Below are 201,975 nucleotides of genomic sequence, written 5' to 3' on the forward strand. Positions count from 1 at the left end.
CCTCAGACCAGGATGCATGGTCACTGCATGTAAGTCATGGACATGATCTGGTTCCCTCACAGAGAGCAGCTCCAATGTTTTTGCTCTCTAAGCGTGCCATGCAGCAAAGGTTGGCCGAGAGAGGGATACTGGTCACCTACACACAGGTCAAGAGAAAATACTGTGAGATGAGGATCCAGATGTCATCTCAAATTAGCTTTGGCCAAGGCATCTCACATATGACACCAGCAAGTCTGAGTCACCTGGGGCACCCTCACTACCACACCAAATGAATCACAGTCTCCAGAAAAGAAATCTGGAAATGTGCATTATAAAATCTTAGTGCTAAAAGAGGTCTCATAGGCATTTATGCAGTTCTGTCTTTTTATAAACTAGAATAGCAGAGCTGTTGTAGCCCGAACCTTGCACGAGGCAGGCCTGAATTCACAGCTTGCCTCTTTTAGCTGTGTGATCCTGGGCAAGATGCTGAGGCTTCCTGAGCCTCCTGGCTTTGTTGGGAGGGTGTGTACCATGCATAAAGTGGTTTGTGCGCTGTCTCCACATACAGTAAGACTTCAACAGATAGAAGCCATTGTTATTGTTTGACTCGCTCATGGTTAAAGTGCTGGTTTACAGCAGGGCTATGAATGGGATCCTTAAAGTAGGTTACGGTGGTCATATCTTCTATGCTTATGGCAGGCAGAAGGAACGGAGATCATCCAAAGCTATGTACATATATTTAAACATTCTTTATTTGGCATAATTTCAAATTCTAGAAAAGTTACAGAAATAACAGAAAGAAATCTCATATACCCTTCATGGAGATTCTCCAGTTAACTTTTAACATTTGCTTCATCTTTGGATCTTTATGTGAACAGACACACACCCACATATACACATATATAATACCTATTATAGGTATATTACATATATTTCCCCCCTGAGCTATTTGAGGTTTACAGATATGCTTCCTATTAACCCTTTAATATTGGGTTGGCCAAAAGGTTCATTCGGGTTTACACCTGACTGAACTTTTTGGTCAGCGCAATACTTCAGTTTGTAATTTCTAAGAGTAGTTCCCAACTTAATGAGAGTGCAGTCTGGAAATTAACATTGATACTCATCACTGTTTATTTCACAGACCTCCCCACCCAGCCCCATTTATTTTGGCTATTGTTCCAATATTGTTTTCTCTAGACAAAGGAGCCAATCAAAGAGTTTATATATATATATTATATTTAGTTTATATGGTTTTCTCTCTAACTCCTTAGATCTGGGAATGTTTCTCTTTCCTTATCTTTCACAGCCATAACATTTGGGAGAGGACAGGCCTGTTACTTTGTAAAGTGCTCTTTATTTTGGGATTGCCTGACGTTTCATCCTAACTAAATTTAGATTATGCATTCTAGGCAGAAATATAAAAATGTATGCTTTCTCTGTGTATCATATGAGGATATATATGTGGGTCTGGCCCACGACTAGAACTGGTGGTAATGTTTATTACTTCAGATGGTATTTGACAGATTTCTCTAATGTTTTTTGTTAACTTTTTAAATTAATAATAGGTATTTTGTGGAAAAATACTTTAAGACTGTGTACATATGCTGTTCCTCATCAAATTTCCACCCACTGTTTGTGGTATTCATTGATTATTATTGCCTGAACCAGTTATTATAATTGAAAAATGGTGATTTTAAAATTCCATACTTCTATATTTATTACCTGAAATTTGACTGTGAGTTAAAGTTTTTCCTTCTATTTTAAATCAGTATGGCCTCATCAGCTTCTCTTTTATTTATTGGGTCACAAACTATGACTATCATCATTCTTTTCATGCTCAAAGTGTCCTAGATTTGGTCAATGGAAGGCCTTCAAAACTTGTTTCCTGTACATTTTTGACGTTCCTGTAATTTTTAAGGCACTTGCCCAGTTTCTGGGACAGAAGATACCAAACTCATGTACTTTTCCTACCCTTGCCTTGCAAACAGCCATTTCTCTGGTTACTTTTAGTAGAAGACAATATTCAGTAACAAATATCTAGATACTAGATGTGGTCATTGCTAATAGATTGTCATTCCTTCTAGGTCCTCTCAATAGGCAGAGCTAAATAAATGTATGTATATACATGTGTATATGTATAGAAATCTCTATCATAGATACTGTGTATTCACATCAATGCTTCCAAATCTAATTCAATGCAACTGGGTTTCCATATCTGTAACTATTCTGAGAATGAAGAACCTTACTCCAGTTATCTCTGAATGTATTTATTTGTTGATCTCTGTATTTAATCAGTGATAAATAAGATGCAGCTTCCTTCCCCACCCCGAAAGTTTACTGTTAAACTAAAGCAGTAATTCCCTTCACACACAGAGCACAATGATTTCCAATGAACTCGCTTTGGAGGTCACATCATAGATGGAGCAGTGACTGTGAGCTTGGGCCCTAGAAGCAGACCTGGGCTCTAGTCCTGATTCTGTACTTAGAAGCTGTGTGCTTTTTCACAGAATTATTTACCTCTCCAAGCCTCAGAGGATAATGGTACCAACCTCAAGAGGTTGTGAGGATGAAAGGAGTTAAAGGAGCGAATGCATAATAGATGTTAACACAGTGACCAGCACATAGTAAATTTGCAATGAGTGTGCGCTACTTTAATGATAATTGTATTTTCTACTTAATAGAGGAAATTTTCTCTTAACTTTGAAATAGGCCAGTATACAAATTTGGAAAGACAATTATCAATAAGCCTCAAATTTCATTAAAACTTAGGGATGAAACAAATCCTAACAATATTTTAACTTGTATATCCATATGAGAGAAAGAAACTGTATTTAGCTCATAAAAACCTGACTGTTCATAACTTTTTAGGTCTCCACTGAATGCAAAGGGAAGATTGTATTGTGTTAGATGTTATATCATCTTTTTCTGATCTGGAGTAATCATCTGCTTTGAGTCAAAATCAGTTGATGAGTTGCCTTTTAAAGACCTCCAGGGAATTCCTTGGCGGTCCAGTGGTTAGGACTTGGTGCTTTCACTGCTGTGCGCCCAGGTTCAATCCCTGGTTCGGGAACTAAGATCCCGCAAGCCATGTGGTGCAGCCGGAAAAAAGAAAAAAACAAAACCTTCATCAGCTGATAGTTATGAGGAAACGACAAAAGATTTTGAGCATGGTCCATGCATTAGATAATAAGAATGGGACCAGAGTAGAAATGAAGATGATGAGAGTAGGAACATAAAGATAGACTTAGAGGTGATATATTTCAAAGGAAGTGGTCAGCATTTAGCAAGAAATGGTGGACTTAAGTTAGCAAATGAGAAATGAGTACATACATACTTGTTGGTTCCCAGGAGCCTATGCCCCATATTTTTGAAGAAATACAGGTACCAAAGGTTAATAACAGGCAAACTATAACCAGAAAAACTTCCTGGCAGAGCTGGGCATGGGAGTGGACCTTTCTCAGTCTTGATGATCTGAGTGGGGGTTCAGTTCAGTTCAGTCGCTCAGTTGTGTCCCACTCTTTGGGACCCCATGAATCGCAGCACGCCAGGCCTCCCTGTCCATCACCAACTCTCGGAGTTTACCCAAACTCATGTCCATCGAGTCGGTGATGCCATCCAGCCATCTCATCCTCTGTCGTCCCCTTCTCCTCCTGCCCCCAATCCCTCCTACCATCAGTCTTTTCTAATAAGTCAACTCTTTGCATGAGGTGGCCAAAGTACTGGAGTTTCAGCTTTAGCATCATTCCTTCCAAAGGAATCCCAGGGCTGATCTCCTTTAGAATGGACTGGTTGGATCTCCTTGCAGTTCAAGGGACTCTCAAGAATCTTCTCCATGTGGTACATATACACAATGGAGTATTACTCAGCCATTAAAAAGAATTCATTTGAATCAGTTCTAATGAGGTGGATGAAACTGGAGCCTATTATACAGAGTGAAGTAAGCCAGAAAGAAAAACACCAATACAGTATACTAACGCATATATATGGAATTTAGAAAGATGGTAACAATAACCCTGTGTACGAGACAGCAAAAGAGACACTGATGTATGGAACAGTCTTATGGATTCTGTGGGAGAGGGAGAGGGTGGGAAGATTTGGGAGAATGGCATTGAAACATGTAAAATATCAAGTATGAAACGAGATGCCAGTCCAGGTTCAATGCACGATACTGGATGCTTGGGGCTAGTGCACTGGGATGACCCAGAGGGATGGTATGGGGAGGGAGGAGGGAGGAGGGTTCAGGATGGGGAGCACATGTATACCTGTGATGGATGCATTTTGATATTTGGCAAAGCTAATACAATTATGTAAAGTTTAAAAATAAAATTAAAAAAAAAAAAAAAAAGAATCTTCTCCAACACCACAGTTCAAAAGCATCAATTCTTCGGCACTCAGCCTTCTTCACAGTCCAACTCTCACATCCATACATGACCACTGGAAAAACCATAGCCTTGACTAGACGGACCTTTGTTGGCAAAGTAATGTCTCTGCTTTTGAATATGCTATCTAGGTTGGTCATAACTTTCCTTCCAAGGAGTAAGCGTCTTTTAATTTCATGGCTGCGATCACCATCTGCAGTGATTTTGGAGCCCCCCAAAATGAAGTCTGACACTGTTTCCCCATCTATTTCCCATGAACTGATGGGACCAGATGCCATGATCTTCGTTTTCTGAATGTTGAGCTTTAAGCCAACTTTTTCACTCTCCTCTTTCACTTTCATCAAGAGGCTTTTTAGTTCCTCTTCACTTTCTGCCATAAGGGTGGCATCATCTGCATATCTGAGGTTATTGATACTTCTCCCGGCAATCTTGATTCCAGCTTGTGCTTCCTCCAGCCCAGCGTTTCTCATGATGTACTCTACATAGAAGTGAAATAAGCAGGGTGACAATATACAGCCTTTACGTACTCCTTTTCCTATTTGGAACCAGTCTGTTGTTTATGTCTGGTTCTAACTGTTGCTTCCTGACCTGTATATAGATTTCTCAAGAGGCAGATCAGGTGGTCTAGTATTCCCATCTCTTTCAGAATTTTCCACAGTTTATTGTGATCCACACAGTCAAAGGTTAGACATGCATAATCCCACTACAGGCAAACTCAAGGAACCTGCTGACAACAGCTCAGAGTTAAGGTACCACTCTGTTGCTTTTCTTTCATGTTAGCCTGTGTGACATTGAAATTGTGAGCCTTCAAAGTGAGGAGGCAACTATGTCTGAACTTGCAGTCTTCTGAGGCAAAGGGTGCTTCAGTGGTGGTGTGCAGCTGCAAGGGGCCACAGCTAACAGGGTAGAAACAGTTTAGAAGTATGTAACAGGGAAATTTGGAGACTGAATGCAGAATGGAAAATATAAAATATCTGATGTTCAAAGCATGGATGACTTAAATGGTGGTGGGGAAAAAAGAAAGGGATTATAAAGGTAGAGTTGATTTGGGGGTTAACATCTCACATGCTAGTAAAGTAATGCTCAAAATTCTCCAAGCCAGGCTTCAGCAATACATGAACCGTGAACTTCCTGATGTTCAAGCTGGTTTTAGAAAAGGCAGAGGAACCAGAGATCAAATTGCCAACATCCGCTGGATCATGGAAAAAGCAAGAGAGTTCCAGAAAAACATCTATTTTTGCTTTACTGACTATGCCAAAGCCTTTGACTATGTGGATCACAAGAAACTGTGGAAAATTCTGCAAGAGATGGGAATACCAGACCACCTGATCTGCCTCTTGAGAAATCTGTATGCAGGTCAGGAAGCAACAGTTAGAACTGGACATGGAACAACAGACTGGTTCCAAATAGGAAAAGGAGTACGTCAAGGCTGTATATTGTCACCCTGTTTATTTAACTTATATGCAGAGTACATCATGAGAAACGCTGGACTGGAAGAAACACAAGCTGGAATCAAGATTATCGGGAGAAATATCAATAACCTCAGATATGCATATGACACCACCCTTATGGCAGAAAGTGAAGAGGAAAAAAAGCCTCTGGATGAAAGTGAAAGTGGAGAGTGAAAAAGTTGGCTTAAAGCTCAACATTCAGAAAACGAAGATCATGGCATCTGGTCCCATCACTTCATGGGAAATAGATGGGGAAACAGTGTCAGACTTTCTTTTTTTGGGCTTCAAAATCACTGCAGATGGTGACTGCAGCCCTGAAATTAAAAGACGCTTACTTCTTTGAAGGAAAGTTATGACCAACCTAGATAGCATATTCAAAAGCAGAGACATTACTTTGCCAACAAAGGTCCATCTAGTCAAGGCTATGGTTTTTCCTGTGGTCATGTATGGATGTGAGAGTTGGACTGTGAAGAAGGCTGAATGCCTAAGAATTGATGCTTTTGAACTGTGGTGTTGGAGAAGACTCTTAAGAGTCCTTTGGACTGCAAGGAGATCCAACCGGTCCATTCTGAAGGAGATCAGCCCTGGGATTTCTTTGGAGGGAATGATGCTGAAACTGAAACTCCAGTACTTTGGCCACCTCATGTGAAGAGTTGACTCATTGGAAAAGACTCTGATGCTGGGAGGGATTGGGGGCAGGAGGAGAAGGGGACGACAGAGGATGAGATGGCTGGATGGCATCACTGACTCGATGGACGTGAGTCTGAGTGAACTCTGGGAGTTGGTGATGGACAGGGAGGCCTGGTGTGCTGCGATTCATGGGGTTGCAAAGAGTTGGAGACGACTGAGCGACTGAACTGAACTGAACTGATGCAGTTAATTGTAGACATTTTGAGTCTGCAGTGCTGGAGGATGCCCAAGTGGTACCAGGTGACAGGCATATGCACCAAGAGGACAACTTTAGGAGGAAGGAAAGGGCTGGAAATTAATATTTGTAAATTGGGCTAGGAAATAATAATGTGTATAATTGCTATTCAAGGCAATTTCAGGGGAATGGGTCATGACTAAGGGTAAAATCATATTGGGGGTGGTGCTGAGATGAGAGGGAAGACTCAGTGAAGAGTACAGAGTTGGGGCTGACTTGTATGCTGACTTAACAACCAGTCCACTGTGAGTCTAGGATGCCCTTCTGTGGTGTCATTTCCCAGATTTCCTTGCAACCAGAGGGTCTGGATGTGATGCAGGTTCTGAGAATCAGGTGATCTGAGTGAGACTGGCAAGATGTTGATAGCACTTCTGAGCTGCTTCTGCTGACAAGTAAGGTCATGGAATCGTTGGCTGCCTCTGTTCCTCCCAGCTGTCATTTGGCATTCAGGCACCGGCTTCCTGGGGGACAAGAGGCAAAGGCCTAGGAATTCATGCTTTGCTTGTGTGACTCTTGCATAAAAGTTCAGTTGTGGTGGCTTCCTGATCTTTGGATCTCAGTGAAGGCAATATGTTTCTGAAGTCAATGGTTCCAGGGGCAGCTTCCTGAATTCTCATCTTCCTGTGTGGGAGAAGTAGTAGCTCTCCTAGTGGGTCATTTCTGCTGTGATCTGAGTCATTCCTGAAGGCCCAGTCTAGAGCATGCTCTTCAGTCCTTCCAACAATTTTGTGCTCAGTTGCTAAATTGTATCTGACTGTTCTCGACCCCATGGACTGTAGCCTGCCAGACTCCTCTGTCTATGGAATTTTCCAAGCATGAATACTGGAGTGGGTTATCATTTTCTTCTCTATCCAATGATTTTAATGGTGTTTAAATCCTTCTCTGCTGAAAATACTGTGTTGGTTTCTGTTGTCTGCAACTGACCTCCAATTAATACAAACGCCAATGGAGGAAAGATATTCAAGGATAAAGGGCTACATAGTAAATCAAATGGCAACCCACTTCAGTGTTCTTGCCTGGAGAATCCCAGGGACAGGGGAGCCTGGTGGGCTGCCGTCTATGGGGTCGCACAGAGTCGGACACGACTGAAGTGACTTAGCAGTAGCAGTAGTAATTCAAAAACTGCCAAAAAGTCCAGATGAGGATTTCATGAATGCATGCAAACATCCATCCATTATAACAATTGTTATTGTAAGTCCTTAATGGGTACCAGGGGCCACACTGGACATTTGGAAATACTGTACATAGATGAGAAATAGTCTTTCTCTTTAAGAATTCAGTCTAGTTGGGGAGAAAAATCATGAATATAAATGTAATAGACTGTGGCTACTACAACAATAGAGGCATATTCAGGGAGCTAACATTAGAAAAGAGTAAGTGCGCCTAACCTGCAGTGAGACTCGGGAAGGAATTAGGCTTCTTGAAGGAAGAAACCCAAGCTGAATATTGAAGGATGAGTCTTTTTATTTAGTTAATAAATACCAAACACTTACTGTAGGTTAAGCATGATGCTAAGACCTTTACATGCTAGACTTCATGGAATCCTCCAAACATTCATATGAAGTAGAGAATATTAGCAGAGGGAACAGTGTGAGCAAGAAACACTGTTCCAGCCGACACCTAAAGATAGGGCCCTGGCTCCCAGCTGCCGGGGGAGTGTAGGAGCCCAACTTTGATAAGAGTCAGTTAACAAGTCCAAATGATTTTCATATGGACCAGTGCTTCTCTTCTAACTTTTTGTAATATTTTACCTCCCTGGCTCCACTGAGCACCTGCTCAGCTGTCTCATTTTTCCCTCATTCTCCTTTTAAAAGACCATCACCTCTGTACAAATTACTTAGGTGTCATTTATCCTGGATTCTTTCCTCTATTGCAACAGTGTATTATTGATTAAAATCTGTCCTGACCACTTTACCTAGCATCTGGCTTTGTTTATTTTGGTTAGAAATCCTGCGGGCCACCTCTGAGCAGACTGACATCTTTGTCTCAGGGTACCTGTTATATCGGATTGGCCAAAAAGTTTGTTCGGGTTTTGCCATATCACCCAAATGAACTTTTTGGCCAGCCCAATAGATTTGGGGTTTTGAGTCCTGTTATTGTTGGAAATTTGCACCAAGTGTAAAAGAATCCATCATGGACAACAGTTGGAGCCTTGACTAATGTCCCAACAGAGAAGATACAGCAGGAGCAGAGTTCCACAGGCGTAAGATGTGGCTGGGCAGCAGCAGCAGGAACATTCAGGATGGCTCCTTAGTGAGGATGCTGATTTTCTTCCATAACAGGCTAAAAGCCCAAACCAACCAGTTGGCTTGGTTTGGCTATGAGTGAAGCAGAAATGCCTCTGGCTGTGCTCCTAGCGTGGATGAGATACCTTAAGGAAACCCTTTTTCTGAACTGACTCAAAGGGTTAAGAAGAGGGTGATAACATTTATGATTTGCAGGAAACCTAGAAGGTAACACTGGAGAAGGCAATGGCACCCCACTCCAGTACTCTTGCCTGGAAAATCCCATGGACAGAGGAGCCTGGTAGGCTGCAGTCCATGCAGTCCATGGGGTCGCTAAGAGTCGCACGAATGAGCGACTTCCCTTTCACTTTTCACTTTCATACATTGGAGAAGGAAATGGCAACCCACTCCAGTGTTCTTGCCTGGAGAATCCCAGGGACGGTGGAGCCTGGTAGGCTGCCATCTATGGGGTCGCACAGAGTCGGACACGACTGAAGTGACTTAGCAGCAGCAGCAGCAGCAGCAGCAGAAGGTAACACAGCAAAGGTAGTGCCATTAGGAAAGAATGACATTTTCATCTCTAGTATATCCTAGTTTATAAACTATGCTACATTCCCATTTCATTTCTTCCTATCGAGAACATGAGCAATACATATTTTTTCTATCAGAAAGCAGGCTTTCAAGGTTTTGGGCCTTATACTTCTATATCTCTCTTCCTAAAATGTTAGCTGAATAAATATCATCAATATCATCAGATATTTAAATTTGGAGTACTTTAAATATGCATAAAAGACACAACTGTTGGATTATCTTTGTGTTTATAACACTGCCCCAAATGTTTTTAAAAAATTTAGTAGCTAAAAAATGCTATTTTTAAATGATTTATCTTGTGGGTTTTTTTGTTGTTGTTTGTAACTAAAATTTGTTTATAAGTGTAATTTAAGCATTTTGATATGAAAACTGCAAAATGTAAAGACCAGCTAACACATTTTAGGAATCTTATGTGTATATTTATGTAACATCATATTTCTTTATAAAATAGCACTTACCATTGTTTCCTTACCATTTCCATGTGGTCCCTATAAAATATCTGAAAAAAAAAAATCCCTCCTTCACTTGCAATTTCTATAAGGAGCAGTAGCAATTTTTTTTTTAAGTACTTGATAAGATTCTGAGTCTAGCACACCATTAGAAAGATTATTAGTTTTAGATTCTTTCAGAAAATGTAACAAACAGTACTCCAACTCTCACAAATTCAGCAATAGCACAGAGACTGTGCTCGGGGGATGAGCAGTCATCCCCTGAGAGGCTTCAAGGACTGTGAAGAAAATTAGAGTTTTGAGGGGACGTTGGTGGTGGTTAAGATGTCACCTTCCAATCCAGCGGGTGGAGGTTTGGTCCCTGGCTGGGAAGCTAAGATCCCACATGTCCCATGGCCAAAAAACCAAATAGAAGCAATATTGTAACAAATTCAATAAAACTTTAAAAATGACCCACATAAAAACAATCTTTAGGGTTTTTAAAAAATATGTAGAACTCTCACTAAAAAGTATCTAGGATATGAGATGAGAAAGCAGAATTCAACAGCTGGGAGTCACTGACCTGAACATAAAGAGGAGGGAAGATAACGATGGGAATGCTTGGGTGAACACAGGAAGTTAAGGAGTGTTCACTATTATTCATTTATATCTAGTAAGAACTGAATTATGCTGAAAACATTTTTCACTGACTGGTATAGGTATGTGACAAAATGAGAATGAGAAAACTAGAGTGGGTCTTGGAAGTTAAATTTATTTAATTCATTCAAGAACAAGAGCTGTGCTCTTTTTAGGAGATAAAATGTTCTTTGTTTTATACAATTATGTTAATAGACTTTAGCATAATACCCTTAGTCCTGGTTTCCCTAGGAGCAGACCCTAGAGTAAGGATTTGCGTACACATAATCTATCTGGATGGTGGAGGGAACCCCGGAAAAGGAATGGAGAAGTGAGACAGGAAGAGAAGGCAACCACAGCAGGAGTGTCATCAAGCCATGACCACAGTGGGTTACAGGAGCCAAATCCAGTGAGGAAAAGGCCTATGCTTTTTCTGAGAGGTTTCCTCAGACACGTCGGTGTAGCTGTATAGCTGGAGGGAACAAGCCTCTGATAGTGACCTTGAGAGTAATTTTGTTTGTTTTGATCTTGGCAAAAAGATGTTAGTCACTGATCCTGGTTCCCACTTACCTTTTCCAATCCTCCTCCAATTAAATCCAAACATCCGAAAGTCTGGAGCACTGACTGTTCCAGTCACAGCTTCCTCCTGTCACTTGGCGACATAATAACAGCAAGAGGGCAGATGCAGCTCACAGCTAAGAGGCAAATTCCTGTCAATCATTCTGAGGGGGAAGGATGACTCCAGAAATCCAACAAGGATCTCTGAGTTCTTGCTTCCTTCTCCTCTCTGAGCACTTTCGGTAAGGGAGCTCCATGTGAGGAAAAATAAGAATCATTAGCTATAAGCCAAACATGATTTGCCCTAACTGTCCTCACACAACTGCTTTAGAAGCTTCTCTCCTCACTGCTCCAGCCTCTTCTCTTAAAGCACCTCCTGAGGGGTTGGTCAATGGTGACAGGAACTTTTGGAGAAATATTTAATCTCCCCTCCCTGACCTCTGCTTTGTAGGCAATAAGCTTTAATTGTGTCAAATGGTGTCAAGAAGGGCCTCCAAATACATAAAAATATCAATGAACTAATTCTTTTTGGAAAGAAAATACTTTGGGTAGGGTAGAGGAAAGAGGAGTGAACTGAAATGACTTAAATAGTGTAATATGCTAACTTAAAAACAATTACTTGTTAATACTGTTCTAGAGAAATGGGCTCATATCTGTTTAGCTTGTTTGGTATACTATCTGCGAGGTTTTTTTTTTTGTTTGCTTTTGTTTTTTACCACCAGTGCCACCTAGGAAGCCCTACCACATACAAGGCCAGTATCAGGAAAATAGTGATATTCCCACTTTTTTGCGTGGTTTCCTACTGACCTTGCTAGAGGTCCTGTCTACCATGTATATTTCAGACTAGAGACAAGCAACTTGTACTTTATTGAACTATTACTGTGTACTTTATTCCCTTTTGATTCACCCTTAATAACTATTAAGACAATCCAGGGGATGGCCATTGTCCTTCCACATACAGATAAAGAAACCCAGACCCAGATGACAGGGGACTTCCATCCACCTCTGCCTAATCAATGGCATTCCTGGTGTTCAAACCCAAGTCTAATACTAGCCCTGTCTTCTAACCTTCTCCCTGTAATCTCCTGAGAGATATTAGGGATCCAATCATTCAAAGTGGTTATGAGTCCTAATTTTATTTTTAGTGTGTATTATTAAACAGTGATTTAAATTTTTCTCTTTTGAACTTTACTAATCTTGACACTAATTCCTAATACTGCTTTAAAATTTTTTTGAATTGTAGCATAGTTGATGTGGGGCTTCCCAGGTGGCGCTAGTGGTAAAGAACCCGCCTGCCAATGCAGGAGATGTAAGAGATGCGGATTTGATCCCTAGGTCGAGAAGATCCCCTGGAGGAGGTCATGGCAACCCACTCCAATATTCTTGCCTGGAGAATCCCATGGGCAGAGGAGCCTGGTGGGCTACATTCCATGGAGTTGTAAAGATTCAAACATGACTGAGCATGCACATGTGTATATGTTAATCCCTAATTTATCCTTCCCTCCTCACCGCTCCCTTTTAATAATCATGTTCGTTTTCAAAGTATTTGTTTTGTAAATAAGTTCATTTATATCATTTTTTTAGATTCCACATATAAGTGATATCATTTGATATTGTCTTTTTTATCTGACCCATTTCACTTAGTATGATAAGATTTAGCTCCATCCATGTTGCTGCAGATGGCATTATTTCATTCTTTTTATGGCTGACTAGAATTACATTGTATATATGTACCACATCTTCTTTGTCCATTCCTCTGTCGATGGACGTTTAGGTTGCTTCCATGTCTTGGCTATTGTAAATAGTACTGCAATTAACATTGGAGTGCATGTATCTTTTTTAAGTGTGATTTTCTCTGGATATATGCCCAGGAGTAGGATTGCTGCATCATCAGTTCAGTGCAGTCGCTCAGTAGTGTCTGACTCTTTGTGACCCCATGAATTGCAGCATGCCAGGCCTCCCTGTCCATCACCAACTCCCGGAGTTCACACAAACTCATGTCCGTTGAGTTGGTGATGCCATCCAGCCATCTCATCCTCTGTCGTCCCCTTCTCCTCCTGCCCCCAATCCCTCCCAGCATCAGAGTCTTTTCCAATGAATCAACTCTTCGCATGAGGTGGCCAAAGTACTGGAGTTTCAGCTTTAGCATCATTCCCTCCAAAGAACACCCAGGACTGATCTCCTTTAGAATGGACCGTTGGATCTCCTTGCAGTCCAAGGGACTCTCAAGAGTCTTCTCCAACACCACAGTTCAAAAGCATCACTTCTTCAGTGCTCAGCTTTCTTCACAGTCCAACTCTCACATCCATACATGACCACTGGAAAAACCATAGCCTTGACTAGACGGACCTTTGTTGGCAAAGTAATGTCTCTGCTTTTGAATATGCTATCTAGGTTGGTCATAACTTTCCTTCCAAGGAGTAAGCGTCTTTTAACTTCATGGCTGCAATCACCATCTGTAGTGATTTTGGAGCCCCCCAAAATGAAGTCTGACACTGTTTCCACTGTTTGCCCATCGATTTCCCATGAAGTGATGGGACCAGGTGCCATGATCTTCATTTTCTGAATGTTGAGCTTTAAGCCAACTTTTTCACTCTCCTCTTTCACTTTCACCAAGAGGTTTTTTAGTTCCTCTTCACTTTCTGCCATAAGGGTGGTGTCATATGCATATCTGAGGTTATTGATATTTCTCCTGGCAATCTTGATTCCAGCTTGTGCTTCTTCCAGCACAGCATTTCTCATAATGTACTCTGCATAGAAGTTAAATAAGCAGGGTGACAATATACAGCCTTGACATACTCGTTTTCCTATTTGGAACCAGTCTGTTGTTCCATGTCCAGTTCTAACTGTTGCTTCCTGACCTGCATACAGGTTTCTCAAGAGGCAGGTCAGGTGGTCTTGTATTCCCATCTCTTTCAGAATTTTCCCACAGTTTATTGTGATGCACACAGTCAAAGGCTTTGGCATAGTCAATAAAGCAGAAATAGATGTTTTTCTGGAAGTCTCTTGCTTTTTCGATGATCCAGCGGATGTTGGCAATTTGATCTCTGGTTCCTCTGCCTTTTCTAAAACCAGCTTGAACATCAGGAGGTTCATGGTTCACGTATTGCTGAAGCCTGGCTTGGATAGTTCATTATTTTTAGTTTTTAAAGGAACCTGTATACTGTTCCCCATAGTGACTGCACCAAATTACATTCTCACCAATAATGTAGAGGCATTCCCTTTTCTCCACACCCTCTCCAGCTTTTATTGTTGGTCGGCTTTTCGGCGATGGCCCTTCTGACTGGTGTGAGGTGATAGGTTGTAGTTTTGATTTGCATTTCTGTAATAATTAGCAATGTTGAGCATTTTTAAATATGCTTTTTGGCCATCGGTAAGTCTTTGGAGAAATATCTATTTAGATCTGACCATTTTTCAATTTTTTTTTTTTTTTGAGCTGCATGAGCTATTTGTGTAGTTTGGAGATTAATCCCTTGTGGATTGCTTTGTTTGCAAATATTTTCTCCCATTCTGTGTGTTGTCTTTTACTTTTGTTTCTGGTTTCCTCTACTATGCAAAAGCTTGTAAGTTTGATTAGGTCCCATTTGTTTATTTTGGTTTTTATTTTCATAACTCTAAATTGTTGAGTGGCTCAGTCATGTCTGACTGTTTGTGATCCCATGGTCTGCAGCATGCCAGGCTTCCCTGTCCTACACTATCTCCCAGAGTTTACTCAAACTCATGTCCAGATGCCATCCAACCATCTCATCCTCTGTCACCCCCTTCTCCTGCCTTCAATCTTTCCCAGGATCAGAGTCTATTTCAGTGCTCTTTTTCAGGCTCTTCGCATCAGGTGGCCAAAATATTGGAGCTTCATCATCAGTCCTTCCAATGAATATTCAGGACTGATTTCCTTTAGGATTGACTGATTTGATCTCCTTGCAGTCCAAGGGACTCTCAAGAGTCTTCTCCAGCAGCAGAATTCGAAAGCATCAAATCTTTGGCATTCAGCCTTCTTTATGGTCCAATTCTCAGATCAGTATGTGACTACTGGAAAAACCACAGTTTTGACTATATGGACCTATGTTGGCAAAATGATGTCTCTGCTTTTTAATACACTGTCTAGGTTTCCCATAACTTTTCTTCCAAGGAGCAAGTGTCTTTTAATTTCATGGCTGCAGTCATCATCCACAGTGATTTTGGAGCCCAAGAAAATAAAGTCTGTCACTGTTTCCATTGTTTCCCCATCTGTGTGCCATGATGTGATGGGACTGGAGGCCATGATTTTAGTTTTTTGAATGTGGAGTTTTAAGTCAGTTTTTTCACTCTCCTCTTTCACCTTCATCAAGAGGCTCTTCAGTTCCTCTTCACCTTCTGCCATTAGGATGGTGTCATCTAAATATCTGTGGTTATTGATGTTTCTCCTGGCAATCTTGATTCTAGCATGAGCTTCATCCAGCCCAGCATTTTGCATGATGTACTCTGCATATAAGTTAAATAAGCAGGGTGACGCTATATAGCCTTGATGTACTCCTTTCCCAATTTTGAACCAGTCTATTGTTCCATGTCCAGTACTAACTGTTGCTTCTTGTCCTGCATACATGTTTCTCAGGAAACAGGTAAGTTGGTCAGATGTTCCCATCTCTTTAGGAATTTTCCACAGTTTGTTGTGATCCACACAGTGAAAGGCTTTAGCATAGTCAATGAAGCAGAAGTAGATATTTTTCTGAAATTTCCTTGCTTTTTCTATGATCCACTGGATGTTGGGGCTTCCCTTGTGGCTCAGCTGGTAAAGAATCTGCCTGCAATGTGGGAGACCCGGGTTCAGTCCCTGGGTTGGGAAGATCCCTTGGAGAAGGGAAAGGCTAACTACTCCAGTATTCTGGCCTGGATAATTCCATGGACTTTATAGTCGGTGGGGTCACAGTCGGACATGACTGAGCAAATTTCACTTCACTTCAGTGGATGTTGGCAATTTGATCTCTGGTTCCTCTGTGTTATTTTTTTTTTTTTTAAATAAATCCAGCTTTTACTTCTGGAAGTTCTTGGTTCACATACGTTGAAGCCTAGTTTGAAAGATTTTGTGCATTACCTTGCTAGCATGTGAAATGAGTACAATTGTGTGGTAGTTTGAACATTCTTTGGCATTGCCTTTCTTTGGGATTGGAAGGAAAACTGACCTTTTCCAGTCCTGAGGCCACTGCTGAGTTTTTCAAATTTGCTGGCATATCGAGTGCAGCACTTTAACGACGTCATCTTTTATGATTTGAAATAGCTCAGCTGGAATTCCATCACTTCCACTAGCTTTGTTTGTTAGAATGAGTCCTAAGGCTCACTTGACTTGATACTCCAGGATGTCCGGCTCTAGGTGAGTGATACACCATTATGGTTATCTGGGTCATTAAGGCAATTTTTGTACAGTTCTTCTGTGTATTCTTGCCACCTCTTAATATCCTCCGCTTGTTAGATCCATAGTGTTTCTGACCTTTATTGTGCCCATCTCTGCATGAAATATTCCCATGGTATCTCTAATTTTCTTGAGATCTTTAGCCTTTTCTATTGTTTTTCCTCTATTTCTTTGCATTATTCACTTAAGAAAGCTTTCTTCTCTCTGCTTGCTATTCTTTGGAACTCTGCATTCAAATGGGTACATCTTTCCTTTTCTCTAGGAGGTGGATCCAAAAAGGCATTGCTGCAGTGTATGTCAGAGTGTTCTGCCTATGTTTTCCTCTAAGAGTTTTATAGTGTCTGGTCTTATGTTTAACCTTTAATACATTCTCAGTTTGTTTTTTTGTATGGTGTTAGAGAATGTTCTAGTTTCATTATTTTAGATGTAGCTGTCCAGTTTTACCAGTACCACTTGTGAGGAGACCGTCTTTTCTCCACTGTATTTTCTTGTCTCCTTTGCCATAGATTAATTGACCATAGATACCTGGGTTTATTTCTGGGCTTTCAATCCTGTTCCATTGGTCTAATTTCTGTTTTTGTGCCAATACAGCACTATTTTGTTTACTGCAGCTTTGTAGTATAACCTGGAGTCAGGGGGGCCCATTCCTCCAGCTCCATTTTTATTTTTTAGGATTGCTTTGGCTATTTGGGGTCTTTGTGTTTTCCTACCAAACCATAAAATTTTTTTCTTCTAACTATGAAAAATGCCGTTGGTAATTTGATAGGGATTGCACTGAATGGTAAGGAATCTGCCTGCCAGTGCAGGAGATGCAGAAGATGCAGGTTTGATCCCTGGGTAGGAAAGATCTCCTGGAAGAGGAAATGGCAACCCACTCCAATATTCTTGCCTGGAAAATTCCAAGGACAGAGGAGCCTGGTAGGCTACAGTCCATGGGACTGCAAAGAGTTGGACAAGACTGAGCATGCATGCACGCATTGAATCCATAGATTACCTTGAGTAGTACATGAATTCTTCCCGTTCGTGGTATATATGGTATATCTTTGCATCAGTTTGTGGCATCTTTGATTTATCAGCATCTTATAGTTTTTGGAGTACAGGTCTTCTGCCTCCTTAGGTTTATTCTTTGGTACTTTATTTTTGATGTGATGGTAAATGGGATTCTTTCCTTAATTTCTCTTTCTGACCTTTTAGTATATAGAAATGCAACTATAGATTTCTGTGTATTAATTTTGTATCCTTTAATTTACCACTTTCACTGATGACCTCTAGTAGTTTTCTGATAGCATCTTTAGAATTTTCTATGTATAGCATCATGTCATCTGCAGTGACAGTTTTATTTCTTTTCTAATTTAGATTCTTTTTGTTTTGCTTCTCCAACTGCCATGTCTAGGACTTCCAAAACTATATTGAGTGAATGTGGTGAGAGTGGACACCCTTGCCTTATTCCTGATCTTAGAAGAAATGTTTTCAGTTTTTAACCAATGAGGATGACATTTGCTGTGGGTTTGTCATATATGGCCCTTATTATGTTGAGATATGTGTCCACTTTCTGGAGAGTTTTTATCATTAATGGATGTTGAACTTTGTCAACATCTTTTTCTGCATCTATGGAGAAGATCATATGGTTTTTATTCCTCAATTTGTTAATGTGGTATATCAAATTGATTTGCAGATATTGAAAAATCCTTGCATGTCTGGTTTAAATCCCACTTGATTATGGTGTTGCTGCTAAGTCACTTCAGTTGTGTCCTACTCTGTGCGACCCCATAGATGGCAGCCCACCAGGCTCCCCCGTCCCTGGGATTCTCCAGGCAAGAACACTGGAGTGGGTTGCCATTTCCTTCTCCAATGCATGAAAGTGAAAAGTGAAAGTGAAGTCGCTCAGTCGTGTCTGACCCTCAGCGACCCCATGGACTGCAGCATTCCAGGCTCCTCCGTCCATTGGATTTTCTAGGCAAGAGTACTGGAGTGGGGTGCTATTGCCTTCTCTGAAGTTAAACTGACTAGTAACAACTAATCAGTTTTCTTCAGTGATTACTGTTCTTCTACATAGGCAGGATAATTAATTTACGGATAGTCTTTCTGGTTATCTTCAACTATTCTTACGCTACATAATCAATTAGGGACATCTTTTTACAGATATATGAAGAGAACACAGGTAGCTTTACGTAAGTTGAGTTTGTTAAACTATTTATTATGACAGGATTTCTGACACACAAATTGCTCACTGCACACTGAACCCCAGAGAAGTGATGAAACAAGACAGCTGATGTTAGGAGGTATATGGGTGTGGGGTAGGGTGAAAAGTCATGGATAAATTAAAAACTGGCAAGTATCTGCTGAAGCAGAGCCACTTTTTAGGGGGCATAAGAAAAATTGATAAGTCACGATTTTGGTCTCTTTAGAGAAATCCATTTGTTGTTAAGAACTTAAGACCATTTAGTACCATTCATGCTGCAAAATGCAGTAGTCACACTATTTCCAAAAGGATCCTAAAAACTGTGGTGCAAAAGAAATCTAAGAAAATAAATAATTACAAAACCATCAACATTTTTCAAAGAAATGTGCTCAAAACAGTGACTTTTACAAAAAGTGTGAATTTGTTTTAAATGAAAAAATAATTCTATGAGAGATCAGATTCATTTCACAGATAACTTATATTGCATTAATGACTTGATTAACAGTGTACAAATAAGGGTCGTAGACTTTTTAAATTAGGTCTGAGCGATCATGATTATGGTGTAAGATCCTTTTAATATATTGCTGGATTTCGTTTGATAGTATTTTGTTGAGGATTTTTGTGTCTATGTTCATCAGTAATATTGACCTGTAATTTTCTCTTTTTGTGATATCTTTGTCTGGTTTTGGTATTGGAGCCTCACAGAGTAAGTTTGGGAGTATTTCTTCCTCTCTATTTTTTGGAATGGTTTCAGAAGGATCAGTCTTAACTCTTAAAAGTTTAATAGAATTCACCTGTGAAGTCATTTGGTCCTGGACATTTGTTTGTTGGAAGTTTTAAAATCACAATTTCAATTTCATTTCTTATGACTGGTCTGTTCATATTTTGTATTTCCTCCTGGTTCAGTTTTGGAAGATTGTACTTGTCTAAGAATTCATCCATGTTTTCTAGGCTGTCCCTTTTATTGGCAATATAGTGGTATCAGGTGTAACTTCTTTTTCATTTCTAATTTTTATTGGTTTGAATCCTCTCTCTTTCTTGATGAGTCTGACTAAAGATTTATCAATTTTGTTTTTCAAAGAACCAGCTTTTAGTTTCATTGATCTTTTATGTTTTTTCTTTGTTTCTGTTTCATTTATTTATGCTCTGATCTTTGTGATTTCTTTCCTTCTACTAGATGTCAGGTTAGGTTTTCTGGTTTCTTGATGTATGCTTCTATCACTATACACTTCTTAGATTTTGCTGTGTTCCACAGGCTTTGGATTATTTTCATTTGTCTCTAGGTATTTTTTATTTCTTCAGTAATCCATTGGTTGTTCAGTAGCATATTGTTTACCCTCCATTTGTTTATTTTGCAGTTTTTTTCTTGTCGTTTTCCAGTCTTATAGTGTTGTAGTCAGAAAAGAAGTTTGATATGATTTTAATTTTCTTAAATATACTGGGACCTGATTTGTGGTCTAGCGTGTGATCTATCCTAGACAATGTTCCATATGCACTTGAATGTGTATTCTCCTGCTTTTAGATGGAATGCTCTATAAATATCAGTTAAGTTCATCTGGTCTAATGTTTCCTTTAAGGTCTGTGTTACCTTGATTTTTCTGTCTGAATAATCTGTCCATTGATGTTAAGTGTGGTGTTGAAGTCCTCCACTACTACTGTGTGATTGTTGACTTTCCTTTTATGGCTGTTAGTATTTGCCGTATATATTTAGATGCTCCTATGTTGGGTGAATATACATTTATATCTTCTTCCTGGATTTATCCCTTGATCACTATGTAGTGTTCTTCTTTCTCTTAACAGTTTTTAAATTTTGAAGTCTGTTGTGCCTGATAATGAGTATTGCCACTCCAGCTTTCTTTTGATTTCCATTTGCATGGAATGCCCTTTACATTCCTTCACTTTCAGTCAGTATGTCTCTAGATATGAGGTGGATCTCTTGTAGGAAGTACATATATATATGGGTCTTTTTATCTAGTCACTCTTTTGATTGGAGCATGTAGTCCATTTACATTTAATTACTGATAAGTATGTTAATGCTGAAGCTGAAATTCCAGTACTTTGGCCACCTCATGTGAAGAGTTGACTTATTGGAAAAGACTCTGATGCTGGGAGGGATTGGGGGCAGGAGGAGAAGGGGACTACAGAGGATGAGATGGCTGGATGGCATCACTGACTCGATGGACGTGAGTCTCAGTGAACTCCGGGAGTTGGTGATGGACAGGGAGGCCTGGCGTGCTGCGATTCATGGGGTCGCAGAGAGTCGGACACGACTGAGCCACTGATCTGATCTGATCTGATGTTAATATTACCATTTTGTTAATTGTTTGGGGCTTGTTTTTGTAGATCTTCCCCTCCCCCTTTCTTCTTTTGTTCTTTACTCTTGTGATTTGATGATTATCTTGTGTTGTTTGAATTGCTTTTTCTTTTGTGTGTATGTATCTGTTGTAGATTTTTGGTTTGTGGTTACCATGAGGTTTTGATATAGCAGTCTAAATATATATGTGTGTGTATATAGACTATATATATCTAGATATGCTCAGATGCTTAGTCATGTCCAACTCTGTGACCCCATGGGCTGTAGCCTGCCAGGCTCCTCTGTCCATGGGCTTCTCCTGGCAAGAATACTGGAGTGGGTTGCCATTTCCTCCTCTAGGGGATCTTCCTGACCCAGGGATTGAAATTGTCTATTTCTCCTGCATTGGCAGGATTCTTTACCACTAGTGCCACCTGGATCTATCTATCTATATAAGCAGTTAAAGGATATACAAAACAATTAGATGTAAAATATGATAGTGAAAACAGTAATCATTTTAATTGTTTTGTGTATCATCTAATTGTTTTGTGTATCCCTTAACTGCTTACTGTGGATCTTGATGATTTTGCTACTTTTGTCTTTTAACTTCCCTAGTAGTTTTGTTTGCGGATGATTTCATACCTTTACTGTATATTTGCTTTTAATGAAGAGATTTTCATTTCATAACTTTCTTGTTTCTAATTCCTTAACATTTGTTGTAAAACTGGTTTGTTGATGCTCAAATTTTAGCTTTTGCTTGTCTGTGGTTTCTGATCTCTCCAAATCTGAATGAGATCCTTTCTGGGTAGAGGTTGTAGGTTTCCCCCTTTGACCACTTTAAATATGTCATGCCACTCCCTTCTGGCCTACAGTTTCTTCTATTGAAATATCAACTGATAGTTTTATGGGAGTTCCCTTGTATGTTATTTGTTGTTCTCCCCCTCCTGCTGTTAATATTCTTTTTAATTTTTGTCATTTCCTAAAATTTCTTTGATCTCTAAAATTGTAATCAAAACTATCAACATAAACCTCAAGTTAGTAGTCACCAAGGAAACAGTTATTAGCAAAATACTTGTAACAAATTTAAAATTGTCTCTGTTCACATGATGGTGCCTTTCTCTTCCATTTCTTGGCTTTACAGCTCCTGCCCCAAACCAGTGAAAAGCCAAAAGATGTGAAAAAATGACAAGAGTATTTTTGAGCAGATTTAGGTGTTCAAGTGTTAAATAGGATTGAAGATTGAAGAGATGTTTATCAGAAGGTCATCTAAAATTGCTTTTCTAACCTGATCCAATAGCATTTCATCATGACTTAATGTTCTATGCACAAAACATATATAGGCCAATAGGTGAATAATTTCCATTAGTTTAAAAAAATGCAAAAGATGGTTGCATTTATTGATGCCTGTTACTCTTTGTGACCCTATGGACTCTAGCCTGCCAGGCTCTGCTGTAGATGGAATTTTCTAGGCAAGAATACTGGAGTGGGTTGCCATTTTCTCCTCCAGTTAATATGCAATAATTTACTGCAAAACACTTTAACGTATACTTTGTGATGTATGTGTGTATGTTGTTGTTCAGTTGTTAAGTCATGTCCAACTCTTTGTGACTCCATGTGACTCCATAGCACCCCAGGCCTCCCTATCCCTCATTATCTCCTGGAGTTAGCTCAAGTTCATGTTCACTGAATCAGTGATGCTTTCCAACCATCTCATCCTCTGCTGTCCTCTTCTCCTTTTGCTTTCAATCTTTCCCAGCATCAGGCTCTTTTCCAGTGAGTCAACTCTTCACATCAGGTAGCCAGAGTATTGGAGCTTCAGTACCAGTCCCTCTAATGAGTATTCAGGACTGATTTCCTTTAAGATTGACTGGTTTGATCTTCTTGCTGTCCAAGGGACTCTCAAGAGAGTACATATACATGTGTATATAAACTATACCTGTTTAATCTTACTGTGGGGGTAGGACAGATAGGATTTGAAGGACCCCAATCTGGTGGCTTTAAACATTGCTATCTAAATCTGTATCACTGTTAATCAGCAGAAAGGATGTTAGTAACTTTTCATTAGTGAATGGAGCTTGAAAGATCAGTGGTTGTCTAGAAAGGCTGAGAGGGAATATACATGAGGTAAAAGAATATGGCAGATCCTGCAAGCTCAGGACTTTTAATTAGTACTGTAGGTGTAGAGTTCTGGGGGTTTGCCTTCCCCCAAACCCCCATTTAGGACTGTGCTTCCTGATCCAATCAGCTTACCTAATCCTGCCTTTAGAATATCACTGTGGTCCTACCTGCTATAAGGCAAATCATAATCCCACAGACACCTTGATGGTTTTGAGAAGGAACTTCCTCAAGCTTTCCAGAGACCGTTCATGTGAATTAATGTTTGTTCATGTTAAAGAACTGTTTTAGATTTGCTTTTATTATAATATACCACCAGGTAGTGAAGTTATGCAAGAGGAAACATATAGCCTTACCTTCCAGTAAAGGTTTGTGGCTATCTACCAAATGAACATGTGACTGGTGACTAAACTGGCCTAAAACAGACCACAATGGTGTGGAAAAGGAAACAAAAGGCCCATGCACCTTCATGCCATGGACAGGGTCGTATTTGATCCCTGAGACCTTCCCTTAATGTAGTCCCTACTGAGCACCTCTTTAAGATCAGTAGGTAGATACGTACTGATCTGAAGGGGCTGGAGAGAAGGCAGTCTAGTTGTTGTAAGGTCATCACCCTCTGGCAGTGTAGCTAACAAAATAAGAGTTAACAATTTCTATCACTTCTAATTAAAACTTGATTACTCAGAGGCTTTCAGTTTGCTAATGATTTTGCTCAAGTTAAATATAAATAAAAAAAAGGAAAAGCTAGCAAAAACTGAATTCCTGCTCTAGATTTTAAAGAAACCTATTCTGTATGCCTGTTCAGAGGAAGATGGTTGAGGTTAAGTGAAGAACAATTGGAAAATTCAAGAATCAACCTAAGTGCAGTTATAACATATGAGAAACCTAAAAGTAAAACTATGTCAAACACATTTTATTTGGTGTTTTCATGCTAGGTCAATCTAAACAACAACAACAAAGACCCAGTTGGAACAGATTTTCTTTTAATATGACTAGGTGTACATGGACAACTGAGAACAGGGAAAACCCCCAAATTAATGTTTTAACAAATTACAGCTGTTACTAAAGATGGTATATTGGGATTTTAAGGAAACAGTCCAATAAATGAACAGCCCTTCATTCAATCTAATTAACCAACCCCTCTTTTAATTAAAAAAACACTCTAGTGGCAGAAGTTTATCATTTTTTAAAAATACTCCATAATAAAACATGTGTTTCCACAATGTTCTCTCTCCTTCAGTATTTAGTTACTAACAGTCTCCCAAATGGTAAAATAAAATTGAATTTATATCATCAAATGAAAGTGCAAGTTTGTACAGCCAAGCTCAGCAGCGGAAGTGAAGGGTGAAAGCTGATGGATGTCACCCAGAACAAGGACCTTCACGAAGGTGTCCTGCAGTGTCCTGGGTGCCAAACACAGTCAACATTCCATCATTTTTTTCATTGCTCTTAAACGAGCAAAACCAAAATTTTTTTTTTTTAATTTAAAGAAATAGTAAATCTTTATTCCCTCGCACATAATTTGAGATCTGGTAAGGCAAAGATAAGTCCCACCATCACTGGGGACAGCAGCAATAAACAGACTTCAGAAATAGCCCTGAATTATCAGCAACATTCTCTCACGGTAATATAAGGAATGCATCTCGTAAATCAAATCTGCAATGTTATCACATTGTTCTAATTTATTTGATTAGTTTCTCTGAAAAACTTTATAAATACATTATTTAAGAGGACAGTAAATTATTTTCTTGCTCTAGAAAAAATAATTTTTTCACATTTTAAAACTTGAGTACACTTTAGCAAAAAGTTGCAAGAAGAATGGACAGCGGGGTTTGCAGAATGTCCATGTACAAGTTGCATTTACAGGAACCTGGTAATCTGCCTCTACAAATAGAGCTCTTTGCAATAATATTTTAACAAACAGGCTTAATTTAAACACCTCTCCTATTGACTCTACCTGTGGAACCAAGAGGTACTTATATTTTCAAGTATTATATTGTAAAAGGTAAAAATTTCTGTGTTAATTTTACATGTTAGCATTTAAAGATCAAAATATCTATGTGAAAAATCATGCCTACTCAGCCTATTTTTGATAGCCAAATGGTCTCATCTTTTAAAGAATGCAGAAAAATATTGATTTCCTAAGAAGGAGCACACTGGAAAAAGCCATTTTAAAGTACTGAAGAACAAGGAGCATTTTTTTTTTCTCTACTGGCGAAAATTATTAGAAAAGCTTTCCAGTCTGTTGTCTTTAGCTAGTTTTAATAAAATCTTTTCAAAATGATGGTCAAGAAATCTTTAGAAAACTGGAGGAAGGGAAGATGCTCCTTTGCAGCATGGAAGGAATTCCATCAACTGTAGAAATTCCTTTTAAATTTCTGCTTTGGTTCTTCAGAAGAAATGCTCATATAACTTCTATATTAGGAGACAAGAAAGAACAGATTAATATGACATTTACCTAAAGTCTTAGAAAATACTACAGTAATATCATTATGTTCCTAAAACTTTACCATGCTTTTCATACACTGTCTTACATACAAACAGGCAATCTGATCAGGATCGCTGGTCTTCTATCTAAGTGAATTCTAGCACTAATAGGAAAACACATGTCCTTTCTTTAACTTAGGCTATATATCATTTGCTTTTTCAAACTGTGTTAAGTCAATTGTACTTTGCTTTGAGATTAGAAACTTTACATTCATTGGTCTTGAATCCTCAGTACCTGATGCTTCAGGCTCCAGTCATATGTTGAAGCTGAAATAAATGATGGTTGATAAGTAGCCGTGAACAAAAACAACCCCTACCACCACCTACTAATGCAGACACTGGACTATATTCCTAGAAAAGAGTGGGAATGAAATGACAGGTAAATCATTAAATCACCTTTAAATCAAAATGTATTTAAAACCTGGCCAGTGAAACAGAAAGTCATCTGAACATTCCTTCCATCTCTGTGAATCTGTGACATGACAAAGTACGAAGCTGTACCAGGAGTGTTTCCATCAACACAGAGGTAATCAGATTGTTCTCAAAGGCTTAATTTAGCAGAATGTCAGGTGTTAATAGCTTCCATTTACAGTGGACCTTCTTCCTTTTACAATCTAAAAAAGCAGATCACTAAAGCAAAGTTACAGGCCCAAGGTCAGTATCTTAGAGGAGGAGGAGGAGACTGGCTTCATTTGTATAAAGGTTCAAAATTGGCTTTTTCAACCAGTTTTAAACTGGAAAATATTTGTTAGATCTAATATATTTATATCTAAAAATATTTGTTGCAATCTAATACAAAACAATTTGACCACAAGTAATGCTTTACTGACTCATCTAAACATCCTGAATTTGCCTGGCGTTGTTACGACAGTATAAAGAGATGCTGGTCAACATGTGAAAATGGGGTGCTGGGAGAGAGAGAAGTTGATAGAATTCCAAGAGGTTTGAAAAGAGATGAAGCTGGATTATCCAATTTGTTCTGGAGCCTGATGAAATTGTGCTGTTGAGTCACTAGGAGCACTGAGTTGGCAATTTTTTATGTTGTTATTTCTCTGGGTCCTGTAAAGCTATTGTTCTTTTTGCACAATGACTTCAGCTTAACTGTAAGTCCCAGAGGGTCTAAGAGAGTCAACAGCTGCAGTCATTCAACTAGGAATGGAAGGCCCCTGGGCTCAGTATACTCCTAGACTGGTGCTGTTACCTAAATCATTATCTCATTACACGTAAAAAGGACAATAATGTATTATTCCAGGTTGCTGTGCCAAACAAGAGAAAAATCGTGGGAGAACATGCTGAAAGTGAAAAAAGTGACAGTTGCTCAGTCATGCCCAACTTTTTGCAACCCTGTCGATTGCAGCCTGCCAGGCTCCTCTGTCCATAGGGTTCTCCAGACAAGAAAACAGGAGTGGGTAGCCATTCCCTTCTCCAGGGATCTTCCCGACCCAGGGATTGAATCTGCGTCTCCTGCATTGCAGTGGGATTCTTTACCATCTGAGCCACCTGTTTGCAGTTTTCAAATATCTTTAGAACTGAGAAAGATGGAATAGAAACCAAACAAACCTCATCTCCAGTGGACAGAACTTGGTTCACTGGCCACTCAGTTATGGTTAAGTTTTTGTCTTACTATAAAGCATGTTCTGACCAGCAGTGTCTCTGGGCAATGCATGTCGCTCTGTGAGGGGAGGCCCACAGATACCCACAGGTGCTGCAGACTGAATTTCTACACTGAATGGGAGAATAAGAGGGGCCCTAGAAGTTGCCCAACACAACTCAAAATTCAATTTCTATGACCCATACAGTCTTTTTCATGAGGCGTATCTGGTCCCTTGAAGGACAAAGTGTGCCCAAGTCATACAGCACAAGGTCCACTCCCTCTTAAGTGTTAGTTGCTCAGTCATGTCTGACTTTGCGATTCCATGGACCATAGCACACCAGGCTCCTCTGTCCATGGATTCTTCAGGCAAGAATACTGGAGTGGGTTGCCATTCCCTTCTCCTTCCCTCTTCGATGTCACCTATTTCTGGAGTTTGAGGCAAGCTTACCTGCTGTCTGTTGTGTCTGAACACCGTCTACCTGAGGCAGGGGTCCAAGTGTCCCTTCATCGTCAAAGGCCAAAATTGGATTCAAAGGAATATCTGGATTCTCACTGTTGGTGACATCTAGTCTGGATGGTTTAGATCCAATGGGTAAGTTTATAATTTCTTCAAAATTTTCATTCTGAACTGATATTCCATTTTCACTTGGTTGTTTTTCCAAACTGGGAGTACTAGGGAGTTTGAAAAATCAAAATTAAAGGAGTTAGTATTAAAACTGGAAAACATTTTTAGGACAACCCAAAACATTTATAATAAATCAGAATGACATCATTTTTAATAAAAATGATGAGTTCCAACATATTTATTTTTTAAAATCTTTTTTTTAAACTTAATAAAATGGAACAATTTATCAATTAGAATAGATCATTATCAATAATTCTACATACATTTAACAATTTCTACTGCAGGCATTTTACATCCCTTTGTCTGATAAAAATAGCCCTTTTTAGGATCTTTGCTTCAAGGATGAGGGGATTATAACTTGGGGGTAAGGGGGATAATTTGTACAAGCTGCCTAAGTACTGAGAGTCAGTCTGCACTCCAGACTGGCTACATGATTTCTGGTCCTATGTTTTTCTCATAATGCTGTTTTGTACACTGCCTGGCTATTCACATTCTTCCTGGCTATCTCTAGCTTCCTAAAACATGAACATAATTGTATAGGTTAATTGCTCTAGACCAACCTTCTCATCTTTGCCCCTTAACTCTGCCTCTGACCCTACCTCGATTCTTATCAATTCATGCTTAGTAGCTTGGATTTTTGAGATACATTCAATTGGCCATGAAATCCTTAATTTTCTACCTGTAATTTCTTTTAGGTTTTTTGCTCCCTCTACATACTCCATAACCAAACCAGCAGCCCTTTTTAAGTTATATGTTCATTATTATGCTTTACAATGTGACAGAACAATGCCTGTGCATCAAACGGATGCTAGATTAATTTTACTGTTGATTTTATCTGACTGCATCAGTAAACATATTTGCAAGCTTCATGATTTGTTCAGTGCTCATAAGAAAATGACCCTGCTTGACAGGAGTTAGTCTTCAAATGGAAAATGAGGCAAAAATTGTGAATGTTTTAACTTTTAATATACACTGATTATTAACTGAATGTTTAGCTATAGACAGGTCTATGGAAGAGATCAGAAAATCAGGTCTCTGTCAGTAATGCCAGCAACTTGAACTTTAGTAAGTTAGTCTTTTTTCCATCTCCTTCAAAAATGGTGAAAATGAAGCTAATATACATCCACTCTTTACTGTCCCCCTCCCTCTCAATTTTTTTTTTTTTTTGAGGAATCTTTGCTTCTCTGCCCCTGTATTGAGGATATAGTTTATTTTCCTCAGTCAGTGAGATATATTGACTTTGTGGAACATATTCTAAAGCATTTCTGATATGGATATTTTGGTACATTTTTTTGTTAACTATTAAACCTCTTCTTTTAGGAGAAAAATAAAGATGCCTGACCTAACTGCATCACAAGGCACTGCAGGGTACAGTGAAAATATTATTTGTAAGAGTGCTGTGGAAAAGAACGTAAAATTTTTATACAGATTCAGACTATGATGGTGTGGTGCCTTCCCACTACTGTACCACGGAACTGAGAGGAAGCTTGGCATCACAGTCTACATGAGTGTGCATGCATGCACACACACGGAATGCCTGCCATCCTGTTCTTTCCCAATACGAGTGGGCTTTCTGTAACCAGGGAGAGTTTCGGTTCTCATCCCACAGAGATTTTTTAAGTACAAGTTTTGGCAAAAGAAGAATGTATCTTCAAAGCCCTTGTTCCTTGACGGATGTCAACTCCATCACCTTCCAGGCCTGCGTGTGCTGACAAGCTATAATGGCACACCAACCCCAGGTTTGACTGAATGCTGACTTCATTTTCCCCTTCCACTACTACCCAACCCCTCCACCCAGTCTTGTTAACAATTAGAGGAATAATCATACCATATGCTTTGGATGACCAATTATTAAATGTTTAGAGGACACAGCAATATGCAAAACTATAAAACTGAAGTTCAAGTTTCTGAAGATATGTTTTGGGTTCTTATACAATGATTGATCACTTGCTGATTTTACCACTGAAGAGAGTCAGCTAATGTATAAGCTAATTTTATTCCCTGGAAAGAATTATCAGTAGCTTAAAAAACTTATTCCTTGTTATAATAATGGGGCACTCTCTGCAGTACTTCTTATAGGAGCTGGAAATGAATATTTTATTTGAAAATTAAACTAATTTAAAAATGAAATATTACTTAATATGTCTCAGATAATTTTGAAAATTTATTCTACATAATCAAAAGCTTATTGTTAAGGTATCTCTTCAGAAAATTGTTTTTTTTGGAATTGTAAGTGGTCAAAATAAAAAATGTTTACTGTCCCAGAAAGATATACAAAGATACCCTATGACACCTTAGGATGACTTGTCTTTTCATTGCTGCCAATACTATAAAACGTGTGGTATGCGTTTTTAGATTAAGAATTTATATATATCAACCATAATGCCATATACCTTAAACTTACACACTGCTATATGTCAGTCACATCTCAATATAACTGGGAAGAAAAAAGATCTTAGATCTTAAGACATATTGTTCTATCAATTAAAAGAAAATTAATCTGAGGAGCTTGAATTCTCTTATGGTGTCTAAGGCTGGCATTAGAGAGAGAACTTTTTTCATGTTGGAGACAGCACTATTAAAATCCTGTCAATATAAACGCAAGGGAAGAGAAAGGCAATCTTCCCTCAACCCACACTTCTTAACTATTGTTAGCAAACATCTGTTTCCTCGTAGGAAGTCCTACTACTGGTATAAGAAATACTGGCATCTAAATTACTTTTACTAAGGAACAAACCTGTGACTCATTATAATATTATACACAGTAAAAATACAGCTGTTATATATTATCAAAGTGTGTGAAGATGGTCCAGGATCATGCCAAAGATATATAAAGGAAAGTAACAAATTATTCCCTGTAATTTGACTAAATAGCCACACAAAAACCTCACCATCATATTTAGCAGTTCAAGATAAGACATTTTCCTTTTCTCCAATTACAAAATTAATACCTCTAACCAAAATAATGAACCTAAATATAATAAATCTGCATGTTAAAACTCTGAAATTCTGTCTGGCCCCGTCAGAAAATTCTGGTGGGATTTGGCAGAGCCAAGGGTTAGGGGGTGGGGGGATGGTTAGACAAAACTGTCGTGCTTTGCTCTAATGTGCTAAGAAAAGCCCCAGTTGTCTAACTCACCTGTCCACAGTCACTTTTGATTGGTGAGAGGTAACCACATGGGTGCTGGCCTCTGGTTCCTCCGATCCTGGAGAGTTTGTCATATTGGGAAGTGTAGATACTGCTGGACATAGCAAAGATGATGGGATAAAGGGTTACTACTACTCTATCAAACCCAAAGCCCAGCAGCCAGAATGCTTGGATTTATGTCCTGGTTCTGCCACTTACCAGCTCTGTGACCTTGGGCAAGCCATAAATGCTCTGTGCCTTGGTTTCCTCATGGATAATAGTACCTACCTCCTAGGATAGTGTGATAAGTAAGTGTACTTAGAACACTTCTTAGTAAGAGTACTTAGAACACTGCATGGCACATTGTAAGGGTGGAAACTAGGGCTGCTACTATTTTTGCCTGCACCCAACTGACCTGCCGCCCTAGCCTAGAATTCTCGTCGGAGCACGGGTAATACCATTTAGCCCTCAACCACATGAGAGATTGGGAGAAGAGGAACATGTGTTAGATAATCCTCAGGCCTCTTTCCAGCAGTATTAAACTGTTAGTGATGATAAACACAGGTATGATGACTGACAAGTTTCACCTTCTCTCTCAACATTGTTTGTTCCAGAAGTGAGGTAAAAAGAATATCAAAAGAATTGATAGGGAAATAGTAGAAAGAAGAAAGATTGGGGGAAAAAAACAAACTAGGAGCTGTTTGGCTCTGCACAATCTACAGCATCAGCTCCTCAAATAATCCTGAGTTGGTACAATTTACACCCTAAAATGCGCATTCTGATCACTCACTGGGTGCCACACCTGCTTCAAGCCTGCATCTATTACAACATTCCTGGAGACAACCTGTTAAAAATACAGTGGGGTTAACAGGAAACCATTAAGGCTGTTTTCCAAACAAATATAATTAGGGCAGCTTTAAAAGGGCATGGGACTTCCCGGATGGTCCAGTGACTGGGAGACTCCATGCTCCCAAGGTAGGGGGCCTGGGTTCAATTTCTGGTCAGGGAACAAGATCTCACATGATGCAACTGGGAATTCAAATACTGCAACTAAAGATCCTGCCAAATACAACTAAGATCTGGTGCAGCCAAACAAATATTTTAAAAGAGCAGGAAAACACCATTAAGAAGAGATCATGACCTAAAGGACCTAGGAAAGCCTCTATTGAAGTAAAACCAAATCCCTAAACCCCAAATTTCACATTTGAAAATCCCTAGAGTTTATAGAGACTGTTCTTTTCTGTAAATCATTTCATTTGTCTTAAAAAAAAAAAAAAAAAAACAGCAAAAGAAACAGGTATCTCTGGTCCTTTCTCTTCATATTGATATTGCAGATGATGAAAGAAAACTGAATAATGTACTATTGACCAACCACCCTTCTGTAAAATCATGAAGTTTTATTTACCTCAAATTTGATTTAAAATCACCAAGAAATTAATCATCTCTGGCCAAAGCCTATGGCATATGAACAATTTTCTAATGAAATTTCAACAATTTTCAAATTTTAACTGTCTTCTGAAGTCAGAACTGAAATAACATTTAAATCCTTTTCTGAGAACTGCTGTAAGTACAGACAGTTTAATGTCCTTAATAGAAAATATAAATACTGGTTCCTTTAGCAGATGGTGACAGTGTTAGTCCTATAGTCGTGTCTGACTCTTTGTGACCCCATGGGCTATCCATGGAATTCTCCAGCTAAGAATACTGAAGTGGGTTGCCATTTCCTTCTCCAGGGGATCTTTCCGACCCAGGGATCAAACCCGAGTCTCCAAATGATATTTAATTATATATTCAAAGAAAATTAATTTTAATGTGTGTATATACTGGAGAAGGAAATGGCAACCCACTCCAGTATTTTTGCCTGGAAAAGCCCATGACAGAGGAGCCTGGTGGCTTATAGGCTATGGGGTCACAAGAGTTACACCTGACAGCGACTAAACCATCCACCACTATACATACCTATAAAGGCATATATATCAGATATGGACACACAAATATATACATAATAGAAGAAGTATGATATAAAATGACTTAAGATATCAAACACTCCATTAGAGTATAACCAAATGTGAAAAAATCTGCTAGAAATGCTAGAGATTTTTAGATAAACAAGATTTATTTGTAGATTAGATGAGATATACCTACGCTTCTGTGAATGAATGAGTCTTGTTTATTTTAAAATCAATGCTTATCTTGACCTCTAGAGTCAATTAAAAAACTCTGCATTTGAATTGAGTTCACTGAAATACATACCTATTCCTCCAGTGGGAGTTCCCTTGGTTATATCTCCATTTCTCTGATCAACAGTTTTCTAGCCAAGAAAAAAGAATTTTTAATGTTAAAATTACAAGTTTAAAAAAAAAAAACATTAAGAATAGTTTAAAAAATGGCCATCTCAATACCTTATCTGAAGCTTCTGTTCTTCTGGTTCTTTTCATAATCTCCTCAAGTCGCTACAAGAAGGAAAGAATTGAGCAAACAGATCCGATAAAGGAAGAAAGCTAGTCTGGTGCATTTCACTGACTAAGCAAATAGCAGGGCACCTAAACACGTCTATTATTTTAGGAAAATATTATCTTTGTCTTAATTGGAGTTATTAAAAGAAGTTAACAGTAAAGAACCTGCCTGCCAATGCAGGAGACGTAAGAGACATAGGTTCAATCCCGGAGTTGGGAAGATCCCCTGGAGGAGGAAATGGCAACCCACTCCAGTATTCTTGCCTCCAGAATCCTGTGGGCAGAGGAGCCTGGAGGGCTACAGTCCATAGGGTCCGCAGAGAGTCAGACATAGCAACTTGGCACAGCACACACACACAAACGTTGGAATTGGCTTAGGCCACATGAATTGGAAGTATCTGTTTTTGGTGAGGACTGAAACACCAAGACCAATTTCTTTGGAGGAGAATATGAATACTGAGCTATTTTAGAGAACCTAAAACGGGCAAGACACATTTGTTTTCTGAATGTGGTGAGCCAGTCTCTCCATCTTTAGCCAGCTTCATTGTAGGAAGAATCAGAGCAGTGAGAGTCCCAAATACCTTCTTCCTCTCCAGGCGCTCTTGCTCTTCTCTCTGGAAATGCTTCTCCCGCTCCTGCCGGACCCTCTCTGCTTCTTCCCGAACACGAGCTTCTTCTTCCTTCTGAAAATGAGAAGACGGCATCGGCTTCCTCGGGACAAGCTGGCTTTGCCCGCTGCCCCGAAATTCCGGGGCACAGGACGCAAGGACTAGGATGGCGCGCAGGAAACTCAGAGCGCTTCTCACCACGCGCTAGACACCTTGCTCTGCTCATCTGAGCTGCCCCTCGCGCCATCCTGAGCCAGGGCTGCACCGCCGACCTGCTTCCCAGGCTGAGCCAGACCCCGCTACCTGTTTCCGGATGCGCTCCATCTCCTCCCGCTCGCGCCGGGCCCGCTCCTCCTCCTGCCGCCGCAGCTGCTCTTCCTGCTCCCGGGCTAGCTCAGCTTCCAGCTGGCGGGCCTCCTCCTCTCGGCGGCTTCTCTCTTCAGCTACCTTCTGGGCCAATTCTTCTCGCTTTTGTCTGGAAGAAAGACCAATCGAGACGAAAGTGGAGGGAGTTCCTTGGCGAGGCTGGAGCTTGCGGTTATCTCAAGGACGCTTTGTTGGGAGGTCTGCCACAGTCTCCACTTGGATACATGTGAAGCCACTCTCTCCCCCACCTCATGTTGCCTCGTGGGAAACAGAAGCAAGAAGCAAAATGTAACCACTCATATTCTGAGGGCAGCTTGTTTTTTTGTTGTTGTTGTTTTAAGGATCTGCAACATAACTATCTTTAAAGGCTCAGACTTGTTTAATCCAATAATATTAACTTTTTAGTAAAGAATTTAATACTCCCCTCCCAGTTTCTGTAAATAAATAAAGGTTATAACGTTCTGCAGCAGGAGAGGGGAAGATGGACCATGTAAGCTCCCTATTGGGACCAAGGGTAGGGCGTGTCCAAGATGGCGGCCCAGCATACTTTCCTGAGAGGCAGTTCTGCCTATTTGAAGAACAATTATATTAACATTAGCCTTGTTAGCTCCAGAAGGAGGCCAACTAAGCAAAGTGCCCCTGGCATACTGTCTGGCAGGCAGTCATGGGGCACTTTATCTCCCAGCAGCTACCCTATGAGAGGAATTCTATCTGGAAAGAAGAAAAGATGAACTTTTATTACACAGCTTTAAAATAATAAGATGAGGAAACATGGAGATAAGCGAGATGTCAGATTAAAAAAAAAACTCAGACCGTACAACTGTATCTCTATGGTGGTTACAATCATGAAAATATGTGTGTCTGTATATAGGCATGTGTATATACCCACACACTGTTCAGAGACTGGAAAGGGTGAATCAAAATGTACACACTTATTGAAATCTGGTAGGATTATGGATGATTTTTTTTTTCTTCAAACCTTTCTCCATCAATTTTGTTGTATTGTCATTATAAAAAGAAAATGTGACTTAAAAAGTTGCTTAGGCATCAGAGGAACACCAGGTGAGAGTAATTCTGTAACAACTTATATAGATTGACCTTCAACACTACTACCACTTCTTCTGAAGATTTACTCCAAGGTGTCTCGAGGGTGTCCCTGAGCAGTGTCACTCCGTTACCTTTCGAGTTCTTCCTTTTCCCTCTTCTCTCTCTCCTCCTTCTCTCTCTGCTCTCGGGCCAGCCGCCTCTTTTCAGCCAGCAGCCTTGTGGCCTCTTCTGGGTCGGTGGTGCCTGCAGAGGTCTTCGGAGAAGCACTGGCAGTCAGAGTGGATGACGGGGCTGGTGTCGGGGCTGGGGTAGAGCCTGGGGCCGGAGCTGGGGCTGAGGCTGCTGCTGGAGCAGCTGTACAAATAGGTACAAGGAGAAAGCCAATTGGAAACAAAAGCCAAAGAACAAAACAAAAACTAGCATCCCCTAGACCCCAGGCCTAGAATTCATCATTAGAAAAGGGAATGTTTATTACGGAGCGTTCTCAGGGTTTCACTGTATTCTATCTGTAACCTGGCAACAGGTAGCAAAAAGCTTCATGTGCGAGTGAGACATCCGAAGCTGACACTGTCACTGAGTCTTATTTTTAGACAGTTAAATCAGTTAACAACACATATCAAACATGTACTGAATACCTAACAAAAAGAGATGAGAGCTCCCATTTGCCTTTCATTACATTAAAAAAAAAAAAAATTCCTTCTCTTAAGTGACTATTTATCATTAGAGGACTAAACCCTTTCTATGGCCATGGCCAGTGTCCCTACTACGAGCCTAGGTTCAGGCTGGGAAGACAACCATCAGGAGATCCCTTAGGTCCACCCAGCACTGTCTCCAGGTCTGAGAAGGAATGAACCAGCATCCGTGCTCCTTAGACAGGGCAGGTCTCCACTGCCAGTCCTAATGCGAACATGCAAGATTAGAGCAGTTCTCTGACCTTATCTGGATTCAGGGAAAGGACCTAGAGGGCTTGTGCAGCAGGGAACCCTCCCAACCCCCAACCCCAGGCACCATGGTGAGATGCACCTGACCACTCCAGACCCTCCTTTCAAGATTTACATTTCTCCTGCTCCCACAAGTTTTTTCTTTGTCCTCAGGACATTGTTTGGCCTTACTCTTCTCCCTCTACATGTAAACAGATACTGGACTCTCCCATTCCCTTAACAACATTATCATTTGTCTTGAGTCATCTTTCTTTGCCCTCACCCTCTATCTTCAAATTAAGTTTTAAAGAGAAAACTTGGATGAAGACAGTTTTCAACAAGATGTACTGAATTTCTAGCTCCAGGTGATTTTTAAACTTCTAGATGGCATCTGGTTAGTCTGGTAGAGATGAGATCCACTGGGTGTCCTGGAAAAAGTTCTGACCTCTGTCAGTCACAAAGGCTAATAAGCCAGTGGTCCTCAAACTACAGTACACGTAGGATGTGAAGTATAAGTGATGTGTTAGTTGCTCAGTCATGTCTGACTCTTTGCAACCCCATGGACTCTAGTCCACAAAGCTCCTCTGTCCATGAGGTTCTCCAGGCAAGAATACTGGAGTGGGTAGCCATTCCCTTCTCCAGGGGATCTTTCTGACCCAGGGATCGAACCTGGGTCTCCCATACTGCAGGCAGATTCTTTACCATCTGAGCTACCAGGGAAGCCGACACACAGGATAAGTGCCACTGTTTTATCTGGCAATCCTGCACGGGAGTCATATGACCTTAGTATCAGAGTCCATGGATCCACAACATATCCTGATTTAATAGGTCTGAGGTAGGGGCAGGGTTCTATAGTATGAAACATTATAGATGTGGTTGAAAAATATTTCCATGAACTTTTTGAAAATCCTCCTTCTAAAAGGTAGAGACTAATCCCCTCCAGTTGAGTGTGAGTTGAAGCTGGTGACCTGCTTCTAATGAACTGTGTGACAGAAATTGTGACTTCTGTGGATGTGAGACTTCTGAGATTAGGCATGAAAGATAGTGTGGGCTTCTTGCATTTCCCCCAGGTCTCTCAGCTGGGGAAAGCCAACAGAGCAAGCAGACAGACTGTGTGGACATCAAATAACTCTATGGCGAGGTCCATGTGTCAGGAAACGACAGCCACCTGCTGACAGCCCTGGGTGTGAGTCATCCTCTAACAACTCAGCTAAACTGCTCTCAAATTCCTTTCCCAAGACTCTGCATGATACAGTAACTGTCTGTTGTTGTAAACTACAAAGTTTTGGGATACTTTGTTGCACAGCAATAGGTAAATGATTCTGATGCAGGTGCTCTGCATACCACATTTTGTCAAATTATTGGACTCAGCCAATGAAAGGAATCCTAAACCATACCTGAAACAAATATGCTGTGGCTCTAACAATAGGCTGTTGGATGGATGATTCCTTCTTTATATGTAAGAAAATTATACTTAAGAAAAGGTCCCCAGATTAGTCTTAGAGTAAAATTTCCAAGTGCCCAAAAAGGGAGCAAAGAAGGGAGGGAAGGAAGAGAGGGAAGGAGGAAGGGCTAAGTGAAAGCAGTGCAGGAGAGAAAGAAGAGTGCAGGCAGCCCCCACGGCACCACAGTCAGCGGACTCCTACCAGGGGCAGACTCTGTTTCGTCTGGTGTCCCCTCTTCAACTGTGGACTCTTCTACTTTCACCAAAGGTGTTCTGCCCTTTAGTGAGGGCTCACTGGTAACTTTCTGAGGTTCCTTGTCAGGGTCTTTTCTCTCAGATTCCACTCTGACTTCTCTCTTGACAGGGCGGATGTTGCCGGGGGAGGGGGGCCGGAGCTGAGCAGGGGCAGCTTTGACTGGTCCAGGAGGTGTGGAGGGTGCTGGTCTGGGGGTGCCAGGCAGATGGGGAAAGGACTTGGATGGGAGCCTGGGCAACAGACAAAGAGAAGAGGGAACGTGAGAACAGGCTCGCCAGAACCCGCCTTTCTCCACATCTCTACCATGTAGTAGACTTGGAATACCAACACCAAGAGAAATGAAGGTATTTAGCTGTGTGAACATGTCTCTTACATCTTATGTGGCAAACACAGAAGTATTTGCTTTAGAGGCTCATTCCAGGTTTCCTTTTTCTTTCCTCTGAGGAAAAATGTTACTCCCTAAGAGAAGGCTAAACCATGTGGGGAGAACAGTTTCTTCTCAGAGGACAGACACTACTAATTATCCAATATGGAACAACACTGCCAGGCTCTTATATTTCACTTACCAAAGTCGGGAGGAAGCTGGTGATCTGGCTTTGGGATGAGATGGAGACAGAGACCTTTGGCTGCCGCATGTGAGGTGGAAGGGCACATTTTCTCTCTCCTTCTCTCTTTTATAGCCCTAAGTTCAGAGAAACACAATAATTAGATTTTTCCACAAGCAGGACAATCACATTCATAGTATTCAACAGTGGAGCTGTAATCCACTGAATGACTTGGAAAATTTCCAGCCTTTGCCGTATATATCCATTCCACCCCAACAAAAGGCCTTTATTAGGTTAAAACGGAACCTTATAATTGAAGCAACACAATCTGACACTAATAAGAAGGTTCTGGAAGTGTGATCTGGATGTGTATTTGTAAAAAACAAAGCAAAAACACACTTTTATAAAGCACCTATGCTTTCTATCTAAAACTGCCTGGACCAGAATCTCTCATAGTCTGCTATAGCCCACACAAATGTCAAAATAAAGGTCACTTCCAGCTTATCCTCCCTACCTTTGTCTCTTTTAATTCTTTAGCATTTTTCTTTTTTTCAACCTGGAACACACTACAGCTTAGTCTTTTTTTTTTTTTTTAATTTACATGTCTGCTATATCAGACGTTAATTTTTTCTTTATACTAATGGTATATAAACAAGTCCTTCCTTACCTAGTGTCCTCTTGCCCTTGAAGGAAAAGTCAGACCCAAGGTGAGGTATTTTAGCTGTTTTTGGCCTTCTTCATTAGGGATGAAACGAGAATCTGACAGTGGGCTGAAATATCAGCCCTCCTCTGACTGAACCCTAGGAATTACAGAAATGACACCTTTCCCAGGTTGAAATGGGCAAAAGGAAACCCAGGAGTGTTCTGATAAAGTCAACCAAGACAAAAAACAAACAAGGAACATGGCAAGAGAGACTCATTCCAAGTATCTGAAACATGGCTGACAGTGCTCTGCGAGGGCAACGAATGCTTGCTGGAGACACCTGTGTAGATGTCTAGCAGTCCTTCACTCGGTGGGATCCTTGCAGGAACTCAGGACTGAGGTTGTTAGGGGAGAGACAGAACATCATCTAGCTTCAGGGCCAACAAGCTGGTGTGTACCTTCTTTTCTCTCCTTCCTGCCTGGCCTAAGCATCACCTACCTTCTCCATCACCTGCCCCCCGACTTTGTTCCCTTCAGCATTTCTTCTAACTGCTTCTCTTTTCCTTAGTAACATCCTAAATGATGGGATAGACTATAGGTGGGGGAAAACACCTCACTGTCAAATAATACTCAACATTTTCCCAGAATTTCTAAATAAAACAAATGAAGGATGGGGCAGGAAAGAGCTTCACAGGGCATGTGCCCTCTCTATATCACTTGCAGCTGCATGACCACCTTCTGTCCCCATCTCTGGTACCAGAAGGCAGGAGGCAGAGTCTCAGAGAACACTTGCAGTCCTTGGGTAGCTGAAGCAGTAGCCACCATATGGAACGCTCTTTGCAAGAGTACAGGGTGGCAATTATGCTTCCCTTCCCAAGGGAGGTTGGAGTTAAGTAGCTTGAATTGCTTTTCTTTTTCTCAAAACATTTTAATGTAGCTAAAGTCACAAATGTCTTTCAAATGTCTTTCTGTTGGTCTTAGACTCAATCATTTATTTGAGTTCCATACATGTGAAGGTGCTCCTAATTCTTATCCTGATCTGAGTTAATAGCCAGTGGTTTGTATAATAATCTTTCCTGTTAACACTCCACAAGACTAAGGTAGAAACACACACAGCAAGCTGACCATGTCAATGGTCTGGAAAACTTACCAGCAGGACAAAGACTTTAATTTTAGAGTTAGAGTTAGGTTTAGAATACAAATAACCTACAAGAGAGACAATATAAACAGATATCCCAAGGTAGCACTGTACAAAAGAACTTGGATGATAGAAGTATTCTGCATCTACACTGAATAAAATGGTAGCCACTAGCCACATTTGGCTATTTGAATTTGGACCTAAATTAAAATTTAATGTTAAGTTCAGTCTCACAAATGTATTTCAAGTGCTTAAGAGCAGTCAGTTGAATTTAGATAAACCAAACAAAATTAAAAAGAAAATTAAGAAAACAATACCATTTACAATAGCATCAAAAAAAGAATATGTAGGAATAAACTTAACCTAGGACATGGAAGATGTCTACGGTAAAAACTAGAAGTCACTACTGAAAGAAATGAAAGAAGATGCAACATAAATGGGAACACCTCTTATGTTCATAGGCTGGAAGACTTGTTATTGCTAATATATCACTACTATAAGCAATCTATAGAATCAATACACTCTATCAAAAGGCCACATCTTTTTTTTTTTTTTTTTGGCAGAAATAGAAAATTCCATCCTAAACTCATATAGAATCTCAAGGGACCCTGAATAGACAAAACAGTCTTGAAAAAAGAACAAAGTTGGAAGTCACATTTTCTGGTTTTAGAACATATTACAAAGCAAAGGTAATCAAAACAATATGGTATTGGCATAAAAACAGACTTAAAGACCAATGGAACAGAACAGACCACCAAAAATAAACCCTTGAGTATATGGTCAAAGGAGCCTTGACAAAGGTGCCAAGACCACTTAATGGAGAAAAGATAGTCTAATCAACAAACGGTGCTGGGAAAACTAGATATCCATATGCAAAAGAATGTAGTTGGACCCTTACCTTACACCACATACCTTATACCACATACAAAAATGAACTCAAAATGCTTAAAAAACCTAAATGCTAAGACTTCAAACTATAAAATTCCCAGAAAAAAAAAATGGGGAGAGTCCTAATATTGGATTTGGTAATAATTTCTTGGATATGACACCAAAAGCACATGTAACAACAACAACAAAAAAATAGAAAAATGGGACTACAAACTTAAAAACTGCATCAAAGGATACAATCAACAGAGTAAGAAGGCAACCTAAAGAATGAGAGAAAATGTTTGCAAATCATATATCTGATAAGGAATATCCATAATATATAAAAACTCCAATAAAATTTAAAATAAGATTAAAAAACTAAAAAGATTAAAAATATGGGGAAGGGACTTGATTGGATTTTTCTCCAAAGATGATATACAGATGGCCAACAAACACATAGAAAGATGCTCAACGTCACTAACGATTGGAGAAATGCAAATCGAAACCATAATGAGATCATCTCACACTCCTTAGGCTACTATTTAGAAAACAAAACAAATATTGCTGATGATGTGAAAAAGTGGAAGATCTTGTACCTTGTTGGTTAGAATGTCTATAAATGGTATCGTCACTATGAAAAACAGTATAGCAGTTACTTAAAAAATTAAAAATAGAATTACCATAAGATCCAACAATCAGGTCCATATTCAAAAGAACCGAAGACAGGATCTCAAAGAGATATGTGCATACCCATGTTCACAGCCATGCTATTCGCAATATCTAAAAGGGAAGAAGCAACTCAAATGTCCATCAACAGATGAACAGATTAACAAGATGTGGTGTGTCAATACATGTGTGTGTGTGTATATGCATTCTTAAAAAGAATGGAAATCTTGTCACATGCTACAATACGGAAGGACAGACTTAATATGCTAAGTGCGAGTAGTCAGTCACAAGAGACAAATGCAGTATGGTTTCATTCATGTGAGATATCTAAGTGTGATCAAATTCATAGGAACAGAAAGTAAAATGGTGCTTGCCAGGAGCTGAGGGATAAGGAAATGGAAAGTTATTGCTTAGTGGGTACAGTTTCAGTTTTGCAAGATTTAAAAAGTTCTGGAGAATGGTTGCATAACAATGCAAATATACTTAACACTTTTGAACTGTGCACTTAAAAATGGCTGAGAAGGTAAATTTTGTTTTTTTGTCACAATTGAAAATTGTTTAAAAGATAAATTTCAAATTTGATCTGTCAGTCTCAGTTACATTTTCAAGTGCTTGGTTTCAATTCTGCAGTGCAGCTCTGGAATATAAATTATGTGAGTCGTTTTCTGACAGTAAGTATTTGCCTAAATATTTAATTGTAAAGAAATGAAAAGGTAGCCAATAGATCAAACACAGAAAGAAAGAGGCACGGAAAAGACAAAACAAAACTGGTGAGAAAATACAGGTAGTGGATCAAGTGATGACAAATCCCTCTTATTTAATCTGTTGGAGGATTGGCTCTCACGCTTTCCTCCTGGTGTGTTAATTTTCCTTTTAATCTCTAAAAAGATATTTTTCCTTTGGTAAACACTTTTCCCTACCCAATAAGTATCCAGTGTTCAGGGCCAAAGCTGTCCTAATTGACTATTACTATTTGGCCACAGCTAGGCTTTCTGAAGCATCAATGTGCTAATGATGGTAAACTTCCCAGACTTCAAAGGTAGTTTTACTTCTGGCTTCAAGGGCTGGAGGTCTGACTCAATCGTGAATTAAACGTTGATTCCTGAAAGCTTGAGGGGCTTGAAAGAAAACTGCCTATAGGCAAAGCCATCAAACTCTCACAACTCTTGAATTATCCTCAAAGGTCTAAGCAAAATCCTTTTAAGTGTCCATCAGCTTTATACATTGAACTGCTCTGGGAAGTTAAGATTGAAAAAAGCATTGTTCCAGCCTTTCATGGGTCATGCTATTACCACGAGAGAGGGGCAATGAGATCTCCTGGTTGACTGGGGGGTCCTTTAACACTAAAATACAAATGTCTACATCTTTCAACAGATGCCAAATAATACACAGCTTAAAGAAGAAGAAATATTCCTGGAGACATACAAGTGACCTCATTGCATTTACAGCATGGTGAATACTGAGGTTAGTTCAGCCACCCTGCCAGTAACAACAAGTACAAATTATATTCTTCACTTGCAAAATGTGATTCTGTAACAGAGCCCAACAGCCTTTCAAGAATTACTTAGCAGGTAATTAGTGTTTTCAAAATACTTTGTCACTATATTTTAAGATCTGGGCCTTGACACGCATTAGCTAAACAGACAAAAAGTATTTATCTTGCTTTTTGGTGAACCACATTTAGACTGCAGCCAGCTTCTGGATATGGTTGGAATAAAATGCAAAGGCAGCAGTCCAGGCCCACTTCCCCTTCAAAGCTTTTCTTACTTTCACACATAAAGTATGCCAGTATTGCACTGATTTGTTTCGAAGCACTCAGATGGCAGTCCAGCCACTCAGACATGCTTGAACAAAGAATGGTTTTCCTCTTCAAATTTAGATTTTCTGTGGGAGTAGAATCCCCAAGTGGGGAGGAGGTGTAGGGGCAGGACCACTCAGCCTGGCAGACTCAAGACTGGTGGGTGGACGTGATGATGGATGTCGGCATGGCCCGCTCTGACATCTGCATTGCACCTCAGGGCGGTGTCCACTCTGCACAACAACAGCAGACTTGTGCTCACCAGACTCACCAGGCTTGCGTCCCAAGAGCTACTCACCGCTGTGCCGTGAACAGTCCTCCTCCGCGTGGAGCCCTCGGGTGGTGTTACAAAGAATTTTGGTCGCTCCAGTGGATTTCTAGAGTGTGCAGCTCTGTAGGGCGTGATGTTGATGGGGCTGCAAGATGCTGAACGAGGACAAATGGGGATAACTAGGGTGCAGGTGATTGTTTTACACACAAGAGTGCCAGAGGAGCAGTTGAAGGAAAGCCAAAAGCGGGATCAGGACAAGGAGCAAAGCAGAGATAGAGAGAAAAGTAGGGAGAAGTGTTATTACCTAAAGGCCTCCAGAACCATCACGCTCAATTCTCCTCATGGTCCTATTTACAGTGTGTCCAAAAGGAGGGCACGTCCAAGTGAAAAATCAGGAATATATAAACTATTTGGCTATTTAAATACTTTAATTAAAGATACAGACGTCAGCCATACAGAAAGCAATGGTCTTATATTCCTATAAACAGATGGTTCTGGTAAAATGCTATATTAGTGACAGATAATTTTAAGATAAGGATTGTTTATAATCAGATTTTTCCTAATTAGCTTTCAGATGGAACAAAAGGTGGAAAGACAGCAAGTGAGCAAGCAGGCAAGCAAGATATATTGCAGCTATTTTGGGAGTAAAATTCAACAGCCAGTGGGGAAAAAAAGCAACTGAATTTTTAAAATGTTAAATGACCAAGTCTCATCAGGTGTTAAGACTTGCTACAAGAATAACTAATAATTTCCAGAAAAAAATTCTGTAAATGTTTTATCTATTTAAAAGCAAATCAAATGCATGCTTTTGGGTTTTCCCAAAAGCCAAGGCATTGGATGGTTCACAAGAAGCAGAGGAACGTATAGGGAAATGGGATGTCATCATTTAAAACGGTGAAGAGAACATGAATATGTTAGAATTGCCAAAAATAAAGTTGAATTGTGAACAGCTGTTACAGTTTTACTTAAGATGAGATTTTTGTTTTGTGAAAACCACATAGTTTCTGACCTTACTTTCAAAGGAACATTGTCATTAATCAAGTGGTTGATTCTGAGTAACAATGGGGTTAAAGAAATTCACAGAACACAGGATAGGTATCAGACATTTGGGTACTAATGATCCAAGGTTCGCTTTCATATTTCATCCAGAAATCTCGTTTTCTAGGTAAAACATGACTACTGAAGGGAATACTATGTATCTGGACCATGTTATGACTTTACCCAACCCTTGCCATTGTAGCCACTCTTTAAAGAAACTATTACATCAACTGAATATAATAGTATTAAGTTAATAAATTCAAAACTCAAAAGTTCATAAGACAAATTCAAAGTAATCTTAATTTCAGAATTATGGTTAAAAATATGTTATTTTGGTTTATGCTATAGACAGAAAGTCCATCAGATTGCATCTTCACCCTTGTGTTCTTTTTCAGTAAATGCCTTGCAGTATCTTGTGGTTATCACTGAATGGTCAAGGCAGTGGACTGACTGGAAACGGCACTCTTTTCCCATCATCTGAAAACAGAACTCTTATTTCTTGGATAAGCAGAAACACTTTGCATTCCCTCAGTTCTCCTCAAAAGATATATGTCTTACTTGCAAACTGACATAAAGCTCTGCTTCAGACCTAAATGGTAAAGGAAGTTTCCTTTATGTTGTAAAGGAGACTCTCTCACCATTTGGCTTACTGTGATCACAGGCAAAACGATTTGAAAACTTAACCTTTTAAAAAAAAAAGAAAAAGAAAAAGAAAACTTAACCTTTTCTTAAGTGCCACAACAAAACACTTATCCTTCCCAGACAAGGAAAGAGTTCATTAATGCAAACCCCTTCCAATCCAATCCAATGCCTTTAAAGATGAACATCCTAGCACAAGGCACTTCTGTGGGATTTATGAGCAAGAGAGGCACACACAGCCCAGGGCACAGCCAGAGCTCATTGACTGCGCAACGATCAAGAAACCCTAGATGACAGCCTTTCTCTGAGCCCATGGGCCTGACACTGAAAAAGGAATGAAGCCCAGAAATATGATTTCTTTTTCCTCTAGTGGGAAGTAATAATTTCATGGGGTATCTATGGAACATTTCCTGAGACCAGCATGGCTGTAAACCGATCTCATCATGTCGTTGGTTCATTCTTTATTATAGTGCTGAGTGAATATGAAGGAAAGGAAGAAACCTACCTGACGTAGTCTATACAAAAATCCTCAAATTTAATTGTTCAAGAAATATTGTCTGGTTAATTCTAAGGAGACTACATCTCATGGAATTCATTGCTGTTCTTAACAGCAACTACTGGAAAACCTGAAACCTTTAACTCAGTAGTTCTAATGATCTTGCCTTTCTGAAGGAAAAGGAAGAGCAATATTTGTTTTTTTCTCTGTAGAGTGCCCTCCATATCCCAAAGTAGTCTTATTAAACATAAAATTTCTTTTATGGAAATGTCTTTGAGCAAGCCTTCCACAATATCTGTATTTCTTTTTACTTTTGGTAATAAGTATGCATTAATTGAACTCATTTGGATTTTCTATTTGAAATAATGGCTGCAGAGAAAAGATAATGCAGTTCATGTGGTTGATGTGCAACAGAGAGAATAACTACATGGTAGAATAATAACATTTATTAAGTGCTTACTATGTGCAGGTATTATTCTAAGCTTCTTTTTGCTTATGTTAATTCATTCAATCCTGAGCTCCAATAATCACATATATCTTAAATGTATTTTTAAAAAGTGGGCAAGGAAAAATCAACCCAAAGCAGTGGTCACAAATGAAACATATGAGACTGATTTCCAATTTTCAACTGCTCTTATTACTTGTTCTGGGAATTTACAATCACTGGACACCCTAGGGGTAAGGGAGGCTGTTTTGATCTGCTATTATAACCCTGGCTCTAGATGTAGGTCATCCTCTTGCCAATGGCAATTGGAGACAAGGTGAACTGAAGGAAAGACATTAAAAATAGGAAGACAAGAAAAAAACTCAAGGAGAGGAGTTGGAAAAATAAAAGTGATGGGAAAGTGTTTTTGACAAGATAAATGTGAGACATTAACATAAATAATTTTAAACAGAAAATTTTAAACACCACAGTTTGGGTTCATTAAATATAAGCTGTATCAATGCAATAATAGGTAACCATGATCTAAGGAAAGTATTAATAAAACAAACAAGTAAAGGCTATGTATGGCATTGCTTCACATTAAAATAAGTGACAAAAATGTATCAGTTTGTGAAAAGGAGGATGTAAAAGTTGCAAACAAGAGCCAGTTAGCAGATTAAAAAGCCCCTTGATTGAGCATAAGGACGGAAGGTGGAAAGATGGGCAAGTCAAATGGGTGGAAAATGCGGAAATGGTGTTGGAAGAGACTAGAGGAAGAGTGAAAGAATTGACAAGGTTAGTGATGACAGAAATAGCAAAGGGAGACAGTTCTGTTTTGTTTTGTTTTTTAGCTGTGAGGCAGTCCTTCACTATGAAACAACACACAGTGGAGGTTCAGGAGCACAAGAGACAAACTATTTGGATCCTATGAAACACGCCTGGAAAGCAGTTTCAAAGGGTCTTCAATTAGCTGGACACAAAGAAAAGCTGTCATGACTTGTATGTATGTACAACAAAATGGGCATAAAAATAAATTATCTTGTACTTTTTTGTCCAGAAAAATCTCAGATGCAATGTGACAGCTGACAGAAGAGTTGCTTTACAGAAAACACAGATCGCTGTGGTCCAGCTAGTTGAATGCACGATGGTACACAGAGCATCACAAGGGTGCCAAGGACAGAAGTACATGGAAGACCTAGTCCACCTCAGTGGCTCTGGTGCAAGTCACTCGTTGGCAGTCTCTTGCTTTCTACAGGAAGGTGGTAGGAATGCCTGTACTTGCTTTCTTGACTGCCTCCCAGGGGTACTGTGAGAAGTCAGGTTGATACTCGCTCACTGGGCACTATAGATGAAAGACATCATAAAACTACCAAGAGTTATTATTTAAAAAAAAAAAAGAGGGCTAGTGAACATGAAGAGGCTTGCAAAGGCAAAGCCTTTTTAAAGGGAGCTTTATGAGGAGGCAATGCAGTTTCCTACATACCAAAGATGAGGGCTGGTCACATGGATATTTGGGAAAACCTAAGTCAACTCACTGAGACACTGCCAAAAGCCTAATACGTTTCTTCCCAGCTAGGTGTAGACTATACGAACTTCTCATTAAACTAATTGGCTCATTCAGGCATGTTTTACATTTTAAAAAAGTAGAGGAGTTATAACTAATTATAATAACTAGTACTTGGCACATTTTACATATTTTCAAAGTAATGTAACAACTAAGAACACTGTAATTAGCCTTCTCCACAACTCCTAAGAGTTTTGAAAGGGTACTATTCCTCGATTACATTTAAAAGCCTAGCACAGGGAGGATAAGTGGCTAACCCACGGCCACATTTATGAAACACTATTCTTAAATAGGCTTGTGCTTTGATATTATCCCCAAGTCCACAAAGTAGCATTCAATCTTAAATTATTTCTACCTTTGATCATCTCCTCAGATGCGAAGGCAGAAAGGAAGGGAAGGGATAGGATTTTCTAGTAACAGTTATGAACTGACAGAAGCCTCTGGAGCCACCTGATCACAGGGAGGAACAGCCTTTGTCCGCCTGGCATCTGGTGTCCAGATAAGATGCTAAGCTGGAAGCGCAGAGGAGCAATGCCAGGGGCATGAAACCAACACCAGCACACACATTTCCAACGCCACCCCACCAGGAGGGGGAGAAGCACACAATGGGAAGAACTGCGATGTGATTAGATGGAAATGGGGCGGCTCAGAGAGGGCTTCTAAAGGAGGACTTCACCTCACTAAGAAAGTTGCACCTTGACAGTTTTACCTGAATCTCCAGACAAGGCCGCTGTGCTTTTACTTCTGGCCAGGAACGCATGTGTGGGCGTCAGCAGTCTGTTAACCACGCTGCTCTCCCACGGGCTGAGCTGCAGGCGGCGAGCTAAACGTCACCACATAAGCGAGATGTTAGAAGCGTTCTTTCCAGGGGCGAGGCGGGTGCAAGGCATAATCCCTTTCACTTCCCAGGCCTCGGAGAGAAACCTCGACGAGAGAGGCTTGTCTGGGGAGGAAGGTGGTGCAGAGTTGGGGCAGGAGAGACTCTGCTCAGAGGAGCGGCTATTCCATAAGGTTGGCTCTCTTCAAGGTGTTAAGTCTGTGGCAGGCTCTATATTAGGTTTATGGACATGGCTTTTGCTAACCACCTGCCTATGGAGTCAACAGGTAACAAAACAGAAGAACCATTTCAAGCGGGTTTGGCATGTTTCTCTGAGTCCATCGAACCTAGCTGCCCTCACCGGGATGGGCAGCGGGCCTAAGCCATACACCTCAGCCAAAGGGTGTCCTAAGTATCCTGCATGTCAAGTTCAGCACAGGCTTGGGCAGCTTAATGTGAGACTGGAAATATGTAAATAAAGATAGAAAGGGTCTCCATTAGATTTTGCTACATCTCCATGAACTGCTACGTGGGTAACTGGGAGGGGCGGAATTAGATATAATAAAATGAAAGAGGACTCATGTAAAGTTCTGTATTAGAACTTTTGTTTTCCCCATTCAGCAAGCAGGTTCTTGCCTGGTTTGGCAAGAACATAAAACTTTTGATGGAGGATAAGGATAAAGCTGAACATAAAATTAAGATCAGATCAGATCAGTCGCTCAGTCGTGTCTGACTCTTTGCAACCCCATGAATCGCAGCATGCCAGCCTCCCTGTCCATCACTAACTCCCGGAGTTCACTCAGACTCATGTCCATCGAGTCAGTATGCCATCCAACCATCTCATCCTCTGTCGTCCCCTTCTCCTCCCGCCCCCAATCCCTCCCAGCATCAGAGTCTTTTCCAATGAGTCAACTCTTCGCATGAGGTGGCCAAATTAAGATAGAAAAGCCAAAATCCAACATAACCATAATGGTGGAAATTACTAGTGGGTTTGTGAAGAATCCAGAAAATAAATTTAAAATGATACAATGCAGTAGAGGCCCAAATTGTACTGGGGCTTCGCAAGAACACTATTAGGAAATGAATGCTAATTACAATTAAATTACTTCGCTTATGCTATTACCTTCCAGTAATGGTCTATGAAAATACAGGAGCTACTTTCCAAAGATATCAGGAAAGAAGCTTGCAAAATCCTACAAATATCACTAAAATAAAGTGATCATATAGACTTGACCCTTGAACAACACAGCCTGAACTACACAAGTTCACTGACATGTGGATTTTTCCCACTAAGTATACTGTTGGCCCTTGGTGTTCATGGATGCAGAACCTGCAGATGCAGAGGGCTCACTATGGGGCTCAAGCCCTTGAGGGTCTGGGTGTCTGCAGCAGTTCCTGGAACTAACCTCCCGTGGATACCAAGAGAGGTCTGTATATTTTAGAACATACTCCCAAATCATTTATAAAAATCTTTAAAACTGTCTAAACCTGACAAGGCTACTCTGTTCTACACCACAAACAGCAGGTGCAAGTCCTCTGGCCTCTGGAGCAACTATTCTTATAATAATTTTTATATATGTTATATTTTAAAGAAATGACTTCTAACATGCAGAAAATTAATTTTAGTTAATAGAAGCCATCCAGTGTTAAAGGTTGTTATAAAAAATATCTGCTATTTCAAAGGGAGGTACCAACCTCCAATAAGTACCTTAATTACCTGACTTTATTTTAAAAGAGTAGCCATTTTGATCAGGCACTGGAGAATTTAAGAATTAGTGAATAGTTTATTAGATTTTCTGGGTTTTGGGGGGAGAGTCTTCATGGTTAAATTAAACCTTATCTACTGATATGAAGACATAAATAAACATCTGTTATAAAAACTATTATAATACAGTTGGTAGAATGCACAATAGGATAAGTGCCATTATAAGCTGCAGTATGTGTGTGTGTGTGTGTATCAACAGAACATAATCTAAAAATGTAATCTAAAATTAGAATACATTCAGAGAATTAAATCAGTGGGGAAAGTAATTAGAATTAAAATCCTCAACAGAATTGTAATTTCAGTAGATGATAAAGAAGAGGTGAATCCTTCCTTTTCTTAGATAAACTCTGTAGAATAAATGACTCAAAACTGCAGAGATGGTCTATCATTGAAAAGATATGTCTGCTTTTTTCTCCTTGATTAAGAAGCTCTATTGCTCTATTTCTGTTTCGTCTTTAAGGCATCAACCAAAGAATCCGCTTCAAATGAAGATCATTAAACACCCTCTTTGACTTGGGTTTAAAGCAAATCCAAAGAGATTTAATAACTTTGAAACTCTAAATGAAAGATGTTGCTAGGAGAAATATGTTTCCAGTTCTACCATATTCTTACTATACTATGCCCTGAGCAAGCAAGAGAGAAACAGATCTCTTCCACCATAAGATAAATTTTTAGTAAAGGTTAGTACAGGAGAGTTACTTTTTAAATTTTTTTCTACCCAGAAGGGCCTGATCTTGAGATAAGCTGCTGAAGGAAAAGGTATTAATTTTCATGAACAACTATAGTATTGATCCTCCTTAAGCAGTTAAAATGAGATATTGACAATTTCCTTAATAGACAATCTGGTCCAAGGGGGCAACTAAACATTACAGATATTTGTGCTGCCCTGTTCCTCCACAAGCAGAAATCACTATTTAGTGCCTAATGATGGGTGCCAGGTAGAAATCAGGCACATATTGTTACATCCTGAAATGTTCTATGAAATCTTCCATTTTTTTTTTATATGATGGCACAAAAAACCCATTCTCAGGCCAAACAGAACATGCGGGCAGAATTCAGCTTTAGGCCCACCCCCATGTCCTCTAATCTAGACTATGGGGGAAAAAATGTATGGACTAATTTCCAGCTAGGAGTAGCCAATTTCCTTATTTTTTTTCAAACGTTCTGTCTTCCTTGAGGGGGGAAAAATGGTGAAGAAGGAAGCTTAATAATAAACACTTTTCATGCAAAAATTCCCAGTGGCAATATTGTCTCTGTTGTAGCAATTACAGAAATCTTTAGTAATCAGGGGTTTCCTTTAACTAGGGTCATTTTATCAGTCTCTGTAACTCTATATCCAGGTGTGATAATCAAAATATTTAAAAACTGATGGGGCTAGTAGGTAACACTCTTTAACCCCTTTAGCTCTGGAGGGCCTGGGGAAGCACAGCTTGGGAAGCACAGCTTGGGGAAGTGGATATTTACCAACTCGTATGGAAATATTCCAGCATTTTGAATAACTAGCAGAGCACTTCAGTTGAATGTCAACTTTGATAGTATCAGAGCTTCAATTTAACATCACCTTTAAGGCCTGTGCTGTAGGGCTGAGAAAGCTCAAACAATCTAGTAATGGTGTACACTCTCTAAGGACCAGACTGTAAAAGCCTCTAATAATTTGATAAGAATGCTTTCTACTTTGATAATAAAGCATAATTGAATTTAACAAATAGATAGCAGAAAAATTATACTAACTAAATTACTTAGATCTCTCAAATTAGCAAAGTTCAAATGCAGATTTTTATTCTCATTAAAAGACAGAGCCTTCTCACTGTGCTACTGAGTGTTCTGCCTAACTTAAGAAAAATTGCTTCCTGAACCACATGGGAGCCTCTGGATGAACCAGACTTTTCTTCCAGGCTGACCTCACCAGTTAAACCAGGACTGGGTCACAGTTCTTTTGATAAGAGGGCAGAGACGTGGAACCCGCAGATTTAGTGCTGTCCTCCTCATCCTTTTAGTTCAGCTTGGCATCAGGTTTTACAGACCTGTACCATGATTCAGGGGGCAATTTCCTGGCTCCAGCTAGTCACTGCTTGCAGAACTTTCCCTGACCCTTGACCTCACCCAAAGGCAGAGCGGACGGAGTCAGGAGTAATCTAAGGAAGGCCATCCATGAAGGAGAGAACTGCAGAGGCAGCCCAGCAACAACATGCATTGGGAGCTGGCGATCTCTGCTCTAACCCCTCTTCTCTGTGATTAACCTGCCAGTTATGAAGTCAGGCCCTTCATCTCTCAGGGACTCTGCCATCCAGTCGAGCCATCCAAATTGTTCCCAGTTCTAAGATCCGATTACTTCAGACTATTCAATCAGATACTGTCACGTGTCAGATACTAGCTGACACAGTACTGTCATTCCATAGAAGTGTGGATAGAATACTGGTCGGTTTATCCCCGCTCCCAACATTGCCCCAATTTTAGCTACGGAATCAATAAGCAAGGTTTAACTGAAAATTACTGTGAAATCCCGATTATGGTTTGTTTTATATCCGTGTTCACAAAAATATAAAATTCAAGTGCTAAGTGGCCAGTTCCAAAGAAAAGAGGAATAGACAACTGCTAAGAACAGTATCTATATTTTACACTAAGGGAATTGGCTTGAAAATAAAGGCTACTTATGAAAGGAGCTTCAATTCATAATACTTTTCCCTAACATATAAAAGGCCATCTAATACCAATGATTTAGGCAAACTAGGTTAAAGAAAAGATTTAGGTTAAAAGGCAAGAATTGGAAGTTGTTCAAACATTTACTGTTTTAAGAGATTAATTCTAACATCAACACATTATATTATACATTACAATGACACCGTAACTTTTATACAATACAAAATATACAAATACACATGCACACATATAGAACATGCACACATTACAATCTTTTTTAAAGACTATAAACACTTCAAAACCAATCAGTTTCTTAATAAAGCACTCAAAAAAACCACAATTTGTTACTTTCAAAGAGTGTTTTTATATTGCACAATAATTCTTTGGTTTGTCAAATTTAAAATTGTTTTAGTTATGTAAAACAAGTAGCTTATCTTAAAAGCTTGATTTTTCATTCTATGATATATATGTAGAATGAAACTTTACTTTTATAAGTAACTCAGCATTCATGTACTGTAAATCCATGGGATGAATAAAACTCAAAATTCAAATAAAATGTTAACTGGAGGACTATGAATATTGAAATTTTTAGGAGGCTTACATAATGATATTCTTAAAGTTGGGCCATATTCCTTTAAATGAATGGACACCAAAAAAACCAGTCACACACACAAGAAATGCAGTAAGAAAGGTTTGGTTAAAGGAAAAATAAGTTAGCAAAATGAAATCTGCCAACATGAATCATTTAAAAAGATTTTTTAGAATGTTAATGCCTGGAATTCCCCAAGTACAGATGAAAAGTCAAAGACAATCTGATTGAAATGAAATAAATGTTCATAACAGATTATTAGCATGTTGGTGGATAAGTGGGTGATTTCTGGAGCTGTAAACTCCTGTACTAAAAACTTGAGAGAAGCACCGCTTTTCATCACTGCTAAATGCAATCATTCAGCCAAGTTCTAAAATGAGAAATGTTCTTGTCGCAAGGAAAATGCTGCTCAGACGTTTATTGCTTTTTTACTCTGAAGTTTTTTTCTTCCTATTTAAGAAACGTAGGGAAAGCAACTTCAGATGCTTATTCTTAGCTGTAAACATCCAGAAAATAAAAGCATTAAGGAAATAACAGAACACTTTTTTTGTTTTCCTTTTGACTGTACCTCTATCTGGAGAATTTAGTAAAGTTGCAGATGAAGAGGAGAGCCGCTTGCTAATGACGGGATCAACATGTTTCGAAAGATTCATGGTGGAAACTGACCGCCTGTCTGGATCTAAAACAAATGGAGATAATGCTAATTGACAGCCAGCATGCAGGATTGCAATTTCCTAGTTCACTGATGGAAGGAAAAACTAGGATTGGATGCTTTCAGCTCTATGGCTAGATCTTTACTATAGCACAGTTTTCTAAGTGGACATTTTAAGGTAACTTAAAGGCTAGAAATAATACTCATTTTTCTTATAGGAAAATAAAAATATTAAAGAACTATTCAGTTCACCAGTTTGTCAGCCAGGGAAATTCAAGCATATGGTTACAATACAACAAACGGAGGAAGACCAAAGGAAAACCAGTGGCGGGCAACGAAAATGACGGAGGCAGCCCATGAAGCAAAAGTGGGTCTACAAGAGGGAACGCCTTCATCATTTCCCAAAGGAGAAACAATGCGGCAGTAATAGTGCTGGTGAGATAGAATGCAAACACCAGGGTCTGTGCATCTGCTGATACTTTTGCTTGTAGAGTCATTTTACAAGGGCACTAAAGTGCACTATAGAAAAACATTAATCAGAAACAAAAAAAAAGCAACACTGCAGGTGCGGAAAGGATGGCCCCTAGAGCATTTCTTTTTAAAAAATCTACTAATGACCACCTCTGTGTGCCTAGATCACAGAGATGAGTGTGGTTTATAGACACATTATAGAATCAGCCCACAAACTTGCCAAACAATATGGTGGCCATGCAAAGACAATCAGAATTAAGTTTATTAATAACATTCTTATTGCTGCTGGATAATTTTAGAGTAATTCTTCAAGTTAGAAGAGAAATAATAGCTGTATAAAAGGGAAGAATCAACTCTGATGGTTTGCCCTCTGAACAGCAGACCAAGCTGTAACCACGCTCATTAGTGTACATCACATTTCCTGAATACAAGTGCGTATAATGAAAGTCTAAAAAAAACCTCATTATTTTATTTATTTAGGATGCAGGGAGTTGTTCTGATCTATATTAGCCAAAGTTAAAGGACTCCTGATGTATTTTGTTTTATTTTCTATGGTCAGCTTCTTCTAAAACTGAACACAAACCAACATATTCCTTGTGGGAGAGACCTTCGAACCCTGTTCCCACATGTCTAAACTACCCCTGGGAGTAAATATGTTAAACTTTCTTCCCCAGAATAATCACTGGTGGCTATTACTTACAGTGTACAGGGGATAAGCATGTCTTCCACCAACATCAGATATTCCTGTCTTCTACAGGGACTCATCTTTACAGTTGAAGCAATTAAAAAATTTTTAATTTATTGACATATCATTGATTTATGTGAAGTGATTTAATCATCAAAAGAAAAAAACCAAACATCATTTCTGTGACTCAAATTCACACTTAATGGATGGGCTCTTAAGGGAATCCTAACAAAGAAAAGACTTAGGGTAAAATGTCAAAAGAAACAATGACAAAATGGGAGGTTTAAGGACACAAAGAAGGATAAGGAAAGTTATTTCCAGGACATTTCATAGCAATACATTGTCTGATATTGCTTTATATGTTCAGTTTCAGTTGGGGGGAAATAGTGTCTATATGCAGGCCTATCACACATAATTAAATTTATGGAGATAAAATATGTATTTATTATATTACTTAACAAATAAGAATCTTTATTTTCCCTCTCTGAACAAAACACAAATTCACAAAAGGATTTAAGAATTGGATTAAAAAGTATAGTCTTTACAAAGCAGGGCTAGCTGACGTGGGAACAGTCAGACAACACATTGATTTGATCTAGATTAAAGTTAATTTCCAGGATTTGTTTGCTGTGTCTACCACAAGTTAGCATTGTTGTGAAGTAAGGAGTAGGCAAAATGAGCAAGACCTGGTTACTGCTCTTGAGATCTTGGCAAATCATTCTGACCATTGAGAATTTTGGTAAATTCTCATTATTTTCAAACTTCTCTATTATAGGAGCTGCTGCTGCTGCTAAGTCACTTCAGTCGTGTCTGACTCTGTGTGACCCCACAGACAGCAGCCCACCAGGCTCCCCCATCCCTGGGATCCTCCAGGCAAGAACACTGGAGTGGGTTGCCATTTCCTTCTCCAATGCAGGAAAGTGAAAAGTAAAAATGAAGTCGCTCAGTCGTGTCCGACTCTTAGCGACCCCATGGACTGCAGCCTACCAGGCTCCTCCGTCCATGGGATTTTCCAGGCAAGAGTACTGGAGTGGGGTGCCATTATAGGAGCAATATTCTCCAATTCACAGCCCTAATAAAAAAATGATTTATCCAACAGCTCACAAATACAACTTTGAGTGGCAATAACAGAGGTCATATATTGAACTCTAAGCATGGAAGCAAGAAGTAAAGCTAAGTAACTTGACATCCCCTCAAAAATGTTGGAGGGAATTCCCTGGGAGGCCAGTGGCTAGGGCTCCCAGCTTCCACTGCAGTGGGTATGGATTTGATCTCTGGTCGGAGGAACTAAGATACTGCGTGTCACACACTGCAGCTAAAAAAAGAAAAGCTTGAAAGTCTGCACAGGTTTACCTGTTTAACAGGCACATGTAAAACATGAAGCCACACAAAAGTGAAATAAGGAAGGTTATAAAAGCATATACCATGATGACTTTTTTGCATGGAACAAATATGCAAAATTATACCTAGAATGAAATATCACATGTAAATGATCCTTATGACCACAGATTTGATGTGCCCCACTGCAAATACAACTGGGTCATGACGAGCCAAGAAGGAAAAAACAAATTTGATTCACTGCATAGGAAAGAAAGTTGTGGCAATATGCTTTTAGATTTTTTTAAATGATGAGGTTATAGAAGATACACTGAATGTTAGGAATGAAAGGGATAGAGAAAACAAACAAAAATCCATAGTTACTTATATGAAAACTGAAAGTTACAATAGCTGTACTGATGGAGGCAGAGTGAAATAAAGCCAAACTGGATGTACTTTGACCTCAGGTGATTTATCAGTGAAAAAACATTTTCTTTAAGGTTTTATCCAAAATGATCATTTAAAGAGAAAGTAAGCATATCACCGGTAATTACTTTATTTCAATACCTTTAAGTCACCCGAGTTATACTATCAACACTTGAGAAACACTGTGCCATGTCCCAGATCTAGGTCTATGCAGTAGGATATTAAGCATGCATTATGACTAAGGCGGCAATGGTTCAGCTAGTGATGAACTGGCCCTAGTCTGAGGTGCTAGCTACAGGTCAGGCGATCAGCAAATCACAAGGAGGTCAGTACCAGGTTTTCTAGTACCACCAAAAGTTGTGAAGTGGTGGTCCAGGCCTGCTAAATCGAGAAAGGTGAATGATGATTCAACAAAACCACCTGGGGACAGAATGTAAGACAATGATTTTCCAAAGTAAATTAAAAAAAAAAAAAAAAAGCTTATTAGACTCACACATATGAAACTGACACACTACATAAAATTCAAGGTGTATTGAATTTACAGTACAAAAATAAGGCCTTTCACTAAGTCCAAATTTTAGGATTTTTAGTCAATTTAAGTACAAGGAATCACGTGGACATTCACTACTATTTCTAGCTTCAGAAATCTGCACTTCCTCTTGCAGAGCCTTTGTGTTCCATATACTTTAGGATCAGAATACATAAGCTCATAGGATTGATTCTGAACTGCGACAGTGCTAGGATTCTCGCAGAAAAAAAGGCAAAACTGGTTAACCCATTCCGTAATCTTGAAACCCCTATGCAAATAAATTACCAAAATAATGTAGAACTGAAAATAGTTGCTGAGAAAAATTGCACAGATTTCTGTTTCTTTAAAGAACTTTGTAACAAATGAGAAAAGCACGGAGGGAGGGGACCTTATCTTCTTATCTCCATCACCCTCTTATCCTCAAACAGTAGAAGCATCATTTCATTGTAGCTTAATTATTTATGCAGGTTTTTTTAAACAGAGTAAAAAAGTAACTGTGACTTTAACTGTGATTTAAAAAATAATGATTTTGGAAAGAGGCTTCTCCATTTACCTGTGTTGTGGATGCTCGGGCTCCCATGGAGAGCACCTCCCCATGACCACCGGTTTTGTTTCTGTTTTGGCTTCTGGCTCCTCTCCATTGTACGTCGCACAACGGCTTCATGACGTTCCTTTAAATGGAACAGAGGAGCTGATGATAAGATTCTACCTGGTTGTTGGAGGATTCTTCAACTTAAGGCAGAGTGGGGTGAGAGGTACTACTTAAATTTCAACCTTAATACTCCTAATACTCAGAAGATTCCTAAACTCTACACTTTAAGGTGAGAGTAGTACTATCAACATGGGGGTGGGTGGGTGGTAATTATTAGGTTCCAGCTGATAAAGCCCTTGGCATACAGCAGGTACTTAAAAAAAGGACTATTACTATTACCACTGACTTCCCAGGTGGCGCTAGCAGTAAAGAACCTGCCTACAAATGCAGGAGTCGTGAGACGCAGGTTCCATCCCTGGGTCAGGAAGATCTGCTGGAGGAGGGCGTGGCAACCCACTCCATATTCTTGCCTGGAGACTCCCATGGACAGTGGAGCCTGGTGGGCTACAGCCCATAGGGTCACAAAGAGTCAGACATGACTGAAGCATCTTAGCACACTGCAGGGAGTGTGATGCTTTTCCATCAACTCACATAAGCCCGTAGCACAGGTCTTAGTTTAAGCAGACGTGTAACACATGTGGTTCTGTATTTAAAAACAGAATCTAGAATCTGAGGATGTGGGTAATCCCAACCCACAATTTAATGGACTGTATGACTTTGTGTGACTTAGCTATTCTGAGTCTAAAGCTTCATTTCCACAGAAAGTGGTAACACTCAAAGGTTGAGTAAGAGTTAAATGAGATAACTGATGTGGAAATATTTATAAATGGTAAAGCCCTACAGAAATCCAGTTGCTGGGATTAACACTTCAGCATGCATGAAGTAAGCATAAATAAGTTATAGGTCCAGACCGGAGAAATGAGTTTTTAAAGGTCTTGTGGAAACAATGACAATCACATCATTCTCAACCTGATTTCCACACCACAACCTCCCTAGAAACTATGAAAGTCAGAGTTGCTGAGTCATGTCTGACTGTGACCCCACGGACTATAGCCGGCCAGGCTCCTCTGTCCATGGAATTTTCCGGCCAAAATACTGGAGCAGGTAGCCGTTCCCTTCTCCAGCGGATCTTCCTGACCCAGGGATTGAACCCACATCTCCCGCATTGCAGGTGGATTCTCTACTGTCTGAGCCACCAGGGAAGCCCGTAGAAACTATGACTGCTGGTAAATCTGCTGCCTCAGACATTCTAGCTGTGCATCATGGCGCCTCGGTGGGAAGCTTCACAGTTAATGTGCTGTTTTTGAAACAGACGTGCCTCCCACGTGTCCCCAGGGCAGCATCTCACCTTGTCCTCCTCGAGCCTCTGCCGTCGCTTCTCCTCCACGGCAGCCCTCCGCCGTTCCTCTTTCAGCCTCTGCTCTTCTAGCTTCTTCTTCCGCTCCTCCAGGTGCTTCTCGTAGTGTTGCCTGGCCCGCTCTTCTCTCTCTAACCAGACGATTTCTCTAGCAGCTTCAGGAGGAAAAACAAGGGAAACCAAACACAGGCAAGTTTAAAACCTTAACAGTTGGGGATGTAGAAGTGGCCCACATTTAACAAACATGGATGGGGTCTTTGGTTTTTATTAACCAACCATGGCCTGTGCTTTCCTCAAATTTTCAGGGAAAAAAATACTACTGTTGATTTTGAGCATAATTTAATATGCAAACAATGAGGCGGAAGAAGATGCACTTAATTCTATTCTTTGGGAACTGGAACAGCCCTCCAGTTTGGTACATTATTACTGCAGAAGAAGGCATGCATCACATACTCTAGCCTCAAAGCTGATAGCAATATGATACTCTCAAACCCAGCAGCACCATCTGTCTCTCTCTTATTAAAATATGTGATATCCTTCAGATCGAAAGCCTGTAACTTCCTTTCAACATAGCATTGGTTCTGCAAATGTTAAAAGGATTTGGGAGAGTGGATATGTGTATATGTAAAACTGATCGACTTTACTATACAGCAGAAACTAAAACAACATTGTATATCAACTATATTCCAATCCCCAAGTGGCACTAGTGGTTAAAAAAAAAAAAAAAAAAACCCGCCTGCCAATGCAGGAAACATACAAAATGTGGATTTAGTCCCTGGGTTGGGAAGATCCCCGGGAGGATGGCATGGCAACCCACTCTAGTATTCTTGCCTGGAGAATTCCATGGACAGAGGAGCCTGGAGGACTACCATCCACCGGGTTGCAGAGTCGGACACGACTGAAGTGACTTAGCATCAGTTCAGTTCAGTTGCTCAGTAGTGTCTGACTCTTTGCAACCCCATGAATTGCAGCACGCCAGGCCTCCCTGTCCATCACCAACTCCTGGAGTCCATCCAAATCCATGTCCATGGAGTCGGTGATGCCATCCAACCATCTCATCCTCTGTTGTCCCCTTCTCCTCCTGCCCTCAATCTTTCCCATCTTCAGGGTCTTTTCAAATGAATCAGCTCTTTGCATCAGGTGACCAAAGTATTGGAGTTTCAGCTTCAACATCAGTGCTTCCAATGAACACCCAGGACTAATCTCCTTTAGAATGGACTGGTTGGATCTCATTGCAGTCCAAGGGACTTTCAAGAGTCTTCTCCAACACCACAGTTCAAAAGCATCAATTCTTCGGCACTCAGCTTTCTTTACAGTCCAACTCTCACATCCATACATGACTACTGGAAAAACCACAGCCTTGACTAGACAGACCTTTGTTGACAAAGTGATGTCTCTGCTTTTTAATATGCTGTCTAGCATACACACCAATAAAAATTAATTAAAAAAAATATTTGGGAGAAAATTCCAAAGATTGGTACTTGATGAAAGATACGCCTCATGGGCATATTGCACTGAGTCAGCAAAAGGTTGTGAGGGATCAAACGAGCAGCCGACCTTGTCTCTGAATTGCTCCTAATCTATTTAGGCATATACAGCTCAAAAAATATTGTTTAATGGATGGACTTAGGGAGTGTCATACTGAGTGAAGTGAATCAGACAGAGAAGGAGAAGTATCATATAACATCCCTTAGATGTTGAATCTAAAAAGAAATGATACGAATGAACTTACAAAACAGAAGGAGACTCACAGACTTAGAAAATGAACTTATCGTTGCCAGAGGGGAGGGATAGTTAGGGAGGTTGGGAAGGTCATGTGCACACTGCTGTATTCAAAATGGATAACCAACAAGGACCTATTGTATAGCACATGGAACTCTTCTCAATGTTCTGTGCCAGCCTGGATGGAAGAGGGGTTTGGGGAAGAATGGATACATGTGTATGTATGGCTGAGTCCCTTTGCTGTTCACCTGAAACTACCACAACATTGTTAACTGGCTATACCTCAACACGAAATAAAAAGTTTACAGTCTGAAAAAAAATAAAATCTATATGACCTTAAAAAAATATCATTTAATGATGGAATGCTTCCTTTCTTCTTTACATATACATGTACTTTCCTCATTTTCGGGCACAAAACTTTTTTTTTTAAATATGATGCTTCCTTCAGCCATGATAGCTAAACACATATTTAATGTGAGTTATTAATATTGTAGGCAAAAATATCCAAACAAAGTATAGAGCATAAACCTGGAGGGCACTACATGGTATATAAATTAAAATGTTACTTTTTAAGAGAAAAACAATGAAATTCAGAACATTTAGCTTCCTCTAGATATTTAATATGAGAGATTCTGTATTCCTGCTACCATTAAGTCTTTTCAGAGCTATTCCCTTCAGGAGACAAAGCCACTGAAAGGGATGTGAACTGACTTGCCTTCCATGGGAAGAAAAGGAGGAGGACAAACGCAAGGGGAGCTTGTTCTCTGACATCACTCAGGGTGGTTCACAGAGATCTGGGTTTCCCCAGCAGCTCTGCTGTTAACACATGGTGAGACCTGGACAATTTCATTTGGATTTCCGTTTTCTCTGGCTTGAAGCATGAAGAAACTGGTCTTTAAGGTTCCTTCCTTCCAATGTTCAAATCTCATGGTTTTAAAGAAATTCTCAGGCTCAAGTTAGACATTTACTCTGAGCAAAAGCACACAGTATGAGGGAATGGCTACCCACTCCAGTATTCTTGCCTGGAGAATTCCATGGACAGAGGAACCTGGCAGACTACAGTTCACAGGGTTGCAAAGAGCACGACTGAGCACACACACACTCAATACATATTTACTGAATGATTAAATAAATAAAAAAAATACTCTGAGAACATATGTTAAAAGTAACATGGACAGTATTATTCACAAAAGCCAAGTCATCGAAGCAACGTAAGTGTCTGTATCAATAGATGAGTGGATAAAGAAGATGTGGTAAGCACAGGCCATGGGATATCACTCAGCCATAAAAAATCATGAAATCTTGCCATTGTGACAAAACAGATGAACCCAGAGAATATTATGCTAAGTGAAATAAGTCCTACCTCAACCTGGCCCCTTCATTCTCCCTAGAGGCCTTTGGCCTTACTGCAGCTTTCAAACAAACCATACCTCCCCCATCTCTTTGCTCCCGAGGTTGTGGTTGTTGGGAAAGTTGCTATCCTTGTTTCAGTCCAAACAGTCATCCTTTAAGGCAGTAGTCTCATAAAAGCCAGATTGCTGGATTCTAACCCTCATTCATTTTTACTACTCCCAGGATGAGGCCTAGCAATCTGCATTTTAAACAAACCTCCTAGGTTATGTTGATCCCAGGTGATCCATGATGGCATATGGAGGACCGCTCTTAACTTCTCCAGAAGTTTCATCTCTTCCAGGCTCAACACAGGTCTTATGACTTCTACCACAAACTTAAGCATTTCTTATATTCTGATTTCTGTGTAGCAAGTGACTATTTCCCTTCCTTTTCCTCCCATTCACTATAGTGTTTTTCAGGGCTTCCCCAGTGGCTCAGCTGATAAAGAACCTGCCTGCCAATGCAGGAGATGAAAGAGACACAGGTCCGATCCCTGGGTCTGGAAGACCCCCTGGAAAAGGAAATGGCAACCCACTCCAGTATTCTTGCCTGGAAAATTCCATGGACAGAGGAACCTGGTGAGTTACAGTCCATGGGGTCACAAAGAGTCAGACATCACTGAGTGCACATACACAGATAGTGTTTTTCACAACTTGTGTATAAGCAAGGGCCTTAACAATTACTTCCTGATTTATTGCGAACAATTGTACTTCTTGACTCATTCACCCTTAACTGTGTGGTCTTAGGCAAATTACTTAACTTCCTTACTCCTCACTTGTGTCAGGGTAAATTGTGGCTAAATATGGGGCCTTCTCATAATGTTTACTGTGAGGATTAAAAGAAGCATTACACCTAACACAGTTAGAACAGTTCTCAGCACTTGGTAAGCATTCAATAAATATTAGCCATTATTGCCAAATTTGTCACCATAATTTCAATTCAGAAAATTCAAGGTAGTGCGCTATCAATCAAAACAGAGCTAGATATTATAACAATAACAGTTTTATCCCAAATAATCTTTTAAATGAAGAGCATTCCTTTATCAAACTCTTAACTTCCACTTCTATTTTCTACCAGGAAGTGGAGATCCTATTGCAGTGCCTTCTTGAATAATTGTCATCTTTACACAGTCATACAGAGAACAGGCAAATAATGGTGAAATAGCAAACAATGGTTTCATATTATTGCAGAGAATGGTGGTGAGCACCAGGATTTTTACCAAGTACAGATCCTGTGACCCTTTAAACAGAAGGATAATGCATAAAAGATTTCAATATTTTAGTAAGAACTGAAAGCTAACTTATCCTAAGAGGTTTAGTTACTTAAAATATTCCCTGTGGATGATATATAATATCAAAGTTTTGTATTTTCTCATTAAGAAATGAGGCTTCTGAGCATAAGAAAAAGAAATCAACACTTGCTATGGCCTGAACTGTGTCTCCTCTCCCAGCAATTTGTACACTGAATCTCTATTGCCCAAAGTGACTGTATCTGGAGCTAAGGCCTTCAGGAGATGGTCATGATTATATGAGGTCATAAGGGTAGGGACCTAATCCAACAGGATTCAGTTCAGTTCAGTCACTCAGTTGTGTCCGACTCTTTGCAACCCCATGAATCGCAGCACCAAATTCCTCCCTATCCATCACCAACTCCTGGAGTTTACTCAAACTCATGTCCATCCAGTTGGTGATGCCATCCAACCATCTCATCCTCTGTCATCCCCTTCTCCTCCCACCTTCAATCTTTCCTAGCATCAGGGTCTTTTCAAATGATTACTCCCTTATAAAAAGAGACACCAGGGAGCTCCCTCTCCTCTCTTTTCATGCTCAGAAGACAGACCAGGTGAGAACAAAGCAGCCATCCATGAGCCAGGAAGAGAGCTCTCATCAGGAATGGAAGCCTACCAGAGCCTTGATCGTAAACTTTCCAGCGTCTGGAATTGTTAAGAAAAAACAATTTGTTGTTTAAGCCATGCACTCTATGGTAGTCTGCTATGGCAGTATGAACAGACTATATAACAGCTCATTCAGTATTTAAATCATTAACGATCACTAATTTCACAGAGCTCTATGAATGAATAACATGTCCAAAAAGGACCTGTGGTGAATATCATTAACCTTTGCTCTTGTGACGTTAGGATTTTCTCCTGGACTCTGAGATCATAATATAAAAATGAAATGAAAACCCATTGTGGCCCCTGGACATGAACAATCCAGTCCCATCCCTGAGCTGCTGCCACCAAGGTTATACTTCAGTGACCCTGTAACAGCTGGTCAGTGACACACAAAGGGGAAATCCACTGTCAACCTGGACTCTATTTAGAAACTTGACTCTTGTACTAAAGCAACAGTGACTCCTGAACTAAAAGGAGTTTGAAGTGAAAGGGTACTGGATAGAGCAGCAGCTCTGGCTTCACAGGAACCTGAGCTCCCCCTTCCCACCACTCCCATTACAGAGGGACTCCTTGTTACCTCCAACCGTCCTCCCGCCAGAGTTGCCAGATGAGCCCACGGTAACATATAAAGTGTTCAGCGAGTGCCAGGTACACAGTAGGGACTCAACACATGTAACCTCTACACCTCCACACCACCAACCCTACCCCTACCATCGCAAGGGGAAAAAAGAAAGTTTAAAAGGAATAAAACTAAGCCTATTAGTTAAGATTGAGACTTTTAGACCAGGCCAAAATCTGAAACGCCCAAGTTATGTTGAAGCCAGACATGCTGCAGTCCATGGGGTCACAAAGAGCAGGACACAACTGAGCAACTGAACAACAACATGTTGTTTAAAAGAAACAAACCTAAAACAAAGTGTTAAAAAAAATCATAAAATAATGAATGAACAAAAGCTATCAGGCAAATGAAAACAAAATTGTAATAAATGTGGAATAATAATTCCATTTTGTCTGGCAGTAAAGATAAAATGAAATAATAATAAAAAAAAAACCAAAGGAGTTAAATAGCTCTCCCAGGATCACAGTGTCTAAAAGAGGAAGAGTTGAAATTATAATTCAGCTCTGATTGTAAAGCCTGTACTTTCAGTTACCCTACAATACTTCCTCCAAATTCACAACTGCCCGTTTAAAATTTCCTCTTGAATTTCCTGGTCAGATCCATCACATAACCTTACTCATTATCTCTACCTCAAACCAGAACCTGATCCGCCTTCTCCACTCTGAAAGCAGATACACGACCTCCCAAGAGTTTACGAAGATCTCTTGGAGTCACCCTCAATTTCTCCTTCATGGATGTTCCAACCCAACTCAACACTTCCACAACTGACCTTCTCATTTTACATCAGAATTTAGTGTCTTCTCTCTCATCCTTCCGACTCAATTGGATTTAAGCCCTCATTTTTTTCTTACTCCTGGGGTTTAGTCTATTTCCTCTTCACAACCATCCTGCATACTGTTCTCAGACATCTCCCTCCCCCTGCCACTGGCCCCACTCCCAAACAAAACCTAATGTCATAGTCCTGCTTGAGGATCTGTTAGTGCCCCCTGTCCCCCAGTTCAGCTCCTTTGACTGACCATATGATCCTCTACATTTTTACGTGCTACCCCTGCCCCAAATACCTCTTCCCACCAGTCAAACTTCAGTCATCATTCAAGTTCTAGGTCAAACGGCTCTTCCTCTGAAAAGCCTTCCCTGGCACCAAGGTCACTCCCATAGTTCCTCTGCACTCCTACCTGTACGCCAGATGGTAATTACTCTGCTCTTACATGTTTCTGAGTCTTTCCCCACATAAAACAATGACTAGTTTAGCAAATGATTAAAGTAAGTCTGATGAGGAATGAGCTAAGGAATTAAAGGGTTATATGACCTCCAAGCAAAGTGATTTATATTGAGCCTTAGTGTTAATTCAAAGCCTTTTCAACCAGTCATTTAAACTGTTTTCCACTGTCCTCTCATTTGAATATTACGCTGGAGAACTGCCTGGTAACAAAGGTGACCTTGTAGGATACCCACTACGCTGCATCTCCTGCCTGAGGGGACTTCCTACTGTCTTCATCCCTGGACACAGTGGTGGACTAATGAGATTGAGCTGCTAGGGCAGAGCTGAGGTGCTTATACCTGTGAAAGACATTTTCTTTTGAGACGGGAGAGCAGCACTGTCCCAGGACTTCTTATCTTCAGAGCTAGGCTCAATGGAGTGTTTAGCTAGGCTTAAGTCAATAGAGTTTTGCTAAAGCACACAAAGCAATGATTGTCCTCGGACTCTCACTGCCTCGACCCTAATCTACTTTTACTCCTCCAAAAATGTTGCCATCCTCTTCCCTCACTGTCTTACTGAGCCCAGCCTACTCGACCAGGAAGCACAAATGCCCCTCTATCTCTGCGTCCCCGAAGCTCAGAAGCATTGGTTTCTCCAGTCCCAGGCATGTCAGCCAGTCTCTGGAGTCACCTGACCTGCCATCCTCACCTTTATCATCACAGTCGTCATGGTGAGCTGTGCTCAGCTCTTTATGCTGACACCAGTGATTTATAGGCTTTACCTTCACAGCCACCTGGCAAGGGAGACACTGCTATTAAACTTACAGAGAAGGGAAGTAACCTGCTTGAGGTCTCACAGTAAGTCAGCGGGGGGACTGGAATCCAAACTCTGGACTGTCTGACTCTACAAACAAACAAGGAACCATTATGCTAAAAGGCAGGATTGGGAATACTTCCCATGACTAAGGCTCCTCCTCTAGACCGGGAGAAAGTGGGCACCCAACGTGAAGATCCTGATTTTCTCACATCACTCTTGGCCTTCATCATCCGTTTACAAGACCCCTTACTTTTCAGGCTTTAAGACTGTGAGCTTTACAGGCAAAGTAAACTTGGGAGAAATAAATAATGGCTGCTTAGTCACAGTGATTCACCTGATGTTAAAGCTTCAGCCTGTGAGTTAATTAATCCATTCCACAACAAGCGTTTATTCTTCCCAGTCCTGTTCCTGACTCCTGATGCAGCGCTGCAGTATGCGCTCATGTCCGTATGCCTCCCACTCACATGTACTCTGACCCTTGGCTGTTCACAGCCTGCCTGGCAGCCTTGAGAGATTTTGTACACTCTATTCATCAAGAGACAACTTTAGGAAACCAGAAGCCACAGATGACCACAGATCTGTCAAAGTTTTATCCAGCATATATTTGGACTAGAAAGACTGCTTGCCCGAAGCCCAAAGTCTGGGTTTTGGGTGTGTGTGTGTGTGTGTGTGTGTGTGTGTGTGTGTGTACGTACTGAGGACAGTTTTGTCAAAACCAGTGACTTCCTTATATGTCTAGCAATGATAATGTGAAGTATGAAACCAGGGACAATTTCACTTGTGATTCTAATCAGAGTACAGCATCACTGGTTGTTTACTAATTAATTCTACTCTATCAACATTTTTGAGACGAACATTCTAAGCCAGATTGAAATGATCATGTATGTCTTGACCACACTCTTAGTAACACTGCTGCCCCTGAGTTGACAACATGCTGAAACTGGGAGTGGGAAGAGAGGCAAAGCAGAAAAGTTATGACTGGAGGGGCAAGAAAGTCTGGTGAATTTATCTGAGAAACAAGGCAAATATAATCTAATTGAATGTGAGAATCTTTTTTGTATTATCTTATGGTTGTTTCTAATATATTACATTCTGACAGATATCTTGCACAGCTTTGAACTTAGCCACAAAACCCAATATGAATGAACTGAATGAGAGAGTTGAGAAATTTAATTTTTTTCTTCATGAGCTACAGGAGTCAATCATACAATTCACTGATAATCTTTCATGATTTTACAGACTCTCAAAAGCCTCTGATCCAACAGATCAGATGAGATCAGATCAGATCAGTCGCTCAGTCGTGTCTGACTCTTTGAGACCCCATGAATAGCAGCACGCCAGGCCTCCCTGTCCATCACCAACTCCCGGAGTTCACTGAGACTCACGTCCATCGAGTCAGTGCCATCCAGCCATCTCATCCTCTGTCGTCCCCTTCTCCTCCTGCCCCCAATCCCTCCCAGCATCAGAGTCTTACCTCAAACTTAATCTGTATCACCTTCAAAAAGGGAAATCTTATATCTTCCTAAACACAGAAGACTACTTGCCTGCTCAATATTCCTCATATATTCCTTAGAATTTGTCAGCATACTGTAGGATTATTAGTTTCATAACATATATGAAGACCAAGTAGTTTCAAGGTACAACCATTATATAGATTATCTTTGTGTCCTTGTTCATCTAACTGAGAAACTGCTTAAGAATGAGATTTTCAGACTTGTTTGACTGGATTTATAAGGACAGATATTACCTGATAATTTGGTAATATCTAACTAATTTGCAGTATACCTGTGGCATATACATTGAAATGCACAGACTATTCGCTTACCATTCAACCAACAGCTGTTAGACATCAACTATGTGCCAGGCACTTTTCTAGATACTAGGCTACAGAAGTTAAAAAAAATGACATAAGTCCTTTCTTATAATAAGCTTATATTCCAGTGAAGGCAGACAAGACAATAAACAAGTAGAATATCAATATATACATGTTTAGATGTTGCAAATGACATGGAGAAAAATAGAGGTTGCTAGTTTGGGGAGCTGCAAATCTGAGGAAGATGGCCAGGGAAGGCATCACTAAAGAGATGGCATTTAAACAATACCTGAAGGAGGAGAGAAAATTATTTACATGCATCTCTCAGGCCAAATATTCCAGGTGGAGGGCATAGCAATGTAAGTTCTAGGAGGTTAGAAAATTGATCTTTCACTTCAATAGCCCCAGGATTTCTAGCTCAATAGTGACCCCATATCAAATACTAGGTGAATGAATACGTGAATTAAAATAGCATGAAATAGCTTCTTAAAAAGGAGGTGGTGGTAGTGGTGGTGGTATTACTTTACTAAAGTCAAAAATTTATATTACATAAATTTCACATGCTTTGATTCTTGCAGATGTTTTAGAAGACAGGTTAGTAACCAGGATCTATTCCAAGTTCTTACAGACTCTTAATGACTCCAAGGTTAACAAACGGTCAATGCCACAAAGTATTTTCAGAAAGATGTCAGAATCTGCTCCAACACTTACCTTTACCCTCTGGTTCTATGTCAAGTGGACAGTGAGCACAGCATGCACATACCCTGCTTGTATGTGGAAGCAGAAAGGCTCGTCCTCTACACGAGAGCTGCGTATGTGCCCAGCTCTGAAACCTGAAAAAACCCACCACCTGAATACAAAGCACAGGGACTGCTCTCTGTGTAACAGCATCGCCATTTGCTGCAGAATGTAAACATGGATCTTGGTGACCCTGTACATAAACAGCTGATACGGCAGAAAGAAAAAAGGGTCCAGTTCCTTCCTTAAGCTAAATTATCCCATTGCATTTTAAAAAAAAAAAAGACAATGCATAAAATAACTTACATCAGCAACTATGGCAGGCTTACACAACAGAAAGTACAACCATTGTGTTAATTTGCTCCTAAACGGGATAATACAGAGTGAAGTGCTTAGAACATTGCTTTACCCATAGTCAGTGCTCAATTAACATGATTATTATTAATAATATTATTAGTATTTAATTAAAGGCTTGAGGATAGTCATAAAATTATGCACCTGTTTTATATTTAGCCCTATGTACTGGGATAAAAAGAATTAGAAGACTATGACCATATTCTTTAAAAGCTTGAAATATATACAATTAGAACGTTCTATAAAGTCCCACTAGACAAGTTCAATAACATACAAAACAGCTAAAACATGATAGTTATGCAAGGTACAATATATAGTAAGAAAATGAGAGTTTCCAAGAGGGAAACGATCATAAAAACTAGGAAGGCTTCAAAAAGAAGGACTGGTACTGAATGTGACAGATGGACCAAGTAGGTCAGTGAGACACTTTTGGGTAACTAAAGTCCAAATTTATTAAAGTCTGCAGTAGGATGATAGCAGAAGCAGCAAATTTAAAGGCAAGGATCTGAGCCCTCTGTTGAAGACAGAGGAGCACTGGACCTGTGACTATGTGTTTAGGGACAGGCTGTGAGGCAACCTCCACCTACAAACCTGAAGCCACCACTAGAAGACTAGGCTGAGTCCAGACTGACCAGTAGGCCCTACAAGTGGCTCAACAGGCCAGCATGGAGACTAGGCAGTGCACAGCACTGGACCACCGGGAAGAGAACTTTTTATCCTGCAAAAGATTCAGTAGTTAAGGCTGGGAGTCAGAAAGATGCCAGTGCCTCCAGCAGCAGCAGAAAGTATTAAAAAAAAAAAAAGACCTGAAAAATAATGCTGTGGGGGTGGGGAAGGGTGGAAGGCATATTGGTGCAACTGACTGGTACACAGCAATGACTCAGAGGAGTGAAAGTCGATGGACAACTTACTGTATAGAAGTTGATTGAGTTTTAGACGATAGGAAAGCATCTACTACCTTAAAGAGTGAGTTGGGAATGTGGAACCCATAATATCAACACAGGAGAGTAGAAATCATGAGAACAAATACAATTCTCCCCACCTAGCCCAGGAAAAAAACAAAATTAAAGCTTAGAAGAGAGATGGTAAAAAATATGCAGAAGTCAAGAGAGAAGTTTGAAGGAATGACCTGAATTAGAGTCAAATGAAATAGACTAGTTGAGGACATTTCTTCATGAGAAAACCTTTTAAGGCAGAAAAATAAAGCTTTCAGAGTATATATGCCCAACCAAATGAACAGAACAGTCCCTCACTTCAAGAATTATGCCTGATTTTATGTGATAAATTGAAGGATAATGTAGAAACAGCAGGCCACATGACATAATCCTATCACAATGCATTAAAGCATGACTCAGAGATTTAACCCACAGAAAGTTATCAACAGACCCTCTGTTTGCAAAACAATACAGACATGACATGTCACCCAAAGCAAAGATCTTTATTCTCCTTCTTTCTACTTTGCTTTTTAAAATGTGGTCTTAAAAAAAAAACTTCAATGACTTCAATATTAATTTCAGCCTACATTCAACAGTAAATAATGAATCTCACCAGCCAATTGCTTTCAACTTTGCTTTGTTGGAATTTCTGAGATGTATTCTTTTTTTTCCTTTATACTTGGAAAGCTTTAAACTTTGAAAGCTTGGTAACAGTTGATATTATCAACTGCTTTTGTGTTTTCAAAAAGCACACTCCAAAGATCTTTGAGATAATAGCCACTCCTCCACCCTACCTGCCATTTTTTAAAAAACACTATTCCGCTGCCATCATAGTTTCTGCTAACAGTTTATGGGTAGTTTATCAGATGCCCTTTGATCTTCTCTTAGTACTAAAATCTTTTAGAAATAGCCCTTTTGTATTCTAAGGCACAGCTTAAATCAGATGCTAGGTTTTAGATGACTCTTCACAAACGTAAGGCCACGTTTCCATGTTTGTGTATTTCTGAAGATTAATTTCTACTCAGAGAACTTAAGTGGAAAAGAAGAGGCCAAAACACATTGGTTTAAAATTTTAAAAGGAAATACAATTAATGCAGGAAAAATAAGAACATAAAAATAAAAGTGCAGAGCAAAATAAAATATAAATACAATAAATAAAATGCTACTTCATTAAAACTATGGCTGTCAACAACAAGAGAAGAGATCAAAAGTAAGGAAACTGTAGTATTAAATATAGCAGGGGTAAGAAGGAAGAAAAACAAAGCCTAGAATACGCTGGGTGTGCTAGTCGCTCAGTTGTGCTCGACTCTTTACAACCCCATGGACTGTAGCCTGCCAGGCTCCTCTGTCCATGGAATTTTCCAGGCAAGAATACTAGAGTGGGTTGCCATTTCCTTCTCCAGGGGACCTTCCCAACCCAGGGATAGAACCCAGGTTTCCCGCATTGCAGGCAGATGCTTTATTGTCTGAGCTACTAGCTCACCAAATAAGTTGTGACCACAGGATAATATAATAATTTGAACTTTACTTTGACCCATATATTAATCTGATGATGAACAGATGTTGGATCTGTTACCAAATCCCCTTTTGCCACCTGTCCTCGCACCACTGCTCTGCAGTCCCCATCTCTTCTAGTTCCCTGGATGACTCTGTTCATCCTCTAGCTGGAAGCTCAGGTGGTCCCTGACATCCCCAGGCTGGGCTAGGTTCTTCTGTGGGTTCTCAATGCCCCATGTGTGCACTCCTTCAATACCATCCTCTATTAGAATTGCTGTGTGTTTATCTACCCTCTCCCACCTCCCACTAGACTGCAGCTAACCCTGGAGGGCTGGGTCTCAACCTTTATTCATCTTTTTCGCATATAGCAAATATGCTATATGCCTGGCAAATAGCAGTCTTAAAATATATAAATTAATGATGCACGTTCTACACCACTGATGTATGGTCTGAAATATGCTTTAAAATATGGGGTTATATATTAAGAAGAAACCCAGCCACTTAACAGATTAAGCAAGGCAACTTACAGAGGGAATCTGCAGGCTCAGAGCTATACAACTTTATAGCATAAGAAGGGAAATCATTATTGTGTGACCAGCATAATCATGCTTTCCATGATAAAACTAGTAACACCTGGATTTGAAAGACAAAGAAACCCGAATGGAAAGACATGAGTTAAGGTGTAAAAGCTAATTCTTGATGGGATTTAAATCATAAAGGAATAGTCTCCTCACCCTATGGAGCTCCTTTAACTCAGACAGCTATGAATCCACATTGGGATGGTAAGGAGATATTTAATAGGGTGAAGCCTAACCCGACAGGGATGGGGTGGATGGGGGAGAGTGCTTTTCCCTGTTTGGATGGATTCAAAACCAGAGTGTAAATACCAACCACCCTGAAGCAGCTTCCTGGTGGCTCAGAGGATAAAGCATCTGCCCGCAATGCAGGAGACCTGGGTTTGATCCCTGGGTTGGGAAGATCCCCTGGAGAAGGAAAAGGCAACCCACTCTAGTACTCTTGCCTGGAAAATCCCATGGACAGAGAAGCCTGGTAGGCTACAGTCCATAGGGTTGCAAAAAGTCGGACACGACTGAGCGACTTCACTTCCACTTTCTGGAGCAGCAGCCTGTTGCTTTATGCTCATCTGGAATCTCTTCTTGCTTCTGTAGCTCTGCCTTTCTTTCCCTCTCAGTTCTGATCCACTTGTCAAACTGACCTTGCCTGGGGAGCAGTAGGCACAGTTCATAAAAGGAAGAAATCCAGACTGCACAGCACTCCAAGCAGAGAGGAGTGGAACACGCCACAGGTAGCCCTGTTCTCCAGGAACCAGTGGCTGGAAGGAGACCTCCCAGAGGTGGGGAACTTCAAGCGTAGGCACAAACTTTAAACACAGAGAAATGCAGCTTGTTAACTTCCAGCAAGTCATTGAAATTTGTGTTGGAAAAACCTTGGCATCAGAAGAAATAACCTCACATGACCATGATGGCAAGGGAGAGAAAGAGGCCTGTGTTCAAAGAATGTAAACAATGTCAACAGACTTTGGAAAACCAGCTTCCAATGAACCTCACAAATCTGGGTTCTTGAATACAAATAATCAGAGATGGGATATGGGGCTGGGTTCTCCAATTGAAACACTAACTCTTATAAAATGCAGTAGAACTTTAGAAAAGTTATAAGTCATCCACTGGAAAGATTGTGACAACCTAAGTCAGTTCTGGTTTTAAAATATCAGACACCCTGGAAACACTGAGACACATGACTAGACATTTCATCTTTCCAAGGCACATAAAGAGAATATCCTGTCTTGGCAAACTTTGCATAAATGGACATTCAGGCAAAGGAGGAGCTGGCACCAATATCCTTGCTCAATGCTCTAGAAGATGATCGCTGAGTGCTTGGATCTTGGCTTCCTGATCAGCTAGTCCCGTGACCCAGCTTTCTAGCTGATCGTGTGGCAAATACTGCAGTTCTTAAACTTTTGCAAGGGCCTTGGGTAACAAAAGAAAAGTCAGACATTGCAGCTCAGGTCTTGTGTTTTTCCTGGCAGCATACTGGTAGCATCTGTCTATAAATTCAGCAGCAGTGTTCTTTTTAACGTGGAAAGCAGTGAGTGCCCTAGCACTAACAGTCTCATAACTGGCACATAAAAAGAACCCTATGCTTACTCTCCTGGTATTTTTTAAGTTGTAAAATGTAAGCTGAGCCATTATGCCTCTCATACATACATTCCTCCAGTGTCAGATGAAACTGTCTTACACCAAGAAATGAAAATCTCCCTAATCTTGGGCTGGACTTCATTGTGGGTAAAAATTTGGTTCTATGTTTATATCACATTCTAAATTCTGTCTCCCAATCCATCAGCAAAACTCATAAAGGCATGCAAGAGAGCATGGCTATTATAGAAATGTCTGTTTGCTTAATGTTAAGTATCCATTATCCTAGGGGGGAAAAAGTAACATTTCAACAACAGTGTCTTTGAAAGGGACATACCTAGCTGTTTCTCCCGCTCCTCACGCCGCTCCCTCGCGAGCCTCTGCCGGTCATCAACACGAAGCACAGGTGGCGGGTCTGAAAAGGAGATGGGAGACATAAGAGGAGCAGATTTTTAAAAATGATATACACTGATAAATATCTGTCTGGTACATCTGATGAATGAATTGTTACTACATCTTACCTATAGTAACATTACAACAATTATGACCATACTTGTAGTGATGTACTTTATTATAATTTTCCTGAGAATTTCCCAGTATTTTCTGCAATTTAAAAATATTATATATGAGGTTAGATTCTATGAGTTCTCATCACAAGGGAAAAAATCATTTTTTTTTTTTTTTATATCTATATAAGATGCTGGATGTTAACTAAATATATTGGAATAAATATGTCATAATACAAGTCAAGTCATTATGCTGTACACCTTAAACTTAGTTTAATTGATGCTGTATGTTAATTACATCTCAATAAGACTCAAAAAATAAGTAAAAGAAAAAGACACACAGACAAAACAAATTATGTAAAAACATAACTGTGCCTTTGGCTTATTTTCATCAAACACTATTCATGAGGTTTTATGTTCCTAAACTACTGAACTCTTATTATTTTTGTTTTAAAAAGTCTCCTGGGGCTTCCCTGGTTGCTTAGTGGTAAAGAATCTGTCTGCCAACGCAGGAGACACAGGTTTGACCCCTGGTTTGAGAGATCCCACATGCTATGGAGTAACCAAGCCATGCGCCACAACTACTGAGCCTGTGCTCTAGAATTCGGGAGCCACAATTACCGAGCCCACATGCCCCAGCTACTGAAGGCTGTGTGCCCTGAAGTCTGTGCTCTGCAGCTAGAGAGGAGTCCCCGCTCACCACAACTAGAGAAAAGTCAGAGCACAGCCAAATAAAAAATAAAAAAATTAAATTAAAAAAAGTCTGCTCCTTAACAACAAATAGAATCCTAAGTGAATTTATTCTACTAAATAGATGGTCAGTCACCAGTTGGACATGAAGAGCCCAGCTTTGAAATCAGACAGGCATGAAATCACTTCTGGTTCTGTTTCTCTCACTTGCTATGAGACTTGGCCGAGTTACTCACCCAGCTCTCTAAGTCTTAAGCTGTGACATCGGTTTCATGGGTTTTTACTGGTTGTCTATGAGGATAAAATAGACCCTATCTAACATTACCATATGGATTAAATAAAATGATGCTTACAACAGCATTAGCACAATGTCTGCTTCTGCTGCTAAGTCGCTTCAGTCGTGTCCGACTCTGTGCAACCCCAGAGGCGGCAGCCCACCAGGCTCCCTGGTCCCTGGGATTCTCCAGGCAAGAACATTGGAGTGGGTTGCCATTTCCTTCCAATGCATGAAAGTGAAAAGTGAAAGTGAAGTCGCTCAGTCGTGTCTGACTCCTAGCGACCCCATGGACTGCAGCCTACCAGGCTCCTCAGTCCGTGGGATTTGCCAGGCAAGAGTACTGGAGTGGGGTGCCATTGCCTTCTCCAGCATAGTGCCTAGCACTTGATAAATCTCAGTAACTATCTGCACTCATTGAATACACTAAATATCTACTGTGATCAGGCAGTGTTTTATGTGCTGAAAGGAGAGCTATTAACAAAAAAGTCAGAAATTTCTGCTCAAATAAAGCTTGCTTAGGGAAAACATATGTAAAATATAGAGAATGGAAAAACGGGCAATATATATAATGTTCTGGAGAAGGAAATGGCAACCCATTCCAGTATTCTTGCTTGAAGAATTCCACAGACAGAGGAGCCTGGCGGGCTACAGTTCATGGGGTTGCACAGAGTTGGACTTGACAAAGACGACTTAGCATGCAAGCACATAGAATGTTGTTGTTTTAATAGCTAAGTTGTGTCAGACTCTTTTGCGACCCCATGGACTGGAGCCTGCCAGGCTTCTCTGTCCATGGGATTTCCCAGGCAAGAACACTGGAGTGGGTTGCCATTTCCTTTTCCAGGGGATCTTCCCAATCCAGGGATTGAGCCCAAATCTCCTGCACTGGCAGGAGGTTCTTTACCACTGACCCACCTGGGAATGTTAAGACTGAGATAAATGTTAAGGAGATAACAAAGCAACAAAACGGACTGTGAAATGGCAGGGATGGAAGGTTGGGCATTTTGGATAGGTGCCAAGGGAATTCTAACTTGATGGTAGCTTTTGTGTGTAAAAACTTGATGGAAATAAGGGAGCTGTCTGTGCAGACATTCCAAGAGGTGAAAAGCAAGTGCAAAGGCCCTGAGGTCGCAAGTACCTAAGATGTTCAAGAAATGACATGAAGATCTGAGCCACTGGAGCAGAGTGAGATCATTTAAGCGATGGAGCCAGAGGCTGGGGTCCTGGTGAGGACTTTGGGTTATGCTGTGAGTGAGATGCCACTAATGGCTTTCCAGCAGAGGTCTATAAAAATACACTCACTCTGCTGTTTCTAAATAAAAACAAAAGCATAGTAATGATAACAATGGTGATGATAATAATTACACTTAAAATCAGCATTATTTTCCTTGCTATTAAATTAACAATTTAAAATCTCACATTAAAAAGAAAAACCTACTGGAATAATACTTTAGAGACAACATAGTAGTACTTCAACAGATTTAAAGGCCTTGCATCCCAAATGCCTCCTAAATGTTAAAGAATTTGAACATTTAAGAGAAATAAAACTGTATGAAAGTGCATTAGAAGCTGCATAAACCTGGCAGTGGGGTCATGGGCAGGACCAGGAGATGATATTTTGTTTATTTCCTTTGCTTTAAGGTATTTTTTTAATTGATAATATGAACCCCTAACTAGCTCATATTAGTTATGATATTTCCCCCATTTGCTAATCATTTATGAGGTTTCAAATATTTTTTATGTAGAAAAATATAGCCTTTGGTCCCAAAAGGTTTGCTTCTGACGCTAGAAAAGAGGCATGCAGACCGCCTTAGGCACTTTGTTAACGGTCACAGACAGGGGAGCTTTGCTGTCGTTTGTTTTTGGAAATGACAGCCCTATCGAAATGATATTTTGAAGAAAAAAATGATCTAAGAATCCAAGCCAAAATGAAGTTAGAAGCAAGACTTGTAGCAATTACTTATTGCTTAAAAAAAGTCCTTTAATAGTGAGGTTTTACTCCCTTATGAAAACTTTGCACTTATTATGAAACTTGAAAACCATAATAACTAAAATAATATAAATAACTTTTATTTATAAAAGTTACATGGGCACATTATAGAAAGTATATAAATAGAGACAATGAAGTAAAATTCTGCTCATAGAATACCGAGTATATGACATTTCTACAAATTTCACACAAATTTTGACAAAAATTTTCAGAAGGAGTTTTTAATAACAACATAGTCATCCTCACCTACCCTCTTCCACCCCAGTTCAGTTCAGTCGCTCAGTCGTGTCTGACTCTTTGTGACCCCATGAATTGCAGCACGCCAGGCCTCCCTGTCCATCACCAACTCCCGGAGTTCACACAAACTCATGTCCATTGAGTTGGTGATGCCATCTAGCCATCTCATCCTCTGTCGTTCCCTTCTCCTCCTGCCCCCAATCCCTCCCAGCATCAGAGTCTTTTCCAATGAGTCAACTCTTTGCATGAGGTGGCCAAAGTACTGGAGTTTCAGCTTCAGCATCATTCCTTCCAAAGAGATCCCAGGGCTGATCTCCTTCAGAATGGACTGGTTGGATCTCCTTGCAGTCCAAGGGACTTTCAAGAGTCTTCTCCAACACCACAGTTCAAAAGCATCAATTCTTCAGCGCTCAGCCTTCTTCACAGTCCAACTCTTACATCCATACATGACCACAGGAAAAACCATAGCCTTGACTAGATGGACCCGTGTTGGCAAAGTAATGTCTCTGCTTTTGAATATGCTATCTAGGTTGGACATAACTTTCCTTCCAAGGAGTAAGCGTCTTTTAATTTCATGGCTGCAGTCACCATCTGCAGTGATTTTGGAGCCCAAAAAAAGAAAGTCTGACACTGTTTCAACTGTTTCCCCATCTATTTCCCATGAAGTGATGGGGCCAGATGCCATGCCAACATTCAGATCTTAGTTTTCTGAATGTTGAGCTTTAAGCCAACTTTTTCACTCTCCACTTTCACTTTCATCCAGAGGCTTTTTAGTTCCTCTTCACTTTCTGCCATAAGGGTGTCATCTGCATATCTGAGGTTATTGGTATTTCTCCCGGCAATCTTGATTCCAGCTCGTGTTTCTTCCAGTCCAGCGTTTCTCATGATGTACTCTGCATAGAAGTTAAATAAGCAGGGTGACAATATACAGCCTTGACGTACTCCTTTTCCTATTTGGAACCAGTCTGTTGTTCCATGTCCAGTTCTAACTGTTGCTTCCTGACCTGCATACACATTTCTCAAGAGGCAGGTCAGGTGGTCTGGTATTCCCATCTCTTTCAGAATTTTCCACAGTTTATTGTGATCCACACAGTCAAAGGCTTTGGCATAGTCAATAAAGCAGAAATAGATGTTTTTCTGGAACTCTCTTGCTTTTTCCATGATCCAGCGGATGTTGGCAATTTGATCTCTGGTTCCTCTGCCTTTTCTAAATCCAGCTTGAACATCAGGAAGTTCAAGGTTCACGTATTGCTGAAGCCTGGCTTGGAGAATTTTGAGCATTACTTTACTAGCATGTGAGATGAGTGCAGTTGTGCGGTAGTTTGAGCATTCTTTGGCATTGCCTTTCTTTGGGATTGGAATGAAAACTGACCTTTTCCAGTCCTGTGGCCACTGCTGAGTTTTCCAAATTTGCTGGCATACTGAGTGCAGCACTTTCATAGCATCATCTTTCAAGATTTGAAATAGCTCCACTGGAATTCCATCACCTCCACTAGCTTTGTTCGTAGTGATGCTTTCCAAGGCCCACTTGACTTCACATTCCAGAATGTCTGGCTCTAGGTGAGTGATCACACCATCATGATTATCTGGGTCGTGAAGATCTTTCTTCCGCCCCAACCAACGCTGAGAGTCCCAAGTCAATACCTGGTGTCGCTGCAGTCATGAGGCAGCACCCAATTATGCAAAGGAACACATGCCTTTTAGATGCACAAAGAAAGGGCATAGTTTACCTCTGATTTCTGTGATATCACTCCATATGAAAATTACACTCTTCACATGTAATAAACTGTATTCTGTCTGGTAACACCAGTACCTCAGAAACCAGGCTGTATATAGTGCTATAAAGATATATCAATAAACACTATAAATGAGGCCAATGCTTATGAGTTCAATAATTCTCCCTGGTCACTTTTGTCACTTCAGCACTGATGTCAACCACTATTGATTTAGAATTCGATTTGAGAAAGTAAAGAACAAATACAACACATTTCTGAAATATAATGTGCGTAGTGGTTATCATAGTCTACACAATTTTGGTTGGTTTCTGGACCTGGCACTAAAAAGCACTGTAGAGTGCAAAAGGTATTCAGTTTGAATTCTGTTCCCATCCTTCTGGTCACATTAATAAGAAGGTCACTTTGTTACCGGAATGTTAATAAACACCCTGTTGCAGATTAAAGATGGCTGTGAATATGGGTAGGGCGGAGCGGAGCCGGGTCAGTTTTGTTCATTGATATTCCCAACGCCTAGGACTATACCTGGCAGAAAGGAGGGCATTCAACGAATATTTATTAAATGAAAGAACAAACGAGCCAGCAACCTTGGCTAACGTTTGGGGCCTACACACTCTAAACGTTAATGGAATTAACATTCACTATGAGGGCAAACTCATACCAAACTTGTATTTGACGACAGATTTTTTAAAAGGTATTAGTAAATACTAGTGATTACAATTCTAAGGTTTAATCATTAAAAACTGATTACAATGACCTTTAAAGGTAGGATTTCAGGAAAAAAATACAATTGAATAATTGCAAGTAAATAGCGAATTTTCTGAAATGTTTTTTTCTCCATCTCATTTCTCTCCTCATATCACTTTTTTTTCTGGAACAAAATGAAGGTAGAGAAAATAGTTTGACATCATGACTATTTCACACTGTTTCCCAATAGATCTAACAGTTAGAATAGAATTGTTACTTAATTCTTAGAAGGAAAAGTTTTTAAGAGAAATAGGATTTCGGTGGAGACACACTTGCAGCCACACTCTGCATCCAACCTTCTACCTGTGATAACTGAAAAGTAAGGGGACCACCCACACCAGGGTACTTTTGAGAGTCAAAGGGCATGCTGATAATAGCCTGTGGTTACATGTGAAAACAGGTACAGTCCTGAAACAACTGGAACTAAAGCGTGACCCTCAAAGATCAAGAAAAACAAACTCACTGTGACAAGGCTTTTTATAAGAACTCACTATACTTTGACTCCTGTCTGAACAACTACTGTCAGGATATTCGCATTTGGTTAGGGCAATACTCAAAATATCCCCCAAAGAGCATGTACTTCAAGTTCCTGAAGTAAGAAAAGAAAATAAAAATGCTTTAGACAGACGTTCCCATGACTCATATCCCATAAAATCAAAAGGTTTTACTCAAACCTATAACTCCAACATGGAACCTCTGATATCATCTTCAGAGAGACTCAGGAAAATAACATGGTGGTTTTAAAAATAAGAGTCTTTGGTATATCTGTGCTTATGTGTATATACAAGAAAGCAGACACAGTATACTTAAAAGACACAATCTGAAATGAAACGTCTCCTCACTGAACTTGACTCTAGCAATATAAATCAAATAGTTCTATGAAGAGACAGTCAATTGCGGTAGAAAAGATTTTTCTTTTGGCCTCTATATTTCTATGCACTCTGCATCTCTCTCTTCTCACAATGGAAATAGTATGTTAGAATGATCTATTCATATACTGATTTTTTTCTACTATACTTGTCAGCTAGAAAGTAGGATTATCTTTCAATAATATATTCCTAGTACCTACACAGTGCTATTACCAGATGAATAAACAAATTATCAGGATATAAAAGTATCAACTGCACAGTAAAGAATGAGAGGAATTAGAAATGATGGTTGATGGAGAGAATAAGGGAAAATCAATATAAACCATTTAGCTATGTTCAATTCTCATGATAAAACAAAGGGGATTTCCATGCTAAACAGCTTCTGCTTCTCCAAGGATGCCCACTGGAGTACAGGGTAAGAAGGTCCACTAGAATGAGGCCTGTGAGGACAGCGGCCCTGTTGCTTTGCTCACACACTATCTTTCAGGGTCCCCCAACACTGGGCAATTACTCAAGAAACATTACATGTTGGCTGGGCTTTGGGTGGATACATGGACGGATAAATGAATGAAAATGTAAACTGACTAAATGGGGAAAATCTCAGCCTGTGAATTAAAACTCCACTGAAACTATACATCATTTGCTACTAATGGTAGCAAATGCAGTACTTGTAATTGTACCTGTTATACATCATCTGAATGGCAAGGCAGACTTATCTGCTCTGTTCAAGAGCTCCTCTATATAGGAAAAAAGGCCCCACAAAACTAGGCGGGACAGGGAATGTTTTCTATGGGGCTAGATACAGTTATTTCCATCTTTAGGCCCACTGACGCACTGTTCTTGAGTAACTCTGGCCTTGCATGCAGCATGAAGCAGGCTTCCAAGAACCTCAAGAGGTGTTCGGTTTGCCTTTCCCTTCCTTTGGCTATCTCCGGTCATCATACTGTAAGTCATTCTCTCCCAAAGACCACATCATGGTTGCTGGATACCTGGAAGCTACTGAACTGTTTACTCCATTGTTTGTAGTTTGTTTACAGAGTGTTTGCTTCTTTGTATCACTGAATGGAACAGACCATGAGTCACAGGCTATTAAATGAAATTACTGTGTAGGTGTACAATCATTGCAGGCAACAGAGAACAAAATGTAATTCTATACAGTATTGCTGTGTGTAATGATTTCCTTAAGTGGGTTTTGAAAAAGTCACAAAAGAGATATGCGCTAATGCTGGGCATACAGGTACAAAAAAAGTGTGTCATTTCTATCATTTCAGGCAGAATGGAAAAATTATTACCTCTCGCACACTGCTTGACAGTTAACAGTGCACTCACAGATACCATCTTGCCTGTCAAAATGATTCTGAGAGGTGAGTAGGGCTTAGCTTTGAATCTCCATTTTAAAGAAAGAAAATAAAGGTGTGAGAGGTTTTCTGACTTACAGAAATCTGTCTAAATGTGTGTTTTGATGGCAGGACTGAAACCAAGCTCTCCTAAATTCTAGCAGGCCTAAGACCTTTGGGATTACCCTCCTTTTTCCACAGCAAAGGCAATGCATAGTACCTGGTTTATTTCCTGAGTGGTTGCTATTTTGTCCTGAAATAGTGGAGGGCCGGTGGGAGGCAGTGGTTTTCTTATCTTGTACTTTGTTGCCATCAGGTGCTACACAGAGGAGATAAAAGAGAAAAGACATATTTAGTTTCTCAAAATTTATTCAGAAACATTCACATATTCAAAATTTGCTGTCAACCTTTGTATCAAGTACTAGGCTAAACTCAGGAAATACAAAGATTAAGCAGCTGATAATTCCTACCCTCAATGAGCATAACGTTCAGTGGGAAGAACACACCCAAGAATCAATAGCCTCAGCTCAACCGACCAACCCTACAGCAGTGGTGTCTTCAGGGTCCACGAAGTCATTCATCCTGGCTGTTCCAGTTTATACATAGAGTAACCATGAAGAAATAAGACTGGGATCTAGAGCATCTGATCTTTGTTCTTACAAAGGTCATGCATTTGGAACCAAAAAATTCCAAGAACATAACCAAGCAGGTCACCAAAAGGGAATAAGGGATATAATTTACTGGATTTTGGAAAAGCCTCTAACAAATGTTCGGTAACAAAGATCATTCAAGAGACTAAGGGAAATGTATTCTAGGAAGTGACCAAAGGGCAGAAATATCAGGCAACTCCCTGGTTATATAAAGTCCTCCAGGTAAATTGTTCTTTATACATTTTGCTTTAATAATATATTTTTCAAAAGATATTTAAAGTATTTTGCTGCTTCTCATTAAGTGGTGTCAAAAACCAAACTCTTGATTTTCCCTGCCTCCTGCCCTCTGCCTGAAAATCTGTTTCACCCACAGTCTTCCCCATCCATTCAAGCAATTCCATTCTTCCAGTAGATTAGGCCTGGAGCCTTGGAATCAGCTTTGACTTCTGTCCTCCAATCTCTCCCCAAGTTTGATTCAGTAGTAAGTTCTTCCAGCTCTACCTTAAAAAATCATCACCTCTATCACTACCTTTCTGATCCTCTCTTCCCTGTGTGACTGGAATGTCCTCTTAACCAGTCTACCAGATCCTACCACTGATTTTCAGTCTCTGCTCACCTCAGCAGCCAGAGTGATCCCATTAAATCATAAGTCATGCCACTCCTCTAACAGCCACCATCCCACTCAGAAAAACTCATGGGCTGTCCACGGCCTACAGGGTACTATATGGTTTGGCCTTTACCTTGTACCACTTAACCTCTTAATTACTCTGCTCAGATCTTACATACTGACTTCGTCCATCTCAGAGCCTTTGCATGTACCTGAAATGTTCTTCTCCCAGATGTTAACACGAGTCTGTCCTTCATTTCCACTGGGTCTCTGGTCAAATGTGATATTAGAGTCCTCTTGATCTATCTAAAATAGCACCTGCGTTACTCATCTCTCCTCCTTACTCTGCCTTGTTTGTAGCCCTTATCCCCTGACACATTGCACATTTATTATCTCCTCCACTAGGCTGAGGGAAATGGAGAATAACTAGAAAATGAGATTCAGTAGTTCAGGGTTTTTGAACCTGAAAGAGTGTGACAGTTATACTTCAGGAAGACTAAATTTAAAAATGGTACCCCAGATGCACTTTAAAAAGTTATTAAATTTGCTAAACCTTTACCTTTAAGCTCTGAACAAAGAATATACCAAATTTTTATGGATGCCTCTCAATTACATATGATATTAGCTGGCATAGGAAACCACAGACTGAACAGCAGAAAGCATCCTATGCCATACTTTTAACACTGTTTAACTGCCCTGTTTCAAACAATTTGTTGTCTTTAAATAACACTTTCAAACATAAACACTGGTTGCTATAACACTCTCATCCCCCTCGCCAAAACCAAGTTGCCAGTTATCACTATGCGGCAGGTAAAGGCCACACTAGCTCATACTGGCCTACAGCCTCACAATTTTAGAGACAGCCCCTAAAGACCACAAATTGATTTAATTGGAACTCTGGTGCTCAATAGGGATAGAACAACTTTCTCCCATCTTTTGCAAGGTATTTTCAAAACTGCTCATAAAGAAGATAAACAGAAAGGAGTGCACACAGATTGGGAATACTGTGATTATTTTCTTTTTATTATGCAGCCACCTCTAGCACAAAGCAAATAAAGCCCTAGCTAGTAAGCTGTTTAAGCGATCTTCTGCTCTTCATTTTTACTTAACTGAAAGATAATTAGGACTATTTGTTTAGACTGTATTTCATATGCATTCATTTCTTTTTTACCTTAGCATATTTGACATAATTTAATCTGTCTCTGTTGATTATCTGCAATGCCCCCAGGTCCGGACAACAGATATCAATCGCAGCTAAATATTATGTTGCAGTAGACCATGGAGGAGATTCAAAAGAAGACATATTCAGTGCAAGAGACTTTTCCAAATAATTCCTGGGTAATCCCTCTCCCCCTTTTTCTTGGTTGTAATTTGCTTTGTCTTGAAATTCAAATGTAAAATGTAAATTTCAATTAAACTGGAAGTCTGGAGGTCTGGTTACCTGAATTCCAATTTGCCTATCAATATATCTGATTTTTATTAGACTCAGTTGAGTTGGATCTATCTGGCCACTTTCTTATCATCTGGATCTCAGGAATTCATTTCTATCACAAAATCCTTCTGAGTCCTATTCGTAACAAAACAAATTTAAAATTGATCTTAAAATGTGTTATGTTCATATAAAACTGATAGGCTAAATTTAGTAAAAATAAAGGTAAATTTGAACATCAGTCTGTTTAAGCCAAGATTATGTGTGTAGGCTCAGTTGCTCAGTTGTGTTTGACTCTTTGTGATCCCATGGACTGTAGCCCGCCAGGCTCCTCTGTCCATGGAATTCTCCAGGTCAGAATACTGGAGTGGGTAGCCATTCCCTTCTCCAGGAGATCTTCCTGGCTCAGGGACTGAACTGGTGTCTCTTGTGTCTCCTGCATTGCAGGCAGATTCTTTATCATCTGAGCCACCAGAGAAGCCTCTGTGAGCCCTGCTACTTACTAGCTGAGTGACTATCAGAGTTTCTTGACTTCTCTGAGTAGGTAATATGAGGGTGAAATGGCCTAACTCAGAGGGTCACTGGGAGGATTAATTGAAAAGATCTATGTTAAGAATCTATTATAGAACATGGCCCACAGGAGGTGTTTAGCAAACATTCAGCCCTCCTTCTCTCAACATTTATGCTCTTCCTCAAGGTCCTGGGCCTCCCACACTCCCAGGTGTAGAGTTGTGTGTTGAGGTTGTAGTGGAGGCGGTATGCACTTTGGAGTCAGCTGACCAGGCTCTGCCAGTTATGAGCTGTGAACCCACAGCATGTCACTCAACCTCTCAGTCATAATTTCCCCATCTGCAATGCAGGAAAACACTTTCAGGGTTGTGAAAATTAAATGAGACTGCCGGGCCCACTGAAAGGCTCAATAAAAGGTGGCAGGTATTTTTGGCTCTCCCCCTAGTCCTACACCAATGTGGGAAGGCAGGTTTCTAGTTAGTTCCTCTGGGCTTTGCTTGCTTAACGCTAACAGGGAAAGCAAACTTGTGTCAAGTCGGTGACAGCAGTCCTAGGGAGCAGAGCCTGGCTCTGCTGCTGGCTTCAGAGGTTTGTAGCTCAGCTACAATCACAACCTCCTGGGGGGTACAGGAAGGTAGGACTTAAGAGTACAGTTTCTAGTTTCCTGACTTAATCATTAGTCTTTCTGGGGCTTAGAGAGATGACAGTTTTCTGAGATGTAATGCCTTTCAAGTTGCCAAAAGTAAGGATAAGTCTTCAAAAAAGAAAAAAAACTCACTTATAATAGCAGGAAAATAGTAGCTTCTGAGAGGGCTGGTTGGTGGTGGTTTGTTTTTTTTTTTTTCAAACAAATGGCAGGGAATTTCGCTGTTTGAGAACAGAATGAAAATAGGAATTTATCCATTTTAAGATTTCCAACATTTAAAAATCTGGAAATCCTAGGTAACTAGCGGGTAGGATCACATACATCCTTTTATGTGTTTTATTTTTTTTTTTAATTTTATTTTATTTTTAAACTTTACAATATTGTATTAGTTTTGCCAAATATCGAAATGAATCCGCGACTTTCTAACACATACATCCTTTTAAAAATTACCATCAAAATCCCAGTTTTAAAATGACCCAGATGACATTTCCAGCATTATTTATTTGAATCTCTTTCATTTTTTCAGAAGAGAAAACTGAGCCATATACTATGACGCTCAATAAGACTTTGCTAGCCTCATAAAATTTTTATTGATCTTCCTGCTAGCTTGAAAGCTTTATTCCATTAGCAGCACATGTAAAAGTGTTAAAGAGAAGAGGAAGGATGGAGAGAAGCACCCTTGTGGTCTGGGGCTCTGTCTCTAAATCACTCTGCAATAGAAGATGCAGGCAGCAGACCTTCAGAGCTTTCATTTAGTAAAAAATTCTGCAGCTTCAGGAAGTGCCACAAATGTGTGTCTACAATCGACCTCCTCTATGATTCACTACTAATCCACTCCTTGCAATGTCTTTCCATGAAGGTCATGGGGTTCTCACTGCTTTGTGTCTATGTTTGGCTGTAGGGGCTGAAGTGCCTTCTCTCATGTGATGAAGATAACTGGTCCAACAAATGCTTTAGTTTAGTCAAAATGTTTCCTCTTATAAGACATCTACAACTACAACTTTAGGGACCATGCTGAGCTTAAACTCAATGAATCACAGGTGGTCTTAACCCCCACAAAAATGTCTTTCTGGCAGTGTTTTAAATCAAGCATGGCATATGGACTGGGAAACAGCAAAACTTTAACCCTGCTCAGAGTGGGTTGGACTTTGTGGAATCAAGTCCCAAGGCTACACACATACCTTTGGGGAGTAAACCAGAAGACAGAACTGGAGTCTGAACTGCACACAATTGTTTTTTTTGTAGTAAAAAATGGCTGAACACTGCAACTTCGTGTGTCTCATAGCATCAATCTACCTGGGCAGAAAGAAAGTTAACATTCCAGGCTTGCCAGTGCGTCCTTGGAAAGGTCTGATTTTGCTTTATGTCTTTTTGCTATGATAAATCTTAGGCACAAGTATGACTACATGTTAAGTTCTGAGTCCTTCTCAGTGAATCACAGAACCTGAATCACAAATATCTTACATGAAAATCTGACTACTGAATACAACTATGGCAAACGAAGAACATTACTGGTTTAAAATCACAATATCTAAAGATTAAAGAGAACTCTCGAGACAGTCTCGGGTAATTCAGAGTGTTTCACCTAAAATGTTCTACTGTATGAAATCCTTTTGCTTATTTACTTGACAGTTAAAATTTATTCTAAAAGAGCTTCCAGGAATATTGTAACATTTAAGGCATTGCTATTAAATGTTTTATCCAACATTATTTATAAAACTTGCATTAGAATAAGAAAGTCATAATGCAATTTCATAACTTCTAATGACTTTCCTGATTATTCCACATGGAGAGCTTTTCAGTTTAAATTCCTCCTGTTTGTGAAGTTGTGTAGGAATGATCAAAGCTCATGGGAGTCAGCACTAGACAAACCTAGGTTTAATTTTCTACTTTATTTCAGTTTTCTTCACATTTATTCAGTCGATACCCTACTCCAGGGGACACCTTGTGCTCAGTATTGGGAAAATCTTAAATGAACAATACATCTTTTCTACAACTTTTTCCTTTTCTAGACCTCTAATTCCAGGGTGCTTTTGATTTCCCCTAGTAATTTCCCTCCCTGCAGAAATATTCTCCCCCTTTAGGGCCTAAAGCACAATCTTGACCTCAGTTGTTTTCCAGCCTGGATTTATAAATATGCTTTGCATTTATAAACAGTCTTCCACCCCTAGGGAAAATATGCTCATGTATCTCTGCTATCTCTTGAAACTATGTCAAAGTTGAACTAACCGTCCTCACAAAATGAGCCAACCCGGTCTCCTTGTTACTGTCAATGGAACCACTGTATTCCCAGGCTCAGAAATGTTACATGTTTTCAGTAAAAATTTACAGACACTCCTATTGGCCAGCCACTGTGCTATGCGCTAAGAATACAAAGACTGTAGGACCTAGCATCATGACATCATACATGAGGAGGTGATCAAGACCATCCCTAAGAAAAAGAAATGCAAAAAGGAAATATGGTTGTCTGAGGAGGTCTTCCAAATAGCTGAGAAAATAAGAGAAGTGAAAAACAAAGGAGAAAAGGAAAGATAGAAGCATCTGAATGCAGAGTTCCGAAGAATAGCAAGGAGAGATAAGAAAGCCTTCCTCAGCAATCAATGCAAAGAAATAGAGGAAAACAAAAGAATGGGAAAGACTAGAGATCTCTTCAAGATAATTAGAGATACCAAGGGAACATTTCATGTAAAGATGGGCTCAATAAAGGACAGAAATGGTATGGACCTAACAAAAGCAGAAGATATTAAGAGGAGGTGGCAAGAATACACAGAACTATTCAAAAAAAAATCTTAATGATTCAGATAACCACAAGAGTGTGGTCCCTTACCTACAGCCACACATCCTGGAGTGTGAAGTCAAGTGGGCCTTAGGAAGCATCACTATGAACAAAGCTAGTGGAGGTGATGGAATTCCAGCTGAGCTATTCCAAATCCTGAAAGATGATGCTGTCAAGTGCTACACTCAATATGCCAGCATATTTGGAAAACTTGGCAGTGGACACAGGACTGGAAAAGGTCAGTTTTCATTCCAATCCCAAAGAAAGGCAATGCCAAAGAATGCTCAAACTACTGCACACTCATCTCACATGCTAGCAAAGTAATGCTCAAAATTCTCCAAGCCAGGCTTCAACAATAAGTAACCAAGAACTTCCAGATATTCAAGCTGGATTTAGAAAAGGCAAAGGAACCAGAGATCAAATTGCCAACATCCATTGCATCATTGAAAAAGCAAGAGAGTTCCAGAAAAACATCTACTTCTGCTTTATTGACTACACCAAAGGCTTTGACTATGTGGATCACAATAAACTTTGGAAAATTCTCCAAGAGATGGGAATACCAGATAACCTTACCTGCCTCCTGAGAAATCTGTATGCAGGTCAAGAAGCAATAGTTAGAATCAGACATGGAACAACAGACTGGTTCCAAGTTGGGAAAGGAGTACATCAATATAACATCAAGGCTGTATATTGTCACCCTGCTTATTTAACTTATATGCAGAGTACATCATGTGAAATGCCGGGTTGGATGAAGCACCACCTGGAATCAAGATTGCTGGGAGAAATATCAATAACCTCAGCTACGCAGATGATACCACCCTTATGGCAGAAAGAGAAGAACTAAAGAGCCTCTTGATGAAAGTGAAAAAAGAGAGTGAAAAAGCTGGCTTAAAACTCAATATTCAAAAAACAAAGATCATGGCATGCAGTCCCATCACTTCATGGTAAACAGATGGGGAAACAATGGAAACAGTGACAGATTTTATTTTCTTGGGCTCCTAAATCACTGCAGATGATGACTCCAGCCTTGAAATTAAAAGATGCTTGCTCCTTGGAAGAAAAGCTATGACCAACCTAGACAGCATATTAAAAAACAGAGGCATTACTTTGCCAACAAAGGTCCGTCTAGTCAAAGCTATGGTTTTTCCAGTAGTCATATATGGATGTAAGAGTTGGACCATAAAGAAAGCTGAGTGCCAAAGAATTGATGCTTTTGAACTGTGGTTTTGAATAAGACTCTTGAGAGCCCCTTGGACTGCAAGCTGAATATTCATTAGAAAGACTGAGGTTGAAGCCAAAGTTCCAATAGTTTGGCCACCTGATACGAAGATCTGACTCATTAGAAAAGACCCTGATGCTGGGAAAGATTGAAGGCTGGAGGAGAAGTGGAAAACAGAGTATGAGATAGTTGGATGGCATTACCGACTGAATGGACATGAGTCTGAGCAAGCTCCAGGAGTTGGTGATGGACAGGGAAGCCTGGTGTGCTGCAGTCCATGGGGTCGCAAAGTCAGACATGATTGAGCATCTGAACTGAACTGAGGACATCGCATCTACTTCCAAGATCCTCATTGTCCTTTGGTGGAGACAATATGCAAATAAATATAGGCATTTACAACAACAGACCAAATCAGTTTTCAAAAATCGATACACTACAGAGGACTAGTAACCAAATAAATGATACAGTGTTATAGGTAATCAGAGGTGAGAGGCCAAGTACTTCAGGGGGTAGTACTCCAGTGCTCTTGCCTGGAGGGTCCCATGGATGAAGGAGCCTGGTGGGCTGCAGTTCGTGGGGTCGCTAAGGAGTCGGATACGACTGAGCGACTTCACTTTCACTTTTCACTTTCCTGCATTGGAGAAGGAAATGGCAACCCACTCCAGTGTTCTTGCCTGGAGAATCCCAGGGACGGGGGAGCCTGGTGGGCTGCCATCTACGGGGTCGCACAGAGTCAGACACGACTGAAGCGACTTAGCGGCAGCAGCAGCAGCAGCAGCAGCAGGGATGGGAATGTCACTGAATAAAGATTTTGACGAATGGAGAGAATATGGATATGTGAGGGGGATGCCGAGAATCCTCCTGGCTGGGGCATGGCATGTGCAAAACTACAGAGGCACACAGATAAGAGTGCATCAAGGGACTGTCCAGTCAGAACGGGGGGGTGTAGGAAGGCGGGCAGGTGAAAATAAGACAAACAGCCCGAGGTCACTGCCTCCTCAAATTCCAAGAGCTTTGAATTTGTGATGAAGGCAATGGGAAGTCACAAGAGTGCCAGATGGCACTTCCAGCTGTGAACTAATCTAGCTTCAGCAGATTCTGGGTAAATGAAAGGTAAGGCCCCACAAGCCTGCTGGAAATGTATTCAAAAGGGTTATCATCTTAATAAAAAGGAAATCTGACTAAAACCCCATCTTAAGAACTCCACTTTCTGCACAATTTAATAATTCTGCAGCCTTTCCCACTTTCCCTTAACCTGCACCAGGAGGTGATTACTTAACTTTCCCTTAACCTGCACCAGGAGATGATTACTTAACTTTCCCTTAACCTGCACCAGGAGATGATTACTTAACCATTAGGGGGAAAAGTGACACGAGTGACTGTGTTTTGAAGTTTCTGTCTGTAGCTGAAGTATCAGGGAGCCAAGGACGAGCAGAGTCAGCGTGGCTGTGCTAGTGGGAGCCAGGACAGAGAGGCAGCACCGCACAGGGACCCTGCGGAGGCGTTCCAGGTCTCCTCGGCTTCAGACCCTGCAGGAAATGGAGACCCAGCCACAAACTCCAGGAAGCAAGAACGATGAGCAGGAAGAGGAAACAGAGAATGGAGGAACAGGGTCTGGCTGGGAAACAGGTGGGGTGTTTTTGAAGGTGATACACCGGCAGGTGATGTGGGTAGACGCTGATGAGTATCTTGACTCTTTCATAGGCAAACCTAGGAAGCAGTCACTTCGCTATGCAAACTTGCAGGCACCGCACCATGGCAACATATGTAACTAGAGATGCTGAGAAACAGTGCAGAGTCTGATTTACCCTTCTGCACCAGAACAGACCCACTTTGTGGCATGGTGCAACATCTGGTCACGTTTAAATTGATGCAACAATAAGAACAATGAACCATTTATTCAGCACTCTTGCTCATTTCTTGTTGCAAAAACAAATGCAATTAAATGAGAATATTTGACGATAATGTATCTGGGACATACACTGCATCCTTATTCATATTGACAGAAACGACTCGATTAAGACTTACTTTTTTTTTGCATTTCACACATTCCAAATAGAACAAAAACTAATGACTCAGCAGCCCCACTAGACTACATTAGAGGCTTGTAAGACCCTGTGGAGGTTTTAAAATTTAGAGGGAGCTCATCCAGCAACAATGAATAGTGACTGAAAATCCCTTTCTGATAATTTTTTTTCATTATGAAAAATGAAGTTATGACAGTTATGGAAAATGATATTCATCCAAAAAACAAAGAAATCTGTCCAATACTGGGATAATACAAATTCAATGTAGAGACACTGATTTTACAAATATCAATATCAACCAAACACTGTGTGAAATTATGTGATGTATGGGAACAGAATCCACCGAAAACATCACTCATCTACAAAACTGACAATAAGGCACGAAGAATGGAACAGACACATGTTGGTTTTTATTAACAGTTTGTAATCAATCAACTTCCAGAAAGAAACTGAAGCAGTTGCATTGAAGGTTCATCTACAACAAGATAAAATGCCAACATAACCTTTTCTATAAAAATCCATTTTGTCTGCCAAAGTACACAACAGGAAAGATATAAATATTATTTAAATAATTGCAACAGATAATTCTACCAAGTTACCAAGATATTTTTAAGGGATAAAGGGTAAGCTACTTGTTTACTCCAAAGAGTTGATGTCTAATCACAGACATCATACTTAAATTACCAGGTGGCTCAGTGGTAAAGAATCCACCTTCCAAGCAGGAGAGGCAGGTTCAATCCGTGGGCCAGGAAGATACCCTGGAGGAGGAGATGGCAACTCACTCCAGTATTCTTGCCTGGGAAATCCCATAGACAGAGGAGCCTGGCAGGCTATAGTCCCTGGTGTTGCAAAGAGTCAGAAACGACTGAGCAACTGAACACACACACACACACACTCAGACATCATATTCTGACCTTGAAGAACCATAGATGCTCTCCAAGTAAGGGGAGTGACAGGCTAATTTAGCCTTTGACACTTGGCCAGGTGCTTCCAGAACTACGATAATTTCTACCAGACCCAAGGAACTTGAAGGCAAGTATGGTGCCTTCATCTTTATCAGCTCCGTACCGTTAGTATTTAGCCCACCATTTAGCATATGCTGCTGCTAAGTCACGTCAGTCATGTCCGACTCTGTGCGACCCCAGAGATGGCAGCCCACCAGGCTCCCCCGTCCCTGGGATTCTCCAGGCAAGAACACTGGAGTGGGTTGCCATTTCCTTCTCCAATGCATTAAAGTGAAAAGTGAAAGTGAAGTCACTCAGTCATGTCCGACTCTCTGGGACCCCATGGACTGTAGCCTACCAGGCTCCTCCATCCATGGGATTTCCCAGGCAAGAGTACTGGAGTGGGGTGCCATTGCCTTCTCCATTTGGCATATAGGTGACACTGAATAAACGCCTGAAGAAGGAAACAAGAGAGCAAGAAATTGTAGATAGTGTACCCCAAACAAACTGTGGCAAAAGCCCAAGAAGCAAAAGTATTAATGACAAGTAAAAAAGAAAAAGTATACATTTGCTCACTTTTTGATGGCGGCTAAGATGGTGAAAAAGTGAACGTCACTTATTCTGTCCAACTCTTTGAGACTTACCCTGGCCAGAATACTGGAGTGGGTAGCCATCCCCATCTCCAGGGGATCTTCCCAACCCAGGAACCAAACTCAGGTCTCCCACATCGCAGGCAGATTCTTTACCAGCTGAGCCACAAGGGAAACCCAAGAACACTGGAGTGGGTAGCCTATTCCTTCTCCAGCAGATACGGTAGAAAAAAGGTGACCAAAAGAACTGCCGGATCACAGTTACATCACTCCGTGTCAGAAAACAAAAACTAACGTAATTCAGGATGGTGCCGACAATGTGTTAGGCAAGACTCAAAATCAAATGACTATTTTGGCAGCCACATAATAGAAAGGTTTGCTCAGTACCACTTATAGTGAGGGCTTCCCCTGTGGCTCAGCTGGTAAAGCATCCACCTGCAATGCAGGAGACCTGGGTTTGATCCCTGGGTTGGGAAGATCTCCTGGAGAAGGGAAAGGCTACCCACTAGAGTATTCTGGGCTGGAGAATTCCATGGACTGTACAGTCCATGGTGTCACTAACAGCCAGACACGACTGAGCGACTTTCACTTAAATAGCACCCCACTCCAGTATTCTTGCCTGGAGAATCCCATGGACAGAGGAGCCTGGCAGGCTACAGTCCATGGGGACGCGAGAGCTGGGCACGATTTAACGACTAAACCACCATCCCACTTAATAGTGAATATCTGGGGAACAGAGGGTCAATCTCCAATACAACAGTGTACCACCTATACTGCCCGGGATAAAGCCTGAGAAGAGGGCAGTCTCCAGCTGGAAACATCAGACACTCTGTGAAACAGGCATTTCATCTGTGAGAGATTTGTGAACTCTAGTCTTTTTTCCAAAGCAACTTAATAGATATGTTTTGATAATCTGTTTGTTAAAAAGCAAAAAAAAAAAAAAAAAAAAAAAATCCATCTTAGCTGAAATGAAAAGCATTTCAGAAAAGCACATGTTCCATGTATTTTGTGGAAATGACTGAGAATTATTTCTCAAGCTGTTTTATCACCAAAAGCAGCTTCTTGATTTGTGTTACAAAGTCCTTCTGATACAGTTAGCCAACAGGAGTAAACACTCACTACACACTTTAAATTCAACCCAAGAGGCTTTTATTTAAAAGTCAACAAAAAATAAACAAAAGCCTCCCTCCAGCCAGATGGCGACAACACTATAATCAAAAGATAAAATGCTGTATTTTTCACCTGTATTAATATAATCAGATTAAAAGATAAGCCTTTTCATCCCTGTGGGTGACGTATTTTCCTGGCGATATTTACCAGTCACAGTGCAAGCTGTTTCACAAATGATCTTTGCCCTGTAATATGAATAATGTTTATGATTAAGCAAAGTACAGGGCAAAATATAGAAAAAGGGTGAAAACCCTAACCATACTGTTTTCCAGTCTCACTGAGAAATGGTAAATTACAGATTGCAGTTAATTGTCTAAATTTCAACAGCTGGATAGGGAGCTGATCAAATTAGATCCAATTCAATTAAATTCAGTGTGTAATTAAAAGCAACTGTTTAAATAATTTAGGAAAGAAAAATAATTAGAACTCAACTTTATTATGCTCCCCTTAATTAAAGTCACCGACTGAAAGAAGCTGTTTTTACTTTTAACAGGATCACAACTTAACTTGAAAGAAAACTAAAATGACGAATGCCACAGTTTTAAAAAAATGCTTATTTTGGGCCACAAAACAGAAAAGATTTTGTACTTAAATACAAAGTAAAATTATCAAGGTAGTAAATGTACAATTCTTAGAAAGAGTCCCAAATAAGCAGTAGATTTAAGTATCAGTTTTGCAAAGAAATGTGAAAGTAATTTTAATCCTGTATTATCTGACTAAATGAGTCATCTGTGCTTTCCATATACACATGGTTGCCTGGAGAATCCCAGGGACGGGGGAGCCTGGTGGGCTGCCGTCCATGAGGTCACACAGAGTCGGACACGACTGAAGTGACTTAGCAGCAGCAGAATATTAATTGTTAATCATTCCTCCTCTGCAGAAAATAGTAAACTACTTTAAATTTTTTTATATTAACATTGACAAACTCAGTAGGAATGAATGGTAAATAGTGAAAGGTTAAAAGTTATTCCAATTCATTTCAGGTTAACTACTGAACATTTAACTTAAAGGTTGTTTTAAAGTGACTGGCCAACCCAGTCTCACCATGCCGCCTTATGCTGTAGTCATTTCTACATTTGTGACCTTGTTATTAACAGTTTTTCTTCTCTCCTTGGATCACCAGTCTCACCATCTCTCCAACTACTTAATCCAATCCATCTTATTATTTTTGTAAAATATTTTTGAGAGTTTTAGGTTTACCTAAAAATTGTGCAGAAAGTTTAGAGAGCTTCCATGTACTCTCTTCCTCTACCTAAACACACTTTCTCCCATACACACACACACTTTCTCCCACTATCAACCTCCTTCACTGAATGGGACATTTGTTTCAACTGATGAACCTACACTGACACCTCATCATCACCCGAAGTCTATAGTTCACATTAGCGTTCATGCTTGGTGTTGTTTTGGGTCTTGAAAAATGTATAACGTCATATATCCACCATTATAGTATCATACGGAATCCAGATCATTTTTCATAGTCCAGCTCAAGTCTCTTTTCCCTAAAATCTCTTCTAGTTATCCTACCTTCAACACATTTTTTTCTCTGACTTTTGCTACACTCCAAGGCTGCCCCACATTATCGAGCATTTGACTTCATTCTATCTTATATGACTTTTAGAATGTTTATTTCCAAAAGTTCTAAATACTGATAATCTCGTGAGAGGCAAGGCAAAAACTATGCTTTATCGTTTAATAAATTGGGGGAAATGCCTGAGACATTGTTTCTTGTGTGGAAATTAACAGTGCCAACTTGCACAGGGAAGGCTCTGTACAGATCTGTGCTGGTTATCCAGTAAATATATATTCTCTGATGCTTCTTTCTAATAGAACCCTGAATGGCCACAAAGCACAGCTCTGGCTGAAAAGTTGAAAACTGAAATTGCTGGTGGGGTTTGTGAAAGCTCCTCAGAGAAGCAGCAGACCTGGTGGGTTTGCTCCTCTCCCCTCTTTTTCTTTCTGCCTTGAATCTCGATGTGATGTTCAAAGTAGATCATCCATTCACCTCATAACCAGAAGGCAATGATGACAAAGAGGTGATGGGAATAACAGAAACTTGGCCCTGCCATTTTTAAGCCTCTGAACAAGTATTAGCATGTTTGCTGTTGGCAAGAAAACAAAATGAAAACCTAATTTGTTTAAATCACTTTATTTTCTAGATCTTGTATTCACAATGAAAAGTAATCCTTAGCCTGAAGATAAAATACATTGCTCCTTGGAAGAAAAGCTATGACAAACCTAGACAGTGTATTAAAAAGCAGAGGCATTACTTCGCCAACAAAGCTATGGTTTTTCCAGTAGTCATGTGGGAGTTGTGAGAGGTGGACCATGAAGAAGGCTGAGTGCCGAAGAACTGATGCTTTTAAATCACCGTGCTCGAGAAGATTCTTGAGAGTCCCTTGGACTGCAAGGTGACCAAATGAGGCTATCCTAAAAGAAATCAACTCTAAATATTCACTGGAAGGACTGATGCTGAAGCTCCAATATGTTGGCCACCTGACGTGAAGAGGTGACTCATTGGAAAAGACCTTGATGCTGGGAAAGATTGAAGGCCAAAGGAGAAAGGGGTGGCAGAGGATGAGATAGTTAGATAGCATCACTGACTCCATGGACATGAATTTGAGCAAAGTCTGGGAGATAGTGGAGGACAGAGAAACCTGATGTGCTACAGTTCACGGGGCGGCAGAGTTGGACATGACTTAGTGGCTGAATAACCACCACCACCACCTGATAGAGCCTTCACTAACTACAGAATCAAGTCCAAGTGCTTAGCTTCCAAATTCTCAACTATCATCTCTTGGAGCTCAGTCAGACATCACTGAGGGCTGGAGTGGGTGCTCCAAACTGGCTTAGAAGGTGGGAGAGATTCAGAAAAGGCAGAGGATTTAATTTAGGTGGGGGATAATAAAAGGCTACAAAGGACAGTGAGGAACCAGAAAGGGAGGGGAAAAAAGGGCACACAGATCTAGGTGGTGGTTAGATGATAAAAATATCTCATGCGTGGTCTTAGAGAAGGGCTTTTCATTTAAGGCGTTTGTGAGCAGGCTTGACACTGGGGAGTCTGTACAGGCTTCGTGTTTCAGCATCGCCTTCATTTGATGCATCGTGACTTACTCCAATTTCTTCCAGGAGTCAGAAAGCAAAACAGGGGCTGGTTTAGCATATTCAAGAAGATTTGCATTTAGATTTGAAAAATAGCAGTAGGAAAAAAAAAATGAGCAAAGATGCCAGATCAGTTTTTTTTTTTTTTAACTTATTTATTTGGCAGTGTTGGCTCTTAGTTCCAGCATGCAGGATCTTTAGTTGTGGCATGTGGGGTCTAGTTCCCTGACCAAGGATCAACCCCCCTGCCTTGGGAGCACAGAGTTTTAGCCACTGGACTACCAGGGAAGTCCCCAGATCAGGTGGTTTTAATAATATCATTTGTGATAGAAATCACAGGAATTCCAACTTAGAAGCCAGTTATTTCTGAAAAGAATGGGAAAGTTTCCCCCAGAGCAAACTTGGTCATCTGGAATAGCTATTGGTAACTCCTGAACCACAATTCTACTTTTTCTCACCAGCTATTGATAGTATCCTAAGGCCCTCTGTATGACTGCTTACACTGCACGGAAGCACTGAAAGGTTGGCTAGGGGACTAAGTTACATTTATAGAACTGTTGAGAGAGAAGTGATCAGAGTAGGTATTAATCATATACTTGCCTATCAAAGGAAATAAAAAGTTTCAATTGAATTAGTATATTCTAAAAAATAGTACTTATTAGCTTTTCTACACAATATAAAGACTATAGAGGTACAAACTTGAAAGGTCCATAATCCCACCACCTGAATAACCCATTTATTCTTTTTATGTTAAAAAGAAATGTTTCTTCTATGGTAGCAAAGTCAAATTGTACATAAAAGTTGTAAATTAAAAATAGAAGCCCCTTATTTTCCCCTCTTTTCTCTCTGGAAAAAATGTCTATGTGCATATATATATTTACATTTAATTTATTCAAAACATCACAATACTTACTTTTCTATTGAATTTTTTAACCTCAGCCTACTTTTCAAGTTCCTTCTTTAACTGCATAGCATCTCATCATTTTCAACACATGACTGAAGTAATTAAAAAACAGTAATCCCCTGTCTTGCTTTCTAACTTCAAGTTATCTGAATCTTCCTGCTTGAGTATAATTTATATTCAACACCAGCACCTGATCTCTTGCCTCTGGCATTGGTAAATTCATCTTTTGCAGTTTAGGCCTCTCTGTTCTTGCCAGTCTGGATTCTACTGAGAAGGCCACCACTTCCAAGGAGGAAGACTACCAAGGAAACTCCAAGACAACTTGACTTTGCAGGGAGAAAGGGGAAAGCCAGCAAAGGCAGGAAAGGGATCCGCTAGGAGCCACAGTGCTAGGTCTGAATCAGAAGCTGACAAACTAGACTGCTCCATGTGGATACACGTACCGCTTTCCCTCTCAGTTTTCCAAGCCAAACCTGTATTGGTTCAAGCTGTGGCTTCTGCCAACTCTGACATGAGATGTTGTGGGTTGAGCGGAAATTGAATTGTTTCTCTGGCACCTTCGCTGCACAGGAAATGGAGCAGAGCAGCAAAAGGTAGGAGAACACTTCCTGGCTGCCTTCACGCCCACTTCGAAGCCAGCACCACAGGCTGTTAAATCAGAAAGTGCTGAGAAGCGTGGAAGGCAGAAGCTGCTCCTTCCTCTGTCAGCCAGTGTGGCAAACCGGGGAAGAAGGCTGATGACGCCTGCGAAGACACAGTGCCGAGTCCCACCCCAGCCGCTCTGCACAGACGTTGTACTAGGACTTACTCTGCTAGTGACTATCAGGGGTGTATAGTTTGTGGTCTGAAAATGCATTCGACTCTATTAAATAATTCTAGAACTAACACCAAAAAAAGATGTCCTTTTTATCATAGGGGATTGGAATCCAACAGATAGAAGTCAAGGAGATACCTGGAGTAACAGGCAAGTTTGACCTTGGAGTACAAAATGAAGCAGGGCAAAGGCTAACAGAGTTTTGCCCAGAGAACACACTGGTAATAGCAAACACCCTCTTCCAACTTTACAAGAGATAACTCGACACACGGACATCACCAGATGGTCAATACCAAAATCAGACTGTGGCTCAAATCATGAGATCCTTATTGTAAAATTCAGACTTAAATTGAAGAAAGTAGGGAAAAATACTAGATCATTCAGGTATGAACTAAATCAAATCCTTTATGATTATCCAGTGGAGGTGACAAATAGATTCAAAGAATCAGAGTGCCTGAAGAACTGTGGATGGAGGTTCAACACTGTACAGGAGGCGATGACCCAAACCATCCCATAGAAAAAGAAATGCAAAAGGCAAAGTGGTTGTCTGAGGAGGGCTTACAAAAAGTTGAGAAAAGAAGAGAAGCCAAAGGCAAAGGAGAAAAGGAAACATATATCCATCTGAATGCAGAGTTCCAAAGAATAGCAAGGAGAAGTAAGAAAGCCTTCTTAAGTGAACAATGCAAAGAAATAGAGGAAAACAATAGAATGGGAAAGACTAGTGATCTCTTCAAGAAATACCACAGATCTCTTTAAGAGATATCAAAGAACATTTCATGCAAAGATGAGCACAATGAAAGACAGAAATAGCAAGAATCTAACAGAAGCAGAAGAGATTAAGAAGAGGTGGCAAGAATACACAGAAGAACTGTACAAAAAAGGTCTTAATGACCCAGATAACCACAATTGTGTGGTCACTCTCCTAGAGCCAGACATCCTGGAGTGTGATGTCAAGTGGGCCTTAGGAACCAGTACTATGAACAAAGTTAGGGGAGGTGATGGAATTCCATTTCAAATCCTAAAACATGATGCTGTTTTAAAGTGCTGCACTCCTTAATATGCCAGCAAATTTGGAGAACTCAGGACTGGAAAAGCTCAGTTTTCATTCCAATCTCAAAGAAGGGCAATGCCAAAGAATGTTCAAACCACTGTACAATTGTGCTTATTTGACATGCTAGCAAGATTATGCCCAAAATCCTTCAAGGCTTTAATAGTATGTGAACCAAGAACTTCCAGATGTACAAGCTGGATTTAGAAAAAGGAGAGGTACCAGAATAAAATTTCCAGCATCCCCTGGATCATAGAAAAAGCAAGGGAATTCAAGAAAAACATATACTGCTTCATTGACTATGTTAGAGCCTTTGACTGTGTGGATCACCACAAACTGTGACCAGACCACCTTATTACCTGCCTCCTGAGAAACCTGTATGCAGGTCAAGAACGACAGTTAGAACTGAACATGGAGTGGTTCAAATTTGTGAGAGGAGTGTGTCAAGGCTGTATATTGTCACCCTGCTTATTTAACTTATATGCAGAGCACATGATATAAAATGCCAGGGTGGATAAAGTGCAAGCTGGAAGCAAGATTTCTGGGAGAAATATCAACAACCTCAGATATGCAGATGATACCACTCTAATGGCAGAAAGTGAAGATGAACTAAAGAGCCTGTTGATGAGGGTGAAAGAGGAGAGTGAAAAAGCTGGCATAAAACTCAACATTCAAAAAACTAAGATCATAGCATTTGGTCCCAACACTTCATGGCAAATAGACGGGGGAAAAAATGGAAAATAGTCACAGATTTTATTTTCTTGGGCTCAAAAATCATTGCAAATGGTGACCGCAGCCATGAAATTAAAAGACACTTGCTCCTTGGAGGAAAAACTATGACAAACCTAGATAGCATATTAAAAAGCAGAGACATTACTTTGCTGACAAAGATCTGTATAATCAAAGCTATGTCATGTAGGGATGTGAGAGGTGGACAGTAAGGAAGGCTGAGTGCTGTAGAATTGATGTTTTTGAATTGTGATGCTAGAGAAGATTCTTTAGAGTCCCTTGGACAGCATGAGATCAAACCAATCAATTCTAAAGGAAATCAACTCTGAATATATCCGTTGGAAGGACTAATGCTGAAGCTCCAATAATTTGGCTGCCTGATATGAAGAGCCGACTCATTGGAAAAGACCCTGATGCTGGGAAAGACTGAGGGTAAGAGGAGAAGGGGGTGACAGAGGATGAGATGGTTGGATAGCATCACTAACTCCATAGATAAGAGTTTCAGCAAACTCCAAGAGATGGTGAAGGACAGGGAAGCATGGTGTGCTGCAGCTCATGGGTTCACAAAGAGAAGGACATGACTGAGCAACTGAACAATAACAACTTTGAAATAATTACCCTGGAGTGTCAGTTGCTCAGTTGTGCCCAACTCTTTGCAACCCCAAGGACTGCAGCCTGCCAGGTTCCTCTGTCCATGGGATTTTCCAGGCAAGGATATTAGAGTGGGTTGCCATTTCCTTCTCCAATTACCGTGGAGTGCAAAGAAATGTGATGCAGCCCAGACCTTGCTATGCTCACACAGTAAATGACCAGAAATTAAGTACCAGGCCAAGAAAAAGGATTTAAATCACAAAGTTTCCCTCCAGCCTTCTGCAGGAAAGGAAAAGTGAAATTTAAAACACGGTGTTCTGCTCTCTTTATTATCTTTCTACTAGACATGGCATTTTATTTGATCAATTTCTTTAATTTGCCATACTAAAAATATTCCCAAATAGAGGCTCTCCAATTTTGGAACCTACTGCACATCTAAACATAGTAACACATGAGAACAAAAACTGAAGAAAAGGCTCTCAGTCTCAAAAACAAGGAAAGAGTCTGGCAGAAGCTGGCCAACTCACGGAAGGACAAAGCTGACTGTGTGGCAGGCGTCACCACCTGGCACACGGTACCAGGCCAAGCGGAAGGGCTCTTTACAGTACAGAGCACTAACAGCTATTTGGTTTACAGGCTACGACTCACATGTTTGTTTTCTAATATGTATATTCATCTGAAGTATGCTACACCCATTCCAAACAAGAGAATCCAATTACAAGTCCTCAATCTGCCTCAGCTTTCAGGTTTTTCAGGGTCACAAAGAGCTAAGCCAGAACTAAGCTGATAAACTGACTCCTTTCTTCGAAGTGCTTTTGGAATGCATTTGGGGAGACCATTTCTTACTTGACAATCTCTATTTGGGAGTTGGGAGCTACAGTAGTTGGAGAAGTCAGGAGAGGGGTGAGGAAGATTGGGAGGGTAAATCTGTATAGACAGCTCCTCCTGGAAAAAAGGAAAAAATTCAACAGTTACTCAGTGGAGGTGGGGAGGAACAGAGCTACTGTAAGCCAGGCTGCTGTCCCTGCATTCCAGGGAACACTGGCCTTGTTACTGGTCACCAGTCATTGGCCTTGACTGTCTCTCCACCCTGTTCTTTAACTAAGAACCTGCTCTGTTTTCAAAACTCCAGTAGAATCATTGTCAGAAAGGAACATATTTAAAAAACTATCCGAGTTTTTTAGTGAGGTGTGAATGTATCTCAGTGAAGCCCTGGTAAAGTATGGGACTGCCTCTCAAACCCACCACTCTGCCTGGATGACCCAGGAATAATCTTGGAACAACAGAGCAAACAGTTTCTTTGTAATTTACAAATGAAGCACAAGCCCAAGACTTCTTCAAACTCTTTTGCAATTCTACCTCCTTCCTTTTAAAGCAGTAAAAATCCTTAGACAATTTTCAAAAGGGTGTGTGCTTTCTGTAAATAGTAGGGTTGGGAGAAGCTGGGATGTTGTTTGGTCTTCATGTAGATTAAGGTAGGAGAGCAATTATGGTTGGGAGAAGGCAGGGCAGGAAGAAGGGATGGGGAGAGAGGGAAATTCAGCTTTTAAAACAGAATATGAGCAATTTAAGGGTAGATCACTGTACTATCGGGGCTTCCCTGATAGCTGAGTGGTAAAGACTCCACCTGCCAAGCAGAAGATGCAGGTTCAATCCCTTGGTGCTGAAAGATCCCCTGGAGAAGGAAATGGCCATCTGTTCAAGTGTTCTTGCCTGGAAAATCCCATGGAGAGAGAAGCCTGGTGGGCTACAGTCCATGGGGTCACAAGAGTCAGACACAACTTAACGACTAAGCCACCAGTAGCACCACTGTACTATTAGTACGATGTCTAGAAACTGTGGAATAATTGAGTTTTTTTAAATAGAGATTCTATGATAACATTGCTACCAAATAGGTTAAATAGGCTTTTGAGGGTCACCAGTTGCACATATAATATTTTTATAATATGAATGTGTTCCAGCTTTCAAACAGCCAATGCACAAATGAACTTCTGGAACCTAACCCATATATCACAGGGAATTGCTATCTTTTTTTTTTTTTTTAAACACTACAGAAGTCTAGCAAATATGCCTAAGGCAAAGGTCATAGGTGATCATACTTTAGAACTAGTTGAGAAAGGAAGTTCACTTCCTAAGTGTCATTAGCCATTTCAGTTTAAATGTCTGAGAAACAGTCACTCATATGTTGCTCAGTTCAGTGCCTCTGAATATGCTATTCAGTTTTTCTTAGGCAAGATGTTTCTAGAAGGCAGGCTGAACTTAATGTCCAGTAACAAAATTATGGCAACTACTGATGCCCGATAAAAATTTCACGTTTCAGTTTCATTCTTTTACAAGTGGTTGACCAGTTTTCCCAGCACCACTTGTTAAAGAGATTGTCTTTAATCCATTGTATATTCTTGCCTCCTTTGTCAAAGATAAGGTGTTCATATGTGCGTGGATTTATCTCTGGGCTTTCTATTTTGTTCCATTGATCTATATTTCTGTCTTTGTGCCAGTACCATACTGTCTTGATGACTGTGGCTTTGTAGTAGAGCCTGAAGTCAGGTAGGTTGATTCCTCCAGTTCCATTCTTCTTTCTCAAGATAGCTTTGGCTATTCGAGGTTTTTTGTATTAATCCCACTGCTGGGCATACATACTGAGGAAACCAGAAGGGAAAGAGACACGTGTACCCCAATGTTCATCGCAGCACTGTTTATAATAGCCAGGACATGGAAGCAACCTAGATGTCCATCAGCAGATGAATGGATAAGAAAGCTGTGGTACATATACACAATGGAGTATTACTCAGCCATTAAAAAGAATTCATTTGAATCAGTTCTAATGAGGTGGATGAAACTGGAGCCTATTATACAGAGTGAAGTAAGCCAGAAGGAAAAACACCAATACAGTATACTAACGCATATATATGGAATTTAGAAAGATGCTAACAATAACCCTGTGTACGAGACAGCAAAAGAGACACCAATGTATAGATCAGTCTTATGGACTCTGTGGGAGAGGGAGAGGGTGGGAAGATTTGGGAGAATGGCATTGAAACATGTAAAATATCAAGTATGAAACGAGATGCCAGTCCAGGTTCAATGCACGATACTGGATGCTTGGGGCTAGTGCACTGGGACGACCCAGAGGGATGGTATGGGAAGGGAGGAGGGTTCAGGATGGGGAGCACATGTATACCTGTGATGGATTCATTTTGATATTTGGCAAAACTAATACAATTATGTAAAGTTTAAAAATAAAATAAAAATTTAAAAAAAATTTCACGTTTCATATGTCTAAAGACAACATTTTTCATCATCTGAAAACACCATGGACAAGCATTTACTAGAAAGCTGAGCACCAAAGAATTGATGCTTTTGAACTGTGGTGTTGGAAAAGACTCTTGAGAGTCCCTTGGACAGCAAGGACATCCAACCAGTCCATCCTAAAGGAAATCAGTTTTGAATATTCATTGGAAGGACTGATGCTGAAGCTGAAACTCCAATACTTTGGCCTCCTGATGTGAAGAACTGACTCATTAGAAATGACCCTGTTGCTGGGAAAGATTGAAGGTGGGAGGAGAAGGGGACAACGGAGGATGAGATGGTTGGACGGCATCACTGATTCAATGGCCATGAGTTTGGGTAAACTCCGGGAGTTGGTGATGGACAGGGAGGCCTCACGTGATGCAGTCCATGGGGTCACAAAGAGTTGGACACGACTGAGCAACTGAACTGAACTGAAAGTAGGAAAAAGAAAGTTAAGGATGGCTGACATCTATCTCAGTGGGAGTTGTTTTCAAAAAGGAAGCATTTACCTTTTTCAACTCACCAGACTGATTTTAGAGCATCTTACTCATTAAATCACACTGAAATCAAATATGGATGTTGGCCTTCAGAATGATCAGATTAATGTGACTACATTAAATGAGTATCCAAGTCTTTGCACCAAATAACCAGTCATATACATTTTTTGCTGCATCAACATCTATGCTCTATAATAATACATCAATCAGCCTCAGCAATACAAGCACTGATGATATGCGCATATGAGTGTGCGAAGTTGCTTCAGTTGCGTTTGACTCTTTGCAACCCCATGGACTGTAGCCCACCAGGCTCCTCTGTCCATGGGGATTTGCCAGACAAGAATACTGGAGTGGGTTGCCATGCCCTGCCCCAGGGGATCTTCCGACCCAGGGATTGAATCCTCGGCCCTTAAGTCTCCTGAATTGGCAGATGAGTTCTTTACCACTAGGGCCACCTGGGAAGCCCTACTGATGACATGATGGTATAATAATGCCACCATACAGGGAGATAGGCATAAAAACAAATGACATCATGTTTCATCTTTGTCATCAAGGCTGATTTTTAAATCCTCCATGTGTACGTGCCCTGTGCTAGATTAAGTGAGTTAAACCAGTTAAACAGGTGAACTTCTGAGACTGCTTGACTAACTGAAGTTTTACTTGTATATCTGGTAGAGCAACACTTCTGTAACGAAGGAAAAAGTTCTTGCAATGACTCCCAGAAGCACTACTGCCTACGGCAGAAAGATAATAGAAAGTCCATTCTATTATCTTTACTTTCAGCAGACAACTGCCTCCTTGCCCACTTCCTTCCTCTTCCACTGACTCCCAAGCAGTATCATCTATGTTGGGGATGTTGCTGCTTCTAATCAGAGTGAGACTTCCCAGGATGGGAGCCCAATAGTCCTCTTTGGACCCCTTGGTAATTGATTGGATAGGGTCTGGTGCCCACTCACAAGAAGTCTGTATGAGAGAACATCTCAGTACCTACCCAGTGCTGCCAAAGTGGGAAGTTTCCCACCTCCAACTCCAGAGCCCTTGGCCCACTTCACAGGGATTCCAGAAGCCAACAGCTTTGTTCCTAAGAATTTAGTTTGTGGACACATTACTCTATCCTGGAATAGAGCCAGTACTATCTCTGGGGGCTGCTCACTTACAGCAATCTCACTGCTTACAAAACTCACTGCTCCTTACAGCAATCAATATAGGCACCCCCATGCTGGAATTACACAAATACTGATACTGATCTGACTTACATCAGTTGGAGAGCATTGAGCTAAATTTGCATTTAAGAATGCAGTTTCATCTACATGTTTGGAGATGAGACAGAATTCATGGTCATTTCTTAGGAGCCTACCATAAAATATCTACTGGCAACACATTTTCATTTCCATTAATCTGGAAAGTGTTCTCACCCAGCTTTAGAAGTGTGCTGATTCTCATTTCACTAGCCCTTTTATAAAACTCAACTTTTAAGAAAAAATTTAAGCTGAATATAAAAGCTAGAAAAACTATCTTAATACTATGCAATGTTTAAAATGTTGATTATAAACCTTCATATTTTGGTTTTAGACTATTATACACCTTTTTAGATTACTTAAAACAATGCTTCAAATTCTAATTAAAAATGTCCCGTTTAGTACATGCTACTTCTTATTCAGCCTTCCCCCAGCACGCTTCCAGTGGTCTCTCTCTTATCTAGTATCAGATTAACTCAATAAGGAAAGAAAAGCAGCCTGAGGCAAAGCTAACAAATGAAAAAATGAGAAGCCAGCAGTGAAAACACTCAGTGCGAAAGGGGAGAAACACAGATTGCTCATTAGAAAATTCATGCTTTAAAAAGTTAAATAAGACAGCAGAATGACTGTGAGAGGGAAAAAATAAATATATTAGTCACAATAAAAAAGCAACAACTGTGAGAGCTATTTATCAAGTGGCGTCTAATGTAATCAGCACTGTGCAAGAGTCTTTACATCCATCACATCAAATTCCTACAGGCATCCATGCAGGGTAGGCAATGAACACCCCCATGTTACACTGAAAACACAGAGGAAGAGAAGAGTAAGTGGCCGAATGCGGTGATCTGCCTTATGTAGTTTTCACTCACCATGCTGATCTTCGAGAAAAGGGTCAGACAAACTCATATGCTAGGCTACATGGAGAGTAGCCCTGGTCCTGAGGTGTGACTAGGGTATGAGAGGAGACCAGCGACTTTTTCCTTTTCTCTCCGATAAGAAAAAGCAACGCGAGGCCTCAGGCTTCTGATGACCTATCCTGAACCTAAGCAGAATCTGCGTATCTGCTTTGTGAAAGTTCAGCCTTGCTTGGGCAAGTGCACATGATGTCACAGTAGTTTTACTCTTTCTTGGTGGTTCATAATACTAATGAATTCATAATGAAGCCACAGTTAGTTTTAAAGAAAGGAAGCAGTCTCGGAGACTACAGAAACAGAAGCAACACCTTCCATGGAATTCTAGAAAATCCGCACGGGATGAAATCATATTTTTCTTCCCTCGCCCTCACTCTCCCCCTCCCTAGCTTAATTAAAAGATACAAAAGGGAGAGCATGAACAATTCTCCTAGCAATCTGATAGTAGTACAAGATATATGTTTCAACCCCTTTCTCTGCCAAAATTGAGGCTACAGAGCATAGCTGATACATGCAGCTCAGTCTTAATTTGTACTAATAATTTTATGCTTGACTTCACTATTGATGAGTTACTGCCTAAGACCATGTGGAGGATGCATAAAATCTTCAGGATGCACTCAGGACCCTCAGGGCCATACAGTTCCTATTTTCCAGGAATAAAAGAAGTCAAAAGAAAAAAAAAAGTAACAAGTCTATTGCCATCTCTTTTTTTTCCCTCCCCACTTTTTAAGATGAAATGCAACTGCTCTCTGACCCCAGCTGACCCTTGAATAACATGAGTTTGAGATGAGTGGATCCACTTATATGGCAATTTTTCCCGAGTAAACACTACAGTCTTGGGAAGAATTGGCGTAAGTGGACAAGCAGTACAGTGCTACACGGCCTAGTGTGGGCTGAACCCAAGGATGTGGAGGAACCCAGGATGCGGCTCCCACTAAATTCACTCGATGTCATAAGAAATTGTTATTTTCTAGTTCAGGATCCTATTTAGTTTATGATTATAATAATATCACGTGTGTACGCTCAGTTGCTCTAGCCCACCAGGCTCCTCTGTTCATGGAATTTTCCAAGCAAGAACACTGGAGTGGGTTGCCGTTTCCTACTCCAGAGGATCTTTCCAACCCAGGGGTCAAATCTGCATCTCCTGCATCTCTCGCATTGGTAGGTGGATTCCTTACCACTGTGACCCCTGGGAAGCCCCACAGTAATCCTGGGGTTGGCCAGAAAGTTCATTCGCATTTTTCCTTAATATTTTACGGAAAACCTAAACAAACGTTTTGGCCAACCCAATAACTGAATAGACATAAGTAACTTTTTAAAAGTCAATACAGGCCAACAAGAAAGGAAATCTTGCTAAGACAGTGATAAGATGACAAGTCTGAGAGTCTGAAGTGGACCTCAACATAAACAGGGAGTGGCTGGCTTAGTCGTCAACTTCATGCTTGGTCTTGCTACCACTATGAAGGGTAATCTTGGGCTGATGGCCAGTCTAAATATTGTTAGATTCAGTCTGGACTCAGTTTATTGTACTGAGCTGCCAGTCGGGCTGAGCAGGTTTGCTTGGTTGGCTAGAGCAGGAGTCTGAATGCCAAAGCACAATCCCCGTACTGATCCAGTGGCACAGGACCACTGTGTACAATAAATAATGGGTGAGTGGCATGAGTTGGGTGGTAATCATATGTAATTACTCAGCAAAATAGTTAATGAGCAGACATCATTCCTGGCATAATAACACAAGGATAATGGTAGCGAAGTTAATCTCTCAAGACACATAGAAACTGATAATAAGGATATAGCATGGTAAGTAGTAAGACAGAGATATGTACAGGATTCAGTGGAGGGACTTCCCAGGTAGTCCAGTGGTTTTAAGACTCAATGCTTCCAATGCAGGGGGTTCAGTTTCAACCCCTGGTTGGGGAACTAAGATCCCACATGCCTTGAGGCACAGAGAAAAAAAAAGAAACATGCTTGGAAAAAAAAGAAAAAGGTTTGGAAAAAAAAAAAAAAAGATTCTATGGAAGCACAGACAAAGGTTAAGGGTGGCCTTCTGGAGTAGGCATGTGGCGGGGGAGGGGGCACCTCTGTCAAGGAGAAAGCAAGATAACCAAAAGCAGGAGGAAATTACCATTACAGAGAAAAGGACAGATATGCATCAACACTCAATCATGCCTACTTGAAACTGTCAACTTCTTTCATAAATAAAAGGTTACATCTTTTCTTTATTCCTTTAAAAATACTTTTTCCTGAAGTATAGTTTTTCACTAAGGAGGAAGCTACATTTCACAGCACATTTCTACTGCTTCATAATTTTAGAATATGGGTCCCAGGACACAAAACTGTCCAAGGTAGGGGGGTAAGTCCAATATTAAAATAAATTTATTTTATTTTAAAGAAAGCTAAGTCTTATTTTAATGATCATTTTGTTTTTGGATTTTTGCATGTATGTGTGCTCAGTTGTGTCTGACTCTTCAGGACCCCATGGACTGTCTCCTACAAGGCTCCTCTGTCCATGGGATTTTCCCAAGAAGAATACTAGAGTGAGTGGGTTGCCATTTCCGTTTCCAGGAGATCTTCCTGACTCAGGGGTCAAACCCACATCTCCTGTGTCTCCTGCACTGCAGGCAGATTCTTTACCACTGAGCCATGAGGGATTGGATTTTTACATGCAATTATAAAGTTTAATATTTTATATTTATTTTTTCCCTAATGTATATATAGCATCAAAACCACTTATTTGCCACCCTATGATGCCTTGCGTTGCAAAAAACAAATATTTTGATTCTAGGGATTAATGATAAAGTCATATCATTCAAGTTCAATACTTTTATCATAGAATTAATGGTATTCTCCTAAGTTTCCTTAGTAGGTCTAGTAATTTTGTCTTTTGCTTGCTTCACGATTACATTTTACTATCTCAGTACATAGGAAGCTATTTCTTGCTTCTTATTTAGATCATGAGTACCCTTGCAAATCTCAGGAAAGCCACTGTCCCCTTACCCTGAAAAATGTACATGCAACTTCAGAACGTTTCATGGCTCCCAGGGATGAATGGTCAAGTACCGGTTCACCTTCTGCCACAGCAAAAGATGCCTTAAGCAGTTATGAGTTCCAAACTATAAAGTGAATCTTCCTCATTTCTTGAGGTGATTTTTTTTTAAACCAAACATAAATCCTTAAAAATGTGATACTTGAAATAGTTCTTAAAGAACAAGCTTTCAAAGCACTTCTCATTTGCAGGATTGTATGAAAACCACCTCTGGGCCTTTCACACACAGATGTGCAGGTCTGACCCAGACCTGCTGAACTGCAATCCTGAGGCATAAGGCTCAGCTCTATGATTATAAATAGTTCCCTAGAGGAGTCTGATGTACATCCCTGATTTAGAACCAACGGATCATGGAATTTAAAGTAGGATTCCTCTTCCGCAGGCTTAAGTGATTTTTTTTTACATTTTTCATACCCTGGCAAAAAAAAAAAAAACAAGTCTGGGTTTCCTGGACTAACATTTTAAGACGAGTTGGTGGGCTTCAGTCTTTTCTAGGCTCAGCAGCCTTCAATCTAGGGTATGAATGCTCTTAAAGGCACTTGAAGGCTTTCTACAAAAGGATTTTAACCTTTCTTTCTGTTTTGGATTCCTTTGGCAAAAGGTCAGGCTAGATTCCTACTCAGGATAATATTTTTAAATGAATAAATTAAAATATGTAGCATCACAAAAAATACATATTTATATTTAAAAGCTTATAAAGACAGCAAAAGATGTGTCATATACATACATACATGTGCTTCTTTATTAACCCATTAATTAACACAATCTAGAGGTATGTCTCACAACTGCCATGATTTCAAAGCAGTTATCTCTTTAAGCTGCCTTTTGCTCTCCTAAAACAACTGTAATGTGTTATGAAAATATCTGACTTCTGTAAATGCTAATACTGCCGTAGGTTCTTTTGCTCACATTCATAATTAAAAGAAACATTCAACTTCCAGAAAAGGTTATTAGAAATACAGATGCAATTATTTTCTTCATCCAAATTCACAAACTCCAGACTACAACTCTATTAGTCATACTACCTGGAGTTTCAATTTTGGGCCTTTAATGAATGAATGACCCAGTTAAAAATTATTCTTGAAGAAGTCTGGCCCTACCACTGGTATCTCCTAGAGGTACAATGTGCTGACTGTTTAAGCCTACATCTTTGTTACAGCTCTCAGTTATTATGTGACCAGATCAACTCTACCCCAAGGTCAACTCTTTGCTAAATCATGTGATTCCACTATTAACTGACAACACAGAATGTAACCCAGAAACTTGACAAGGAGTGCTCACTCAATAGCTAGCATAAGCACAGTTTCAAGAAGCTGTATTGTGGGCAATGTATGACAGACTGATTGTATATATTCTAAAATCTATTTCTGTATTAAATTAGACTAATAGACAGTTGTGTAATGAACCACACTGTCCTCCATAAAACCTGTTTTTATGGTTCTCAACTTTAGCATGCATTCAATCTGTTTTGAATGTTTTATTTTTTAATTGAAAAATTAAAAAACAATTTTTGGGCATCACACAGCATATGGGATCTTAGTTCCCCAACCAGGCATCGAACCTGTACCCCTTACATTAGAAGTCTGAAGTCTTAACCACCGGACTGCCAGGGAAGTCCCTGTATTATGTTTTAACACTCATTTCGACACTGAATAACATCTGGGGCTAAAAACAAATGAAAAAACTCTGACATATTTACATCATAATCAGAGTATTTTAAACTAGAACACCCACCTCTAACACGTATACACCTCAAACATTTTCCAGAGCTTCTCTTTCCTTTTGTCAATGCAGTAGAAATATATTTTAATACTATTTCAACTAAGATTTATACTTTATAATACATCTTTAAATTGTAACAAGGCAAAATTTAAAGGCTCAAATGTTGGCTGAATAAGCATCATTTTGAAAACAATACTTAAGTTATTGGTGCTTTTCAAAAATTGAAACAATACTGTTCTTTTAATATTAATTTATCCTGAAAGTTATCACCTAAAATTTTAAGCAGTAACTTTCATATAGTGCTGTGCTAAAACACGGTGTTTTTCTTTTAAAGGCAAGGAGTCCAAGGAATTACAAATAAGAAGCTGTTTTGACTTCTGAGGGGAGAAGCAGGTTCTGGGAATTCTATAGTAATGCTCTGGGGTTTATACTGGAAAAAGTCTTTATAAATAAGCTTAACTTCCCTTAAGGTCTTTTCAGCAACACTATTATTTAAAACTTTGTAGGATAAGAGTTCAGACTTTTAAAAGGCCACAAACTATTAAAGGACAATGGATTTCTTACAAAGTATTCTGATTCTACAAAATGTTTCACTGAGATACTGGACAAATAAAGATGCAGGAAGAAGTAACCAATCAATCCTTTCAACTAGGTGCTGAGAAAAGAAAACACACTTTGATGTTTTAGGTCTTTTAGAATGACTAACTTGCCCTCCCGGTAGCATGGGGGTAAAGAATCCGCCTGCAATGCAGGAGACACAAGAGAGGCAGGTTTGATCCCTGGGTTGGGAAGATGCCCTGGAGAAGGAAATAGCAACGCACTCCAGTATTCTTGCCTGGAGAATTCCATGGACAAAAGAGCCAGAATCCTTCCCTATTACTCCATCCAGCCACTGCTTACTGAGTACTGACATCCCATGTGTCAGATAGTTGGGATATAACGGTGGGAGGCAGGCGTGGTCTTGCCTATATGGAACTTATAGGCTACAGGGAGGCAATGACTGGTACACTGAGAATTGAGATAACAGCTCTAAAAAGAAGTACACAATTCTATTGAATATAACACAGTGAGCTCAATAAGCACTACTATTTAAAATTCCACATGGCTTCTTTTAAATCTTTGTCCTTTGAACTAACACAACTCTAGATATACCTTTATGTATAAAAATACTGTATCTAAAACAACTTAGTTTACTTACACTTATTCCTTGGAAGAAAAGTTATGACCAACCTAGACAGCATATTAAAAAGCAGAGACATTACTTTGCCAACAAAGGTCCATCTAGTCAAGGCTATGGTTTTTCCAGTGGTCATGTATGGATGTGAGAGTTGGACTGTGAAGAAAGCTGAGCACTGAAGAAGTGATGCTTTTGAACTGTGGTGTTGGAGAAGACTCTTGAGAGTCCCTTGGACTGCAAGGAGATCCAACCGGTCCATTCTAAAGGAGATCAGTCCTGGGTGTTCTTTGGAAGGAATGATGCTAAAGCTGAAACTCCAGTACTTTGGCCACCTCATGCGAAGATCTGGCTCTTTGGAAAAGACCCTGATGCTGGGAAAGGTTGAAGGTGGGAGGAGAAGGGGACGACAGAGGATGAGATTGTTGGATGGCATCACCGACCCAATGAACATGAGTTTGGGTAAACTCCACGAGTTGGTGATGGACAGGGAGGCCTGGCGTGCTGTAGTCCATGGGGTCACAAAGAGTTGGACACGACTGAGCAACTGAACTGAACACAACTTCGAATCTGAAACTTATTTCCAAGATTTCTTCATTTAACTAAGTTTTTAAATACCACTTCTCCCCCTCAACCACTTCATAAATGCAGATTTTTTAAAAATAGAAGGTATTAATTCCCACCATGTAATACTGTCTGCCTAAAAATGAAGAACTTAATACTTCAGTATAAAATCAGTATCTTGTATTGACTTTTTAAGAGGGGCTTTTTGAGATATATGACTTTTTTTCAAAGTGGCTAAATCTTCTTGGAGAGGCAAGGCTTAATAGTATAAATCAATGTTCTGTGTTTTGATGGTTACTGCAAAACTAGCAAACGACTGCAAATGCATGGAGGTAAAAACCTTTGTTTTTCTCATGGGTGTAATTTCAAAACATTCTGATGACAGCTATTGGCTGTAAACCCTATGTACAACGTTCAGCATATTTCAACAAAGCTTATTAATTAATAAACATCCTATGTCATTAATTTATAATCAATTGAAGCTGTTTCAGTCTTCCAGTGCATTGCTTAAGATTCTACCCAATGGTAATTAGCTGATGGTGATGGCTCTAAAATTCCTTGATTTAAATGTGTCATTTTGTGCCTTCTGAAAAATCCAGTGAATTTGGGTCCATTCACCCAATACATGGCAAAGCCAATCTGCTGACACTGTGGTGAAGGAAAGCACAGCATTTATTGTAGGATGCCATGCAAGAACAGGACAGTTTGTGCTCAAAAGACCTAAATACTTGCCAATAGCACTCAGGGAAAGTTTATAAGGACAATGTGAGGGATAGGGTCTTGGGGTGATTGATCAGCTCATGCACAATTCTTGAATTGGCTAACAGAAAGCAGAGACATTACTTTGCCAACAAAGGTCCGTCTAGTCAAGGCTACGGTTTTTCCAGTGGTCATGTATGGATGTGAGAGTTGGACTGTGAAGAAAGCTGAGCGCCAAAGAATTGATGCTTTTGAACTGTGGTGTTGGAGAAGACTCTTGAAAGTCCCTTGGACTGCAAGGAGATCCAACCAGTCCATCCTAAAGGAGATCAGTCCTGGGTGTTCATTGGAAGGACTGATGCTGAAACTGAAACTCCAGTACTTTGGCCACCTCATGCAAAGAGTTGAGTCATTGGAAAAGACCCTGATGCTGGGAGGGATTGGGAGCAGGAGGAGAAGGGGACGACAGAGGATGAGATGGCTGGATGGCATCACCAATTTGATGGACATGAGTTTGAGTGGACTCCAGGAGCTGGTGATGGACAGGGAGGCCTGGCATGCTGTGATTCATGGGTCGCAAAGAGTCAGACACGACTGAGCGACAGAACTGAACTGAAGGTAACACTAGTATTTTGGGAATCTCAATGATTAGTTTTCTAGTTCCAACCTGTCTGGGGTCTACGTGATGCTAGGCAGCATATGTTTGACCGCCTCCACCTGGTAGGAGCTTTTACTATCCGTAAAACAACTCAAGGATGTGGCTCAGGGTATTACCTGTAACCCTTGAAGAGGAACTAAAAGTCCTTGATTTTGTTTTGTGGCTAAACTATAATTTTGTCCTGCTTGACTGCTTTCCTTTGTTTCTGCATTTTTTCCATTTCTCTGATTAAATTTGCTCTTTGGAACTTGGGGAAGGCTAAAGAGGCTAAAGTTTTTTTGTTTTGTTTTGTTTTTTTTTAAATAAAAAAGAGATGGGGGAACATGTGGGTGGGAGGATCTGTCCCCAGGAAGGCTTGGTATCAGTCCCATTGGCAATCAAATGCTAATTTGGATTTAAGACTAACTAGCTCCTGAAGATTTAATGCCATCCATATTGGGGTCAGGAGAAGGCAATGGCACTGCACTCCAGTACTTTTGCCTGGAAAATCCCATGGACGGAGGAGCCTGGTGAGCTGCAGTCCCTGGGGTTGCGGCGAGTTGGACAAAACTGAGCAGCTTCGCTTTCACTTTCATGCACTCGGGAAGGAAATGGCAACCCACTCCAGTGTTCTTGCCTGGAGAATCCCAGGGATGGGGGAGCCTGGTGGGCTGCCATCTATGGGGTTGCACTGAGTCGGACACGACTGAAGTGACTTAGCAGCAGCACTGGGGCCACAAGAGTCGGACACGACTCAGAGACTAAACCACCACCACCAACACCACCACCACCACCACCACCACATAATCTATTTGGGCTTCCCTAGTGGCTCAGCAGTAAAGAATCCACATGCATTGCAGGAGGCAGGGGTTTTACCCCTGAGTGAGGAACATCCCCTGGAGAATAAATGGCAACCCATTCCAGTATCCTTGCCAGGAAAATTCCATGGATAGAAGAGCCTGGCAGGCTACAGTCCACAGGGTCACAAAGAGTCAGACGTGACTGAGTGACTATGCACACATGCACAAGGCACATGATCTATTTGCAATGAAGGTGTCTTCAATTACCCCTCATCCTGAGCAGTCTCCTTATGATTGAGATGTTAAATTCAGCTGGTAGTAGGGATATCTGGAGAAAAGCATCTGCTTCAGCCAGTTTATGCTACTCCTTCACAACCACAGCACCAGTCATGAATATTGGAACTAGCTTCACCAATGGTTAGAACTATCCCTTTCTAGATCCTTGGTATTTTCCATCTAGTGTGAACCCTGAAGAAGAATATTAGACATGTGCTTCCAAATGCAGCACTGAAAACCCTGAAAGTATGAGGAGCAGAAAGCAGCAGTATTAGAGTTATAGTTAATTGGTATAATTCCACAAAAGGAATTTAGTGATATGAATATACTGCCATTAAAAGGTTTAATACTACTAGCTAGACAATTGCACTTCTGAGATTCTGTCTTAAGGAAATAACCTAAAATATGAGAAAAGTCTTACATCTAAAGATGTCCATTAGAGTACCATGAAAGGCATCAGAATGCACTGTTCCAAAAGATGCCACTTTGGCATTATTTTCAGCTGTAGGCATTGAGAATCAACAGATGTGGAAAGAACTCTCTGCACATACCCACCTAAAAGCTGGGCATAAATATCGCCTGTGATGGTGCCCCCCTCTCCGGTATCAGAAGGAGGAGAATGGCTCATGCCCAGAGACAGAGATGAGCTTGCATAAACAAACCTCCTATATTAACCCTCATCTTCCATTAGCTCTATTTCCTAATCACTTTCCCACAATATATCATCTCTCAAAGCCCAAGCCACCTTTCTTTTGTTAAAATGGTATATACTGAGTCCAACTAAAATCCCTCAGACTTACTTGCTTTCTTTAACTTGATTGCAACTGCTGGGTAAAACGGACAGCACTGAATTATAATAACATCACACTTAAATGCTTGTATATTTGAATTCTGTATTCTGATTAACAGAAGTAAAACACAAAATCCAAATATTCAAAACAATAATTCCTAATAATGTTATATAAAAATGTTAATCTTTGATTCAGGACTTTATAACTGTTATGTTACAGAAAAACATGAAAACTATGTACTGTTAATATTAAGTCAAGTAAGGAGAAAGCTTAAATATTAACTTTTACTTTCTTGGTCCTTCATCACATGCTACTTGTTATTCAAGTAATATTATTTTATGCTGTCTGAGATAAGACATTACATATACATTTATATAACCAGAGTATGACCAGAAATGGATTATGGCATTATCTTTTAAAATAAAGTAGGTCTTATAGAAAAGCATCTGTTAATGGAGAATGATTCTTGTGTATCAAAATGCTAACCTAAGTTTTAAAGTTGGCTTGTGGTTCAACTGAAGTTCATTTATTCACGTCATCTAGAGGTTCTGATAAGAGAAAGAAATTATATTATCAAGACTGTACACTGATGTTTGTAATTCAGTACTAAAATGTCAGTTCAGAGAATATTTAATTCAATGACTCCGTGAAATGCTGAGAAAGGATTAGTGACAGTTAATACATGACTTACATCTTGGACTATGAGCAATGAATCTTGGAACTTAAATATCTCTAGGTTGCATGACAATATGTGTTGCTACCTTAATGCTCTTCTATGTTCCCTAGCAACATACACTTCCTAGAAAGAGAATTTTAAACTCCTCTCTTTGAAAATCCCTGCCCCTGACCTTTCTTTATGAGTATCTGTGCATTCTGTTACGGATAAGTTTATTTAATCTAACATACTTTGAGATTCCCTAGGCTTTAGGTGAGTAAATTATATTGGAAAACTTTTAGCTGTATTGATGCTTGTTTCAAAGATCACCTAATCTAAAGAATCATCAGGCTCAGTAAAGTAAGAGCTCTGAAAAATTGTAGAATTATTTTCTCTTAGGAAATTTCTAGCAGATTTCTATAGAGTAATAGTGGCTAATACATTTTAAAAGTTTAGCATCATATCATTTAAAAGGCAAACCATATACCCAATGATATTTATAAAGAATTAAAATAACTACAAATGCAACTTCTGTTTACTGAGTATATATTATGTTCCAAGGCTGTACTCATGCTTTAAGCATTTTGTCTCAAAATATTTTTTCTTTATAGTAAGCCTGCATTTAGGTAACACTTTCCCCACTGTTCAGAGATGAAAACTGAGTCTCAAAGTTAAGAAATCTGTCTAATGTGAACAGCTAAATCATGAATAAAATCCACAACAATGTGACTTTAAAACCTAGTATCTTAACCGCTATGCCACAGTGTTTTCTAGATTTATTTTTCAAATATGGCATTAAAAATTGTACCTTACTCTTTTTTATTGTTTTGATGGGGTTTGCCCCTTTAATTAGTGATATTCTGACAAATAATAGAATTTAAAGTTATAAAGCACTTAAATTCTCATTTAAGGAAAGAACTTGCACTGTTTTTTAAATCTGTATTCAAGTGACACTGTATAATTTGTTTAATGGATTACAAGTCACTTTCTTGTAATATAAACTCACTTGACCATCTTAACTAGATTATGGTAGGTATGCCTGTTGCCCTTTTATAGGGGAGGGGACTGAGACTCAGAGATCAAATGGGATTTGCCCTTGGTTATACAGACTGCCTTAGAATAGAGTTTGAAAACCTGGTCTTTTGACTCTACAGTACAGCAATTTATCTTTATAGAGGCATAGATTCAGTGTAACTTTGAGAATGGCTAGTGATTTGTGAAAGTCTTACTGAACAAGATTCTTAGCTTCTGAAAACTACACCTACATAAAATTCCTGGTAAAGGAGCTGAGTCCACAGGGTCGTATGATGCTTCCGGAGTGTGTGGGAGGGGCTGTCCCTGTGGAGCTGAGCGCTGACCTCACCGAGGGTTCAGGGGAGGAGGGAGTTTATTTGGCCTGTGACTTGGCATTTTATCACAAAATTATTTTTCTAGAGTCCTTGATTTACCTATTTTTCATAAAGGAAGTAAACTTTTTGGTTTTCTGCTCTTGGCACATGTCCAACTGAGGACAGTAACATTTTCTACTGACTTTCTTTTCTTCTAAAAGTTGGCACAAACTCTACTTCTGTGTCAACCACAGGATAAATTAGCATGCCCTGGTGCAGATTTTATACAAAACTGTATCTTTGTTATTTTGTGCTTTACAGTGAGAGTAGGCATGGCCTTCCTTACCTTGTTGTCCTCTTGACGACTACGGGGTCGACTCATTAACTTGATAAACTGACTAGGCGCCTACTGGTTGCCAGGCACTGTTGTAGGTGCTTGGGATACAGCCATGAATGACAAGGCCGAAACTCCCTGCCCCTATGGCTCATACTCTAGTGTGGGAGAACACAATAAACATGACAGCCTTAGTTGGTGGGAAGTGCTAACGTGAGAACAGACTGAATGACAATAGATACCAGTTTTTGTCTGGGGTTGGGGGAGCGGGTCACTCTTACAGTTTCTTATAGTTACTCCCAAGCAGCTTGACGTGGCAACAGGCTCTGCTCCCACCGTGGGATGGACTTTCATGAATGAGCTGGAGGGGCTTCGTGAAGTGTACAGAGCAGAGTTCACCCTTCATCTCTACTCCAAATAGAGTTATGGTCTTCACACTGAAATTTTAGTTTATGGAAACGTGAAGCTACTACATCTACTTTTCTAAGGTCTACTCAATATCAAATTAAAAGTTGGAAATTGGAAGAGACTAAAATTGAGTATCTAAGACTAATTTAGAGGACTTTCCTGATGGTCCAGTGGCTAAGACTCCACATCTCCTGTGCAGGGAGTCTGGGTTCGATCCCTGGTCTGGGAACTAGATCCTGCATGCTGCAACTAAGATCCAGTGCAGCCAAATAAATAATTTTTTTTTATCTTTTGATTTAAAAAAGAGAATATTTTAGTATTTAAAAAAGAATTCATATTTTTTAAAAAGAATAATTTAGTATTTTTAAACCACTTATCTAAGATTTTTTGACCAATTTTCTGGATGAAAAAATTTCTCCCCCTCAATATCAATTTTATCTATTGGATATTTATCCAGTTTTCTTATTGAGTAACCTGTATTTCATTTGATTCAACCAATATTATTTATCACATTTAAATAATTCATTATGAAACCCAATGCTTATTATGCATTAACTGTCTAATCCTAATATTTGAATACTGTATGTAAATATGATTTCCACACAGAAAGATATTCTTTTCTGACTCATTAAGTACAAAGTTAATTTAAAAGTGAGTTAACTGAACAAATACAAATAATAATACCAGTTTTTTTTTCTTTTTCTGAGAAGCCAGTTAGGTGAGGCATTTTGCCTCTCTTTTAACGTATATACAGCCCTGAAAGTTAGATTATTCCCATTATGCAGTGATGATACTGACATACTTATAGAGTATAAATAACTTGTTTGAGGTCACAAAATTAGTGTCAGAGCTAAAATGTAGGCTTGGATCCAACCCTCAAGATATTTCTAATATGCCTCTTTGGCTCTATATTTTATAATCATAAAATACCAAAAGCAAACCACTAATTTATAGCATAATCCATCTCCTTAATGCTTACTGGATACTGACACTACACACAACTCACTTTTCTTTCCTAGATGTGTTTTTACTATAAAATTTGCAAATATTATCCATGCAAATGAATAGAGGCAATATTTTAAAAGGCAAATAATTTAGTGAACAAAGCATCTTTACCACTCTTAAAATTAAATCTTATAAAGCATCCAGTACATATAGAAAATTCTAGACAAGAAAATACAGTGATAAAAATACCTCTGTAAAATGTAGTGCTTACGATTCTGATCACTATAGTTTTTCCCATAAAGCCTATATGTGAGTTAACTGATTTACATATCATGGAAATGAAAGCATTCTGGTGAGGAAAGATATGAGAGGAAAATGCAGGCAATGTTTTTGACGGTAAAAAAAAAAAACAAAAGAAACAAAACTAAATAAAAACCGAAGAGGTAGGCAAGAGAAGTATGATCTTTTTTAATCAGCAAAAATCCTCAGCACTCCTCATATTCCCCTAAAATAGAAAACAATCATTTCTCAAAATCTTCATGATCTAATCCAGATACAGATATTAAAAGCAATAAGAAATCATCAATAAATTATGTGCTAAAATGTTCTTTAGACAGCAGTGCAATTGTATGTGTAGCCTGCTACACTGTCTACCTCAGGCACTCAGGAGACCTTAGGAGCTGTTTCAGGGTTTTCACTTTGTTTTTTGCTAAAAGAAGTAAAAAGCACAAACATGGAAAATGGAAAATAATATCATTTGCCTTGAATTTTCATAGAAACTATCCCATGGCTGCAGGACGATAAAGTATAAATCCATCATCTATAGAGCACAAGGAATGTTTCACTTAATTAAAATTCCCACTTCTTTTTCTTAGAACATTAAAACCAAGTCCTCCCTACCCCCCAAAACAAAAAGATCTATTAAAAGATTTCCTACTCTGTACTTTGACCTGTTGAAAGTGTTAGTGTGTCAAACTGAGTTAAAGATTGCCCGATTCCTACATATCCTTATTAAGAAGTTTCGCAACATATTTTGAGTCCAAGAACTTACAGGCCAGTTTAGTGTCTTCCATCCTAAAACCCTTCTTTCTTGAATATGCTGCAACATATCTGCATGTCTCTCTCTTCCTGCTTTGAGTTTCTCAGCCAGGCAAAGACCAAGCGATCAGTGAAGAGACCTTTTAATCATCCCGAGTATTAATATCATCTCTCATGCAGCTCGAGGTGCACTCAGGAAGAAGGCAAAAGGGTGAGGAGACATATGACTCAACAGCCACTGTTTCTAAACAGTAACCTTGTTCACTGAACCAAGTAAAAACTGAGAACGGCTTCTGTTCAAAAGAGCCAGTGAAGCTCGAACGGGTGTGGGCTGGGAGAAGGGGAGGCCTTTCCTGGTTAAGAAATGGCTGTTAAACATCAGTTCAGTCTCAGGGTTTAAAATCAGCCCAGGCCCCAAACAGGATGTGCCTTAAACACATTTGAACAAATGTTTACCAAGATCATCTAAACGGTATTTACTATTTTTCCAAATTCTTCTGCCTTTTGGTTTCCTAATGTACTAAAGATGGCATTTTAAAACCCCGAAGATTATGGCTGATATTGTTCCCATACCAAATGCATCTGAGAGAGGCAATCATTTAGAATCAGTCAAGCAGAGAGACCTCTGTTCTTTTCCTCCCTTCACTGAGAACATTCATGGAGCCGTTGGGAAACCACATGAAATGAAGTTTCACTATCCTTCAGAAGGTCCAGAAGAAATTCTGGAGGTCTTCAAAGTGAAGAGGAAGAATCAATAAACAATCACTAAAGTTTTAGAAATTATTTCTGGATGAATTAATTATAGGGCCTCAGAAAAAAATTTTTAAGCCAGTGATGAGTTTTACATTATGGATTTCGAATTCAACATTTCTATCACAATGTTACCTTTAAAGGTAACAGTCTTTAAAAGGACTTTTTGTCTAGGGACATAGAGGGGAATCTGAGGAGAAAAGATCATGTCAAGTCCTCATTGTGCCTTTACAGAATTTAAAACTGTGATATGGGAGTCAGAATACTTGAGTTAAAACGTGAGTTAAAACCAATGAACTTCATGAGTTTGGATGATCCACGGGTCCAATCTGGGAAAGGAAATACGCTGTTGAGAAGAAAACAAATCATTTCAAGCCTCTTTGAGTAGTAGGACTTGCCTCAGTAAAGAGACTGGACACATAGGATTTATAAGATGTAGGAGTTCAAGCATCCACTGGACTTGGCAATGAACCCTTTTTAATGCCCTTGGAACTAAAGACTTACCTAGTAGGAACCAATGGAATACCAGGTGTAGCCAGTACCATCCCAACAGCTCCAGAGGCCTAAGTACCATCATTCCTGCCAACCAGTCCCCTTGCATTTTCAAAAGCAGCTCTGATGCTGGGAAAGATTGAAGGCAGGAGGAGAAATGGGAAACAGAGGATGAGATAGTTGGATGGCATCACCAACTCAATGGACATGAGTTTGAGAAACTCCAGGAGATAGTGAAGGAGAAGTGGAGTGCTGCAGTCCATGGGGTCACAAAGAGTCAGACATGACTTAGTGACTGAACAACATAAACACAGACAGGATCTCTAGTGCAGGAGTTCTCAGCCTTGGTCCTCCTGACCTTTCAGACAGGATAACTCTTCGCTGTGGACTACAGGGGAGGGGATGAGGCTTTAACAGCTTGGCAGCATCCCTGGCCTCTGCCTCCTGTATCTAATAGCACTGCCTGCAGACAGCCCCCTCCTCACAGTCAAGACCATTAAAAAAATTTTTTAAGGCACTGCCAAATGTCCCATGAGGGTCTGGGGCAAGATTACTTCTGGTTAAAGGAAATTACAACTCCGGTGGCACCAAATCCAGATTTCTTTTCTTCTTTCTGCACCTCTGAGCAGGGCTAGTATGGTAGGGAGGCTGGATGGCAAAGCACCTTCCCCAGGTGGGGGAAACATATTTGAATTGCTCCACTGTTCTACTATCTTTTTTCCCTTCCCAAAGACCTTACTGCCTCAGAGACGGACACAGAACTGATTCCATGGGAAAGGGAGGTCAAGGTTCACAACACTGGTACTGTGGATAATAAACACGCCCTCCACATTTCTCTCTGCTCACGTGTGACATAATGGCTGGTATGTGATTTGCCTAAATGTCTCAAGAAGTAGACAAATTCCCAATTCTGTCCAATTAAAGCAATGAAATGCATGACACAGAGTGTATGCTAGCCAAAGAAATATGTTGGTTATTAATTTGTTATTAAAATATCAATCCATTCCCACAATTCTATGCCTATACATTCAATGTGCCTATGCTAAGTCACTTCAGCTGTGTTTGACTCTTTGAGATACCATGGACTGTAGCCTGCCAGGCTCCTCTGTCCATGGGATTCTCCAGGTAAGAGTACTGGAGTGGGCTGCCAGGCCCTCCTCCAGGGGTACATTTAGTAGGGCTCCATAAATGTTAGAACTCATACCCTGAGTTATCTCACAACTCCTTTAAACAGAACAAAGACAGGAATCATGAATTTATCAAATAAAAAAATAACTCCTATTAGCAACTCGAAAAAAAAAATCCTTTCACTTCTTCCCTCAGAATCTTTATATCTATACTTTAGACTCAAATGTAGCTAGCTCAGTTATCTATCTTCCAGTTCATTGAAGATTAGAGGCACCCAGTTTTAAGAGGATAGGGCGGTGTTATATGAACCTCCTAGCTGTTCTGTGGCCGTCCAAATCCTGATTGCCAAAACCCAGTCATCAACACAGCTATGATGCTTCTAGAATACCAATCTGATCCTGTAACTCTTTCAGCGCCTCTGTTTTCTTGGCTCTTGGTGGTCTCAGACACTTGCTTTTCTCACCACACATCAGCAGCACTACTGGCTGCCTGTCTGCTTCGCCTCCTCCTCTCTGGCCTCATGGAGGATGGTGTTTGGCTGCATTTCCCTCGACTTGGCTCTCCTGTCCCCATCAGTTGTATATATGCTGCCATTACTTCTTGAAGATTCCTCTCTTCCCTTCTTCTGGCTAACTACCCACAATCCTTTTCTCTACCTTCCATCAGCTTCTCAGGAACTCTCCACACTGCCTCCCTGCTGTGGATCCATCCTTCCACACTGCGACCAGCTGTGTGCACATCTGAGGTTTATAGGAAAGAGAAGGGCTGGTGGGGAAAAACTGCCTCACGTGACAGATTGCCATGTGCTGTGCTGTGCTTGTCGCTCAGTCGTGTCCAACTCTTTGCCACCCTATGGACTGTAGCCTTGGACTGTAGCCTGCAAGGCTCCTCTGTCCATGGGATTCTCCAGGCAAGAATACTGGAGTGGGTTGCCATGCCCTCCTCCAGGGCATCTTTCCAACTCAGGGATCAAACCCAGGTTGCCCACCCTGCAAGTGGACCCTTTACTGTCTGAGCTTAAGCTATTATTTTCATGATTTCCTATGGCAATCTGTCTAAGCCATGCTTCCCTGGTGGCTCAGAGAGATTGCCATAGGAAATTATAAAAATAATAGCTTAAGCTTGTGGATGGCCTATTAAGTCAGTCATTATTCTAAGGTCCTACACATAAGGATTGGTCTGACCTCGCAAATCACCCTGTTATGCTAAGCTTACTGATGGGGAGACTCAGATATACAGAGTAATTTGGGTGAGCTAGTCAGTGGCAGACTCTCAGTCCCCACACTCTGCTCTATGGCAATCTCTGCCCTCCAGCTAGGTGACTTCTCACTTCCGAGCACCCGGGAGCATCAGACCACAGTCGCCTGCTGAGACAGGAAAGGACTGGTACCACGAGGAGAGAAGACAGGCGGGGAGAGACAGGAGGTGACACTGCATGGAGACAGTGCCCCACTCTCCCCTTAGGAACAACAGGGTGTAACTAAATGGCAGTGCATTCATCCAGAAAAACAGCTGAATGCTAACAAGAGAGGAAAGAGAATAGAGGGTTTTGTTATGTGACGAGTGGCTCAAGGAGATTTCTATGTCCCAGTGCATGGAGCAGTGGGTACGGTAATAATGTGGCATCTGAAACCATAGCTGCCCAGTGAGGATCTTGGAAAGAGGCACATTTCTAACTACATGCATGGTTACTGTCATTTTCTCGACTACCAGTCTGTTTTTGGCTTCATTTTCAATAACCAGCAAAACTATCAATGCAGAATACTGGCAGATGGATGAAGGCTGAATTGACAGTTTATTATTCAGCTTCTGAGAATGGAAATCACTTGGAAAGCTTAGCAAGTTTTACAATGGAATATGTGAATCCTGAGAAATTAAGGGGAAATGAATCTGTTTATTAAATCTAAACTATATCATCCTTAACAAATACAAAGTGTGATACATATTTTGTAATGGGAGCTGGTGACTTATAAAATTGGCAGAGCAGCTGTAGAACTCTGAGGAATCCACCTTCTCCCCTCTGTGTGCTCATTTATTACCTGCTCACTGACTACCTGCTTTGCTCACCAGCCTCCTAAAATTGCTCTGTGGCTGAGATGATGATTCATCAGCTCTCTGCTCCATCCTGAGTCCCAACATAAACCTTAAAACTGCAGAGGGTAAAGCACATAGGCAGCTCTTATCTCTGTTTTCTCCCATCTAATCTGCTCACTTACCACTCTGCTTCTTCCTTGTTCTTCTTTCTTTCCTATTTCCGTCCCACCCCCCTCACCCCCTGCCTTAACTTTTTGGCTACTAAGAGAAAAACCAGTTCTTAAAAAATAGGATCTTTCAAGCTGAAGCCAAGAATTCTATGACTGTTTGGGAAAAGCATCTTAGGAACTTGTTTGGGAAATCAGCGATGTTTAGAAGATGGCCCCTCTCATCCACCCGTTCTGCACTTCAGCTGTAACATTTTCAGCCTCCTTGTTCCCTTCAGACTGGCTGCCACAGTGAGAACTGGCACTGGCCAATCTATCCTGTTACTGTCCTGAGTTGAGTGGTTTTAGTACACTGACAGACTCAAGCCTGAAGTCTAGGGGAGATTCTGTCAGTAACCAAGAAGCTCTGTTTAGTCCTGAATGGTGGGTTTTCCCTCCAGTTCCAGAGCTTGTTGCTATACCTGTGCTCCTAAGTGTGTAGTTATACCACCTATCAGATTGAATAGTTGGTGAATCTATTATGCAGGTGTTAAACACATTGTACCCTTCTAAAGCTGTCTGTCCATTTTATCTTCATTTCAAAAATCTGAACAGAAGGCTAGCATATACTTGAACTCTTGGTGAAATTTAAATGTGAATAAACTAGTATATTCATAAATAGAAGAATTCTATGAGACATCTGGTAATGTTTCCACCTTTTTTTTTTTTTTAAACAAAGAGAATTGGGTGATCCAACTTTGTTTTGCACTTCTTAACAGGGGGAGGTGTGTGTATGTGTGTGCATGTAATGATGAATATATAAATATATAGATGAAGATCTAGTTGTTCTATCAAATAATTGAGAGAACATGGGTAGACTAAGCCTTTGGGCTGAAAAGATAATGCTCTTATAGTGTATTATCATTATTTATAAGAATTTAAAATATGTTTCTAAACATATTTTACACATAAAACTTTTTTATTAAAAAAAATCACATATACTGTATTTTATTACCTCAATTATCAAAATGGTGCAGTTTAAAATCTTGTTATTTGGTAGAATTTAGTGTTTATCTACTATAAAATACTGAGACCATGGCTATTGCTATTTTAAGGGGCAAATACTGAGAAATAGGGAGAAGAAAATGGCACCCACTCCAGTATTCTTGCCTGGAGAATCCCATGGACAGAGGAGTCTGGTGGGTACAGTCCATGTGGTCACAAGGAGTCGGACGGACATGACTGAGCGACTTTCACTTCACTTAGAAATAGATTTCATTTGTTTCATATTTAGTTGAAAAGTAAAAGCAGATTCATTTTATAAAGGAATTTATGCTTTTTGTTGAAGTTTTCAATAGCTACATATCAGATTTGTTGCACATAACTCATTAAAAGACCCAGTTTCTCAACTCATTATCTTCTACAAATTGATTTAATCATGGCCAGTCTTATTTGAAAATATGTGAACTGCTTCTAACCCCAATATCAGTCTAGGAATACTGTAGCCTACCACTTTTTCCAAGATCCCTTCTTTATCTTAATTCTTGTTTATTTTTCCTCATTTCCTTTGGGTTCAACAAGTAGTAGGCTTTGGGAGAATATTTGTTAATTTCAACCGTTATATAGTGACCAGCACTCTGTTTTCTTTTCCTTCCCAATAGATATCTTGGCTCATTCTCTTTCCCGTTTAGGTTGTCCTCAGAGGCCATAATCTTTAAGATCCTGGAAGAAGAAAATTCTGTTTTTCAGCCCCCCATTTATTAGTACCTTGGATAGTGACAAAAGCTACAAGAGTTGGTTATTTAGGAAAACTCACTCAATTCAGTTAAAAATGTACTCCACACACAAATGTTTTCTTTCAGGGAGTATGTTATAGCAATGCTTGTCTGTTTCTCAAAATCCATATTTGCACTGCCCTGGAATCTTCCATGACCTCAAATTGCGGAAACAATTTTCTTTCATGTCAACACTTCCCAGGAAGGGACAAAGCTATACTTAACAAATGAGATACTTTTAGTTTACACTGAAATCTTTCCCCTTAGCTGTAATCAAACTTGCTCAAGCCTCTTCCTACCCAACTCTAGGCATGTCACCAGCTATAACCAGTTTTCCTGTGGCACTTGTGAAGCACGTTAGTTTAAGGATAATTGTAACAAAAAATCACTATGCTTGAAGCAACAGTTCTAATACTAAACACTTCAGCAAAATCAAGTTTTCAGGTCTAGATTTTGGGTGCTGAAACTGCTAAAAAGGGTCAGCTATTTTTCAGTGGGAAAAAAAAAGTCTCTGCCAAAATTCTCTAAGCATTTTTAATGACTTCTCAAAAATTTAAATGTCCACATCCATGTGGGAAATTTGTAAACAAATATCATCTGAACTTTCCATCTTTTGTTGTCAATTCCTGTAAGTTAATTACAATGTATTTTAGAGAGGATTTCACTGCCAGTGGAGGATTAATGGGGTAGTCTGACAGCTGGAGTCCTGAATTAGATCAGAAATTAAAATAAGGAACTTGACCTAGTTTCTAAAGGGATATTTGTTAATTTTCTCAACCCAAACCAATGCAATCTTTCAGGTATTTGCCTTCAGAATCTGGAGCCAAAATGTCAAAGGTTTTATTGCAGAGAACTAAAATATACATCCATACATGCAAGGAACTCTTGTAAAACACAACTTTGAATTTACAAAAACAATTTGACGTTTCCTTTTTTTGTACAGTCGACCTTCTATAGCTGCACGTTCTATATCCGTGGATTCAACCAACCACACACAGAAAATCATCCTCAAAAAAAGAAACCCAGGAAGTTTCAAAAAGCAAAACTTGAATTTGCCACATATTGTGCATTGTATTTATAACTATTTACTTAGCATTTGCATTGTATTAGGCATTATACGTAATCAAAGGTGATTTAAAGTATACAGAGGATGTGCTAGGTTATGCAAATACTATGCTATTAAATATCAGGAAATTGCACATTTGTGGATTCTGGTATCCCTGAAGCCGGATCTGTGTCCTAGAACCAAGCCTCTGTGGATACTGAAGAATGACCATACTCCAGACTATGAGCACTCACTCCTCTCCCACTTTCCAGCTCCAGACATTACACCGTCCTCAGGAGAAATGTCATAAAGAAGTTGGGGAATGGAGGGATGTAAAAATGTCAAGTGTGATATATCCAAAGTACAAATTCTTATTTTATAATCTAATTTACATGCAAGATCAGACTATAAAACATTTATGGCCCTGTGGCAAATCACTAGGAAACAAGAGTATTCAAGTTTTGCAGCTTTCTGCTATGACACAGAATAGAGTTTAGTCTACTTGGAAAATCTCAATGGCTCAGGGGGTAAAGAATCCCCCTACAATGCAGGAAACACAGGAGACCTGGGTTCAATCCCTCAGTCAGGAAGACCCCCTGGAGGAGGAAAGGCAACCCTTGCCTGAGAAATCCCATGGACAGAGGAGCCTGGCAGGCAATAGCCCACTGAGTCACAAAGAGTCAGACAAGACTGAGCACATGGCGCATGCACACGTGACACACCAGGCAGACAGCTTAGTCTCAAACCAGCATCACCACTTCATCTCCACCGTCAGCTTCAAAACCGGTCTCACCACTGCCAGTCTCTCCTCTTTAATTCCTGTGATCCATCAGACTAGTTGCCTTAAAAACCGGCTTCAGCAGCTTATTCCCCTGCTCAAGTATCTATCATGTCTCCCAAATACCTTCCCAATTAAAGCACGGCAATGTTTCCACCGACTTTGAGAATTTTTTCCCATGGCTCCCTCAGATAGCCCATGTTTTTACAAAATGGATGCATTTGCTGTCCCTTTGACATGTCTCGGGATTTCCTTTCCTTTCCCTTTCCTGTTCACTTCTTCTTCCTGTGTGGAATGTCTCTTCAGTCATCTCTGTTAAGAAGCAAGGCAAATACCCTCATCCTCTATGAATTCTATCTGGATTCTCCCAGACAGAAGAGCTTGCCCCCATCCTAAGCCATAAACACATCAATTACACTTCTCTAACAACACTGCCTTCAGAGGGGAGTTATCAGACTCATCCATCTACTTCTTCAAAGGCTCTCTGGGTAACTAAAGCTCAAGAAACACACTAAACTGCAATGACGTAGCTTCTAGTTATATAGGTCAATTTCAGTGCTGCTGCTGCTGCTGCTAAGTCGCTTCAGTCGTGTCCAACTCTGTGCGACCCCATAGACGGCAGCCCACCAGGCTTCCCCGTCCCTGGGATTCTCCAGGCAAGAACACTGGAGTGGGTTGCCATTTCCCTCTCCAATGCATGAAAGTGAAAAGTGAAAGTGAAGTCGCTCAGTCGTGTCCGACTCCTCACGACCCCATGGACTGCAGCCCACCAGGCTTCTTCGTCCATGGGATCTTCCAGGCAGAAGTACTGGAGTGGGGTGCCATTGCCTTCTCCGATTTCAGTGCTATTGGAGTATATATTTCAGAAGATTATAAATTAGATGATAAACATTAAGTGTAGAAAACAGAAAATAAAAATAGGCACAAAATATTTAAGATAAGTTGCAATCTCAAAATTCAGATATTACCACTGTTAACATTTTAGTTATTTGCTCCTGAAGATTTTTTAATCTTTAATTTGCATATATATTAAACAAAAAAAAGGAAGCTTTTTACATAATATTATCTTGGAATCTATTTTATACTCTGGACATTTTCCCAGGTCAACTATGTTCCAAATAAACCATTGTTAATGGTTGCACCCATTCCAGTCCATCTTAGTTCGCTGATTCCTAGAATGTCGACGGTCACCTTAGAAGAAATGGAGTAGCCATCATGATCAACAAAAGAGTCTGAAATGCAGTACTTGGATGCAATCTCAAAAACGACAGAATGATCTCTGTCCATTTCCAAGGCAAACCATTCAATATCACAGTAATCCAGGTCTATGCCCCAACCAGTAATGCTGAAGAAGCTGAAGTTGAACAGTTCTATGAAGACCTACAAGACCTTTTAGAACTAACACCCAAAAAAGATGTCCTTTTCATTATAGTGGACTGGAATGCAAAAGTAGGAAGTCAAGAAACACAGGGAGTAACAGGCAAATTTGGCCTTGGAACACACTGGTCATAGCAAACACCCTCTTCCAACAACACAAGAGAAGACTCTACACATGAACATCACTAGATGGTCAACACTGAAATCAGACTGATTATATTCTTTGCAAAGATGGAGAAGCTCTATACAGTCAGCAAAAGCAAGACCGGGAGTTGACTGTGGCTCAGATCATGAACTCCTCATTGCTAAATTCAGACTTAAATTAAAGAAAGTAGGGAAAACCACTAGACCATTCAAGTATGACCTAAATCAAATTCCTTATGATTATACAGTGGAAGTGAGAAATAGATTTAAGGGACAAGATCTGATATATAGAGTGCCTGATGAACTATGGACTGAGGTTCGTGACATTGTACAGGAAACAGGGATCAAGACGATCCCCATAGAAAAGAAATGCAAAAAAGCAAAATGGCTGTCTGGGGAGGCCTTACAAATAGCTGTGAAAAGAAAAGAAGCAAAAAGCAAAGGAGAAAAGGAAAGATATAAGCATCTGAATGCAGAGTTCCAAAGAATAGCAAGGAGAGATAAGAAAGCCTTCCTCAGCGATCAATGCAAAGAAATACAGGAAAACAACAGAATGGGAAAGACTAGAGATCTCTTCAAGAAAATTAGAGATACCAAAGGAAAATTTCATGCAAAAGATGGGCTCGATAAAGGACAGAAATGGTATGGACCTAACAGAAGCAGAAGATATTAAGAAGAGGTGACAAGAATACACAGAAAAACTGTACAAAAAAGATCTTCATGACCCAGATAATCACGATGGTGTGATCACTCACCTAGAGCCAGACATCCTGGAATGTGAAGTCAAGTGGGCCTTAGAACGCATCACTACCAACAAAGCTAGTGGAGGTGATGGAATTCCAGGGGAGCTATTTCAAATCCTGGAAGATGATGCTATGAAAGTGCTGCACTCAATATGCCAGCAAATTTGGAAAACTCAGCAGTGGCCACAGGACTGGAAAAGGTCAGTTTTCATTCCAATCCCAAAGAAAAGCAATGCCAAAGAATGCTCAAACTACCGCACAACTGCACTCATCTCACGCTAGTTAAGTAATGCTCAAAATTCTCCAAGCCAGGCTTCAGCAATACGTGAACCATGAATGAACTTCCAGATGTTCAAGCTGGTTTTAGAAAAGGCAGAGGAACCAGAGATCAAATTACCAACATCCGCTGGATCATGGAAAAAGCAAGAGAGTTCCAGAAAACCATCTATTTCTGCTTTATTGACTCTGCCAAAGCCTTTGACTGTGTGGCTCACAATAAACTGTGGAAAATTCTCAAAGAGATGGGCATGCCAGACCACCTGACCTGCCTCTTGAGAAACCTATATGCAGGTCAGGAAGCAACAGTTAGAAGTGCACATGGAACAACAAATTGGTTCCAAATAGGAAAAGGAGTTCGTCAAGGCTGTATATTGTCACCCTGCTTATTTAACTTCTATGCAGAGTACATCATGAGAAACGCTGGGCTGGAAGAAGCACAAGCTGGAATCAAGACTGCCAGAAGAAATATCAATAACCTCAGATATGCAGATGACACCACCCTTATGGCAGAAAGTGAAGAGGAACTAAAAAGCCTCTTGATGAAAGTGAAAAAGGAGAGTGAAAAAGTTGGCTTAAAGCTCAACATTCAGAAAACGAAGATCATGGCATCTGTTCCCATCACTTCATTGGAAATAGATGGGGAAACAGTGGAAACAGTGTCAGATTTTCTTTTTTGGGGCTCCAAAATCACTGTAGATGGTAACTGCAGCCATGAAATTAAAAGATGCTTACTCCTTGGAAGGAAAGTTATGACCAACCTAGATAGCATATTGAAAAGCAGAGACATTACTTTGCCAACAAAGGTCCGTCTAGTCAAGGTTATGGTTTTTCCAGTGGTCATGTATGGATGTAAGAGTTGGACTGTGAAGAAAGCTGAGTGCCGAAGAATTGATGCTTTTGAACTGTGGTGTTGGAGAAGACTCTTGAGAGTCCCTTGGACTTCAAGGAGATCCAACCAGTCCATTCTAAAGGAGATCAGTCCTGGGTGTTCTTTGGAAGGAATGATGATAAAACTGAAACTCCAACATTTTGGCCACCTCATGCGAAGAATTGACTCATTGGAAAAGACTCTGATGCTGGGAGGGATTGGAGGCAGGAGGAGAAGGGGACAACAGAGGATGAGATGGCTGGATGGCATCACCAACTCAATGGACATGAGTTTGGGTAAACTCCACGAGTTGGTGATGGACAGGGAGGCCTGGCGTGCTGCGATTCACGGGGTCGCAAAGAGTCGGACACGACTGAGCAACTGAACTGAACTGAATGGGTTGCACAATACTGAAATATCACAATATATGTAGCGGACTCTCCAACTTTTAAGTTGTTTCTCATTCCTTGATATTATTAACAAGGTTGACTATAGAGTTTCACAAATCTTAACAATGTCTGAAGGACAAATTCTAAAACAGAATTGCTGAACCTTTGGTTAGGAATGTTTTAAAATGGTTTCGAATTTTTAAATGATACATTTCACCAAAGAGAGCCTTTTCCACTGTATCCTCAGATAGTAGCAATACATTCACTAGTTCATTTGTTATCTGACAAGTACTTACTATGTGCCAGGCAATGTTCAAGACTCTTCCATCCCATGGATGTAGATGAACAATGCATGAGACAAGAGATCGATAAATCAGATCAACATTGGCAATGAAACAATACTGGGTGGGACAGGAGATGCCAGGTAGAATGACCAGGGAGGGGTTTCTGAGGAAGTAGCAGTACAGAAGGTTAAGGAGGATCCATTCAGCCCAAAAGCCAAGGAAAGGGAGTTTCAAAGAGAGACAGAGGGATGAGTAAGTGTAAAGGTCCTGAGGCCAGGGTGAGCAATGAGGATTAAGAGAATGAAAAGAAAATCAACTGGATTAAAATGTGGTCAGAAGGAAGAAAAGCAGTGAACTGCAGCTCATAAAAAATTCAAATTATCCAAATGTATCACTAAGTTGTGTCTGTCTCTTTGCAACCCTTTGGACTGTAGCCTGTCAGGTTCCTCTGCCATGGGGTTTCCCAGGCAAGAATAGAATACTAGAGCGGGTTGGCATTGCCTCCTCCAGGGGGTCTGCCCGACCCAGGGATAGAACCTGTGTCTCCTGTATTGCAGGTGGATTCTTTACCCACGTGAACCATCGGGGAAGATTCTAACTGTAGTTCATAATAAGGATTTTAGTATAATTTTTAAATTTTTTTTAATTTTTTATTTTATGTTTAAACTTTACAATATTGTATTAGTTTTGCCAAATATCGAAATGAATACTAAAATTGATGGGAAGCCAGCCATTGGCAAGCGACAAGTTTTAAGCAGAGAAGAGCCAGAATCAGATCTATAATTTTAAAAGGTCACTAGCTGCTGTGTAGAAGGACATTGACTGGGGGCTGAGGTGTCCATGGAAGGGCAAGACCAGCTCAGTTACTAATGATACAATCTGGGGCGAGCACACACGATTTGTACCAGGAATGGTGATGGACATAAGTAAACAGGTTTGATATATTTTGGAGGTAATGCCAACAGGACTCATTGATGGATTCGATGTGGAAGGAAAAATTAAACATGACATGTAGGCATTTGGTCGAACATCTATTAAGACAGAGCTGACTGAGGATCAAACAAGCTTCAGGAGAACAGAATTATCATATGACTCAGGAATTCCATTCCTGAGTACATATACATGCCCCTCCCACAAAAAAAAAAAAAAAAAAACCCAAACACTCCATTAATTGAAAAAGATACACGAACCCCAATGTTCATAGCAGCATTGTTTGCAATTGCCACCCTATGGAAGTACCTTATGTGTCCATCAACAGATGAATGGATAACGAAGATGTGGTATATAAATACAATGGAATACTACTCAACCATAAAAAGAAAGAAATTTTGCCATTTGCAACAACATGTGGACTTAGAAGGCATTATAATAAGTGAAGTAAGTCAAACAGAGAAAGACAAATACTGTATGATCTTATACACGGAATCTAAAAAGGACAACAAAGTAGTGAATAAACAAAAAAGCAGCAGACACAGATACACAGAACAAAGTAGTGGTTATCACTGGGGAGAGCGGTAGGGGAAGCGGCAGCACAGAGGTAGTGAGAAAAGGGGTTAGTCTGGGATTATATGAAGCCATGTATGTGAAACTTTCCAAAACCACGATGCACTGCAGAATTTAAAGAATCTTTCATTCAACAATAATTTTTTTAAATTTTATTTTATTTTTAAACTTTACAATATTGTATTAGTTTTGCCAAATATCGAAGTGAATCCGCCAATAATAATTTTTTTAAAAAAACATCAAAATTTAAAATCTGTGATGTGATAAGCCAGGATGCTATCACATTATTTTTCTCTATTTTGCATCTTCTTGTACATACAAGTTTTTCTGATTTTTTTTTTACTATGTCTTTATACATAAACTTGAATTGTACATTAGATTGTAAAGGGAACTGCTCAAAGTTAGGAATGGTTTTAAAGCTTTGATACCTAGCACCGAAAATAATTTCCTGGATGGCATTACCAATTTCCTCTCACCAACACTGTGCAAGAATTACTACCAAGTTGCACTGCTTATTCTCACTAGAAACAAATAAAAATAAATCTTGGCATAGTATTTATTAAAGGTTGTAAACGTAAGTAATATCATTGAGCCTACAAGAGAATTAGCATTTTTGGAGAAAGTATTAGTACTAATTTAAAATAAGTATTGCCAGTACATGTTAGATCTAAAAAAAGCATTCCTGTTGAAAACAGCAAGGGCTCAAACTATAGCTATGACTATTAGTTACTATTAGGTACTGAAAACAAGTCAACTTTGAGTTGTTACTGGTCTCTAAATTTTCTTTAAAATAATAAATATACTGCTACAGATCATTGTGTTGAAGTTCCTGAGATTTAAAAAATCTGCTAAAAAATGCACCAGAGGTTTTGGTATAAAAAATTACAGTTATTAGGCTTCCCTGGTGGCTCAGTGGTAATGAATCTGTCTGTTGATTCAGGAGACATGGGTTCAATCCCTGATCCGTGAAGATCCCACATGCCGCAGAGCACAGCCCATGAACCATAACTATTGAGCCCATGCTCTAGAGCCCGGGAACCTCAACTACTGAGCCCATGTGCCACAACTACGAAGCCCACATTCGCGGAGCCCAGGTTCCTCAATGAGAGAAGCCAGCACACCACAACTAGGGAGCAGCCCCCAGTTGCCACAACTAGAGAGAAGTCCAAGCAGCAACACAGACCCAACACAGCCAAAAATAAACAAAATCATCAAAAATCACAATTATTATAGAAGGTATATGATAAGGCTGGTCTAGTCAACTTAATCTGGTATGCACTATCAAAAGATCCTGCGTGGCTTCTGTCACTAGCATGTATGTGACATGAAGCAAGTCATTACTCTCCAGAGTTGCACTGTCCAATATAGTAATCACCAGCCACATGCAATGATGCAATGTCTTAATATACACACACATACACACGTAACTTCACAGAGCTTGACCTGCTGACAGCCTAGAGGTAACCATGAGCACAGCTAGCGCATTTCTTCAGCCATGAGCACAGCTAGCACCCAAATCTTGGATTATAAAATATCATTTTCCACTGTAATGAACCAGGGCTCTCCTACAATAATGGCAGATTGCAAGGCTGAGTCAAAGAAAGATGAGTTGATAACATCTTGTGCCAGAGGGGAAAGATGTGCTTAAAGAATAATAAAGATGCATTAAAAGGAGACAGGAGCCAGCCTCAAAGGGATCCCACTGGCCAAATCTGGGACAGTTTGAGCATCAGAATAAATACACAAAAGTGTTCAAATCTACAGAGTAAAATAAATATCCATGAGTCCACACTGGTAAACAAGTAAGAGAAAGGAAAGGTCTTCCCTACAGTAGAAAGCTAACTAGTAAATGTAGAGGGAATGGTGAATTAGAAAATTACTATTTGGCAACCAACTGTTTCAGGCAAGAATCACTGATTCTAAAACTGAGATGAATATAAGAGGAAGAACAGAATATTTACACAGCCTCAAGTACCTCCCCACAAGACATGTATTAATTACAAAGCAAGATAAGTAAGCTGATAGTGGAGAAACCTGGAAGACATCACCTTCACACAGTGATGCAGGGTATCACCAGAATTGGGATAAATCAACACTGTGACTCGTGGCAGATAAACTGAGGACTAAGTACCACTTCTCTGGCATTCCTGCCAGACATATGTAACCTAAATCCAACCATGAGGAAACATTAGGCAAACCCCATTTGAGAATATCCTACAAAAATAACTGGCCTGAATGCTTTAAAAATGTAGCATGAACTACTGACTCAGAGAAAGAAAGACTGGGAGGAAGTGAGAGTCAACAGGCACAATAACTGAATACAATGCATGACCCTGGCTCATCTTCTGCTATAAAGGACATCTCTGGAATAAATGGTGAAATATGAGTAAGGTCTGCAGCTTAGACAACACTGTTCTATCAGTGATAATCTTAACTGTGATAAATGGAATATGGTAATGGGCTTCCCAGGCGGTGCAGTGGTAAAGAATCTGCCTGCCAATACAGGAGACGCAAGAGATGTGGGTTTTTTATCCTTGGGTCGGGAATATCCCCTGGAAGAGCAAATGGCAACCCACTCCAGTATTTTCACCAAGAAAATTCCATGAACAGAGGAGTCTGGCGGGCTACAGTCCATGGGGCCACAAAGAACTGGACACAACTGAGTGACTGAACACGCACACACAAGCACATATGGCTATATAAAAGACAATGCTTGCTTTTAAAAAGGAGAGAGAAAGGATTAAAAAGAAATCTTCCAAAATGTTAATATTTGGAGAATCTGAGTGAAGGGCACATGGGAATTCCTAGAAGTACTATGGCTACAACTTTTCAGCTTTTCTGTAGTTCTGACACTGTGTGGGGGTAAAATTTTTTTAAAAACCAAGGCTACTGAATTCCTATTTGTTCTTGATAGTTTTAAAAAATTAATGTAACTTCTGACTCATACTAACAGCAACATTAATTAAAACTGGAAAAATCTGAATGTAAAACACAAAGCTTTCTGAAAATATACTATATATAATACATAATATTTTCTTCAAATTAGAGTATAAGATACACAGCAAAGCAAGCACCTTACCTATTTTATTCTTCCTTCCAATTATAACTGTCTTGGTATAAAATGCAGATGAAATTTAAAAATCTATTCCTTTATACAGTGGTCCATCCTCAGATATTTTTAACCTTTTTTTTTCTTCCAGAAGAAAAAAATCAATTTGTTTTGACCAGATGGTAAAAAAAACCTTTCATAGGCTTAATGTTAAACTGGCTAAAAATAAATAGGAAAATTGAGCAAAGAGCAATTTGAGGGTGAAACTAGCTGGCCCTTTGTGGTAGAAGGAAATGGAATCTGGTATCCGGAGCAGCAGGACATGAGCTGGGGGAATTTCAGGGAGCAATTTCCCGACACCATGCATCAATTGACTTGAGATTCTTATTAACTCAAGCTAAGCCCTGAAAGCTAAGTCCAGCTCTACTAAATCAGCATTCCCCTCCCAGGAACAAGACAGACCTCAAATCTGGCTCAAAAACTGTTGTTAAACAAAAAGCCAAAAAAAAAAAAAAATTCTTTTCATACTTTTTCCCCTAAAGTAAGATAAAAGCAAACGAAATATTCTCTTAAAAAGTAAAATAGCATGATTTTGAATTAGGGAGTAGAAGCTACTTTAGTTGGATCTTAGCATCATTTAGCATGTTATGATTATCAGAGCCAATTGTAATTACAGAAAACAATCTCATTTCTTTCTCCCCATTTCCTTCTCTTCCCTGAAATGATCATTCAGTATATAAGGATTTATGTATTTAGTGTTGTCTTTGCCAGCTAAATTATCAAATTTTAGACTGAATTCCTCTGCTTCCTTTGTCAATAACTCACACAAAAGAAATACCTAGGTAGAGGAAGTGTTTCTTAATCTACTATGTGATGTGTTTTATGTATGCATATGCTTGAGTAGTTATATACTTAAAAAACTGGGAGATAAAGAAATCTTAACTATTTAAGTGATTCTTTAACTGTAACTCATATGATGATATTCTTAATCACTTATTAAAAACTTATACTATTGCTAAAAAGCGTGCCTCAAGTGATGTTTCTCACAACTGGGGTTCTGATGTAAATGCACTTGGAAAACAGCATGAACTAATTCTTATTTTGAAGAATTACAACATATATTAAATGTTGTGAGGAAGCCCTTAGTAAGTAACCAATTTAATAAGGGTCTCCCAAATTTACTTGACCAAAGGTCTTTTTGGGGGGCAATATTTATTAATCTGGGGTAGGTCTGGGTTACGTTTTATAAGTCTGGGTTACATTTACAAATGTCATTACAGTGTTTAAAAGTTAAGATTGTTAAAGGCTCCTCTTTAATAGACACAAATAATGCTATTTCAACATGACATTTCTCTTAAAAGGAAAACTATGTAGCAGTAAATTCTCTTTGTAGGTCAAGCGTACTGGGATAGCATATTGATCATGAATTTAGGGGAAATCAAATTTAGAGGTCACCTGATTGCCTTAATAGAGCATAACTAAATTTGATGACTTAATGATTAATCCCACTAAAAGTTTATTATTATTATTCTTTTTAAAATACAAATCCATAATACATTTTCAAAGAAGGCAAAAATAGACATTAAACTCCATTTGTAGGCTCCACAAGTCTGTTGCGGATGAAAGTTTTTTTTCTTCTTCCTAGAACCTTGTGAAACATCAAGTACATCTAATGGACCAATTAAAGTGATAAACCATCACAGCCTGTTCACTGTTATATCCAAATAAGCCATTCTAAGAACAAGTACAGCTAATTGCAAATGAAAATTCCCCCTAAATTCTGGATGTCAGAAAGACTGGGGCAGCTATCAGCTCATGAAAAGGCCATGAGAAATCCCCAAAAGTAGGCAGAATCCAGACAATATCTATTAGGGGAAAAAAAAAAAAAACTTCTGGAGGGCAAGGGAAGAAAAGAGAAAAAAATAAGATTCGAATCCGTCATAAGATATTTTCTTATGAAAAATCATGAACACCAGAATGGAAGCTCCCTCGTTAGAAGAACAAGAACAGGACAGAGGCCTTCACACTAAGATGCGGCACCCGTCCTGGAAACAGAGATCTTTAAGCCTCTAAATAATGTGAGTGTACCTACTTTGTTTTCAAATTAAATCCTTGGTACATAATTTCACTAATAGCAGCCATATGGGAAGCATCTGTAGCTCTTCTCAATTCTAATTTTCATACACAGAAGAAACACCGGCAAAAATAGCCCACAGTCTGTCACCGAGGCACTGCAGGCTGACCTAGTTAGATCAGCAGGCTGTGTGCATCTGAGCTGGCTTAATCCTGACCCAGCGTCGAGGCTGCCCTGTGCCCCAGAGCTCAGGCCTTAGGGTTCACCCGGTCTTCACAGTTCATGAGCTTATAGTTGAGAGGTCATTCTCGCATCTCTGAGACCATTTTAGTGCGGATCTGAGTGAATCACCAACAGACAGTCCCAAATCAACTCTTTGAACCAGGGGGGTTTCTGAAATCACTAAAGAATTGTAACAAAGATTTAAACAAAAACCCATAACAATATTAAACTGAAAATGCTAAAATGGGAAAATATCAAAAATACCTATCATACATGTGGCCATGTATGATAGATATTATATATTTTTCTATATTAAAAAACCACACCACTAGAAAATGTCACAAGAAATAAACATGTAATTCACAAAAGTAAAAGGCTAACAAGCATGTAAGAATTAACATCAGTTATTAAATGAATGCAAAACATCATTTCCTTGCCTATAAAATTAACAGAAATTTCAAATAAGAGAATATTTACTGTAACTATTTTAGAAAAATGTTTCAAAAATGTTTGACACTAAATGGAAAAGAAAACAGTTTGCAAAACCACATATATTCAACAATACACACACGAGTTTCTAAAAACTACATGTTCACACACACACACAAAACGTGAACAGATATATATGTAGACGGTAGGATTATAGATGATTTAAAAATGGGCTTTCCTTGTGGCTCAGCTGGTAAAGAATACACCCGCAATGCGGGAGACCTGGGTTACATCCTGGGTTGGGAAGATGCCCTGGAGAAGGGAAAGGCTACCCACTCCAGTATTCCGGCCTGGAGAATTCCATGGACTGTGTAGTCCATGGGGTCGCAAAGAGGCCGACACAACTGAGCAACTGTCGCTTTCACTTTCAACAACAAGCTTAATCCTTTTCTGCATTTTGTAAGTGTCTTACAATATGTATTACTTTTACTATCAGAAATATGTATGTGATATTTAAGGTGTTTAGACAGTAACCAGTAAGAAATGCTTGGAGCTTATTTCTGTTCATGATTTTCTGTGCTCTAGTCGTTAGTGATGGCAGAAAAGATGTTTGAAGTTGGACCACTAGTATGAGGGCTCACTTTATATGCTAATGTGGAGAGCTGAAAGTCTGTTAAAAGGCGAATCTATTCTGGGAAAAAGGCCTCCCCCAAAAACCAATCAAAAGAGACAGCCTTAAAAAAATAATAAAATAAAACAGAGACAAGCCTTCTGGGGAAAGGGCAGCTTACACTTATTTACTTTCACATTATGCTCATACTTATATAATTATAACATTTCAAAAAAGGCAAATTTCTGTGATTTGATTTCATTTTCAACATCTCTTTTTAAAGTTTCAAGTAGCTTCTAGATAATATTCCTGCACAAGCTTTTCTACTCTGAAGAAAAACCATTTGCCAAGTAATAACTCCTCACATTTTTATTCACTTTTTAAAATTCAAGATGGTGGAGACACTATCTGGCAGTCTTTTTAGAAAGGTTTTTTTTTTTTTTTTTGTATCATCAAATATAGCAAAAGCAAACAATATGAGTCTACATTTATTTTACCAACAGGATATGTTCCCCTTAAATGATTGTCATTAACATAAAACCCTACTTTGTTCCTAATACATTTAGACTAGAATAGTGTTCAGTCAAGCAACAAGTATTTATTGATTCTTGCCATGTGCCATGCTATGCATTTAATTTCTTATGTTTTGAGAAAAATAATACACTACAGAAAACACATGCAATATGTTAGGGATTTTTAAATTTTAGACATGACCTGTGTCAATCCCCACACTTACATTCACCATCCCTCTATTTTTACAATTTTTTTTTCAGATTTCTGATTTTAATAGGAACAGACTCTAATAGGTCTAAAAGGTGTTAATCTCCCTGAACAACATCAAAAGTAATTCCAAATTAAGACCATTTCTCTACCTTCCCAAAAGTAAACTGTATTTTTTTTTCATGAGATTTCAGAATTCATCTCCCAACCCACAATGGGATGGACATGGAAATCAAAGCATGTTGTACTTAAAGGTGAAGAATCGCATACATTCACTTATATCCCGAGAAGCAACTCACAAATCTTTAGAAAGAGAAAGGTATGCTTCTTTAAGCTGGTATTAACCAGAAAATATCTGATTAACATTTGCCCTTTTATACCTAACGTTAAATAATGATTCCGTCCTTTTCTCCTCCATTTTCACTTAAGTCTACACATTTACCTCTTCATGCTATTCATCTGGCAACAGTATACTCCAGAGAATTCCTGGGTCATTCCAATATGCTGTAAGATCAGGGGCCTTGATGACGCTGCAGACACGTCCCCATGGCACTTTCCTTCTTCCACCATAAATGGACAGAAACATTTAGCATGAGCAACTTAAAAACTGTCAGCACACTGGGAATACCAAGGCAGACAGGGAGTGGTAAAGGCATCCCAGAACTTTTTAAGCAGCTGTAGTTAAGATATGAGGGAAAGAATAAGCTGTGGGTAGTAGTGGGCATAGAGAGAGGAGAATCACCTAGAGAGGCAAAAATAACTAAAAACACTGAAGTAGAAAACGATATATGTGTGTGTGTGTGTGTGTGTGTGTGTGTGTGTGTGTGTGTGTGTGTGTGTGGATATAAAACCATATAGAATTTAAAGAGAAAGAAGCTGATCTATATAAAGCAAATGGTGATATTTAAATCTGAAGTCTCAGGAGTTTCACATTTATTTCAGAGTAATGTGACTTGAAATAAATTGTGTGTGCGTGCTCAGTCGCTAAGTTGTGTTCGACTCTTGGTGACCCCATGGATTGTAGCCCTCTAGGTTCCTCTATCCGTGGGATTCTCCAGGCAAGAATACTAGAGTGGGTTGCCATTTCCTTTCCAGGGGATCTTCTTGGTCCAAGGATTGAATCCATATCTCCTGCATTGGCAGGCAGATTCTTTTCCACTGAGCAACCTGAGAAGCCATGATGGAAGCAACCTAGATGTCCATCAGCAAATGAATGGATAAGAAAGCTGTGGTACATATACACAATGGAGTATTACTCAGCCATTAAAAAGAATACATTTGAATCAGTTCTAATGAGGTGGATGAAACTGGAGCCTATTATACAGAGTGAAGTAAGCCAGAAAGAAAAACACTAATAGAGTATACTAATGTATATATATGGAATTTAGAAAGACGGTAAGGATAACCCTGTATGGGAGAGAGCAAGAGACACAGATGTATAGAACAGTCTTTTGAACTCTGTGGGAGAGGGAGAGGGTGGGATGATTTGGGAGAATGGCATTGAAACATGTATAATATGATATAAGAAACGAATCGTCAGTCCAGGTTCGATGCAGCATACAGGAAGCTTGGGGCTGGTGCACCAGGATGACCCAGAGGGATTGTACAGGGAGGGAGGTGGGAAGGGGGTTCAGGATGGGAACACGTGTACACCCATGGCGGATTCATGTTGATGTATGGCAAAACCAATATAATATTGTAAAGGAATTAGCTTCCAATTAAAATAAATTTAAATTAAAAAATAAATAAAATAAAAAATAAAATAAAATAAAATAGTGCATTCTTAACCAAAAGCCAGGTAAAGTGTAGTTCCCCCGCCAATGCAGTTTTCTAATCTGAAGATTTTAAATCTATTTCCCATATTACAGTTGTGAAAACCTAGTTGGATTTTCCAAGGCAACACATTGCCCTTAATAAGAATGAGGACTACCAGCTCGTAACACAAAACTTGTAGAAGAATCCATGACGCCAGAGATTCACAAGACAATTCTGAACTGGAGCCGGCCAGCAAACACATGCAACTTCACTTCCATATATAATTGTTCTCAACAGCTGACACAGGACAGACTTTGGTTAGTAGGAAAAAAAAAAATCCTCTTATATTTAAGTGTGAGGTTACAAATAGTTAAGTACTCTAGCTTTTGTACCTTAATTCTTTTCTTTAGTCCTAGAAACTAACTCTACTCTCCAATGAAATTTTTGCCATTAGTAACACTGTTTTTGAAAGTGAAAGGTATTATTAGTAACTGTATAGATTCTCCTAGACTATATAATGTGCTTTTAACAGGTAGTAGTTTTTAATAAAAAAGTTTAAAATTACAGTGTAAGAGTCTGAAATTTAAACAGATTTCACTATATTTTGTATTAAGCTGAACAACGTGAAATTGTCATATAAGGTAAAGAATGGTCAAAAATGGCAATTTCATATAGTTCAGCTTCATACTTGAGTCAATTTACACAAACAATTTCAAGCACCAAAATGAGCTGTTTGTGCAAGACAGATGACAGCCAGCAAGCTTCTTGTTCCCAGGACACGGCTGTGTACGATGTGACCTAGATTTCACACCCTGTGGTGCCTGCACCCAGTCCATCAAATGGCATCACTCAGTTTATCATGACAATGACTTCTGATCACGGGTGCCCATTCCTCACCCAACAACACAGATGAAGGGGACAAACAACGTGGTGAGCACGCTGTATTCCTTGTGCAAGGTTAGCACCATCATCAACAAGAGACAAAGAATAAAACAAGAGACTTAATATCTCCCTCCTTCCATTTCATATTTTTCTCTTAAAATTCATTTTCATTCAATTCATCCATTTCAGTGGGTTATATTAAGTGGAAATCTGAGATTTAAATACTGAAATGAACCAAAAAGAAAATATATCAAAATGCTGCTCCTATAATTTTCCCCCACATGACTGGTTAGCTCTCTTTGGCTTCACATTCTGATCTCAAAGAATGGCTTTAATGGGAAAACAGCAGAATAATCATGATATGAATGAATTCCTTCTACACAAGAAATAACCACTTGAGAGGTTCTACATTACCAATCATGCATATTCAACACTCCACTAAATTGCAAAGGAAACCGGAGGGTGTGGGGAGGGAGAAGAGATCTTTTCTGTCCTGCTGCCTACCCATGCACTTATATTCCAATAGTTGATGATGAGGACATATAAACAGTTATAATGCAAGATACTGTGGAATTTACACACTATAGACAGGAAATGTAACACATATGCAATCATTTCCTTTAGTTTTTGGATCCAATAAAATGAAACACAGAACTTCTAAGTCAAGAATTGCACTGAGAATTCTTATATAGACTACTAAGCATTCTTGATTCTTGAAGCTTATATCCATCTTATTTTAAATACCTGGAACCATGCACTGCCCTACCTAATCTTTTAATGAATGAAGGAAAAAAGGAAAACTATCTTTCAAATAAGCATGGTTTCATGCAAATCAGTACATAAGATTCAAAGATACATATAACCTTCATTCTACTAGTTCTCTTTCTTTGAGAGTTTGGGAAAAGGCATTTATATTTCTTTGTTGCCTGAGTTTTTTCACTGGAAAAATGGAGAATTCATTCTACTCACTAGTGTTGAAAAGATATGAGATAAACAATGGCTTTAACTGATTTCAGAATTATACCATAAAGAGCATTATCTCCATACAAGATGGGTAGAATAAAACAAAAATAATGAAAATAAAATTATTCATCTTAATTTTGCTAGATGAACCTAAGACATTTTTCTGGAGAACAAAAAGACAAAGAGGAAATGTCAAAGGATATTCTCATTCAAAGCATCCTCAGAGAGGAGCAAGGGCAGTGGGTTAAACCGGAGCCAGTAAGGGCACATGGAGTAAATTACTTCAGGTCTGTCTGCTTGAAAGGAAGACTTGCCACTGGACAGAAAGTAATGTCCATTTACAAAATTTTGTCAGATAAAGCTCACAGATCTTATGTTCTAGGACCAAAATCTGTTAAAGACTGATAAAGGTCTTTTGGAAAAATCATACAAATCTGAACACTATTAACTGCATCATGCTAAGAAGCACCCTGAACATAACTTTTATCTTTAATTTTTAAAAATAAACATTTGAATCAACGAGGCTAAGGGACTTTTGGTAAAACCTTCACCCTTGAAAGTTACAATTCTACAATGACTATCTTCATAAAGTTTTGCAAAGTTATTTCTATGAAACATATTAAAAACCCATATGGACAGTATCCTCTTTCTCACTGGATTCAATTATGTTTCAAAACTCCAAGACATGTGAGTTGAGCGCTTTGTCGCAGAAACATGCTAATCCCTAATTCCGTCCATGCCAACAGTGGCTGTACCTCCCCATGGGTCTAAGAGGCGCACTGGACTCAGTCTAGCATTCCGACCCCACGCATTCTACGGGAAACTACTACCCTGATGCCGTATGTCACCTTTACATTTCAGACCCCGTATCTACAAAATGGGGATGGTACAACTTACCCACCTCTCAAGTCATACCTAATTAGAATCTTTAGAGCTCTTAATTCCTGACCATTTTTTATTTGTAAGGTATAAAATCACTTTCAGAGGCTGCAATCCATGACACTGAGGAGAACTGGAGATAGCACATCTCAGCATAACAGACAATCAACATCTGTTGGTCTGAACTGGGAGAACCAAGCATGCTGAGGTGGTGCCTTCAGTCTCACAGCCAATCTCAAAATAGACGGTTACTTAGGAAACAGAAAAGGGAAACATGAGGATTTGCCACAAGAAAGGCCGCATTCACAGTGTGGTGATATGCAGTAGCGAAATTAGAATCGTGACAGATTTAGTAACAGATTTGGTGGCAGTTGTAATATTGAGTCTTTATTTTACTGTAAAAACTAAGTCCATAGACTCAGTGATTTTAGGAGACACATTATTTTAACAGACATGTTTTACTTATATTGTCCTTGGGATAAGATACATGGTTTTCTGAAGGAGAAAATCTCTGACCAAATAGAAATATTTGCATAGAAAAACCCATTGTTGAAAAACCCTATAGTTGCACAACAAAGTGACTGTTCTTAAAGCCCCTGATCTATAAACTTAAAAATGATTAAGATGTCAAATTTCATGTGATGTGTATTTCACCAGAATTTTTTAAAAATCCTTAAATAGTCACTATCATCTCTCTAGTAGGTCTCATGAACACCGAGGCTACAACTAATTCAGAGTCCCTTCATTACTGAGTCATGTTTACATGACATAAAACGTAGACTGACAGGAGACAAACTAGAAAAAAAGTTGTCAAGAGTTAAGACGTCTCCATCTTTAAAGAGTAGGCCTACGAAACTTGAGACTGCTGACGACGTCACATTGTCAAATGAGTGAATAGAATATTTCCTTGAGTCTCTGGATTCAGTAATATGGAACAAGCATTTCCAGATCAGGATTGCCCTAACGTCCATAGAGACCCTGACACAAGGTCTCCTCACACACACAAACATACACGGTTACTCAAATACACACGGAAAAGAGAAATGGGAGAAGCCTAACGGCTCATTTTATAAAGCCACAATCACTGAAACTTCACATATGAAAACTGCAGCAGCAACCTGATCAAAACAAAGCCACGGGTTTAGCAAAAGCTCTACTTGGCCTAGAAATTACACTGACTCTCCTTATGTTTATCATTATTGCTTATTTTCTATACAAAGCCAGTTTTTTCTACCCTCCTGAGATCTCTAAGACACTAAAAGCTTGAGCATGTAGAAAATTAAATTCAAGAATCCTAAAAGGATTGGAGAGGGACATTATCTAGTTCTACTACCTGACTTATTCTAGAAAAGTGGTTTCTAAATTGGGTCACAGCTTTCTCTAAGAGAAGCCCATAAACTCCAAATCTTCTTAGAAAATGTAAATTGTTGCAATTTAGTCCTAGCCCACCTAAGCACATCTTTGAGCCTCTGTCCTCTAGATCTTGGGTTTGAATCATAAACTTATTTTCATGACCAGTAAGACGTGTATGTGACACTTTATCAATATATAAATTATATATATACATGCACACATGTTCACACATATACAAAAAAAATGTATTCCTGATTGGTACATCAATGAATGTTCTTTCTACTGGGATGTGTATAGGTCTAATCTAAAGTATGAAAAAGGATAGCCATTGGAATATAACCTATAGGTATCTTACATACCTAAAATCTATTTGCTACGAAAAAAAAATGACAATTTCAAGTTTATACTAAGACTTCTTTTAATAAATACATGTCTTGAGTTTTTCTCTTGGATTTTATTTTTACAAATCAAAATAAATACCAGAAAGTGAAAATATTGATAAGAAAGGTAAAATCATTTACTTAAAGTACCCTCCAAATAAAAGTAATTTGTAAAGTGTTGGCTCATGGAGGACTGAATTCCTAACACTCAGAGGAATAATTAAAATACTTAACAATAAGCTGTGACAGTTGAAATGCTTTTCAAGTTACAAACTGTTAAGGGGCATAGTTTACATCTGTAAAGCATGTATTAATAGATAGACTTCCTCTGTCACATGAACACACTGGATCCATCTCTCCCTACCCCACTGCTGCTGCTGCTGCTAAGTCGCTTCAGTCGTGTCTGACACTGTGCGACCCCATAGATGGCAGCCCACCAGGCTCCCCTGTCCCTGAGATTCTCCAGGCAAGAGCACTGGAGTGGGTTGCCATTTCCTTCTCCAATGCATGAAAGTGAAAAGTGAAAGTGAAGTCGCTCAGTCGTATCCGACTCTTAGCGACCCCATGGACTGCAGCCTACCAGCCTCCTCTGTCCATGGGATTTTCCAGGCAAGAGTACTGGAGTGGAGTGCCATTGCCTTCTCCGCCCTACCCACAGGTAGCATCAAAATGAAATTAATGGATGACCAAAAGTTGGTGTTTTTCCCTTCAAAGGAAGAAATATGCCAATGATGTGAATGACTCAGGCCTTGGCAGGGTGGAGCATTATTTAAGCTCTCTCATAGTAGCAGCTCCTAATTACTTATGATTGGAAGGGAACAGAAGCTGAGTTGACACAAAAGGAGAGACAATAAGCATCTTTTCTTGTATCCCTCATTTGGCTGCCATGCAATTAATACATGGTTAGAACAAGTTTCATGTCAAAACTACATTAACTCCATAAACAATGAGAAAAAGTGTAACTATCTGTCAATGTTGTATTTCTCTGAATCTCTCAATTTTTGCCTAAGAATATAATTCCCAAGACCTCATCAAGTTTTATGTATACTAGTAATCCCCAGCATATGAATAGGACATTTGACTGGAATTTAGAAAACAGCTCCCCCACAGAAGCAATATTATAAATGTCAGCTCCAAGACTGATTTGCCGAAGTCCATGTGATCCACAGTCTAACCCACAACCTAAAGCTGAGATGCACTTTCAGTGCTGCACGGCAGGATTTCCGAGGGCCAGAGTTTCAATTTCGAACACAGCTCCCCCCTGTTTGTGTGAAGACAGAACTCTCCCCATTTCCCAATAATAACTAAGCTGTCAGAACCTAGGGGCAAGGAGGGATTGGTAAGGATCAATTCCTAGAGGGAAGGGACAATGGAACCACCAGAGCTAAGTAATAATCACTGGAAACCTATTTCAGAGCCAGCCCCTTTCTGATTTCGTAATCAACCCCTAAACATGAACCTTTCATTAAAATATGATTAATAATAGCTACTACTTACTGAGCTCTTAAGATTTCTATAAACAATCCCCAATCTTCACGCAAATTTAATAAGTGCTCTTAATCTCACATTTCAATTAAGAACACTGGGTTTCAGAGGTTATAGGAATTGCCAGCTGTCACACCATGAAGCAATGAGCCAAAACTCAAATCCAGATCTAGCTATTTCTTAACTAGCTCCAAAACCCAAGGACTTCCCATCAAATGAGTAAATGTTGGAGAGGATTAAATGAAAAATTTGAGCATGTAGCTCAGATTCTGGCACATGGAAGTTGCTTACTACATGTTTCCCTTTTTTCTCCTTCTCTTGGTTGGCATGATTCATTCTCCATTAGAACTGATAGTTTCTTTTCTTCTTGGCCTCTTTCCTAACCTTATGCTCTGTACTAAGTATTAATATTTGGCAAGGAGGAGCCAGTAATATAGTGAAGTAGGTTATATTTTTTTTTTCTCTCCTGCATCTTTCACCCTTTCCTTTATTTCACTGAGTTCTCATAGGATGATGGACTTATTCTCTTCTTAGGCCCTGTGTCTTTTTGAGAACCTTATAAAAGCTATAGATTTTTCTCTCAGAAAAAAAAAAATGCAGATAAGGACATATTCACATACTTTGTAAATAATTTCACAGATCCATGAAACTTGAGGACCCCAGTGGTTTTAGGGAGTCCTTTGTAAGATCCTATACCATCAAGAATGAATTCTATATTTAGATCCTTATATTCTAAAAGGGAAACATCCAAGGCCTGCAGAGTTTATCATCAGCGTAGCAGTGGGATGGGGAGAGTTAGTAGGGTCTTTACATGAAGTAATGCATGCAGCTGAATACCCTGGGAATGCTGGGATCTGCCTGTTGCAGGGACAAGGAGATGGGAAAAGAAATAGTTACAGGATTTATGCACTATCCTTTCCCCGTGACTTTGGTCAAGCCAGTACATACAGTGGTTCTAGAATGAAATGAAATCTGGAGGCCTCTGTGTGCCCCATGGTGCTCATGAGTATCTGTATCTATGTGAGCCTATCTCTCCAGAAGAAATGGATGGAGACTATTTGGAGGCTGGAGGGAGAAGGCAGAGTCTGAGACATTAGTTAAGAGGGAATGGATTGGTAATAGAGGAGATGCAAAATTAGGTGAGCAGAGGTCCGACAAACCACCTGGTCACTTAGACTGGGTACTGTACTTATAAGGCAACGTATATATAAACAACTTCATATAATTTCTATACACTCACATGGGCTTCCCTGGTGGCTCAGCAGTAAAGAATCTGTATGCTAACACAGGAGACACGAGTTCAGTCCCTAGGTTGGCAAGATTTCCTGGAGAAGGAAATGGCAACCCACTCCAGTATTCTTGCTTGGGAAATTCCATGGACAGAGGAACTTGGCTGGCTACAGTCCATGGGGGTCACAAAGAGTCAGACACAACTTAAGAGACTAAATGACAGCAATATGCTCACATATTTTGAATTAAGAATTTAATATGTGAGCATATACAAATTACATAGATGCCTTTCGAAATCCAGAGTTGTTCATATATAACTAGGCACACATGTACCCTGCACCTGCATATACGAATGTGCTAGATCTCCACTTTGATCAAAGAATTTCATTTATTATCCATGGTAATAAAAATGCATCCAAGTAAACATAACATTTGAAGTAACCTAGAATATCAAAGATAACAGTTAAATAACAAAGATTTACTTTGTATCTTTTGGCAGAGGTACATATTAATCTTTTCAGTCATTTATTTGCACAGCCCAGTTGAAGAGCTAAGTTGGCTATAATGATGTAGTATGGACTTTCTGAAATATATCCTCCCAGATGCAAAATAGAAAATATTATATAAACCTGCCATTTAATACATGTTTTAAAAACAATATATACAACGTGCTTAGTTGCTCAGTCATGTATGACTCTGCGGCCCCATGGACAGTAGCCCATCAGGCTCCTCTGTTAATGAGGATTCTCCAGGCAAGGATACTGCAGTGGGTTGCCATGTCCTCCTCCAGGGTATCTTCCCCACCCATGGATTGAACCCTAGTCTCCTGCATTGGCAGGTGGATTCTTTACAATAAGCACACTCATGAATACATTTTGAAAAAATCTATACATCTGCATACAAGCCTGGATTGCTTTCTCACCTACTATTCCATATAAGTCACAATCCAAGAAATGCATCTAGGGTCAGTGAACATTAGCAGCTGTGGCACTGTTACCACAGCAGCTCCTGGTGAGTCATAGCTTCTTTTCAGGAACCTCTGCATCTGACTTTGCCACTCCTCACACCAGCAGGTGGGGTTTTTCCCTCTCCTTTGAATTTGAGCTAGCCATGTGATATATTTTGATCATGTACATGGCAGAAGCGACCTTGGGTGACTTTCAACACCAGGCCATAAAAGGCTTTGGAGTTTCTGCCCTCGTGGAATACTTCTTCAGGATCACTAAATAGGTCTAGCCTACTAGAAGAGAACCTAGGTGCACCAGTAGATCACCATGACCATGAACTCCAGGCAAGTGAGTGAGGTCATCACGGACCTTCCTGTCCAGTCAACCCTCGAGCTTAATGAGCCCATGAGTGAGCCCAGGCAAAACCAGCAGAACCACAGAGCCAGCCCACAGAACCATGAGAAAGAGTAAGCTGTTATTGTTTTCAGTCTTTGAGTGGTTTGTTACACAGCCACAGTTAACTGATTCAGTAGTATCTACTGGAATTTGAATGCCAGTGCTATATTGAGAAAGAAGCTCTAGTCCTTTTAGGTCCCTTTCCTTGCACATGAAATGTCAGCTTGACTGCGTGGTGATGGTACGCTAGGAGGTACTGGAGACTTTCAGGTGTGGGACATAACCCTCTGGGCTGGTGTAAATGTTGTACCTCCTGGAGGCTCAGAAATACACAGACGACTTTTGGAGAGTCATCCTGGACTTGCAATTCTAAAAGCAAATTCACTTTTAAAATGATGTGACAAATTGAAAGGATTTTTAAAAGTTCAGAATACATTGTTAATTGCTCAGGAGCCTTACAATAAAGTCCAAAGTTATCTTCTAAAAAAAACTCATACTAGTAGAGAATAAATCTGGCAGCAAGCTGACAGATAATGCTGTCTACTCTAAGGAAGTGTGTTAATGGTTGCAGTGGTCATCATGGCTCTCCCAACAGCCACTATAACGCTCCCTTACTGTATCCCCACCCAGGTCCATGGGTGGGTTCTGATTGGCCTAAACTAAGGCAGTCCTCACTGTTGTATTATTTACAGTAGTTAATACATGCAGAAAACTATAAAAATCAGAACATGTTATGGGCTGAATTTATCCCCCACCATTCATACATTGAAGTCTTAACCCCCAGTACCTCAGAATGGAACCATATTTGGAGATAAGGCCTTTAAAGAGGTGATTACTGTAAAATGAGGTCATATGGGTGGATCCTAATTCAATAGGACTGCTGCTGCTGCTGCTGCTAAGTCGCTTCAGTCGTGTCTGACACTGTGCGACCCCATAGATGGCAGCCCACCAGGCTCCCCTGTCCCTGGGATTCTCCAGGCAAGAACACTGGAGTGGGTTGCCATTTCCTTCTCCAATGCATGAAAGTGAAGAGTGAAAGTGAAGTCGCTCAGTCACGTCTGATTCTTAGTGACCCCATGGACTGCAGCCTACCAGGCTCCTCCATCCATGGGATTTTCCAGGCAAAAGTACTGGAGTGGGGTGCCATTGCCTTCTCCGACAGAGGATTTACAGGCATTCATAACTGACAGGTACAAAAGTGGGAAAGACTTTAGTTTGACTAGGAAATTCAGCAAGTGATCAGGATAATGGTTCCATTTCTCTGAGAATTTTTTTTTAACCTGTGCCTCCTCTTTGGGCTAGCTTTGCCCTCAGGCTGGTCTCTCCTATGGCCAGCAACTTTAGCAAGAGCCCTCCACCTCCAAGGAGGAAGAGTATCTACTAATCTCTGGACATGTCACTTACATGAGCCCAATACATCTCACTTAAAGTTTCTTAACTAATATGATGTTTCACAAATATTCTTTCATTTAATCAAGAGATGGCTCTGAGGTTGCATGCGTACTAAGCTGCTTCAATTGTTTCCGACTCTTTGTGATCCCATGGACTGTAGCCTGCCTGGCTCCTCCTCTGTCCATGGGATTCTCCAGGCAAGCATACTGGACTGGGCTGCCATGCCCTCCTCCAGGGGATCTTCCCGATCCAGGGATCGAACCCACATCTCTTACATCCACTGCATTGGCAGGCGGGTACCACTAGCCCCACATGGGAAGCCGTCTATGAGGTTAAGTACTATTATCATTGCCGTTTTACAGGGCTTGAGAAAAACAAGGCTCAGAGGTTACATAACTTGCCTCAAGTTGTTTAGCTGACAACATTAATAGTAACAGAACCAGAAGAGAACTCAGAGCTCCCCAATTCCACAGCTGACACTCTTGATCATGACACTCACTTTCCCATGTACAGAGAAAGACCTAGACAGGGGTCAGTAAACCTTTTCTGTAAAAGACTGAGCAGGAAATATTTCAGGCTTTCAAGCTACATGAATATGTCACATATTCTTTGCTGTTACAACTCTTTAAATGTTAAAAAACAAAAAACAAACAAACAAAAAAACCCCAAAGCTATCAGTGTAATGAATGCCACTGAACTTAATAATGGTTAAAATGATAAATTTTATATTATGTACATTCTGTTGTTTAGTTGCTAGGTAACTAACCTGTAGCCCACTGGGTTCCTCTGTCCATGGGGTTTCCCAGGCAAGAATACTAGAATGGGCTGCCATTTCCTTCTCCATGGGATCATCTTGACTCTGGGATTGAACCCAAGTCTCCTGCATTGGCAGGCGGATTCTTTACTGCTGACCTGCAATTTTTAAAATGTGAAAAGCTGTTCTGAGCTCTTAGTACAAAAATAGGCCAAAGTCAGATTTGCCTGCAGGCTGTATTTGCCAACCTCTGGAGCATCACTGAGATTTATATCTTTGATGAACTCAGGACAGCTGCATATTCCCTTGATTTAGCAAATAAACTCTGCAACCTCTATGGGAAAGTTCTGAAACAGAAGCAACAGGCTGCTGTTCAAATTTACAAGCAAAAAACTATTGAGGAGAGCAAAGTCATGGCAGCAGAGACCTCCCAAACCTCTCAGGCTCCTCCAGTCTTCTAGAAGAACTTAACTCTCCTCACTTCAGTTCAGTGGCTCAGTAGTATCCGACTCTTTGTGACCCCACAGACTGCAGCACGCCAGACCTCCCTGTCCATCACCAACTCCTGGAGCTTACTCAAACTCATGTCCATTGAGTCGGTGATGCCATCCAACCATCTTATCCTCTGATGTCCCCTTTTCCTCCCACCTTGAATCATTCCCAGCATCCGAGTTTTTTCAAATGAGTCAGTTCTTCGCATCAGGTGGCCAAAGTATTGGAGTTTCAGCTTCAGCATCAAGTCCTTCCAATAAATATTCAGGACTGATTTCCTTTAGAGTTGACTGGTCGGATCTCCTTGCAGTCCAAGGGACTCTCAAGAGTCTTCTCCAACAATACAGTTCAAAAGCCTCAATTCTTCCGTGCTCAGCTTTCTTTATAGTCCAATTCTCACATCCATACATGACTATTGGAAAAATCATAGCTTTGACTGGATGGACCTTAGTTGGCAAAGTAACGTCTCTGCTTTTTAATATGCTGTCTAGGTTGGTCATAACTTTTCTCCCTAGGAGCAAACATCTTTAAATTTCATGGCTGCAGTCACCATCTGCAGTGATTTTGGAGCCCCAAAATATAAAGTCTGTCACTGTTTCCACTGTTTCCCCATCTATTTGCCATGAAGTGATGGGACTGGATGCCACGATCTTAGTTTTCTGAATATTGAGTTTTTAACCAACTTTTTCACTCTCCTCTTTCACTTTCATCAAGAGGCTCTTCAGTTCTCCTTCTGCCATTAGGGTGGTGTCATCTGCATATCTGAGGTTATTGATATTTCTCCCAGCAATCTTGACTCCAGCTTGTGCTTCATCCAGTCCAGCGTTTCGTCATTATGTACTCTGCATATAAGTTAAATAAGCAGGGTAATAATATACAGTCTTGATGTACTCCTTTCCCAATTTGGAACTAGTCTGTTGTTCCATGTCTGGTTCTAACTGTTGCTTCTTGACCTGCATAAAGATTTCTCAGGAGGCAGGTCAGGTGATCTGGTATTACTATCTCTTTCAGAATTTTCCACAGTTTATTGTGATCCACACAGTCAAAGGCTTTGGTGTAGTCAATAAAGCAGAAGTAGATGTTTTTCTAGAACTCTGCTTTCTTGATGATCCAATGGATGTTGCAATTTGATCTCTGGTTCCTCTGCCTTTTCTAAAAGCAGCTTGAACATCTGGAAGTTCATGGTTCACGTACTGTTGAAGCCTGGCTTGGAGAATTTTGAGCACTACTTTGCTAGCGTGTGAGATGAGTGGCAAAGACTAGAGATCTCTTCAAGGAAATTAGAGATACCAAGGGAACATTTCATGCACAGATGGGTACAATAAAGGACAGAAATGGTGTGGACCTAATAGAAACAGAAGATATTAAGAAGACATGGCAAGACTACACAGAAGAACTATACAAAAAAGATCATGACCCAGATAACCAAGATGGTGTGATCACTCACCTAGAGCCAGATGTCCTGGAATGTGAAGTCAAGTGGGCCCTAGGAAGCATCACTACAAACAAAGCTAGTAGAGGTGATGGAATTCTAGTTGAGCTATTTCAAATCCTAAAACATGATGCCATGCAAGTGCTGCACTCAATATGCCAGCAAATTTGGAAAACTCAGAGTAGCCACAGGAGTGGAAAAGGTCAGTTTTCATTCCAATCCCAAAGAAAGGCAATGCCAAAGAATGCTCAAACTACCGCACAGCACAATTACTCTCCTAATCTCAGGGAAAAACAGTGAGAAAGACTTTACCTACAAGGATTATCAGTAGGAAAAGGGAAGATAACCTGAGGTCTTTTTGTCACCAAAAGATAAGTCTCCCTTCCTAGATACTGATTTCGTTTTGTATAGAGGAATGGGATTGGAAGAAGAGGACAGAGTCACCCCTGCAGAGCTATTTTCAGGGTCTACAGGTCAAACAAGTGGTTCTAAGTCCATTGGAACTCAAATGACAAGACATTCCTACACTAAAGATTTCCCCAGAGAGAAGCTCATGTGTTTTTATTGGCACCTAAAGCCAAATCCTAACTCTGGAAGCACCCACAGTTGGCCCTCCGTACTCATGGTTCACACATCTGCAGATTCCACAAGCCGAGGATGGAATTTTGGGTACAGGGCGAGCGGGTGGGACGAGCCGCCTGTACTACTCCATTTCACACAAACGTCCGCAGCACTGGCGTGGATTTTGGTATCCAAAGGCTTCCTTGAACAAATTCACCTCAGGTATTGAGTGATGACTGTCCTCACCATGTAAGCCAGGGTCTTACCTGAAGAACTCTGATCCCGGTCTCACCTAGAACTTAAAGGGAATGAGATGCAGCTGAAAGACACATAATGGAAATGATCCAAAGGAAATAAAAAATACCAGACGCCAAGAAAATAGAATCAACGTTGCAAAATATCAAGAGTAAAGTTTCAGAGTGTGGACTCTGGACAGACCTGGATTCTATTCTAAATCAGATGCTAGTACTTCCTCGTTGTGTGATCGTGAGCAAGTTACTTAAGCTCTCAGAGTCTCAATGAAGAACTCTGGAAAGAGGAGTTTAATAATTCTGTTATAAGATTACTATTAAGATTAAAAGGAAATTATCTATATAAATAACCTGGCACGTGACAAGTGCTCAATAATTGGTGACTATTGGCTCAATTGGCGACTATTATTAAACAGTTATTCTGTTAAAAGTTTCAAGTACCACAGGTTTCACAGGCATCTCCAGGCAGGAAAACTGTTGCTCATGACCTGTACATTGTTTCTTCAAATGGGATTTTCCTTCTCCATTCCTTCCTTATGGAACACTGTTAATAGCTGATTTTTTTTTTTCAGTTAATCTTAACATTTAAGTGCATTTGTAAGGAAGATATGTCTAGCCATTACCTAGAGATACCAAGATAATCACGATGGTGTGATCACTCACCTAGAGCCAGACATCCTGGAATGTGAAGTCAAGTGGGCCTTAGAAAGCATCACTACGAACAAAGCTAGTGGAGGTGATGGAATTCCAGGGGAGCTATTTCAAATCTTGAAAGATGATGCCGTGAAAGTACTGCACTCAATATGCCAGCAAATTTGGACAACTCAGCAGTGGCCACAGGACTGGAAAAGGTCAATTTTCATTCCAATCCCAAAGAAAGGCAATGCCAAAGAATGCTCAAACTACCGAACAATTGCACTCATCTCACACGCTAGTAAAGTACTGCTCAAAATTCTCCAAGCCAGGCTTCAGCAATACGTGAATTGTGAACTTCCTGATGTTCAAGCTGGTTTTAGAAAAGGCAGAGGAACCAGAGATCAAATTGCCAACATCCGCTGGATCATGGAAAAAGCAAGAGAGTTCCAGAAAGACATCTATTTCTGCTTTATTGACTATGCCAAAGCCTTTGACTGTGTGGCTCACAATAAACTGTGGAAAATTCTGAAAGAGATGGGAATACCAGACCACCTGATCTGCCTCTTGAGAAACCTATATGCAGGTCAGGAGGCAACAGTTAGAACTGGACATGGAACAACAGACTGGTTCCAAATAGGAAAAGGAGTACATCAAGGCTGTATATTGTCACCCTGCTTATTTAACTTCTATGCAGAGTACATCATGAGAAACGCGGACTGGAAGAAGCACCAGCTGGAATCAAGACTGCTGGGAGAAATACCAATAACCTCAGATATGCAGATGACACCATCCTTATGGCAGAAAGTGAAGAGGAACTAAAAAGCCTCTTGATGAAAGTGAAAGAGGAGAGTGAAAAAGTTGGCTTAAAGCTCAAAATTCAGAAAATGAGATCATGGCATCTGGTCCCATCAGTTCATGGCAAATAGATGGGGAAACAGTGGAAAGAGTGTCAGACTTTATTTTTTGGGGCTCCCAAATCACTGCAGATGGTGATTGCAGCCATGAAATTAAAAGACGCTTACTTCTTGGAAGGAAAGTTATGACCAGCCTAGATAGCATATTCAAAAGCAGAGACATAACTTTGCCAACAAAGGTCCATCTAGTCAAGGTTATGGTTTTTCCAGTGGTCATGTATGGATGTGAGAGTTGGACTGTGAAGAAAGCTGAGCGCCGAAGAATTGATGCTTTTGAACTGTGGTGTTGGAAAAGACTTTTGAGAGTCCCTTGGACTGCAAGGAGATCCAACCAGTCCATTCTGAAGGAGATCAGCCCTGGGTGTTTTTTGGAAGGACTGATGCTAAAGCTGAAACTCCAGTACTCTGGTCACCTCATGCTAAGAGTTGACTCACTGGAAAAGACTCTGATGCTGGGAGGGATTGGGGGCAGGAGGAGAAGGGACGACAGAGGATGAGATGGTTGGATGGCATCACTGACTCGATGGACGAGAGTTTGAGTGAACTCCGGGAGTTGGTGATGGACAGGGAGGCCTGGCGTGCTGCAATTCATGGGGTCGCAAAGAGTCAGACACAACTGAGTGACTGAACTGAACTGAACCTCAAGTTTTGAAAAATTATTTTCACTCATCTGGAATCACTTTGGAACTAACTCTAAATAAATTCTTTCTGGGCTTTATAGTAATTTTAGAGTTACTACCTTCCATTAAGAATAATGATGCTGAAGTAGCAGAGTGCTATGCTGGTGGTTAACACTAAGTGCTTCTAACTGGCTCCCAGAGGGATTTGAACAGCAAGAAGAAAACTTCTGATTAACATTTTCTCAAAAAACAAGTGTTCCAAAATCTGCTATGATTTGTCAGCAATTACATACTTCAATCTTCAACATTTTTCTAAATGTTTGTTTTAAGAAGCATATAAGCTCATCTTTTACTAATATTTTCTGGCACTGTCAGGTAACATAAGCTTAAGAATAGTTGGGGGAAAATCTTCAGGAATGTAACCACAGTAGATTTTTATAGCAAAACATCACGTTCCAAATCACTGGGACGATAAACAGAAAACAAACTGGAGAAAATATATCCAAAAGTCAGTGATTTTTCTCAGATCTTCCTTTTGATTCCTTTCTCTTTGATCTTATATATCATTTATTTTACTTATTGGGTAAAATAAACAATATATAATAAATAAATGGTACACATTAGAAAAGACCCTGATGCTGGGAAAGACTGAAGGCAGGAGGAGAAGGGGACAACAGAGGGTGACATGGTTGGATGGCATCACCAACTCAATGAACACGAGTTTGAGCAAACTCCAGCAGATGGTAAAGGACAGGGAAGCCTCGAGTGCTGCAGTCCATGGGTTGCAGAGTCAGACGTGACTGAGCAACTGAACAACAACAATAAATTACTTATTGAAATTCTCTGTACAAATGTCTTTTATTACATACATATCAAAGTAAGCTGTAGAATAATCAAATCACTGTATGACTTAAATTTCATTTTACTTATCCTTTCAGAATACAGAAAATAGATCCATCATGACTTGCTTGCATCAGATCTCAGTGGAAACGGTCAAGTTCCTATCACAAATTTTCCCTTCTTTACTCAGTGGAACATTCCCATGAAGGGAGGGTCACAGACTGTGTATGAGGTTGCAGAATATAGACAGACCATCTCCTCCCCGCCCTCCACAATAAATTCATGGCCAGAGGTGGCCATGACTTCATTGACCAGAGTCTGGTATCCACTGAGATAACATCTGCCTCCAGCTTCCAGAGCAAGAACAAAAAAGGTCGAGATACCTTTTCGTGCATTTTCACCAGCAGCCAAGTTAGGTTTATAGACTTCTGTTATGTTGCAGGGGTCCAAGTTAGACTTTGAAAGATTTAGACACATCAAGACTTGTCACAAGTATCTCCCAGAAGCCATTGAAAACAAAAAAACCCCATTAACATCCATTTGCATGGAACCAGCTCACAGCTTTGGCACCACGTGGTGGCAAAGGAAGAATTTCTTAAATGATGCTTCGCAAGCAAACACACACAAACACTACAGAATCTCCTAAAGTGGTACTCCGTGCAGTTGAGACATACATATACCCAACACAGAATTATTCCTTAGTCAAACGCATCCACCAATTCTTTCTTGGTGATTCATAATAGTATACTAAATGCCCTTATGAGTCCAATAGTAAAGCAATCTGAATTAGAATCACTCTTGTTGGCACATCCATTAACATCCTGCAGAAGGACTGACCTAGAGAACGCCAGTTTGGGACGTGTAAGTGTAGAGCAGTGTATGGGCACAGTATGAACAGGGAAGGCACCTTATGGATGGAGGTGGCACTCGTGCAGGTAGCCTTGTTTACAGCACAGCAAATATCCCCTGGGAAATACCCTAATTTTGAAAAGGATTACTTTCTGGGGGTTCAGGATCCCAAATCAATGAGTTAGAGCCATGACCAAGGCAATGTCAAACTATAATAAGAATTATAGTTAGGTTGATATGATTACATCAAGTACAGCCCTCCTCCCAGGAATTCAGATTGTACCCATATAACTGATATAGATACAAAGCACAGAATATTGCTACCCCCTCCGCCAGCAAAGTACCTTTCTTTTTCCAGGAAAATACGGCAATCGTACAATATATCATGGCATGTGGTTGAGCTGAGAGCATTACTGGAGTCTCCAGACCAGCAGTTTACGAGTCTAAGCTTCCTCTTGTTATTAAAATAGCCTCCGCAATAATAAAAGAAAACCCACAGTCACATACAGCTAACTCCCTACCTTTTAATTATTTATGTTAATACCTTGCATTTGTAGAGTTTATACTTTACAAATACTAATCAGATTCAAGGATTACGAATAATGGAAAGCTGCAAATAATTACCAAATCTGATTTTAAGCAATGTTTTCAACACATGCTCTCTCCAGAAATCTTCCCCAAACATGGTCTCTACCCTCCCTGCCACTTACAGTCTTCATCCTTAAGAGAAATCTTAGTGTATAGTTATCAAGTTTTATCAAGAAAGTCAACTTAACTTTCATATACACGGCTTTTTCTCTGGCTACCTAATAGCAGTGATACTGACTGAGTGAAAAGAAGCAATGGGAAGAGAAAACCAAAGGGCTCAGGCCTGCAAACAAGATGCACTGTTTGAAAAGGGGAATCTGAAACCCTGTCCTAAGGCCCAGCCATGCTTTCAACGAAGATAACTACCCTCCCTCCAGTTGCGCAGGGTGGTGGTTCCATCTGTTTCTTCCCCCAGTGACTCAGTATACCTGCCAAGAACAAGGAGCTTTAAGCCACACTACTGATGCAGTGGTTTCTCTGCCCTCCCTTGGGCCGGGGAGGGGACACACAAACAATACCAGTGTCCCCATTATTTAAAAGAAAAAAAAAATTAGCCAATGTCTGACTTTGCTAATTAAAACCAAATACCATTTCCTATCTATCCAACTAGCAAAAATCAAACTGTCTTACAATAAATCCAGTCTAAGTTAGGATATGTGACTTTTACATACGATAGGTGGAATGAGGCTGATAAAACTGTTTTGGAGAGCAGTTTGGTGTGTGAAAATGCACATTCCATTTCCAGGAATACACAGAGAAACTTGTACACATGCCCAAGAAGAAGTTTATAAATGGTTATTACAGCACAATTTGTAGTAGAGACAAGGCAAAGAAAACAAAACTCTATAATCAACTTCTTCATCTGTCAGATGCGGAATAGTACACTGCAGTAAAGTCACAGTACTGAATTCTAAGCTGCAGTTAAAATAAATTACACTGATCATTTTAGAAAGTTCTTTTAAAACTTGAGTGAGGGGAAAGTACCAAGTAGCAAACTGATATATTAATATAATTTATATACATTGAAATATACACACATGATATTTATAGATATAGATATATACATGTAGCAATACACCTGGGCTTCCCAGGTGGCATTAATGGTAAAGAATTTACCTGCCAATGCAGGAGACACAGAAGACACTGGTTTGATCCCTGGGTCCAGAAGATCCCCTAGAGTAGAACATGGCAACCCACTCCAGTATTCTTACCTGGAAAATTCCATGGACACAGAAGTGTGGCAGGCTACAGTCCATGGGGCCACAGAGAGCCTGACATGACTGAGCAACTAAGCACAAGGACACACATGCAGTAAAAGTTCAGAAACAGACTGGAAGGGTGCGTGTTATCTCCCTGAAGGGGAGAGGGAGAGACGGAACAGAAGACCATGGAAGGATACACAGGAAACTATGACATTTGCAGTAATACTTTACTTACATTTTCCCAAATTATGTATTCAAATATAAAAGAAATATTTTTAAAAAATGGTCTGGGATGGGTATATGGATATTTATTATGTAACCTTACAACAATGTATAAGGTGAAAATGCGTTGGCCAACCCAAAAAGTAGTACCTTCCTGAGTATTTTCTTAAGAACAATGCACTGCAATTTCAAACACATTTTCACGTCCTCATTTTCGTGTGGCTGATGGGAGAGCGCTGTGTGACTCACAATGCTGTTATCAAGGTAACTGTCAAGGATAGCGAGTTTCAATAAAAATATTTGCTACAGTTTCACATTCACTAGGCATCTACAGTTATTTTAAAAGGATAAACTGTAGAAGAAAAACTATTTTTAAATTATATAAGTAATTCTCAGCAGATATATAATTCTCAGTAATTAAAACTTTGTTTTAATTGGTTTCAAGTCTCTCAGAATTTAGGAGTCTTAGCAGAAATGCTGGTTTATCAGAACTATTAAGAAAAGCCATTGAGCTAAGAAACTTTTCCCAGTGACCTTTGCTACCACTCACATGCCAGCATAATAGTGCCAGCCACAGTTACGAGCATGTTTGATGCATTATTCCACTTAATCATTAATAACCCGTGAGATAGGTGTCACCATTATCCCTGGTTTTTAGACGAAGTCAGCAGGCACAAATATAAAATCCCTTGCCTGAAGCATACACTTCAGAGGTGCTAAAACTGGCTCTGAATCCACATTACCTCCAAGAGATCATAATGACACACCTCAGATGTGAGCATTTGACATTTGAGCGGCATGCAACTGCTCAATTCAACATGTACTTTGACCTACAATCCCCAATCCCCAATTTAACATTTCAGACCTGCTTCTAGGACATTAACACATGACTTGCTCATTTTACCATTCAGAACATTTGGTTTTCACCAGGGACTATTCTATCAAAGGCCTGTCACACCATTGGAAATCTGAACCACTTAGAACCCTGTGGTTCTAAGAAGGAAATCAGCATCAGGAAAAGGAAATTAGTTTTTGTCAATCTTTCAACTAATTACAGATCAATCATTCTGAATTTTGGCACCAGCACATTCTACCCCTTAAGCATGCTAAGCTTTGTATTGACCCAATATCCTTCATACAGTTTCATACATGGGTGCCTGCTTTTCCCTTCCTCCCTCCAGTCAACATTCTAGAAGAATGAACACTAAGCCTTAGGGTCACATTTGTGAAAACAGAAAATGCTAAATGCTACAGATTTGTCCAGGGTGAACTATCAATCACAGCCCAAGACAGTTATTTTTTCTATTTTAACTTTCACACTAAAACATCACAGTAAAGTTTTAAGATAAAATATGTTAGAGGAAGACTGAAATAGCCACATATTCAGCCAAAAAATTTCCTATTACCTAGAGTCAATAATCTTGGGCAGGGGCGGGGGGTGGGGTGGGGGTGCGGCGGGAATCAAACCTGGGACACTGGAAATGACTAGGCAGACCTCCACTGCAATGGTTCCAACAGTACTGTCAGAAGGAAGGAACTCAAATACTAAAAGCCCCGAGCTAAAGGCTTTGCTTTTTTTAACTATTTTATTGAAGTATAGTTGATTTACAATGTTGTGTTAACTTCTGCTACACAGCAAGGTGATTCGGTTATACATACATATATATACACACACATACTTTTTCTTTTTTTTTTCCATTATGGCTCATTGTAGGATATAAAGCTTTGCTTGTGAACACATGACTTGTAACAGTATGTCCTCATTCTTTAACCTTGTTCTTTCCAAGTAATATGGCACAGATTAATGACTGCATTAACTTGGTCATGTGGCATCTATAGTTGTAATGATCAATACGAAATGATCAAGAAATTCTCAGATAGTACCTGGAACATTCAATTTGCTTTTCTCTTATGTATAATGCCTCAAAGAACTGTGCTGCTGACCATGAAGCTGCAGTCATCCTCTGACAGGCTTTATTTAAATCCAATGTTAGTGACCAAAAGCCCTCTTAAATCTTACCTTCTTCCTTCTTTAAAATTATATCAAAGTTCCTCTTCTCTTTTCCATTGTTGAGTTTTAATTAGAATAATACAGGCTATATGCCTTTCCACTTATTTTCTCCCTTGTTACAATAGAGTAGATTATGATCTAAAAGCTAATACAATACATCCTCAATATTCACAGCAAAGTGGCAGAAAGTGTTAGATGTTAAGAGAGGTAGAGTGGATGAGACACAGGGTGAATACCAGCTGCCACGTGATTTGACTAAAATGACTGTCCAGCAGCAATCAAGGCTCATCTGATGGTGAGAGAACAGGAAAGTGGAACAGACCTGAGTGCTTTCACATAGCAGTCAGTAGCCCTAAATAAGAGGCCACGCGGGCAAACTCAGAGCCTGTAAAGGTGGCCCCAACTTCATAGCAAGTGCATTGCTGAAATGGCTACCCATGAGTTCTAGACTTGAAAAGAGGCAAGGGTAAGCCAAGTGAGCTAGAAGGGTACTAACAACTATAAGAACACAGAGGGTTTAGGAACCCAGAGGTTCTGCAGATGATGATGGATTTGGAAGATGTGAGTCTGTGTGTCCAGTAGAAGGATGATCTCACAGATCTGGGAAAACCTAACACATTGTCTCCATGGGGTCAGCACACAGTCGGTGTTTGCTAAATCTGAAGCCTGTGGCTGCCTGGGGGAATCTGAGTTCATGATACCATAGATAGAGCACTAACAAGTCCCAGCACCAACTTGCACTGCGGCCTGGCTACCTAAATGGAGGTGAAGCGAAAGCTACGAAGCAAAGCAGATGTCCAGGTCACTGTAGCAGTCGAGTGAAGATGATTTTGAAGTCACTGGGTTTGTGAGATAATGCTGTAAAGTTGGTGACTGGAAGTGTTGACAAGTGGCCAGTTTGGAGTTCCATTCATAATTCATGCCCAGGTTACTGTGACAGTATTCAGATGGCTAAGGATGACAGTATTCAGCTCAGTATTCAGAGCTGTAGGATAATGGATACCACCTTGGTGGCTCAGATGGTAAAGAATCTGCCAGCAATGCCAGGTTCAATCCCTAGGTCGGGAAGATTCTCTGGAGAAGAGAATGGCAACCTATTCCAGTATCCTTGCCTGGAGAATTCCATGGACAGAGGAGCCTAGCGGGCTACAATCCATGGGGTCGCAAAGAGTAAGAAATGACTGAGGAACTAACAAGCAAAAATTAGAAGGGTTCACTGGAGTATCACAGAAGAATCAGCAGTAACAAGTAACCAACTGGTAAAAAAAAAAAAACAAAACAGTGATCCTGAAACAAGTCCAGGGTAAAAACTCAGAGTGCTGAAGTTTTGAATCCAAAAGTCTCAGTTGCTACTTTGCATCTATACAAGTTGCTGACACAAAGGTCTGCACCAGGACCTGTCTACTGACAAAGAACCTGTTTTTCTGGGTCTTGAGGAGGAAAAAGAAGAAAAAGGCTGACGTAAAAACAGTAAAAAGAAAGGCATAAAAGGCCATTTCAGAGGTGGCTTAATGAGATGCACCAAAATGGGTGGGAGATCAGCAGGCACGTGACTAGGAACACACAGGACTGCTAAGTTAACAGCAGCTCTGGTCTCAGAGATGCTTCTTGATCCACAAAGCAGCAGGAAAAAATGGCAGATACTATTGGTCAAAGAACTCAGGGAGGGTTTAAGTAAATGAGGATTTGTTTCTTATGTCATTCTCTCCCCTGCCACAACTCCTTCCGATGGCAACTTACACTTTCAGTCATGATAGTGAATTTGAATAGTTCCAAAGTAAGGTAAATCTTTTAACACTTCAAACGTGGTGATAATGAGTATACCACAATCTAATAGTGAAGGACAGGGAAGCCTGGCATGCTGCAGTCCATAGGATCACAAAGAATCGGACACGACTTAGTGACTGAACAAGCACCACAAATTAAAGTGAATTATTTTATAATGAGCTTTCAGCATGTCATGGAAAGATGATGGTAGAAGGTGCTTCTGGAATGGTCCAGCACTGGAATTTGCTCTAAGTCAGTCACTGCAGTATCTGCAGGCTCTCTATCACGACTCTTAGCTGTTGGAAGAAGAAAACCAACAACAGCTCATCTCTGCATGAAAGCTAGTGGGACGATGTCTTAACACTGTCCCATCACTCGGCAGGGTGATTCTTGATCTGGTATCTCTGGCCCTTTGCCAGACTCAAAGCCAAGTCCTGGTCCCTGGAATGTTCTGAGGCCTGGACAGCTGTGCTCCCTCATTTTCTCCGGCTGGTGCTGCCAGGGTACCACTTTCTAATCAGTCATGTGACAAGTATTTAGGGACCTTCAACTATGTACCAGGCCTTGTAGGTGCAGGGATACAGTGTAAACAAGACAGTTACAGTCGCTGCCTGCTCAACGTTTAGTCTAGTTGGGGAGACAGATGTTAAATGGCTATTTGACAAATGATCTACAATTTGAAGAGAAGGGACAAGTACCAGATCCTGCGAGAGCCTAGAACATGGGACCTTGCCTGGTCTCTTGAGGAAATGACATTAAAACTGAAGGACAAGCAGGAGTCGACCAGGTTTCGCAAAGTAGAGAGGGGAGGAGAAACCCAAGTGACAGCAGCAGGAGGAAGGCCACAAAGACCCACCAGCCTGTGCTTTTTCGTAACAGCAGCTAAAACACCCAACTCATGCTTGTCACAGTTACAGCTGCCTGACTAGTGAATGAAACGAGACTACCACAGAGCAGCATTAAAGCAACCTAGAACCAATCTTGGTGTTGCAAATACGCATATAGGAAAAGAAAAATGGCCTGCATAACGTTGGCTGCCCCACATGTGAGCGTCTATAACCTAAGTCACTGGTAGAAACCTGCCCACCAATCTAGGACATCTCCATCAAGCAATTCTCACTCACACACACACACACACACACCATATCAGAAGGAAAAATAAACAAATTTTAAGGAAAAAAATTTCCTTTTGATTGGTTTCCAAGATGGCAGAGCGCTTCTCTAGTGGCTCAGTGGTAAAGAACATGCCTGCCAATGCAGGAGATGTGGGTTTGATCCCTGCATTGGGAAGACCCCTGGGAGAAGGAAATGGCAACCCACTCCAGTATTCTTGCCTGGAAAATTCCATGGTCAGAGGAGCCTGGAGGGCTACAGTCCATGCCGTCACAAAAGAGTCGACTTGCCTGAGTGACTAAACAGCAACAACAAAAAGCGGGCAGAAGAGCGGTACCACCGTTCCCTTAAAGACCAGGTGCTTCCATTCCTCCCGAGGAAGAACAGGCCTACTCCCTGGGTTGTATTTGAAATAGTAAGTGATCTGACATAATGGCAATTTACTTCCCTTACCTAACATGACGCAATTACAGGGTTTTGCAATGAGCAATCTACCTGATGAGTAACCTACCTGATCAGATGTGGTACATCTGATCCACGTGAATAAGCATGGGACAATGATCCGGTTGCATATGCCTGTGGTGGCAAAGGAACTAAAAATAAAAAGTCTTCGGAGAAGAGGCAGCCCTCCTGGAAACTTTTTACAAGCAAGTTAAAAGGTAGGAGATCAGACTAGAGAAAAATCTTTCTCTGATGAGGGTGCCAGAAGGGATAAGCATGGTGGTCTTTCTGTGAGCCCATAACCCATACCCCCAAGAGAACATGCTGGTAGAAGTTAACAGAAAATGTGGGGCATAGGACTGCAAATTATCATTTCTGTAACTCTCATTCAATGTACCCCAATTATTTCCCAGAGAGGGTGCTAAGTACTTACATTATTGCTCATTTTCACCACCACCTGTGAGTATCATTTTATTAATTTCTCTTTACAGCTGAGAACCTGAGGCTTGGAAATAATGAGGTTAAATAAACGTGATTTGCCTATTTTCACACTCAATGGAAACTGTGAAAATAATTTTCCTTGGTCTATACTCCTAAGCTGTATTCTCATTTCATACCCCACACTGGACCAAGGACGGTAAATTCTTCAGAATCTGGACAGCATCTGTTACAGTTCTCTCACTAACAAATCAATGCTGGGCATATGGGCTAAAAAAAAAAAGGACTTGCATTTTATAGTCAGCAAAGCGATTTCCATGGTGCTCTGACAACTATTTCAAACACAAAGTCTATGTCCATCTGTGATACACTCTGGGCCTTTGCATCTGAGGTATAATGTGGTATGACTTGCCTTCTGAAGCTAGCAAATCTGCAACCTAAACCTAACACCCCACAGAGGGTCCAATATAAACGGGGCTTCTTCTAAAGGCCTACAAAAATCTGAGCATTAAGACGGACTCTCTCAAATTACCTTTGTTGCTGTGAAGGTATTCGTTTCTGCTAAAAATATGGTCAAGGTGCCTGCAAGTCACCTGGAAAACTTTTGGCAGCAACAAATTAAATGCTCCTTGAGACATGCTGATGTTAGTGGAAATGGATACTCACATCAATCTTCCAATAAATAAGGTCTAAGATTTATCAGCTGGGAGAGCCTCATCAAATATGTGTTTTTAGTTTTTATGGTTGAAGCAGTCAGCTAAATTTTAGCTCCATCAATTACAGCTCTTAAAACAGGCACACAAGTTTTAAACCTATTAGTTTTAGATAGGAAACAAATTCCATTACATACTCACTGTTCAAAAAAACTTGGTTATGTACCAGTTAAATCATGTTTCCCTAGTATACAGCGATCCATCTATGCTAATTTCTACTTCTAGAACATAGGGATGCCTGAAAAACAGCTACATACAGATACTTATGGAGAATCCAGTGAGTGCAAGCTATGCATTAGATGTTGTGGTCCTTGTTCCTGGTATACTCTGTTCTTTTTAAAAAAAATATAACTGCTTTGAATAAATATATTTAGGGTTTCTTTAACAAATACAAGATATGCCAATCAATTTGTCTAAGATGTTTCTCCTCACAATGGAGATCTTTGGTATTGCTGTTTTTCTAAACTATACTTTTGCCTCACTAGCTGTAAAATTCTATGGCTAAAGCCTTTTGCCTAGTCTTCAAATGGCACAAATAAGAACACTGCGAACAGACAATGGTCCAAGTCTTACAAAACAAAAGAGAAAAAGAAACGAGGAAATGTGTGAGAATGATTCTAGAATGGCATTCACACGTCTTAACATATCACTTCCCTTGAAAAGAAAAAGACTCATGACTTACAAAGAGGACATTACAGTTGTTAGATCACCACCTATCCAATAGGAATATAGACAGTAAATGGTAGATTGTATTTCATTTGGAAACCTTAACTGGCAGAAATTCTACCTTTACAAGGGACAAGCTGAAAGAAGAAGAGTCACTTGCAGGCTCCATCAATACACATTTTTAACAAAATGGCAGGGAAGGGGAGAAGAGGAGCTCAGTTTCTCACAATTACTGTGTCCTGATTTCAAGGAGAAATTTTTATTTCTTTACACTCTAACCTGCGATTAGCTAACAAAAGGGGCAGAAGGGGTTAACCGAGATACTAACAAGTAGTCAACTGATTCTACCTTGTGAACACATACCTGTATTTTTTCAAAGAGAACAATGCATACCATGGTGGAAAGCAACAAACAGCAGAATCCTCAATATACTATTAGATAAATGCAGTGCAGCAGAGAATAATACAATGAACACATCAGATACATCCAAATGCTACACTCCTTCAAAGTAGTTACCTTGGAAGGATGATTCTAATACCATCAACATCTTTGAATCCCTGCGTTAGTAAGACCTTTAAGAACCAGAGAAAATTATTTCTGAATGTTAAATCTATCTCCATTCAATAGCTTTCCCTGCATCTGCAAAGTACTTATGACATGGAGTAGACTTGGCCCTTAAGCAGCTTACACTCTGTATGCAGAGGTAATATCATTACATTATCAGCCCTTAATTTCAGTTAATATCCTTGCATTATTTGTACATACTTGTCTTCTTCTCTTAGATGGTTAAACACTTCTGAAAGCAGAAACCATGTCAGTTATCTTTGCAGCCCTTTCAATGGCCAGCAGAGTAATCTGCAGAGAGTGAGCAATTAACAAATGCTGGTTTAGGGAGAAATGTCATATTACTAAATAATCACACTGAACTCAGCAAAACTTATAAGGCACTTTGGCCTTGAAACCAATTCAGTCACTGCAATACCTAAACAATCTCTCCTACGCAAGTTATACAGGCAGCATTACATGGAGGCTTGGGTTCTGAGGTGTAAGAGCAACAGCATAAGTCCAGCTCATTCCCAATTACTAAGTGCTATACATCAATAATAAGCAGGCATGTAAAACATTCATATTGCTATTGATTATACGAGAGATATCAAAGGAGAGAAATCCCTCCTTTAATAGTTGATCTAGTCTACCAGCTAACCAAACTATAGCATGACCCTATCAGGTAATTTTGAAGCTACCACTGGGAGTCGAGATGATAATCGCCGTGTTCATCCACACTGATGAACAGAGTACCTGGAAAGGTGCCACTGCCATTAACCAGGGTAATCCCAAACAGAAGCATTCAGCTTATTCAATTTAGATGCCAAGCTTCTCTATTCCTGGTAATGATACAACAAAGATACTAAGCATTGAAAACCAGGTTGGAACATGGTTGGCTGATTAGATCATGCAGTAAGCAGGAAAAAAAAAAAAAAAAACCCAAAGTTTTTGATTGCTTATCTTAAGGGTTAGACTAAAAGATAAATTGCATGTTATCCTGCTGTGCTGTTTTGGAAATAATATAGAAAATAGGAGTTCATTAAAATGGCATAGGAAATGAGCAACTGGTAAGAATAATATACAGAGCAGGCAATACCATTTAAATGGAAAAGGAAAAATGAAGTTATCTGTAAATCCAGGTTAATGTGCTACTCTGCAGAGAACAGACTGTCTGCTCCCCACTGCCCTTCTTAATAACACATTCATTTCAGGATCAACCAAATCTGGCACCAGGAAGCAATCAAGCATGGACAAAGAGGACAAATTCAGAAAGTCATAGCTCTATGCACTAGAACTGCGTTGTTTAGTAAAGTAGCCGCTAGCCACACACGACCATCTTTAAATTTAACTAAAAAGTAATACAATTTTAAAAATCAGTTTGCCAGCTGTAACAGCCATACTGCAAGTGCTCTTTGCCACATGTGGCTAGTGGTTTATCATACTGCACAGTGCAGACAATATTTCCATCATTGTCCTCCTGATGGACGAAGCTAGACTTAAAAGTGAACATTCCTATTGCTCCTATAGACCTGATGACAAATTCAGAATCGAACAGTCTTACCCATCAAGAATCTCAGACACCCCCAAGATGCCTGATCTGCTTATTTTACTGAATGTCTCCTAAATTAGAGACATTCTGGGATATACAGAAAGTCTGGACATCCTTATCAGCATAGGCTTTTCCCCCCTCATCGTTCACCCTCCCCTCTGCCCTTGGTGTGGGGGAAGGTAGAAAAAACAGAATAGTAGGGGATCAGAAACTCCTCGATTTAAGTCTCTTGCCCAAGAAGTTGCATAAATTGCCAAAAGCAAATCGATTTTAAGAAGCACCTCCGTCCCCTAGCCCTCTTTCCTTTTAAATAAAATCCTAGAGGCAACTGAAAAGAACAGGAGACAGAAAGGAAATTCAAGAAAATTACTAAGGACAAAATGGATGATGATCCTAAATTCCTGTTCTAGGACACACGGGAACAGTGCCACAAATCAACAACAACTTCTCCAAAAATCCACAGTGGCCACAATTCAACAAACCCACATCCATTTTTTAAAGCTACCAAATGCCAGAAGGCCAAATGATTTGCTACCAACAATTGAAAAAGGATTGAGTTTTCATCAAGATCTAGTTCATGGGCAAATAAAAGAATCCCCTGAGTCACCTTCTAGTCACACAGCATCAGATACCTGAAGACGGCTGGTCCTCAGGCAGAAACGAAGTCTGACGGTGAAACGAGATCAACTGCAGTAATAAGACTCTACTTATTAGGACTTCCTTGTCTAGCCTTTTAAAGATGAGATTAAAATATACTTTTTGGTTTAGAGAGTTTACATTATATTTCCTAAAAGCAAAGAGATTGATTCCAGAACCAGGAGAGAAAGAGCCAGCTGTCTTCAGACAGTGGCTTCTATGTAAACGCTCATTTTATCACTGCTCAAATATTTCCTTGCTCCTTTGCTATGCTACAGCTCTGAGACACGCTGAGCAAAATGTGATCTCTCGGTGACAGAACAATTTGAACACAAGCTAAAATGTAATCAGAACATAGGAAACAACAAAACTGATCACCGATCAGCTTAATAGCTCATCTGTGTGTAGGAAGGGGGCGTTGCAAGAATGATACTAGAAAACATAAGCCTTGAAGTCCTGCTTCAAAAATGCACCATGTTGCTGTCTGAATGGTGACTGCAGGCCCAGGAGGGTGGCCATGAGACAGCACTAAAGATGATGCAGTACTTGGGATGAAAGAAGTTGGCGAGCTGTTGCTCCATTTCATCCTGATGAAGGGACAGCACAAGAACTGGTCCTCTCCTTTCCATATCCAGCACATTTCAACCTCTATTCAGATGCAGCAGAGTTGCCATCAGAAGTTATAAAACCTCAGGGTCTCCTCCCTGCTCCCCAGCCTTGCCTCCCACAGTCATGTTCGGTGTTTGATTTCCTCCTCTCAGCACTTCAAAATAGAAAAGGAAGTAACAGCTTGACCCTCTGCCCATGGAAATGCTGCACTCTTGGGTCACTCAATCCAACTCATCTCTCTCAAGGAGAAAATCGCCCAATGCACCTACGGAAGGCGGAGAGCTATTCATTTTAACCTTGAGAACTCACATTCCCTCCTCTTGATGAGGACAGTCACTGGTGACTATTTAAGCGAGCAGGTGAAGATTAAAGCTGTCTAGGCCCAGAAAGCACCTTGAGTCAAGTAGGCATCTGATCTGAAACCTACCCAATCTGCAAAAATCTGTTCTCCCTTTCAGACACACACAGCCCTACAGAATGTGTAAATATAACCAGCGAACTGTGCTGGCAGGTCACCAGCACTCCACACAGCGTGCCCCAGAGTCCAGTTGATAAGAGTGCTGTAGGGAGTGTGGGAAACGGGGGGCTGGTCTGGCTCTGACCACAGGGTAGGGCTGATGCATACCTTTTGGTCTTCTGGAATGTCCATTCTTCTGCTGCTCATCTTCCTCATTAATGGTGAATAAACCAAGGGGGACTGGCCTTGCATGGGTCTTCTTCAGTCTCTCTTGTCGGAGAGCTGTAGCTGATCCAGGCATACCGCTGCGACTTGTTTTTTAATTATCAGTATATCCAAAGTATATGCTTATATAATTGCAGCTCCCAGGAAGCTGCTAGTTTCTAAGCTGCCGGTTCATTTGAGCACTTGTAATAGATCCCCTATGGGGAAATAGTGTGCAAACAGCTGACAGATACTACCAGCCTCCTGGCAACTGAGGCCCTGCGGTTCCCCCTCACCTAGCAGCGCCCCCTCCCCTTCGAGCCCCCTCCCACTTACTCCTCACAGGCACGTGTGCTGGCTCAAGCTCGCTCACTCACACACCCATACCCACACCCACACCCTCCCACTCTCTCCTTCCAGAAAAGCCCTGCGAAAGGCACGCAGGGGCGAATGCTTCTCTCTACTGCCTAACCTGCTCAGTCAGATCCCAGCTTCTCCTTCCTGCTCGGCACCTTTTCCCAGTCTTCTTCCTGCTACCACACAGAAAATATTCAGCACTCAGCAGAGAAGGGGAAGTAGGAGATGCTGCCGTGAACAGTTGCCCTGACAACCCTGACATATCCTAATCGAGGAGGGCTGGGAGCGGCTCCATCTTCCCGGTGGAGCGGCAGCAGCCAGCCTGCTGGGATGCTGGTCCTGGGAGCTCGCCAGCAGAGGGTTACAGCGCGAGGAGGCGAGGCCGCCCAGCCGCTGGGCAGCTCCCTCTCCCTCGCAGCAGCAGGAGCAGCAGGAGGGGAGGAGAAATGTCATTCTGCTTGCACAGGCAGCAAGGACTCCCTAGTTGGGGAAAGGGGCTCAAGGTGAGACTGCTTTTGCTTCTTTGGGGGACCAGGTTTTCCATCGTAACAATGTTTGTGAGCCCCTGGATGAATGAAGGCTTGACTGGTACCCTCCAGCTCACTTTACACTCAGTAACACATCCCAGTTTCCCTGACACTCTTAAGACCCCAGAGTCTGTTTAAGTGCAGGCCTGGTGGTACCTGTCATGAGGACTAGCCTGACCATGTCCCTGAGACTCTCCACTGAAGACAGGCAGGGGAGAACTCTGCCTGTTCTCACAGAGACCACAATCTGAAATACTGCTTCTGCAGGTCATGCTGAAGGGATACAAATGAGACACTATGATCCTCCAATGGGCAAAAAGCTGCTTTGATTATATCCAGCAAACTCCCCCCAATTCCCACCACTCTGGGCAACTCCTTACCGGCAGGGCTGAGCAATTCCCAACACTTGACCCAATTTTAGCTCTTTTTTGGACTGATTTCTCCAAAGCACACAATCATGTGATTATTGTTTTCTCCTGAAATCATCTCTCTCATTTTATGAGACTCTCCATTTCTAGGCTGCCTAAAATTTATGCTGTGTGCAAGAAAACCTAAATATACAATAAATGATACTAAAAATGTCAAACTCCAAATCTTTTGTTTCTGCCTTTTAATCAAATTCAAGTTGGCTTAGAAAGTCTGTAGCCATCCTCCCGCCCCCAGCCTACTCTCTTACTTTTTTCTCAACCCCTAAACTTACTATGGACTTCCCTGGTGGCTCAGTGGTAAAGAATTCGCCTATCAATGCAGGAGACTCAAGATATACAGGTTTGATCCGTGGGTTGAGAAGATCCCCTGGAGAAGGAAATGGCAACCCACTCCAGTATTCTTGCCTGGGAAAACCCATGGACAGAGGAGTTTGATAGGCTATAGTCCACAGAGTCACAAAAAGAGTCAAACATGGTTTAGCAACTAAACAACAACAAACTCACTTATCTAAGAGAGGACCCAGGGGTACTAAGGTAAGGAAGACATCCTATCTAAATCCTTGACATGGCAGAGTAACTTCAGACAATTCACTACCCTCTTGGTACCTCAGTTTTCTCCATAAAATTGGGTTTATGACACCATTTGTCTCATAGGATTAGGGGCAAGGTTTAAATGATGGCTGGTGCCAGCATAAAAAAGTGCTTAATAAATATCAGCTGCTTTAATTATATTTTATAATACATTTTTATAAGTAGTTCACTTTTGCTTCATGATTATTTAAGGTGTTTTCAACTGTCAACTGTATCTAGGAATACTTTTGCTATTTATTTACTTATAGTGCCCAGCCTCAGAGAAGGCAATGGCACCCCACTCTAGTACTTTTGCCTGGAAAATCCCATGGACAGTGGAGCCTGGTAGGCTGCAGTCCATGGGGTCGATAGAGTTGGACACGACTGAGTGACTTCCCTTTCACTTTTCACTTTCATGCACTGGAGAAGGAAATGGCAACCCACTCCAGTGTTCTTGCCTGGAGAATCCCAGGGACGGGGGAGCCTGGTGGGCTGCCGTCTATGGGGTCGCACAGAGTCGGACACGACTGAAGCGACTAAGCAGCAGCAGCAGCAGCCCAGCCTAGGGCTGGAAATGTACTAAATGGTTAGCAAATGCTGCTGGGAGAAAAACAACAACAGATAAATCTTCAGAAATCTTTCCCTCCAAAGGCGGGGAGATTTAATTAACACATTTTGATTTGTGGCTTAGAGAAATGTAGGAAGTTTCAGATATGGGGTTTATTTAAAATCATGTCAACCTGTGACATAGGCATTTGGACGAAAATGAGCTGAATGGGTCTCAGAAAGCATCTGAATCAGCATCATTTTACATTCAAGGAAGCCCAGGCCCATGAAATGAAGTTCCTTGCACAAGTCAAATGTTACTTGGCAGCAAGTCTATGATGAAAATTTAGATTCCCTTCTTCCTACTTCAATCTTCCTTCATTAATCAGATGATTAATAAACACAGGCCAATTATCATACATAAACATACCTGAAATATTTTCAAATCTATTTTAGTTCCTTCTAGAGAATCAGGCCGGTACTTACAAAAGCAACACACATACAAAGTATAGTTGAAACTACCTTTTGGAAGAGAAAATGAATATCAATGTCTTGGGCAAATGACAGATTTCATTCAGAACATATTCCTCACTCAAATATAGCTAACCACTGAGTTTAATAAAGTACTACTGAAAGAAGAAAAAGGGATCTTCTTCTCCACCTAGAAGGACAACAAAAAACTTTTACTAAGAGTGGTTTTTGACCTCTGCAGAAGGTGTCCAGTCCATTACTTTCAGGGATGGTCTCAATCATTTTATGGGAGAAATGCAACAGCAAAGCAAATACTATATAGCATTTAAGTTGTCCTGACAAGATACAGATTTCAGGAAGGAGTCCTCCTTGATGTCTGTGGCTGCACTCAAGGTTCCCAGCAGAATGCAGGTCCTGGGGAAGAGAGATCACAGGACAGCCCAGCTTCAACACTCAACCCAGGCAATCAAGTCTTCCTCTTCTGTGAACTTCACTGCAATACCCCTCAGTGAGGGAGACGGAATTGTTCCTGCTCTAGCCTGAGGGGTCTCCTGGAAAATTTCAATTTGTCTCAAAATGTGAAAACCACTAAAATGGCTGTTTTGTTTTGCTTTGTTTTTAAAAGAATACAAGTTACATTTAAAATCATTTTTGGGGGGGCGGGGGGAAATGAGAGCCTACTGAAGGAGGTCAGAGATTGCCACCATCACTCAACTCATAAGGCAGTGTGGTCTCAAGTATAGGAATATAAGAACCCAACAGCTGGCAACATGTTTAACTTCCTGTCTGACACTGTGCCAGGTGCGTTAGATATGTTATCTTGAAAGTCAAAGTGTTAGTTGCTCTTTGGGACCCCATGGACTATAGCCTGCCAGGCTCCTCTGTCCTGGATTCTCCAGGCAAGCATACTGGAGTGGGTTCCCTTCTTCAGGAGATCTTCCTGACCCAGGGGTTGATCTCGGGTCTCCCACATTGCAGACAGATTCTTCACTATCTGAGCCAACAGGGAAGCCTCAAAATATTTATTTAGTTGCACTGGGTCTTAGTTGCGGCATGTGGGCTCTAGTTCCCTGACCAGGGATCGAACCTGGGCTCCCTGCATTGGGAGAGCAGAGTCTTAACCACTGGATCACCAGGGAAGTCCACAAAGTGAAAGTCGCCAGGCTCCTCTGACAATGGGATTGTTCAGGCAAGAATACTGGAGTGGGTTGTCATTCCCTTCTCCAGAGGATATTCCTGAGCCCGGGATCGAGCCTGGGTCCTCTGTATTGCAGGTGGATTCTTTACCATGTGAGCCACCAAGAAAGCCCATGTTATCTTGGTTAGTTACAGCAGCCCTGAGAGAGAGGAGTTGTCACTTGACAGATCAGGAAACAGAGGCTCAGAGAGGTTCGAGTGACACAGCTAGTTAAATCACTGAGTCAGAATTAAACTCAGGCCCATCAGCTCTAAAGCCAAGAAGCTTTTATCCTGCTGCCCTGTGGATCCTGACTCCAAAACCCACCACATCACAGTCACAGCTGTGACCAGTCACAGGAAAGCAAACAGTTCAAGATCAAATAATTATAATAAAGTATTTTTTCCTATCCATGAAGTACACATTTGTTACCTCATTTAAGACATATGAATACATTTGAGATTAGTTTCCTAAATACTCAAACCCAGGATTTTACAGATACAGAGGTTTAAGTTATGCAACTGCAGGACTGCCCTGGCTCAATCCCTGAAGGGGCAGAGCCTGAGGCTATAATCTTTTCCTTTTTACACTCTGACCCAAAATAAAACCAAATGTGAAAAGCGGGAGAGTGGGACCTTAAATTAATATTCCCAGAATTAAAAGGAATACTACTCTGAACTTTACTGTTCTCAGCACTAATTAGCATTTTCAATTCAACATGTCACGACTGTCCTTGCTTGTCACCTACAGATACAGGAGCTTCATTCAGTTCCCATGGAATGCGGGCACGTAGACTTCCAAGAATCAATCAGGTTTTACAAGTGCTTTGTTTAAACTGTTAAAATAGTAAGTGATGTAGTAACAGAGACTCCGCACAAATGAGACTGCTGCTGCTACTGCAAAGTCACTTCAGTTGTGTCAGACTCTAACTGGTGCAAAAGGGTAGATTTTACAACTAGCCTGGCTTTGTACAGAGAAAAAAATATTAGCAGAAAAATCACCAAATGTACTGAAAAATCATAGGTGGAAATGGTACCACTCACTCATCATTGCTATGAACCAAACAGGCCAATAGGCCCTTGAGCAACTGCTGTTTTCACCCCACTCCCACAGTACACAATGAATTTATGTCTGTCTGTCTTTCTACCCTGGCTGCCTGGCTGGCACCAAACCATGAGCACGAAACAGAGTTAAACCTGCTGATCTGCAGGAGAGTTAGCTCATGACTTGGGCCTCGTTGTCGAGATGTTATATAAGAGACTAAACACATGTAGGCACACGCATCCCACACATACCCTTCAGGCTGCTGTTCATATTTATGCTACCCAAGCTTTTGTGACCACAAAACTGGAAAACAGCGATAGTTCCTGAGTGAATCTAAGAATTGCCTCTTGCAAAGAGAAATCTGCTTCATCAGTGAGAAAGCATACCTGGATTTTCCTTTCTGAAAGCCTAGTGAGCTTTACAAAAACGTTATAGAAATGGTAAAGGGGCTGATTTGCACTAATCAAGGACTGTAGCTGAAAACAAAAATCACTACTGCTGGATCACATGACCAGTCACTGGTAAATTACAGTTCTATATCCATATAAGTTACTTTCCAGTGGAGCCCAGAAGTGCCAAAATGCTTTCCCACATTTCTATATTTGCAGAGACTATTAATTCTTCAAAACTCCTAGATTTCAGTAATCTTTTAAATACTTTATGCATCTCCCCAAAGCAAGCTGCAATTTACTGCAAGCAGGAGCTTTAGAAATACACATTGTAATGTAATTTAAAAAATCTTAGCTGGTTTGAAAACGACAAAGCCAGCATAGGTGGATGTGAAATCAAAACAACTCCTAGGGAACAAAAGGTCCCAGATGGTTCTCTGCCATCCCCTTCCTTGAAGTTAAAAGGCTTCCTTACAGTTTCCTAGAATGATGCTACTTCCCGATGGCATATGTGGCCATAAAGGCACAACATTGTGCCATCTTGCAGCATTAGGCTGAGCTGGACAAAGAAATACTGCACAAAGGCAGACTGACTCTATGAAAGGAAAATAAAGTAGGTTTGCTTTGATCTTCCTTACCACCTTTTGTTGAGCTTCCCTGGTGGCTCAGATGGTAAAGCATCTGCCTGCAATGTGGGAGACCAGGGTTCGATCCCTGGGTTAAGAAGATCTCCTGGAGAAGGAAATGGCAACCCACTCCAGTACTCTTGCCTGGAGAATCCCACGGATGGAGGAGCATGGTAGGCTACAGTCCATGGGGCCGCAAAAAGTCAGACACAACTGAGCGAGCTTCACTTCACCACCTTTTGTTAACAGGTTTATAAGAAAAAGGGCTTCCCTTATAGCTCAGTTGGTAAAGAATCCATCTGCAATGCAGGAGACCTTGGTTCGATTCCTGGGTCGGGAAGATCCCCTGGAGAAGGGATAGGCTACCCACTCCACTATTCTGGCCTAGAGAATTCCACGGACTATATAGTCCATGGGGTTGCAAAGAGTGGAACATGACTGAGCAACTTTCACTTACAAGAAAAACAGTGAATACTACCCTAGTAGTTATGTGCCATCAATCAAGGAGTACCAGGTTCCTGCCATGCCTTTTGTAACATTTCTATAAATCTTTGCTGCATGAACATTTCATGGTGCTAGCAAAGTCCACTTTCCCTTGTCTGCTCTGTCATAAACCAATGTAAAACCCTGAGGGATCATTTATCTGATCGTATGGTACAGATACTAAGTTTTCTTTAAAACCTTTCCTAAACATTAGATATCACTAGCTAAGTTGCAAATGTTATAAAACACCACATTAAACTTTAACCCAGTACCATACGCTAGAGAACCTTTAGGCTTTCCTGTTCATTATTCTCAGTGGTAATACTTTATTAATATACATCACATGGGCTTCTGAATTCCTTGACCAAAAGTTAAAATGCTCATGAAAGGTCCTTTCCTTTAATGATGACAGCCTCATGAGTTTAGATAACCAATTTTAGAGATTCAAAATGAGGCAAAGAAATCAATCATTGGATTCAATAGAAGAATGAGACAGATGGCCAGAGCAGTGTTTCTTAAAATCACCTAATCCATCACTGCTCTATGAGCAAATTACATGTTTAATTTTTGAACCACACAATTAGAAAGACAAGAAAACTAAGAAACAGGCTCCTCATTTCTAGGAGTTTTGGTAAAACAAAGATGCAAGATGAGGTGCTCTGGCGGATGACACTGGAGGGCAGGCAGGTGCCAAGTCATATAATTGTTCTCCCAAACAAGGACAGGGGCATCACTGAGGAGTGGTAATGACTAAATGTGTGATTCAGATGGGCCAGTCTGGCAGCTGTGCTTGGATGCGTAGGAAGGAACAAGGAGTGAGACTTAAGAAAACCTTGTCACATAATAACTTTGTCCAAGTGGAGAAGAGGGATCTCAAGCGGTGGCTGGGAGGAGAGAAAGCAAAAGACAGAAATACAAGAATCACTCATTCACTTTTTTTATACAGGCATTCCCCGGCATGTGGAAGACTTATGCATGGGAGTGAGCATGGATATACCTACAGTCCAAATAAAAGCTGAGATGTAGGCAGTGGGAAGAAAAGGTTAATGTTTTTATGAAAGACGCAGATGAGAACGGAGGGTTTTACATCTGCAGAAAAAACAAAGCTGAGTGATGGTTCGAATCAGGATCAAAATGATCAATGGTTTGAAATAATGGACTATAGCTAAAAAGATGGGTTTAGTTGTGATACATATGAACACCTCTTCTTGTACTAAAAAGGAACAACTGCACAGGTACAAAATGAAGACCTACCCCAGCTTCAGCAGACACAAGGAAGGAAGACCCTCGGACAGCAAGCTTCCTACACTTCACTGTGAGGAGGCAGTGACCATCCTGACCGCATCATGTGGCACTGGGTCAGAGGAGCAAGCCTTCTCCATTTCTTGGTCCTCAGATCACATGGTCTGAGCTCGATATTTCAAACGGGATGAGAAATAAGAACCTATTCAGAAAAGAAGCTAAGATTTATAAAAATTCAAGCCTGTAACATAGGAGGATCATTGGAAAAACAGTACATTTACTCTGGAGAAAATAGGACTCTGGAGGAATAAAAAGAATGGATTTAAAGGCGAACTTTCAGTGTAGTTTAAGCACACAGACTGAGGTTGGGTGATTGGAAGTTACCAAATGTAACGATCTGGGCCTTCCATCATCAAGGACACTGGAAGTTACCGAATGTAACGATCCGGGCCTTCATCATAGAGGACAGTCCTGCACAAACACTGATCCCTGGTGATATGTTGGGCTAATGCACGGTACACAGTTGGAGTTTCAGACTCTAGAGTCCCTTCTGATCCCGCCATTCCGTGACCTGACGAAAATGGAAACTCAAGCTACATTCTCAGGGAAAACAGTCAGGCAGAGAGAAGAGCCCAAGAGAGGTTCAAATTACCCTCTTCCTTGCTGTCACTGACTTTCCACACTTAAACTTCACAGGGCTTCACTCTGTAGGCAGCTCTGCAGCCGTATTGCTTTACTCATTCAACTGATGCCCCCCAGAGGTTTCAGACTTAAAGCTAAATAATGCAAACAATGGAAGCCTCCCTCAGTGGGTGTGCAGATAGCAGAGGCCCGTGCTATGATTCCAGCACCTGCAGCTCGCAGACCTCCCTCTTCTCTCACCCACCCACAACTTACTGAAAGCTACTGGGTGAAAAACTCTGGGGAAGGGGGCGTAAAGGTGAATAAGACGCACAAGTTTGCCTTTCACGACACAATTTATTACGGATGGCTCACTGTGGCTGTGTGACTTGAGAGATGACATCTAAAGGTTTGTGAGTGAAAAGGCAATAAATATAAGCCAATTTAGTTTATTACTTTATGGACATTTTAAGGTGAAAGACAGTCCTATGTCTTTAGGCCAGTGAAGAACAGAACAGCTCAAGAACAATGTGTTTCAGACTCTGAAACCTACCCCGCCAATCCTTACCCTCTGCTGCTCTTCCCAATTCTCCTAACACAAAAACTGACATCAATTGGGATTTTTTTTTCCAATTTGGGAAGGTTTAATATCCTCTTTTAACCTTAAGATTAAAATTTTCTCTCAAAAGGTAATTTAAGTGTTTTGCATAATTTTAGAGGTAAACCCTTGGTTTTCTTTCTGTGGGTCGACATATCAGTCAGGGTTCAGTTCCGTGTCTTTGGAGAAAAATATAATATGTAAAATATATATGCTAAGTCACTTCAGTCGTGTCCGACTCTTTGCGAACCTATGGACTGTAGTGCACCAGGCTTCTCTGTCCATGGGATTTCCCAAGCAAGAATACTGGAGTGTGTTGCCATTTCCTTCTCCAAAATATATATAAAGAGATTTATTTTAAGGAAAAATAGCTGCTGCAGTTGTGGAGGCTGGCAAGTCCAAAACTGTAGGGAAGGCCAGCAGGCTGAAACTCAAGCATGACCTGTATGTTACAGCCTTGAGGCAAAATTCTTCCTTCTCTGGAAAACCTCAGTTTTCACTCTGATTGCCTTCAATGATTGGATCAGACTGTCTAGATTATCGAGGGTAAGCTTCTTGATAAAGGAGGAGATATTTAAAGTCAATTGACTGTAAATGTTAATCATATCTGCAAAATACCTTCACAGCAACACCTACTCCAATGTTTGACCAAACTGGGCCCTGTAGCCTAGTCAGGTGACACATAAAGTTAACCATCTCAGTCAGTGACCCCGAGAAGAAGACCCTATTCCCACGCTGAAATAAAGCATGTCAGAGGTCTACCTGTCAATGATCATAACCTTCATTGAATAGGCTGGATACTATCTACTCAAATCATTTCCTGTATTGCAATGCTCTATGAAAATAGTATTCATAAACTGGACACCTCAGAATAAATCCCCCTGTATTTTCACTGATGATTTTTTACCGAGACTCCAATACAGGTTGGCTTCAAAGCATCAAATAAATCCTTTTTTATCATTATAAGAACAAAACAGCCTGGTTGTATAAAAATTAAATGGTCTATAAAGTATAGATATGAAACTTAAAGAAATCCTTCCTACTGTTTCAATTAGAGGAAACTATGGCAGAAAGTGAAGAGGAACTAAAAAGCCTCTTGATGAAAGTGAAAGAGAAGAGTGAAAAAGTTGGTTTAAAGCTCAACATTCAGAAAACGAAGATCATGGCATCTGGCCCATCAGTTCATGGCAAATAGATGGGGAAACAGTGGAAACAGTGTCAGACTTTGTTTTTGGGGCTCCAAAATCACTGCAGATGGTGACTGCAGCCATGAAATTAAAAGACACTTACTCCTTGGAAGGAAAGTTATGACCAACCTACATAGCATATTCAAAAGCAGAGACATTACTTTGCCAACAAAGGTCTGTCTAGTCAAGGCGATGGTTTTTCCAGTGGTCATGTATGGATGTAAGAGTTGGACTGTGAAGAAAGCTGAGCGCCAAAGGATTGATGCTTTTGAACTGTGGTGTTGGAGAAGACTCGAGAGTCCCCTGGACTGCAAGGAGATCCAAACAGCCCATTTTGAAGGAGATCAGCCCTGGGTGTTCTTTGGAAGGAATGATGCTGAAGCTGAAACTCCAATACTTTGGCCACCTCATGCGAAGAGTTGACTCATTGGAAAAGACTCTGATGCTGGGAGGGATTGGGGGCAGAAGGAGAAGGGGACGGCAGAGGATGAGATGGCTGGATGGCATCACCAACTCGATGGATGTGAGTTTGAGTGAACTCTGGGAGTTGGTGATGGACAGGGAGGCCTGGCATGCTGCAATTCATGGGGTCACAAAAAGTCGGACACAACTGAGCGATTGAACTGAGGTGAATGGCATGTAGATATATATGGAAGGAGAGATAGTGAAATAAAACACATTTTTCATGAGAAGATAGTGTGCACGAAGATTTAAGGTACTAAACTTTACATAGTTATTGATTTATTTGTTAACTAGAGCCAACTCTGAGCAAAGACGAATTATACAATTCTCTGGCACAGTTCTGAAATCAACCTAGTGGAAGGAAGGGACTAACAAATGCTAAAGTATAAAGTGCTGGTGGGCAAGTTTGAGGTTTGGTCATTTTTATTCAGTTGAAGGCTCCCAGTGAAAGGATTAGCAGATCCATTGTAACTGTGTGCAACCAACCAGAAGCCTAAACCTAAATTATACAGGTACGGACTTCCCTGGTGATCTAGTGGTTAAGACTTCACCTTCCAATGCAGGGGGTACAGGTTCAATCTCTGGTCAGGGAGCAAAGATTCCACATGCCTCAGGGCCAAAAAATCCAAACATTAAAAAAAAAAAAAAAAAGGCAATATTATAATAAACTCAATAAAGCCTTTAAAAATGGTGCAAATCTTTAAAAGTAAATAAATTATACAGGTAAGAGAGAAGTATACTTGGGTTAAATAGCCAGCCCAGAAGCTTTCAAAATTTGCAAGTGCTAAATAAAAAAAGTCCCTAATGCATCAAAGTGTGTGCTAGTCACTGAGTTGTGAAATGTCCCTAGTGCATCTAAGTGTGTGTTAGTCACTGAGTCATGTCCAACTCTTTGTGACCTTGTGGACTGTAGCCTGCCAAGAATTCCTCTGTCCATGGGATTCTCCAAGCAAGAATACTGGAGTGGGTTGCCATTTCCTGCTCCAGGGGATTTCCTGACCCAGGGATAGAAACCGGGTCTCCTATATTGCAGGTGGATTCTTTACCATTTGAGCCACCAGGGAAACTCAATGCATCAATAATCACTTAAAAAAAAAAAAAGATATGAAGTACTTCCATGTAGATATTACTAGCAACCCAGTTTGTTTTTTGATAAACACAGTTTCTTTTTGTCTTGCCTAACTTAGGGCCATCAAGATTTCAGGGGGCTCTTACATAGAAATAAACAACATCTCAGAAGGATGGATGAGTTGATAAGGACACTCAAGGCACCCCAAAACCTCATCTCTAAAACCTTTTACCTTACACATCCATGTTCTAAGCCCTCATTTTAAAACTCATGTACACTTCAGACAGGCTACTGAGGAAGGCTTACCATGCCAAATGAGACTTGGCAAGCTTCCTAAAATATCACAAACACACCATTTTGCCTTTTTATCATAAGGCGAAATAGCTACTCTTCCATTGTTAAAGGTACTAAAATTTTGGCTGTATTAAAAAAAAGGCTGTTACAAATGCATGCAATAGTGCAGAAAGCAATCAACCTCATAATAAAAATCTCTTCTCCCTCTCAAAGTTTTTTCTTGCTGGAGATAGTATTACCTGGCTCCACAGGCACAGAAGAAGAGACTCACCCTGAACCCCTGAAACAAGAGGCACCCATGTCTCCCTAAAGCACAAAGCCAGGCTGCATCCAGTTCAGTATAAAAAGACTTTGTCCTTGCTTTCTGTTTACAAACCAAAAGAGGGTGGTTTACATAACCAAAGCTGTTTGCTTTAAAAATAACTGCAACACTGAAAATTGTTCCATGAATTGTTTTTAGGTAGGTACATCAGTAACAGAAAACCACGTGCTCTAGACAAGAAAAACCCATCATACACCTCAGAGCAGTGTGAACTCAACTTCACAGGTGTCCAAGAGCCGTACACCAAGTCCTATTTCTGAACCAGCAGCCAGATTTAGAATAGCCCTTTTCTCTTTCCTCCTGACATTCTATGCTCCTCCTCTTCCAAAACCTTCTTGAATGACTCCTTTATCACCTTCACAATGACATGAGGTTCTAATCATGTGTACGGTTTAGACTTGTGTTGTACAAATTGGTGGATGATGGGGACTCTTTTTTTTTCCCTCCATGCTCAGGGTAGCAGGCAAATGTAAATAAACAAGATGACATTCTCAAAGCTGACTACTTCAAATACAGTTGGACTACCAAGAAATTCAACTAGAAATGCCAAACTAGTGTTCTTTCCCATGAGGCTTCATTGGATTGAAGACTACGACATTTGTCCTCTCATAGGTCTCCTTAGCTCCATCTCCCTTTTCTCTATTTTCATGCTTTCTTTCTGCTGCTGCTGCTGCGTCGCTTCAGTCGTGTCCAACTCTGTGCGACCCAACAGACGGCAGCCCACCAGGCTTCCCCGTCCCTGGGATTCTCCAAGCAAGAACACTGGAGTGCGTTGCCATTTCCTTCTCCAGTGCATGAAAGTGAAAAGTGAAAGGGAAGTCGCTCAGTCGTGTCCGACTCTTAGTGACCCCATGGACTGCAGCCTACCAGGCTCCTCCGTCCATGGGATTTTCCAGGCAAAAGTACTGGAGTGCGGTGCCATTGCCTTCTCCGGCTTTCTTTCTATTGTACAGCTATTTCTTCAACTTGTATTTTACTTTCTGATTCTCAGCCTGGGGCTTAACACAAAGTCTCTGGACAAGGCATGTGGATGCATCTTGCTATATACCAACAACAGCATCTTCACAGAGATGGTAGATGGTAGGAAGCCACTGTTGCAAGATAAATTAATGGGTTTGTTCTAGTGTTAAGCATATTATATAATAATGTCATTTTCAATATTAATTTTTTCACTGAAGAATGATACAAATTTTAAGAAAGGATGGCAAAAAGCATATTTGTTCAATTAGCACAGTATCTACTGTATATATAAACACAATCTGAAGTCATCTAAACCCAGGACCCCCTGAAGGAAGTAACATTTTAAGATTTACTAAGTTCAAGATATAAAAGTCTAAATTGCAAGGTGAAGGAGATAGTGTTTTCTTAGGGAAAATGTCTCTGCACGTGTGCATATCTCACTTTCTCAAAGACACACACTCACATACACAACCAGAATTGGCCTTGTAAATGGAGCCTCTGTAACTTAAGAAAGTCTCTTATAAAATTCAATAGGAAACTGACAAATAAGACAGCTTACTGATATTTTCTCTTTCATGTCTGTACTTTGAAGAAACCCAAACTTTCTAATGGAAGTTAGCAGAAGGCAAGCTGTATATGCTTCCTCTATTTTCCTCGTAGCGAAAGTCCCTTAGTCATGTCTGACTCTTTACAACCAATGGAGTATTCAGTCCATGGACTTCACCAGGCTGGAATACTAGAATGGGTAGTTGTTCCCTTCTCTAGATGATCTTCCCAACCCAGGGATTGAATCCAGGTCTCCCACATTGTAGGCGGATTCTTTACCATCTGAGCTACCAAGGAAGCCCAAGAATACTGGAGTGGGTAAGGCTATCCCTTCTCCAAAGGATCTTCCCAACCTAGGAATCAAACTGGGGTCTGCTGCATTGCAGGTGGATTCTTTACCAGCTAAGACATTCAATGAAGTGACAGTGACTTCTTAAGGATATACAAACCAGGCAAGTCCATCTTTGTGGTTTGAAAAGAATGGAAGTCCACCTTTCATGTAAAGTACAATAATCCTATAGCAATCACACTTTAAGAACATTTAGAACTATAATGTTAATAAAAACACATTTGAATACCATACAAAGGAAACAAAAATAAGCCAAGATGGGCTGGCATGGCTGTCCGACTCAATTACAACACAGTCCATGAGTCTCACAGGCCAGTGTGTCACAGTCTTCTGCTGGGAGGTTGTGTGCGACACTGTGACAGGTGAGGAGCACCCACGTGCTTTGATGATGCTTCCCATACCTGGGACAAGCCAATGGCCCTGTGATCACAGCTGCTGTCAAGCCTGAATCAGCACTATATTTGAATCTCTTATTATGGAGACTTCACAGTTAGAAAATTTGCTTAAGGGAGAGCATGCCAGGGTCCACAGTGTCACAGTGATGCAGTACTAATCCTTAATAGTCATGACCACAGTAATTATAACACTTCATGCCTTTGCTGTGTCAGACACTGATCTACATGTTTGACGTGCATTAACTCATTTAATCCTCACTCTATGAAGCTGTTACCAATTTCTCTGTTTTAAAAAGGAAGAAACAGAGGAATGATAAATAACTTATCCAATATCTCTCAGCTTGTCGGGGTGGGGAGTAGAGCTGAGATTGCAACCCAGGCAGCCAGACCCCAGAGTCCTAGCATAAAGTAATTTGTTGTTGTTTAGTCACTAAATCATGTCCAATTCTTTTGCAATCCCATGGACTGCAGACCACCAGGCTCCTTTCTCCATGAGATTTTCCAGGCAAGAATACTGGAGTGGGTAGTTATTTCCTTCTCCAGGGGATCTTCTCAACCCAGGGATCGAACCTGTCTCTCATATATTGGCAGGCAGATTCTTTACCACTGAGCCACCTGGGAAGCCCCAGCACAAAGTAATAGTTTAGCATTGTCCCTAAATAATTAGGCAGTCAATTCTGAGAGTAAGACTATATGTCTCTCCATGTGCTCAGTTTCAGTATAATCTTGAAGAAAAACAACAACAAAAAAGATCCTCTTCTACAGGGATCATTGCCATTGCATCACCCCTACTGTCCTTTCTGTTTTGGCCTTGTATTTTACAGTTTAGCAGGCACCAGCTGCAAGGAGCAGAAAAGAGGAGACCAGTTCTGCCAACGGAGTAGGCACCAACTCCAGTGCACTTGCCTGGAAAATCCCATGGATGGAGGAGCCTGGTAAGGCTGCAGTCCATGAGGTCACAAAGAGTCAGACACAGCTGAGCGACTTCACTTTCACTTTTCACTTTCATGCATTGGAGAAGGAAATGGCAACCCACTCCAGTGTTCTTGCCTGGAGAATCCCAGGGACAGGGGAGCCTGGTGGGCTGCCGTCTATGGGGTCACACAGAGTTGGACACGACTGAAGCGACTTAGCAGCAGCAGTTCTGCCAAAGGCAAGCCCTCTCGGAAAGGGCTTCCAATCACAATGGATGGCACCACAGAGCCTTGCAAGCACACACAACTGCAACTCAGAACTGTCTCTAGAGGTTCTGACACAACAAAATCAGAGACAGTCATGTGAGGTGAGGTTCAAAGCCATAGATGTGAATAATACTATTGAGAAAAATTGCAAAATGAAAAGAGCAGAGCTTTCCAGACCAAGCCTTTGGTAAAATATCATGGAATGAGGAGAAAGAAAAGGTGAAGGAAAGATCAGCCCAGAGGGCACTGGCATCAGGTCAGGTATGAGACGGAAGGGGAGAGCATCAAGGCTAAGGTCATCCTGGTGCCAGTTATTTACAGATGGAAGAAACAAGGGCTGGTCTCCCGCCAGGCACCTGGTGATTAGAGTTCACGGGTCACCATGGAGATCTCTGGGACAATTGTCTACAAAAAGAACCCTTTAGTTATCTACCCGAAACTGAACTTTATTTTGAGGAGGAGGAGGAGGAAGGCAGTGTAGCAACTGAGCAAAGTAGACAAAAAGAAAGCTAATTACTTAACATTGTGTCTACCTGAACATATTCAGATAATAAAGTGCATAAATATGTCACAGAATATGTGTGTACATATACTTGGCTATTCAAGTGGACTCATACCCATATTTACTTCTCTTTCCTTAGAAAGAAAATGACTGGGCTAAAATAAGAGAGTAAGCTCAATAGTTGGAGGGCAGTAGCTGTTACAATTTTCCAGGTGGTTTTCATAAGACACACTCAACACCTCCAAATTAAACCTAAGGTCAACTGGAAGAGCATTAAGTAGAAATGGATCTAAAGTAGTTATCAATCTTGATTGCACACTGGAACCACCTGGGAATTTTCTTTAAATACTGCCACCTGCCTCCTACCCCTAGAGAGTCTCAGATAATTGTCTAGGGTGCAGCATGGGTACCGAGTATTTAAAAGGTCCCCAGGTGATAGCCAACTGAGACTACCCAAGGTGAGTGAGAACCAATGATCTGAACCAATGATGTTCCAGCACATGACCTCAATAATTGGTTCAACAACATGACCTTGTGGCAAGGACTGAGCTATATTTAAATAAACCCAGCAGGGCTGTGGGGTGTACTACCTTAGAGCATCTACTGTGAAAATAAACCAACCCAGCAGCAATGACGGAAGCAGGCAACCAGGCCCTGTTTGGTATGTCTGCCGCACTAAAGAGGTCAGGAGCTTCTGGGAAACAGAGGCCTGCCTGGATTAACACCTTGAAAAGGAGTCAGGTGTTTTCACTACAGCCGATTACTATGCACATTACTGTCCACCCAAACAGGCCTTGTGTTGGGTTGTAGGAACACTAAAAGAAAGGTGGTTCCTTCTAGAATTGCACCTTGGAATTTCAACTTTTCCTAAACTATAACAATGGTGTCAGGGATACAGGTTGTACATGTGGAAAGTTATGCCATAGTAAAAGATATTTCTGTGTACCACAAAGCCAGTTCTAAAAAGGAGGCTTTTAGAGCATTAAAAAAGTCACAGTAGAAAGTAAGACATCCCAAATCTCAATACTCTAAACTGAAATATCACAGTTTTACTAAATACGCTTGCAAAGCCCAGTTCATAGATACCAAATGCATTTCACTCAGCTTCCTTTCTGCTTCATTTTGCATACCCACATTCATCTGCAGCAACATGGAAGCAACTAGAGATGATCACACAAAGTGAGGTTAAGTCAAAAAGAGACAAATAACAGTTGTGGAATTTACAATATGCCACAAATGAACCTATCTACAAAATAGAAATAGACTCACAGACAGTACAGACTTGTGGCTGCAAAGGGGCGGGGCGGGGGAGGATGAACTGGGAGTTTGGGGTTAGTAGATGCAAACTATTACCTATAGAATGGAATGGATAGACGACAAGGTCTACTATATGGCACAGGGAACGACATTCAATATTCTGGGATAAACCATAAGGGGAAGTATAAAAAACAATGTATACATGTGTATAATTCAGTCACTTTGCTGTACAGTAGAAATTAGAACACTGTAAATCAACTATACATCATTAAAAATTTTTTTAAACTTGTTTTTCTAGAAAAGAATAGGCCTGAACACCATACACATTTAGCTTATAGAACCTTAGACCATGCTCAGTGATTAAAGGTCCAAAGACATTATCAAGACTTTTGACAAGGCTCTACAAGTACACTTCAGTAACTGAGAACTGATACTGAGTTGGCCAATATAAATTCTGCCAACAAACAAGTTATAGTAATACTTCCAACTTTCTTACTGGAAAAAAAAAAAAAAAAAAAAAAAGTTCCAAATTCTGGAAAGCCATATTTCAAGGGATTGGAAGATAGATCCTAAGCAGGAGAACTTGGACTAGCATGGGATGTGCTGTATGACAACACTCCTGTTCATCACCAACTTCAGCATGGAAACTCCACAAGAAATAAATACTATGGAAAAAAAGAAGCCAATGACATTTGAGCCAAATAAATCCTCATTACACCCTGGGCTCTGGGAGCACCTCCACGGGTTTTCCTGGTTCAAGTGAACATCATGCAGTATCCCGAAGGGCACCAATTTACTTTGAGGTGTACATTGCTTTACTCAAAGAACTTGGTGCAATGTCTAAAAACCAAAACTAAATGTAACAAGTATTGACAAGGATGCAGAGCAAGTAAGACTCATATACACTGCTTGTAGGAATGCAAGACTGCACAGCCACTATGGAGAAAAGTTCATCAGTTTCTTATAAACATGTAGGTACCTGTGAGTCAGCAATTCCACTCCCAGGTATTTCCCTTAGATAAATAAGAAAACCTTGTACCTAAGTGTTTGCAGCAACATTTATACCACCAAAGCCCGGAAATATCCAATGTTTCTGATACCCCCAACACATTTGAATCTCAAATGCATTATGTTAAGTGAAAAAAATTCAGACTCAGAAGTCTATGTGTAGGATGCCACTTTTATGACATTCTGGAAGAGGCAAAACTAGGATGGTGAGCAGATCAGTGGTTGCCAGGCATTAAGGATAGGACAGCTGGATCACAGAGGAGCCACAAGAGGGAATTTTCTGGGGTGAAAGGACTCTTCTGGATCATTACAATAGAGGTAGTTACATGACTATACATTCGACAAAACTCAATGAATCACACACACCCCCAAAACAATAAGCTGTGTGCATATTCAAAAGTTTTAATAAGAAAAATTTCATGGATTTTACACTTTTTCTTTTCACCAGTGTATTTTATGGAGAGTCTTTTAAATTGGCTATTTTTACTTTTCAACTGCTAGTCTATTAATCACATAATCTGCTATGTCCCCCACTCTGAAATGCCCCAACTCTGGGGGTGGTCAGTGACTACTCAGTAACAGCGCCAAGTGCTCTCTTTTCTTTTCAGTGTCTGAATCCTTGACCGGCTCATCCCTCTCCCTTGGCTGGTTCAGCACTGCTCAGTTATGCTTCTCCTACTTTCTGGTTTTCCACCTCCTGTCCTTGAAGTGTCGTCTCACCCCCTTTCAGTTTTCCTTGCAGAACCCTCCTCATTTTCAAGGCCTCCATTCCATTCTCCTTATGGAATGAATCTGCCCAGAGTCCGAACCTTCATTTTCTCCTTATTCCCACCCTTCTAGGTGTCCATTAAACATTTTACTTGCATCTCTCCCTTGCAGCTCAAACCTCTGTGTTTAAAGCAGAGGTTTGTCTAGTTCTCCCACCAAAACCTGTTCCTCCTCATGACTATATTCCTGCCGCCCTTAAACAAATGAACCCAACTCAAACTTGGAGTATAACCTTAAATGTCAATGTTTTACCTGCATCCTTGGACACATGCCTCTATAGAATCTTGAATTAAATCATTCTCTTCCCACTTTCACTGCCATGCCATAGTGCCAGCCCAGCGCCTGCCCAGGAGGTTCCTTCAGGAACTTCAAAGCTGGTCTGTACATCACCGCATGCGTTCTTCTTAAGTGCCTCCCCTACTCTACAACACTACTTCAAAATGAGGATCACGTGGGTAGAATACCAATTCCCCTCCTGATCGCCAGAGATTTGGCTGATCTGACTGACTACATGTATGTTCTCATAAACTCCCTCCTCCCCTTGCCCCTGATACCCTTCCCAAAGCAGCAAAATTCAATCAAGGGAATGGCTTTCCTTGATAAAGGGACCGTAGACTTCCAAAATGCACAGCTGAGCACTTGTGCCAGACCTTGCTAATGAAGCTTTCAAGATCCACAGATAGAGAATTACCTAATTTATCACACTTTATCAAGATATGTTATCCTTAGGAGTCATCAACAGTTTCTCATTGCCTGCAGAATCATGGACTAACCTCTGAGCTTGATCACTCAACAATATGGCCTCAACGTGCCTTCATTCCTAATCCGTCTACTAGATTCTTTCACGCTGAACTTCACATGACTCAATAGGACCCAAATTTTGCTTTTTTCCACATCTGCACCTTTATTTTTCTCTCCTCCCTTCATTCAACTTTATATGCCATTTACCTATTTTAAAAGTTTAAGTTAATTACTATACCCAGTACATCCTCCCTGATGAAAGGCCACAGCTTAGAAGTAATTCTTTCTTCACTGAACTCCTCATAACCCTGTAATTATTTGCTTGTGGGTTTTGTTTTTCTTTTGTAATCTAAGGATCATGTCTTTATCAACCTTTCAGTCACTATTATGTTTTTGAGAAGGTACATATTTCTTGCTTAAATTATTCTAAACCTTAATATTTTCAATTCATATTAATAGACTTGAGTTAAAAAAAAAAAATAGCCCCAGGGACTTCCCTGGTGGCTCAATGGATAAGAATCCACCTGCCAATGCAGGGGACATGAGTTCGATCCCTGGTCCAGGAAGATCCCACATGCCACGGAGCAACTAAACTTGTGTGCCACGACTACTGAAGCCTGCATGTTCTAGGGTCCGCAAGTCACAACTACTGAAGCCCATGCAGCCTAGAGCCTGTGCTCCACAAGAGAAGCCACCTCAGTGAGAAGCCTGTGGCACCACAGCTAGACAGTGGCCTACATGCAACAGTGCAGACTCAATACAGCCAAAAAAACCCTTTCAAATGATTATTTTTCATGCCCCAGGAGATGAAGATGTTAGAATTCTTTTTTACAGCACATGCCAATGTAAATTAGTGATTCACACACATGCCTAACTAACGCATCAATTAAATGCAGGCTCCTGAGCCTAAAGGCCTAGTCTAATAATACTTCCCTTCTGCTTAGCAAGATGTATAACTATATTAACTAAAATATAACAGGGGAAAAGTTATCTATTCACCTGAATGAGGCATTACTAGCTCTAGGATGTGAATTTCAAAATGGATGAGTTTAATGCCATCTGAACCCCACCTAACAATTTTTATTTGCAGACCCTGAAATGTAAGATCTCAAATACCACTTTATAATTTGGAAAAAACACAGTGAAGAGTCATGAACAAGATCACACAAAAGGTCAATGTTTTTCCACAGCGCTGCCTGCTAAAGAGAGAAAAAGCCCAATTCCAGGTTCTAAGTGATTTCCCCCAAAGGAGTGTCAACAGACTTCACAGGTCATCGGTATTAACTTATCCCCAGTGTATGAAAGTGTGCTCTCACGGATTAGTTAAGAGCAGCTCTAGATTTGGTTTTAATTCAATAGGCTTTTTTTAAGGAAGTTATTAAATTGACAAATTAGCTCTGCACACTCACTTTCACAGTTCTTGAGCACTAGTATAAAATTAAATACACAAAGCCTGGGCAGAGGCAATTTCGTGAATTTCAATCTGTTACACAAAATAACCTGAATAGACTTGACATCCTCTAGTGGTGAAACTGAAAACTTGTTTCCAAGTCAATTATTTTGCTCAGTTCTTGCCTACGATTGGTTATGGCAACACAAGTGGAAAGAATGGTTCGTTTTAAAGAAAAAATAAAAAATTCATCATAAAGAATGTGACTTGACTACTTTTGAGTAGAAAATAAATATATGCTGACAGAAATACAGTTCTGAATGCTGAAAGAAATATGATTTTTATATTCTACTTTTCAATATTCTTTAGAAAGTCGCATTTTATAGATGGTATACTGCCAGTTTCAACCCATCTTTGATACACACACACACACACACACACAATAATAATGAACACATTACAGGTGTTACTTTTATAATCACCTGAGATTCTAATCTAAATTGCCCTAAAGTTGGACCACAGTCTTTTCAGGGACAGAAAAACTAAGACATTTAAGAATGGGCTCTACCTCCTAATAACCTAATGTGCTGTACGTGCTCAAGTCACTCAGTCACGTCCAAATCTTTGCGACCCGATGGACTGTAGCCTGCCAGGCTCCTCTGTCCGTGGAATTCTTCAGGCAAGAATTCTGGAGTGGGTTGCCATGCCCTCCTCCAGAGGATCTTCCCAACCCAGGAATCAAACCCAGGTCTCCTGCATTGCAGGTGGATTCCTCACCATCGGAGCCACCAGGGAAGCCCAATAACCTAATAACCTGATCTAAAAGGGAATAAAATGAATCCTTCAACAAATGTTGCCCTTTAAGGTGGCAATGTTCTCCTCTTGATGGTAATAAAAGACAGAAATTCCCACCCCATCCCCCAAAACCCACCTCAATATAATCCTGTAATTATTAAAAAAAAAAAAAGCATTTGTATGTTAATATTAAATACATCCACAAGAAGAAAAGTACTACACTGAAGTTTGATATTCAGGTATAGGTCACATATTTTAAATATATGAAAAACTTCCTAAGTTGTTACAATCCTCAAACAACTGGCACCCAGATTTAAATATATTTTTTTCACCTTTCTTCTTTCTTTGGCACCTAATCACAAAGGTATTCTGACCATGAAAAGCCATAACAGTAATCCAGGGGTAGAAAAATAGGAAAAAGATGTGAGCCAGAAATAAGCTTAGTTAAACTATGGTGGTTTAGTCACTAAGTCATGTCCAACACTTGTGATCCCATAAACCGTAGGCTGTCAGGCTCCTCTGTCCATGGGATTCTCCAGGCAAGAATATTGGAGTGGGTAGCCATTTCCTTCTCTGGGGGGATCTTCCCAGCCCAGGGATCAAACCCTGGTCTCCTGCATTGCAGGCAGATTCTTTATCAACTGCTGCTGCTGCCAAGTCACTTCAGTTGTGTCTGACTCTGTGCGACCCCATAGACAGCAGCCCACCAGGCTCCCCTGTCCCTGGGATTCTCCAGGCAAGAATACTGGAGTGGGTTGCCATTTCCTTCTCCATCTTTATCAACTAAACTACAGTTATTCAAAAGACTATATATAAAACTTGTCCTTTGGAAACTGAAGTTTCCAGGCAGAGATGTGAAAGAATTGTCTTCTATGAAGGAGATGGTTAAATTGCCCTTTTCATAAAGAAAATAGTTCACTGACAGCCACATGGTTGATTTGTATGTTAATTGTTAGAAGCATGACCAGTTCCTTGGTAAACATGCCTGAGCACTGAATAAAACTAGTTTGTAATTCACTAACATCTGAAAATCTTGTTCATGTGCAAATTCTAGGAAATGCTTATTTATTATTTTTAGCATAAAACGTGTGTATTAACTCACTGGAACAATTTTGCTTCAGAAGCAGTTTTTTTGTTGTTGTTGCTGTTGTTTTTTCCTTTGTGCAGATTAGGCACCAAACCGTTTATATTCTTAATGAGGATACTGCCCTCCTGCTGCACTAACCCTCAGAACCCAGTTTATCAAGTTCCCTAAAGCATTTACAAAGGCACGTCCTCTTAGCCACCCCTTCCCCACCCCAAACCAAAATAATGACCTGCCAATCTTTCAAACACAGTAAGACAAAATAAACCACCCTTCAGGAAGTAGCGTGACTTCAAAGTAAACAAGTTCAAGATTCCTTGTCTTAATCTCAGGTATTAAGTCTTCAGACTTTAGGTGCCCCGACTCTACGTCGCTGAAAAGATTCATCATTTGCAAATACGGTTACAGCTTTCCCGGACCTGTCGCATTAATAGAAGCACACCTTCTAAGTCAATACCTCTCTTTTGAGGGCGGAGGGAGTCTCAAATTTAGGTGACAATTGTTTCCGATTATGTGTAAGCAGAAAACTCAACTTAATTGGGGAGCCTGCAATTGGCACGGCTTTTTAAAAATAAGAATCTGCCTCACCGCCCCCAAGTGTAGGAAGGTACCAGAAACAGTTTACTGGCCAAGAATAGAAGAGGGGACTAGAAAAGAGAGGTGGATCTGCAAGAAGAAATGATCTCGAGGGGCGGGAATCGAGGGGGGCGGGGGAGACTTAATGCTCTCAGGGATGTGAGCTCCTGCCCCCAATCGCGGCTTGGAAGTGGAGGGAGGGGGGTTCCTCTGTACCGCTTTCGGAGGGGCCGAGACGATGTTCCCACCTATGGTTGGTGCACTGACTGAAAACATGAACTGTTGAGGATCCTTTCAAGTTAGCAAATCTCTGAGATCCCCACCAGCACCCGCAGGCCTCCACCATCCCGAAAGCAGCCCCCTGCTTCCCAACCCCCCGATCTCAGTCTTCTCGTGACCAACGTCGTAACTGCGGACCCCAGGACAATCGCTCCGGAGCGCTGGGCTGCGTCCGCCGTGTCGGGCGACCCCGGCACCCGGCGCGCCAGTTAAAGCGAAAAGGTTTGCGCAGAAAAGGATAATCCTGTGAGCCGCACCTGGACAAGGATTTTCCGGCTGGTGGTTTGGTTGGGGGAACAGGATTTCCCCATTCAACCGAATTAGACCCTGACTGGCAGGTGGGAGAGGAGGACCGGCGTCTCCCTATTTCCTCCTCCAGCCCGCGCTCCCTGGCGCGCTTCCACCTGTTGGGGGAAGTCGAGCTGGAGCGCGAGAGGGGCGGCCCTGGCTGCGGCCGGGCGCCAGCGAACTTGGGCGCCGGGGCCGCGCGATCGACGCGCGGCGGCGGAGGGCGGAGAGCCAGCGCGCTCCGAGCCGGCCGTTCCGGGCCGCGGCCGGGCGGGGGAGGGGAGCGCCGGCCCCACGCGAGCCCCGCAGCCCCGCTGGCCGCCCTCCCGCCCTCGCCCGCCCGACCTCCACCTGCCCCCGCAGCTCAGTCACCTGTTTCGCTCTGCGCGACGCCATCGCCGCCCGTGTGGCTGTCGCCGCCCGCTCCCAGGTCCGCCATGGTGCTCCGATGACGCGCCCGGAGAGCCGCTCCGCCCTCTTCCTCGGCTTGGCTCCCGCCGGCCCCCCGCCTCCCGGCCCGCGGCCCAGACAGGTGAGCGCCGTCAGGGAAGGGCGGAGGAAGGAGGGAGCGAGCGCTCGCTAGCCCGCGGCGGCCTGCACCCGGCGCGCCCCCTCGTGGGCAGGTACGGCGTGGCAGCCGCTCCGGCTGACGCGGCTGGGTTTCCGCAACCAGAGCAGTGGGCGGAGTCAGGCAACCTGGGCTGCGAGCTTCTGGTCCCGGCTGCCCGGCTCCTCGAGGTCTGCAGGGGGTTCGGGGACACTTGGTGGCGCTAGGAACTGGGACGCTCTGAGGATCC

General features: G+C 40.5%; 1 protein-coding gene and 1 non-coding gene across 6 annotated transcripts; both read right to left on the bottom strand.

Annotated features, from left to right (window-relative positions):
- Nucleotides 1-24,082: 24,082 nt before the first annotated feature.
- MAP7 (microtubule associated protein 7) lies at nt 24,083-201,696 on the bottom strand. 5 transcript variants are annotated; one of them, XM_070376744.1, is made up of 18 exons: nt 176,611-176,765; nt 83,745-83,843; nt 75,479-75,556; nt 59,999-60,162; nt 58,612-58,729; nt 54,547-54,657; nt 48,877-48,990; nt 44,034-44,161; nt 38,645-38,760; nt 38,025-38,308; nt 35,590-35,812; nt 34,349-34,520; nt 34,019-34,120; nt 33,384-33,434; nt 33,235-33,292; nt 30,994-31,093; nt 27,678-27,901; nt 24,083-25,563 (listed from the first exon to the last, which is right to left on the bottom strand). In XM_070376744.1, the coding sequence occupies exons 1-18, from the start codon at nt 176,741-176,743 to the stop codon at nt 25,553-25,555; spliced, it is 2,286 nt and encodes a 761-aa protein (XP_070232845.1). In that variant the 5' UTR covers nt 176,744-176,765; the 3' UTR covers nt 24,083-25,552. The 5 variants fall into 5 exon arrangements, with proteins under 5 accessions (XP_070232845.1, XP_005899164.2, XP_070232848.1 ...); XM_005899102.3 differs by having other exon boundaries at nt 30,994-31,096; nt 176,611-176,764; XM_070376745.1 differs by lacking the exon at nt 176,611-176,765 and adding an exon at nt 201,551-201,696 and having other exon boundaries at nt 24,084-25,563; nt 30,994-31,096.
- TRNAG-CCC (transfer RNA glycine (anticodon CCC)) lies at nt 180,612-180,684 on the bottom strand. The gene has a single exon. It is a non-coding gene; the product is annotated as a tRNA-Gly (tRNA).
- Nucleotides 201,697-201,975: the final 279 nt, after the last annotated feature.

The sequence above is a fragment of the Bos mutus genome, chromosome 9 (assembly GCF_027580195.1).
Source record: "Bos mutus isolate GX-2022 chromosome 9, NWIPB_WYAK_1.1, whole genome shotgun sequence".
NCBI lineage: Eukaryota > Metazoa > Chordata > Mammalia > Artiodactyla > Bovidae > Bos > Bos mutus.

Bases quoted from the DNA above. Each gene is read 5' to 3' on its own strand.
- MAP7 (XM_005899102.3), bottom strand. From the start codon at position 176,743: ATGCCTGGATCAGCTACAGCTCTCCGACAAGAGAGACTGAAGAAGACC. The intron at 33,293-33,383 runs GTATTGAGATGG...TTTCTTGGCTAG, and splicing joins GAACAGAAGCTTCAGATAAG to AAAACTGTTGATCAGAGAAA. The intron at 27,902-30,993 runs GTGAGTTAGACA...CAAACTCCCTAG, and splicing joins TCAAAAGTGACTGTGGACAG to TACTCCCAGTTTGGAAAAAC.